The 239,205-nt window shown below is 43.8% G+C and overlaps 3 protein-coding genes, 4 long non-coding RNA genes and 5 pseudogenes across 7 annotated transcripts; 9 read left to right on the top strand and 3 right to left on the bottom strand.

The window, feature by feature from the left end:
• Nucleotides 1-1,500: 1,500 nt before the first annotated feature.
• LOC149915022 (uncharacterized) lies at nucleotides 1,501-10,182 on the top strand. Its single transcript, XR_016459856.1, has 4 exons — nucleotides 1,501-1,927; nucleotides 7,690-7,882; nucleotides 9,181-9,357; nucleotides 9,751-10,182. It is a non-coding gene; the product is annotated as an uncharacterized LOC149915022 (long non-coding RNA).
• Nucleotides 10,183-10,287: 105 nt separating this feature from the next.
• LOC149915021 (maestro heat-like repeat-containing protein family member 6) lies at nucleotides 10,288-13,897 on the top strand (annotated as a pseudogene).
• A 17,646-nt stretch (nucleotides 13,898-31,543) lies between these two features.
• Nucleotides 31,544-161,802, bottom strand: LOC149915016 (sex comb on midleg-like protein 2). The gene is made up of 7 exons (XM_090124779.1): nucleotides 161,617-161,802; nucleotides 155,479-155,661; nucleotides 154,336-154,449; nucleotides 47,290-47,472; nucleotides 46,147-46,260; nucleotides 38,054-38,335; nucleotides 31,544-31,687 (listed from the first exon to the last, which is right to left on the bottom strand). Exons 2-7 carry the CDS (start codon nucleotides 155,522-155,524, stop codon nucleotides 31,644-31,646), a joined length of 783 nt encoding a protein of 260 aa, XP_089980905.1. The 5' UTR covers nucleotides 155,525-155,661; nucleotides 161,617-161,802; the 3' UTR covers nucleotides 31,544-31,643.
• On the top strand, nucleotides 66,232-77,531 carry LOC149915020 (E3 SUMO-protein ligase RanBP2-like; annotated as a pseudogene).
• Nucleotides 77,725-79,966, top strand: LOC149915019 (E3 SUMO-protein ligase RanBP2-like; annotated as a pseudogene).
• Nucleotides 92,737-97,811, bottom strand: LOC149915018 (uncharacterized). The gene is made up of 2 exons (XR_016459931.1): nucleotides 96,990-97,811; nucleotides 92,737-93,720 (listed from the first exon to the last, which is right to left on the bottom strand). It is a non-coding gene; the product is annotated as an uncharacterized LOC149915018 (long non-coding RNA).
• Nucleotides 101,515-123,578, top strand: LOC149915017 (sex comb on midleg-like protein 2). The gene is made up of 5 exons (XM_090124785.1): nucleotides 101,515-101,704; nucleotides 107,660-107,842; nucleotides 108,872-108,985; nucleotides 116,801-117,082; nucleotides 123,448-123,578. The coding sequence occupies exons 2-5, from the start codon at nucleotides 107,797-107,799 to the stop codon at nucleotides 123,489-123,491; spliced, it is 486 nt and encodes a 161-aa protein (XP_089980911.1). The 5' UTR covers nucleotides 101,515-101,704; nucleotides 107,660-107,796; the 3' UTR covers nucleotides 123,492-123,578.
• Nucleotides 161,803-165,517: 3,715 nt separating the features above from the next.
• Nucleotides 165,518-171,672, top strand: LOC149915015 (uncharacterized). The gene is made up of 2 exons (XR_016459883.1): nucleotides 165,518-166,331; nucleotides 169,601-171,672. It is a non-coding gene; the product is annotated as an uncharacterized LOC149915015 (long non-coding RNA).
• Nucleotides 171,673-174,418: 2,746 nt separating this feature from the next.
• LOC149915013 (E3 SUMO-protein ligase RanBP2-like) lies at nucleotides 174,419-194,794 on the top strand (annotated as a pseudogene).
• Nucleotides 185,949-188,190, top strand: LOC149915014 (E3 SUMO-protein ligase RanBP2-like; annotated as a pseudogene).
• A 6,170-nt stretch (nucleotides 194,795-200,964) lies between the features above and the next one.
• On the bottom strand, nucleotides 200,965-206,039 carry LOC149915012 (uncharacterized). The gene is made up of 2 exons (XR_016459932.1): nucleotides 205,218-206,039; nucleotides 200,965-201,948 (listed from the first exon to the last, which is right to left on the bottom strand). It is a non-coding gene; the product is annotated as an uncharacterized LOC149915012 (long non-coding RNA).
• A 3,707-nt stretch (nucleotides 206,040-209,746) lies between these two features.
• LOC149915011 (sex comb on midleg-like protein 2) lies at nucleotides 209,747-231,806 on the top strand. The gene is made up of 5 exons (XM_090124786.1): nucleotides 209,747-209,932; nucleotides 215,889-216,071; nucleotides 217,101-217,214; nucleotides 225,028-225,309; nucleotides 231,676-231,806. The coding sequence occupies exons 2-5, from the start codon at nucleotides 216,026-216,028 to the stop codon at nucleotides 231,717-231,719; spliced, it is 486 nt and encodes a 161-aa protein (XP_089980912.1). The 5' UTR covers nucleotides 209,747-209,932; nucleotides 215,889-216,025; the 3' UTR covers nucleotides 231,720-231,806.
• Nucleotides 231,807-239,205: the final 7,399 nt, after the last annotated feature.

Here is a 239,205-nt window from a genome sequence, read left to right as displayed (position 1 = left end):
AAAAGATTTCAGGCGTTTGGGTGTTTAGTTCAAGGAGTGGGAGCTCAAGTGATCTTCTGCTCTATACCTTCAGGGGGGCAGTAAGGGACACCGAGTGGGATTGGAAAGTACGAGCAATGAATAATTGGCTCGGAGGCTGGTGTCAAGCCAGAAACTTTGGATTCTTTGATCATGGGGCGGTTTACTCAGCCCCTGGCCTGTTGTCTGTCCGTGGAACCTGCCTATCTCTAAGGGGGCAACGAATACTAGCGCAAGAGCTAGCAGGGCTTATGGAAAGAGCTTTAAACTAGCTATGAAGGGGGAAGGGGACAAACCAGACCCTACAAAACATGAGCTTAGGAGAACGATGATTAAGCTGGGGGGGAGGCAGACGACTCGACTGAAGTGTATCTATACCAATGCATGCAGCATGAGCAACAAGCAGGAAGAGTTGGAAGCGATTGTGAGTCAGGCTAATTATGACCTTGTTGCTATTACTGAAACATGGTGGGACCACTCCCATGACTGGAGTGCTGTGATAGATGGTTACAAGCTCTTCAGAAGGGATAGATGAGGAAAGAAGGGTGGTGGTGTGGCCCTTTATATCAAAGACTGTTTTGATGTTGAAGAGCTTGGGGTTCATAATGACAGAGTTGAGTGCCTGTGGGTAAGGATCAGGGGGAAGGCCTGTAGTGGCGACATCTTGGTGGGGGTCTGCTATAGACTGCCTAACCAGGATGAAGAGTTGGATGAAGCTTTCTGTGAATGGCTCGCGGAAGTCACGTGATCACTAGCACTTGTTCTCATGGGAGACTTCACCCTCCCTGACATATGTTGGAAGTATAATACAGCACAGAGGAAGCAGTTCAGGAGGTCTTTAGAGTGCGTGGAGAATAGCTTCCTTATGCAACTGGTAGGAGAGCCTACCAGGGGTGGTGCGCTGCTAGACCTGATCTTTGCTAACAGAGAAGGACTGGTGGGAGAAGTGAAGGCTGGGGACCATCTTGGGCAGAGCGACCATGGAACTGTACAATTCTCTATTCTTGGGTCAAAAGAGCGACCAGCAAAACTACTTTCTTGAACTTCCAGAGGGCGGACTTTGATCTGTTCAGGACGCTTGTAGCACGGGTCCCCTGGGAGTTGCTTCTTAAGGGTAAAGAGGTCCAGGAAGCCTGGATACTCCTCAAGATGGAAATCTTAAAGGCGCAAGAACAGGCTGTCCCTGAGTGCCATAAGGCGAGCCACAGGGGTAGACGACCAGTCTGGATGAGCCGGGATCTACTGTTGAGACTCAGGGAGGAAAAGAGAGTCTATGTCCTCTGGAAGAAGGGACAGGCTAGTTGGGAAGATTACAAGGAAGTAGCTAAGGTATGCAGGGAGGACGTTAGGAAGGCAAAAGCCCAACTTGAACTCAGATTGGCCACTGCAGTAAAAGACAATAAAAAATCCTTTTATAAATATATCAATGGCAAAAGAAGAACCAAGGATAATTGTCATCCTTTACTTGATGCAGCAGGGAATGTGGCCACTGAGGACAAGGAGAAGGCTGAGGTCCTCAATGCCTTCTTTACATCTGTCTTTAATAGCCAGACCAGTTATCCTCTGGGCATTTTATGCCCTGATCTGGAAGTCTGGGACGCTACTCAGAAAGCACCCCCAGCGATTCAGGTGGAGACAGTCAGAGAGCTCCTCCTCCATCTAGACTGTCACAAGTCTATGGGACCGGATGGCCTACACCCTCGGGTGCTGAGGGAGCTGGCGGGGGTGATTGCTGAGCTGCTCTCAACCATCTGTCAGTGCTCCTGGTTAACTGGAGAGGTCCCAGAGGATTGGAGGTTTGCTGATGTGACTGCCATCTTCAAGAAGGGCCGTAAGGAGGATCCGGGGAACTATAGGCCTGTTAGCCTGATCTCGGTACCGGGGAAAGTAATGGAGCAAATCATCTTGGGTAAGATTGCATGGCATGTGCGTGGTGTCCAGGGGATCAAGCCCAGCCAGCACGGGTTCATGAAAGGCAGGTCGTGCTTGACCAACCTCATCTCCTTCTACTGGGTGACCAGACTGGTAGATGAGGGAAAGGTTGTTGATGTAGTCTACCTAGACTTCACCAAAGCCTTTGACATGGTCTCTCACAGGCTTCTTCCGGGGAAACTGGCTGCCCGTGGCCTGGACAGGTACACACTCCTTTGGGTAAGAAACTGGCTGGAGGGCCATGCTCAATGGGTGGTGGTTAATGGAGTGAAGTCCAGCTGGTGACCTGTTTCAAGTGGTGTCCCCCAGGGGTTGGTACTGGGACCCATCTTGTTTAATATCTTTATTGATGACCTAGACGAGGGGATTGAGTGTACCTCAGTAAGTTTGCAGATGACACCAAGCTGGGAGGATGTGTTGATCTGCCTGAGGGTAGGGAGGCCCTTCAGAGGGACTTAGATAAGCTTGATCGCTGGGCTGAGGTGAATGGAATGAGGTTCAACAAGGCCAAGTGCCGGGTCCTGCATTTTGGTCACAACAACCCCATGCAGTGCTACAGGCTTGGGGACGAGTGGCTGGATGATTGTGAATAGGAAAGGGACCTGGGGGTGTTGGTTGATGCTCGGCTGAACATGAGCTGACAGTGTGCCCAGGTGGCCAAAAGGGCCAGGGCCATCCTGGCCTGCATTGGAAATAGTGTGGCCAGCAGGAGCAGGGAGGTGATCATCCCCCCCCGACTCAGCACTAGTGAGGCTGTACCTCGAGTGCTGTGTTCAGTTTTGTGCCCCTCACTACAAAAAAGACATTGAGGCCCTGGAGCGTGTCCAGAGAAGGGCAACAAAACTGGTGAGGGGTCTGGAGCACAAGTCCTATGAGGAGCGGCTGAGGGATCTGGGATTGTTTAGTTCGGAGAAGAGGAGGCTCAGGGGAGACCTCATTGCACTCTACAACTTCCTGAAGGGAGGTTGTGGTGAAGAGGGGTTTGGCCTCTTCTCCCAGGCAACGAACAGGACCCAGGGAAATGGCCGCAAGTTGTACCAGAGGAGGTTTAGGTTAGACTTGAGGAAGAACTTTTTCTCTCAGAGAGTGGTCAGGCACTGGAATGGCCTGCCAAGGGAGGTGATGGAGTCACCATCCCTGGCAGTGTTCAAGAGGCATCTGGACAAGGAGCTGGGAGATACGGTTTAGTAGCTTGTGGTAGCAGTGGTAGTGTGAAGACGGTTGGACTTGATGATCTTATAGGTCGTCTCCAACCTTGTGATTCTATGATTCTATGAAATAACCTACTTCTGATAGTTTGTACTTACACGCTGAATCTTTGTACATCAGACTTAGCATGAAATATCTGTATGAAGTCTAATTCCCACTGCAAGAAACGAGTATACTCAGACATACTTGAATTTTGCTATATTCCATTCAGAATATAACCTTAACTTTATATAAGTTTTTGCATTTTATTTACTTTTTGTGCCTTATTCTACTGGACTGACTGTATGTAAGTGTTCCATTTTATGTATATATATATTTATAATATATATATATTATTATTTTTAGTTCTTATTTTTGTGCAGAAACTATGTATGAGGTATTTTCAAAACATAACAAAATTTGCCTTAATTATGCAGGATGCAAGAGGAAGTGTGTTTGAAGTGCCAATGCCTGAGCTTAAAATTTAGCTTCTAGACTTCCCTGACTTCTGGAACAGCAATGAAGATGCGTATTCCAGTTAACTGGCAATGTTACTTTTACACTGTGAGTGTAAATATATGTGGTTTGATCCTACTAGGATCTCTTTTTTTTTTGGCCATTTTCAAGAACTGCGCTCACAAATCGTCAGAATTGAGTTCTGTCCATGAGAATTTGTTTTCCCTATTCTGTCAAAAATACTGTTAGTTAAGAATTCTTGATGGCACTGTGCTATCAAGTATGCAAACCTTTCTTTCATATTAGAGGCACAGTTTTTATATAATTGCATCATAACAAGCCAAATTTCCTTTCCTGTTTATGGAAAACCAGATGCTTTCAAACATCTTTCCAGCGTCATCAATCAAGACTATGTTCTTAAAACCTGTATCCCCTCTCTTATGTGAATGCTTGAGCTGGGTGGAAAAGCATCTAGGCAGCCTTTCTTCTTTAGTAACACTTGGATTTTGGACTGTGCCATGGATTCAGTTGCTCGTACTCAACAGCGATTCCTTGAAACTGTAATTCAGTTCAAGTCTGTTTTAGTTTTGCTTTTCCACATTATGCTGCCCATATGCACAGCCATGCTGCTCAGAGAGCTGGGAGCAATCCCTAACTTGAGGCTGCACAGCAAGCTCTGCCTCACAAGGTTACGTCCACACCTTGCTGGCAGTGTGAAACCATCATTCTCCCCTGGGCTCTGTGGCAGTGGGGGAAACGCATCATGTTTTCTGCTGTTTTTTCAAGTTCTTGATAGTGTACACTGTGCTACACTGTGCCGTGTCTGATACACGGGCTCAGATGTGAACAATCCTAATCATTTATTACAAATACATTCCTGCACTGCTGGTGGTGGCTAATCTGAGTTTGCTGGCCTGGCAGTGGCCAACCAGTTCAGGACCATATTTGCTGTATGTATTGCGCTCTTCTTCCCATTTCCCAGCAGATCACAGGGCCTTTCAGCAACAGGGTGTTTTGATCTGCATTCTCTCACCCAGTGTTGCCCCCTCCTGCACCGGGCACAGGTCAAGTTGGAATAGCACAAGCATTTTTTTTTTTTTTTTTTTTTGCTTGCTTGGGCTTTTTACAGTCCCTTTGTACATGACCAGGTTCCCCACAATTCTAACACTTCAGTTTTTGAGCTGTCCCTGCATCGAGTCAGGTTGCCAGTGTGTCTGCTAGCAAGGCCATTTTATGACTTTCCATGCCTACATTTTGCAGGCTTTAATCATATCAATATTGCATGGATCTGCATTCTTTAAGGACTGTAAGACCTTTTGACAGCCCGCATTTTTATTTTCTGTTGCTAACTGCAAAGCATCCTGGGGGCTTGATTTTTCTACTTGTCTCTCTGGCGTATTTTGTAAACACTCAAGAAATTTAATGTAGGGCTCGGCAGCCCCCTGCTTAATTGATGTAAACAAGGCATTCGATGAATTAGTATCAGGTATCTGACGGATAGCACGCAACACCAAAGAGTTCACTTGTTCAAGGCATTGCCTATCCATCTATGCCTGGGCCTGACGTGTTGCCAGACCCCCTCTCCTATGAGTTCCTCCATGCCAATATGATTTCAGTTATTCAAATTGTTCATAGCCTGGATGGTAGCCTGCTCTCGGTATTCAGTCATAAACACGGTATATTGCAAGAGAGACAGGAATGCTTGTAATATTTTCCAATTGTGAGGGGTTGTAACATAGCTGTCACTAATTGCAACCAAAGGTTATATGTAAAGGCAAACTATAATCTCTCGCTGGCTTCCTTAGCTCCTTTACTGCCTAGGAATCCCTAGGCAGGGATTCCTGCTGGGGAGGCTGATTTGGACACATCACAGGAAAGGCTTGCAACGTAACAGGAGCACCCCGTGATATTGCTTCTTTTCTGCACTGCTCTAAAGCACCGTAGTACGCTGGATCTGCTGGACCAGGATCAAAAAGTTCCTCTCGTTCCGGTCCAACCCTGTCTTTAACCAAGTTATGTGCAGGCTGCGGCAGTGTGGGCGGGGCGGAGGGCGGCAGCGCGGGGGGGGGGGTCGCGATTTCTCTTCCCCCCGGCCGGGGGCGGGTCGGAGCTGCGGATCGAGTCCGTGCTGCAGCTGCTTTCTGCACCGATGGGCAGCGGCGGGGTGGGAGGGAGGACGATGGGGAGCAGTCGGAAGAAATGCTTCCTTGTCGAATTTAAGCCCTTCCATCATTTGGTGCCAAACAGGTAAAAGTTTAGCAGCCGTTCTGTCTTTAGTAATAGAAGCCTCCCAGAGTTTTGTGCCAATTTTGTCCCAAAGCTCTCCAGCAAGAGAAAACACGGTTTTTGAAATGCAAGGACATTTTTGCTTACCCATTTAAGAAAAGTAACTGATGCTGAGGTAGGTACAGGCTGATGCTGAAACTTTAAAAGAGAGCTTGTTGGCAAAAAAAGGCAGGAAGGGGTGTGCTGGTGCAAATCCAGAAGAAAGCAGGCGTGCTGGACTACCAGTCAAAAAGAAGGGATCTTGCTGGACTGAAATGCAGAAGGAAGAGTGATTTCTGGGCAAAAGCACAGAAGGAAGGGGGCTTGCTGGACAGAAAATCAGAATCACTGCTGGTTGGAAATGCAAATGGAGGGGTTGTTGCTGGGCTGAATCCTAGAAAGAAGGCGGCTTGCTGGGCCCAAAGCAGAAGGAATGGGCCTTCCTGTGCCCAAACCCGGAAGAAAGGGGGGTTGCTGATCTATACCCAGAAGAAAGGGGTTGTCCTGGTCCAGAAACCAAAAAGAAGGGGACTGGCTGGACTAAAACACAGAAGGAAGGTGGCAGGCTGGGCAGACAGCCAGAAGGAACAGGGCTTCCCAGGCCAGAATGGAGCAGGAAAGGAGCCTGCTGGGCAGAAATCCATCAGGGAGAGTTCTTGCTGGGCAGAAACTGAGAAGGAAGGGGGCTCACCAGGAAGAAACCCAGATGGCAGAGGGCTTGCTCAGCTCAAAGCCAGAAGGAATTGGACTTGCTCTGCTGAAACGGTGAAGAAAAGAGGCTTGAAAGGTCAGATGCCAGAAGGAATGAGGATTGCTGGGCCCAAAGCCAGAAGGAAAGGTCCTTGTTGGGCCAAAGTGAATAAAGAAGGGATTTGCTGCTCATAAACCCAGAAGGAAGGGGAGAGCTGGGTAACAAACCAGAGGGAAGGAGTCTTGCTGGAGTGAAACCCAGAAGGAAGGGGGCTTGCTGGTCCATACCCAGAAAGAAGTGGGTGTGCTGAGCTACAAATGAAAAAGTAGAGTGCTTGCTGGGTCCTGAACTAAAAGAAAGAGGGTTTGCTGGGCCACAAATGAAAAAGAAGGGGTCTTGCTGGACTTGGTTAGGGTTAGTTTTAGGTTTGGGGTCGTGAAAACTTAGGTTAGGGTTAGTGTTAGAGCTTGGTGTTAGTGTTAAGTTTTAACCCCCATGCTTAGGGGTTAGTGTTAGGTTAAGTTTGAGGGTAAGAGTTAGGGTTAGGTTTAGTGTTAGGTTTACGTTTAGGGTTAGGATACAGCTGGATTTGGATTAAGGTTAGGATTAGGGTTTAGGTGAGGGTGTTTTGGGTTAGGGAGTGGGTCAGGGTTAGTGTTGCTGTTAGGGTTGGGTTAATATTAGTGTCAGGGTTAATATTTGCAAAAAGGTTTAGAGCAAGGTTTCAAGTTTGCGTTAGAGTGAGGTTTAGAGTTAGGATTAGAGTTTGGGTTTAATTTTGGGTAGTTTTAGGGTTAGGGCTAGGGATTGGGTTTGGTTTAGAGTTAAAGTTATGGTAAGAGTTAGGGTTAAGTTTAGGTTTAGGGTTAGGGTTTGGAGTTAAGTTTAGGGTTAGTGTTATGGCTAGGGTTAGAGTAAGGTTTGGAGTTGGGTTTAGGGTTAGGATTATGTTTAGGCTAGGGTTTGGGTTAGGGTTAGAGTTAGGGTTGTGGGCTAGGGTTTAGTATCCTCTCTACAGATTCTATTGTGATGCACAATTGAACCACTTGCTATTTCACATTTAGTCCTTAGGGGAACAGAGTAGATGGGAGCTTCATGTGCTTTCATGTTTACACTCAACATGCATACTGTTGATACAGGACCCAACAGTGGCAGAAATGATGACAACACATGCTGAAGATATTTTCACAGGCATAAGAAGTAACAGAGATTTGCACAGCTCTTCTGGACGCTGTGCAAAGAGCGAATCACAATCAGCACTCTTCTTTACAAGTCCATTTATGCCTCTGATGTTTCTTTCACCTGTGGTTGTGCTTACAATAGAGACATGAGGTAAGCTCTGGTTTTTATTGAATATTTTAATTATGATTCTATGATTATTTTTTGATCCCTTCATTTTCCTTCTAGTTTTCTTCCAGTGTTGTTTTTTTCCAGGTGTGTACCTGGACAAAGTCCAGCAGTTCCATGATACCATAGTTCCGTGATGCTTTCCTAGTGAAGGGACTTTCACTTGAATGATACCTCTTTGTACAGCCACATGTACTGAAACAAATACGAACCTTGCTATTATTCATTTCATGTTGTAATGTATGTGGCCATTTTAATACAACTTATTTTAATCAGAGAGATGGCCTGTGTGATAAAGGAGAACAGAGGAGACAGTAATTCTTTCAAGCTATTGCTACAGTGGTAGCCAAGATCTTTACTGCACATAATGATACAGTACTTCCTCTTCTGTCAAGTGAAATAAGTAGCAAATTTCAACTGGTTCTAGAATATCACTGTCCTCTTTAAGCTGGTGGATTTTTCAACTGTCTCTTGAAAGGCTGGTCAGCTGCAGTGCCAAGCATTTATTTCCTGGTATAGTTAGCTATAAGTGTTCTACTTCTGCCGTTACAGATCTATGGACAGATAGATCATATAGATGTATGGTGTTCATGGGTATGCCTGAGCAAGTATATATCCTGCTTCCCTCAAGTTGTCTGTCTCCAGCAGATGGCACTGTAATTAAACTTTTGCCACTGGAGAAATTTTTTCCTTTGTACGTTAATTTTCTGTACTCCAGAAAAGTGGTGCACAATTGGTGATCAATGCTATTCCAAGATACTGAGACAGATTTCACATCAGGAAATTAGGAAAATTAGATTGGTTCACTTTGTCTAAATTCTTTGCATCATTTATTGCACTGCTGAACTAGTAGACGGCTGCATGAAATAGATGCAGTGAAAGTGGATGGAAAGGAATGGCAGTAGCTGCCGTCCTGAAATCATGGCTCTTATTCAGATGAATGAGCCCTTTAATCCTTCAATAGAGACTTCCCAGATGTTGAACTGAAACTATCCAGTTTCCAGCTTTTTTTCTTTCTTAAGGAAGATACTGGAAAGGTTTTGTGTTTTCTTTGCTGTATAAGTTGTAGCTGGTCTTTTTGTCCACTCCCAAACATTTTTTAAGGAAGAAAATTAGGCAGAGGATGTCTTTAAAGTTAGAAACATTGATCATAATTTCAGCCATTTTACTTTTTTTTTTTTTTACTAGTAGTATATAAGTAATTCTGAGGATAAATATTCACATATTGGTTAACTGAACTGTGATTGTGGAAACTGTATTGCTTGTTTTCTACTCTCTTTCAGTGAATTTCCTGAAGCAGGCATTTTGTTCCCTTTTCATGGACTTGAAGACTGACAAAGGGGAGAACTTACTTTTAGGATACCAGTGTATGCCCATCTTGTCACGTCACTTAGAAACATCCAGTAAGGGTCTGCTTTTTGGTGCTCCTGATGGATTATATCAGATGACCACACAATCTGGTAAGTTGGGATATATTTTTATTTTAAATAAGGATATAAAGATTTGATGAAAACAAGCGGAGTAAACAAAAATACCAAATAAAAAGCAGCATGATTCTTCTCTATAAATACCCTAATCTGTCACTAGCATTTGTTTCATGTACATTCATTGGAGTTACAAAGTGTATTACTAATTGTGCATCTCTCCTTCTCACAATCAGCAACCCTAGCATTCAGTTATGAGATGTTCTGTAGTGAGATAAGACAGAAACATTTACTTAAAATTTCTTTCTTCCTTTCAACTCCATTTTCTGACCATATGGTTAGCATAGTTTTACTCCTTGTAGAGTAACAGTTGTGATAGATAAGGATTAAGTCTGTTAGTCAAATCAAAACTCAATGGTGCTTTCTCAGGTGTCTGGGAATGTAAATAATGTTGTAAACGACGGAAACTAAGAAGTTGCAGGCCCCGGGCACATAAGCTGCTAGAAAATAGCCAAATGGAAAAGACTACTGACTTTCACCCCCACAACCATCAGGAGGCTGCAAAATGAATCCCCCAGCAAAACAGCTACGACCACAGCAACAACCTGTGCGGCCGCTGGAACATATGCAGGAGATAAGAATAGTATCAATGCAAGAATCACTGGAACGTATGCAGGAGATAAGAACTGTATCAATGCAAGAATGGCTGGAATGTCTGCAGATGAGAACTGTATAAGTACAGAGTCAATCCCTTGTTCAAATTGCGACCCTGGTGGAGTGTACGCTCCCCTCGGCGCCCAGCGCTGTTTTGCTCACTTTACCGCCTTGCTTAATTAAATAAAGCTATCCCTTTATCAAACTAGACTCTGTCTGGTCTTGTCACGGGAATCTATAACAACAGTCATATCTTTGACTGCCACAGCTCCAGCCCTCGGGGCTCTGCTCCATCCCTGGCACTGGCACCGCGCTTGGCCAGCAGGTAGCAGTGGGGATGGCAGCAGGACCCTGCTCTGGTGCCATCCCATTCTCACGTGTGTCCCCCTCCAGGTGCGAAAGATCATGAAGACCATCTACAACAGCCTGCCTTCCATCAAAGACAAGGCAGCTCTCAAAAGCCTGCGCAGGGCCCTGCTCGTGCTGAACAGCAAATTCCCAAAGGAGATGGTTAGCAGCCTGCTGGTCTGCTCCCCCACCTGCACCAGGTACGGGGCCCATAGCCCTCAGGGCTCCTCTCCCTTCCCTTCTCCACCCCATGGCCATCAGCCAAGCGAGGGCAGCCATGCTGACAGCTCTGGGGACCTGCAGGGTCACTGTCACCATGTGGAAGGAAATGCTCTCAGAGCCCCCAGCCATGGAGAAGGCGCTGCAGAAGCTGCTCCGAGTGCTGATAAACCATTCTCAGCAGCACTCGTCACCATTCTTCAAGGACTGGCCACGTATCCTTGCCCTAGCTGTGAGTTCCTCACTTACCAAGCTGAGCCTGAGTCCCCGCTCCCCTCCCCTGTCCACCCCCAAGCCTTCTCCCTGCCCTGACATCCATCATGACATCCAGGCCTGCCTGGAGCTCTCGGGGTCTCCCTCCCCCTCCCTTCCTCCATCCCTACAGTTGTAGAGATGGGATAGAAACCTGGGGGGTTGGGCAAGAATCGTATCCCGTGCTTTCTGCAGGCAGCAAGGACCCTACCTGAGATACTCCACTGCCTCTGGTCCTGAAAGAGGTCCAGGCCATCCTCCCAAAGCTCTTCCTGGCCCTCCTCCTGCAAGCGTCCTTCACCACAAGCTGACGCAGCAGGAGGTGGAGATCTTCTGGGAGGAGCACCAGCAGCACCAGCTCACTCCCATCAGGTGCCACATCCCCGTCCCCCCGCTGCACACAGGGACCCGGTGCTGGGGCTCCCGATGTGATTCGCACCCTTCTCCACCTGCAGGTCCGTGGTGCAGGCCTTGAAGGTGCTGCTCTGCAGCGTGGGCCTCCAGAGGCAGATGGAGGCCATCCAGGGCGTGCAGGTGGTGGCCAGGTGAGAACTACTTCCTCAGGGTGCCAGGGGGTCCCCAGTTCTCAGATAAAGTGCTGCCACAGCACCACAGCCTGTGGCTCCTGCGGCATTGGCAAGAGGGCTGCACAGCCACAGCTGTGTCCCCCTGGCTCAGGGCTCATGATGCCTTCTTATCCCTGCCAGGGCCATGAGGGAACTGCCCGGTGCTCTGCATGACCCCATCTTCCACCGGCTGGTTGAGCTGCTCAGCAACAGCTTCTACTCCTGGGAGATGGTGGCCAAGGTCTTCCTCATTGAGGTGAGCAACAGCTGAAGAAGCAGCCATCTTGAGGCTGCAAGGCCACTGCTGGCACGAGCCCTGCTGCCTCCCTCAGGGCCAGGCTTGGCTGCGCCCTGCTGTCTTTCCCCAAGCGGACTGTTGGATCCAGCACTAAGAGCGACATGTATTGCAGATGCTGGAGTGTGTGGACCTCACCACAGAGCTGCACCAAATCCTGAAACTCTTTACCACCTATCTGCAGAGCCAGAGCGTGGGCATGCAGCAGCTGGTGCTCAGGGGCATCCTGCAGCTCAGCAAGAGGCAGGACACGGTGAGCAGGGGCGGCCGGGAATGCCACAGGTGCTGCAGGTTGGTCTGGGCCTGCCTGCCCTAGGGCTGTAGCAGGACCACCTACAGCTCAGCACCTTTCCAGGCAGTGAGGAGCTGGTGCTCTCTGCCTATCCCATCACTGCCTGCTATCCTCAGGGCTGACACTGGAGCCGTTTTGACCTCACTGTGCTTGCAGCTGTACCTAGAGGAAGGCGTGTTTTTCCTGCAGACAAGGCCAATGATCATCTTTCTGCTGTGCATCATAGAGCAGCTGCAGGAAGCAGACAGCAACATCCGTGCCGTAGCCCTACCAATACTCAGCACCCTGCTGCAGCTCCTGGATGGGGCTAAGATCAGCCTCATGGCTCTGGAGCTGTCCGGCAGGCTCCCAGCACTCTTTAATGACATAATGATGGAAGGGAACCCAGAACACGAGGGATGTGGGTTTGAGCCCAGTGTGCCCATGCCTGCTGCGTTGTGACAGCACAACAGGGGACTTCCTGTCCGGTCTGCAGGGCAGAGCTTGCACACTTTAGAGCAGTTCTGGGGCCATCCTCAAGATATCAACTCTTTGAAAAGGTAGATAACAGGACAAGGGGAAATGGTTTTAAGTTGAGGGAAGGAAGATTTAGGTTGGATGTCGGGGGGAAGTTCTTTGCAGAGAGAGAGGTGAGGTGCTGCAACAGGCTGCCCAGAGAGGTTGTGGATACCCCGTCCCTGGAGGTGTTCAAGGCCAGGCTGGGTGGAGCCCTGGGCTGCCTGGTCTACTATTAGATGTGGAAGTTGGTGGCCCTGCATGTGGCAGGGGTTTGGAGATTCATGGTCCTTGAGGTCCCTTCCAACCCTGGCCATTCTGTCATTCTGTGATCTGCCTGCAGCCTCTCAGATTCTGCCCCCACTTCATTGATGGTGATGGCCCTGCTTGCAATGGAGGTGGAGCTGCTGACACTGACGTCCTTCCTTCATTCCTCCTCTGTAGGCGCCCAGCACTGTGTGGCAGCTCTCCATCGACCTCTTCTTGGAAATGCTGAGCTTTGTGGAGGGCCAAGAGAAGAGGAAGATGCAGAAGGAGGTGTGCAGGAACCTGGCCCTGCTGTATCTGCAGCTGCACAATGAGAAAGACAGCATGGCCAAGGTGGGGATTGTGTTCATTTGGGGGAGGGTGATGCTGCTCTCGTGGTGCCCCCCAAACACCAAGAGCATTGCAGCCCATGGCAGCATCAGCCCCTGCTGCTGCATCCTCCCTGTGGAGGAGCTCTGGGGGACGCAGGCTTTGCTGCTGCTTGGCCTGCGGTGCCATCTCATCTGTTCGGCAGGCCTCCCAGAAAGACCTCCTCAGTGCCACACGGTTCCTGCGCTGGAGGCGGCTGGAGCACCTGGTGCAGACAGCGCAGTTCTGGCAGATCAGCGAGTGCCTGGTATGCACATTCCCACACTCCAGGACAGGGTCGGGACCACCCTGCGCTGACCCCTCACTCTTCCCTCTTCCCTCTCCAGCTGGCCAAGAGGAGGAGGAAGAATGTGGCACAGGACTACCTGGGCCAGAGCCTGCTCTACCTACGGAGCCCGCAGGACCCCTGCGCCGGGAAGCTGTGAAATTCATCGGTAAGCCACGAGACTGAGCCTCCCCTGTCCCTGGCCCTCCACGCTGTATCCAGGGAACAGCTGGGGTCACTGACAGGGCCGTGTGTTCATAGGGCTCTTAGGGCAGCATGTGAGGGATCAGCAGCAGGCCGAGAGAGAGTGCATCTACCAAGATGAGCCAGGCAGTGGGATGTCGGGGCAGCCGGCAGGCGATGTGCCTGTCCCCTGCTCCCTCCTGCCGGAGGGGAGAGCTGGGCGCCCTGCGGGTACACGGCTGTCAACGAGCCTCTGTTCCTCTGTTATCTCAGGACTTCAGGAAGCGCAGCGAGACCCCAGTCTATCTGTCTCCTCGCTGGCCCTTCAGACACTGAAGATCCTGCAGGAAACGAGGCCACGTCCACAATGAGGAGACTTGGGGCAGCTATTCTCCAGGCTCCGGAGTGCATGGAGGAGGTTGCGCTCTTCATGGGCAGACAGCTGAGCGCCCTGGAAAGCTCCCGGCATCTCCTCCTACCCGCTGCTCGGCTCTGCAAATTTGTCTGACTTGATGAGAATCTCTGTATTTGCAGAAGCTCAGATCATCAGCAGCACAGGCATACTTGTTCCTGCAAGAGGTGAAAGGATTATTCTAAAATATCCCTTTCACATGTAAGTGGATGAAATAATTGAAAAAAGAACTGATCACACAAGTCTCCTTATTAACCCCTTTTTCACCAACCCATCTGTTACCATCCAGCCTGGTCAATTCAGTATAGCAAACTGCCTCATTCCTTTTAGCACAAATTATGAGATGTATGAAGATTTAACAGAAAACAGAAAACCAACCTTCCTTGCAGAGCAGTTCCTGAGTGCTTAGCAAACCTATTAGCCACACAGGCCGTTCAGTAGCTCGTTTGCTCCATCTTTTGGTAGAAGAAAGGACTGCAACGCTGTGCTCCAATTTACTTGAGGTTCATCAAAGAGCAGTTTCCACACCTAAGCACAGTAGCTTTTCAGGTTAGAGTCTGCTCCTCATTTTAAGAGCTCAGCAATAAGACAAAACAAAGAAAGAAGACTGCCCAGAGAAAACACAAAAGGGAACGGGATAAAACAGCATTTGCAGACAAGGCAAACAACCAGGGGAAAAGTCACATTTCACCCCTGGAACCTCAAGGTCAAGACTCCACAATCCTGCGCTCAATTCTCATTCTCCACCCTCACAAGTGGACTGAAGAGAATTCCTCTAGTTCTGCCATAGCCTCCAACACTCCGTTTGCCAGTTTGAGCCATGGAAGTGTTTTCAGCCTTCTAATATCGCTGCCTTCCACTCATGAACCCTAACAGTTCAGAACATTTATTTCCCTAGGTCTGGGAACATGTTCAGCTATTTTCATCAGGTTGCAGACCCCTCTGCCTTAAAACAAGGCAAAACACCCCAAGGCAGCAGTGTGCTTTTTCCTCCTTTACTTTTGCAGCTTGGCATCCATTCTTGCCTTCCCACTCACATTTTAGGAGATGGCTACAGAAGAGCTGTATTTCTCAATGTCAGTGGAAACAGAAAATATGCTCTCTATAGAGCACAGCATCACCCACTCAGACAAGCACCTGCAACTGTCCAAACCACACTGCGTGCAGGCAGCAGGGTTTCATGCACAAGAAGGTGTTTAAAACAGGATGAGCAAGAGAATCCACTACTGGAAGGAAAGAGGGATGGCAAGAGCACAGCTGGAATGAGCACAAAGCCCAGTGAGCAAATGCTGGCTGATAAGTTACTTCTTCACAGCTTCCTAACCACTCTCTTTCCTGCCTTATTCCCTCTGTGTTCATTCTCATAAAAGATGACCTGCCGTTCTGACACTACAGAACAACATCCCGATAGCTGCTTCACAGCAGTGTCAGCAACTCCTCCATTTTCATGTCAGTACAGCAGTATCATTAGAGATCCTGGATGTGGTCCAGTTTAACTGAGACATACTTCTTCATCTAAGGACCTGTATGCCGGTCAGAAAGTCAGAAACACATCAGCTACCTAACAGGCAGTGGAGCAAAAAGCACTTCACAAGCTCTTGTTACTAGGAGGGAAAGACAGACTGCATTATATTCAAGGTCCAGAACTATGCCTTTACAAAGACAGACCTGCACTGTGGTAAGACATCTGCTGAACGTGAAAGGGTAGGCATGTAGCCAAAGAAGCAGCGTATGCACTGATGAAACAGACTTCCAGAAGAATCATGGAAACGAGACCAGGAAACAAGGCAAACTTCACAAAGATAGAAGCAACAACAGCTCACAAATGCTATTAAGCAGAAAGAGAAAGAAATAGTCCTCCCTTGGTTAATTAAGTATATCTCTATTAGAAAGCTAGGAGGAAGCTACTAGGGAAGAGAGGCAATACTGGTACCCATACCATTTTCTCCAAGGTATATGGACCAACAGTCACTGCTTTGGAAAGAAAGAAGCTTGAGAGAAACCAAGTGCGATACTTTTAACACTGAATGGCCAAGCCATCAAAACAAATTTCAAATGAAATATTTCAGGATGACAAATTGAGTACTGAATCTCACATTCTTCCCACTCTGCGTATATAAAGCACAGGGAAAAGGAAATTGTGCAAAACAAGGACAGGCTATTCAAAGCACACGGGAAATGTCGGGATCATAAACCACAAATGCACAGAATCAAACCAAAGTTAATGGCCACTAGCTGGTATTCAACTTACTTTTGTTACTCTTTTCCTTCAATTTTTCCACCTTGCCTGCTCGGTTAATAAAACCACAATTGTAAGAGTAAAGCAAAGGCACAATTTAGTGCTACATCAATTATTATGGCTTTGTTGTGACACACGGGTGTTCAACAGATCCCAGAAAGCTGTCCGGATGCCTCAGAAGCAATTAAGGTTTGATTGATCTAACTCACTACAGCACGGCATGTAAAATGTTCAGAGACATTTGAATGATTCTATTATACAGAAGAGATTACTGCCCAGAGATAATTTAAATTAAATTCTCAAGTTCTTTTAGCAACTATTACACACAGTTTCAGTCCTATTGTGGTAACAGTTAAGTCATTGCTTTACAAAGAAAACTAATTAAATAAAAGAACTATGACTAATAGGTGGCACTGCAGCCTCGAAAAAGTGAAACCACATTACTTTATACTCCTCAATATCAAAGTTACTCCCATAAAACTGGGCATTTTCTCCCAAATAAACCAGTTTTCTCCAAAATAGATGACATTTTCTCCCAGATAGACCACTTCACTACCAAAGATGTGACATATTCCCCCAGAAATACCAGCTTATTCTTAAACATATGGCCTCTTTTTCCCAGAATACCAGCTTTCTCAAAAACAGATGTCACTGTCCAACCAAGTATGCTATTATCTCCCACAAATAGCAGTTTTCTCAGAAATACATTCCACTTTCTCTCCCAAATACTACTTGACACTCCTCCAGAGGACATTGTCTCCCACATATACCATATTTTCTGCCCGAAGGACCAGTTGTCACACCAAAAAGACCACCGTTGCTCTCCAGTAGAATACATTCCTTCCCACCATTTCCCACTTTTCTCCCTCAACTCTGTCATTTCCTCCCAGAAATGCCACTTTTCCCTTGGAAATTTCACCTTCTCTTCCAAAAAGAGGAGATTTGCTCCCAGAAATACCCCTTCTCTTACAACTGCCACACGCTTTCTCCCAGAAAGCCTCCATGACAATGCCAAATGGGACACTTGCAACCAAGAAGAGGACATTTTCTCCCAGAAATACCACTTTTCTCCCAGATAGAGGAGATTTTCTCCAAAGTCTTTGACGGTTTTGGGAAGAAATACCTGTTTTCTTCCCAAAATACATTTTCTTCCCTCAAGAGGACATTTTCTCCCAGAAATACCAGTACTCTTAGAAATACCTCCATTTCCTCCCAAATCTACTACATGACACTCCTCAAGATGACACTTACTCCCCGATTTGGGGCATTTTCTCCCAGAAATACCATTTCTACACCAAATAGATGGCATTTTCCCTCAGAAACACCAGTTTTCTCACAAATACCTGCCATGGTCTGCCAGAAATACCATTTCTATCCCCAAAAGATGACATTTTCTCCCCAAAACTCCAGCTTTCTCACAGATAGACGACCTTTCCTCTCCCAGATAAGACATTTTCTCCCAGAAATACCAGCACTCTTAGGAATACCTCCCATTTCCTCCCTAATATACCACAATACACTCCTCAAGAGGACATTTTCTCCCATCAATATGCTCCACACTCCTCACAGTCATCCAGCCGTTTCATCTCCCAAATGTGTTTCTGTCAGAAATACCAGTTGTCACTTAAATATATGAAGGTTTCTTCCCGAAATACCAGCTTTTTCACTAACATACCACCTCACCCCCACTCCCCTCGAACGATGATCCTGTCTCCTGGAATACCACTTTTCTTAGAAATACCTCATGCTTTCTCCAAGCAAAACGACATTACAATCCTCAAGATGACATTTTCTCCCCAAAGAGGACATTTTCTCCCAGAAACACCAGCTTTTTCCCAAGCACTTCATAATTACTCCCAGAAACACCACCTTTCTCCCAAATAGATGACAATTTCTACCAAAAAGAGGACATTTTCTCCCAGAAATACCAGCTATTTCCAAATAAATCTTTTCTCCCAGAAATTCCCGCTTTTTCCCAAACGGATGACATTTTTGCTCAGAAATACCAGCTTTCTCCCCATTCCATGACATTTTCTCTCAGAAATGCCCGTTTTTCAACCAAAGAGATGATATTTTTGCCCCAAAATACCAGTTTTCTCCCCCTTCCGTGACATTTTCTCTCAGAAATGCCCATTTTTCACCAAAAGGATGGCATTTGCTTCCAAAAAGAAGACATTAGCTCCCAGAAATACCAGATTTCTCCAATCCAATGACATTATCTCCCAGAAATACTACTTTTCACCCAAACACATGAGATTTTCCACCACAACTATCACATTTCAATCCTGAATAGGACACTTTCTTCCAGACCTATGGCATTTCCTCCCAGAAATACCACCCTTCTCCCAAATTCATGGCATTTCCTCCCACAAGTACTACTTGGCCATCCAAAAGAGGACATCTCCTCCCCAAAGAAGGAGACTTTCTCCCTGAAAAGCCAGCTTTCTCCCCAAACAGATGACGTTTTCTCCCAGAAATACAGCTTTTCTTCATGGTTCATCCACAAAATACTACATGACAATGCCAAAGGTGACTTTTTCCAACAACAATACGATCTTTTCTCCCACAGATATCAGCCTTCTCCCAAATAGGTGACATTTTCTACCACAAGTACTACTTCACACTCCACAGGATGATACTTAACATCATACTTTCACAGAATCACAGAATCACAGAATTGCCAGGGTTGGAAGGGACCTCAAGGATCATGAATCTCCAACCCCCCTGCCACACGCAGGGCCACCAAGCTTTCCACCTAATGCTAGACCAGACTGCCCAGGGCCCCATCCAATCTGGCCTTGAACACCTCCAGGGACGGGGCATCCACAACCTCCCTGGGCAGCCTGTTCCAGTACCTCACCACTCTCTCCGTAAAGCATTTCCCCCTGATGTCCAACCTAAATCTCCCTTCCCTCAGCTTAAAACCATTTCCCCTTGTCCTGCTGTCACTCACCCTTTCAAAGAGTTGATTCCCCTCCTGTTTGTAGGCTCCCTTTAGGTACTGAAAGGCTGCAATGAAGTCACCCCGCAGCCTTCTTTTCTCCAGGCTGAACAAGCCTCATAGGGGAGGTGCTCCAGTCCCCTGATCATCTTCGTGGCACTCCTCTGGACCCTCTCCAACAGCTCCCTGTCTTTCTTGTACTGGGGGCTCCAGACCTGGATGCAGTATTCCAGATGGGGCCTCACAAGAGCAGAATAGAGGGGAACAATCACCTCTCTGTCCCTGCTGGCCACCCCTCTTCTGATGGAGCCCAGGATCCCATTTGCCTTCCGAGCCGCAAGGGCACACTCTGGCTCATGTTAAGTTTTTCGTCTACCAAGACCCCCAGGTCCTTCTCCACAGGGCTGCTCTCAAGGACCTCTCCTTCCAGTCTGTAGGGATGCCTGGGATTCCTCCAGCCCAAGTGCAAAACTCTGCACTTTGCAGTGTTGAACCTCATCAGGTTCACATGGGCCCACCTTTCTAGCCTCTCGAGGTCCCTCTGAATGGCATCCCGTCCTTCAACCGTGTCAACCACACCACTCAGCTTGGTGTCGTCAGCAAACTTGCTGAGGGTGCACTCGATTCCGTCATCGATGTCATTGATAAAGATGTTAAAGACCACCGGTCCCAAGACAGATCCGTGGGGGATGCCGCTCGTTACCAGCCTCCACCTGGACATAGAGCCATTGATGACCACCCTCTGTCTGCGGCCTTTCAACCAGTTTCTTATCCATCGAGTGGTCCACCCATCAAATCCACATCCCTCCAGTTTGGAGAGAAGGATGTGGTGGGGGACCATGTCAAAGACCTTGCTCAAGTCCAGGTAAATGACATCAGTCGCCTTTCCCTTGTACACCCTTGTCCACCGATGCCGTCACTCCATCATAAAAGGCCACCAGATTGGTCAAGCATGATCTTCCTCTACTTTCCCATCCTTCATATCACACTTTCCTCCAAAAATAGATTTCCTTCCAGACTTACCAGCATTCCTCAAAGAGAGGACATTTTCCCCCGGAAATACCATCTTTTCTCCCAGAAATGCCAGCTTCCTTAGAAATACTTCCCATTTCCTCCCATTTACACTACTTCACACTCCTAACAATCAGACGGCCGTTTCATCTCCCAAATGTGTTTCTGCCAGAAATACCAGTTGTCTCTTAAATATATCAAGCTTTCTTCATATACAATCTTTATGATGACATTTTCTCCAAAAAGAGGACATTTTCTCCCAGAAATACCAGCTTTTTCCAAAACACATGCGATTTTCTCCCAGAAACACCACCATTCTCCAAAACAGATGACAATTTCAACCAAATAGATGACATTCTCTCCCAGAAATACCCTCTCTTTCCCAAGCATATGATATTTTTGCCCAGAAATACCAGCTTTTTCACCATTCGATGACATACTCTCTCAGAAATGCCCGGTTTTCACCCAAAGGATGGCATTTGCTTCCAAAAAGAAGACATTAGCTCCCAGAAATACCAGTTTTCTGCAATCCAATGACATTATCTCCCAGAAAGACTACTTTTCACCGAAACACCTGACATTTTCCACTACAAATGTCACAACTACTTGATACTCCTCAGGAACACGCTTACTCCCATCAAAATGGCCTTTTCTCCCACATAGACCAGTTTTCTCCCAAAGATGGGATTAATTCCTGCAGAAATACCTGCTTATTCTTACAAAAACGGCCCTTTTTCCCAAAATACCAGCTTTCTCAAAAACACCTGTCATTTTCCAACCAAGTATGCTTCTATCTCCCCAAAACAGCAGCTTTCTGAGAAACATCTTTATTTTTCAATTAAAAACACTCCCCTAGGAATTTGGTGTTATCTCTCAGAAATAAGCATTGCTATTGGAAATATGATTTCTTTTTCAGGAATATGATATTTTTCCCCAAAATGGAATGTTTCATTCTAATGCTGAAGTTTTTTCTAGATACACTGTTTAATTTTTCCTAAAATGTCAAAAAGATTGATATTTTCCATCAGACATACTATTTTAGGCTGATGAATTTGTCATATTTTTCACAGAGAATATATTTTTCCCTTAGGTATGGCGTTTTCGTTCTCTAATTCCACGTTTTTCATAAATTTATGATCCTTTTCTTTCAAAAGAATTCATAAATTTTTTATTTCTGGGGTAAAATTTCATATATTAAGTATAGAAGTGATATTTCTTTTGAAAAAAAAAATTTTTTTTTGGAGAATATTTGTTGTTCTGTTGTGAAATGTCACTTGTGGAGTGAATAGGCTTTTCTTGGTGAAAAGCTCCAATTCTTTGAATGGGGCTGGTATTTCTTGATGACAATGTGATATTTCTATTTAATTAGGTATTTTTGATTGTAAGGTCGTATTCTTCACGAATACGAACTGTCAGTCGAAAGAAAGATATATGCACTTCATACGCAGCACAGTGCGGAGGATCCTGCCTGTACACAAGGAAAAAATGTACCAGTTTCCAGCAACTCAAACTCTTAGCAGCGGTTCACCGCGAGTGCCACTTTCAGCATTCAGCAGCAATCTTTTTTCTCGGGTGCTGAGAATGTGTGACATCAGGCTACAGCATTGCCTCCAAGCAGGGACTTTTTTCTCCGCAGTACATAAACAGTGGCACTCGACTTCCTGCAACGATCTCCCTGAGAGCACAATATCTGTCACTCTTCGAACTTCTAGATGCCTTATTTGAGGGGGATTTTCCCTTCTACTCTTTTTGTCTCAGAATGCTGAGGTGTAGTAGCAAAGGAGAACCAGTCAAAACATAGGAATAAAGGGAAAGACAGAAGAATGAGGGACAAGCGTAGTGCATTCTGCATGGACACAAGGAGAAATCAGAACCGCTCCTTTGCGATGTGCGGAGAAGGCGCTCGTCGGAGAAAAGCATTCGGCCGAAGTCGGCAGTTCTGGGCATCCGAGAGAAACTAGACTGCTGCTGAAGGCTGAAAGCGGCATTCGGGAGAACAGTGATTTCTCGGCCAGCAACTGCAAGCTCTCCGTAGCGGTTCATCGCGACTGCAGCTTTCGACCCACGAGAGTGAATCAGCGGAATTCCGATGACGAGAACTTGAAAATTCAGCCTAACGCTTTTCCTCCGAACAGGAGGATTTTTGTCCGCAGGAAAGAAACCACCGCTCTCGACTTTCTGTAACGTCCTCCCTGAAAGCACAACGTGTGTCGCTCCTCAGACTTCTAGCTGCCTTATTAGAGGGGATTTTGCCATTTACTCTTTCTGTCTCAGAATGCTGAAGTTTAGTAGCAACGGAGAACCAGTCAAAAAATAGAACTAATGGGAAAGACAGAACAGTGAGAGAGAAGCGTAGTGCATTCTGCATGGACACAAGGAGAAATCAGAACAGCTCCTTTGCAATGTGCGCAGAAGAAGCCGCTTGTTGGAGTAAAGGATCCGGCTGAAGTCGGCTGTTCTGGGCATCCGAGAGAAACGAGACCGCTGCTGAAGGCTGAAAGAGGCATTCGGGGAGAACAGCCATTTCTTGGCCAGCAACTGCAAACTCTCCGTAACGGTTCATCGCGACTGCAGCTTTCGACCCACGAGAGTGAATCAGCGGAATTCCGATGCCGAGAACACGTGTTTTCAGTTTCCTGGAAAAAGGAGGTTTTTTGTTCGCAGGCAAGAATCGATCGCTCTCGACTTTCAATAACGTCTTCCCTGAAATCACAGTGTGTGACGCTCCTCGAACTTCTAGGTGCCTTATTAGAGCGGATTTTCCCTTCCACTCTTTTTGTCACAGAATGCTGACGTGTAGTAGCAAATAAAAAACACATAAAAAATAGGAATAAAGGGAAAGACAGAAGAATGAGAGACAAGCGCAGTGCATTCTGCATAGGCTCAAGAAGTCACAGCCGCTCCTTTGCGATGTGCGGAGAAGAAGCCGCTCGTCGGAGAGAAGCATCCAGCTGAAGTCGCTCTTTCTCAGCATACGAGATAAATGAGACCGCTGTTGAAGGCTGAAAGCGGCATTCAGGGAGAACGGCGATTTCTCGGCCAGCAACTGCAAACTCACCGGAGCGGTTCACCGTGAGCACGGCTTTCCATCCACGAAAGCAAAATAGCGGAATTCTGATGCTGAGAACGTGAGAATTCAGCCTACTGCTTTTCCTCCAAACAGGGGCTTTTTTCTCCGCAGGCAAGAATCGATCGCTCTCGACTTTCTGTAACGTTCTCCTTGAGAGCACCACATCTGTAGGTCCCCGAATATTCAGTTCCCTTATTCGAAAGTGCTTTCCATTTTTCTCTATTTCACCACAGAATGCAAGAAATGCCTTAGTAAAGAATCTTTTCCCATCTAAACATTTTCGTCACAGGCATCAGAATTGTAGAAACAGAGAACCACCCAAAAACAAGGAAGTATATTTAAGAGAACCTGTATTTCTGTTAGAAAATGTCATCTCTTTGGGGAGAATCATGGTTTTTCACGGATAAATGAAATCTCTTTCTGTGGGGTGGAAATGTCCTATGTGGGTATGATACAGCAGTTCTTGCCGGAGAAAATGTCATGTATTTGAGAGAAATGGGACACTTCTAGTGGAAAATGTCATAGATTTGGCAAAAGACTGTATTTCCAGGCGATAATGACATTGGATAGGAGAAATGTGGTATTTCTGGGAGATAATGTCCTAATCTGAGGAGAAGAAGCCGTTCTTTAAGGGAAAAACCCCTTTTTTCCCCCTTTTGAGGGGAAATCTGGTGATTTCATGGGAGAAAATCTGGACAGGTGATGTAGTTGTGAAAAAGCTAATATTTCAGGAAGGGAACGTCTAACATTTCAGAGAGAACTGGCATTTCTGGCAGAATATGTCACAGACTTGGGAGAAAAGGCCATTGTGATGGGAGTCAGTGTGATCTTGAGGAGTGGAAAGCAGTATTCTTGAGATGAAACGTGAGGTATTTCTAAGAGTCCTGGTATTTCTGGGAGAAAATGTCTTGTTTTGGAGAGCCAAAGTCCCATTTTGGGGGCAGAAGCTGGTATTTCTGTGACACTGCCATCTTGATGGGGGTAAGTGTGATCTTGAGGAGTGTAAAGCAGCATTTTGGTTAGAAAATGGGAGCTCTTCCTAAGAGCAGTACTATTTCTGGGAGAAAAGGAGCTCTACTGGGCATAAAAATGGTGTATCTGTGATAAAATGCCACATTTCTGAAAGAAACTGTCCTCTTGCGGAGTGTAATGCTGTATGTTCCAGAGGAAATGGGAAATATTCAGCAGAGTCCTGGTGTTTCTGGGAGAAGAGGTCTGATGTGGGGGGGGGGGGAAGGTGACGTATCTGTGAGAAAGCTGGTGTTTCTGGGAGAAAATGCCAGGTATTGGTGAGGAAACAGATGCTAGAGAGGGAAAAGGCCATCCCTTTGGGAGAGAAGTGGTATTTCTGGGAGAAAATGCCCCAAATCGGGGAGTAAGTGTCATCCTGAGGCGTGTCATGGAGTAGATTTGGGAGGAAATGGAGGTGTTTCAAAGAGTAGCGGCACTTCTGGGAGAAAATGTCCTCAGTGGGAAAGACGATGTCCTCTTGAGGGAAGAAAACAGGTCTTCCTTACAGCAAATGTCATCCAATTGGGAGAAAATCTCCTCTCTTGGGGAGAAAAGTGGTCTTTCTGAGAGAAGGTGTCCTCTTCTTGGCTGCAAGTGTCCCATTTGGCATTGTCATGGAGGCTTTTTGGGGAGAAAGCGTGTGGCAGTTGTAAGAGAAGGGGTATTTCTGGGAGCAAATCTCCTCTTTTTGGAAGAGAAGGTGAAATTTCCAAGGGAAAAGTGGCATTTCTGGGAGGAAATGGCATAGCTGGGGGGGAAAAGTGGGAACCGGTGGGAAAGAATATCTTGTACTGGAGAGCAACGGTGGTCTTTTTGGTGTGCCAAGTGGTCTCTTGGGGAGACAACGTGGTAAATAGGGGAGACAATGTCCTCTGGAGGAGTGTCAAGTAGTATTTGGGAGAGCAAACGTCAGGTATTTCTCGGAAACCGGCTGTTTCTGGGAGATAGTAGCAGACTTGGTTGGAAAATGACAGGCGTTTGTGAGAAAGCGGGTATTTTGGGAAAAAAAGGCCGTTTTTTTAAAGAATAAGCTGGCATTTCTGGGAGAATATGTCCCATCTTTGGGAGAAAACGGGTGTAGGTGGGAGAAAATGTCGTGTATTTGGGAGAAAGCTGGTGTATGTGGGAGAAAAGGCCATTGTGATGGGAGTCAGTGTGATCTTGAGGAGTGGAAAGCAGTATTCTTGAGATGAAACGTGAGGTATTTCTAAGAGTCCTGGTATTTCTGGGAGAAAATGTCTTGTTTTGTTTTATTGTTTTTAATATTTATATATTTTTTATGTTGCAATTTCAAGGAAACACTTCGACAGAAATTGCTTGTAATTCTTTTGGCATACATAGAAGATGCAAAAATGCACATCATATTTTCACATGAATGTAGTAACACAACAAAAGTTCAAAGCAGTAACTGATACACTCAATTATAAAAGCTGCCCTTCCTGTGCAAGAAATGTAACTCAGCCCTTGGGCTAGATGCCATTCTGTGTCATTGATGTAAACCTGGCGGACAGTACAAATACTCTGAATTTAAAATGGCATGACTAAAAATGGAGTCTTTCCTCTAGCTTTTAAGTTTTAAGAAACATAAATTATGTAAGTATGCTTGGCAACTTTTCCTTTCATTATATACAAAAGTGACTCTCTCTAAAATAACTGTCAAACTAAGAGGGACTGTCAGAAACCTATCACAGGAGGTAATCTGTTTGCTCAGGTTGCTGAAGAGCAATGAAAAAGTAGATATTGAGTTTCGGTTTTCAGCACATACATTAAAGTCCCATGCCTGTAATTAGGTCTCCTACCTTCCAAATAGAATTTTAAAAAAGTTTGATACATGATTATTTTAAATTATTTTTCTATAATTGGTTAGTGGTATTGTGGAACACATATTTAAGGATTAATGATGAGAAAGATTAGAAATCCAAAAGGTGTAAAATTCCATGCAAACTCAATTAAGTTTCAAGGACATTTCCATCAGAAAGAATGGAAATGAAGAAAGAACGGAGCCCCCAGGCTGGTTGTTGAGTGAGAATTACTGCTTACCCAGCATCCGTTTGCTTCATCAAATGTCCCCCATCTGCTCACAGAAACCTCTCTGAGATGCTTTTCTGAAGAATATTTGGCAGCATGTTTCCCAGGGCTGATGCCTAGAGGAGAGGGTTACATGGAGACTTGCTGTCTATCTTGATGGCAAACCCCTCCTAAGTAGGAATCCAGAGCTGGCGACTCACTTTGTAGTCTTGTATAGGTCTGGGGCAAGACAACATTATGGCAGTGGGGAGATATTCATGGTCAGGCTGGACAGGCCTCTGAGGTCTCTGACCTCTGTGGGTGTCCCTGTTCATTACTGGGGAACTGGACTCAATGGTCTGTAAGAGTCCCTTCCAACTCAAAAACAAATTCTATGATTCTATGATTCTATGAATATTCCTGGTTTTATTACAAGTACAAATACTGATAAAGCCTACAGTCAAATTGTTTATTCCTTGCTTTTGGAGAAGCTAAAACACTAGCACTAGGAGTTTTAATCAACGTAGATAATAGCTTGTCAGTTGTTATGCACAGTGGTACGTGCACCCAGTTTGAAATTTCAGTGCCATTAATGTTTTTAATTTTTTAAGTGATATGACACAGTACATGCAATCAACAATAATGAACATACCATGGTTCAGGACCCCTGATCTCTCAGCTAGTAATTTAAAATATTTTCACGTGTAGAGACAAGACAAGTATTATGTCCTAAATGGAGTCTAGGTCCCCAGCACTATTTCTCTCTCTATTTGATCCCTAAAAACAACTGTTTTCTTGCCAAAGATTTTGCATCGTTAAATCTCCTTTCTGAAACAATGAATACTGTGTAGTTGCAGGCCACTTTTTCAAACCTGTGGACATTCCCTTTGCTTCTACTTCTTTAAGCAACCTGCAGTTGCAATACACTTTTGCAGTACAGTCTTGAACCTCTTTATTCCTTGTTTTTCAGTCACCATGGGCTGTGTCTGTGCTGTCTTTGTAACCAGGACCAGGGAATGACCTCTTTTCTCCCAGTCAGTTTTCTCAACACATCTACTGGTGTGGATGAAGCAAGCAAAGGCAACAAGAAAAGCAAATACAATTATACTAGCAAGCAGGAGTATCATTTATTATAGATGATAATCACATGTTGGTTTGTCACTAGGTGTGTTTAATCAACTACTTTCTTTTTGAAATAAGAGTGAAGATAAAAGAAAAGTTCAAATAGGATTCCTACATGTCTCGTTTTCATTAAAGATTAGATCTGCTACAACACGATGAACTGAGGATAATATAATGTAACGTCCAAACACTTTGTTTCAAGTAATGTTAACACTGAATGAAAGGTATACAGGCTTCAATGAAATTAGGAAGTTGAGGCCTAGTTGAATGCTATTTGTTGTTGAATGGTATTTGTGACAGTGTTGAAAGAAATGGCTGATGTTATTGTAAAGTTACTGTCTGTCATCTATGAAAAACGGTGTTCTGCACAGGTCTGTGAGTGTTAGAAATGGGCTTTCTTGAAGAGCTGTCTTTATGGAAAAGGAGGCATTGCTTGCAAACTGGTAAATTGGGAAAAAAAAAAAAAAAAAAAAAAAAAGTAACATTTCTGATTTCCAATTTAGTTATTAGAAAATCCCCATCATCTCTCTTTATATTATATGAATACTCCATGGTGTCCTAGGGATGACAAGATGCCTGTACTGCTATTTAGATATGCACAAATACAACAAATCCATGGGCAGATCTTTCCCCTACTGCATTTTTTTAATGTATTTCTTTATTGCTAAACTAAAAGGAAAATAATAGTAGAAAAAATTCAATCACCTTAATCAGCACATGCAAGTCTTAAAAATCTTTTCCTTGCTCTGACTGGTTTGAGAGCCTATTGTACTGAGAAGCAAAAACAGATTACAAGTAAAACACATAAAACAGAATACAAGCATGTCTATTTCTAAGTTCTCTGGTACTCAAAAATCTAAATACCTATTCATGTAGCTGCATTCATTGCTTTAAGTCATTAGCCAAAAGTAAATACGTAAGGAGAAACAGAGACAAAATTGACTTTATAAGAAGAAAATATATTTTAATATTCAAAATATTCTAAGTCACCATGCTGCCCTTTGAAGACAGCATTCATGTCTCATCTTGATCATGCTGACAAGCATCTCACGGGTATCTGCTTTCACTTACGTTGATTGTACGTTGATTGTAGTATCTGTAATACTGAAAAGACCTGATGGGAAATGTTACCTTCCAAATTTTGCTCTGTGTATATGCATTTCCTATTTAAACCCTCACTCAGCAAGAGAAGGAAAAACACTTCTCAGTTTCAGTGTAAGTGCCCCATGGAATTTTCTACAGGAAAAATATCACTTTAGATCTGTCAGACAATAACATTTTATTACCTCAAGGATGTTATCTGAACCTGAGGTCTAATATCTAAATGAACTGCAGTTCAGATTATTTGAGATTTAGCAGAAAGACAGAGGGATGGAAAGTTTCATAGAAAGATTCTATGGGGAGAAGTCTCATTCATTTATTGTGGATAAATATGATGAAAAGGTATTCATATACCAAGTTTTAATAACTGTATGGTTAACAGGAGGAACAGTAGACAGCTTTGAGCAGTAGCTGACATACAGAACAGGAGAGTTGGAAGAGTAATATTTCCAAGAAGATTAATTTAATTTAAAGGCAGAATGTTTTTTGGCTATTGGAAAGTTCTCTGTTGTGTTGAGCAAAAGGATATATATACTGGCTGAAAATAAACCTGTAAAAGTGAGGTAATGCATTTACTAAAACAACAATAATTGCTATATCAGGATGGATCGTATATTAAAGGCAATAAAACTCTGATTAATAGCTGTCAGGTTATTTCTTTATTTTTCTCAAATATTTATTTGAGCGCAACATACTATAAATACTTTAAAGAAAATGTTTATCTTATATTTGTACATGATTGCACTCAGTAATACATGGAAGAGCAGCCACTGAAGTGGGAGGATCATAAGCCCAATGTATGTGAAGAGAGAGAGCAATAAATTTGATTCTTCTCAGCATTTTTCTGTTACAGGTTTTGAGAAACTTGTTAGATTTTAGTACCTGTAAATGTAAATGAAACCAACATAAAATACCATACATAACCTTATTACTTTAAATAACATAGAAAATATGGATTGGAAGACTCGTGTGTATGTTCTTTTTTTCTGTCTTAGACCTGAATAAAGCTGTAAAGAAGAAATTAATGCTCTAGTAAGTCACTGTCAACTCTTGCAAGTCCATTTGGGAGAAAATTTGACACTCCATTTTTTTTTTCTTGTTGTCCTTCTATCTCCTACTCTCCTTTTTGTGTATGTTTATTATTTGCCTCATTTCTGTGAAAACAAATCAGGCTCCATTAATAAAAGCAAAAACTGTTTAAGGCCATCCATCTTACTCTTTCTCCTCAAAGGTTTGCTGCCACTTGTTCTATCACAGAGGACTGCAAAACTTTTTTGCTCCACATTGTTACCCTCTAATGATAAAATGAATAAATTGCTTAAGAAGTTGTTGAAAGACTCTTAATGGTGCATTTATGATCATAACATACGTATTTGTGAGACCTAAGGATTTTTATTAACTCTATTTTTGTTCAATGTAAAATCAAGATTAACTTCTTAGATTTTCTGGACATCCTCGTTGTATAAATTTAATTTTTTACTCCTTTTCCTTGTACAACTTCTGAAATCTGACAGTAAGAACATTTTTATTTTTGTCTCAAACCTCTTTTTTATTCTTTGTCCATCTATTTTTTTTTCCCCCTATGATGCTTCTTATAACTTTACCAATTACTTTGTGTTCCATTTCATTACGTTACTTATTTTTGCTTTTTCTTTAGGGCAGGATATGTCTACTGCTATGCATCTGCACAGTTCCTCCTCCTATGGAGCTTTGATCCTGGTTGGATTGCTTAAGTGCCATTAACATAAACGTGGTTAACAAAAATAGTAGTTTCAGCTTAGTATTTTTCACGCTAAATCAGGTTCAAAACTAGAAGAATAAAAGTTTTTTTGTAAGAAACATAAACATCCATGTTGATTTCATAAGTGAAACTGATTCTGTTTTTGAAGAGCGGAAGAAATTTAAATAATTCATCTGAAAGCAAAGTTCACTTCTGTTTTTATGTTCTCAGAAGTGAATCATCAGATTAAACTAGCATGTGGTAAACCTCTAACACTACCAAATCTACATATGTAGATTTTGCTTTAATGTCACAGGCAACAGAATGTAATCAACTAACAAACAAAACAAGCAAACAGAAAATTCACATCCAAATAAACCAGAAAGAGGAGTTTGTAGACACTCTACAGAACTGTTAGCTGTGCTATGCTTTTCAAAAGCTGGAATTTGTCCTACAGACATCTCAGAAGTTGCACATCTGTCCAAGAAGAATCATTGCACTTTATTTCTACTGTACATGTTTATCTTATATCTTATTCTTCATTACTGTTATGTACTATGCAAAATACGTAAAGAAAAAAGCAGTAATCAAACTATACATACTGTGAGCAGGGCTTTGTGAAGGCTGCAGTACTGTACAGAAGAAAGCCTTGAACAGATCTATCTCAAATTCAGGGTAATAATACATTTATTTCCTACCCACATTGCTCATGTAATCCACCAACTATTTTAGGAACGCCTAGATTCTTAAAAACACAGAAATTAAAGTGATTTCCTGATCAACCCTTACAGAAAGACACAAGTTTAAACATGAAAGCAACTATGAATGCTTTGGAGAGAAAAAAATAGAATGTAATGTTAATAATCCCTGTAATGTTAATAAGCTAAATAACAGTTTCAAAGTTTAGTATCTTGATGCTTTACGGAGCTCCCATAAGATGGCTCTGAGCCTTCCCTTTCTAATGATTTTGCACACCCACGCAACTTGCTCTGTGGGGATGGAAGATAACAGGATTTAGATCCTTGACACACTGCGATTGATTTAACAATAAATATTGTCTATCCTAGTTTTGGGTTACTATAAGATGAAAGCAAAAATGTATATACTGATCTACTGGTTTTCTTTTAAAAAACATTCATCTGATGCTGAAGGCTAATTCTGTAAAGCTGAAACTTAAATCCCAGCAGAAACAGGTTCCCAGATATTAAAAACAAACAAACAAACAAACAAAAAATCATAAAAGTATGTATAATGAAATCTTTAGGCATGTGACAAACTTTGTTTTATATATTATATGATTTCAGAACATCTGTCACACACACTCACAAACTTTCCTTAGAAGGAGAAGCAGAAGTTTAGATGATGATAAAGTTATGTTCTTACCACATTAGAAGGTTCCAATTTCTTCCTTCTAGCAAGGTCAGTGATATTATTGCCATTGTAGTTGATGCTCTCCATACAGCCTTTGAAATTTTTTCTGCTGTTAGAACTTGGCTTCCCAGAAAAAGGCATGCCTCCAAAGGTTATCTTTGAATGTATCAGAAAATGAAAGACAGTTACTGGAGGACAAGGGCTTAGAATTTTTGCTTACTAGAAAAAGAAAGTATCAAACAAGTACTGGAAAAGTAGGAAAAAGTCTATGATGAAGTCATGACTGCAAATATTTTTGGTGGTGAATTGTATCTGTTATTAGGTTTTCCCAAATAGAGAGAAAATATGTATCACAGTTACATATAGACTGTAACGAAGAGAAGGTCTCTAAAAGGAATGCAGTTTTAAATGCTTGGCAGAGCAAAATGTCAGTCTTGTTAAGAAACAAGAATTTGTTGGCCAAAGAATGTGCTGTCTGTCTGATCTTGGAGAAGAAAAGTCTGCCTTTCTTTACAAACCTGAATGCAGAAAGTTTGAGAAGTAAAGGTGCCCAGTAAAACCTATTTCAATATGTAGACTGAAACAAACATTAAAATAAAAAAAAAAATCTACTAAATCAAAAGGGAAGAAGGAAAGTGTTGCTTTATGTAGAACATCCATCAGTTTGGTAGAGTGTCAGAAGTGAGAAGTGGTTGGTGGCAAGTCAGGAAAATAATTCTTCTCTATTCTGATGCTAAAACTAACTAAAAATTGATGATAGGAAAAGAGAAGCAACTGGCACCTATAGAGAGCTTCCCTGTTATAATATTAGCCTAGAACATGGCTTTGAGAGCACAGGGTTGTCAGCAAAAATGAGCCTGAGGGCAGGAGGGAAAACGTGAAAGAGCAAAAATGTTACAGCATTTACAAAAATACATTGTTGGGGAAAAATAATTCCCTCCTCCCCCTTCACTCCCCTTCCATATTATAGTATGTATATAGTTATCTTAATCAAAAAAGTAACCAAGGAACAAAGGCTATAAAATACAGGTGTTGTGCTGTTTCCTGTTCAATCATCCCTTCCCTAGGGAACAATCTAAATACTAAATACTATTACTAAAATTCTGAAAAATGAAAGTAGTATTTCTGACCCTTATTACTACTTGGGAGAAAAAGGAGATATCATATGAAGGACTTGGAATGGGAAACTCGAAGTTACTGTAGACAAATTGTTGGATAGCAAAAAATACAGTGAGTTGTGGCCAGTTTACCAGGCAAAACGTTACATTTTGTACTCTTATGTACTCATATGTACTCATATGTACTCTTTACATATTAAATTGCATGGACAAGACAGTGTTATACTTACTTTGCATGCCCAGAATGGGAAAAAGCAGATTTCAATTCAAAACTTAAATATCAATAATAAATGGAGACAATTGTGAATTAATTTCTTTTTTATTTAGTTTAAAAACAAAAACAACAGCACAAAAATGTTTCTAAAAATCTGTTTTTACTCATGACTGGAAAATCCAAATGTGATTTCCATGCATCTCGTGGGCCTGAGATAAAGACAATTTAAAAGGAAAGAAAGAAAAAAAAAAGGGGGGGGGGAATGCTATGATGGTAATGTTTAATATTCGTGTGGGGGGTGAAAGGTGTACTTGAGTTGCCTAAGCACAAGCTTCTACTGCTATTGGTGATACCTGGGGTAGTGTGCCTTAGTAACCTCTGCTTTCTGCTTGAGGAGGTATGCATCTCTATAAATTCTCTGCCATTTCTGCCAACACCATGGGAGTGCTGCAGATATCTAGGGGTTCTTAAATGTTGTTGTTAGGGGAACACGGTAATTTCTGGAGCTAATGGTAGCTCAGGGATCTCCAGCTCTGCTGACTGTAATAGTAGCTTGAACACCTAACTCATGTGCAGATATCTGAATTTAGATGTATTAATCTGAAACCAAGTTCCACCTGAAGAGTTTCGGTCGAAGAAACCTGCTTGACAAGTCCAGGTTTAAAGTGGGGCTTTTTTTGAGAGGTCAACACATACGAGGAGGAGCTGAGGTTGGCTCAGCGCAGAGCAGAGGAGCTGAGGGGAGGCCTGATGGCGGCTGCAGCTCCTCACAGGGAGCGGAGGGGCAGCGCTGAGCTCTGCTCTCTGTGACAGCGACAGGGCCCGAGGGAACGGCATGGAGCTGTGTCAGGGGAGGGCAGCTGGGGCTCAGGGAAAGGGGCTGCACCACAGGGCGGTGGGCATGGAACGGGATGCACAGGGCTGTGGGCACGGCCCAAGTGCTGGAGTTCAGAACTCTCAGACGTTGGGTTTGATTTTGGGTGGTGCTGAGTGGAGCCAGGGGTTGGACTCCATGATCCTTGTGGGTCCCTTCCGACTTGGGTTATTTTATGATTGATTTTTTTCTTTTTTTTTTTTCTTACACGATAGGAAAAAAGCACCTGTCTGTTGATAAGAATAGTCACAACAAGGTCTAGCCAAAAACAAATTGTCAAAGTGCCAGATTAGAGGAAAAAACAAAAGGAAGTGCTAAAGGTTTCTGGCAGAAGGAAATAGATTGTATCAGCTGCAAAAGTTGAGATTTCTGAGTTGAAGTCTGAATTGTGCTTTCTGAAGTTTAGTAAATCATGCTGTTTTGATGCTCAGATTTGAAATTAAAAAATGGAAGAGTCAGATAAGACTGTAATATATTGATGCATGTTTAAAACACAGAAGTACTTCCCATAAGCTTTACTTGTCTTGGTTTACCAGGTACCCAGGGAAGGAGTGTTACGTTATTAATACAAACAGTTCAGAAAATGGTTTAGCTACGTGCATCTTGCTAGTCTCTGCATTTATGGCAGCAGCAGTCTCATAAAAGAGGACCATCAGTATCATGAAGCACAATTTGTCTTTCTGTTTTTTCTACTTCGTTGTCACTTGTATTTCAAGCATCAAAATTAAGCTATAAAAAGTGATTAAGCATACTGGTAGCTGTCCAATGCGCTATTATACCATTTATTAAATAGCTTTATTTTTATTTCCCAATTTTTAGGTTTAAATGAAAATAAGGAAAATAAATGAAATAGAATTGGAAGAAGATTGTGATTTGAAACTGGAAGGAGTAGTGATTTTTCAGTATCAGAAAATATGGCTACTTCATTATTTCTTAATTCTATTTTATATCTGTGGTTGAAATTAAACAATGGTGTCAAATTGTAAAATGATAGGGATTAATGTTACTGTAGTAGTACAACAGGATGAAATGAAGCCCAGATTATTTAAAACAAAGACAGTTGCAGTAATGCTGGTTTTCCATGAGAAGCCAAAATAATAGCGGTATTTAAAATATTTAAAAGCTGTTCTGTCTTTTACATCCATTTCATTACATTCTTGTATAATTTTTTATGGGGGGTGGGGGAGGAATCTTGCCTGGAGAAGCCTTACCAAAAACTGTATGGAAGAATGAAAGTTTCAATGCTAACCATTATCATCAGTCTAGTAGTCAGCAGAAAACACTTCCTTCACGTGTTATTTTCAAAGAAGCATTTTAGGGCTGTGGGACTCTTAACATTCTAACATGATAACCTTGGGTTAAAGAAACTGTTAATTCCCAACGTTTATGAAATCCCAGCATTCAGCAGAATGCGGGGAGAATTTGCACAGGGCTGGCATCAGTTGATAGAGCTCAACTCCCCAGGCTTCCTTCATTTGTGCCTGCATCTTTAGTCGGAATAGCTTCATGCACCTCTGCTGTGCCTGCAAGGCTGAGATTAGTTTTGACTTTTGTGGAAAGTAAAGGAGAAAAAGGCATAAATCAGAAGATTTCAACATTTTTAAAAATATAAAATGCAACCTAGTGCAAAATATAAAATCTGTCAGCATTCCTCAGAGGTATGAAGCAGGTCAAAGGGATCCACAATCCACAAGCCTATGGATTGTATATAAGCTGCTCATTCAGTTTACGTGTTTGTCTTTTTCTTGGATGAGAAATAGTTGCTGTTTATTATTTCCTTAAATGCAACACAAGCATTTACTCATAATATCCAATCTGAGAACACCGTTCTTGTAACTGCTTATGAAAATCATAGATACAGAAATCAAAAGAAACTGTTTCAATCTGCTTGCATTTAAGGAAATAGGAAGTCTCTTTCCACCCTTGCGCATATTTAAGACTGTTTTCTGACAAACTGCTAGCTAAAGGCTTCAGTCTTCCTTTTTGTGCTTACTCCCTCAATGGAATAGCTGAGCTTTTGTAACTGTCCCTACTTTGAAGTTTTCTAGTGGATCCAGGTTGGTTTAAGTATCCTCTATTCCTCACTTCTTTCTTTTCTACCATTTTCTTCAAAAAGGAGCATGTTAAGAACATAAATTTCTATTCTGTTAAGAGTCTTCTCCTGCAGTTAGCTGGTTAGTAAATAATACTTTGCTTTCAGAAGATAGGAAATGGATTTGTGGTCATTCTAGATGTTTCTTATCAGGTAAACTCTCATATGTATGTGTTGGAGAAATTCTAATCAGTTCTTCAGTAAAGGTATTATGAAAGCTCAGACAGACTGTTCTGTCATTATTTACCAAGAGATCTGTCTCTTCCTAAAAATAAACAAGACTTTTTGAATTAGGATGTAATTTCCTTTTAAACTGAAAAATTGGAGAAAGACATTTTCTCAAGGGGGAACTGCAGTGGTTGGAAAGAATCTCTGCAAGTCATTGAGTCTAACAAAGCTGGTTCCCTACAGTAAGTTACAGGAAAACGTCCAGATGAGTTTTGAATATCTCCAGAGGAGACTCCACCACCTCTCTGGGCAGTCTGTTCCTGGGCACTGTCACCCTCACAGTAAAGAAGTTCTTCCTTGTGTTCAAATGGAACGTCATTTATTCCAGTTTGTGTCCCCTGCTCCTTGTTCTGTCATTGGGCTCCACAGGCAAGAGCCTGGCCCCATCTGCTCGACTCCCACCCTTTTGGTATTTATAAGCATTGATAATATCCTCTCTCAGCCTCCTCTTCTTCAGGCTGAACAGCCCCAGGTCTCAGCCTTTCCTCATACAGGAGATGCTCCAGGCCCCTCATCATCTCTGTGGCCCTCCACTGGGCTCTCTCCAGAAGTTCTGTATTTCTTGAACTGAGGAGCCCAGAACTGGACACAGCACTCCAGATGTGGCCTCACCAAGGTAGAGAAGAGAGGGGAGATCACCTCACTCAACCTGCTGGCCACATTCTTTTTAATGCATCCCAGGATACCATTGGCCTTCTTGACCACAAGGCCACATTGCTGGTTTGTGGTCACCCTGCTGTCTACAGGGACACCCAGGCCTTTCTCTGCAGTGCTTCTTTCCAGCAAGTCAGACCCTAACCTGTACTGATACATGCAGTTACTCTTCCCCAGATGTAGGACTCTGCACTTGCCCTTGGTGAACCTCATAAGGTTTTTTCTCTCCCTTTCCACCCTGTCCAGGTCTTGTTGAATGGCAGAAAGATAAAAACTGATCAATGCTTCTTGAGGGAAATTCCCAATGTATTTTAGGTGTATACAAGATTATGTAATACTGTGTGAATGTTGTTATGACTGGGTGACAGTTCACCGATCAGTTCACAGATGTTTTTGCTTCTCAATTGTTTTTACAAAATGTAAATAGTATTCATGAGAAGAGAATGTGATTGACTTCACTTCTTCTAGCAAAATTTTGGCCTTGGAGCTTTGTATCTGTGCAGACTGGAACCATAAGTCAATCACAGAACTTGCCACATCACCATTTGCTTTGGTAAACCATCACTACCCCCTTATTCAATATTCTCGAAGGTTCCCTTTTAAGTGAATTCAGATCTGGTCCAGTTGTGGAACTTGCAGCTTTCAGCGTAAGAATATTGTGAAAAGAAGAAGTATCACTAGTCTGTACAGGACTAACACATTTCATTTTACATATGACATTCTTAACAATAGGCTTTTATTATTCATTCTTTGTCATATACTAAAATAAAGGATGTTTTATTTTCTTTCATGTACCAAACCGTAATACCAAACAGTTCCATTTGTCTTAAATACTCTATACAACTGCAGATAATTACAGCAACATAAAAACCAGCATTATGACATACCTAGAGGGATTAGTTTGACTTGTGTTTGGTTCCCAGGTCCCAAGATGCCAGTATCTGGGAAAGTGGCAAATGGAAATTCAACTGTGCAGAGGAACAGGAAAAAACCCTATATCTGTATATCAGCAATACAGAAATAATTGATAAAATGCTCAGGAAACAAGCTGTGTTTAACCAGCACTGTCCAATCCAGCCTGTTGCAGGGTCCACGACAGCAGTGAGAGGAAAGAGCAGCAGACAAGACTCCTCTGGCTTGTACCATGGTATTAGTTCTAGCACGCTTAAGTTCTGCATTTGAAGTTACATTAGCAAGCCTGATGTGCTTGGCAACAGCACAACATCTCACTCCATATGTAACGTATTTTCTGTGGCAAAGCACTTCTTTGTTCATAACTCACGGACTTTGCATGTTCATAAAAGCTGTTACATACTTTGGAAAGTTCAGGCATATAGCATACCTTCAATCCTCCTCTGTATTCGATTCCTACCGACTTCATAGTAACTGCTGTTCCCAGCAGAGCTCAATGACAGCCGGCGCAGGATCGGGGCTGAATTTGAGGTAGCAGTCACTGGCTGAAAGGAATTCCTGTAATATGCTGCACTCCCCGAAGTACGATATTCAGTGGAATTTCGACGGGCTGGGCTTGACAGATTTACTGAATTAAGTGCAGAATCCATAGAGTCCTCAGAAAAGCGATGCTCTTTGGAAGTGCTGTTTTCTTCTATACGTAACGTTTCTGCTACAGAAAACAAAAGCATCAATCTGTTCAAAACGATGGGCTTTGTAGCTTTGTTATTTAATTCCTTGCTATGTTCTCTTGAAGATAATAACAAGCTCCAAGCCTGTTAACAAGTCTCCTGTGAGACAAGACTTACTGAAGAATAGTCATTCTCAAGTAATCACTGGTCCTTTACTACATTAAAAAATTTCCAGTAAAATGTCTAATAGACAAGTTTGAGACAGTCTTCCATAAATCATCTCAGCTGTATATGTTAAATATTATGAGCAGGATGTGGACATAAGGTTTGATTTTTTTTTCATTGTCTGATATTAGCATTAACACATATGCAATCTCAGTCAAGCATTTTCATTATCTTTCTTAATGGTTATCTTCTGAGAATTTGTTTAGGAGTGCATTATGTTTCTATTTTTTATAAATATAAAAAGAATTTTTTAACATAAAAAAACCTCTCATGTTAACTAGCAAATGTTTAATTTGTTCTACACAGTAGAGGGAGTCTCTAACTTCATATGCAAGAGGACAATTATCATCTGTAGATCTCCATATGTTCGGAGACAATAGCCATCATAAAAAACTGAAGAGACTACATGCAGAGCTGCAGAAGGCTGTAAATCCTAGACTCACATGCACACTAACACAATACAGTCTGATCACAATGCTGCAACTACGAGTCGTTAAACATCAGTGGGAACACCACTCCATTCTCTCATCATTGTATGTTCTCAGCTCCACTTGCACTAGGCCAACATCTAGCCTGAGGAAGAAGTTGGAAGCCTGATGCAAAAATCTGCATGAAACAAATGCTGCTTTGGCAAGAGTGTTAAGAGCTGGAAAATATAGCTAACAGGTTCACAGAAGTGTAAACTCCACATTACCATCTTGAAAATTACTCTGTGAAAGTTATAAAACATATGCTAGTGGAGCAGCATATTCTTGGGGGTAACTGGTACAATCTGTGAAACAAGTTCCTAGAATATGCTCTTTATTACTCTTCTTATATGACAACTTCCAATAATTTCTTGGGAAAATTCCAGAATTAAATAAAGGAAGAGTATTTTCCACAAACAAACAAACCACAGCAACAAAAAACACACAGAGAGCTTTTTAAGCACGTTTAACTTGTTCTATTAGCAATTACGTTCTCTCTCCTGAAGTCCGTATAAAACTGGAGTTTAGTGAAGAACTTGAGGTGTATTTCACAGTTATGATCTTCAGGCAACATTATCCCAAAGTGGAACAAAGACACCCAGAGAACCGGTTCCCTACTTAGTGAATTCAGTAAAGCAAGACATGCAATCCACCATAACATCTTCTATTAAACACAACACTTGTGGCAAAAAGAAGCTTTTAAGTCCACAAGCCCTTCTCTTTCAAGTACACAATCCTCAAGACAATAATGATAAACTTTCTAGTTTGATCAAAAAAGCAAAGCAGTGGCTACTGAGGTTTTTGGAGAAAGCAAACTTTTATTTGTCGGCTTGAAGTAGCTGCAGCAACTTGCTAAAAGGAAAGCAATAGCCATCTTTCTATAGAATTTCAGAGATACTAACAGACACAATCAATGATAAGCACTATAATATTAAAGGAAACAAATGAGAAAATTAGATCAGTAGAGAATGAGACCACCAAATGAAGTCTCGGTGCAAGACTGAAAGGCAGAAGTAATACTTCAAATGGCTACAGAAAAGCACTATGAAGGAGTCCAAAACTTGTAGATTGAAACTTCCTAAGTTTTTAAAGGTATGATGAAATACTGGAAGCAATATTCCACACCAGAAAGTTTCAACAGGAGTATTTCAGCAAATATCAGCCAACTCCATACAATGTCTTATGAAGGAATCTTTTTATAGTAATCAAGCAGAGATCCCAAATACATCCGTTAAATAATCATTTTATGTCACTCTTTCCATGATCGCTCAAGACATAAAGGGTTTTAAATTGACTATTTTACAGAAGAATTTAATTGCATTTACTCCAATTATATCCCAGGTTTCTTTCTGATACTACAGATCCTAGTTAAGCAACTGTAAATAGGGATGGCAAAGAGAAACTCTGCTTTGATTCCCAAGACACTAGCATTTGAGCTTAGAATCAGAAAATCATAGAATGGCTTGGGTTGGAAGGGACCCTCAAAGATCATGAAGCTCCAACCCCTCCACCATATGCAGGGCCACCAACCTCCCTATTAAATATTAGACCAGGCTGCCCAGGACCTCATCCAACTGGCCTTGAACACCTCCAGGAAGAGGGGTGTCCACAGCCTCTCTGGGCAGCCTGTTCCAGCACCTCACCATTCACTCTGTAAAGAACTTCCCCTGATACTCAACCTAAATCCTCCCTCCCTCAACTTAAAGCCATTTCCCCTTGTCCTGCCATTATCTTAAGCTTATCTTAACATAGCTCCTCAGGTCACATACACAAGGTGGGAAAACTGGCATACTTCATAGGATGATCATCTTTTAAAATAGGTGTTTCTGTCCAGCAGCTATACTATCCCAATCCACTCCCTTTCAATTCATCTAGCCTCCCTACAAACCAGCCCCAACTGCAGTCTTGTTATTGAAAGCACGGTAACAGGTGTGAGAGCTGATTCAGAATTGGTGTCTGACAAATACAGTTTTGCAATTAACGGAGCAACAAATGACTCTTTTCCTACTTCGACATGTGGAGCAGATGCGAGTAGTAGAGGGATGGAATGAGAACAAGTTTTTTTCTGTTACAAACAGAATTCACATTCTTACTCTCAACTATTCCAAAATTCAACAGATTTCAATGCTCTCTGATTTAGGTTTTGTAACAGAAAACTGAACATCCCTCATCTGCTTAAGCCTTCAAAGAATGCTTCTGCCACTTCAGTTTTGTTAGATTTGTAATATGGAATCAGCACTCTCTTGACCTTTGCCCTGTGAAATAAATTGTTATGCTGCTCCTTTAATGTATTTCCATCCATTACTGCATGGATGGCATCACATCTGCAATAGAACCCAACATTCACCACCAAGTAACCGATCGATGCCTTGTAAAAAAGGGCTGATCTGAAATAATAAACACATTTTCCTTACTCTGTCTTGTATCTGAACAGGTATTAACCAGACCCAGTTGTACCACAGCACTGGTAAAATACTGAAAGCAGAAGGCACTGCCATGTGATCTTATGCTGTAAGGCAGGCCCTGTAAGTAATAACTGAAGTTTTATTCTCAAGTCAGCACCAGACACCAAGGGTTCATACATGTATGAGTCCCAATTAGGAAGTTCAGCTTTTCAAAAACCAGAGTTAAATATGTTAAAGGCTGCTATTTAATGATTTCACAATGCAGCAAGCTGTTAATGACAGGTAAATTCAGCAGAAGTAGAACTTCCATATGCAGAAGATCATTAACAACATCAAATTTACTACATCTAAGAGCCACTAACAGAGCCCAGTAAGCCATATCAATTTTATCTACAAATATCAGTCTTCCAGAGGTGAGTTTTTGCACACTTGAAATGTACAAAAGATCAATGAATAATTGTCTCACCTGAAGCTGGAAAGCATCAGTTTTTCAAGTTAATTTGGTATAGACTTTCTGCACCGAACGTTTACTGTTTCAAGACCTCAAGAGGAGATGAGCAATTGCTTGTGCATCCGTTGTTATAAATCTAGATTACAAGTATGTGTGTGTATATGTAGATATACATGCCATAATTATTATGCTTTTCTTTTTCTCTATCTCATGTTTTCCCTCATTTCTCCTCTCCATCTCATTGAGATGGGGGCAGTGAATGAACAGCCACGTGACGCTCAGTGATCTGCTGGGTTAAACCACAATGCATCACCATATCTTAAAGAACTTGCACGCTGTAAAAGATTTCTTCTTTTAAGAACGTCAGCTTGCCTTTATAAAACACACAGAGTATCTTTGTAAGCAGATTCTGTCAGAAAGCGATCTTCTAACTCAATCCTGACTATTACAAAAATTCAGTACAGTTCTAATTATTAAAGGCAGCCATTCAACCTCACATGAAAACAGACTAGAGCACGTTTACACATGTATTTTTTGCCCTACTGACAAAGAATGCACACGCAGCACAGAGCACCCACCTGGCACCTAAGAATGAAGTTCTTACATTTTATTGCTACAACAAACACAGAAGTGTTGAGTTTGAAATTTCAGCAGGATTCTTCCAATCAAAACATTTTCCTCCTGCTTAACTGACCGTAACATTTGCAGAAGTCACAGACAACTGTAAGCTTCTACAGTTTCAAGGAACAGAATAACCCATATTGGAAAATTCGAGACCAAAAATAAAGCTGTCTGCATAACCGAATAAAGGCAGATCTCACTATAGATTTATTTTCCACTGATGAAAAAGCAAATTTGCTTGCTGTTCTTAATTACAGTATTTGTAGGGCATTTCATAGATGTACTACAGCATTAAGAACTCTCTCCTCTCACCCCCATTCTCATAAGCAAATGCTTCCCTCTTGCTGCTTCCACATTCTATCACCTCATTAGTTAATTATTGCTTAAACGCAAACATACACTACCTGCATATGTTATAATGGAGACTTTGTTTTACTTTCTCATACACAAGAATACAACTAAACTATAAAGCCAGAAAGGTAAAATTTATGCAACTATGACTTAATTACTGTCAGGCTCTTAGCCTTCAGGAGAAGTACATCATCAAGATCATAGTGGGTTTTTTTGTGTCCCAATTAGAACACCACCATTAAATGTACGACAAATAAACGTGTTAGGAAGCAGAACAACTCCTACAAGATAACTGACTTTCCTTCTACTTGTACACACCATGTGAAGGACAGCTCAAACTCTGAGGTGCTCGCAACAGTCCAAAGCAAACACCTTGCTTCTCACAGGAAGAGATGGTGAGCAACTGCTACACATCTGCACGCTGACAAAAGACACGCTCAGCATCCTCACAACATTGCTCTGTTGTAATCTAACGTCTGGATGAACATAAAAGCTCCTGAACAGTGCACGGACTCAGGATTCCAACACAAACAAGAGGATTCTCTCTCTTCAGCCCTACATACTTTCTGCAGACCATCAGACCACTGCTACCGAGCTTCTCCACAGCTGTGTAGAGACAGCTACTTCATGTGGAGTCTCTCATTGTCTTCTCGCATCCTTTTAAGTGGTATGACATTCTCATTGTGTCACTTTGATATTGTCACCTTGTGAACAGTCTGACTGTGACTCATAGAACCACAGACTGTTCTCTTCTGCACATAATCGCACATCTCTTTTTTCTTTTTTTTCTTTTTTCCCTACAGAATGCCTCATATTTCCCCGTTTCCTATGTGTTCCTATCTGCCTCTATGTTACCACCCACCTCAACCCAGCAGTACCGAATGACACATTCCTTTTTTCATACCTTTTCCCCCAGTGTGTGGAAATCCCACTATCCCCCATCACACCATGCCCACTAACCATGTTCCTCAATGCCACATCCATACATTTCTTGAACACCTCCGGGGATGGTGACTCTACCACCTCCCTGGGCAGCCTGTGCCACTTCCTCACCACTCCTTCTGAGAAGAAACATTTCCTAATATCCAACCTGAACTTTCCCTGTGCAGCTTGAAGCCATCACTTCTCACACTATCGCTGGTTACCTTCACAATTGGTCTGTAGTGTTGTAGTTTTGCAGAGTTACTCAACCTAACTTCTCCATTCTGCTTGCTTCCCTCCTGCCTGCGCTCCTGGACTGGTTTGTGACAGCTAGGCTAGTCTTGTACTACACTCCTTATCTTTTCTGTGCGGACAGATAGTTCATTCACAATCTTGAAGCAGTTTCTTTGAGTAACTGCCAGGTTTCAAACATTTTTTCATCTGTGTCAGCTTTCTGGGACATCATACTGAGTTGTTGTAGGGGTTCATTGTAGTCTATCTTCATGAGATATTTTTATTTTGACATCCTTGCTTCTTTTGAAAATGATGTAATTTCCCTGCAAAAACCTGCAAAGCCATGCATACATGTATGTATGTATATACGTATAAAGTATGTATGAAAGCATAAGTATAGCGTATATATAAAAACATGTATCCATGCATGCGTACATACTATATACTGTACTATATACATACATAACTCTCTCTGTTTCTAAAGAATAACGAGAATTTAAATATTTCCTGGCTTTTGTGACCAATTAATTCAGATTAAGACTCATAAAAGTAAACAAAGGATGATGGGTGTGCCATCAGCAAACAAGCTTGTCACACTGCTGGCAAATGGAAACAGGCATGACTCCTTACTCATTTTTCTAATAATCCTGTGCAGAAATTGTTGGCTTTGCATCCACTGCCGCTAGTTAGGTGAAAGTGCTATGGATCCCTTTAGCTGTAACATTCTGCCATTTTTGATATTAAAATGAATTTGAAGAAATACATCAACTTCATCTATAAAAGGGTTCCAGGATCAAAATGCTCATCAGGGTACAACACGCGTGCCGACTTACTTACAGGGAGATTTCTTATAAGAGAAGCAGGTCTAAGACATCTGTTTATCTCCAATTTAAACAACTTAATTTAGGTAGAATTATGTGTTTTACAGCTATTCACGCAGTTGCTTACTAGAAATATCTGATTTAATTGCAGAGATGTTCTAGACCTAAACCAGGGTCTATTTAAGACAGAGAAAGCTCTGCATTGACAATTTTTATATTTGTTGTGGTTACATCATTGAAGTGAATACATTGTGTTTATATTAAATTGTAAGAAGAACCATTTTTAATAAGCTTTAACATTTTAATTTGATATCCTCTTCTGATTTAAGTGTGGCCTTATGACTCTCCATAGAAAAAGATTATTCTGCCCACACTGAGGCTAAATGACAAAACCCCAGTAACTCAAAAAAAAAAAAAAAAAAAAAGAGAAAAAAGAGAAAAAAGAGAAACAAATGACTAATCTCAAAAGCCTTTGGAAATATTATGCAAATATACCACAGCAATAGAAAGTATCAGATGGGATGAGTCACATCAACAAGTTACCATGGTTTGACAAGTAGCAAAAGCAGAGTAAAACCACTCTTTCCTAAGTCTCTCTGTGAGGTTTAAGCTGACACGCTTCACTTCACATCTGAGGCAGACTACAAATCGGCACGAGCTACTGCACCTCAGCCATGGCACAGGCAAAAGCTTTCCTTGTCCTGGAGTCAGCTGCACAGAGAGGCTCTGCTGCTCTGGTCCCTGCCACGGCTGCATTTTATCCAACCCATTCCTGTGCTCATCTGAGCCCACGATGAGTCAGTGCAGAGACGCTAACTGCAGATATCTCCTAGCTTTGCCAAAATGTTTTCTGTGCTTCACTGGGTCAGCTCGTCACCTCATCAGCAGGGAGGCTTGGGATGCACTACACGGACAAGGAGGCAAGGAGAGCAGGAGCAGAGCAACTTCTAGGGGCAGCTAGCCATACATTCAGTTAAACTGTACCATCAAAACACATCCTTGCTCTTACAGTCATTAGCCCAAACCAAGAGTTATTAGAGCTGCTTCCAATTTATCTCCTAATCCATTTCAAGGGAATTGTTTTTCTACTAAATAGCCATACAGGAAGCTTCAAATGTCACCTATCTGCCTGAGTGATTTCACAAAAAAGACTGACATGTTTAGGAGAAAGACTTCTTGAACTTGCAGTAGATCGTCCATAAGCACAAAATCCATGCCACTGATCAATAAATATCTCCATTCTCAGCTGTCAAGGGCTATAGACATACCAGAGAAATACACTAGACTCAGTCCTTTTGACTAAAAATACCAAAATCATACGTAATCCTCATATGTATTACAACACAATGTAATCACCTTCAGATGGATGAGCATCACTCCTCGGAAGCTTAGGGGAAAGGGGAGCTGTGTATGGTGGAGAGTCCTGAGAGTATCGTTTAACACTTCCGTTTTCATGTATTTCTTCTTTTGCTGTGAAAAGGAAAGATATCACCAATTTATTATGGTATAAAAATGCTCACAGGGAAAGTCAAAGTACAAAAGCAAAAACATACATCAAGTCATTCACCAGGTAACAAATCCATTTCACATAGAATCGGTCATTCAATACAAACTTCAAAAGCTGAAGTAACAGCTTAGTTTATACTATCATCATCCAAATTTCCAAATTTAGGCTACTTTCCTGAAAAGTATTAAAGCAAATGACTTTTATTTGATGAAATGAAACAAATACAATTTCTCTACTGGAAAAAAACAAAACAAAACAAATAAAAACCGAAATACCAAAACCACCACAATACTTTATTTTCTAAAGCAGCACCTCTAAGACTGAAACTGCATTGATGTCAAAGTTTTCTCAGCTATGGCTCCTGATAACCCTTGGACCGGGACTCGTAATACCAGCACTGCAAGCCATTTGATGGGAGACCCTGAGCATGTTATTTCCCTCTCACTCTATATACCCCCAGAGTACCAAAACTCACATAAAATGTCACAAGCAGCCAGCTGCAAAACCCACCTTCTCTACTAGACTGTATGCTGCAGAATTTAAAATTTTGGAGCCGCCACTGAGCAAGGTGAACAAAGAAGGAAGAAAAGAGTATTTAATGTTGTAGGATAGGCTGAACTGAATCATCTCTCAGAGCAAGCCCCTTCTTATAAGGTAGTAAGCATCTTTCTCCAAGGTTATTTTATGATTCAAACATAAATTGAACAGGCAAAATGTGAAGTTTTGAGTCTGTTCTTTTAGTAACCCAGTGGTACAATTCCTACTTGACCACAAGAAAGAGTTAGCAGAACAAAATGATTTCTGCACATGTGGTATGAGCTATCCCAACCTGCCACAGCACTTGTGCTCTGGAACGAATCCTCTAAGAACTGAAGAGTATTCATTTCAATCAATTAAAGTTATAGCAAAGCAGATTAAAATGTTAAATTTCATAAAGTAACCACACTTATCAAAAATATCAGTACTTGTCAACAACAGCTGTTTGATAGTACCTGGTTTGTTCCTATCGTACTCCGTGGGACTATGTGCACACCCCATGTAGGGGCTGAAAGGCTGGCTACTGAAAAGATTATCGCATTGAAGACTGTGGCAGAGTTTCTCCAAGAAACGTAGGACAAACGATGCACTGTTTACAGAAGGAAGATTGATGGCATGCTTCTCCCCATCAAAGGAAGCTGCGAATAAGAAGAAGATGTCAAACAGCCCCTGAGCATCACGAAGTATAGCAAAACACTAACAAGTAAAGGAGAAGACATTCAGCTTTGATTTAAAACATGCAAGACATGAGAGGAATAAACAATCTTTCTGGTGTTGTCCTTGATCGCCGAGGATCGCCGCTTCGGAGCTGTTTCAGCCAGAGCCGCAGCGGCTGATCGCGAAGAACACGTGGATCTCGATCGGTTCCCTCTTCCGGGGGTCCCCGAGACAACAGAGAAGCCCGGCAGCTCTCGCGAGAGCGGCTGACGCAGCGGGGGCGTTGCCAGGGCAACGCCTAGAAAAAACCTCCAGCGTCGCTGCCCACCAGGGCGGAGAGGAGAGGCGTTATCACTGTGAGGTAAGTGGCAGGTGCGGGGTCACCCATTAACGACCTGGTAAGGGGGCGAGGGCAGAGCCAGCACTATCAGCAGCAGGGTAGGGCTGATCGGTCACGCCCTGTTAAGGCTATTCTAGTTGTGCTAATTAGTCTTCAGGTTCTCCATGGCTCCACCCCGGCGGAAGGCTACTGTCTCTAAAAATAATGTGGGGACCCAGACAGAGGCCCCCTGCACATGTAAAAGAAAGACTGCCAAGAAGAATGCAGAGACGCAGACTGAGGTCCCAAAACAACATGCTAGTGTGCAGGTCACTGGCTGTGATGAGTGCCAGAGCCTGGCCCTTGCAGTGCCAGGCGATGGAGGCAGCACTTGTGTAAGATGTGACCAGCTAAAGGACTTACTTTGCCTTGTGGTCAACCTGAAGGAGGAGGTGGAGAGGCTAAGGACCATAAAGGAATGTGAGAGGGAGATTGATTGGTGGTGCCAGTCCCTGTCAGCTCCGAGATCTTGGCACACAGCTGAGGCTCTGCGTGGAGCGTGTCACCCCCTGCCGCCTTGCAAACAGGTAGTAGAGGGGAACCGGCAGGTAGACTGTGTTCCTGCTGCAGTGCAAGGCAATTTGAGAGCAGAGCAAGGCAATCTAAGGGAGGAGGAGGAGTGGAAAAGGATACCGGCTCGGCGAAGTGGGTGTCCTCCATCCCGACCATCCTCGGCTCCCCAGGTGCCTCTGCAAAATAGGTTTGAGGCCCTGAATCTCGAGGGAGAGGTGAGTGAGGGGGTGGAGGGAGGTCCACCTGTAAGGTTGCCTCGGGCGAAGCGGTCGACCCCACGCCTCAAGACTGCCTCCGCCCGGAAGGACAGAAGGGTGGTTGTCATAGGTGACTCCCTGCTGAGAGGAACAGAAGGCCCTATATGTCGGCCTGACCCTACCCGTAGGGAGGTGTGCTGCCTCCCTGGGGCAAGGGTCAGGGACATTGCTAGGAAACTTCCTGGTCTGATTGGCCCTTCTGATTATTACCCATTATTGATAGTTCAGGCTGGCAGTGATGAAGTCGCTGAGAGAAGCCTGAGGTCTATCAAGGAAGACTTCAGGGGACTGGGGCGGGTAGTTGAAGGAACGGGTGTGCAGGTGGATTTTTCTTCCCTACCTTCAGTGGCAGGGAAGGATACCGAGAGCATCCAAAAAACCCGCCTCATAAATAAATGGCTAAGAAGTTGGTGCAAGCACAGGAACTTCGGTTTTTTTGACCACGGGGTAATTTACTCTGCGCCTGGCATGATGGCTGCAGATGGAAGTAGCCTGTCTCCAAGGGGTAAGAGGATCCTAGCCCAGGAACTGGCAGGGCTCATTGAAAGGTGTTTAAACTAGGTATGAAGGGGGAAGGGGACAGAATGAGGGCCACTGGGGTTGAGCGGGTAGTTCGTGGCTCAAAATGGAGTTCGATGGGTGAAAAGGGTGGAGTTCAAAGGGATGGAGAGAGGCAGGGGGGTGCTGCTTCCCTAAAGTGTCTATACACTAATGCGCGCAGCATGGGAAATAAACAGGAAGAGTTGGAGATCTGTGTGCGGTCACAAGGCCATGATCTCATTGCGATCACGGAGACGTGGTGGGACAGCTCGCATGACTGGAATGTTGTCATGGAGGGCTACGTTCTTTTTAGGAAAGATCGGCTGGCGAGGTGGGGTGGTGGAGTTGCTCTTTATGTGAGAGAGCAGCTAGAATGTATTGAACTCCACCTGGGGGAGGGTGATGTAGCAGTGGAGAGCTTGTGGGTGAGAATCAAGGGGCAGGCTGGTATGGGTGACACCGTTCTGGGTGTGTACTACAGGCCCCCTGATCAGGAGGAGGAGGTTGACGAGGCCTTCCACAAGCAACTGAAAGTAGCGTCGCAATCCCAGGCGCTAGTGCTTATGGGGGACTTCAATTATCCAGATATTTGCTGGAAAAGCAACGTGGCCAGGCACGCGCGGTCCAGACGGTTCCTGCAATGTGTCGAAGACAACTTTCTGATGCAGATGGTGGAGGAACCGACGAGGGGAGGGGTGTTACTGGACCTTATTCTCACAAATAAGGACGGGTTTGTTAAGGAAGTAAAAGTTGGGGGTAGCTTGGGTTGTAGTGACCACGAGATGGTGGAGTTCAAGATCTTGAGTGGAAGGAGCAAAGCAAAAAGTAGGATTGCTACCCTGGACTTTAGGAGAGCCAACTTTGATCTCTTCCGGGACCTACTTGGAGCTATCCCGTGGGCTAGGGTGTTAGAAGGTAAGAGGGCCTGTGAGAGCTGGTTGGCATTTAAACAGCTCTTCTTCCAAGCCCAGGATCGGTGCGTCCCTGTGAGCAAGAAATCAGGAAAGGGTGGCAGGAGACCTGTGTGGATGAGCAAGGAGCTCATGCACAAACTCAAAGGGAAAAAGAAGGTCCATGAAATGTGGAAAAAGGGTCTGACCACTCGGGAAGAATATAGAAATGTTGTCAGGGCCTGCAGGGATGCGACGAGGAAGGCTAAAGCCCACCTGGAATTGAATCTAGCAAAGGTGGTAAAGGATAATAAAAAAGGCTTTTTTAAGTATGCTAACAGTAAAAGGAAGACTAGGGAGAATGTAGGTCCCCTACTAAGTGAGGAGGGTGTTCTGGTAACGGGGGATGCTGAGAAGGTGGAGATACTGAACGCCTTCTTTGCTTCTGTCTTCAGTGAAAAAGCTCCCCCTCGGGAATCCCAGGCCCTGGTGGTTAGTGAGAAGGTCTGGGGAATAGAAGACTTCCCTTTAGTCAGGGAAGAGGCGGTCCGAGAGCGCCTAGGCAACACCAATGTTCATAAGTCCATGGGACCCGATGGGATGCATCCACGGGTGCTGAGGGAGCTGGCAGAGGTGATTGCTGAACCGCTCTCTATCATCTTTGAGAGGTCTTGGAGAATGGGGGAGGTGCCTGAAGACTGGAGGATAGCCAATGTCACTCCGGTCTTCAAAAAGGGCAAGAAGGAAGATCCAGGTAATTACAGGCCAGTCAGCCTCACCTCTGTCCCTGGAAAGGTGATGGAACAGATTGTGCTGGATGCCATCTCCAGACAACTGGAAGAAAAGGTTATCAGGAGTAGTCAGCACGGGTTCACCAGGGGGAGGTCGTGCTTGACCAACCTGGTAGCCTTCTATGATGTTGTCACTGGCTGGGTGGATGGGGGGAGAGCAGTGGATGTGGTCTACCTTGATTTCAGCAAGGCATTTGACACTGTCTCCCACAACATCCTTATAACGAAGCTGAGGAAGTGTGGGATAGATGAGTGGACAGTGAGGTGGGTTGAGAACTGGCTGACTGGCGGAGCACAGAGGGTTGTCATTGGCGGTGCAGAGTCTGGTTGGAGACCTGTAACCAGCGGTGTTCCCCAGGGGTCGGTGCTGGGACCGGTCCTGTTCAACATCTTCATCAATGACCTTGATGAGGGGGTAGTGGCCACCCTCAGCAAGTTTGCTGATGATACGAAGTTGGGAGGATTGGCTGACACGCCTGAAGGCTGTGCTGCCATTCAGCGAGACCTGGACAGGCTGGAGAGCTGGGCAGTAAGGAACCAGATGAGGTTTAACAAAAGCAAGTGTAGAGTCTTGCACCTAGGGAGGAATAATTGCATGCACCGGTACAGGTTGAGGGATGACCTGCTGGAGAGGAGCTCTGCGGAGAGGGACCTGGGTGTCCTGGTGGACGACAGGTTGGCCATGAGCCAGCAGTGTGCCCTTGTGGCCAAAAAGGCCAATGGCATTCTGGGGTGCATTAAAGGGAGCGTGGCCAGCAGGTCGAGGGAGGTGATCCTCCCCCTCTACTCTGCCCTGGTAAGGCCTCATCTGGAGTACTGTGTCCAGTTCTGGGCTCCCCAGTACAAAAAAGACAGGGATCTCTTGGAAAGAGTCCAGCGGAGGGCCACAAAGATGGTGAAGGGCCTGGAGCATCTCCCCTATGAGGAAAGGCTAAGTGATCTGGGTCTGTTTAGCCTTGAGAAGAGAAGACTGAGAGGGGACCTGATCCAGGTCTATAAATATCTAAGGTGTGGGGGGCAAAGTGGCGAGGCCAGACTCTTTTCAGCAGTGTGCGGAGACAGGACAAGGGGAAATGGCCAGAAGCTGGAGCATAGGAAGTTCCGCACCAGTGTGCGCAAGAACTTCTTTACGGTGAGGGTGACGGAGCACTGGAACAGGCTGCCCAGGGAGGTGGTGGAGTCTCCTTCTCTGGAGATATTCAAGACCCGCCTGGACGCCTACCTGTGCGACCTGGTGTAGGGATCCTGCTTTGGCAGGGGGGTTGGACTCGATGATCTCTGGAGGTCCCTTCCAACCCCTACGATTCTGTGATTCTGTGTGATTCTGTTTAACACGTTTATATCCAAAGAACTGGTTGTACCTTCCATTGGATCCATGCCACTTCAAATTTGCTCTATGAGAACTTATTTTCAGAAAATAACACTGGCTTTAAACGAGTATAACAAATCTATTCTCTCAACATCAAAATCTTACGGGCAATTTCAGTTGTTTGCTTATAAAACAGTACCTCTATACCACCTATTTGCAGGAGATAACCAAGAAAAGATCCATTACAGCAGTCTTGCACACCCACACAACTCGAAGTAGCGTTTAAGTCCACACAATGGAAAAAGCTCATACTCCTACCACCCAGCCCACCTGTTAAAATGGCGCTTTGTGCTCCTACTCCAGGCAGGTAGATCTTATTAAACGCTTGTCTTTTTTTTTTTTTTTTTTTAAACTGCAGCTCAGCAAGAAAACGCACGCACTAAGAACACTATCGTTGTTTCAAGCAAACACAGAAAACTATGCGAAAGGATGAATTCGATGCCCTTAGGCTGAAACGCGATGAGGGAAAAATGATAGTTCCACACCCTCACGGAGGGCAGAACGCTGTCGGGAGCGGGAATCGCGCTCGCCGAAGCAGCGCCGTCAGGCGGGGCGGCGCGCAGCCGGTGACAGCGGGAGCCGGGGGCGCTCAGCATCCCTCGGCAGCGCGGCGCGGCGACCGACAGGGCACCGCTCACAACTTCCCTCCCGCAGCACCGCAGCACCTCCACACTGCTCGCCACAAGCTCTCCGCACGCCAACGGGTTTCCCAACCCTCCTCGGCTTCGCGTCCTCCCACAGCCGAAGCGACGAGTCGCGCGGCTCTGCCCTCGCAACTCCCCCCGCCCCGCGCACGGAGGCGGCCCCCAACCGCAGCGCCCAGCCGCAGCCCCCAGCCGCTCCCCCCCTCGCGCAGCGCCACTCCGGGGTGCCGCCTGCCGCAGCGACGGCGGCGGGGAGCCCTCGCGCCCACAGGCGGCCTTCCCGGGGTCTGCCCTCTCCGCCCCCCTCCCACCTACCTGAGGGCAGCCGGCATCCGTCCGCGCGGCGGCGCACAGCCGGTGGCACCGCGCGCAGCCTGCCTGCCTGCCTGCCTGCCTGCCGCCCTCCCTCGGACGAGGGTCCCCTTAGACGAAAGCACAGCCCCAGCCCGGCCGCTACCGCGAGGGACCGCGCCCGCGGCCGGAGCCCGGGGGCCGCGAGGAGGGAGGGCGGAGCGCCCGGTGACAGGTGAGGACGGCCCCCGCGCCGCTCCCTACCTCGCGCCGCTCTCCTCGCAGCCGGCGGCTCGCTTACCCTCGACCGCCGCCGCCCCCTCGCTCCGTTCCCCCGCCCTAACGCGGCGTTCAACGCGGCCCCGCTAGCCGCGAGGCCCCGCCCCCCGCCCCCCGCCCCGCACTGACGGCTCTCTCCGCCAATAGCGAAGAAGACGGCCGTCCTCGAGCTCCGCCCTCACCTCCTTCGACCAATAGGAGCTATCCGTGGTGCTGCCCCTCCACCTTCCCGGCAGGCTCGGTTGGCTCGCAGCTGCCGAGCAACGGGCGCGGGGCTGCGGGTGGGGCCGCTGAGGGCGGTGGCCGGGTGAGGCCCCGCTGCGGGCCGGGGTTGGTGCCGCGGGATTGTGCCCGGGGCTCCTCGTTCGGGAGCTTTCGCCTCATAGATGGACGTTTTTTGTTCCCCTCCCCTTTTTCCCTCTCGGCTCAGCCATCAGGAGGATGGAAATATCTCCCGCACTCACAAAGCTGTAATCTCGGCTTGCAGATTGTGCTGCTGGAGCCTGCGGGGCTGTGCTTCCTGCTCCGCTCACGGGAATTAAAAACGTGGGTGAAAAATAAAGCTGCTTCCGGATGCACTGCGTGTCAGATGCATCGCAGCACGGTGCAGCTCTACCGTAATGGATGCTCCATCCCAGCTCCCATTTTCCTGGAGTGCTACAATGGTTGTTTAAATGAGAAAACCCTGTGGAGTCTGCTGGATGCGGTGTGCCATTGGTTGCAAATGGCCAGCCCAGCACTTCCCACATGAGGATATGAACCTCAAAAACATCCACACAGGCATGGCCACCGAGTTTAGGGCACCGTGGTCCTTAAAGACCAGGTTCTTCATCTGCCACCCTACACAGAGCGTATCCCCAGAATTGGGTGGTGAGGTGCTTTGGGTTAGGCGAGGGATGAGGTTCTGAAGTGAATGCCGTCACCTCTGCTCTCGGAGCATCAGCCCACAGCATGGAGTGCTGGAGGGCATGAAGGATGTGGTTAGTGGGCAGGGTGGTGATGGACTGATGGTTGGACGAGATGATTTTAGAGGTCTTTTCCAACCTTAATGATTCTATGGCATCCCCTCCAGGTGCAGCTCCATGGACAGAGGTGCTCAGGAGCGCACCTCATACCTCCCAGAAAGGTGGGCGCTCAGTGGAACCCAGCGAGGACAAGTCCAGTAATAAGAATCCCTGAGATGTGGTCAGCTAGGGCATCAGACCCATGGACCATCTACTGGATTTTCCAAATCTCCCACCAGGCCTCCTTGTCAAAGCCTCAGAGATTTGTTATTCAGGAGAAGCCCTGCTGTAGCCTCCTAAAGAGATGATTCGTGGTTCATGGCAGGCAGTCAAACTGATTGTCTGAAACACTTGCTCACAAGTCTGCCAAAATTCCCAGTTTATGGTAAGATCTTCCCACGGTACTGTGTCAGGAGTGTATCACGTCACCCTTAGCTGGAAGAATAACTTGAAGGGAATTTAAGTAGAGATGTGATGCTGTAGTCCGAAGAGTGGTAAATGTGCTACCAGTGTTTGTACTCCTCATACCGTCAATGGCTTTTGGAGTCCTCAGTTGGTCCCCTCTGATATAAAACTATGCATTATGCTCAGGCAAGAAACACCTTAAAGGCAAAGCCTTTCCGCCCCGCCCGGTGCCGCTCCCCGCTGCCCTCCCACCGCTGCTGGCAGGTGGCAGGAAGCGTGTGCTCCTCTGCACGAGGCACGAAGGGCTCCTACCTCGGGTGCGGAGCAGGCTGCTCCCACCTCTGGTGCAGGCAACCGGGCTCCTGGGAGTCGCTCCTGGGAGAGCAGGGGATGCCGAGTGCCCGCAGCCCGGAGCTGGCCGCAGGACGGCCTTGCTGCACCTCCTGCCGCCGCGGTGCTGCCCGGATGGCTTCCAGCCAGGCTCTGGCCGCTTCGGCACAGCCTCAGGTGCCGGGCAGCAATTCCCACAGCGAGCACGCCCCGAGCCGGCTGCCAGGCCGTGGGCAGTTTCACAGCTCGTTCTCGTGGCACATCTGCACCCGTGGGAGAGAGGGGAGGATGGGGGCTGTGTTTTGTCACACTAATGAAGCGTCGCTCTCTGCTCCGTCCCTTTGCTTCCTTTGCTGGGGACATTCGCACATCCTTGCGGTCGCACATCCCCACGTTGCTGTCCTGGCGCTCCTTTAACTCCTCTCACCCGTGAGCAGGTCCCAGAAGAGGCAATCTCTGGCTGCCCTGCTCTCGAGGCCAGCATCTCCCTGCAGCTGGCTCACTTCCTCGCTGAGCGCTGCCCATGGCACTCATGGCACGTTTCTCCTCACTGAGCGAGTGACTTCTATTGCTAACAACTTCCTATCCTGCTTTCTCAATTCGGTCTTCTCTGCAAGGCATGAGCATGGTTAAGCTCTCTGTGTACGAGGGCCAGCTCTGCTGTTCATTTATGTAGATCTACTGACTTTAAGGTCACCCAAAAGGAACCGCCCTCGGGGTAACCGGGGGTTTGTGTCCGGAGAAGACTGCTTCCTTTTCTATTGCATTTTCTCTGGGGCAAAAGTGGCTCCAAGTTTCACTTGGCAATGTTTAAACTCTACGCATCTTTCTGCAGGGGATGTTCCTCTGAACTTTGCCGTGATCACAGCCGCACCTCTTTCCTTTGTGCTGATAACCCAGCTGCACGCATGACCAAAATTATTTCCTCCGCTCACATCAAAGTCTTCTAGAAAGCAATGGTTTTGTAACAAAAGGGCCAGTATCCCTATGGCAGAGGAGGTCAACACATCCTCTTCTGACTCTGCTCTTGGGAAGAAAAAAAAAAAAAGAAAAAGAAAAATAAAAAGAAAACAAACAAGGAAGCTAACAAAGAAGCCCACCCTAGTCTAGTCTGGGACATGGTTCACCAGATTCTTCCAAGTGTTCTCACTTCTGTCTCACTCAAGGCTAAACAGAACTTCCATATGTGTGGAAGAACACAGATCATGGCCTGAACAGGATGACTTGTGGAAAATCAAACTCCATAAGCACAAAGTGGTTATAAAGCAGGTATATTTTGAGTTACAGCACTGCACACACACGCTGGGTACTGAGGGAGTAGCCTCTCCTAACATGCACACCGTAAAAGGACAGTTTAAGGATATTTATAGAGACCAGTTACACATATGCAAGAATAGGAGAGGATATTACGATTGATTCTAAGGAAGGAGGCGTAGATTATTCTGATATTACCCTTAGTATAGGAGGAGATATTCACTGGTTCCAAGAAGTTATAATATTCTCCACCCCAACTGCTGAGTTACTGTGGCTTGCAGCTCTTATTCCTTGCTGTAGTGGCACAGCAAGGAACCAGTAAGTGAGCACGAGTGCCTGGAGCGGTGTGAGAGATGCGTTCCTCGGCTCACCTCCCCCTTCTCCAGGCTGCTGCTAGGAAGGGTGAGTCAACCCCCCTCTGACGTCCCCCCCGAAGCGTCTGCGTGTGGGAATGTAAGAAAAAACTGCACGGAGCAGCAGCTGCGGAGCAAGATAAGCGGCATGAGAACCAAGGACACCAGAAGAAGAAGAAAGAACATCTCACGGCTCTGATTGGCTAAGCACCTGTGTGAACGGTTGAGGAGTGTTTTGCAGAATGCTCTGTTAACATGTATAAATAGAGTAGTGCTTAACAATAAAGCAGACTAATAGCCTTTAACCACATTGGTGTGCTGTTATGTCTCTAGCGCGTCCTGAGAGTCCAGAGACTTCCCCACATTTGGCGCCCGAACAGGGACCCTTCGTGGGACGATTCGGGGAAGTGGACAACGGCAGGACGGTCGCGACAGAGGTTGGCACCGTGTTGCGGTAGCTGGGTTAGGCGCCGACGTAAGTGCTGCGGCTAGCTGGAGTGGGGTCACGACCCGCCCTCTGTATCCACGATGGAGTGGGAAGCTGCGGAGAAACTGCCGTTAAATATTCTAAGAGAGGGGAGCAGTCATCTCCTAAAGGCATGGCCGAGACCCTGGTGCATAGGGCTCGGAAGAAGGGACATTTGTCAGAAGTGGCGCTGATATTCAGCGTCGACAAATGGTGTGATATTGGGGACTGCATGTGGGAATCAGTCATTAATGGTGGAAAGGAAGAAAAACTATTGCGGCCCCTTGACCCCTTGTGGAGGTCTGTTATTAACTCTTTGAAAGCTATGCAAGCCAAGCGACAGGCAGCCGCTGCAGCTATGCAGGCACTGGCTGGTACAACAACTAATTTGGCTTCAGAGTTTGACGTGCCTGTTCGGGGTATCACACACCCTGTGTGTTCCTCGGCGGGTCAAATAAAAGCATTGGTAGGGGCTGCAGCTCCTGATCTTTCAAATGACACTGCTACTGAGTCATCTGCAGTAGTGCAGCAGGAAAAAAGGACTATATCTGACATCACCCCTGATGGACACTGCCAGGAGCAGCCTCCTGCCGAATCAGAGAGCGTCGGTGAGGGTGAGGGATTAGAAAAACTGGATTGCAAGGTTAAAATATTAACAAAGCGATTATGTAATCTGGAAATCTGTATGTGGCAAAAAAAAGATACGGGGCCTGACGGAGGCTCTCAACTAGTGCCTTCTACGGGTCCTGACCTACCGACAGTGCCTTTTGCTCCACCGACTCATCCGGCAGCGCCGCCCGACTGAACTACGGAGAGCTCGTTTCGCGCGCGCCCGCACCGTTCTGCGGGACAGGGGCTGAGCAGTCGGGATCTGTGCGGAGTTCACTGGTGAGGGAGCAGCCGGTAAATCTTGCAGCGTTACAGTTAGTTGACGTTTCAGAATCAGCCTGTAGTTACCTTAGCATTGGTTACTTTTCTCAAATGGTAAAGCAAAAATGTTCCTGAATTTCCGAAAACTGGATTCTCTTTCTATGGAGAGTTTTGGGGCAGGGTTGGCGCAAAGCTCCGGGAGGTTTTTGTTACTATGACAGCACGGCTGCTAAACTTTTATCTGTTTGGAACCAAATAATGGAAGGGCTTAAACAAATTCGACAAGGAAGAATTTCTTCCGTCTATTCCCCATCGCCCTCCCTCCCACCCCCGTCGCTACCCCTCGGTGCAGAAAGCAGCCCTGGTCCGCATTCCGCATTCGGTCCGCAGCTCCGACCCCACCCCTGACCGCGGGGAAAAGAAATCGCGACTCCCTCCCTTCCCTCACCCCCCCACCCCCCATCGCTGCTGCCCTCGGCTCCGTCCCTGGCGCTCATCCCGCTCCCACCCTCCGCCCCACCCCCGTTGCTCGGGGTGACGCTGCTTTCCTCTACCCCGCCTACGTCCCCTCACGCTGCGTCTCTGCAGCCTGCATGTAACTTAGAGCCAATAACGGACCTGCTTATATTTCTAAAGGCATTCGAACTTCCCTCCAAGAATAGGGTGTTAGATATATTACAGGCATTCCTCATTCTCCCACTGGACAAGCTATCATTCATCATACTCATCTAACATTGAAATCCATTCTTAATAAACAAAAAAGGGGGAATATGGGAGACACACCACAAGAAAGACTGTAAGTGTTTTGCTTTCTCTGTGCCATCTGTCAATAAAGTGGAGCCAGCCTCTCGGTATCAATGGGTTGTACTGCCTCAAGGCATGAAGAATTCTCCAATTATGTGTCAGATATTCGTAGCCACACCTTGCAACCTATTTGTAAAGCAAACCCTCATATGATTATTTATTATTACATGGATGGCATACTGTGCTGTTCAGGAACAGCCTTTTGATAATAGCTGGGAAATGCAATTAATCTCCCATCTCTCTCAATTTGGCCTTACAGTGGCACCGGGGAAAGTGAAACGCACCTTTCCTATGTTAAATTTGGGTTGGAAATTATCAGATACTATGATATGCCCTCAGACTGTAGAATTGAAAATTGACATTTCCACACTCACTGACTTACAAACTCTTTTAGGTCGCTTACAATGGCTACGGCCAACGGTTGGCATTTCCAATGTTCAATTAGAACTGTTGTTGTCAAGAGGGAGATGTGCTAATGATGCTATCCTATTGATGCCTGAGGCTAAGCAGGCTCTAATTCAGATTACCGCCCAGATTCAATCAGCAGCTAGCTACTGTCAGTCCTTACATCACAACATCTCCCTTGTCTTGTATGTCCAGGAGAAGCATGCTGTCACAGTCATTTGTCAATGAAAACAAAAACAAACAAACAAACAAAAAAAACCCACACTTCTCCTCAAAACAGGCCTACTAAACAATCTTCTGCTTCTCCTTCTGTGTTTTTGTTTTTTTTTTTGCTGAAATGGCTGTTTCCCCCTGCTCAGCCTCGGTCGTCCTTGATGACTCGTATCAATATAGTAGCTGAACTGATTCATGTGGGCAGAGAGAGAGTTCTCTGCATAGCGGGGCAAGAACCTGACGATATTAGTTTACCTTTTACCTTGCTGTGGGCAGAGTGGGCGTACTGTCACTCCCTCTCCTTACAGTTTGCTTCAGAAGGGTACCCTGGTCATTTTCATTTAGAACGCCCTGATCAGCGAGTAGCGTTGTTTCTGGAAAAAAACTGACTGGATTGGAATACCTCGGTATTCGAAATGATTGGTGGATGGTCGCACAGTATATACTGACACTGGACGCTGGAGCCACAAAGCTGTCTGTGTGTGGTGGGACAATAGCTGGAAGCATCAGTTTGTGCCAATGGAGCTGCAAGACAGTTTACAAACTATGGAACTAAAAGCAGTTTTATGGGCCTTTACTGCGTGCCAAATGAACCTCTAAATGTTGTAACTGATTCCCTCTACGCGGCTGGCATATGTCAAAGAATTGAGGATGCCCACATTAGAGACAACAAGAATGTGTGCCTTATCTCTCTGTTTTTACGTCTTAAACACACATTACGGCGAAGAAAGGAACCATATTGTGTCATCCACATTCGCAGTCACCTAAACACTGTTGGTTTAGGGCAGGGTAATGCTGTTTGCTGATAAATTGGTTGTTGTAACTCCTGTTAATCTGTTCGATGCTGCTCGTATCTCTCATGAGATGTTTCATCAAAATGCCCGTGGTTTACATAGACAGTTTAATATTGGTGTGAATGATGCAAGGTTGATAGTTCAGACATGTCCACAGTGCAGTTACCATAACAGTGGCCTTGGGCTGGGGACTAATCCCCGAGGATTGAAAGCATTGGAAGTGTGGCAAACGGATGTCACCCATATTGCAGAGTTTTGGTTGATTGCGATGTGTTCATGTTGCTATCGACACTTACTCTGGATTTATATGGGTTTCTCCCTTAGCGGGTGAATCTGCTAGATACGTCATTAAACATTGGATTGCATGTCTTGCTATCTTGGGACTTCCAAAACAAATTAAAATGGATAATGGGCCAACCTAAAAGTTGCAGTCAGTACCGTCCTTTTTGCAAAAGTGGGGAGTTCAACATAAGTTCGGGATCCCACATGCTCCTCCAGGTCAGGCTATTATAGAGCGCACACATGCTACACTAAAAACACAACTAAACCGAATGAGCGATACACGTGATGTGCCAGATCGCCTCATGAGCGTTCTTTTCTCCCTTAACTTCCCTTTTGTACGAGGAGGCTCATATAGCTCATACATGCTATAACCGTGCATCATTCAGGCACTAGTATGAGAATGCTATCTGAGACTGCAAAAGTATCTTACAAAGATCCATTGACTGGAGATTGGAAGGGCCCAAGTACTACCATACTTGTAGAAAGAGGTTATTTTTGCCTTTTCACAGATGATGGCCCTATTTGGATTCCTGCTCGCAGTGTTTGCCCTTGGTGCAGAAGCACTACCTGAACCGCACCAAATCAACTCGTGGCAAAATATGTGGGTCACCTGGACTAAATCAACAGGCTGGACCAACTTCTGCTTAATACTTGCTTCTGCCACTGATCCCTTCCAAACTTGTTTTATAGGGATGTTGTTTCTCAATGATTCTGACTTTTCTGCTTACTCCACAGGTAGTTGCAATGTACTGGATACTCCAGGTGATTGTTCTTTTTTAAACTTCTTAGGAGTCTCAATACCACAATACCCTGGGACTCACAGGAGTTAAATCTTCTTGGAACTCAAAAGGTCGGTAACACATCTAAGGGATGGAAGAAAACATGTTTTATGTTTGGAAATACCAGGAAATGTTTTTGGGGGTCCATGTTACATTGGTAAATTCACTATATTTTCTCTCACTTTCCAGGACATGCGTGATATCCACTCTAAACATAGCGCACGGGTAGCATTTAGCTGTCCTTATACCAGGAGCTGTTGCTAGGAATAGGCGTTATAACCATTAGTATAGTTATCCGTATTGTAAAATGCTTACTTAACAAACTGTCCACTACTGTCTTGCTTGCGCAAAAGGAAGAAGGGGGAATGGTTGTGCGTACTGCCATTGCAGCTCACGGAACCCACAAAAAGAACGGTGTCAGGATGTGAAACGATGAGAAAGACTGAAACCAGGCTTGAAACGACCATGAACTCATAGTGATTGGGATTGTGTGCTTCTTATTATTATTTGGTTTTGCTTTGTAACTTGTTGTATTTCAAACAGCAGAGTAGTAACCGTTGTTGTGTGGTTTTTATTTTTTTTTAATTTTTTTTTAGTAATAGATTGAATGTGAATTAACAGGATTTAATGTTACTAATGCTGAAATCTATGGAGATAGCTATTTTAATGTATTAGTAGTGCTAAGACAAAACCTGGAAAGGAATCCCAAGCAAAGGGATGACCTTATATTATAGAATGATTAACTCTCTTTCATCCCACTATTCGGGAATTTAAAATATGATCATGAAGCACCTGAGACAAAGGCACACGCTAAGAGAGTTAACCTTGATAGTTTATTCTGCAAGCAGATGTTCCATTTGGCCTCTGTATCACGCACTGGCCATGCGGATGCAGTGTACAAATGGAAAATACTCTTTGGACCCTGAGAAGAACAAAAGAAAGAGAGAATCTGTGGTGGGTGAGAGAGGAAAAGTGCACCTTGAAGCAGGGGACGCCCTGCTGGCACTGCCTATCGCATTCACCACCCTTTTTCTGCAGGTTGTTGTTTCTCGAGGGTCAGTAAGTAATAATGCCCCTAGTTCTATCTGGCATGCAAAGTTCCTCAACTATTAATTTTCTATTAGCCCAAAGGCACAATCATGAGCACTCTAAAAGCATCTGTTGTACAAATCTTAGTGATTTTTCAAAATCAATATATCAGAATATATAAAAGTTGAAAACTTCTTTCAAAGCAGTTAGAGATTAGCACAGAATGGGGCCCTTGGGGATTTATTTCCAGGTTGCAGAAAGTTGGGCTGCAGACCAAACACGTGTTTGTTCTTTTTAGTAGGTTAACAGTATTTCTTGTCATGATGTTATGTTTGCCTTGTTTCCTTTCTCACACTTATAGTATTGTCAATCGAGGCCTTGATTGAGTTATACTGATTGTATTATTAATATAATTAGTGTTATTATTTTATAGTATGGTAGAAGTTTGCTAATAAACAAAAAAGGGGGAAATGTGGGAACGTAAGAAAAAACTGCATGGAGCAGCAGCTGCGGAGCAAGATAAGTGGCATGAGAACCAAGGACACCTTCAGAAGAAGAAAGAACATCTCACGGCTCTGATTGGCTAAGCAGACAAATGCCACTTCAAGGGTATGAGAGGAATTGTTGGTAGATACAGATTCAGTCAGACATGCCACGCTGCAAAATCGCGCCACTATAGACTTTTTACTGCTGGCTCATGGGCACGGATGTGAGGACTTTGATGGAATGTGCTGCATGAACCTCACGGAACACTCGTCATCAATACACCAACAAATAGATAAGCTACAGAACCTCACCAGCCATTTGCAGGAAGAAGAGGGTTTGGGGTTAGAGGACTGGCTCCGTGGGCTAGGAATTGGTCCCTGGTTTCGAGACATCATACAATTCATGCTTATGATACTGGGGGTGTTAATTGTGTTACTGTTGGTGGTGCCATGTGTGTTCTCTTGTCTACAGCGCTTAATACACCGAGCAATTGATAAGCTAGTAGGAGCTAGCCTAGGTGTCCAAAAAGAAAACAGGGGAAGTGTGGAGAGCGTGATTGAGACCTGGCTGGCTGAGAAAGGCCACACAGACAGTATTTGGCTAGTGAGACGAGAGTCCTTGAGCAATGTAACAGGATGTAAACAAGGCTAACGAGGAGAGAGTCCTTGAGCAAAGTAACAGGATGTGTAGGAAGGTAGGAGAATGTAGAAATAAGAAAGATGAATGGCATGGTCTAATCACAAAAAGTACAAAGAAGGGCTGGGGCAACAAGTAGCTGAAGAGCCTATCAGGAGCTCGGGCTTTGCAATGTGTATGAGCTTCATTAGCGCCAACATAAATGCACGCAACCTTCTGATTAAAGTTGAGACTTTCTGATCAATTCTGTGGTCGTGTGTTTGTCTCCCGCCGAGCTCCGACAATGCTTGTGCATTGGGATGGCATGTAGCTCAGGTTGTACCCCTTCCTCCGGGGTGGACCAAGGATTCCCAAGGGATGCAATGTATGGTTGCCCTGTACCAGGAGAAAACAGCCTGGGAAAATGAAGCCTGAAAATCACTCTCCCTGTTGTTTCCCCGGATATCAGAGATAGATGCCAAAATCCCTCCTGCATTCTCCATGGCCACAGGTAACCATACAGCTTGTCTCTCAAGGCAGAGTGTGAGGGCTATCAGGCCTATCGGGAATTTCTCACTGTGCAGTGGAACCTTGGATGTTACGAAGGATTTGGCGGGGAACTATTCAAGGCTGGGAATCCCCAGAGCGGATCTCTGGTGGCATTGCGGTGGGAAGATCTTACGGTCCACTCTCCCATCTCATTGGGGAGGTACCTGTGCACTTGTTTAACTGGCTATACCGTTCACTCTGGCATTTGAGAAGGATCTATCACACATTCGCAAAAGGAACAGAAGAGGTTTAGGAATCCCATTTGATGATGATACAATATATAAAGACTCAATTGGGGTGCCCAGAGGTGTCCCTGATGAATTTAAGGCTAGAAATCAATTGCTGCAGGATTTGAATCTCTATTCTGGTGGGTGACAATTAACAAAAATGTAGATTGTATAAACTACATCTATTACAATCAGCAGAGATTTATAAACTATACAAAGGAGGCAATAAAGGGAATTGCAGAACAATTGAATGCTACAAGCAGGATGGCCTGGGAGAATAGGATCGCCCTAGACATGATATTAGCTGAAAAAGGGTGTGTGTGTGTGATGTTGGGCACCCAATGCTGTACCTTTATCGCAAATAACACAGCCCCAGCTAGCACAATAACTAGAGCATTACGGGGGCTTACTACTCTTGCCAGTGAATTAGCAGAAAACTCAGGAATAGGTAATTCCCTCACTGGGTGTTTGGAGTCCTGGTTTGGCAAATGGAAAGGGATGATTGTGTCCTTATTTACTTCTTTGACTGTGGCAGCAGGAGTCCTGACGGCCGTCGGTTGCTGTATTATCCCCTGCGTGGGGGGATTGGTGCAGCGATTAACAGAAACTGCGCTGCCTAAGCAAACAGCAGTGGAACCACCACCGCACTCGGATAAAATGATGATATTAGATGAAATGGAGAATGAAGAAAGTGAAGAAGTTTTTAGAATCGTACCTTTAAAAAAAGAAAAAAAAAGAAAAAAAAGGAATTGCAGAAATCAACACTTTGAAAGAAAAAGAGGGGGGAATTGTGGAAATGGAATGTTGTTTCTGCATTTGACATTAACAAGAGCAGCTGGTTTGAAGAAGTAGAACATCATGCATTTGTATTCTGTAACTTATCCTTAGAAATAGTGATCTAAGAAGTAAAATACCGTATATGTTAGCGGTATGTTTTAAAACATTATTACTGAATTATGTGATTAATTCTTTCTTGCAAAACTGAATAGTTGTTAAATGGTCCAAACAATGCGAGTATAGTGTGTTAGGGATTAGAAAACATACTGTAGAGTTGTTCTGTTAGATAAGAAACTGCCAGCAAGAGAAAAACAGATGTAGCAAACATCAGAGAAGCCAGGGCCTCTACACAAGGCCGGACTGTCTCACTCCGTGAGGAGTTGGGACGTGACAGGCAGGCACCAAGATAGCACAGAAACATAAGCTCTTAGTTGTTTAATTACCCCTAGCATTTGTGCCCTTTACACTGGTCACTGTTCTGGTCATCCCTCTGTCCTCGCACAGAGATAAGCAGGGAAGGAGGACAGAGGGGAGTGTCTTGGAGCCCGCCTGCGGCACCCTGAGGTTCCCACAGAGTGGGACAGCTCTGCTTCATGCAAAGGCCCTGGCTCCTTGAAAGCGTGTTCAATGTGTTTCACTTCTGCTGGCCTAACGAACCACCTCACAGCGGGTTTCCCGGTTCAGAACACTACACCCACATCGCTTAGGACATCTAGAGCCTACCGCAGCTTTGTGAGAAAGGATTTCTCACGTAACTCGGTAACTGCGTTTCTAAAACACGCTACTAATGTGCGCACGGAACTTCCACTTTTCACATCAGCTGTTTCTAAGGATGCGCCACAGCGCGCTTCTTCAGATCAACCGCCCTTTCCAATACCCGACGCAGAAACGACGCTTCCACTCTCCGCGGCGCGGCGCGTCGCTACGGGTGAGCAGAGCGGCTCGGTACGCCTCACCGCGCCGAGCTCCGTAAGACGCGCGAGGGCAGGCCGGCCGAGGACGGGACCGGCGGCGCGCGCAGCCCCTCGCGGCGCCCGGCAGCCCGCGCCGAGCGGCCCGACGTCCCGCGGCTCAAAGCGCCGCCGCGCGAAGCGCGAACCGGCCGCTCGGCGCCGCGCATGCGCCGCCCCGCCCCGCCCCGCGCTGTGACGTCGCGCGTCGCCGCGGTCGGCAGGGAGGGCGTTCCGCCGCGTGCGGCGGGGAGCTCCCTTAGCGGCGCGCGAGTGCCGGCCTTCCGCCGCTCCCTCTCGCTCGCTCCCTCTCCCGGCCATGGCACGGCGCACGAGGCCCGAGGTGGAGCGGTACGTCGCCTCCGTGCAGGCCGCCGCCTCCTCTCCCAGAGCGGTGAGTGCTGCGGCCCGGCCGGCGCCGCCGGCGGCGCTCCCTCGGCCTTCCCCGGGCCGCGGTGGGGGCCGCTCCCCGCCCGCCCCGTCCCTCCGCCCCTCCCGCGGGTGCCGGGCCCGAGGGCGGGCTCCTCCGGCGGGGAGTCGAAGCCGAGGGAGGCTGCCGGCGGGCGGGCGCGGAGTCGCCTCCTCGGAAACGCGGTTCGCCGCAGCTGCGCGCCTCGGAAAGCCGCTGAGCCCTCGGCGGCTTCGGAAGGAGCCCGGAGGCGGGGCGGAGTTCGGCTCCCTCCCGTTCCGTGGGCACGGTCCCCGGGCTTCCGGCCTTCCCTCTCTCGAGGAGCCGGAATAGGGAACGCGTGCCGTTCGGCTTTGGGCTCGTTTGGCCGCTGTGCGGCTGCTGTTGCCGTGGGTGCGACGGCGTTGTGAAACGCCGGCAGGAAGAGAGGGAGAGGCGGGGGGAAATAGCTCTGCTGCCTGCGTTGGTGGCTGGGCAGCCGGGTGATCCCCTGCTCTCTGGAACGACTGGCTGTGGAGCGCGGTCGGTGATGGAAGTAGCTGCTGGTCTTCCTGTTGCGTTGATTTTGGAGAGGAGGGTTGTGCGAGGCTGCCGGCGTTTCTTTTGAAGTTCCTTTCCAGCCCCGTTTACGAGGAGGCGGGGCAGGCGGGAGAGGAAGGTGACAGAAGCATGGACAGGAGGAGCTTGATTTGTGGCATTTGTTTTCTTCTGCAACGTAGATAGGTTGCAAGAGAAACAGCTTGTATGTAGCTGACTCCATTCTCCTCTCTTTAGTCGGAAGTGTGCTTGTGAAAAGTAACAAGTGTGAGGACTTGCTTTGCTACTAACCTCAGTTTCGCTTTGGTAGCCTTTGCCAGTTACTGGGAAGAAATGTTATTTTCTTACTCCTGTGTCTTTCAAAAACAAGGCCCAGAGTACAAGGAGTGAACTGGAGCTGATAGCTGTGAAGACACTTTCGGAAGTGTTATGCACCCCTGGAAAGAAGGGTCTCCCTACTCAATTACTTCAAAAGTACTGTATATTTAAAATGTACCTTTTGGTTTCTTTTTCTTCAGAGATCGTTAAGAGGATTCTTTTTTGCTAAGCTGTACTTTGAGATAAAAGAATATGAACTTGCTAAGAGGTAATAAACGTTACGTATGTTGTTCTGTTCTTTAAAGTGTGATGGGAAAGCTAAATGAAGTAGAGTGGAGAAATGAAGACCGTTGTCATGCTGTTTTAAGGTAGCAGCAAATGGGAAATGTGGTGCCATTTAAATCTTCCTAAAACAGCAACTTAAAGCATGGGTAGTTACGTGGTGCTGTAAAAACCCATCTGGTAGAAATGTCTTTTATGCCATCGTGTTACGTCCTTCTTACAGTTCCTGTGAGCTACTGCTTTATTTAATGAAGGCCAGTGCTTGCAGGCAAATATGCAACATCTGTACGTGTAGCAATAATGTTGTGCCTTACTTGAAGACCTAGATCAAGCCCCTTGAACTAAATACAGCTAACTGTCCTGTATGACAGATTAAAGTCCCACGTTAGCTGCAAGGTGTGGGGGGACTTGTAATACTGAGGAATACTGATCCTTCCGGTTTTTCTTTCTTTCTTTATTTACTCTGTAGATATACATCTATTTATCTCAGTGTCCGAGAGAGAGATCCCAAATCTCACAGGTTTCTGGGACAGATCTACGAGGCTCAGGATAACACGGAAAAAGCTTTTGGGTGTTACAAGGTAAGATAGTCTTCTTCCCGCTGCCCTTTGGACTAAGAATCTTTGAGCCCTGTAGAATTCTGCAGTAGGCTGCTGCTGAAAGACTGGGCTGAGAGTGTTTTTCAGTTGCATTGTTTGTTTTCTTGTTAGCGGTGGGCTTTTTGTTTGTTTGTTTCCTCAGAGGTAGAGGGAATGGGGCAAATACAGTTCCGATTAGGTAAGCATATAAATGTGAACTTCACAGTCTGTGTTTCATTGTTCGGGCACCGGGGAGGGAGAGGATACACACAAAAGTCTTGTTGCCAGCACAGTGACTGAGTGCCATCAGCCTTTGTGACTTAATTCTGTTTTCCGGAAGCCTCTGTATTAGGTTAGGCTAGAGATACCCCTGGTCTGGCTGTCTGAGTAGAGCAGCAGCGGGTGGTAGAGGAGCTGGTTTTGACATTGTTTCTCTTATGGTGTTCTGAATTCCAGCAGTTGTCTGGGTGTTACAAACCAATGGTGGCCTTTCAAAAGGGAGGCTTTTCTTAAAGTAGTGAGAAAGTATTTATTGATAGTTCTAATTTGACTTGCTGGGTCTGTTTAATGGGGGACATGTTTGACATGTTTTCTTTCTCGTTCTACGTGGACTGCAAGATCAAGTTACTAGTAACCTTTTTTCTTACGTGTATGCATGGGGAAAACCAGCGTTCTGTGGAGCTGAATCCAATGCAGAAAGATCTTGTACTGAAGATTGCAGAGTTACTATGCAGTAACGACATCGCTGATGGAAGAGCAGAGTACTGGGTTGAGAAAGCTGCCAGGCTCTTCCCTGGGAATCCTGCTGCTTACAGATTGAAGGTAAATTCCTGCTTCTGATCTCTGTTCTGTGCCTAGAAGAAACTTTAGTTGCGTCAAGCGATGGGAAAACCATGGTAGTAATATTATCCAAGAGGTCAAGATTAGATAGGTTAAGTATTGTCTCTATTACATGACTACACTGCTTTCTAGCTTTTTTAATTTGAGTTGAAAACTGTCAAGTGTAGGAGATGCTGTTATTCCCTAATACTGTGTAAATGCTTTCAGTCATACAATCTCACTTTTGTACAGGTGTTAGTTTTCTGGAGCACAACTGCAATGAAATCAAAATCTTGAGAGGCTTGTGCTTTGGGATTTTTTGTGTGGTTATGTTATTTTATTTTTTTAGACAAGCTGTTCTGTATTGATGTGTGGCATCTTTGAACCAGGTGGTTTGACAGTCTTAACTTAGCATCTAACTTAGCATCTACAAGATGCAAACTCTAAAGCTTTGGGTTTTGTGTGTTTTGTTTATTTTTTTCCCTCACTTCTAAAATGTTTGTCAAACTCTCTGTAGCACCTACCAGCTTTCCAGAGCAGTTTGAGTAACGTAGCCTGTAACGTGGCAATGAGAAAACAGTCAGGTAACATAGTTACTGAAGAGGCTCTCATAGAGAATGAAATTTTAACGTGTTGCCTTCATATGTGATAGGAGCAGTTACTGGAGCGTGAAGGCGAAGATGGCTGGAATCAGCTCATTGATATGACTCAAACCGAGCTCTATGCGAGACCAGACGATCCCTACCTTAACATCAGACTGGTTGCTCTCTACCGTTCAAATAATGGATTAAGAGATGCTGTGCTTCATTGTCAGGAGGCGGAGAAGAAAATACCTGTAGACTCCAGCTTGGAGTGGTGTTTGTGCGTCATAAAGACATTTGAGGTATTTAATCATGTTTTGATCCTGTCATAATCTCCCATGTCCTTGAAACTGGTGTTATTCTCTTAGTATTGTTACAATGGCAGCTAATTCTCAAGTGGCTTAACTCCTTTAAATGTAATGTCTGTGGAAACAATGATTTATTTAGGATTTTCTTAAGCCTTAAAGAGTTGTTTAGTTTCTAGCTGAGGTATTAAGTTAGATACAGCAGCTCCATCAGGGAGGGAATTGCTGAGGCAAATAGTTCCTGGAACATTGCTGCTGAAGAATACGTTAACATCTCACCTGGGAAACTGGATTATGTAGCAAGAAGTTCTGGAGAAACTCTTGCCTTCATAGAAGGATGGCGGTTCCTCATTCTGTGATGAACTTTATTCTTTAGGAATATCTTGAATCAGTACGAGACTTGGAGGCTGATAAAAATAATTGGAGAGCTGTCAAGAAGGGTCATCTGCTGGCCTATTCTAGCTTGGTTAAAATGACGCTTGCTTCTAGAGATGTTTGAGAAAGCAGAGGGGCCCTTGAAAGGTACTCTTTTAACTGTTCTGCTTATTTAAAAAAAGAAAAAAAAAAGAAAAAAAATGAATATTTTTTCTGGGTCACCGAACTTCTAGCAGGCATCATTTTCAGTGAGTAGCTGCTTTATTGATGGAAGAGGAGTTCCTCTGTACTAACTGCAAAGAGCAAATGTTGCTAGGCTTGATCCGCAAGCTGTGTCTGAGCTAAAGGCCTCAGAGAAGACTCAGTGATAGGGGTCTAGTATAAATCCTGGGAGACCAGGACTTGGTTGAAAATGAATCTTTTCTATGTTCCAGTTTTGATCGTGTGCTTCACTCTGTGAAGCCGTGTGCGAATGGACCTGATGAGCTGTCTCGTACCTTCCTTGAAATGAAAGGACACTTCTACATGCACGCTGGAACTTTCCTGCTGAAAACGGCCCAGAACAACGAGGCACAATGGAGAGATGCATGTGAACTCGCAGCATTGTGTTGTCTGAAAAGTTTCCACGTAAGTCACTCTTCAGTTTGTGCCTGTAATTGTTGCAGTTCTTGAATGCTCTCACTGTACGCGCACTGAACGCCTGCATTCCAAAAACTAACTACTGTTTTTGAGGCTGTCTCCTGGCCAAATCTTACCCTTCCATACTTGTTTAAAAGATTTCAAGTAGTGTGAAGAAAATCTCATCTGTTTCACTTGTCAGAAGTAAAGTGACTAAGGGCTAATGAGTGTGTTTCCTATAGGCTATTCCCTTCTCTGTAATACAGCTAAAATAACTAATATTAAGGTTAGTGGTATGGGGGGGAGGGGAATGACCTGAGTAGCTCCCACATACTAATTGCATAAGCAGCAGAGCTTGATCAAGCTTAATTCTTTGCTTTATGGAATAAAATCAGCTTTCCCTTTTGCACAAGTGCTTGCGTTCAAAACATCGCTTTCTCTTGTGCGCTCTTACAGCTATTTGCAATTGTTCAGTTACTCACCTTGTGTCCTTTTCAGGAAAGAAACAAGCTTGTTTCCTAACTTTTAAGACTAAATGAGGGTGAGTTGTTTTTTGTTGAGAAGAAGCTGTAGCAGTTCTTTTCTTTCTTTGCCAGATTCCTAAACCAAAGTCAAAACTAATAAGAGGAGATCGTGCTGGGCAAGATGCGCTGGAAATGTTGGCCTGTGACCGAAAAAGCCAGTCTGGTAATAAAAACTAAGCATTATAAATGTTCCATAGTTCCATTTTATGAGCAGTTAATGTCAGAGTTAATGGCTTGTTAAAGAGCACACTTGGCGTCTTGGAACATGCTATCAAACGTTCTGTATTTTAGCTACGTATGAAATACAAAAGAGCGGTTTGATCCTGACACGTAATGGGCTTTTTCTTTTTATTTCCAGGACATTAAGATAGAATTTAACTTTCAGTGTCTCCGAGCCTGCTGGTTTCTGCCTACTAATATACTATTTGTAAGCATTGCTAGTCCCAAGTATAAAAGAAAATATTGCTCCTTTCCTGTCGCTTTTGTTCCCTTCTTTGTTCCAACAGGTTTGGTGCATTTTTTTTTTTCATTTTTTTGATGAAGCCGAGGTAGTTGTTTTCAGTCTTCATTATCCTGTGGGCTCTAGGTGAAAACGAAGAAAACACCGGGCATCAGGCTGAATTGTTCCTGAATAGAGGAGACTGACAGCTACTTATTTTGAAGACAATTGCAGTGTCATTGTAATAAAAATACACAGTAATTCTGGAGAACTGGATTTGAAAATGCCTTGGGACTGCTGTCAGCCCATATGCTAAAAGGGTGACTTAATTATAGGGAGAGTGTAAGTTAGAAATTTGTAAATATCATAAGGGGAAGTCTGGATTCCCAGCCTAAAGCAGCAGGAACAACCCACTGCATCAAATATTGTTGTCCTTGTTTAAGTTGAGTGTTCTTATGTGACATTACGTTTTTCTAGGTCATATGTTGCTGAACTTAAGCCACGGCAAGGAAGACTTCTTGAAAGAGATTGTGGAAACTTGCAAACAGAAGTGGTTTATTTACATTGTTTGAAAGCCTGTTTGGGAGTGGAGCTTCTAAAGAGAGGTCTTTTCTCGGCACAGATGATATGGCAGATGTCAGTCCCCAAGCACCAGAGCAGGGAGAACTGAGTAAATACAATATTGGTAAGAGATGCTACTTAAACTCAACATAAGCATGACTCTGTATTAGAGGTTCCTCTACAAGTGCTTCATTTGCCACAAAAGACAATGTCTGTAATAGCTGCTCGTGGTTGCCCTACTCAGAGGGTGCTTTGCAAGAAGTTTCACTTTCAGCTGTAGCTGAGGGGCAGTATCATCATGCCAGGTTCTGAAGAATTTCTCACATACTTCTTGCTTCCACACTGTTGTCTTCTGGTCTGTTCTGACTCATTTCCAATTGAAGCTGGAAAGTGCTTGTATGCTGATGAGTGCTGATAGGAAGGCCCACATTGTTATGTGTAATCTATGAACACAGGTGACAGGCATGAAAATGAAATAATTCCAGGATGAATTGTGAACTAATGATATCTTCCCATTTTTTAGGCTTAACTTGATGATGAAGTCTGGCTTTGAATTCGAGTGTAACACAGGAGTAGAATGATACCTTTCCTAACGAGGACGCAGATCCTAGCTTCTTGCAACCCTTGTTTTTGCATAGGTGCTGTTCAGATGCACAGTGGTAGTCTCCAGCACCTTGCATGGCTTGGCTTGCAGTGGAATTCCATGTCAGTGTTATTCCCACTGCGCAGATCATTACAACAACTTTTCCACTTGCCCCAAGAGACATCGAGACTGGAAACAGATGCTCCTGAGTCCATTTGCCTGTTGGACCTTGAAGTAAGCAAGCTTCCTAAGTTCTTAAATGCATTTAAATGCCTGTTTTTTGCTACCTAATACCTTCTGTTTGTTTATTTTCACCAAAACAGGTTTTTTTTACTCGGGATGGTGTTCACTAGCAACTTAGAACTGCAAGAGAAGTTTAATACTCAGCGTGGCACACATCAACCTCTGTTCTTACCGTTGCTGCTGTGCAAACAGTTCTGTACTGAGAAGCAAAGATCCTGGTGGGATGCTGTTTGTGCTCTTATGCAGAAAAAAACAACGTAAGGCTGCTTCAGTTTGGAAATATTGGAACCAACCTTCTAGATGGCTTCTGGATTGATTCCCATAGGTTGCGTAAAACTAGTTCCTTTTGTTTGACATTGTATAATCAATGAAAATTATATAAAGGAATATTATATAATTTAATAATATTAAGATGTTATAATAATGAAATAAGCAAGAGAGTTAGGCACAGCGAGACAAAGAGAATAAATAGGAGGCTTACCTGGGTCATGGGCTTGCTCAGGAAACTCCAGTGGAGTGGATCTTCCGGAGAGAGATTTTCTTGGAACTTGTCAAGAAAACAACTGCATCAGGGAAGAATAAGTATGAATAACACTCTACTTAAATTTTCTGTGATAGTTTGAATTTCTCTTCTTCAACAGGGCGTTAGCCTTAACTCCCACGACCAGAAAGAATATATTGGAAGAAGCGTCTACTACTGGAAGAAAACTTTGCTTAGCTTGAGAACTATCAAAAAGCACAGAAGTATTCCTGAACCTGCATATCCTCTCTTCAGACATTTCCATAGTGTGGACATCCAGGTACTGAGGGATTATTCAAAGATGAGAGTAAGAGGGGTTGTATGTCACAGGCTTACATATGAATTGTTAGCTGGTTGGTTTGTTTTTTGTTTCGGTTGGCTTTGTGTGTTGATGGGTGGTGGTTGGTTTTGTTTTTTTTGTTTTTTTTTGTCACTGTACTGCTAATACTCAGATTTGGTAGTATCTTTCTGTTGAACTTCTGAGTTTTAAAACACTCTGATTGGAAGATACTGAACTGCCTTAATACCACCTCCTATTTGACTACTGTATGGGAACTGCTGAGTCACTACAACTACTTACTAGATGCTTACAGTCACTGGCTGTTCCAAGTGTCCTCACTGTGTCATGTGACTTGTCTTTTGCTTTGGTTGTAGGTCTTCCAGGTTGCAGCCTATGAAGAAGAGGCACGTGTAGTTTTTGCAATGCTGGATGCAGCTGAAGGCAAAACTGATGATGCTTTATTAGCGTTTGAAGCTATTAAGAATGTGGTTTCGTACTGGAATCTTGCCACTGTAAGTTTGTAAATTGCATTACCTTTTCTATTACTTACGTTCCGACCGATTATTCCTAATCCATATGCTGTTACTTAGCTTTACCAAAGAAAGGCAGAAGAGGTTGAGAGTGATACGTTACCAGAAGAACGCAAAGCCTATCTTGTTAAAAGAAAGCATTACCTGATGAAGATCATTGACGAAAGCTCCTCTGACCCGTCAGTAGCTGACAAAGTAAGTAAAAGAATTAATGCTTGTGTGAGTTGTCGTCTTACGTTAATGTTAACAGATATAGGGCTTTCCTGGGGGAACAAAAACAACAAAAAACACCCAGAATTTCTGTGCAGAAAGCCTTGCAAACTGTTCAGCCGTAGATCAGAGCACAGCCTCTTGCTCTGAGGAAGAATTGCGATCATGACTTGCATTTCAAATACATTTCTAGCTGCTGGTATCTGTTAAAGCTGTAACGGAAATGCTGAATGCAGTGATCCAGGAGCTTGGAGAGAATGGTGAAGAGGGAAGTCTTGCCTCCAGAAATATCTCACCAGCTGCACACGTGGAAGTAAAATATTCAATTCCATCACCTAAGAAGTTCTCTTTCTCGCCAACAAATACCTACCAGGTATATTAGCCGGTTACTCTTCTAGGGAAGTGTTACATTTGTATAAAAAAATCCAAGTTCAATTAGTTTTTTTCTTTTCTTTCCAGTTTTCTCCTAAGACTCTCTCTCAGTGGGCAGAAGATCACAAGTCCTTACTTCAAAAGCTGTGTCAGCACGTGGAAGCTTTAACGGTAAGCAACTTGAGTCACTATATTCGATGCAGAATGGTTGATCTTTTTGTTCTGGTAAGTACTTTGTGACCCAAGCATTGAACTTCCCTTACCAGGCTACCTCTTAAAACTCAGTGAAGAGAACTGCTATAAACATCTGCTTAAAGTGAGTTCAAGAGTAAAACTTTGTTGCCTACAAACTCTGATTTGGTACTCAGATATGGGAAGTAATCCTGAGGATTGTGCATGCAGAAAGTTGTGCTTTCTTCAGCTTAGCTACTGTCATCTTTGTTCTGGGTTTATTTCTAGCTTCAGGGAACAGTCTCAGTTTCATAAAGCATGGGAAGATCATAGATTATTGCAGCACTTAACTCATCTTTTTTTTGTGTGTGTGTCTCAGACCTTGAACATGCTTTTAAATAGCAGAGGAGCGTAGGGATCGTTCCTTAGGTTTTCTCCAAATACCGATGTAATACGTTTACATGCTCTTAATTGAAACACTGTCTTTAATAGAATGAAATACGGGAAATGAAACGTAATAGTTCCAGTGTAAATGTATCATCTCACTGCTGGCCTGCTGGAAGCTATGAAACAGATACAGTGTCAGATGGTTATCGGAGAGCACAAAATCTTCATGAAGCTCCTTTAAGGGGTAAGTTGATGCTGAATTTTTAATTGAACACTTAGCTAAACGGAGTAAGATTTCTGAAAATGTTTCTGCAGTGTTCTGAGATGAATGAGTAAAACTGGTCCCCTGGGAAAGTTCACTCAAGTCAGTAATCACAAAAACTGGATATAAGCTCCTTTCTTGGTGTTCCTTTTCAGTTGCTACCTCTGGCCCACCTGTTCACTGTAGCCAGTCACCTGCTTGTAACTCGCAGTATCTTCAAAGAACTGCTGCAACCAGTGTAACACCAACAAAGGTGAGGACGTACGAATCCGCTCAAGCCATTTCTACTGATGTGTTGAACTGGTTTTGATTCTGTGTGTAGCAGGATATAACTGCGGTTCCCTAGAGAGCGTTTACTAAACTTGAGGTCTGCTGGAGACAGGCAGAAAGTTCCGTAATCAGCTAAGCTTTGGGATATTGGGTTTGGGAGAAACAGCCAGCAAAGCATGTTTTTAGCCTGCTAACATATGTCCTCTGCTCATTGTCTGCAATGTTCTTTTCTCCAAAATAGTATGGGGGCTTGATTTTTTTTTTTTTTTTTTTTTTTTTAAATACTAAAGAAAAATGAGTCTATTCAGCTTACGCTTCTCCCCAGTCTGTGTTTTCAGATACCACTCAAGTTTTGAACGTATGATTTTAGTTTAAACTGATTAGAGTTGAAATGTAATTTTACGGTACGCCTTGCTATTAAGAGTACATGTTGCATGGGCTTTAGCACCCTAATCCCTTTTCCTCCTTTTCCACAAGGAAGTAACGGTGCTTTTTCTTTAGGCACTGTCACGGAATTAACTAGATCAGTTTATGCCCGTGACAGGGGGCAGTAGGCCCCTGCCCCCCCCACCCCCCACCTGGGCCCACAAAATGGGAAGGAAGGGGGAAAAGGAAAAAAAAAAAACAGCGGCAACGATCTATGGAGGTAAACTTATTTTACTAACTATGATATCGGAATACAAAATAATACAATATAATACAATCTAGTTGAAATTGAGACTAATAAATCAAATAAGATATGAGAGAGAGTTCCCGAGACCGAGTCAAACCTGAAAAAGCTTGGAACGGCTAGGAAAGCACCTCCAGCACCCACTGCCAGGCAGTAAGAGACAGCCCCCCCCCCGGAAGGGTCAGATCCCATGACTTCCGTAATGTATAGGGATAGGTACGTAGAATTAGAGCATTAACACTTCCAGTACATGATGTTTTGATGTGGAATATTGAAAATCAAATAAGCAAAAACCAAAACCATGACAGGCACCTGTCTGTGGCATGGATGGACTTGCACCTCAGCAGCGTAGATACGCTCATCAACAAGCAATCTGCACGCCACGTCTGCGAAACACTTGTGCTGCTGTGTTTCCTCAAGACACGTATGGTGCACCTTTGCATTTTGATGCTCCATCTGCTGGAATCATTTCGCCTCGTGGTGGTGATGATCGCTACAACTACAGCCTTCCACAGGCAAGCACAAATCCACCACTGCCTGAACCAGGCTATTTCACAAAACGTGTGGTTTTAAAACCTCTAGAATCCAGTGTTAGTGCCGCACAGGACAAATTAGGATCTGCCTTTGCTTAAAAAGGGGGGGGCAGTGGAACTGTGACATCTGTTTAGTAAGAAATGAACTCACTGCCCCAAAATGTGTTACTTGCCAGAATACAAGCAAAACTAATTCAGAAATATCTCTACAAGAATTTTCCTTGAAATTTGAAGGGAAAACACCAGCATGTACCTCTCAGAATCTTGCAGATGGTGAAGCAAAGCCTGCAGAGGAAGGATGTAATTTTTCAATGTGGATGCCTCTAGGTGGATTTAAATTTGGTATACAGGAGTCCAGTAAAAATACCGCTAAGAAAGATGATCTATCCAAAGAGTGTACAACTGACTTGACAAACATGGATGAAAAAGACAAAAACGAACTGCCTTCAAGTAGTGGAGTTACACTCCAGTCTGAAGAAACAGCAGACAGGGACAAGAGTGAGCACACCCGTGAGAAAGGCACGTTGGTAACATCTCATGTTTCTCATACGAATGCAGCCAAAGCATCTCCTTGTGGTAACAACGCTGTAGCTGTGCTGGAGGAAGCTACCAGGGAGAGAAGCGACCTCGGCCATGGTGGTGATGCTTCTGATGCCACCGTAGAAGCTTTAGAGGTATCAAGCACCTCTGAAACGCCAGCAAAAACGGAGGTTTCTGCTCCAAAGTTTGTATTTAGATCTGAATCTGTCAGGAGCGTTTTCAGTAACAAAGAGACATTCCCGTTTGGGAATACTTCAGCCCCCGGCTCCCTCTTTGGATTCAGCTTAAATCGTCCAAGAAAGAGAGATGAAGGAACTTCAGCATCTCGGAAAGCAGAGCAGGAAAAAGCGGGAGTAGCTGAACCACCCAAAAGCTGTAGTGCTGCTCAGAAACCTTGGGAGAGCGAGGCATCCCAGCCGGCTCCTTCGGCATAGGGTGGGCCCTCCAACTTCTCGTTCAAAATCCTGGAGAAAGGTGAGTGTTAATTGAACCAGTAATTTATTCAAGTGTGCAGCTCATTAGTCAATCACTTGTTAATGCTGGTCATTGTGTATTACTTCTTCTGTCTTAATAGTATGTCGTTTCTTTCAGTTCTAATGCACGTCTGTGAATCTTCAAATCCTAGACTTTCAACTTGAGTAAATATGAAATTGTAGTTCTTCGCACATAAGAACAGAAGCGTGCCTTATGCAGGACTCAGTGCAAGTCTGTAGTGAGAAAGGGAGTTGCGGGTAGGATTTTGGAATCTGTCCGAGGCGTCAGAGTTGATCTTAGTGTTGCTTTTTTTGTAGGGAAGGAGTTTGGTACTGCTAGAACCAGGAGATGCTAATATTGTTTAAACAACGAGGCGTTGTTTAAAATGTCAGGGTGAAGTGCTGACAGTGCGTTTTTTGTGTTGAGCTGGCAGTTATTGTGTTCAAGGCCTCGCTCTGACTGGTAACCTACGAGAACAGCAGTTGTGCTTAAGCTTCAACTCGAATTATCCCTTCAACTAGGAGGCATCCTCCTTGTCTGCTTCCATTCCTTTCCAGTAACTTCGTATCTGTCGCTTGAGCCTTTGTTTGTCATGGTTTTTCTTCTTGTACTTCCCAGAAGCGTTGTGAAATAAGCTCTATTCAGTCTCTGGTTAATATCATCTGGAGTTCCAAATGCTCAAAGTTCATCGGTAGCACGCGCTGCTGCTGACTGCTTTCCGTTTCTTACTTTCTTTTTCAGTCCTTGGTTTTGCTTTTCCTCTGTAGATGATACCCATATGGCTCTTCTCTGTGGTTGTATTTTGTTTGGTGTATGGCCATCAATAATTCTTGTAACAATATGAAAATGCTGACCTGTTCTTGGTCTGTGACTTGAATTTCAAAAGGAAAGTGTATAGTGCTACTAGAACCAACAGACAACATTTACAATATGTTTACAATATTTAAATTGAGAAAAACTGTCATCTTCCATTTGGCCAGTCACTCTTTCTGAGGCTGTGAGTGTCTGTGTACTAATAAAAGGTGGCATGTATTGAGCTTCCAGAAATATAAGTAAATGTCAAAGGAAGCTAGTATTTGTAGTGGCAGTTGCAAGATTGAAGTCTTCATTATTGCATGGAGGTTCTTTGATAGCAGCAGAAAACCCAAGTATGACGGATTTACAGTTCCTTGGTTATCCTGAATGAGTGTCTTTTTACATAATGATGTTATTTCAATAGCTCTACATTTAAGATGTTCTGAGTATCGTTAGGTTACTTTATAATGTATGTGCCAAAAATGATCACGGTATTTAGCTGTCTTATCAGCTGTTTTCCACTAATTTTTGTGCTTTGCAGCAGGCCCCCCAGTCAAACGTGAATGTGTTACTGCTTGGGAAACTAAATCTTCTGAGCAGAAGGCTAAAGGAGAAACTCCACAGGTCCCTTCTACGTCTGTCTGTGGCTTTAGTAGCAGTGCGGAGGATGCCAGTCCAGAAGGCTCTCAGAAAGAAGTAAAAACTCAAAGAAAAAGTACGAGTCAAGTCTTTACGAAAGTTTAGGCAATAAATTTGCAGTATTATTCTTAGACTATTTTCACTTAGTGAGAAATAAAGCGTCCGGCAGATTAGAAACTACTTGGCTTGTTTGACTGTGTCTCAAGTCTGTTCTGGCACTGGAACTATGGTACTACTAAGAACTTAAGTTTCTCCGGGAGAGAAAGGAAACAGCTTTGCCTCCTAAAGTAGAAACAGCTTTGGCTAGTAGAATTCCTCCTAGCAGGTATATAAGAGTTAAGTGATTTCAGAGCAGTTTCCAAGGGAAATGGTGCTTGTTTTGGAATCGTACTGCTTCAGAGGTACTTCAGTCTCTTGTTGAGTCAAAGCTGTGTGTGTTTTAAGAGTGATGAAGAATGTCTGAAACCTTCCAACAACAATTCTTGTTTGTTTTTTTGTTTTTCCCCAGTTGTTCACTTCCCTTAATCCCTGTTAGTTAGCTGTTCTGAAACATTAGTAGCACTATAGGAAAGTTAGAGACTGAGAACTTACTATCATGTTTTTACTGTACTGCTGTTGTAAATAAATGAAGAAATTTATCAATTTCTGGAAGGGAGGGAGGGGAGAGAGAAAATGTGGCTTTTTTGGAGGGAGTCGTTATTCTTAGTGTCCAGACTTAATGTAGTTTGAAGTTTGTATCTTAGGCTCTTATGGCTTATTTGCTTACTGTTTTATTAATCGTACTGACTTAGTCTCTACAAGTAAGGAAGAATTACATACTCCATCAACCAGTGAAGCAACAGTATTTGTGCAGTCAGCTGCCAGCAGCGGAGAAGCAGAATCCACAGAAACTGCTCGCGTGTCAGAGAGTTTACCAGGAGGTGGTGATACAGCTTTTTAGGAAGTAGAACAACTTGCTTGAAGAAGCCTGATGTAGCTTTGTAAGGCTTAACTCAGTTGTTCATGTCTGGATTTCGTGTTTAACCTTAGTATGCCTAATAAGAGGAGAAGCTTGCAATGACTGTAGTCTTCTAGTTTGGCTTCCTGTAAAGAATAGAACTTAATTGCAGGTTAGTATAATGACTAAGCAAGACTGATAGAGCACAAAAAAACAGTATGTAGTGTCCTTTAATTGGAACAGTTAATCTGATGAAGTCTGCAAAATGTTGTCTTCCTCTTTCTGCAATATCTTGTCTGCCTTTCCTCATCCGTTAATCATATTACGACGTCTGTTGTTTTCTTTCTTGCCTTGCCTGCTCTTTTTCTCCTTCAGAAATGCCTGTCTGTCACACGTTTCTCCAGTGCTTTCAAGCTTTTCTTTAACTGTGGAAGATGTGTTAATTGAAGGATGTTAAAAGGCAGTAATGTGCACATATAAAGTGAGGAGGATACGCAGCTGTGAGGCCTCCATTTATTATTTTCAGTTGATTCTTATTCTGATCAAATGCCAGTATTAAGTTACTTAGCAGCCTTCATAAGGGGAACACCTGGAATGCTAACAGTGCTGGGTTATCACTCAGCACATCATTCAGCAGACCTGAAATTTCACTGGGAAATATGCCGGCACACTTGATAGCTTAAAAATGAATTTCAAAGGCTGAAATCTGTTGGGCTCTCTCCTTTTGAGAAGGCAGGGCTGTTCGGTCACTTCAGTGCATGATGAGTATAGAGCTGTGGGTACAAAGCCACTGAAGAAAGGAAAACATCGAATAATTTTGGATTATGATGTCGGAATTGTAACAGTGTTGTTGGTGACAACAACTTCTGGGGAAATCACGCATTACTGTGCTGTGTTTTAGGTGGAGGTAGTCTGGAGAAGAAGATGAAGGAATTCCCTTCAAAGAGAGGGCGAAATTTTACAGTTGGGCCAGAGATGCTGCTCAGTGGAAGGAGCGCGGTGTTGGAGAGCTCAGGGTCCTCTTCCATACACAGAAGAAGTGTTACAGGATCCTTATGAGAAGGGACCAAGTTCTTGAGGTGTGTGCAAAGCATGTCATCGCTAAAGAAATGAACTTAGTGCCCTCTGAAACATCAAACAGTGTTTTAATTTGGACAGCTACAGGTGATGCTGGTTAGTCGGTTGAGTGGTTTTTACAGTTCTTTTCAGTATCTTCTGTAGTTTGTTTGGCTTTGTTTTACCCTGGAGATTATACAGAACAAAAGCTGCTGATCTCTGGCTGCAGTGACTACAGCTAAGGAAATCTCGGATTTGTTTTTAGATGGTGAAGTGAAAGTAGAGCAATTTGGGGTTAGAGCTAAAGTTCAAGAACTGGCCAATTCTTTTGAGAGGAGATTTGGAGAATGCCAGCAAAGCTTGTCAGAGCTGCAGAAGGGCCACCTCTCTCTGGCAGCGGAGCTGTCAAAGGACACCAACCCTGTTGTTGTGTATTTTGTTTCTGCCAGTGACGAACCTTTAGGACACACAACCACAAAGCTGCTTTCAAATATTGTCCCTCGAACAGCTGAAAATTTCAGGGCCCTGTGCACAGGGGAGAAAGGATTGTGGGTTCAAGAATACCACATTTCACAGAATAGTTAGTGACTTCGATGTCAGGTAAGCTTAATGTGAAGGCTTTTCATTGAGAGAAAAAACCCATCTGGGCTGCAGCACTCCATGAATCCTGCCTGAAAGTGGGCTTTTCCAGTTCTTGAATGTAGTGAGAGTAGCCGAAATCAGCAGGGCTGCAGTCAGCAGCGATGCCTCAAGCTTTCCCGACACTTCTAGAGACCATCGCATTTTATTCTTGGAAAGCTATGACTTCATGGGAATGCCACAGACTTGCATGTTAGAGTTCGTTTCGTTCATACCTGTTATCTGCCTGATCACTTCTCTTTGGCAGCTGTTTGATCTGTAGGCTCTTCAGAGCCGGGTGTCAGCCTTTGGCAGCAGCAGGAGGCGGAGCTCCCGACGTATTGCAGGCAGCGTTTGCGCTGCTCAGGGCCTTGGCTGCAGCGTGCGTGCAGAGAACAGCGTGAGTGTTTGGCATGGCTGTGCAGCAGAGAATATGAAACGGTAGTTTTCTCACTTCCTCAGTGCCTCCCAGCACAGGACTCTGTGGTAGATCAGAAATTGGTGTGCGTGTTGGATTTGCTGTTTAGCAAGTGCATTCTCCTGCTGTATCTCTGTGTGTCTTTGTATTCTACTGTACTTTGACTGCAGGAGTTTTCTCGCAGGAGGGTCAGGGCCATCCAAACTCAGTTCTGTTGTGCTTTGAGTATGGAGCTCTTTCAAGCCTTGATTCTAGGCCTAGTGGAGTAGAAGCCAACACTGTGAACAACAGTTGAAAAGTGTCCTTTTCTAGAAGAGGAGCAAGGTGATGTAATTCTAGCGATTCAGTTGCAGGCTTCTTTTAACTTTGTGTAGCATGGCATTTTACATCCTGTTACTATGTTTCCTACAGGTGAGTTCGTTATTGGTTGCGTTACTCAAGCTATGAACAACCACTGGAAGTACTTCTGCTGTGATATCTGCCAACAAGTATTGGCAGGAGTTGGATTCGTCAAGAATGACGGCAGGTGGGTCTTCACCCTTCCTTCTATCACTGATAATGATGAAAATGGAATGAAAGTTGGGAGGGATGTAGAGGTTATGGTTCCTAAGGCTTTCCTGCTGAGATGGAGTAACCAAAGTGTCTTTTACGAGAAAAAGGTCTAAGAATGCATCACAAAACTGAGAGTGGATATCTTAAAATGTGTGCATAAAATATTAACTACTTGTCTACTTCGACACCAGATTTCCTGTGAAGTGTGTTTTGTACCTGGTGATGTTTCAAGATCAGTAGGATACACTGTGGTAGACACTTAAAAACAAATCAGATGCAGAAGTTTTGTCATTTTTAAATAGATTTTTATTTTCCCAACAGGGGTTCCCCAATTTGAGTCCAGTTTATCACCTTTTTCACTAATAAATGCGCTCATTTCAGTGGGATCCTTCACGTTTTTTTTTTTTTTTTTTTTAGGTAAACTGTGTAGCCATTGATTTCATGCTTTTAATGCAATAGACGTGGTTATGTAGAGAGTTAGGGCCCGTTTTGCCATCCAGCTTCCAATGTAAATTTCTGAAGAGTCTGAGGGTAAAGCATGGGAGTGGGGCGGGATGAAAGACTGCAATTTGCAGCACAGGGTGGTACCATAGGAAATAGGAAATCTGGGTGCAAACTTGCTTATAGCAGCAAAATGATTGACATTATTTTTCTAATACAAAGGGCAGAAAATTGGTTGTCTTTGGCTGCTTCAGTCATTATCTTGCCTATGTTCTTTGCTGTTGAGTTGCACAAAGTGTGTTTTTCTTTTCAGATTTCCTTCATCTCGTTTCATCAGCTTCTGCAGCTGCAGAATACATAGCTGCATGTTTTTACATCCCCCAGTGATGCATGGATGAGGGGGCATTGTAGGATACAACACACGTTACTAGTTGTTTGCTTTTTAGTACAAAGGAAGCTATCATTTCATTATCATGGCAGAGGCTGATTTGAAGAACAACCTGTAGTGTTGTCAGCGGTATTGTCAGCTTATATTTTTCTTTCTCTGATGTTTGATATCACGGGGAAAATGCAGAGGAGTGCATTTTTCTTTCCTTCAATTACATTTAAGTAAATCTAAAAGAAACCTGTGCTAAGAGAGCCAGAATGTAAGCCAGGCATGAGTACAGCTTTCTAACCTGTTTGAGACAAGCTCCGTAGCTATTTTCATAGAGATTTGATGCATCCTACTTAGCAGGCTTTTCTCAGAATCAATCAAGCTTGTTTAAAAAAAATAATCATATTGAACTGTCGTATTTGATGCTGCTAAAGACATTATTATAGTATAAATCCTGTTACTGAAACAAGTGCTAAAAATTAAATGATCTCTACAGAAGCTCTGAAGTTGAAATTGTTCTATTCATGCTCTCAATTAATGAATTTTTGAACAGGAAGGAACTCACTGCTGATGCTCACAAACCAAAGAGAGAATAATTACATGGTTTACCTGCCATGACAAAATGGGCGTCCCCATCTGTGGAGCACATAGAAGACCAGTTGAAGGACGTGTGGTGAACGCTATGGGCAAACAGTGGCACGTGGAGGTAAGCATCAGCTGACACGTTGTCTTTCACAAGTGTAAAGGTTAACGTACTTACCTGGAATATCGCTGATCAGCTTCCATGAAAGGGTTAGAAAAGTGTGCAGCAGTGATCAGCAAATGCATCTCCTAATCCCATTTTCAACCTTGATGTGCCTGATCTTCCACTGAGAAAAGACCTCTGCCTGCGGAGCTAAAATCAGGAGATGTCCCAGGAAGCATTGCGAGGTCCTTGCAGAAGAAAATGTCACCAAGTGAGAAGCAGGATATATGGAAAGGCAGTAAAGTTCTGTGACAAACGTAGTGCTAGTGGGCATTATAACGTTTCTATGGCTTCCAGTTACTTGCCACGTAAGTATCTCTAAAGCAGTTTAGGTGACAGTTCATATTTCAAGTCTCTGTACAAGATTTACTTCTTTATCTTCCGTTTAAGTTATAAAGATAAGCAGTCTAGTCCTTTTGTTGTGAAAATATCCTGTAGCATGTACTTTCTTCACAAGATGCAGTGGTGCTGAAAATGTAATCTTTGTCATTAATAACATATCAGAATCACTTCAGTGCATTTTTTTTTTGTAACTTTTGGGTTGAAATGTTAAAGACAGTAAAAGGAATGTTATTTTAGTGATCTAAAAGTACAAAACAATAGTTGTAATTCTTATTTTCACGATAGCTGGGCTAATCAGAATCTAGTTGCTCTTCAAGCTTAGTGTTGCTTATGTTGAGCTGTTTCAAGCTTTTACAGATGTTTAAATGAGAGCAGCTAATGACACCCAGTTTTCCCCAAGAACATAAAGACGACTTGCCACTCAGGAGTAGTGGTTTAACACAAAGCTTTTGAATGGCATGGTCTTCCTTACAGCTGCAGTTCTAAGATGACCGTGTGTTAAGATCAGCTGCATCAAGCAGCTCTTTCATCCGGTTGCTGAAGACTAACAAAGACTAAATTTGTCAGAGGACAGCACCTAGCATTTAAAGAAGAGGTATATGTAGTTGTACCGTTTCCCTCCAGACTCCCTTGACTGTGCAGTCCAGCACCATAATGGATAGACCTTTATTCTTTGGAAGCCAGGTGCAAGGTGTTGTGTACACATCTCTGCTTGGATAAATAAAGGAGGATTACATTTGGGAATTCTGCAAATTTGCAGGTGGATCCTAAATTTGTCAGCGATGAAGGGCAGGTGATTGAAATATGCTGGCATCCCTGCAGACAATAAATGCCATGACATGATTAGCAACAGTATTGCAGTCAGGATAGAGCAAGAACATACACCAGGGAAGAGTTGTGTGTTGAGTGGATGTACAGATGTTCAGCTGGATGTTTACTAAAAATGCGTATGTGACTCTTTGTTGCTGGATTTCAAATGCTCAGATGTTCAGGATTAGGGAAGCAGCAAAATAAAACCATATTTGTAGAGGGTGGAGCAGATGTAAAGAAATATTTTCATTTTTAATATCATGAAGACATTTGTAATTAGATGACGCAAGATTCAATTGGAAACCCAAATCAGACTTGCCATCCTTCTCCTTTTATTTCATTTTAAATAAAACAGGAAAGCTATTGAGATACATTTGAGAAATTACCGTCAATAAAATCATTGCTTGAAAACTTTGTTGTTTCTCCTTCCTCTTCAGCTGTTTTGTTTCCCCTGCAGTCATGTGATTGAAGGAGATGGTAAGCAGTTCTCTAGCTGTTTTCTTAGCTTAGTTACGTTTTGATGAAAGTTCTTTCTAAAAGTGGAAGGAAGGTCCTTTGTTGAATCCCTCACTGCTCCCATTAGACCGCAAAGAGGCATTCTCTCTATCAGACATCAGGATAGATGTGATTAGTCAGAGGCCAAATGGGAAGAAGACCTTACAGCAGCTGTCTTGTGATGATGGAAGATGAAACAGGAGCTAAAGAGAAACCTTTTAGTAGTAACCAAAGGCCAGAGATGCTGGGAGATGCAGAGGAGGCTTCCTGCCCCGCCGGCTTTAAAAAGGGACACATACCGCTGTGAGGATGACCACATAGGCATCTCCCCAAATGAACTTAGGGATCCATGACCCAGATTTGTAAAATATTTAGATACTGAACAATTTAGGTGGGCTTTGTGAGGGATTATTTTTTATTAAGTGCCTAGCTTCTATTGTTTCAGTTTGGTTCTTGGAGATATTCACCTATCTGTCACAGGCACCTGTCTTTTGAAAACAGAGGCTGGTGATAATTGCACAAAACCAGGAAGGGATTGTACCTGGAAAGATCTGTCCTGCAAAGGCGTAAGTGCAAGTGTCTTAATTTTGAGGAGGAGAGAGGCCCACACATCATCCACTGTGGGGCAGAGAAAGAGCCCTGGTATGCACCAGGTACGTTACAGGTACAGGGACCCGTATGTCTTAAGGAGATGTCCTCCATTTGGGTGAAGGAGCGAGGGTGCTCCCCCAGAGGGTGGATCCACAGCTATAGGCTGTGTGATGCAGATCGGTGTGGGAGCACAACCCTTGAGAGCAGGGTCCCACTTGGGGAGGTATCTCTGAGGTGAAATCTTGCAAGGCACCCTGAGATTGAGGCTATAATGCGCTTGGGAATGTAAGCTTTGTAATACTTCGGAGAAATCATCGCAACAAAAATGCGCTGGGGGGCATTTGCAGTTAGCTGCCAGGAAGGGGCCTGGTAGGATCATGTGACGAGTAAATGTCCAAACTGGTTTTTCATTGTTGTTATCTTTGTGATTGTTAAGTGTTTCTGTTATAAAATTATTGCTTGTGGAATTCCATTTACAATACAAGTGCTCTTGTTGCTGGGAGACATTGGTTATAGCTCGTGCCCAGGGAATTTGGTGTTCCTGTGCCCTGGGGAAGTAGGCAGACTCCATTACCCAGCAACGAGACTTTATAAGCGGCTGCTATCTAGTGTGAATGCTAACCTTTGGATCCAAGGTGTGAGTGGTGTGAACGTGGGAATCGAGTTTAGTTGGATATTTGTTTAACCCTGTATTTGTTATCAGAGCCTTGACCTGTAGTACTGCCCAGGAATTACAGTGGAATAGAGGAAACTGGCATTTTGGTTGGCGTTGTGGACTGGGGTTTAAAGAGGAGTATGTATTTGGTCACAGTAACTTACTAGCTATAAGGTGTGGACTTTGGGGAACAATAAAGAATCAATGAAATTTAGTATGGAGGAACACAGGGAAAGGAAGTTCCCAGGCAAATTCCACCTGATATATTGCTGGAGAGCCTGGGGGCCCCGTGAGCAAGAAAACTTTAATTAAAAATTGTAATCAGTGGTGGTTGGAAGGCGATGACCATTTAGCAGTTAATATTGTTTTTGCGAAGGCAGGAGATGAGATGCTGGGAGCGAATAGCCTTCATCTGCAGAGACCTGGGAAACTTGATATCCCAGTGTTAGCACGGGAAGCCTTAGGAAGGGAGGAGCTGAGAGCAGGGCTCTAGGACCCAGAGATCTCTTCAGGAAGAGCTGAAGGGGGAGAGCTGGAAGAGCCCAGGAGGGTTCTGCCCCCATTGAACGGGAAAGCAGTTAGTGCAAAAAGAGGTGCTGGATTTGGTAACAGATGCAGTAACAGTCAAGGGTAGAGAAGATTAAGCTGAGGAAGGAATTGCAGCAAAGTGTGGAATTTGTAGTAACTGGAGCATCTAATTGGGTGTTAAATACTCCAGTGAGTGGTGAATTTGTAACCGTAAGGGAAGACACTGGCAAAAGTGAGGAAGTTTACTTTCTTAACCCTTAACTTAGTGTAGGTAAACAGGTAGGGATACACAAATGTTTGTAGGTGCCAAATTCACCAAAGCCTTTACTAGGGCGAGATTTATTAGAAGAACTGGAATCTTGAAATCAAGTTGAAAGGAAAATTGGAATGTAAGGTACAAGAAGAACAGTTAATGGAGGTGCTTAGTTTAGCATTGATCACTACCCCTGCTGGGACCAGGATCCCAGACAAAGGAAGTGATCAAGTCTATCCTGGGGTGTGGGTAGTAGAGACCCCAGGAAGAGCTAAGAATGCAGCACCACTAGCAATCGGAATAAAGCAGGGAGCTCGGCCGGTTCGGATTAAACTGTACCCCCTCAAATTCGGAGATGGGAAAGGAATCCAGCCAATAATTGACAGTTTTCAGAAATTCGGGTTGTTACTGGAGTGTGAGCACAAGATTTAAGGGCCATCAATAGAATAGTGTAGGATTTATACCCATTGGCAGCATACCCATACACGCTGCTTCCAAAATTATCAGGTGAATTGGCATGGTTTGCCGTTCTGGACCTAGAAGATGCCATTTTTTGTCCACCATTGAGTCCAGAATATCAGCTCATGTTTACCTTTGAGTGGGAGAATCCTGATTCAGGAAGAACAACACAACTTACATGCACAGCACTTTTCCAGAGGTTAAAACAAACAAACAAACAAAGTCCCACTCTTTTCAGGAACCAACTTGCCAAAGACTGGAGCAATGGGTACGGCCCCAGGACAAGGAACCCTGTCACAGCACATGGATGACCTTCTGATAGCTACCACAACAAAGGAGGTATGCATAGCTTTCTCGGACTTGATGGCTATTGAGTTTCTCCACAGAAAGCCCAGATGGTGTGGCCACAAGTAACCTTGGGTTACGAAATTGCTGCTGGATTCCAAACCCTAGAGAACTACAAGGAAGGAAGCGATTTGCCAGACTGTGGAACCTCAAGCAGCAAAGGCGCTCCGGACTTTCCTAGGGATGACAAGGTGGTGTTGCATATGGATATACAGCTATGGAATACTGGTAAAAACTCTCTATGCCCTTTTTAAATCCTATCCAGAGGTCCTCATTCAGGTTGAGGAGGGCAAAGCAGACTAAGGTTTACCTGTGGCAATTAGACACAGACTCTGTTGTTCGTGCAGAACAAAAACTTTTATTGTGTACAGTGAACTTGAACAATATGCTCTTGGTCAAGTGTCTTATGAATTGTGACCCTTTTGCTGCATGCGGCAGTGCTGGATCTTCCATCCTGCCCTGAAGGAGATGGCACTAGAGCTGGGCTCGTCCCTCTTGTGCCATCCCGTGGCACACAGGCCACTCACCTCTGTCAGCCACCTCAGGTTTGCCACTGGTCAGCTTGACCTTGATAGCATCTACTCACTCCCGTGCCAGGTGCACAAGCTGGACGCCTCGTGATCACGTCGAGAGGCTCGGTCTGGCACAGATAGTTACAATCTTTCGGCTTTCTCCCTTCATTCTGCTGAACTTGTTTACATCTCCCAAGGTCTTTTGCTAATCAGAGCAAGAATGTCCTTCTTTTCTCCCGGCAATACACAGAGTAAAGGAAGCAAAATACAGGACCTGGATAAACTAATCGAGGGGGCTTGGAGAGCATTCAGAAACAGAGGACACAGAGGTGCAGGCTTCAAAACAAGATAATAGTTCCCACCTCCCTATTACGGGCCATAATCATGGCTGAGCACAGGAAAACTCACTGGGGAACCGAGACCCTGTATAAATACTTGAGCCAACGGGTTGTGGCTTGGAATTTATACACCACCACTAAGCAGGTAACACAGCAATGTGAGATCTGTTTACAGAGTAATCCTAGAACAGGCCCCAGGGTGCCCTGGGACAAACAGGGAAGGGAATTTATCCTGGGCAACAATGGTGAATTGATTTCCCTGAACTCCCAAGAAAAGGGGGGTATAGGTATATGCTGGTATTAACAGACACCTTTTCAGGTTGGCCAGAGGCTTTTCCCTTGCAGGACCAACAAGGTGCAGGGAGTAACTAAAGTACTGTTACAAGAGATAATTCCAGGATTTGGGGTTCCAGAACATATCATATCATATCCAGCGATCAAGGTGAAAGAGCAAGCTTGTGGAGCTACACGTGAGTTAAGAAGACATCTCAACCCCAGTGGAATATTAAGAAGACTGGACCATTGGAGCTAAGGATTAAGAGACAGTAAGTTTAGAATGTGTTTATAGATTGCACTTGCTTTAGCCTGGCGTGAAATCACCTATTCAAATATCACTAGCGGTTAGCCTAAAGCTCCCTGATTGTTGGATATGTACAGCCTTACCAAGAGATGGAGGAATGGAAATCCCTCAGTGTGGGATTCCCTCCACCAATTGGACACTATGGGAGGAGCAGGAAGTAGGTGTAGGTGTGCAAATAAAATCACGACAATAGGAAAAAGGACCTAAATTCAGTATACAACTATTGACAGGCCTCAATGTGAGACCCTTCCTGAGAACTAGAAAGGACATTATGAGGAGGATACTTAGTGCTTCAATGGAACAGCGCCTCCTCCAGGGATACTGAGAACCTCTTGGAAAAGGGTGAAGCAGGTAATAACCCCCATATAGACAGGCCCTCTGGGTTCCGTAGTTTTATTGGATGGTTTATTCCTAGACTAGGAGTAAGTGAATCAGAAAAGGCAATTATCAGTATAGCAGCTACATGTGGGAAATCAAGAACTCAACTATGGATGCTATTCTTGGATTGCAGACAGAGGTATCTCTCTTAGTCAAGTAGTATTGCAGAAAGGAATGGCTCTTGATCTCCTGACGGCCAAAGAAGGAGGGGTGTACACTATAATCAATCAAAACTGACGAAACTCAAAGAAAAGAAACAGATGTGCACACTAAACTATGGGAATAAATTCAGGTGATCCACCAAGTTATTTTGGATAACACCTCATTTGGATTTACAGAACTGTGGAGCAGATTAACCAGTTGGTTACCGAGCTTTGCCTGGCTAAAGCAACTCTTCAAGGCTTGTGTAGTCTTACTCTTTCTTGGAATATTCGTATGTGTTGTTACATTGTTTCTTGAGTATGTTTAATGGAAACAGCATAAGATACACTAAAAGTTGGAAAGCGGGGCGTTCTTCATAAATCCTGAGGTGAGAATGGTGTCATCTAGCGACGTGACAATTGCTAGATTGTAGAAAAGGGGGGAATTGATGTGGGACTATTTCTTTAGAATTGTTTTGGAATTATGTACTAGGTAAGGAGGTGTAGAGCAGAAAAAGTGACGCAGATGTGGGGAAGTCTCTGGACTCTCAGGACGCGCTAGAGACATAACAGCACACCAATGTGGTTAAAGGCTATTAGTCTGCTTTATTGTTAAGCACTACTCTATTTATACATGTTAACAGAGCATTCTGCAAAACACTCCTCAGCCGTTCACACAGGTGCTTAGCCAGTCAGAGCCGTGAGATGTTCTTTCTTCTTCTGAAGGTGTCCTTGGTTCTCATGCCACTTATCTTGCTCCGCAGCTGCTGCTCCATGCAGTTTTTTCTTACGTTCCCACATTTCCCCCTTTTTTGTTTATTAGCAAACTTCTACCATACTATAAAATAATAACACTAATTATATTAATAATACAATCAGTATAACTCAATCAAGGCCTCGATTGACAATACTATAAGTGTGAGAAAGGAAACAAGGCAAACATAACATCATGACAAGAAATACTGTTAACCTACTAAAAAGAACAAACACGTGTTTGGTCTGCAGCCCAACTTTCTGCAACCTGGAAATAAATCCCCAAGGGCCCCATTCTGTGCTAATCTCTAACTGCTTTGAAAGAAGTTTTCAACTTTTATATATTCTGATATATTGATTTTGAAAAATCACTAAGATTTGTACAACAGATGCTTTTAGAGTGCTCATGATTGTGCCTTTGGGCTAATAGAAAATTAATAGTTGAGGAACTTTGCATGCCAGATAGAACTAGGGGCATTATTACTTACTGACCCTCGAGAAACAACAACCTGCAGAAAAAGGGTGGTGAATGCGATAGGCAGTGCCAGCAGGGCGTCCCCTGCTTCAAGGTGCACTTTTCCTCTCTCACCCACCACAGATTCTCTCTTTCTTTTGTTCTTCTCAGGGTCCAAAGAGTATTTTCCATTTGTACACTGCATCCGCATGGCCAGTGCGTGATACAGAGGCCAAATGGAACATCTGCTTGCAGAATAAACTATCAAGGTTAACTCTCTTAGCGTGTGCCTTTGTCTCAGGTGCTTCATGATCATATTTTAAATTCCCGAATAGTGGGATGAAAGAGAGTTAATCATTCTATAATATAAGGTCATCCCTTTGCTTGGGATTCCTTTCCAGGTTTTGTCTTAGCACTACTAATACATTAAAATAGCTATCTCCATAGATTTCAGCATTAGTAACATTAAATCCTGTTAATTCACATTCAATCTATTACTAAAAAAAAATTAAAAAAAAATAAAAACCACACAACAACGGTTACTACTCTGCTGTTTGAAATACAACAAGTTACAAAGCAAAACCAAATAATAATAAGAAGCACACAATCCCAATCACTATGAGTTCATGGTCGTTTCAAGCCTGGTTTCAGTCTTTCTCATCGTTTCACATCCTGACACCGTTCTTTTTGTGGGTTCCGTGAGCTGCAATGGCAGTACGCACAACCATTCCCCCTTCTTCCTTTTGCGCAAGCAAGACAGTAGTGGACAGTTTGTTAAGTAAGCATTTTACAATACGGATAACTATACTAATGGTTATAACGCCTATTCCTAGCAACAGCTCCTGGTATAAGGACAGCTAAATGCTACCCGTGCGCTATGTTTAGAGTGGATATCACGCATGTCCTGGAAAGTGAGAGAAAATATAGTGAATTTACCAATGTAACATGGACCCCCAAAAACATTTCCTGGTATTTCCAAACATAAAACATGTTTTCTTCCATCCCTTAGATGTGTTACCGACCTTTTGAGTTCCAAGAAGATTTAACTCCTGTGAGTCCCAGGGTATTGTGGTATTGAGACTCCTAAGAAGTTTAAAAAAGAACAATCACCTGGAGTATCCAGTACATTGCAACTACCTGTGGAGTAAGCAGAAAAGTCAGAATCATTGAGAAACAACATCCCTATAAAACAAGTTTGGAAGGGATCAGTGGCAGAAGCAAGTATTAAGCAGAAGTTGGTCCAGCCTGTTGATTTAGTCCAGGTGACCCACATATTTTGCCACGAGTTGATTTGGTGCGGTTCAGGTAGTGCTTCTGCACCAAGGGCAAACACTGCGAGCAGGAATCCAAATAGGGCCATCATCTGTGAAAAGGCAAAAATAACCTCTTTCTACAAGTATGGTAGTACTTGGGCCCTTCCAATCTCCAGTCAATGGATCTTTGTAAGATACTTTTGCAGTCTCAGATAGCATTCTCATACTAGTGCCTGAATGATGCACGGTTATAGCATGTATGAGCTATATGAGCCTCCTCGTACAAAAGGGAAGTTAAGGGAGAAAAGAACGCTCATGAGGCGATCTGGCACATCACGTGTATCGCTCATTCGGTTTAGTTGTGTTTTTAGTGTAGCATGTGTGCGCTCTATAATAGCCTGACCTGGAGGAGCATGTGGGATCCCGAACTTATGTTGAACTCCCCACTTTTGCAAAAAGGACGGTACTGACTGCAACTTTTAGGTTGGCCCATTATCCATTTTAATTTGTTTTGGAAGTCCCAAGATAGCAAGACATGCAATCCAATGTTTAATGACGTATCTAGCAGATTCACCCGCTAAGGGAGAAACCCATATAAATCCAGAGTAAGTGTCGATAGCAACATGAACACATCGCAATCAACCAAAACTCTGCAATATGGGTGACATCCGTTTGCCACACTTCCAATGCTTTCAATCCTCGGGGATTAGTCCCCAGCCCAAGGCCACTGTTATGGTAACTGCACTGTGGACATGTCTGAACTATCAACCTTGCATCATTCACACCAATATTAAACTGTCTATGTAAACCACGGGCATTTTGATGAAACATCTCATGAGAGATACGAGCAGCATCGAACAGATTAACAGGAGTTACAACAACCAATTTATCAGCAAACAGCATTACCCTGCCCTAAACCAACAGTGTTTAGGTGACTGCGAATGTGGATGACACAATATGGTTCCTTTCTTCGCCGTAATGTGTGTTTAAGACGTAAAAACAGAGAGATAAGGCACACATTCTTGTTGTCTCTAATGTGGGCATCCTCAATTCTTTGACATATGCCAGCCGCGTAGAGGGAATCAGTTACAACATTTAGAGGTTCATTTGGCACGCAGTAAAGGCCCATAAAACTGCTTTTAGTTCCATAGTTTGTAAACTGTCTTGCAGCTCCATTGGCACAAACTGATGCTTCCAGCTATTGTCCCACCACACACAGACAGCTTTGTGGCTCCAGCGTCCAGTGTCAGTATATACTGTGCGACCATCCACCAATCATTTCGAATACCGAGGTATTCCAATCCAGTCAGTTTTTTTCCAGAAACAACGCTACTCGCTGATCAGGGCGTTCTAAATGAAAATGACCAGGGTACCCTTCTGAAGCAAACTGTAAGGAGAGGGAGTGACAGTACGCCCACTCTGCCCACAGCAAGGTAAAAGGTAAACTAATATCGTCAGGTTCTTGCCCCGCTATGCAGAGAACTCTCTCTCTGCCCACATGAATCAGTTCAGCTACTATATTGATACGAGTCATCAAGGACGACCGAGGCTGAGCAGGGGGAAACAGCCATTTCAGCAAAAAAAAAAACAAAAACACAGAAGGAGAAGCAGAAGATTGTTTAGTAGGCCTGTTTTGAGGAGAAGTGTGGGTTTTTTTTGTTTGTTTGTTTGTTTTTGTTTTCATTGACAAATGACTGTGACAGCATGCTTCTCCTGGACATACAAGACAAGGGAGATGTTGTGATGTAAGGACTGACAGTAGCTAGCTGCTGATTGAATCTGGGCGGTAATCTGAATTAGAGCCTGCTTAGCCTCAGGCATCAATAGGATAGCATCATTAGCACATCTCCCTCTTGACAACAACAGTTCTAATTGAACATTGGAAATGCCAACCGTTGGCCGTAGCCATTGTAAGCGACCTAAAAGAGTTTGTAAGTCAGTGAGTGTGGAAATGTCAATTTTCAATTCTACAGTCTGAGGGCATATCATAGTATCTGATAATTTCCAACCCAAATTTAACATAGGAAAGGTGCGTTTCACTTTCCCCGGTGCCACTGTAAGGCCAAATTGAGAGAGATGGGAGATTAATTGCATTTCCCAGCTATTATCAAAAGGCTGTTCCTGAACAGCACAGTATGCCATCCATGTAATAATAAATAATCATATGAGGGTTTGCTTTACAAATAGGTTGCAAGGTGTGGCTACGAATATCTGACACATAATTGGAGAATTCTTCATGCCTTGAGGCAGTACAACCCATTGATACCGAGAGGCTGGCTCCACTTTATTGACAGATGGCACAGAGAAAGCAAAACACTTACAGTCTTTCTTGTGGTGTGTCTCCCATATTCCCCCTTTTTTGTTTATTAAGAATGGATTTCAATGTTAGATGAGTATGATGAATGATAGCTTGTCCAGTGGGAGAATGAGGAATGCCTGTAATATATCTAACACCCTATTCTTGGAGGGAAGTTCGAATGCCTTTAGAAATATAAGCAGGTCCGTTATTGGCTCTAAGTTACATGCAGGCTGCAGAGACGCAGCGTGAGGGGACGTAGGCGGGGTAGAGGAAAGCAGCGTCACCCCGAGCAACGGGGGTGGGGCGGAGGGTGGGAGCGGGATGAGCGCCAGGGACGGAGCCGAGGGCAGCAGCGATGGGGGGTGGGGGGGTGAGGGAAGGGAGGGAGTCGCGATTTCTTTTCCCCGCGGTCAGGGGTGGGGTCGGAGCTGCGGACCGAATGCGGAATGCGGACCAGGGCTGCTTTCTGCACCGAGGGGTAGCGACGGGGGTGGGAGGGAGGGCGATGGGGAATAGACGGAAGAAATTCTTCCTTGTCGAATTTGTTTAAGCCCTTCCATTATTTGGTTCCAAACAGATAAAAGTTTAGCAGCCGTGCTGTCATAGTAACAAAAACCTCCCGGAGCTTTGCGCCAACCCTGCCCCAAAACTCTCCATAGAAAGAGAATCCAGTTTTCGGAAATTCAGGAACATTTTTGCTTTACCATTTGAGAAAAGTAACCAATGCTAAGGTAACTACAGGCTGATTCTGAAACGTCAACTAACTGTAACGCTGCAAGATTTACCGGCTGCTCCCTCACCAGTGAACTCCGCACAGATCCCGACCGCTCAGCCCCTGTCCCGCAGAACGGTGCGGGCGCGCGCGAAACGAGCTCTCCGTAGTTCAGTCGGGCGGCGCTGCCGGATGAGTCGGTGGAGCAAAAGGCACTGTCGGTAGGTCAGGACCCGTAGAAGGCACTAGTTGAGAGCCTCCGTCAGGCCCCGTATCTTTTTTTTGCCACATACAGATTTCCAGATTACATAATCGCTTTGTTAATATTTTAACCTTGCAATCCAGTTTTTCTAATCCCTCACCCTCACCGACGCTCTCTGATTCGGCAGGAGGCTGCTCCTGGCAGTGTCCATCAGGGGTGATGTCAGATATAGTCCTTTTTTCCTGCTGCACTACTGCAGATGACTCAGTAGCAGTGTCATTTGAAAGATCAGGAGCTGCAGCCCCTACCAATGCTTTTATTTGACCCGCCGAGGAACACACAGGGTGTGTGATACCCCGAACAGGCACGTCAAACTCTGAAGCCAAATTAGTTGTTGTACCAGCCAGTGCCTGCATAGCTGCAGCGGCTGCCTGTCGCTTGGCTTGCATAGCTTTCAAAGAGTTAATAACAGACCTCCACAAGGGGTCAAGGGGCCGCAATAGTTTTTCTTCCTTTCCACCATTAATGACTGATTCCCACATGCAGTCCCCAATATCACACCATTTGTCGACGCTGAATATCAGCGCCACTTCTGACAAATGTCCCTTCTTCCGAGCCCTATGCACCAGGGTCTCGGCCATGCCTTTAGGAGATGACTGCTCCCCTCTCTTAGAATATTTAACGGCAGTTTCTCCGCAGCTTCCCACTCCATCGTGGATACAGAGGGCGGGTCGTGACCCCACTCCAGCTAGCCGCAGCACTTACGTCGGCGCCTAACCCAGCTACCGCAACACGGTGCCAACCTCTGTCGCGACCGTCCTGCCGTTGTCCACTTCCCCGAATCGTCCCACGAAGGGTCCCTGTTCGGGCGCCAAATGTGGGGAAGTCTCTGGACTCTCAGGACGCGCTAGAGACATAACAGCACACCAATGTGGTTAAAGGCTATTAGTCTGCTTTATTGTTAAGCACTACTCTATTTATACATGTTAACAGAGCATTCTGCAAAACACTCCTCAACCGTTCACACAGGTGCTTAGCCAATCAGAGCCGTGAGATGTTCTTTCTTCTTCTTCTGGTGTCCTTGGTTCTCATGCCGCTTATCTTGCTCCGCAGCTGCTGCTCCGTGCAGTTTTTTCTTACATTCCCACACGCAGACGCTTCGGGGGGGACGTCAGAGGGGGGTTGACTCACCCTTCCTAGCAGCAGCCTGGAGAAGGGGGAGGTGAGCCGAGGAACGCATCTCTCACACCGCTCCAGGCACTCGTGCTCACTTACTGGTTCCTTGCTGTGCCACTACAGCAAGGAATAAGAGCTGCAAGCCACAGTAACTCAGCAGTTGGGGTGGAGAATATTATAACTTCTTGGAACCAGTGAATATCTCCTCCTATACTAAGGGTAATATCAGAATAATCTACGCCTCCTTCCTTAGAATCAATCGTAATATCCTCTCCTATTCTTGCATATGTGTAACTGGTCTCTATAAATATCCTTAAACTGTCCTTTTACGGTGTGCATGTTAGGAGAGGCTACTCCCTCAGTACCCAGCGTGTGTGTGCAGTGCTGTAACTCAAAATATACCTGCTTTATAACCACTTTGTGCTTATGGAGTTTGATTTTCCACAAGTCATCCTGTTCAGGCCATGATCTGTGTTCTTCCACACATATGGAAGTTCTGTTTAGCCTTGAGTGAGACAGAAGTGAGAACACTTGGAAGAATCTGGTGAACCATGTCCCAGACTAGACTAGGGTGGGCTTCTTTGTTAGCTTCCTTGTTTGTTTTCTTTTTATTTTTCTTTTTCTTTTTTTTTTTTTCTTCCCAAGAGCAGAGTCAGAAGAGGATGTGTTGACCTCCTCTGCCATAGGGATACTGGCCCTTTTGTTACAAAACCATTGCTTTCTAGAAGACTTTGATGTGAGCGGAGGAAATAATTTTGGTCATGCGTGCAGCTGGGTTATCAGCACAAAGGAAAGAGGTGCGGCTGTGATCACGGCAAAGTTCAGAGGAACATCCCCTGCAGAAAGATGCGTAGAGTTTAAACATTGCCAAGTGAAACTTGGAGCCACTTTTGCCCCAGAGAAAATGCAATAGAAAAGGAAGCAGTCTTCTCCGGACACAAACCCCCGGTTACCCCGAGGGCGGTTCCTTTTGGGTGACCTTAAAGTCAGTAGATCTACATAAGTGAACAGCAGAGCTGGCCCTCGTACACAGAGAGCTTAACCATGCTCATGCCTTGCAGAGAAGACCGAATTGAGAAAGCAGGATAGGAAGTTGTTAGCAATAGAAGTCACTCGCTCAGTGAGGAGAAACGTGCCATGAGTGCCATGGGCAGCGCTCAGCGAGGAAGTGAGCCAGCTGCAGGGAGATGCTGGCCTCGAGAGCAGGGCAGCCAGAGATTGCCTCTTCTGGGACCTGCTCACGGGTGAGAGGAGTTAAAGGAGCGCCAGGACAGCAACGTGGGGATGTGCGACCGCAAGGATGTGCGAATGTCCCCAGCAAAGGAAGCAAAGGGACGGAGCAGAGAGCGACGCTTCATTAGTGTGACAAAACACAGCCCCCATCCTCCCCTCTCTCCCACGGGTGCAGATGTGCCACGAGAACGAGCTGTGAAACTGCCCACGGCCTGGCAGCCGGCTCGGGGCGTGCTCGCTGTGGGAATTGCTGCCCGGCACCTGAGGCTGTGCCGAAGCGGCCAGAGCCTGGCTGGAAGCCATCCGGGCAGCACCGCGGCGGCAGGAGGTGCAGCAAGGCCGTCCTGCGGCCAGCTCCGGGCTGCGGGCACTCGGCATCCCCTGCTCTCCCAGGAGCGACTCCCAGGAGCCCGGTTGCCTGCACCAGAGGTGGGAGCAGCCTGCTCCGCACCCGAGGTAGGAGCCCTTCGTGCCTCGTGCAGAGGAGCACACGCTTCCTGCCACCTGCCAGCAGCGGTGGGAGGGCAGCGGGGAGCGGCACCGGGCGGGGCGGAAAGGCTTTGCCTTTAAGGTGTTTCTTGCCTGAGCATAATGCATAGTTTTATATCAGAGGGGACCAACTGAGGACTCCAAAAGCCATTGACGGTATGAGGAGTACAAACACTGGTAGCACATTTACCACTCTTCGGACTACAGCATCACATCTCTACTTAAATTCCCTTCAAGTTATTCTTCCAGCTAAGGGTGACGTGATACACTCCTGACACAGTACCGTGGGAAGATCTTACCATAAACTGGGAATTTTGGCAGACTTGTGAGCAAGTGTTTCAGACAATCAGTTTGACTGCCTGCCATGAACCACGAATCATCTCTTTAGGAGGCTACAGCAGGGCTTCTCCTGAATAACAAATCTCTGAGGCTTTGACAAGGAGGCCTGGTGGGAGATTTGGAAAATCCAGTAGATGGTCCATGGGTCTGATGCCCTAGCTGACCACATCTCAGGGATTCTTATTACTGGACTTGTCCTCGCTGGGTTCCACTGAGCGCCCACCTTTCTGGGAGGTATGAGGTGCGCTCCTGAGCACCTCTGTCCATGGAGCTGCACCTGGAGGGGATGCCATAGAATCATTAAGGTTGGAAAAGACCTCTAAAATCATCTCGTCCAACCATCAGTCCATCACCACCCTGCCCACTAACCACATCCTTCATGCCCTCCAGCACTCCATGCTGTGGGCTGATGCTCCGAGAGCAGAGGTGACGGCATTCACTTCAGAACCTCATCCCTCGCCTAACCCAAAGCACCTCACCACCCAATTCTGGGGATACGCTCTGTGTAGGGTGGCAGATGAAGAACCTGGTCTTTAAGGACCACGGTGCCCTAAACTCGGTGGCCATGCCTGTGTGGATGTTTTTGAGGTTCATATCCTCATGTGGGAAGTGCTGGGCTGGCCATTTGCAACCAATGGCACACCGCATCCAGCAGACTCCACAGGGTTTTCTCATTTAAACAACCATTGTAGCACTCCAGGAAAATGGGAGCTGGGATGGAGCATCCATTACGGTAGAGCTGCACCGTGCTGCGATGCATCTGACACGCAGTGCATCCGGAAGCAGCTTTATTTTTCACCCACGTTTTTAATTCCCGTGAGCGGAGCAGGAAGCACAGCCCCGCAGGCTCCAGCAGCACAATCTGCAAGCCGAGATTACAGCTTTGTGAGTGCGGGAGATATTTCCATCCTCCTGATGGCTGAGCCGAGAGGGAAAAAGGGGAGGGGAACAAAAAACGTCCATCTATGAGGCGAAAGCTCCCGAACGAGGAGCCCCGGGCACAATCCCGCGGCACCAACCCCGGCCCGCAGCGGGGCCTCACCCGGCCACCGCCCTCAGCGGCCCCACCCGCAGCCCCGCGCCCGTTGCTCGGCAGCTGCGAGCCACCCGAGCCTGCCGGGAAGGTGGAGGGGCAGCACCACGGATAGCTCCTATTGGTCGAAGGAGGTGAGGGCGGAGCTCGAGGACGGCCGTCTTCTTCGCTATTGGCGGAGAGAGCCGTCAGTGCGGGGCGGGGGGCGGGGGGCGGGGCCTCGCGGCTAGCGGGGCCGCGTTGAACGCCGCGTTAGGGCGGGGGAACGGAGCGAGGGGGCGGCGGCGGTCGAGGGTAAGCGAGCCGCCGGCTGCGAGGAGAGCGGCGCGAGGTAGGGAGCGGCGCGGGGGCCGTCCTCACCTGTCACCGGGCGCTCCGCCCTCCCTCCTCGCGGCCCCCGGGCTCCGGCCGCGGGCGCGGTCCCTCGCGGTAGCGGCCGGGCTGGGGCTGTGCTTTCGTCTAAGGGGACCCTCGTCCGAGGGAGGGCGGCAGGCAGGCAGGCAGGCAGGCAGGCTGCGCGCGGTGCCACCGGCTGTGCGCCGCCGCGCGGACGGATGCCGGCTGCCCTCAGGTAGGTGGGAGGGGGGCGGAGAGGGCAGACCCCGGGAAGGCCGCCTGTGGGCGCGAGGGCTCCCCGCCGCCGTCGCTGCGGCAGGCGGCACCCCGGAGTGGCGCTGCGCGAGGGGGGGAGCGGCTGGGGGCTGCGGCTGGGCGCTGCGGTTGGGGGCCGCCTCCGTGCGCGGGGCGGGGGGAGTTGCGAGGGCAGAGCCGCGCGACTCGTCGCTTCGGCTGTGGGAGGACGCGAAGCCGAGGAGGGTTGGGAAACCCGTTGGCGTGCGGAGAGCTTGTGGCGAGCAGTGTGGAGGTGCTGCGGTGCTGCGGGAGGGAAGTTGTGAGCGGTGCCCTGTCGGTCGCCGCGCCGCGCTGCCGAGGGATGCTGAGCGCCCCCGGCTCCCGCTGTCACCGGCTGCGCGCCGCCCCGCCTGACGGCGCTGCTTCGGCGAGCGCGATTCCCGCTCCCGACAGCGTTCTGCCCTCCGTGAGGGTGTGGAACTATCATTTTTCCCTCATCGCGTTTCAGCCTAAGGGCATCGAATTCATCCTTTCGCATAGTTTTCTGTGTTTGCTTGAAACAACGATAGTGTTCTTAGTGCGTGCGTTTTCTTGCTGAGCTGCAGTTTAAAAAAAAAAAAAAAAAGACAAGCGTTTAATAAGATCTACCTGCCTGGAGTAGGAGCACAAAGCGCCATTTTAACAGGTGGGCTGGGTGGTAGGAGTATGAGCTTTTTCCATTGTGTGGACTTAAACGCTACTTCGAGTTGTGTGGGTGTGCAAGACTGCTGTAATGGATCTTTTCTTGGTTATCTCCTGCAAATAGGTGGTATAGAGGTACTGTTTTATAAGCAAACAACTGAAATTGCCCGTAAGATTTTGATGTTGAGAGAATAGATTTGTTATACTCGTTTAAAGCCAGTGTTATTTTCTGAAAATAAGTTCTCATAGAGCAAATTTGAAGTGGCATGGATCCAATGGAAGGTACAACCAGTTCTTTGGATATAAACGTGTTAAACAGAATCACACAGAATCACAGAATCGTAGGGGTTGGAAGGGACCTCCAGAGATCATCGAGTCCAACCCCCCTGCCAAAGCAGGATCCCTACACCAGGTCGCACAGGTAGGCGTCCAGGCGGGTCTTGAATATCTCCAGAGAAGGAGACTCCACCACCTCCCTGGGCAGCCTGTTCCAGTGCTCCGTCACCCTCACCGTAAAGAAGTTCTTGCGCACACTGGTGCGGAACTTCCTATGCTCCAGCTTCTGGCCATTTCCCCTTGTCCTGTCTCCGCACACTGCTGAAAAGAGTCTGGCCTCGCCACTTTGCCCCCCACACCTTAGATATTTATAGACCTGGATCAGGTCCCCTCTCAGTCTTCTCTTCTCAAGGCTAAACAGACCCAGATCACTTAGCCTTTCCTCATAGGGGAGATGCTCCAGGCCCTTCACCATCTTTGTGGCCCTCCGCTGGACTCTTTCCAAGAGATCCCTGTCTTTTTTGTACTGGGGAGCCCAGAACTGGACACAGTACTCCAGATGAGGCCTTACCAGGGCAGAGTAGAGGGGGAGGATCACCTCCCTCGACCTGCTGGCCACGCTCCCTTTAATGCACCCCAGAATGCCATTGGCCTTTTTGGCCACAAGGGCACACTGCTGGCTCATGGCCAACCTGTCGTCCACCAGGACACCCAGGTCCCTCTCCGCAGAGCTCCTCTCCAGCAGGTCATCCCTCAACCTGTACCGGTGCATGCAATTATTCCTCCCTAGGTGCAAGACTCTACACTTGCTTTTGTTAAACCTCATCTGGTTCCTTACTGCCCAGCTCTCCAGCTTGTCCAGGTCTCGCTGAATGGCAGCACAGCCTTCAGGCGTGTCAGCCAATCCTCCCAACTTCGTATCATCAGCAAACTTGCTGAGGGTGGCCACTACCCCCTCATCAAGGTCATTGATGAAGATGTTGAACAGGACCGGTCCCAGCACCGACCCCTGGGGAACACCGCTGGTTACAGGTCTCCAACCAGACTCTGCACCGCCAATGACAACCCTCTGTGCTCCGCCAGTCAGCCAGTTCTCAACCCACCTCACTGTCCACTCATCTATCCCACACTTCCTCAGCTTCGTTATAAGGATGTTGTGGGAGACAGTGTCAAATGCCTTGCTGAAATCAAGGTAGACCACATCCACTGCTCTCCCCCCATCCACCCAGCCAGTGACAACATCATAGAAGGCTACCAGGTTGGTCAAGCACGACCTCCCCCTGGTGAACCCGTGCTGACTACTCCTGATAACCTTTTCTTCCAGTTGTCTGGAGATGGCATCCAGCACAATCTGTTCCATCACCTTTCCAGGGACAGAGGTGAGGCTGACTGGCCTGTAATTACCTGGATCTTCCTTCTTGCCCTTTTTGAAGACCGGAGTGACATTGGCTATCCTCCAGTCTTCAGGCACCTCCCCCATTCTCCAAGACCTCTCAAAGATGATAGAGAGCGGTTCAGCAATCACCTCTGCCAGCTCCCTCAGCACCCGTGGATGCACCCCATCGGGTCCCATGGACTTATGAACATTGGTGTTGCCTAGGCGCTCTCGGACCGCCTCTTCCCTGACTAAAGGGAAGTCTTCTATTCCCCAGACCTTCTCACTAACCACCAGGGCCTGGGATTCCCGAGGGGGAGCTTTTTCACTGAAGACAGAAGCAAAGAAGGCGTTCAGTATCTCCACCTTCTCAGCATCCCCCGTTACCAGAACACCCTCCTCACTTAGTAGGGGACCTACATTCTCCCTAGTCTTCCTTTTACTGTTAGCATACTTAAAAAAGCCTTTTATATTATCCTTTACCACCTTTGCTAGATTCAATTCCAGGTGGGCTTTAGCCTTCCTCGTCGCATCCCTGCAGGCCCTGACAACATTTCTATATTCTTCCCGAGTGGTCAGACCCTTTTTCCACATTTCATGGACCTTCTTTTTCCCTTTGAGTTTGTGCATGAGCTCCTTGCTCATCCACACAGGTCTCCTGCCACCCTTTCCTGATTTCTTGCTCACAGGGACGCACCGATCCTGGGCTTGGAAGAAGAGCTGTTTAAATGCCAACCAGCTCTCACAGGCCCTCTTACCTTCTAACACCCTAGCCCACGGGATAGCTCCAAGTAGGTCCCGGAAGAGATCAAAGTTGGCTCTCCTAAAGTCCAGGGTAGCAATCCTACTTTTTGCTTTGCTCCTTCCACTCAAGATCTTGAACTCCACCATCTCGTGGTCACTACAACCCAAGCTACCCCCAACTTTTACTTCCTTAACAAACCCGTCCTTATTTGTGAGAATAAGGTCCAGTAACACCCCTCCCCTCGTCGGTTCCTCCACCATCTGCATCAGAAAGTTGTCTTCGACACATTGCAGGAACCGTCTGGACCGCGCGTGCCTGGCCACGTTGCTTTTCCAGCAAATATCTGGATAATTGAAGTCCCCCATAAGCACTAGCGCCTGGGATTGCGACGCTACTTTCAGTTGCTTGTGGAAGGCCTCGTCAACCTCCTCCTCCTGATCAGGGGGCCTGTAGTACACACCCAGAACGGTGTCACCCATACCAGCCTGCCCCTTGATTCTCACCCACAAGCTCTCCACTGCTACATCACCCTCCCCCAGGTGGAGTTCAATACATTCTAGCTGCTCTCTCACATAAAGAGCAACTCCACCACCCCACCTCGCCAGCCGATCTTTCCTAAAAAGAACGTAGCCCTCCATGACAACATTCCAGTCATGCGAGCTGTCCCACCACGTCTCCGTGATCGCAATGAGATCATGGCCTTGTGACCGCACACAGATCTCCAACTCTTCCTGTTTATTTCCCATGCTGCGCGCATTAGTGTATAGACACTTTAGGGAAGCAGCACCCCCCTGCCTCTCTCCATCCCTTTGAACTCCACCCTTTTCACCCATCAAACTCCATTTTGAGCCACGAACTACCCGCTCAACCCCAGTGGCCCTCATTCTGTCCCCTTCCCCCTTCATACCTAGTTTAAACACCTTTCAATGAGCCCTGCCAGTTCCTGGGCTAGGATCCTCTTACCCCTTGGAGACAGGCTACTTCCATCTGCAGCCATCATGCCAGGCGCAGAGTAAATTACCCCGTGGTCAAAAAAACCGAAGTTCCTGTGCTTGCACCAACTTCTTAGCCATTTATTTATGAGGCGGGTTTTTTGGATGCTCTCGGTATCCTTCCCTGCCACTGAAGGTAGGGAAGAAAAATCCACCTGCACACCCGTTCCTTCAACTACCCGCCCCAGTCCCCTGAAGTCTTCCTTGATAGACCTCAGGCTTCTCTCAGCGACTTCATCACTGCCAGCCTGAACTATCAATAATGGGTAATAATCAGAAGGGCCAATCAGACCAGGAAGTTTCCTAGCAATGTCCCTGACCCTTGCCCCAGGGAGGCAGCACACCTCCCTACGGGTAGGGTCAGGCCGACATATAGGGCCTTCTGTTCCTCTCAGCAGGGAGTCACCTATGACAACCACCCTTCTGTCCTTCCGGGCGGAGGCAGTCTTGAGGCGTGGGGTCGACCGCTTCGCCCGAGGCAACCTTACAGGTGGACCTCCCTCCACCCCCTCACTCACCTCTCCCTCGAGATTCAGGGCCTCAAACCTATTTTGCAGAGGCACCTGGGGAGCCGAGGATGGTCGGGATGGAGGACACCCACTTCGCCGAGCCGGTATCCTTTTCCACTCCTCCTCCTCCCTTAGATTGCCTTGCTCTGCTCTCAAATTGCCTTGCACTGCAGCAGGAACACAGTCTACCTGCCGGTTCCCCTCTACTACCTGTTTGCAAGGCGGCAGGGGGTGACACGCTCCACGCAGAGCCTCAGCTGTGTGCCAAGATCTCGGAGCTGACAGGGACTGGCACCACCAATCAATCTCCCTCTCACATTCCTTTATGGTCCTTAGCCTCTCCACCTCCTCCTTCAGGTTGACCACAAGGCAAAGTAAGTCCTTTAGCTGGTCACATCTTACACAAGTGCTGCCTCCATCGCCTGGCACTGCAAGGGCCAGGCTCTGGCACTCATCACAGCCAGTGACCTGCACACTAGCATGTTGTTTTGGGACCTCAGTCTGCGTCTCTGCATTCTTCTTGGCAGTCTTTCTTTTACATGTGCAGGGGGCCTCTGTCTGGGTCCCCACATTATTTTTAGAGACAGTAGCCTTCCGCCGGGGTGGAGCCATGGAGAACCTGAAGACTAATTAGCACAACTAGAATAGCCTTAACAGGGCGTGACCGATCAGCCCTACCCTGCTGCTGATAGTGCTGGCTCTGCCCTCGCCCCCTTACCAGGTCGTTAATGGGTGACCCCGCACCTGCCACTTACCTCACAGTGATAACGCCTCTCCTCTCCGCCCTGGTGGGCAGCGACGCTGGAGGTTTTTTCTAGGCGTTGCCCTGGCAACGCCCCCGCTGCGTCAGCCGCTCTCGCGAGAGCTGCCGGGCTTCTCTGTTGTCTCGGGGACCCCCGGAAGAGGGAACCGATCGAGATCCACGTGTTCTTCGCGATCAGCCGCTGCGGCTCTGGCTGAAACAGCTCCGAAGCGGCGATCCTCGGCGATCAAGGACAACACCAGAAAGATTGTTTATTCCTCTCATGTCTTGCATGTTTTAAATCAAAGCTGAATGTCTTCTCCTTTACTTGTTAGTGTTTTGCTATACTTCGTGATGCTCAGGGGCTGTTTGACATCTTCTTCTTATTCGCAGCTTCCTTTGATGGGGAGAAGCATGCCATCAATCTTCCTTCTGTAAACAGTGCATCGTTTGTCCTACGTTTCTTGGAGAAACTCTGCCACAGTCTTCAATGCGATAATCTTTTCAGTAGCCAGCCTTTCAGCCCCTACATGGGGTGTGCACATAGTCCCACGGAGTACGATAGGAACAAACCAGGTACTATCAAACAGCTGTTGTTGACAAGTACTGATATTTTTGATAAGTGTGGTTACTTTATGAAATTTAACATTTTAATCTGCTTTGCTATAACTTTAATTGATTGAAATGAATACTCTTCAGTTCTTAGAGGATTCGTTCCAGAGCACAAGTGCTGTGGCAGGTTGGGATAGCTCATACCACATGTGCAGAAATCATTTTGTTCTGCTAACTCTTTCTTGTGGTCAAGTAGGAATTGTACCACTGGGTTACTAAAAGAACAGACTCAAAACTTCACATTTTGCCTGTTCAATTTATGTTTGAATCATAAAATAACCTTGGAGAAAGATGCTTACTACCTTATAAGAAGGGGCTTGCTCTGAGAGATGATTCAGTTCAGCCTATCCTACAACATTAAATACTCTTTTCTTCCTTCTTTGTTCACCTTGCTCAGTGGCGGCTCCAAAATTTTAAATTCTGCAGCATACAGTCTAGTAGAGAAGGTGGGTTTTGCAGCTGGCTGCTTGTGACATTTTATGTGAGTTTTGGTACTCTGGGGGTATATAGAGTGAGAGGGAAATAACATGCTCAGGGTCTCCCATCAAATGGCTTGCAGTGCTGGTATTACGAGTCCCGGTCCAAGGGTTATCAGGAGCCATAGCTGAGAAAACTTTGACATCAATGCAGTTTCAGTCTTAGAGGTGCTGCTTTAGAAAATAAAGTATTGTGGTGGTTTTGGTATTTCGGTTTTTATTTGTTTTGTTTTGTTTTTTTCCAGTAGAGAAATTGTATTTGTTTCATTTCATCAAATAAAAGTCATTTGCTTTAATACTTTTCAGGAAAGTAGCCTAAATTTGGAAATTTGGATGATGATAGTATAAACTAAGCTGTTACTTCAGCTTTTGAAGTTTGTATTGAATGACCGATTCTATGTGAAATGGATTTGTTACCTGGTGAATGACTTGATGTATGTTTTTGCTTTTGTACTTTGACTTTCCCTGTGAGCATTTTTATACCATAATAAATTGGTGATATCTTTCCTTTTCACAGCAAAAGAAGAAATACATGAAAACGGAAGTGTTAAACGATACTCTCAGGACTCTCCACCATACACAGCTCCCCTTTCCCCTAAGCTTCCGAGGAGTGATGCTCATCCATCTGAAGGTGATTACATTGTGTTGTAATACATATGAGGATTACGTATGATTTTGGTATTTTTAGTCAAAAGGACTGAGTCTAGTGTATTTCTCTGGTATGTCTATAGCCCTTGACAGCTGAGAATGGAGATATTTATTGATCAGTGGCATGGATTTTGTGCTTATGGACGATCTACTGCAAGTTCAAGAAGTCTTTCTCCTAAACATGTCAGTCTTTTTTGTGAAATCACTCAGGCAGATAGGTGACATTTGAAGCTTCCTGTATGGCTATTTAGTAGAAAAACAATTCCCTTGAAATGGATTAGGAGATAAATTGGAAGCAACTCTAATAACTCTTGGTTTGGGCTAATGACTGTAAGAGCAAGGATGTGTTTTGATGGTACAGTTTAACTGAATGTATGGCTAGCTGCCCCTAGAAGTTGCTCTGCTCCTGCTCTCCTTGCCTCCTTGTCCGTGTAGTGCATCCCAAGCCTCCCTGCTGATGAGGTGACGAGCTGACCCAGTGAAGCACAGAAAACATTTTGGCAAAGCTAGGAGATATCTGCAGTTAGCTTCTCTGCACTGACTCATCGTGGGCTCAGATGAGCACAGGAATGGGTTGGATAAAATGCAGCCGTGGCAGGGACCAGAGCAGCAGAGCCTCTCTGTGCAGCTGACTCCAGGACAAGGAAAGCTTTTGCCTGTGCCATGGCTGAGGTGCAGTAGCTCGTGCCGATTTGTAGTCTGCCTCAGATGTGAAGTGAAGCGTGTCAGCTTAAACCTCACAGAGAGACTTAGGAAAGAGTGGTTTTACTCTGCTTTTGCTACTTGTCAAACCATGGTAACTTGTTGATGTGACTCATCCCATCTGATACTTTCTATTGCTGTGGTATATTTGCATAATATTTCCAAAGGCTTTTGAGATTAGTCATTTGTTTCTCTTTTTTCTCTTTTTTCTCTTTTTTTTTTTTTTTTTTTTTTTTTTGAGTTACTGGGGTTTTGTCATTTAGCCTCAGTGTGGGCAGAATAATCTTTTTCTATGGAGAGTCATAAGGCCAAACTTAAATCAGAAGAGGATATCAAATTAAAATGTTAAAGCTTATTAAAAATGGTTCTTCTTACAATTTAATATAAACACAATGTATTCACTTCAATGATGTAACCACAACAAATATAAAAATTGTCAATGCAGAGCTTTCTCTGTCTTAAATAGACCCTGGTTTAGGTCTAGAACATCTCTGCAATTAAATCAGATATTTCTAGTAAGCAACTGCGTGAATAGCTGTAAAACACATAATTCTACCTAAATTAAGTTGTTTAAATTGGAGATAAACAGATGTCTTAGACCTGCTTCTCTTATAAGAAATCTCCCTGTAAGTAAGTCGGCACGCGTGTTGTACCCTGATGAGCATTTTGATCCTGGAACCCTTTTATAGATGAAGTTGATGTATTTCTTCAAATTCATTTTAATATCAAAAATGGCAGAATGTTACAGCTAAAGGGATCCATAGCACTTTCACCTAACTAGCGGCAGTGGATGCAAAGCCAACAATTTCTGCACAGGATTATTAGAAAAATGAGTAAGGAGTCATGCCTATTTCCATTTGCCAGCAGTGTGACAAGCTTGTTTGCTGATGGCACACCCATCATCCTTTGTTTACTTTTATGGGTCTTAATCTGAATTAATTGGTCACAAAAGCCAGGAAATATTTAAATTCTCGTTATTCTTTAGAAACAGAGAGAGTTATGTATGTATATAGTACAGTATATAGTATGTACGCATGCATGGATACATGTTTTTATATATACGCTATACTTATGCTTTCATACATATTTTATACGTATATACATACATACATGTATGCATGGCTTTGCAGGTTTTTGCAGGGAAATTACATCATTTTCAAAAGAAGCAAGGATGTCAAAATAAAAATATCTCATGAAGATAGACTACAATGAACCCCTACAACAACTCAGTATGATGTCCCAGAAAGCTGACACAGATGAAAAAATGTTTGAAACCTGGCAGTTACTCAAAGAAACTGCTTCAAGATTGTGAATGAACTATCTGTCCGCACAGAAAAGATAAGGAGTGTAGTACAAGACTAGCCTAGCTGTCACAAACCAGTCCAGGAGCGCAGGCAGGAGGGAAGCAAGCAGAATGGAGAAGTTAGGTTGAGTAACTCTGCAAAACTACAACACTACAGACCAATTGTGAAGGTAACCAGCGATAGTGTGAGAAGTGATGGCTTCAAGCTGCACAGGGAAAGTTCAGGTTGGATATTAGGAAATGTTTCTTCTCAGAAGGAGTGGTGAGGAAGTGGCACAGGCTGCCCAGGGAGGTGGTAGAGTCACCATCCCCGGAGGTGTTCAAGAAATGTATGGATGTGGCATTGAGGAACATGGTTAGTGGGCATGGTGTGATGGGGGATAGTGGGATTTCCACACATTGGGGGAAAAGGTATGAAAAAAGGAATGTGTCATTCGGTACTGCTGGGTTGAGGTGGGTGGTAACATAGAGGCAGATACGAACACATAGGAAACGGGGAAATATGAGGCATTCTGTAGGGAAAAAAGAAAAAAAAGAAAAAAGAGATGTGCGATTATGTGCAGAAGAGAACAGTCTGTGGTTCTATGAGTCACAGTCAGACTGTACACAAGGTGACAATATCAAAGTGCCACAGTGAGAATGTCATACCACTTAAAAGGATGCGAGAAGACAATGAGAGACTCCACATGAAGTAGCTGTCTCTACACAGCTGTGGAGAAGCTCGGTAGCAGTGGTCTGATGGTCTGCAGAAAGTATGTAGGGCTGAAGAGAGAGAATCCTCTTGTTTGTGTTGGAATCCTGAGTCCGTGCACTGTTCAGGAGCTTTTATGTTCATCCAGACGTTAGATTACAACAGAGCAATGTTGTGAGGATGCTGAGCGTGTCTTTTGTCAGCGTGCAGATGTGTAGCAGTTGCTCACCATCTCTTCCTGTGAGAAGCAAGGTGTTTGCTTTGGACTGTTGCGAGCACCTCAGAGTTTGAGCTGTCCTTCACATGGTGTGTACAAGTAGAAGGAAAGTCAGTTATCTTGTAGGAGTTGTTCTGCTTCCTAACACGTTTATTTGTCGTACATTTAATGGTGGTGTTCTAATTGGGACACAAAAAACCCACTATGATCTTGATGATGTACTTCTCCTGAAGGCTAAGAGCCTGACAGTAATTAAGTCATAGTTGCATAAATTTTACCTTTCTGGCTTTATAGTTTAGTTGTATTCTTGTGTATGAGAAAGTAAAACAAAGTCTCCATTATAACATATGCAGGTAGTGTATGTTTGCGTTTAAGCAATAATTAACTAATGAGGTGATAGAATGTGGAAGCAGCAAGAGGGAAGCATTTGCTTATGAGAATGGGGGTGAGAGGAGAGAGTTCTTAATGCTGTAGTACATCTATGAAATGCCCTACAAATACTGTAATTAAGAACAGCAAGCAAATTTGCTTTTTCATCAGTGGAAAATAAATCTATAGTGAGATCTGCCTTTATTCGGTTATGCAGACAGCTTTATTTTTGGTCTCGAATTTTCCAATATGGGTTATTCTGTTCCTTGAAACTGTAGAAGCTTACAGTTGTCTGTGACTTCTGCAAATGTTACGGTCAGTTAAGCAGGAGGAAAATGTTTTGATTGGAAGAATCCTGCTGAAATTTCAAACTCAACACTTCTGTGTTTGTTGTAGCAATAAAATGTAAGAACTTCATTCTTAGGTGCCAGGTGGGTGCTCTGTGCTGCGTGTGCATTCTTTGTCAGTAGGGCAAAGAATACATGTGTAAACGTGCTCTAGTCTGTTTTCATGTGAGGTTGAATGGCTGCCTTTAATAATTAGAACTGTACTGAATTTTTGTAATAGTCAGGATTGAGTTAGAAGATCGCTTTCTGACAGAATCTGCTTACAAAGATACTCTGTGTGTTTTATAAAGGCAAGCTGACGTTCTTAAAAGAAGAAATCTTTTACAGCGTGCAAGTTCTTTAAGATATGGTGATGCATTGTGGTTTAACCCAGCAGATCACTGAGCGTCACGTGGCTGTTCATTCACTGCCCCCATCTCAATGAGATGGAGAGGAGAAATGAGGGAAAACATGAGATAGAGAAAAAGAAAAGCATAATAATTATGGCATGTATATCTACATATACACACACATACTTGTAATCTAGATTTATAACAACGGATGCACAAGCAATTGCTCATCTCCTCTTGAGGTCTTGAAACAGTAAACGTTCGGTGCAGAAAGTCTATACCAAATTAACTTGAAAAACTGATGCTTTCCAGCTTCAGGTGAGACAATTATTCATTGATCTTTTGTACATTTCAAGTGTGCAAAAACTCACCTCTGGAAGACTGATATTTGTAGATAAAATTGATATGGCTTACTGGGCTCTGTTAGTGGCTCTTAGATGTAGTAAATTTGATGTTGTTAATGATCTTCTGCATATGGAAGTTCTACTTCTGCTGAATTTACCTGTCATTAACAGCTTGCTGCATTGTGAAATCATTAAATAGCAGCCTTTAACATATTTAACTCTGGTTTTTGAAAAGCTGAACTTCCTAATTGGGACTCATACATGTATGAACCCTTGGTGTCTGGTGCTGACTTGAGAATAAAACTTCAGTTATTACTTACAGGGCCTGCCTTACAGCATAAGATCACATGGCAGTGCCTTCTGCTTTCAGTATTTTACCAGTGCTGTGGTACAACTGGGTCTGGTTAATACCTGTTCAGATACAAGACAGAGTAAGGAAAATGTGTTTATTATTTCAGATCAGCCCTTTTTTACAAGGCATCGATCGGTTACTTGGTGGTGAATGTTGGGTTCTATTGCAGATGTGATGCCATCCATGCAGTAATGGATGGAAATACATTAAAGGAGCAGCATAACAATTTATTTCACAGGGCAAAGGTCAAGAGAGTGCTGATTCCATATTACAAATCTAACAAAACTGAAGTGGCAGAAGCATTCTTTGAAGGCTTAAGCAGATGAGGGATGTTCAGTTTTCTGTTACAAAACCTAAATCAGAGAGCATTGAAATCTGTTGAATTTTGGAATAGTTGAGAGTAAGAATGTGAATTCTGTTTGTAACAGAAAAAAACTTGTTCTCATTCCATCCCTCTACTACTCGCATCTGCTCCACATGTCGAAGTAGGAAAAGAGTCATTTGTTGCTCCGTTAATTGCAAAACTGTATTTGTCAGACACCAATTCTGAATCAGCTCTCACACCTGTTACCGTGCTTTCAATAACAAGACTGCAGTTGGGGCTGGTTTGTAGGGAGGCTAGATGAATTGAAAGGGAGTGGATTGGGATAGTATAGCTGCTGGACAGAAACACCTATTTTAAAAGATGATCATCCTATGAAGTATGCCAGTTTTCCCACCTTGTGTATGTGACCTGAGGAGCTATGTTAAGATAAGCTTAAGATAATGGCAGGACAAGGGGAAATGGCTTTAAGTTGAGGGAGGGAGGATTTAGGTTGAGTATCAGGGGAAGTTCTTTACAGAGTGAATGGTGAGGTGCTGGAACAGGCTGCCCAGAGAGGCTGTGGACACCCCTCTTCCTGGAGGTGTTCAAGGCCAGTTGGATGAGGTCCTGGGCAGCCTGGTCTAATATTTAATAGGGAGGTTGGTGGCCCTGCATATGGTGGAGGGGTTGGAGCTTCATGATCTTTGAGGGTCCCTTCCAACCCAAGCCATTCTATGATTTTCTGATTCTAAGCTCAAATGCTAGTGTCTTGGGAATCAAAGCAGAGTTTCTCTTTGCCATCCCTATTTACAGTTGCTTAACTAGGATCTGTAGTATCAGAAAGAAACCTGGGATATAATTGGAGTAAATGCAATTAAATTCTTCTGTAAAATAGTCAATTTAAAACCCTTTATGTCTTGAGCGATCATGGAAAGAGTGACATAAAATGATTATTTAACGGATGTATTTGGGATCTCTGCTTGATTACTATAAAAAGATTCCTTCATAAGACATTGTATGGAGTTGGCTGATATTTGCTGAAATACTCCTGTTGAAACTTTCTGGTGTGGAATATTGCTTCCAGTATTTCATCATACCTTTAAAAACTTAGGAAGTTTCAATCTACAAGTTTTGGACTCCTTCATAGTGCTTTTCTGTAGCCATTTGAAGTATTACTTCTGCCTTTCAGTCTTGCACCGAGACTTCATTTGGTGGTCTCATTCTCTACTGATCTAATTTTCTCATTTGTTTCCTTTAATATTATAGTGCTTATCATTGATTGTGTCTGTTAGTATCTCTGAAATTCTATAGAAAGATGGCTATTGCTTTCCTTTTAGCAAGTTGCTGCAGCTACTTCAAGCCGACAAATAAAAGTTTGCTTTCTCCAAAAACCTCAGTAGCCACTGCTTTGCTTTTTTGATCAAACTAGAAAGTTTATCATTATTGTCTTGAGGATTGTGTACTTGAAAGAGAAGGGCTTGTGGACTTAAAAGCTTCTTTTTGCCACAAGTGTTGTGTTTAATAGAAGATGTTATGGTGGATTGCATGTCTTGCTTTACTGAATTCACTAAGTAGGGAACCGGTTCTCTGGGTGTCTTTGTTCCACTTTGGGATAATGTTGCCTGAAGATCATAACTGTGAAATACACCTCAAGTTCTTCACTAAACTCCAGTTTTATACGGACTTCAGGAGAGAGAACGTAATTGCTAATAGAACAAGTTAAACGTGCTTAAAAAGCTCTCTGTGTGTTTTTTGTTGCTGTGGTTTGTTTGTTTGTGGAAAATACTCTTCCTTTATTTAATTCTGGAATTTTCCCAAGAAATTATTGGAAGTTGTCATATAAGAAGAGTAATAAAGAGCATATTCTAGGAACTTGTTTCACAGATTGTACCAGTTACCCCCAAGAATATGCTGCTCCACTAGCATATGTTTTATAACTTTCACAGAGTAATTTTCAAGATGGTAATGTGGAGTTTACACTTCTGTGAACCTGTTAGCTATATTTTCCAGCTCTTAACACTCTTGCCAAAGCAGCATTTGTTTCATGCAGATTTTTGCATCAGGCTTCCAACTTCTTCCTCAGGCTAGATGTTGGCCTAGTGCAAGTGGAGCTGAGAACATACAATGATGAGAGAATGGAGTGGTGTTCCCACTGATGTTTAACGACTCGTAGTTGCAGCATTGTGATCAGACTGTATTGTGTTAGTGTGCATGTGAGTCTAGGATTTACAGCCTTCTGCAGCTCTGCATGTAGTCTCTTCAGTTTTTTATGATGGCTATTGTCTCCGAACATATGGAGATCTACAGATGATAATTGTCCTCTTGCATATGAAGTTAGAGACTCCCTCTACTGTGTAGAACAAATTAAACATTTGCTAGTTAACATGAGAGGTTTTTTTATGTTAAAAAATTCTTTTTATATTTATAAAAAATAGAAACATAATGCACTCCTAAACAAATTCTCAGAAGATAACCATTAAGAAAGATAATGAAAATGCTTGACTGAGATTGCATATGTGTTAATGCTAATATCAGACAATGAAAAAAAAATCAAACCTTATGTCCACATCCTGCTCATAATATTTAACATATACAGCTGAGATGATTTATGGAAGACTGTCTCAAACTTGTCTATTAGACATTTTACTGGAAATTTTTTAATGTAGTAAAGGACCAGTGATTACTTGAGAATGACTGTTCTTCAGTAAGTCTTGTCTCACAGGAGACTTGTTAACAGGCTTGGAGCTTGTTATTATCTTCAAGAGAACATAGCAAGGAATTAAATAACAAAGCTACAAAGCCCATCGTTTTGAACAGATTGATGCTTTTGTTTTCTGTAGCAGAAACGTTACGTATAGAAGAAAACAGCACTTCCAAAGAGCATCGCTTTTCTGAGGACTCTATGGATTCTGCACTTAATTCAGTAAATCTGTCAAGCCCAGCCCGTCGAAATTCCACTGAATATCGTACTTCGGGGAGTGCAGCATATTACAGGAATTCCTTTCAGCCAGTGACTGCTACCTCAAATTCAGCCCCGATCCTGCGCCGGCTGTCATTGAGCTCTGCTGGGAACAGCAGTTACTATGAAGTCGGTAGGAATCGAATACAGAGGAGGATTGAAGGTATGCTATATGCCTGAACTTTCCAAAGTATGTAACAGCTTTTATGAACATGCAAAGTCCGTGAGTTATGAACAAAGAAGTGCTTTGCCACAGAAAATACGTTACATATGGAGTGAGATGTTGTGCTGTTGCCAAGCACATCAGGCTTGCTAATGTAACTTCAAATGCAGAACTTAAGCGTGCTAGAACTAATACCATGGTACAAGCCAGAGGAGTCTTGTCTGCTGCTCTTTCCTCTCACTGCTGTCGTGGACCCTGCAACAGGCTGGATTGGACAGTGCTGGTTAAACACAGCTTGTTTCCTGAGCATTTTATCAATTATTTCTGTATTGCTGATATACAGATATAGGGTTTTTTCCTGTTCCTCTGCACAGTTGAATTTCCATTTGCCACTTTCCCAGATACTGGCATCTTGGGACCTGGGAACCAAACACAAGTCAAACTAATCCCTCTAGGTATGTCATAATGCTGGTTTTTATGTTGCTGTAATTATCTGCAGTTGTATAGAGTATTTAAGACAAATGGAACTGTTTGGTATTACGGTTTGGTACATGAAAGAAAATAAAACATCCTTTATTTTAGTATATGACAAAGAATGAATAATAAAAGCCTATTGTTAAGAATGTCATATGTAAAATGAAATGTGTTAGTCCTGTACAGACTAGTGATACTTCTTCTTTTCACAATATTCTTACGCTGAAAGCTGCAAGTTCCACAACTGGACCAGATCTGAATTCACTTAAAAGGGAACCTTCGAGAATATTGAATAAGGGGGTAGTGATGGTTTACCAAAGCAAATGGTGATGTGGCAAGTTCTGTGATTGACTTATGGTTCCAGTCTGCACAGATACAAAGCTCCAAGGCCAAAATTTTGCTAGAAGAAGTGAAGTCAATCACATTCTCTTCTCATGAATACTATTTACATTTTGTAAAAACAATTGAGAAGCAAAAACATCTGTGAACTGATCGGTGAACTGTCACCCAGTCATAACAACATTCACACAGTATTACATAATCTTGTATACACCTAAAATACATTGGGAATTTCCCTCAAGAAGCATTGATCAGTTTTTATCTTTCTGCCATTCAACAAGACCTGGACAGGGTGGAAAGGGAGAGAAAAAACCTTATGAGGTTCACCAAGGGCAAGTGCAGAGTCCTACATCTGGGGAAGAGTAACTGCATGTATCAGTACAGGTTAGGGTCTGACTTGCTGGAAAGAAGCACTGCAGAGAAAGGCCTGGGTGTCCCTGTAGACAGCAGGGTGACCACAAACCAGCAATGTGGCCTTGTGGTCAAGAAGGCCAATGGTATCCTGGGATGCATTAAAAAGAATGTGGCCAGCAGGTTGAGTGAGGTGATCTCCCCTCTCTTCTCTACCTTGGTGAGGCCACATCTGGAGTGCTGTGTCCAGTTCTGGGCTCCTCAGTTCAAGAAATACAGAACTTCTGGAGAGAGCCCAGTGGAGGGCCACAGAGATGATGAGGGGCCTGGAGCATCTCCTGTATGAGGAAAGGCTGAGACCTGGGGCTGTTCAGCCTGAAGAAGAGGAGGCTGAGAGAGGATATTATCAATGCTTATAAATACCAAAAGGGTGGGAGTCGAGCAGATGGGGCCAGGCTCTTGCCTGTGGAGCCCAATGACAGAACAAGGAGCAGGGGACACAAACTGGAATAAATGACGTTCCATTTGAACACAAGGAAGAACTTCTTTACTGTGAGGGTGACAGTGCCCAGGAACAGACTGCCCAGAGAGGTGGTGGAGTCTCCTCTGGAGATATTCAAAACTCATCTGGACGTTTTCCTGTAACTTACTGTAGGGAACCAGCTTTGTTAGACTCAATGACTTGCAGAGATTCTTTCCAACCACTGCAGTTCCCCCTTGAGAAAATGTCTTTCTCCAATTTTTCAGTTTAAAAGGAAATTACATCCTAATTCAAAAAGTCTTGTTTATTTTTAGGAAGAGACAGATCTCTTGGTAAATAATGACAGAACAGTCTGTCTGAGCTTTCATAATACCTTTACTGAAGAACTGATTAGAATTTCTCCAACACATACATATGAGAGTTTACCTGATAAGAAACATCTAGAATGACCACAAATCCATTTCCTATCTTCTGAAAGCAAAGTATTATTTACTAACCAGCTAACTGCAGGAGAAGACTCTTAACAGAATAGAAATTTATGTTCTTAACATGCTCCTTTTTGAAGAAAATGGTAGAAAAGAAAGAAGTGAGGAATAGAGGATACTTAAACCAACCTGGATCCACTAGAAAACTTCAAAGTAGGGACAGTTACAAAAGCTCAGCTATTCCATTGAGGGAGTAAGCACAAAAAGGAAGACTGAAGCCTTTAGCTAGCAGTTTGTCAGAAAACAGTCTTAAATATGCGCAAGGGTGGAAAGAGACTTCCTATTTCCTTAAATGCAAGCAGATTGAAACAGTTTCTTTTGATTTCTGTATCTATGATTTTCATAAGCAGTTACAAGAACGGTGTTCTCAGATTGGATATTATGAGTAAATGCTTGTGTTGCATTTAAGGAAATAATAAACAGCAACTATTTCTCATCCAAGAAAAAGACAAACACGTAAACTGAATGAGCAGCTTATATACAATCCATAGGCTTGTGGATTGTGGATCCCTTTGACCTGCTTCATACCTCTGAGGAATGCTGACAGATTTTATATTTTGCACTAGGTTGCATTTTATATTTTTAAAAATGTTGAAATCTTCTGATTTATGCCTTTTTCTCCTTTACTTTCCACAAAAGTCAAAACTAATCTCAGCCTTGCAGGCACAGCAGAGGTGCATGAAGCTATTCCGACTAAAGATGCAGGCACAAATGAAGGAAGCCTGGGGAGTTGAGCTCTATCAACTGATGCCAGCCCTGTGCAAATTCTCCCCGCATTCTGCTGAATGCTGGGATTTCATAAACGTTGGGAATTAACAGTTTCTTTAACCCAAGGTTATCATGTTAGAATGTTAAGAGTCCCACAGCCCTAAAATGCTTCTTTGAAAATAACACGTGAAGGAAGTGTTTTCTGCTGACTACTAGACTGATGATAATGGTTAGCATTGAAACTTTCATTCTTCCATACAGTTTTTGGTAAGGCTTCTCCAGGCAAGATTCCTCCCCCACCCCCCATAAAAAATTATACAAGAATGTAATGAAATGGATGTAAAAGACAGAACAGCTTTTAAATATTTTAAATACCGCTATTATTTTGGCTTCTCATGGAAAACCAGCATTACTGCAACTGTCTTTGTTTTAAATAATCTGGGCTTCATTTCATCCTGTTGTACTACTACAGTAACATTAATCCCTATCATTTTACAATTTGACACCATTGTTTAATTTCAACCACAGATATAAAATAGAATTAAGAAATAATGAAGTAGCCATATTTTCTGATACTGAAAAATCACTACTCCTTCCAGTTTCAAATCACAATCTTCTTCCAATTCTATTTCATTTATTTTCCTTATTTTCATTTAAACCTAAAAATTGGGAAATAAAAATAAAGCTATTTAATAAATGGTATAATAGCGCATTGGACAGCTACCAGTATGCTTAATCACTTTTTATAGCTTAATTTTGATGCTTGAAATACAAGTGACAACGAAGTAGAAAAAACAGAAAGACAAATTGTGCTTCATGATACTGATGGTCCTCTTTTATGAGACTGCTGCTGCCATAAATGCAGAGACTAGCAAGATGCACGTAGCTAAACCATTTTCTGAACTGTTTGTATTAATAACGTAACACTCCTTCCCTGGGTACCTGGTAAACCAAGACAAGTAAAGCTTATGGGAAGTACTTCTGTGTTTTAAACATGCATCAATATATTACAGTCTTATCTGACTCTTCCATTTTTTAATTTCAAATCTGAGCATCAAAACAGCATGATTTACTAAACTTCAGAAAGCACAATTCAGACTTCAACTCAGAAATCTCAACTTTTGCAGCTGATACAATCTATTTCCTTCTGCCAGAAACCTTTAGCACTTCCTTTTGTTTTTTCCTCTAATCTGGCACTTTGACAATTTGTTTTTGGCTAGACCTTGTTGTGACTATTCTTATCAACAGACAGGTGCTTTTTTCCTATCGTGTAAGAAAAAAAAAAAAGAAAAAAATCAATCATAAAATAACCCAAGTCGGAAGGGACCCACAAGGATCATGGAGTCCAACCCCTGGCTCCACTCAGCACCACCCAAAATCAAACCCAACGTCTGAGAGTTCTGAACTCCAGCACTTGGGCCGTGCCCACAGCCCTGTGCATCCCGTTCCATGCCCACCGCCCTGTGGTGCAGCCCCTTTCCCTGAGCCCCAGCTGCCCTCCCCTGACACAGCTCCATGCCGTTCCCTCGGGCCCTGTCGCTGTCACAGAGAGCAGAGCTCAGCGCTGCCCCTCCGCTCCCTGTGAGGAGCTGCAGCCGCCATCAGGCCTCCCCTCAGCTCCTCTGCTCTGCGCTGAGCCAACCTCAGCTCCTCCTCGTATGTGTTGACCTCTCAAAAAAAGCCCCACTTTAAACCTGGACTTGTCAAGCAGGTTTCTTCGACCGAAACTCTTCAGGTGGAACTTGGTTTCAGATTAATACATCTAAATTCAGATATCTGCACATGAGTTAGGTGTTCAAGCTACTATTACAGTCAGCAGAGCTGGAGATCCCTGAGCTACCATTAGCTCCAGAAATTACCGTGTTCCCCTAACAACAACATTTAAGAACCCCTAGATATCTGCAGCACTCCCATGGTGTTGGCAGAAATGGCAGAGAATTTATAGAGATGCATACCTCCTCAAGCAGAAAGCAGAGGTTACTAAGGCACACTACCCCAGGTATCACCAATAGCAGTAGAAGCTTGTGCTTAGGCAACTCAAGTACACCTTTCACCCCCCACACGAATATTAAACATTACCATCATAGCATTCCCCCCCCCCTTTTTTTTTCTTTCTTTCCTTTTAAATTGTCTTTATCTCAGGCCCACGAGATGCATGGAAATCACATTTGGATTTTCCAGTCATGAGTAAAAACAGATTTTTAGAAACATTTTTGTGCTGTTGTTTTTGTTTTTAAACTAAATAAAAAAGAAATTAATTCACAATTGTCTCCATTTATTATTGATATTTAAGTTTTGAATTGAAATCTGCTTTTTCCCATTCTGGGCATGCAAAGTAAGTATAACACTGTCTTGTCCATGCAATTTAATATGTAAAGAGTACATATGAGTACATATGAGTACATAAGAGTACAAAATGTAACGTTTTGCCTGGTAAACTGGCCACAACTCACTGTATTTTTTGCTATCCAACAATTTGTCTACAGTAACTTCGAGTTTCCCATTCCAAGTCCTTCATATGATATCTCCTTTTTCTCCCAAGTAGTAATAAGGGTCAGAAATACTACTTTCATTTTTCAGAATTTTAGTAATAGTATTTAGTATTTAGATTGTTCCCTAGGGAAGGGATGATTGAACAGGAAACAGCACAACACCTGTATTTTATAGCCTTTGTTCCTTGGTTACTTTTTTGATTAAGATAACTATATACATACTATAATATGGAAGGGGAGTGAAGGGGGAGGAGGGAATTATTTTTCCCCAACAATGTATTTTTGTAAATGCTGTAACATTTTTGCTCTTTCACGTTTTCCCTCCTGCCCTCAGGCTCATTTTTGCTGACAACCCTGTGCTCTCAAAGCCATGTTCTAGGCTAATATTATAACAGGGAAGCTCTCTATAGGTGCCAGTTGCTTCTCTTTTCCTATCATCAATTTTTAGTTAGTTTTAGCATCAGAATAGAGAAGAATTATTTTCCTGACTTGCCACCAACCACTTCTCACTTCTGACACTCTACCAAACTGATGGATGTTCTACATAAAGCAACACTTTCCTTCTTCCCTTTTGATTTAGTAGATTTTTTTTTTTATTTTAATGTTTGTTTCAGTCTACATATTGAAATAGGTTTTACTGGGCACCTTTACTTCTCAAACTTTCTGCATTCAGGTTTGTAAAGAAAGGCAGACTTTTCTTCTCCAAGATCAGACAGACAGCACATTCTTTGGCCAACAAATTCTTGTTTCTTAACAAGACTGACATTTTGCTCTGCCAAGCATTTAAAACTGCATTCCTTTTAGAGACCTTCTCTTCGTTACAGTCTATATGTAACTGTGATACATATTTTCTCTCTATTTGGGAAAACCTAATAACAGATACAATTCACCACCAAAAATATTTGCAGTCATGACTTCATCATAGACTTTTTCCTACTTTTCCAGTACTTGTTTGATACTTTCTTTTTCTAGTAAGCAAAAATTCTAAGCCCTTGTCCTCCAGTAACTGTCTTTCATTTTCTGATACATTCAAAGATAACCTTTGGAGGCATGCCTTTTTCTGGGAAGCCAAGTTCTAACAGCAGAAAAAATTTCAAAGGCTGTATGGAGAGCATCAACTACAATGGCAATAATATCACTGACCTTGCTAGAAGGAAGAAATTGGAACCTTCTAATGTGGTAAGAACATAACTTTATCATCATCTAAACTTCTGCTTCTCCTTCTAAGGAAAGTTTGTGAGTGTGTGTGACAGATGTTCTGAAATCATATAATATATAAAACAAAGTTTGTCACATGCCTAAAGATTTCATTATACATACTTTTATGATTTTTTGTTTGTTTGTTTGTTTGTTTTTAATATCTGGGAACCTGTTTCTGCTGGGATTTAAGTTTCAGCTTTACAGAATTAGCCTTCAGCATCAGATGAATGTTTTTTAAAAGAAAACCAGTAGATCAGTATATACATTTTTGCTTTCATCTTATAGTAACCCAAAACTAGGATAGACAATATTTATTGTTAAATCAATCGCAGTGTGTCAAGGATCTAAATCCTGTTATCTTCCATCCCCACAGAGCAAGTTGCGTGGGTGTGCAAAATCATTAGAAAGGGAAGGCTCAGAGCCATCTTATGGGAGCTCCGTAAAGCATCAAGATACTAAACTTTGAAACTGTTATTTAGCTTATTAACATTACAGGGATTATTAACATTACATTCTATTTTTTTCTCTCCAAAGCATTCATAGTTGCTTTCATGTTTAAACTTGTGTCTTTCTGTAAGGGTTGATCAGGAAATCACTTTAATTTCTGTGTTTTTAAGAATCTAGGCGTTCCTAAAATAGTTGGTGGATTACATGAGCAATGTGGGTAGGAAATAAATGTATTATTACCCTGAATTTGAGATAGATCTGTTCAAGGCTTTCTTCTGTACAGTACTGCAGCCTTCACAAAGCCCTGCTCACAGTATGTATAGTTTGATTACTGCTTTTTTCTTTACGTATTTTGCATAGTACATAACAGTAATGAAGAATAAGATATAAGATAAACATGTACAGTAGAAATAAAGTGCAATGATTCTTCTTGGACAGATGTGCAACTTCTGAGATGTCTGTAGGACAAATTCCAGCTTTTGAAAAGCATAGCACAGCTAACAGTTCTGTAGAGTGTCTACAAACTCCTCTTTCTGGTTTATTTGGATGTGAATTTTCTGTTTGCTTGTTTTGTTTGTTAGTTGATTACATTCTGTTGCCTGTGACATTAAAGCAAAATCTACATATGTAGATTTGGTAGTGTTAGAGGTTTACCACATGCTAGTTTAATCTGATGATTCACTTCTGAGAACATAAAAACAGAAGTGAACTTTGCTTTCAGATGAATTATTTAAATTTCTTCCGCTCTTCAAAAACAGAATCAGTTTCACTTATGAAATCAACATGGATGTTTATGTTTCTTACAAAAAAACTTTTATTCTTCTAGTTTTGAACCTGATTTAGCGTGAAAAATACTAAGCTGAAACTACTATTTTTGTTAACCACGTTTATGTTAATGGCACTTAAGCAATCCAACCAGGATCAAAGCTCCATAGGAGGAGGAACTGTGCAGATGCATAGCAGTAGACATATCCTGCCCTAAAGAAAAAGCAAAAATAAATAACGTAATGAAATGGAACACAAAGTAATTGGTAAAGTTATAAGAAGCATCATAGGGGGAAAAAAAAAATAGATGGACAAAGAATAAAAAAGAGGTTTGAGACAAAAATAAAAATGTTCTTACTGTCAGATTTCAGAAGTTGTACAAGGAAAAGGAGTAAAAAATTAAATTTATACAACGAGGATGTCCAGAAAATCTAAGAAGTTAATCTTGATTTTACATTGAACAAAAATAGAGTTAATAAAAATCCTTAGGTCTCACAAATACGTATGTTATGATCATAAATGCACCATTAAGAGTCTTTCAACATCTTCTTAAGCAATTTATTCATTTTATCATTAGAGGGTAACAATGTGGAGCAAAAAAGTTTTGCAGTCCTCTGTGATAGAACAAGTGGCAGCAAACCTTTGAGGAGAAAGAGTAAGATGGATGGCCTTAAACAGTTTTTGCTTTTATTAATGGAGCCTGATTTGTTTTCACAGAAATGAGGCAAATAATAAACATACACAAAAAGGAGAGTAGGAGATAGAAGGACAACAAGAAAAAAAAAATGGAGTGTCAAATTTTCTCCCAAATGGACTTGCAAGAGTTGACAGTGACTTACTAGAGCATTAATTTCTTCTTTACAGCTTTATTCAGGTCTAAGACAGAAAAAAAGAACATACACACGAGTCTTCCAATCCATATTTTCTATGTTATTTAAAGTAATAAGGTTATGTATGGTATTTTATGTTGGTTTCATTTACATTTACAGGTACTAAAATCTAACAAGTTTCTCAAAACCTGTAACAGAAAAATGCTGAGAAGAATCAAATTTATTGCTCTCTCTCTTCACATACATTGGGCTTATGATCCTCCCACTTCAGTGGCTGCTCTTCCATGTATTACTGAGTGCAATCATGTACAAATATAAGATAAACATTTTCTTTAAAGTATTTATAGTATGTTGCGCTCAAATAAATATTTGAGAAAAATAAAGAAATAACCTGACAGCTATTAATCAGAGTTTTATTGCCTTTAATATACGATCCATCCTGATATAGCAATTATTGTTGTTTTAGTAAATGCATTACCTCACTTTTACAGGTTTATTTTCAGCCAGTATATATATCCTTTTGCTCAACACAACAGAGAACTTTCCAATAGCCAAAAAACATTCTGCCTTTAAATTAAATTAATCTTCTTGGAAATATTACTCTTCCAACTCTCCTGTTCTGTATGTCAGCTACTGCTCAAAGCTGTCTACTGTTCCTCCTGTTAACCATACAGTTATTAAAACTTGGTATATGAATACCTTTTCATCATATTTATCCACAATAAATGAATGAGACTTCTCCCCATAGAATCTTTCTATGAAACTTTCCATCCCTCTGTCTTTCTGCTAAATCTCAAATAATCTGAACTGCAGTTCATTTAGATATTAGACCTCAGGTTCAGATAACATCCTTGAGGTAATAAAATGTTATTGTCTGACAGATCTAAAGTGATATTTTTCCTGTAGAAAATTCCATGGGGCACTTACACTGAAACTGAGAAGTGTTTTTCCTTCTCTTGCTGAGTGAGGGTTTAAATAGGAAATGCATATACACAGAGCAAAATTTGGAAGGTAACATTTCCCATCAGGTCTTTTCAGTATTACAGATACTACAATCAACGTACAATCAACGTAAGTGAAAGCAGATACCCGTGAGATGCTTGTCAGCATGATCAAGATGAGACATGAATGCTGTCTTCAAAGGGCAGCATGGTGACTTAGAATATTTTGAATATTAAAATATATTTTCTTCTTATAAAGTCAATTTTGTCTCTGTTTCTCCTTACGTATTTACTTTTGGCTAATGACTTAAAGCAATGAATGCAGCTACATGAATAGGTATTTAGATTTTTGAGTACCAGAGAACTTAGAAATAGACATGCTTGTATTCTGTTTTATGTGTTTTACTTGTAATCTGTTTTTGCTTCTCAGTACAATAGGCTCTCAAACCAGTCAGAGCAAGGAAAAGATTTTTAAGACTTGCATGTGCTGATTAAGGTGATTGAATTTTTTCTACTATTATTTTCCTTTTAGTTTAGCAATAAAGAAATACATTAAAAAAATGCAGTAGGGGAAAGATCTGCCCATGGATTTGTTGTATTTGTGCATATCTAAATAGCAGTACAGGCATCTTGTCATCCCTAGGACACCATGGAGTATTCATATAATATAAAGAGAGATGATGGGGATTTTCTAATAACTAAATTGGAAATCAGAAATGTTACTTTTTTTTTTTTTTTTTTTTTTTCCCAATTTACCAGTTTGCAAGCAATGCCTCCTTTTCCATAAAGACAGCTCTTCAAGAAAGCCCATTTCTAACACTCACAGACCTGTGCAGAACACCGTTTTTCATAGATGACAGACAGTAACTTTACAATAACATCAGCCATTTCTTTCAACACTGTCACAAATACCATTCAACAACAAATAGCATTCAACTAGGCCTCAACTTCCTAATTTCATTGAAGCCTGTATACCTTTCATTCAGTGTTAACATTACTTGAAACAAAGTGTTTGGACGTTACATTATATTATCCTCAGTTCATCGTGTTGTAGCAGATCTAATCTTTAATGAAAACGAGACATGTAGGAATCCTATTTGAACTTTTCTTTTATCTTCACTCTTATTTCAAAAAGAAAGTAGTTGATTAAACACACCTAGTGACAAACCAACATGTGATTATCATCTATAATAAATGATACTCCTGCTTGCTAGTATAATTGTATTTGCTTTTCTTGTTGCCTTTGCTTGCTTCATCCACACCAGTAGATGTGTTGAGAAAACTGACTGGGAGAAAAGAGGTCATTCCCTGGTCCTGGTTACAAAGACAGCACAGACACAGCCCATGGTGACTGAAAAACAAGGAATAAAGAGGTTCAAGACTGTACTGCAAAAGTGTATTGCAACTGCAGGTTGCTTAAAGAAGTAGAAGCAAAGGGAATGTCCACAGGTTTGAAAAAGTGGCCTGCAACTACACAGTATTCATTGTTTCAGAAAGGAGATTTAACGATGCAAAATCTTTGGCAAGAAAACAGTTGTTTTTAGGGATCAAATAGAGAGAGAAATAGTGCTGGGGACCTAGACTCCATTTAGGACATAATACTTGTCTTGTCTCTACACGTGAAAATATTTTAAATTACTAGCTGAGAGATCAGGGGTCCTGAACCATGGTATGTTCATTATTGTTGATTGCATGTACTGTGTCATATCACTTAAAAAATTAAAAACATTAATGGCACTGAAATTTCAAACTGGGTGCACGTACCACTGTGCATAACAACTGACAAGCTATTATCTACGTTGATTAAAACTCCTAGTGCTAGTGTTTTAGCTTCTCCAAAAGCAAGGAATAAACAATTTGACTGTAGGCTTTATCAGTATTTGTACTTGTAATAAAACCAGGAATATTCATAGAATCATAGAATCATAGAATTTGTTTTTGAGTTGGAAGGGACTCTTACAGACCATTGAGTCCAGTTCCCCAGTAATGAACAGGGACACCCACAGAGGTCAGAGACCTCAGAGGCCTGTCCAGCCTGACCATGAATATCTCCCCACTGCCATAATGTTGTCTTGCCCCAGACCTATACAAGACTACAAAGTGAGTCGCCAGCTCTGGATTCCTACTTAGGAGGGGTTTGCCATCAAGATAGACAGCAAGTCTCCATGTAACCCTCTCCTCTAGGCATCAGCCCTGGGAAACATGCTGCCAAATATTCTTCAGAAAAGCATCTCAGAGAGGTTTCTGTGAGCAGATGGGGGACATTTGATGAAGCAAACGGATGCTGGGTAAGCAGTAATTCTCACTCAACAACCAGCCTGGGGGCTCCGTTCTTTCTTCATTTCCATTCTTTCTGATGGAAATGTCCTTGAAACTTAATTGAGTTTGCATGGAATTTTACACCTTTTGGATTTCTAATCTTTCTCATCATTAATCCTTAAATATGTGTTCCACAATACCACTAACCAATTATAGAAAAATAATTTAAAATAATCATGTATCAAACTTTTTTAAAATTCTATTTGGAAGGTAGGAGACCTAATTACAGGCATGGGACTTTAATGTATGTGCTGAAAACCGAAACTCAATATCTACTTTTTCATTGCTCTTCAGCAACCTGAGCAAACAGATTACCTCCTGTGATAGGTTTCTGACAGTCCCTCTTAGTTTGACAGTTATTTTAGAGAGAGTCACTTTTGTATATAATGAAAGGAAAAGTTGCCAAGCATACTTACATAATTTATGTTTCTTAAAACTTAAAAGCTAGAGGAAAGACTCCATTTTTAGTCATGCCATTTTAAATTCAGAGTATTTGTACTGTCCGCCAGGTTTACATCAATGACACAGAATGGCATCTAGCCCAAGGGCTGAGTTACATTTCTTGCACAGGAAGGGCAGCTTTTATAATTGAGTGTATCAGTTACTGCTTTGAACTTTTGTTGTGTTACTACATTCATGTGAAAATATGATGTGCATTTTTGCATCTTCTATGTATGCCAAAAGAATTACAAGCAATTTCTGTCGAAGTGTTTCCTTGAAATTGCAACATAAAAAATATATAAATATTAAAAACAATAAAACAAAACAAGACATTTTCTCCCAGAAATACCAGGACTCTTAGAAATACCTCACGTTTCATCTCAAGAATACTGCTTTCCACTCCTCAAGATCACACTGACTCCCATCACAATGGCCTTTTCTCCCACATACACCAGCTTTCTCCCAAATACACGACATTTTCTCCCACCTACACCCGTTTTCTCCCAAAGATGGGACATATTCTCCCAGAAATGCCAGCTTATTCTTTAAAAAAACGGCCTTTTTTTCCCAAAATACCCGCTTTCTCACAAACGCCTGTCATTTTCCAACCAAGTCTGCTACTATCTCCCAGAAACAGCCGGTTTCCGAGAAATACCTGACGTTTGCTCTCCCAAATACTACTTGACACTCCTCCAGAGGACATTGTCTCCCCTATTTACCACGTTTTCTCCCCAAGAGACCACTTGGCACACCAAAAAGACCACCGTTGCTCTCCAGTACAAGATATTCTTTCCCACCGGTTCCCACTTTTCCCCCCCAGCTATGCCATTTCCTCCCAGAAATGCCACTTTTCCCTTGGAAATTTCACCTTCTCTTCCAAAAAGAGGAGATTTGCTCCCAGAAATACCCCTTCTCTTACAACTGCCACACGCTTTCTCCCCAAAAAGCCTCCATGACAATGCCAAATGGGACACTTGCAGCCAAGAAGAGGACACCTTCTCTCAGAAAGACCACTTTTCTCCCCAAGAGAGGAGATTTTCTCCCAATTGGATGACATTTGCTGTAAGGAAGACCTGTTTTCTTCCCTCAAGAGGACATCGTCTTTCCCACTGAGGACATTTTCTCCCAGAAGTGCCGCTACTCTTTGAAACACCTCCATTTCCTCCCAAATCTACTCCATGACACGCCTCAGGATGACACTTACTCCCCGATTTGGGGCATTTTCTCCCAGAAATACCACTTCTCTCCCAAAGGGATGGCCTTTTCCCTCTCTAGCATCTGTTTCCTCACCAATACCTGGCATTTTCTCCCAGAAACACCAGCTTTCTCACAGATACATCACCTTCTCCCCCACACATCAGATGTTCCCTCCCAGAAATATGGCATTTGATCACAGATATACTCTTTCCTGGGAATACCAGGTTTCATAAAAATACCTCATAATTTCTCCAGTTCGTTAGCAAGATGACACTTTCACTCTAAATAGGAGATTTTCTCTCAGAAATGCATGCTTCCCCCTCACAGAACGGCATCTTCTCCCCTCTTAAAAAAAGGACATTATCTCCCCGAAATACCACATTTCTCCAATCTAGTGACATTTTCTCTACGGAGAGTTTGCAGTTCCTGCCCGATAAATCGCTTTTCTCCCCGAATACCAGTTTCAGACTTCAACAGCGGTCTTGACTTTCTCTCTCGGATGCCGAGAAAGGGCGACTTCAGACGGTTGCTTTTCTCGGACTAGCGGCTTCTTCTGCGCACATCGCGAAGGAGCGGTTCTTTCTTCTCCTTGTGTCCATGCATTCTGCACTACGCTTCTCTCTCATTCTTATGCCTTTCCTTTTCTTCCTTGCGACATTTCGTTTTCGTGTGTTTATCCGATGCTACACTTCAGCATTCTGTGACGAACAGATTAGAAGGGAAAAGCCCCTCTAATAAGGCAGCTAGAAGTTCCAGGAGGGAAACACGTTGTGCTTTCGGAGAGGACGTTACAGAAAGCGGAGAGCTGTGGATTCTTTCCTGCGGTGAAAAAAACCCCTGTTTTCAGGCAATGCAATATGCTGAATTCGCACGTTCTCGGCATCACAGTTCCGTTATTTCGCTCACGCACGTCTAAGGCGGCACTCGCGGTGAACCGCTTCGGAGAGTTTGCAGTTGCTGGCCGAGAAATCACGGTTCTCCCCGAATGCCGCTTTCTGCCTTCAGCAGCGGTCTCGTCTCTCTCGCATGCCGAGAAAGAGCGACTTCAGCCGGATGCTTTTCTCGGACGAGCGGCTTCTTCTGCGCACATCGCAAAGGAGCGGTTCTGTCTTCTCCTTGTGTCCATGCATTCTGCACTACGCTTCTCTCTCATTCTTATGCCTTTCCTTTTCTTCCTTGCGGCATTTCGTTTTTCTCTGTTTTTCCGATGCTACACTTCAGCATTCTGTGACGAACAGATTAGAAGGGAAAAGCCCCTCTAATAAGGCAGCTAGAAGTTCCAGGAGAGAAACATTTTGTGCTTTCGGAGAGGACGTTACAGAAAGCGGAGAGCTGTGGATTCTTTCCTGCGGTGAAAAAAACCCCTTTTTTCAGGCAATGCAATATGCTGAATTCGCACGTTCTCGGCATCACAGTTCCGTTATTTCGCTCACGCACGTCTAAAGCGGCACTCGCGGTGAACCGCTTCGGAGAGTTTGCAGTTGCTGGCCGAGAAATCACGGTTCTCCCCGAATGCCGCTTTCTGCCTTCAGCAGCGGTCTCGTCTCTCTCGCATGCCGAGAAAGAGCGACTTCAGCCGGTTGCTTTTCTCGGACGAGCGGCTTCTTCTGCGCACATCGCAAAGGAGCGGTTCTGTCTTCTCCTTGTGTCCATGCATTCTGCACAACGCTTCTCTCTCATTCTTATGCCTCTCCTTTTCTTCCTAGCGACATTTGGTTTTTCTGTGTTTATCCGATGCTACACTTCAGCATTCTGTGACGATCAGAGTAGAAGGGAAAAGCCCCTCTGACAAGACAGCTAGAAGTTCCAGGAGAGACACACGTTGTGCTTTCAGAGAGGACGTTACAGAAAGTCGAGAGCTGTGGATTCTTTCCTGCGGAGAAAATAACCCCTGTTTTCAGGCAATGCAGTATTCTGAATTCGCACGTTGTCGGCATCGCAATTTCGCTAATTCGCTCTCGTGAGTGGACAGCGCCACTCTCTGTTAAGCGCTACGGAGAGTTTGCAGTTGCTGGCCGTGAAATCGCTGTACTCCCCGAATTCCGCTTTCTGCCTTCAACAGCGGTCTCGTCTCTCTCGCATGCCGAGAAAGAGCGACTTCAGCCGGATGCTTTTCTCGGACGAGCGGCTTCTTCTGCGCACATCGCAAAGGAGCGGTTCTGTCTTCTCCTTGTGTCCATGCATTCTGCACTACGCTTCTCTCTCATTCTTATGCCTTTCCTTTTCTTCCTTGCGGCATTTCGTTTTTCTCTGTTTTTCCGATGCTACACTTCAGCATTCTGTGACGAACAGATTAGAAGGGAAAAGCCCCTCTAATAAGGCAGCTAGAAGTTCCAGGAGAGAAACATTTTGTGCTTTCGGAGAGGACGTTACAGAAAGCGGAGAGCTGTGGATTCTTTCCTGCGGTGAAAAAAACCCCTGTTTTCAGGCAATGCAGTATGCTGAATTCGCACGTTCTCGGCATCACAGTTCCGTTATTTCGCTCACGCACGTCTAAGGCGGCACTCGCGGTGAACCGCTTCGGAGAGTTATATCGCTCACTCACGTCTAAAGTGGAAATTAGCGAAATTGTGAGGCCGAGAACGTGCGAATTCTGCATACTGCTTGGCCTGAAAACAGGGGGTTTTTCTCCGGAGGAAAGAATCCACATCATACATGCTGTATTTTCCGGAGGAAATGGGAAATATTCAGCAGTGGCATTGCATTCAACATTTGGCATTGTCATGGAGGCTTTTTGGGGAGAAAGCGTGTGGCAGTTGTAAGAGAAGGGGTATTTCTGGGAGCAAATCTCCTCTTTTTGGAAGAGAAGGTGAAATTTCCAAGGGAAAAGTGGCATTTCTGGGAGGAAATGGCATAGCTGGGGGGGAAAAGTGGGAACCGGTGGGAAAGAATATCTTGTACTGGAGAGCAACGGTGGTCTTTTTGGTGTGCCAAGCGGTCTCTAGTTGGGAGAAAGCTGGTGTATGTGGGAGAAAAGGCCATTGTGATGGGAGTCAGTGTGATCTTGAGGAGTGGAAAGCAGTATTCTTGAGATGAAACGTGAGGTATTTCTAAGAGTCCTGGTATTTCTGGGAGAAAATGTCTTGTTTTGTTTTATTGTTTTTAATATTTATATATTTTTTATGTTGCAATTTCAAGGAAACACTTCGACAGAAATTGCTTGTAATTCTTTTGGCATACATAGAAGTTGCAAAAATGCACATCATATTTTCACATGAATGTAGTAACACAACAAAAGTTCAAAGCAGTAACTGATACACTCAATTATAAAAGCTGCCCTTCCTGTGCAAGAAATGTAACTCAGCCCTTGGGCTAGATGCCATTCTGTGTCATTGATGTAAACCTGGCGGACAGTACAAATACTCTGAATTTAAAATGGCATGACTAAAAATGGAGTCTTTCCTCTAGCTTTTAAGTTTTAAGAAACATAAATTATGTAGGTATGCTTGGCAACTTTTCCTTTCATTATATACAAAAGTGACTCTCTCTAAAATAACTGTCAAACTAAGAGGGACTGTCAGAAACCTATCACAGGAGGTAATCTGTTTGCTCAGGTTGCTGAAGAGCAATGAAAAAGTAGATATTGAGTTTCAGTTTTCAGCACATACATTAAAGTCCCATGCCTGTAATTAGGTCTCCTACCTTCCAAATAGAATTTTAAAAAAGTTTGATACATGATTATTTTAAATTATTTTTCTATAATTGGTTAGTGGTATTGTGGAACACATATTTAAGGATTAATGATGAGAAAGATTAGAAATCCAAAAGGTGTAAAATTCCATGCAAACTCAATTAAGTTTCAAGGACATTTCCATCAGAAAGAATGGAAATGAAGAAAGAACGGAGCCCCCAGGCTGGTTGTTGAGTGAGAATTACTGCTTACCCAGCATCCGTTTGCTTCATCAAATGTCCCCCATCTGCTCACAGAAACCTCTCTGAGATGCTTTTCTGAAGAATATTTGGCAGCATGTTTCCCAGGGCTGATGCCTAGAGGAGAGGGTTACATGGAGACTTGCTGTCTATCTTGATGGCAAACCCCTCCTAAGTAGGAATCCAGAGCTGGTGACTCACTTTGTAGTCTTGTATAGGTCTGGGGCAAGACAACATTATGGCAGTGGGGAGATATTCATGGTCAGGCTGGACAGGCCTCTGAGGTCTCTGACCTCTGTGGGTGTCCCTGTTCATTACTGGGGAACTGGACTCAATGGTCTGTAAGAGTCCCTTCCAACTCAAAAACAAATTCTATGATTCTATGATTCTATGAATATTCCTGGTTTTATTACAAGTACAAATACTGATAAAGCCTACAGTCAAATTGTTTATTCCTTGCTTTTGGAGAAGCTAAAACACTAGCACTAGGAGTTTTAATCAACGTAGATAATAGCTTGTCAGTTGTTATGCACAGTGGTACGTGCACCCAGTTTGAAATTTCAGTGCCATTAATGTTTTTAATTTTTTAAGTGATATGACACAGTACATGCAATCAACAATAATGAACATACCATGGTTCAGGACCCCTGATCTCTCAGCTAGTAATTTAAAATATTTTCACGTGTAGAGACAAGACAAGTATTATGTCCTAAATGGAGTCTAGGTCCCCAGCACTATTTCTCTCTCTATTTGATCCCTAAAAACAACTGTTTTCTTGCCAAAGATTTTGCATCGTTAAATCTCCTTTCTGAAACAATGAATATTGTGTAGTTGCAGGCCACTTTTTCAAACCTGTGGACATTCCCTTTGCTTCTACTTCTTTAAGCAACCTGCAGTTGCAATACACTTTTGCAGTACAGTCTTGAACCTCTTTATTCCTTGTTTTTCAGTCACCATGGGCTGTGTCTGTGCTGTCTTTGTAACCAGGACCAGGGAATGACCTCTTTTCTCCCAGTCAGTTTTCTCAACACATCTACTGGTGTGGATGAAGCAAGCAAAGGCAACAAGAAAAGCAAATACAATTATACTAGCAAGCAGGAGTATCATTTATTATAGATGATAATCACATGTTGGTTTGTCACTAGGTGTGTTTAATCAACTACTTTCTTTTTGAAATAAGAGTGAAGATAAAAGAAAAGTTCAAATAGGATTCCTACATGTCTCGTTTTCATTAAAGATTAGATCTGCTACAACACGATGAACTGAGGATAATATAATGTAACGTCCAAACACTTTGTTTCAAGTAATGTTAACACTGAATGAAAGGTATACAGGCTTCAATGAAATTAGGAAGTTGAGGCCTAGTTGAATGCTATTTGTTGTTGAATGGTATTTGTGACAGTGTTGAAAGAAATGGCTGATGTTATTGTAAAGTTACTGTCTGTCATCTATGAAAAACGGTGTTCTGCACAGGTCTGTGAGTGTTAGAAATGGGCTTTCTTGAAGAGCTGTCTTTATGGAAAAGGAGGCATTGCTTGCAAACTGGTAAATTGGGAAAAAAAAAAAAAAAAAAAAAAAGTAACATTTCTGATTTCCAATTTAGTTATTAGAAAATCCCCATCATCTCTCTTTATATTATATGAATACTCCATGGTGTCCTAGGGATGACAAGATGCCTGTACTGCTATTTAGATATGCACAAATACAACAAATCCATGGGCAGATCTTTCCCCTACTGCATTTTTTTAATGTATTTCTTTATTGCTAAACTAAAAGGAAAATAATAGTAGAAAAAATTCAATCACCTTAATCAGCACATGCAAGTCTTAAAAATCTTTTCCTTGCTCTGACTGGTTTGAGAGCCTATTGTACTGAGAAGCAAAAACAGATTACAAGTAAAACACATAAAACAGAATACAAGCATGTCTATTTCTAAGTTCTCTGGTACTCAAAAATCTAAATACCTATTCATGTAGCTGCATTCATTGCTTTAAGTCATTAGCCAAAAGTAAATACGTAAGGAGAAACAGAGACAAAATTGACTTTATAAGAAGAAAATATATTTTAATATTCAAAATATTCTAAGTCACCATGCTGCCCTTTGAAGACAGCATTCATGTCTCATCTTGATCATGCTGACAAGCATCTCACGGGTATCTGCTTTCACTTACGTTGATTGTACGTTGATTGTAGTATCTGTAATACTGAAAAGACCTGATGGGAAATGTTACCTTCCAAATTTTGCTCTGTGTATATGCATTTCCTATTTAAACCCTCACTCAGCAAGAGAAGGAAAAACACTTCTCAGTTTCAGTGTAAGTGCCCCATGGAATTTTCTACAGGAAAAATATCACTTTAGATCTGTCAGACAATAACATTTTATTACCTCAAGGATGTTATCTGAACCTGAGGTCTAATATCTAAATGAACTGCAGTTCAGATTATTTGAGATTTAGCAGAAAGACAGAGGGATGGAAAGTTTCATAGAAAGATTCTATGGGGAGAAGTCTCATTCATTTATTGTGGATAAATATGATGAAAAGGTATTCATATACCAAGTTTTAATAACTGTATGGTTAACAGGAGGAACAGTAGACAGCTTTGAGCAGTAGCTGACATACAGAACAGGAGAGTTGGAAGAGTAATATTTCCAAGAAGATTAATTTAATTTAAAGGCAGAATGTTTTTTGGCTATTGGAAAGTTCTCTGTTGTGTTGAGCAAAAGGATATATATACTGGCTGAAAATAAACCTGTAAAAGTGAGGTAATGCATTTACTAAAACAACAATAATTGCTATATCAGGATGGATCGTATATTAAAGGCAATAAAACTCTGATTAATAGCTGTCAGGTTATTTCTTTATTTTTCTCAAATATTTATTTGAGCGCAACATACTATAAATACTTTAAAGAAAATGTTTATCTTATATTTGTACATGATTGCACTCAGTAATACATGGAAGAGCAGCCACTGAAGTGGGAGGATCATAAGCCCAATGTATGTGAAGAGAGAGAGCAATAAATTTGATTCTTCTCAGCATTTTTCTGTTACAGGTTTTGAGAAACTTGTTAGATTTTAGTACCTGTAAATGTAAATGAAACCAACATAAAATACCATACATAACCTTATTACTTTAAATAACATAGAAAATATGGATTGGAAGACTCGTGTGTATGTTCTTTTTTTCTGTCTTAGACCTGAATAAAGCTGTAAAGAAGAAATTAATGCTCTAGTAAGTCACTGTCAACTCTTGCAAGTCCATTTGGGAGAAAATTTGACACTCCATTTTTTTTTTCTTGTTGTCCTTCTATCTCCTACTCTCCTTTTTGTGTATGTTTATTATTTGCCTCATTTCTGTGAAAACAAATCAGGCTCCATTAATAAAAGCAAAAACTGTTTAAGGCCATCCATCTTACTCTTTCTCCTCAAAGGTTTGCTGCCACTTGTTCTATCACAGAGGACTGCAAAACTTTTTTGCTCCACATTGTTACCCTCTAATGATAAAATGAATAAATTGCTTAAGAAGATGTTGAAAGACTCTTAATGGTGCATTTATGATCATAACATACGTATTTGTGAGACCTAAGGATTTTTATTAACTCTATTTTTGTTCAATGTAAAATCAAGATTAACTTCTTAGATTTTCTGGACATCCTCGTTGTATAAATTTAATTTTTTACTCCTTTTCCTTGTACAACTTCTGAAATCTGACAGTAAGAACATTTTTATTTTTGTCTCAAACCTCTTTTTTATTCTTTGTCCATCTATTTTTTTTTTCCCCCTATGATGCTTCTTATAACTTTACCAATTACTTTGTGTTCCATTTCATTACGTTATTTATTTTTGCTTTTTCTTTAGGGCAGGATATGTCTACTGCTATGCATCTGCACAGTTCCTCCTCCTATGGAGCTTTGATCCTGGTTGGATTGCTTAAGTGCCATTAACATAAACGTGGTTAACAAAAATAGTAGTTTCAGCTTAGTATTTTTCACGCTAAATCAGGTTCAAAACTAGAAGAATAAAAGTTTTTTTGTAAGAAACATAAACATCCATGTTGATTTCATAAGTGAAACTGATTCTGTTTTTGAAGAGCGGAAGAAATTTAAATAATTCATCTGAAAGCAAAGTTCACTTCTGTTTTTATGTTCTCAGAAGTGAATCATCAGATTAAACTAGCATGTGGTAAACCTCTAACACTACCAAATCTACATATGTAGATTTTGCTTTAATGTCACAGGCAACAGAATGTAATCAACTAACAAACAAAACAAGCAAACAGAAAATTCACATCCAAATAAACCAGAAAGAGGAGTTTGTAGACACTCTACAGAACTGTTAGCTGTGCTATGCTTTTCAAAAGCTGGAATTTGTCCTACAGACATCTCAGAAGTTGCACATCTGTCCAAGAAGAATCATTGCACTTTATTTCTACTGTACATGTTTATCTTATATCTTATTCTTCATTACTGTTATGTACTATGCAAAATACGTAAAGAAAAAAGCAGTAATCAAACTATACATACTGTGAGCAGGGCTTTGTGAAGGCTGCAGTACTGTACAGAAGAAAGCCTTGAACAGATCTATCTCAAATTCAGGGTAATAATACATTTATTTCCTACCCACATTGCTCATGTAATCCACCAACTATTTTAGGAACGCCTAGATTCTTAAAAACACAGAAATTAAAGTGATTTCCTGATCAACCCTTACAGAAAGACACAAGTTTAAACATGAAAGCAACTATGAATGCTTTGGAGAGAAAAAAATAGAATGTAATGTTAATAATCCCTGTAATGTTAATAAGCTAAATAACAGTTTCAAAGTTTAGTATCTTGATGCTTTACGGAGCTCCCATAAAATGGCTCTGAGCCTTCCCTTTCTAATGATTTTGCACACCCACGCAACTTGCTCTGTGGGGATGGAAGATAACAGGATTTAGATCCTTGACACACTGCGATTGATTTAACAATAAATATTGTCTATCCTAGTTTTGGGTTACTATAAGATGAAAGCAAAAATGTATATACTGATCTACTGGTTTTCTTTTAAAAAACATTCATCTGATGCTGAAGGCTAATTCTGTAAAGCTGAAACTTAAATCCCAGCAGAAACAGGTTCCCAGATATTAAAAACAAACAAACAAACAAACAAAAAATCATAAAAGTATGTATAATGAAATCTTTAGGCATGTGACAAACTTTGTTTTATATATTATATGATTTCAGAACATCTGTCACACACACTCACAAACTTTCCTTAGAAGGAGAAGCAGAAGTTTAGATGATGATAAAGTTATGTTCTTACCACATTAGAAGGTTCCAATTTCTTCCTTCTAGCAAGGTCAGTGATATTATTGCCATTGTAGTTGATGCTCTCCATACAGCCTTTGAAATTTTTTCTGCTGTTAGAACTTGGCTTCCCAGAAAAAGGCATGCCTCCAAAGGTTATCTTTGAATGTATCAGAAAATGAAAGACAGTTACTGGAGGACAAGGGCTTAGAATTTTTGCTTACTAGAAAAAGAAAGTATCAAACAAGTACTGGAAAAGTAGGAAAAAGTCTATGATGAAGTCATGACTGCAAATATTTTTGGTGGTGAATTGTATCTGTTATTAGGTTTTCCCAAATAGAGAGAAAATATGTATCACAGTTACATATAGACTGTAACGAAGAGAAGGTCTCTAAAAGGAATGCAGTTTTAAATGCTTGGCAGAGCAAAATGTCAGTCTTGTTAAGAAACAAGAATTTGTTGGCCAAAGAATGTGCTGTCTGTCTGATCTTGGAGAAGAAAAGTCTGCCTTTCTTTACAAACCTGAATGCAGAAAGTTTGAGAAGTAAAGGTGCCCAGTAAAACCTATTTCAATATGTAGACTGAAACAAACATTAAAATAAAAAAAAAAATCTACTAAATCAAAAGGGAAGAAGGAAAGTGTTGCTTTATGTAGAACATCCATCAGTTTGGTAGAGTGTCAGAAGTGAGAAGTGGTTGGTGGCAAGTCAGGAAAATAATTCTTCTCTATTCTGATGCTAAAACTAACTAAAAATTGATGATAGGAAAAGAGAAGCAACTGGCACCTATAGAGAGCTTCCCTGTTATAATATTAGCCTAGAACATGGCTTTGAGAGCACAGGGTTGTCAGCAAAAATGAGCCTGAGGGCAGGAGGGAAAACGTGAAAGAGCAAAAATGTTACAGCATTTACAAAAATACATTGTTGGGGAAAAATAATTCCCTCCTCCCCCTTCACTCCCCTTCCATATTATAGTATGTATATAGTTATCTTAATCAAAAAAGTAACCAAGGAACAAAGGCTATAAAATACAGGTGTTGTGCTGTTTCCTGTTCAATCATCCCTTCCCTAGGGAACAATCTAAATACTAAATACTATTACTAAAATTCTGAAAAATGAAAGTAGTATTTCTGACCCTTATTACTACTTGGGAGAAAAAGGAGATATCATATGAAGGACTTGGAATGGGAAACTCGAAGTTACTGTAGACAAATTGTTGGATAGCAAAAAATACAGTGAGTTGTGGCCAGTTTACCAGGCAAAACGTTACATTTTGTACTCTTATGTACTCATATGTACTCATATGTACTCTTTACATATTAAATTGCATGGACAAGACAGTGTTATACTTACTTTGCATGCCCAGAATGGGAAAAAGCAGATTTCAATTCAAAACTTAAATATCAATAATAAATGGAGACAATTGTGAATTAATTTCTTTTTTATTTAGTTTAAAAACAAAAACAACAGCACAAAAATGTTTCTAAAAATCTGTTTTTACTCATGACTGGAAAATCCAAATGTGATTTCCATGCATCTCGTGGGCCTGAGATAAAGACAATTTAAAAGGAAAGAAAGAAAAAAAAAAGGGGGGGGGGAATGCTATGATGGTAATGTTTAATATTCGTGTGGGGGGTGAAAGGTGTACTTGAGTTGCCTAAGCACAAGCTTCTACTGCTATTGGTGATACCTGGGGTAGTGTGCCTTAGTAACCTCTGCTTTCTGCTTGAGGAGGTATGCATCTCTATAAATTCTCTGCCATTTCTGCCAACACCATGGGAGTGCTGCAGATATCTAGGGGTTCTTAAATGTTGTTGTTAGGGGAACACGGTAATTTCTGGAGCTAATGGTAGCTCAGGGATCTCCAGCTCTGCTGACTGTAATAGTAGCTTGAACACCTAACTCATGTGCAGATATCTGAATTTAGATGTATTAATCTGAAACCAAGTTCCACCTGAAGAGTTTCGGTCGAAGAAACCTGCTTGACAAGTCCAGGTTTAAAGTGGGGCTTTTTTTGAGAGGTCAACACATACGAGGAGGAGCTGAGGTTGGCTCAGCGCAGAGCAGAGGAGCTGAGGGGAGGCCTGATGGCGGCTGCAGCTCCTCACAGGGAGCGGAGGGGCAGCGCTGAGCTCTGCTCTCTGTGACAGCGACAGGGCCCGAGGGAACGGCATGGAGCTGTGTCAGGGGAGGGCAGCTGGGGCTCAGGGAAAGGGGCTGCACCACAGGGCGGTGGGCATGGAACGGGATGCACAGGGCTGTGGGCACGGCCCAAGTGCTGGAGTTCAGAACTCTCAGACGTTGGGTTTGATTTTGGGTGGTGCTGAGTGGAGCCAGGGGTTGGACTCCATGATCCTTGTGGGTCCCTTCCGACTTGGGTTATTTTATGATTGATTTTTTTCTTTTTTTTTTTTCTTACACGATAGGAAAAAAGCACCTGTCTGTTGATAAGAATAGTCACAACAAGGTCTAGCCAAAAACAAATTGTCAAAGTGCCAGATTAGAGGAAAAAACAAAAGGAAGTGCTAAAGGTTTCTGGCAGAAGGAAATAGATTGTATCAGCTGCAAAAGTTGAGATTTCTGAGTTGAAGTCTGAATTGTGCTTTCTGAAGTTTAGTAAATCATGCTGTTTTGATGCTCAGATTTGAAATTAAAAAATGGAAGAGTCAGATAAGACTGTAATATATTGATGCATGTTTAAAACACAGAAGTACTTCCCATAAGCTTTACTTGTCTTGGTTTACCAGGTACCCAGGGAAGGAGTGTTACGTTATTAATACAAACAGTTCAGAAAATGGTTTAGCTACGTGCATCTTGCTAGTCTCTGCATTTATGGCAGCAGCAGTCTCATAAAAGAGGACCATCAGTATCATGAAGCACAATTTGTCTTTCTGTTTTTTCTACTTCGTTGTCACTTGTATTTCAAGCATCAAAATTAAGCTATAAAAAGTGATTAAGCATACTGGTAGCTGTCCAATGCGCTATTATACCATTTATTAAATAGCTTTATTTTTATTTCCCAATTTTTAGGTTTAAATGAAAATAAGGAAAATAAATGAAATAGAATTGGAAGAAGATTGTGATTTGAAACTGGAAGGAGTAGTGATTTTTCAGTATCAGAAAATATGGCTACTTCATTATTTCTTAATTCTATTTTATATCTGTGGTTGAAATTAAACAATGGTGTCAAATTGTAAAATGATAGGGATTAATGTTACTGTAGTAGTACAACAGGATGAAATGAAGCCCAGATTATTTAAAACAAAGACAGTTGCAGTAATGCTGGTTTTCCATGAGAAGCCAAAATAATAGCGGTATTTAAAATATTTAAAAGCTGTTCTGTCTTTTACATCCATTTCATTACATTCTTGTATAATTTTTTATGGGGGGTGGGGGAGGAATCTTGCCTGGAGAAGCCTTACCAAAAACTGTATGGAAGAATGAAAGTTTCAATGCTAACCATTATCATCAGTCTAGTAGTCAGCAGAAAACACTTCCTTCACGTGTTATTTTCAAAGAAGCATTTTAGGGCTGTGGGACTCTTAACATTCTAACATGATAACCTTGGGTTAAAGAAACTGTTAATTCCCAACGTTTATGAAATCCCAGCATTCAGCAGAATGCGGGGAGAATTTGCACAGGGCTGGCATCAGTTGATAGAGCTCAACTCCCCAGGCTTCCTTCATTTGTGCCTGCATCTTTAGTCGGAATAGCTTCATGCACCTCTGCTGTGCCTGCAAGGCTGAGATTAGTTTTGACTTTTGTGGAAAGTAAAGGAGAAAAAGGCATAAATCAGAAGATTTCAACATTTTTAAAAATATAAAATGCAACCTAGTGCAAAATATAAAATCTGTCAGCATTCCTCAGAGGTATGAAGCAGGTCAAAGGGATCCACAATCCACAAGCCTATGGATTGTATATAAGCTGCTCATTCAGTTTACGTGTTTGTCTTTTTCTTGGATGAGAAATAGTTGCTGTTTATTATTTCCTTAAATGCAACACAAGCATTTACTCATAATATCCAATCTGAGAACACCGTTCTTGTAACTGCTTATGAAAATCATAGATACAGAAATCAAAAGAAACTGTTTCAATCTGCTTGCATTTAAGGAAATAGGAAGTCTCTTTCCACCCTTGCGCATATTTAAGACTGTTTTCTGACAAACTGCTAGCTAAAGGCTTCAGTCTTCCTTTTTGTGCTTACTCCCTCAATGGAATAGCTGAGCTTTTGTAACTGTCCCTACTTTGAAGTTTTCTAGTGGATCCAGGTTGGTTTAAGTATCCTCTATTCCTCACTTCTTTCTTTTCTACCATTTTCTTCAAAAAGGAGCATGTTAAGAACATAAATTTCTATTCTGTTAAGAGTCTTCTCCTGCAGTTAGCTGGTTAGTAAATAATACTTTGCTTTCAGAAGATAGGAAATGGATTTGTGGTCATTCTAGATGTTTCTTATCAGGTAAACTCTCATATGTATGTGTTGGAGAAATTCTAATCAGTTCTTCAGTAAAGGTATTATGAAAGCTCAGACAGACTGTTCTGTCATTATTTACCAAGAGATCTGTCTCTTCCTAAAAATAAACAAGACTTTTTGAATTAGGATGTAATTTCCTTTTAAACTGAAAAATTGGAGAAAGACATTTTCTCAAGGGGGAACTGCAGTGGTTGGAAAGAATCTCTGCAAGTCATTGAGTCTAACAAAGCTGGTTCCCTACAGTAAGTTACAGGAAAACGTCCAGATGAGTTTTGAATATCTCCAGAGGAGACTCCACCACCTCTCTGGGCAGTCTGTTCCTGGGCACTGTCACCCTCACAGTAAAGAAGTTCTTCCTTGTGTTCAAATGGAACGTCATTTATTCCAGTTTGTGTCCCCTGCTCCTTGTTCTGTCATTGGGCTCCACAGGCAAGAGCCTGGCCCCATCTGCTCGACTCCCACCCTTTTGGTATTTATAAGCATTGATAATATCCTCTCTCAGCCTCCTCTTCTTCAGGCTGAACAGCCCCAGGTCTCAGCCTTTCCTCATACAGGAGATGCTCCAGGCCCCTCATCATCTCTGTGGCCCTCCACTGGGCTCTCTCCAGAAGTTCTGTATTTCTTGAACTGAGGAGCCCAGAACTGGACACAGCACTCCAGATGTGGCCTCACCAAGGTAGAGAAGAGAGGGGAGATCACCTCACTCAACCTGCTGGCCACATTCTTTTTAATGCATCCCAGGATACCATTGGCCTTCTTGACCACAAGGCCACATTGCTGGTTTGTGGTCACCCTGCTGTCTACAGGGACACCCAGGCCTTTCTCTGCAGTGCTTCTTTCCAGCAAGTCAGACCCTAACCTGTACTGATACATGCAGTTACTCTTCCCCAGATGTAGGACTCTGCACTTGCCCTTGGTGAACCTCATAAGGTTTTTTCTCTCCCTTTCCACCCTGTCCAGGTCTTGTTGAATGGCAGAAAGATAAAAACTGATCAATGCTTCTTGAGGGAAATTCCCAATGTATTTTAGGTGTATACAAGATTATGTAATACTGTGTGAATGTTGTTATGACTGGGTGACAGTTCACCGATCAGTTCACAGATGTTTTTGCTTCTCAATTGTTTTTACAAAATGTAAATAGTATTCATGAGAAGAGAATGTGATTGACTTCACTTCTTCTAGCAAAATTTTGGCCTTGGAGCTTTGTATCTGTGCAGACTGGAACCATAAGTCAATCACAGAACTTGCCACATCACCATTTGCTTTGGTAAACCATCACTACCCCCTTATTCAATATTCTCGAAGGTTCCCTTTTAAGTGAATTCAGATCTGGTCCAGTTGTGGAACTTGCAGCTTTCAGCGTAAGAATATTGTGAAAAGAAGAAGTATCACTAGTCTGTACAGGACTAACACATTTCATTTTACATATGACATTCTTAACAATAGGCTTTTATTATTCATTCTTTGTCATATATTAAAATAAAGGATGTTTTATTTTCTTTCATGTACCAAACCGTAATACCAAACAGTTCCATTTGTCTTAAATACTCTATACAACTGCAGATAATTACAGCAACATAAAAACCAGCATTATGACATACCTAGAGGGATTAGTTTGACTTGTGTTTGGTTCCCAGGTCCCAAGATGCCAGTATCTGGGAAAGTGGCAAATGGAAATTCAACTGTGCAGAGGAACAGGAAAAAACCCTATATCTGTATATCAGCAATACAGAAATAATTGATAAAATGCTCAGGAAACAAGCTGTGTTTAACCAGCACTGTCCAATCCAGCCTGTTGCAGGGTCCACGACAGCAGTGAGAGGAAAGAGCAGCAGACAAGACTCCTCTGGCTTGTACCATGGTATTAGTTCTAGCACGCTTAAGTTCTGCATTTGAAGTTACATTAGCAAGCCTGATGTGCTTGGCAACAGCACAACATCTCACTCCATATGTAACGTATTTTCTGTGGCAAAGCACTTCTTTGTTCATAACTCACGGACTTTGCATGTTCATAAAAGCTGTTACATACTTTGGAAAGTTCAGGCATATAGCATACCTTCAATCCTCCTCTGTATTCGATTCCTACCGACTTCATAGTAACTGCTGTTCCCAGCAGAGCTCAATGACAGCCGGCGCAGGATCGGGGCTGAATTTGAGGTAGCAGTCACTGGCTGAAAGGAATTCCTGTAATATGCTGCACTCCCCGAAGTACGATATTCAGTGGAATTTCGACGGGCTGGGCTTGACAGATTTACTGAATTAAGTGCAGAATCCATAGAGTCCTCAGAAAAGCGATGCTCTTTGGAAGTGCTGTTTTCTTCTATACGTAACGTTTCTGCTACAGAAAACAAAAGCATCAATCTGTTCAAAACGATGGGCTTTGTAGCTTTGTTATTTAATTCCTTGCTATGTTCTCTTGAAGATAATAACAAGCTCCAAGCCTGTTAACAAGTCTCCTGTGAGACAAGACTTACTGAAGAATAGTCATTCTCAAGTAATCACTGGTCCTTTACTACATTAAAAAATTTCCAGTAAAATGTCTAATAGACAAGTTTGAGACAGTCTTCCATAAATCATCTCAGCTGTATATGTTAAATATTATGAGCAGGATGTGGACATAAGGTTTGATTTTTTTTTCATTGTCTGATATTAGCATTAACACATATGCAATCTCAGTCAAGCATTTTCATTATCTTTCTTAATGGTTATCTTCTGAGAATTTGTTTAGGAGTGCATTATGTTTCTATTTTTTATAAATATAAAAAGAATTTTTTAACATAAAAAAACCTCTCATGTTAACTAGCAAATGTTTAATTTGTTCTACACAGTAGAGGGAGTCTCTAACTTCATATGCAAGAGGACAATTATCATCTGTAGATCTCCATATGTTCGGAGACAATAGCCATCATAAAAAACTGAAGAGACTACATGCAGAGCTGCAGAAGGCTGTAAATCCTAGACTCACATGCACACTAACACAATACAGTCTGATCACAATGCTGCAACTACGAGTCGTTAAACATCAGTGGGAACACCACTCCATTCTCTCATCATTGTATGTTCTCAGCTCCACTTGCACTAGGCCAACATCTAGCCTGAGGAAGAAGTTGGAAGCCTGATGCAAAAATCTGCATGAAACAAATGCTGCTTTGGCAAGAGTGTTAAGAGCTGGAAAATATAGCTAACAGGTTCACAGAAGTGTAAACTCCACATTACCATCTTGAAAATTACTCTGTGAAAGTTATAAAACATATGCTAGTGGAGCAGCATATTCTTGGGGGTAACTGGTACAATCTGTGAAACAAGTTCCTAGAATATGCTCTTTATTACTCTTCTTATATGACAACTTCCAATAATTTCTTGGGAAAATTCCAGAATTAAATAAAGGAAGAGTATTTTCCACAAACAAACAAACCACAGCAACAAAAAACACACAGAGAGCTTTTTAAGCACGTTTAACTTGTTCTATTAGCAATTACGTTCTCTCTCCTGAAGTCCGTATAAAACTGGAGTTTAGTGAAGAACTTGAGGTGTATTTCACAGTTATGATCTTCAGGCAACATTATCCCAAAGTGGAACAAAGACACCCAGAGAACCGGTTCCCTACTTAGTGAATTCAGTAAAGCAAGACATGCAATCCACCATAACATCTTCTATTAAACACAACACTTGTGGCAAAAAGAAGCTTTTAAGTCCACAAGCCCTTCTCTTTCAAGTACACAATCCTCAAGACAATAATGATAAACTTTCTAGTTTGATCAAAAAAGCAAAGCAGTGGCTACTGAGGTTTTTGGAGAAAGCAAACTTTTATTTGTCGGCTTGAAGTAGCTGCAGCAACTTGCTAAAAGGAAAGCAATAGCCATCTTTCTATAGAATTTCAGAGATACTAACAGACACAATCAATGATAAGCACTATAATATTAAAGGAAACAAATGAGAAAATTAGATCAGTAGAGAATGAGACCACCAAATGAAGTCTCGGTGCAAGACTGAAAGGCAGAAGTAATACTTCAAATGGCTACAGAAAAGCACTATGAAGGAGTCCAAAACTTGTAGATTGAAACTTCCTAAGTTTTTAAAGGTATGATGAAATACTGGAAGCAATATTCCACACCAGAAAGTTTCAACAGGAGTATTTCAGCAAATATCAGCCAACTCCATACAATGTCTTATGAAGGAATCTTTTTATAGTAATCAAGCAGAGATCCCAAATACATCCGTTAAATAATCATTTTATGTCACTCTTTCCATGATCGCTCAAGACATAAAGGGTTTTAAATTGACTATTTTACAGAAGAATTTAATTGCATTTACTCCAATTATATCCCAGGTTTCTTTCTGATACTACAGATCCTAGTTAAGCAACTGTAAATAGGGATGGCAAAGAGAAACTCTGCTTTGATTCCCAAGACACTAGCATTTGAGCTTAGAATCAGAAAATCATAGAATGGCTTGGGTTGGAAGGGACCCTCAAAGATCATGAAGCTCCAACCCCTCCACCATATGCAGGGCCACCAACCTCCCTATTAAATATTAGACCAGGCTGCCCAGGACCTCATCCAACTGGCCTTGAACACCTCCAGGAAGAGGGGTGTCCACAGCCTCTCTGGGCAGCCTGTTCCAGCACCTCACCATTCACTCTGTAAAGAACTTCCCCTGATACTCAACCTAAATCCTCCCTCCCTCAACTTAAAGCCATTTCCCCTTGTCCTGCCATTATCTTAAGCTTATCTTAACATAGCTCCTCAGGTCACATACACAAGGTGGGAAAACTGGCATACTTCATAGGATGATCATCTTTTAAAATAGGTGTTTCTGTCCAGCAGCTATACTATCCCAATCCACTCCCTTTCAATTCATCTAGCCTCCCTACAAACCAGCCCCAACTGCAGTCTTGTTATTGAAAGCACGGTAACAGGTGTGAGAGCTGATTCAGAATTGGTGTCTGACAAATACAGTTTTGCAATTAACGGAGCAACAAATGACTCTTTTCCTACTTCGACATGTGGAGCAGATGCGAGTAGTAGAGGGATGGAATGAGAACAAGTTTTTTTCTGTTACAAACAGAATTCACATTCTTACTCTCAACTATTCCAAAATTCAACAGATTTCAATGCTCTCTGATTTAGGTTTTGTAACAGAAAACTGAACATCCCTCATCTGCTTAAGCCTTCAAAGAATGCTTCTGCCACTTCACTTTTGTTAGATTTGTAATATGGAATCAGCACTCTCTTGACCTTTGCCCTGTGAAATAAATTGTTATGCTGCTCCTTTAATGTATTTCCATCCATTACTGCATGGATGGCATCACATCTGCAATAGAACCCAACATTCACCACCAAGTAACCGATCGATGCCTTGTAAAAAAGGGCTGATCTGAAATAATAAACACATTTTCCTTACTCTGTCTTGTATCTGAACAGGTATTAACCAGACCCAGTTGTACCACAGCACTGGTAAAATACTGAAAGCAGAAGGCACTGCCATGTGATCTTATGCTGTAAGGCAGGCCCTGTAAGTAATAACTGAAGTTTTATTCTCAAGTCAGCACCAGACACCAAGGGTTCATACATGTATGAGTCCCAATTAGGAAGTTCAGCTTTTCAAAAACCAGAGTTAAATATGTTAAAGGCTGCTATTTAATGATTTCACAATGCAGCAAGCTGTTAATGACAGGTAAATTCAGCAGAAGTAGAACTTCCATATGCAGAAGATCATTAACAACATCAAATTTACTACATCTAAGAGCCACTAACAGAGCCCAGTAAGCCATATCAATTTTATCTACAAATATCAGTCTTCCAGAGGTGAGTTTTTGCACACTTGAAATGTACAAAAGATCAATGAATAATTGTCTCACCTGAAGCTGGAAAGCATCAGTTTTTCAAGTTAATTTGGTATAGACTTTCTGCACCGAACGTTTACTGTTTCAAGACCTCAAGAGGAGATGAGCAATTGCTTGTGCATCCGTTGTTATAAATCTAGATTACAAGTATGTGTGTGTATATGTAGATATACATGCCATAATTATTATGCTTTTCTTTTTCTCTATCTCATGTTTTCCCTCATTTCTCCTCTCCATCTCATTGAGATGGGGGCAGTGAATGAACAGCCACGTGACGCTCAGTGATCTGCTGGGTTAAACCACAATGCATCACCATATCTTAAAGAACTTGCACGCTGTAAAAGATTTCTTCTTTTAAGAACGTCAGCTTGCCTTTATAAAACACACAGAGTATCTTTGTAAGCAGATTCTGTCAGAAAGCGATCTTCTAACTCAATCCTGACTATTACAAAAATTCAGTACAGTTCTAATTATTAAAGGCAGCCATTCAACCTCACATGAAAACAGACTAGAGCACGTTTACACATGTATTTTTTGCCCTACTGACAAAGAATGCACACGCAGCACAGAGCACCCACCTGGCACCTAAGAATGAAGTTCTTACATTTTATTGCTACAACAAACACAGAAGTGTTGAGTTTGAAATTTCAGCAGGATTCTTCCAATCAAAACATTTTCCTCCTGCTTAACTGACCGTAACATTTGCAGAAGTCACAGACAACTGTAAGCTTCTACAGTTTCAAGGAACAGAATAACCCATATTGGAAAATTCGAGACCAAAAATAAAGCTGTCTGCATAACCGAATAAAGGCAGATCTCACTATAGATTTATTTTCCACTGATGAAAAAGCAAATTTGCTTGCTGTTCTTAATTACAGTATTTGTAGGGCATTTCATAGATGTACTACAGCATTAAGAACTCTCTCCTCTCACCCCCATTCTCATAAGCAAATGCTTCCCTCTTGCTGCTTCCACATTCTATCACCTCATTAGTTAATTATTGCTTAAACGCAAACATACACTACCTGCATATGTTATAATGGAGACTTTGTTTTACTTTCTCATACACAAGAATACAACTAAACTATAAAGCCAGAAAGGTAAAATTTATGCAACTATGACTTAATTACTGTCAGGCTCTTAGCCTTCAGGAGAAGTACATCATCAAGATCATAGTGGGTTTTTTTGTGTCCCAATTAGAACACCACCATTAAATGTACGACAAATAAACGTGTTAGGAAGCAGAACAACTCCTACAAGATAACTGACTTTCCTTCTACTTGTACACACCATGTGAAGGACAGCTCAAACTCTGAGGTGCTCGCAACAGTCCAAAGCAAACACCTTGCTTCTCACAGGAAGAGATGGTGAGCAACTGCTACACATCTGCACGCTGACAAAAGACACGCTCAGCATCCTCACAACATTGCTCTGTTGTAATCTAACGTCTGGATGAACATAAAAGCTCCTGAACAGTGCACGGACTCAGGATTCCAACACAAACAAGAGGATTCTCTCTCTTCAGCCCTACATACTTTCTGCAGACCATCAGACCACTGCTACCGAGCTTCTCCACAGCTGTGTAGAGACAGCTACTTCATGTGGAGTCTCTGATCGTCTTCTTGCATCCTTTTAAGTGGTATGACATTCTCATTGTGTCACTTTGATATTGTCACCTTGTGAACAGTCTGACTGTGACTCATAGAACCACAGACTGTTCTCTTCTGCACATAATCGCACATCTCTTTTTTCTTTTTTTTCTTTTTTCCCTACAGAATACCTCATATTTCCCCATTTCCTATGTGTTCCTATCTGCCTCTATGTTACCACCCACCTCAACCCAGCAGTACCGAATGACACATTCCTTTTTTCATACCTTTTCCCCCAGTGTGTGGAAATCCCACTATCCCCCATCACACCATGCCCACTAACCATGTTCCTCAATGCCACATCCATACATTTCTTGAACACCTCCAGGGATGGTGACTCTACCACCTCCCTGGGCAGCCTGTGCCACTTCCTCACCACTCCTTCTGAGAAGAAACATTTCCTAATATCCAACCTGAACTTTCCCTGTGCAGCTTGAAGCCATCACTTCTCACACTATCGCTGGTTACCTTCACAATTGGTCTGTAGTGTTGTAGTTTTGCAGAGTTACTCAACCTAACTTCTCCATTCTGCTTGCTTCCCTCCTGCCTGCGCTCCTGGACTGGTTTGTGACAGCTAGGCTAGTCTTGTACTACACTCCTTATCTTTTCTGTGCGGACAGATAGTTCATTCACAATCTTGAAGCAGTTTCTTTGAGTAACTGCCAGGTTTCAAACATTTTTTCATCTGTGTCAGCTTTCTGGGACATCATACTGAGTTGTTGTAGGGGTTCATTGTAGTCTATCTTCATGAGATATTTTTATTTTGACATCCTTGCTTCTTTTGAAAATGATGTAATTTCCCTGCAAAAACCTGCAAAGCCATGCATACATGTATGTATGTATATACGTATAAAGTATGTATGAAAGCATAAGTATAGCGTATATATAAAAACATGTATCCATGCATGCGTACATACTATATACTGTACTATATACATACATAACTCTCTCTGTTTCTAAAGAATAACGAGAATTTAAATATTTCCTGGCTTTTGTGACCAATTAATTCAGATTAAGACCCATAAAAGTAAACAAAGGATGATGGGTGTGCCATCAGCAAACAAGCTTGTCACACTGCTGGCAAATGGAAACAGGCATGACTCCTTACTCATTTTTCTAATAATCCTGTGCAGAAATTGTTGGCTTTGCATCCACTGCCGCTAGTTAGGTGAAAGTGCTATGGATCCCTTTAGTTGTAACATTCTGCCATTTTTGATATTAAAATGAATTTGAAGAAATACATCAACTTCATCTATAAAAGGGTTCCAGGATCAAAATGCTCATCAGGGTACAACACGCGTGCCGACTTACTTACAGGGAGATTTCTTATAAGAGAAGCAGGTCTAAGACATCTGTTTATCTCCAATTTAAACAACTTAATTTAGGTAGAATTATGTGTTTTACAGCTATTCACGCAGTTGCTTACTAGAAATATCTGATTTAATTGCAGAGATGTTCTAGACCTAAACCAGGGTCTATTTAAGACAGAGAAAGCTCTGCATTGACAATTTTTATATTTGTTGTGGTTACATCATTGAAGTGAATACATTGTGTTTATATTAAATTGTAAGAAGAACCATTTTTAATAAGCTTTAACATTTTAATTTGATATCCTCTTCTGATTTAAGTGTGGCCTTATGACTCTCCATAGAAAAAGATTATTCTGCCCACACTGAGGCTAAATGACAAAACCCCAGTAACTCAAAAAAAAAAAAAAAAAAAAAAAAAAGAGAAAAAAGAGAAAAAAGAGAAACAAATGACTAATCTCAAAAGCCTTTGGAAATATTATGCAAATATACCACAGCAATAGAAAGTATCAGATGGGATGAGTCACATCAACAAGTTACCATGGTTTGACAAGTAGCAAAAGCAGAGTAAAACCACTCTTTCCTAAGTCTCTCTGTGAGGTTTAAGCTGACACGCTTCACTTCACATCTGAGGCAGACTACAAATCGGCACGAGCTACTGCACCTCAGCCATGGCACAGGCAAAAGCTTTCCTTGTCCTGGAGTCAGCTGCACAGAGAGGCTCTGCTGCTCTGGTCCCTGCCACGGCTGCATTTTATCCAACCCATTCCTGTGCTCATCTGAGCCCACGATGAGTCAGTGCAGAGAAGCTAACTGCAGATATCTCCTAGCTTTGCCAAAATGTTTTCTGTGCTTCACTGGGTCAGCTCGTCACCTCATCAGCAGGGAGGCTTGGGATGCACTACACGGACAAGGAGGCAAGGAGAGCAGGAGCAGAGCAACTTCTAGGGGCAGCTAGCCATACATTCAGTTAAACTGTACCATCAAAACACATCCTTGCTCTTACAGTCATTAGCCCAAACCAAGAGTTATTAGAGTTGCTTCCAATTTATCTCCTAATCCATTTCAAGGGAATTGTTTTTCTACTAAATAGCCATACAGGAAGCTTCAAATGTCACCTATCTGCCTGAGTGATTTCACAAAAAAGACTGACATGTTTAGGAGAAAGACTTCTTGAACTTGCAGTAGATCGTCCATAAGCACAAAATCCATGCCACTGATCAATAAATATCTCCATTCTCAGCTGTCAAGGGCTATAGACATACCAGAGAAATACACTAGACTCAGTCCTTTTGACTAAAAATACCAAAATCATACGTAATCCTCATATGTATTACAACACAATGTAATCACCTTCAGATGGATGAGCATCACTCCTCGGAAGCTTAGGGGAAAGGGGAGCTGTGTATGGTGGAGAGTCCTGAGAGTATCGTTTAACACTTCCGTTTTCATGTATTTCTTCTTTTGCTGTGAAAAGGAAAGATATCACCAATTTATTATGGTATAAAAATGCTCACAGGGAAAGTCAAAGTACAAAAGCAAAAACATACATCAAGTCATTCACCAGGTAACAAATCCATTTCACATAGAATCGGTCATTCAATACAAACTTCAAAAGCTGAAGTAACAGCTTAGTTTATACTATCATCATCCAAATTTCCAAATTTAGGCTACTTTCCTGAAAAGTATTAAAGCAAATGACTTTTATTTGATGAAATGAAACAAATACAATTTCTCTACTGGAAAAAAACAAAACAAAACAAATAAAAACCGAAATACCAAAACCACCACAATACTTTATTTTCTAAAGCAGCACCTCTAAGACTGAAACTGCATTGATGTCAAAGTTTTCTCAGCTATGGCTCCTGATAACCCTTGGACCGGGACTCGTAATACCAGCACTGCAAGCCATTTGATGGGAGACCCTGAGCATGTTATTTCCCTCTCACTCTATATACCCCCAGAGTACCAAAACTCACATAAAATGTCACAAGCAGCCAGCTGCAAAACCCACCTTCTCTACTAGACTGTATGCTGCAGAATTTAAAATTTTGGAGCCGCCACTGAGCAAGGTGAACAAAGAAGGAAGAAAAGAGTATTTAATGTTGTAGGATAGGCTGAACTGAATCATCTCTCAGAGCAAGCCCCTTCTTATAAGGTAGTAAGCATCTTTCTCCAAGGTTATTTTATGATTCAAACATAAATTGAACAGGCAAAATGTGAAGTTTTGAGTCTGTTCTTTTAGTAACCCAGTGGTACAATTCCTACTTGACCACAAGAAAGAGTTAGCAGAACAAAATGATTTCTGCACATGTGGTATGAGCTATCCCAACCTGCCACAGCACTTGTGCTCTGGAACGAATCCTCTAAGAACTGAAGAGTATTCATTTCAATCAATTAAAGTTATAGCAAAGCAGATTAAAATGTTAAATTTCATAAAGTAACCACACTTATCAAAAATATCAGTACTTGTCAACAACAGCTGTTTGATAGTACCTGGTTTGTTCCTATCGTACTCCGTGGGACTATGTGCACACCCCATGTAGGGGCTGAAAGGCTGGCTACTGAAAAGATTATCGCATTGAAGACTGTGGCAGAGTTTCTCCAAGAAACGTAGGACAAACGATGCACTGTTTACAGAAGGAAGATTGATGGCATGCTTCTCCCCATCAAAGGAAGCTGCGAATAAGAAGAAGATGTCAAACAGCCCCTGAGCATCACGAAGTATAGCAAAACACTAACAAGTAAAGGAGAAGACATTCAGCTTTGATTTAAAACATGCAAGACATGAGAGGAATAAACAATCTTTCTGGTGTTGTCCTTGATCGCCGAGGATCGCCGCTTCGGAGCTGTTTCAGCCAGAGCCGCAGCGGCTGATCGCGAAGAACACGTGGATCTCGATCGGTTCCCTCTTCCGGGGGTCCCCGAGACAACAGAGAAGCCCGGCAGCTCTCGCGAGAGCGGCTGACGCAGCGGGGGCGTTGCCAGGGCAACGCCTAGAAAAAACCTCCAGCGTCGCTGCCCACCAGGGCGGAGAGGAGAGGCGTTATCACTGTGAGGTAAGTGGCAGGTGCGGGGTCACCCATTAACGACCTGGTAAGGGGGCGAGGGCAGAGCCAGCACTATCAGCAGCAGGGTAGGGCTGATCGGTCACGCCCTGTTAAGGCTATTCTAGTTGTGCTAATTAGTCTTCAGGTTCTCCATGGCTCCACCCCGGCGGAAGGCTACTGTCTCTAAAAATAATGTGGGGACCCAGACAGAGGCCCCCTGCACATGTAAAAGAAAGACTGCCAAGAAGAATGCAGAGACGCAGACTGAGGTCCCAAAACAACATGCTAGTGTGCAGGTCACTGGCTGTGATGAGTGCCAGAGCCTGGCCCTTGCAGTGCCAGGCGATGGAGGCAGCACTTGTGTAAGATGTGACCAGCTAAAGGACTTACTTTGCCTTGTGGTCAACCTGAAGGAGGAGGTGGAGAGGCTAAGGACCATAAAGGAATGTGAGAGGGAGATTGATTGGTGGTGCCAGTCCCTGTCAGCTCCGAGATCTTGGCACACAGCTGAGGCTCTGCGTGGAGCGTGTCACCCCCTGCCGCCTTGCAAACAGGTAGTAGAGGGGAACCGGCAGGTAGACTGTGTTCCTGCTGCAGTGCAAGGCAATTTGAGAGCAGAGCAAGGCAATCTAAGGGAGGAGGAGGAGTGGAAAAGGATACCGGCTCGGCGAAGTGGGTGTCCTCCATCCCGACCATCCTCGGCTCCCCAGGTGCCTCTGCAAAATAGGTTTGAGGCCCTGAATCTCGAGGGAGAGGTGAGTGAGGGGGTGGAGGGAGGTCCACCTGTAAGGTTGCCTCGGGCGAAGCGGTCGACCCCACGCCTCAAGACTGCCTCCGCCCGGAAGGACAGAAGGGTGGTTGTCATAGGTGACTCCCTGCTGAGAGGAACAGAAGGCCCTATATGTCGGCCTGACCCTACCCGTAGGGAGGTGTGCTGCCTCCCTGGGGCAAGGGTCAGGGACATTGCTAGGAAACTTCCTGGTCTGATTGGCCCTTCTGATTATTACCCATTATTGATAGTTCAGGCTGGCAGTGATGAAGTCGCTGAGAGAAGCCTGAGGTCTATCAAGGAAGACTTCAGGGGACTGGGGCGGGTAGTTGAAGGAACGGGTGTGCAGGTGGATTTTTCTTCCCTACCTTCAGTGGCAGGGAAGGATACCGAGAGCATCCAAAAAACCCGCCTCATAAATAAATGGCTAAGAAGTTGGTGCAAGCACAGGAACTTCGGTTTTTTTGACCACGGGGTAATTTACTCTGCGCCTGGCATGATGGCTGCAGATGGAAGTAGCCTGTCTCCAAGGGGTAAGAGGATCCTAGCCCAGGAACTGGCAGGGCTCATTGAAAGGTGTTTAAACTAGGTATGAAGGGGGAAGGGGACAGAATGAGGGCCACTGGGGTTGAGCGGGTAGTTCGTGGCTCAAAATGGAGTTCGATGGGTGAAAAGGGTGGAGTTCAAAGGGATGGAGAGAGGCAGGGGGGTGCTGCTTCCCTAAAGTGTCTATACACTAATGCGCGCAGCATGGGAAATAAACAGGAAGAGTTGGAGATCTGTGTGCGGTCACAAGGCCATGATCTCATTGCGATCACGGAGACGTGGTGGGACAGCTCGCATGACTGGAATGTTGTCATGGAGGGCTACGTTCTTTTTAGGAAAGATCGGCTGGCGAGGTGGGGTGGTGGAGTTGCTCTTTATGTGAGAGAGCAGCTAGAATGTATTGAACTCCACCTGGGGGAGGGTGATGTAGCAGTGGAGAGCTTGTGGGTGAGAATCAAGGGGCAGGCTGGTATGGGTGACACCGTTCTGGGTGTGTACTACAGGCCCCCTGATCAGGAGGAGGAGGTTGACGAGGCCTTCCACAAGCAACTGAAAGTAGCGTCGCAATCCCAGGCGCTAGTGCTTATGGGGGACTTCAATTATCCAGATATTTGCTGGAAAAGCAACGTGGCCAGGCACGCGCGGTCCAGACGGTTCCTGCAATGTGTCGAAGACAACTTTCTGATGCAGATGGTGGAGGAACCGACGAGGGGAGGGGTGTTACTGGACCTTATTCTCACAAATAAGGACGGGTTTGTTAAGGAAGTAAAAGTTGGGGGTAGCTTGGGTTGTAGTGACCACGAGATGGTGGAGTTCAAGATCTTGAGTGGAAGGAGCAAAGCAAAAAGTAGGATTGCTACCCTGGACTTTAGGAGAGCCAACTTTGATCTCTTCCGGGACCTACTTGGAGCTATCCCGTGGGCTAGGGTGTTAGAAGGTAAGAGGGCCTGTGAGAGCTGGTTGGCATTTAAACAGCTCTTCTTCCAAGCCCAGGATCGGTGCGTCCCTGTGAGCAAGAAATCAGGAAAGGGTGGCAGGAGACCTGTGTGGATGAGCAAGGAGCTCATGCACAAACTCAAAGGGAAAAAGAAGGTCCATGAAATGTGGAAAAAGGGTCTGACCACTCGGGAAGAATATAGAAATGTTGTCAGGGCCTGCAGGGATGCGACGAGGAAGGCTAAAGCCCACCTGGAATTGAATCTAGCAAAGGTGGTAAAGGATAATAAAAAAGGCTTTTTTAAGTATGCTAACAGTAAAAGGAAGACTAGGGAGAATGTAGGTCCCCTACTAAGTGAGGAGGGTGTTCTGGTAACGGGGGATGCTGAGAAGGTGGAGATACTGAACGCCTTCTTTGCTTCTGTCTTCAGTGAAAAAGCTCCCCCTCGGGAATCCCAGGCCCTGGTGGTTAGTGAGAAGGTCTGGGGAATAGAAGACTTCCCTTTAGTCAGGGAAGAGGCGGTCCGAGAGCGCCTAGGCAACACCAATGTTCATAAGTCCATGGGACCCGATGGGGTGCATCCACGGGTGCTGAGGGAGCTGGCAGAGGTGATTGCTGAACCGCTCTCTATCATCTTTGAGAGGTCTTGGAGAATGGGGGAGGTGCCTGAAGACTGGAGGATAGCCAATGTCACTCCGGTCTTCAAAAAGGGCAAGAAGGAAGATCCAGGTAATTACAGGCCAGTCAGCCTCACCTCTGTCCCTGGAAAGGTGATGGAACAGATTGTGCTGGATGCCATCTCCAGACAACTGGAAGAAAAGGTTATCAGGAGTAGTCAGCACGGGTTCACCAGGGGGAGGTCGTGCTTGACCAACCTGGTAGCCTTCTATGATGTTGTCACTGGCTGGGTGGATGGGGGGAGAGCAGTGGATGTGGTCTACCTTGATTTCAGCAAGGCATTTGACACTGTCTCCCACAACATCCTTATAACGAAGCTGAGGAAGTGTGGGATAGATGAGTGGACAGTGAGGTGGGTTGAGAACTGGCTGACTGGCGGAGCACAGAGGGTTGTCATTGGCGGTGCAGAGTCTGGTTGGAGACCTGTAACCAGCGGTGTTCCCCAGGGGTCGGTGCTGGGACCGGTCCTGTTCAACATCTTCATCAATGACCTTGATGAGGGGGTAGTGGCCACCCTCAGCAAGTTTGCTGATGATACGAAGTTGGGAGGATTGGCTGACACGCCTGAAGGCTGTGCTGCCATTCAGCGAGACCTGGACAAGCTGGAGAGCTGGGCAGTAAGGAACCAGATGAGGTTTAACAAAAGCAAGTGTAGAGTCTTGCACCTAGGGAGGAATAATTGCATGCACCGGTACAGGTTGAGGGATGACCTGCTGGAGAGGAGCTCTGCGGAGAGGGACCTGGGTGTCCTGGTGGACGACAGGTTGGCCATGAGCCAGCAGTGTGCCCTTGTGGCCAAAAAGGCCAATGGCATTCTGGGGTGCATTAAAGGGAGCGTGGCCAGCAGGTCGAGGGAGGTGATCCTCCCCCTCTACTCTGCCCTGGTAAGGCCTCATCTGGAGTACTGTGTCCAGTTCTGGGCTCCCCAGTACAAAAAAGACAGGGATCTCTTGGAAAGAGTCCAGCGGAGGGCCACAAAGATGGTGAAGGGCCTGGAGCATCTCCCCTATGAGGAAAGGCTAAGTGATCTGGGTCTGTTTAGCCTTGAGAAGAGAAGACTGAGAGGGGACCTGATCCAGGTCTATAAATATCTAAGGTGTGGGGGGCAAAGTGGCGAGGCCAGACTCTTTTCAGCAGTGTGCGGAGACAGGACAAGGGGAAATGGCCAGAAGCTGGAGCATAGGAAGTTCCGCACCAGTGTGCGCAAGAACTTCTTTACGGTGAGGGTGACGGAGCACTGGAACAGGCTGCCCAGGGAGGTGGTGGAGTCTCCTTCTCTGGAGATATTCAAGACCCGCCTGGACGCCTACCTGTGCGACCTGGTGTAGGGATCCTGCTTTGGCAGGGGGGTTGGACTCGATGATCTCTGGAGGTCCCTTCCAACCCCTACGATTCTGTGATTCTGTGTGATTCTGTTTAACACGTTTATATCCAAAGAACTGGTTGTACCTTCCATTGGATCCATGCCACTTCAAATTTGCTCTATGAGAACTTATTTTCAGAAAATAACACTGGCTTTAAACAAGTATAACAAATCTATTCTCTCAACATCAAAATCTTACGGGCAATTTCAGTTGTTTGCTTATAAAACAGTACCTCTATACCACCTATTTGCAGGAGATAACCAAGAAAAGATCCATTACAGCAGTCTTGCACACCCACACAACTCGAAGTAGCGTTTAAGTCCACACAATGGAAAAAGCTCATACTCCTACCACCCAGCCCACCTGTTAAAATGGCGCTTTGTGCTCCTACTCCAGGCAGGTAGATCTTATTAAACGCTTGTCTTTTTTTTTTTTTTTTTAAACTGCAGCTCAGCAAGAAAACGCACGCACTAAGAACACTATCGTTGTTTCAAGCAAACACAGAAAACTATGCGAAAGGATGAATTCGATGCCCTTAGGCTGAAACGCGATGAGGGAAAAATGATAGTTCCACACCCTCACGGAGGGCAGAACGCTGTCGGGAGCGGGAATCGCGCTCGCCGAAGCAGCGCCGTCAGGCGGGGCGGCGCGCAGCCGGTGACAGCGGGAGCCGGGGGCGCTCAGCATCCCTCGGCAGCGCGGCGCGGCGACCGACAGGGCACCGCTCACAACTTCCCTCCCGCAGCACCGCAGCACCTCCACACTGCTCGCCACAAGCTCTCCGCACGCCAACGGGTTTCCCAACCCTCCTCGGCTTCGCGTCCTCCCACAGCCGAAGCGACGAGTCGCGCGGCTCTGCCCTCGCAACTCCCCCCGCCCCGCGCACGGAGGCGGCCCCCAACCGCAGCGCCCAGCCGCAGCCCCCAGCCGCTCCCCCCCTCGCGCAGCGCCACTCCGGGGTGCCGCCTGCCGCAGCGACGGCGGCGGGGAGCCCTCGCGCCCACAGGCGGCCTTCCCGGGGTCTGCCCTCTCCGCCCCCCTCCCACCTACCTGAGGGCAGCCGGCATCCGTCCGCGCGGCGGCGCACAGCCGGTGGCACCGCGCGCAGCCTGCCTGCCTGCCTGCCTGCCTGCCGCCCTCCCTCGGACGAGGGTCCCCTTAGACGAAAGCACAGCCCCAGCCCGGCCGCTACCGCGAGGGACCGCGCCCGCGGCCGGAGCCCGGGGGCCGCGAGGAGGGAGGGCGGAGCGCCCGGTGACAGGTGAGGACGGCCCCCGCGCCGCTCCCTACCTCGCGCCGCTCTCCTCGCAGCCGGCGGCTCGCTTACCCTCGACCGCCGCCGCCCCCTCGCTCCGTTCCCCCGCCCTAACGCGGCGTTCAACGCGGCCCCGCTAGCCGCGAGGCCCCGCCCCCCGCCCCCCGCCCCGCACTGACGGCTCTCTCCGCCAATAGCGAAGAAGACGGCCGTCCTCGAGCTCCGCCCTCACCTCCTTCGACCAATAGGAGCTATCCGTGGTGCTGCCCCTCCACCTTCCCGGCAGGCTCGGTTGGCTCGCAGCTGCCGAGCAACGGGCGCGGGGCTGCGGGTGGGGCCGCTGAGGGCGGTGGCCGGGTGAGGCCCCGCTGCGGGCCGGGGTTGGTGCCGCGGGATTGTGCCCGGGGCTCCTCGTTCGGGAGCTTTCGCCTCATAGATGGACGTTTTTTGTTCCCCTCCCCTTTTTCCCTCTCGGCTCAGCCATCAGGAGGATGGAAATATCTCCCGCACTCACAAAGCTGTAATCTCGGCTTGCAGATTGTGCTGCTGGAGCCTGCGGGGCTGTGCTTCCTGCTCCGCTCACGGGAATTAAAAACGTGGGTGAAAAATAAAGCTGCTTCCGGATGCACTGCGTGTCAGATGCATCGCAGCACGGTGCAGCTCTACCGTAATGGATGCTCCATCCCAGCTCCCATTTTCCTGGAGTGCTACAATGGTTGTTTAAATGAGAAAACCCTGTGGAGTCTGCTGGATGCGGTGTGCCATTGGTTGCAAATGGCCAGCCCAGCACTTCCCACATGAGGATATGAACCTCAAAAACATCCACACAGGCATGGCCACCGAGTTTAGGGCACCGTGGTCCTTAAAGACCAGGTTCTTCATCTGCCACCCTACACAGAGCGTATCCCCAGAATTGGGTGGTGAGGTGCTTTGGGTTAGGCGAGGGATGAGGTTCTGAAGTGAATGCCGTCACCTCTGCTCTCGGAGCATCAGCCCACAGCATGGAGTGCTGGAGGGCATGAAGGATGTGGTTAGTGGGCAGGGTGGTGATGGACTGATGGTTGGACGAGATGATTTTAGAGGTCTTTTCCAACCTTAATGATTCTATGGCATCCCCTCCAGGTGCAGCTCCATGGACAGAGGTGCTCAGGAGCGCACCTCATACCTCCCAGAAAGGTGGGCGCTCAGTGGAACCCAGCGAGGACAAGTCCAGTAATAAGAATCCCTGAGATGTGGTCAGCTAGGGCATCAGACCCATGGACCATCTACTGGATTTTCCAAATCTCCCACCAGGCCTCCTTGTCAAAGCCTCAGAGATTTGTTATTCAGGAGAAGCCCTGCTGTAGCCTCCTAAAGAGATGATTCGTGGTTCATGGCAGGCAGTCAAACTGATTGTCTGAAACACTTGCTCACAAGTCTGCCAAAATTCCCAGTTTATGGTAAGATCTTCCCACGGTACTGTGTCAGGAGTGTATCACGTCACCCTTAGCTGGAAGAATAACTTGAAGGGAATTTAAGTAGAGATGTGATGCTGTAGTCCGAAGAGTGGTAAATGTGCTACCAGTGTTTGTACTCCTCATACCGTCAATGGCTTTTGGAGTCCTCAGTTGGTCCCCTCTGATATAAAACTATGCATTATGCTCAGGCAAGAAACACCTTAAAGGCAAAGCCTTTCCGCCCCGCCCGGTGCCGCTCCCCGCTGCCCTCCCACCGCTGCTGGCAGGTGGCAGGAAGCGTGTGCTCCTCTGCACGAGGCACGAAGGGCTCCTACCTCGGGTGCGGAGCAGGCTGCTCCCACCTCTGGTGCAGGCAACCGGGCTCCTGGGAGTCGCTCCTGGGAGAGCAGGGGATGCCGAGTGCCCGCAGCCCGGAGCTGGCCGCAGGACGGCCTTGCTGCACCTCCTGCCGCCGCGGTGCTGCCCGGATGGCTTCCAGCCAGGCTCTGGCCGCTTCGGCACAGCCTCAGGTGCCGGGCAGCAATTCCCACAGCGAGCACGCCCCGAGCCGGCTGCCAGGCCGTGGGCAGTTTCACAGCTCGTTCTCGTGGCACATCTGCACCCGTGGGAGAGAGGGGAGGATGGGGGCTGTGTTTTGTCACACTAATGAAGCGTCGCTCTCTGCTCCGTCCCTTTGCTTCCTTTGCTGGGGACATTCGCACATCCTTGCGGTCGCACATCCCCACGTTGCTGTCCTGGCGCTCCTTTAACTCCTCTCACCCGTGAGCAGGTCCCAGAAGAGGCAATCTCTGGCTGCCCTGCTCTCGAGGCCAGCATCTCCCTGCAGCTGGCTCACTTCCTCGCTGAGCGCTGCCCATGGCACTCATGGCACGTTTCTCCTCACTGAGCGAGTGACTTCTATTGCTAACAACTTCCTATCCTGCTTTCTCAATTCGGTCTTCTCTGCAAGGCATGAGCATGGTTAAGCTCTCTGTGTACGAGGGCCAGCTCTGCTGTTCACTTATGTAGATCTACTGACTTTAAGGTCACCCAAAAGGAACCGCCCTCGGGGTAACCGGGGGTTTGTGTCCGGAGAAGACTGCTTCCTTTTCTATTGCATTTTCTCTGGGGCAAAAGTGGCTCCAAGTTTCACTTGGCAATGTTTAAACTCTACGCATCTTTCTGCAGGGGATGTTCCTCTGAACTTTGCCGTGATCACAGCCGCACCTCTTTCCTTTGTGCTGATAACCCAGCTGCACGCATGACCAAAATTATTTCCTCCGCTCACATCAAAGTCTTCTAGAAAGCAATGGTTTTGTAACAAAAGGGCCAGTATCCCTATGGCAGAGGAGGTCAACACATCCTCTTCTGACTCTGCTCTTGGGAAGAAAAAAAAAAAAAGAAAAAGAAAAATAAAAAGAAAACAAACAAGGAAGCTAACAAAGAAGCCCACCCTAGTCTAGTCTGGGACATGGTTCACCAGATTCTTCCAAGTGTTCTCACTTCTGTCTCACTCAAGGCTAAACAGAACTTCCATATGTGTGGAAGAACACAGATCATGGCCTGAACAGGATGACTTGTGGAAAATCAAACTCCATAAGCACAAAGTGGTTATAAAGCAGGTATATTTTGAGTTACAGCACTGCACACACACGCTGGGTACTGAGGGAGTAGCCTCTCCTAACATGCACACCGTAAAAGGACAGTTTAAGGATATTTATAGAGACCAGTTACACATATGCAAGAATAGGAGAGGATATTACGATTGATTCTAAGGAAGGAGGCGTAGATTATTCTGATATTACCCTTAGTATAGGAGGAGATATTCACTGGTTCCAAGAAGTTATAATATTCTCCACCCCAACTGCTGAGTTACTGTGGCTTGCAGCTCTTATTCCTTGCTGTAGTGGCACAGCAAGGAACCAGTAAGTGAGCACGAGTGCCTGGAGCGGTGTGAGAGATGCGTTCCTCGGCTCACCTCCCCCTTCTCCAGGCTGCTGCTAGGAAGGGTGAGTCAACCCCCCTCTGACGTCCCCCCCGAAGCGTCTGCGTGTGGGAATGTAAGAAAAAACTGCACGGAGCAGCAGCTGCGGAGCAAGATAAGCGGCATGAGAACCAAGGACACCAGAAGAAGAAGAAAGAACATCTCACGGCTCTGATTGGCTAAGCACCTGTGTGAACGGTTGAGGAGTGTTTTGCAGAATGCTCTGTTAACATGTATAAATAGAGTAGTGCTTAACAATAAAGCAGACTAATAGCCTTTAACCACATTGGTGTGCTGTTATGTCTCTAGCGCGTCCTGAGAGTCCAGAGACTTCCCCACATTTGGCGCCCGAACAGGGACCCTTCGTGGGACGATTCGGGGAAGTGGACAACGGCAGGACGGTCGCGACAGAGGTTGGCACCGTGTTGCGGTAGCTGGGTTAGGCGCCGACGTAAGTGCTGCGGCTAGCTGGAGTGGGGTCACGACCTGCCCTCTGTATCCACGATGGAGTGGGAAGCTGCGGAGAAACTGCCGTTAAATATTCTAAGAGAGGGGAGCAGTCATCTCCTAAAGGCATGGCCGAGACCCTGGTGCATAGGGCTCGGAAGAAGGGACATTTGTCAGAAGTGGCGCTGATATTCAGCGTCGACAAATGGTGTGATATTGGGGACTGCATGTGGGAATCAGTCATTAATGGTGGAAAGGAAGAAAAACTATTGCGGCCCCTTGACCCCTTGTGGAGGTCTGTTATTAACTCTTTGAAAGCTATGCAAGCCAAGCGACAGGCAGCCGCTGCAGCTATGCAGGCACTGGCTGGTACAACAACTAATTTGGCTTCAGAGTTTGACGTGCCTGTTCGGGGTATCACACACCCTGTGTGTTCCTCGGCGGGTCAAATAAAAGCATTGGTAGGGGCTGCAGCTCCTGATCTTTCAAATGACACTGCTACTGAGTCATCTGCAGTAGTGCAGCAGGAAAAAAGGACTATATCTGACATCACCCCTGATGGACACTGCCAGGAGCAGCCTCCTGCCGAATCAGAGAGCGTCGGTGAGGGTGAGGGATTAGAAAAACTGGATTGCAAGGTTAAAATATTAACAAAGCGATTATGTAATCTGGAAATCTGTATGTGGCAAAAAAAAGATACGGGGCCTGACGGAGGCTCTCAACTAGTGCCTTCTACGGGTCCTGACCTACCGACAGTGCCTTTTGCTCCACCGACTCATCCGGCAGCGCCGCCCGACTGAACTACGGAGAGCTCGTTTCGCGCGCGCCCGCACCGTTCTGCGGGACAGGGGCTGAGCGGTCGGGATCTGTGCGGAGTTCACTGGTGAGGGAGCAGCCGGTAAATCTTGCAGCGTTACAGTTAGTTGACGTTTCAGAATCAGCCTGTAGTTACCTTAGCATTGGTTACTTTTCTCAAATGGTAAAGCAAAAATGTTCCTGAATTTCCGAAAACTGGATTCTCTTTCTATGGAGAGTTTTGGGGCAGGGTTGGCGCAAAGCTCCGGGAGGTTTTTGTTACTATGACAGCACGGCTGCTAAACTTTTATCTGTTTGGAACCAAATAATGGAAGGGCTTAAACAAATTCGACAAGGAAGAATTTCTTCCGTCTATTCCCCATCGCCCTCCCTCCCACCCCCGTCGCTACCCCTCGGTGCAGAAAGCAGCCCTGGTCCGCATTCCGCATTCGGTCCGCAGCTCCGACCCCACCCCTGACCGCGGGGAAAAGAAATCGCGACTCCCTCCCTTCCCTCACCCCCCCACCCCCCATCGCTGCTGCCCTCGGCTCCGTCCCTGGCGCTCATCCCGCTCCCACCCTCCGCCCCACCCCCGTTGCTCGGGGTGACGCTGCTTTCCTCTACCCCGCCTACGTCCCCTCACGCTGCGTCTCTGCAGCCTGCATGTAACTTAGAGCCAATAACGGACCTGCTTATATTTCTAAAGGCATTCGAACTTCCCTCCAAGAATAGGGTGTTAGATATATTACAGGCATTCCTCATTCTCCCACTGGACAAGCTATCATTCATCATACTCATCTAACATTGAAATCCATTCTTAATAAACAAAAAAGGGGGAATATGGGAGACACACCACAAGAAAGACTGTAAGTGTTTTGCTTTCTCTGTGCCATCTGTCAATAAAGTGGAGCCAGCCTCTCGGTATCAATGGGTTGTACTGCCTCAAGGCATGAAGAATTCTCCAATTATGTGTCAGATATTCGTAGCCACACCTTGCAACCTATTTGTAAAGCAAACCCTCATATGATTATTTATTATTACATGGATGGCATACTGTGCTGTTCAGGAACAGCCTTTTGATAATAGCTGGGAAATGCAATTAATCTCCCATCTCTCTCAATTTGGCCTTACAGTGGCACCGGGGAAAGTGAAACGCACCTTTCCTATGTTAAATTTGGGTTGGAAATTATCAGATACTATGATATGCCCTCAGACTGTAGAATTGAAAATTGACATTTCCACACTCACTGACTTACAAACTCTTTTAGGTCGCTTACAATGGCTACGGCCAACGGTTGGCATTTCCAATGTTCAATTAGAACTGTTGTTGTCAAGAGGGAGATGTGCTAATGATGCTATCCTATTGATGCCTGAGGCTAAGCAGGCTCTAATTCAGATTACCGCCCAGATTCAATCAGCAGCTAGCTACTGTCAGTCCTTACATCACAACATCTCCCTTGTCTTGTATGTCCAGGAGAAGCATGCTGTCACAGTCATTTGTCAATGAAAACAAAAACAAACAAACAAACAAAAAAAACCCACACTTCTCCTCAAAACAGGCCTACTAAACAATCTTCTGCTTCTCCTTCTGTGTTTTTGTTTTTTTTTTTGCTGAAATGGCTGTTTCCCCCTGCTCAGCCTCGGTCGTCCTTGATGACTCGTATCAATATAGTAGCTGAACTGATTCATGTGGGCAGAGAGAGAGTTCTCTGCATAGCGGGGCAAGAACCTGACGATATTAGTTTACCTTTTACCTTGCTGTGGGCAGAGTGGGCGTACTGTCACTCCCTCTCCTTACAGTTTGCTTCAGAAGGGTACCCTGGTCATTTTCATTTAGAACGCCCTGATCAGCGAGTAGCGTTGTTTCTGGAAAAAAACTGACTGGATTGGAATACCTCGGTATTCGAAATGATTGGTGGATGGTCGCACAGTATATACTGACACTGGACGCTGGAGCCACAAAGCTGTCTGTGTGTGGTGGGACAATAGCTGGAAGCATCAGTTTGTGCCAATGGAGCTGCAAGACAGTTTACAAACTATGGAACTAAAAGCAGTTTTATGGGCCTTTACTGCGTGCCAAATGAACCTCTAAATGTTGTAACTGATTCCCTCTACGCGGCTGGCATATGTCAAAGAATTGAGGATGCCCACATTAGAGACAACAAGAATGTGTGCCTTATCTCTCTGTTTTTACGTCTTAAACACACATTACGGCGAAGAAAGGAACCATATTGTGTCATCCACATTCGCAGTCACCTAAACACTGTTGGTTTAGGGCAGGGTAATGCTGTTTGCTGATAAATTGGTTGTTGTAACTCCTGTTAATCTGTTCGATGCTGCTCGTATCTCTCATGAGATGTTTCATCAAAATGCCCGTGGTTTACATAGACAGTTTAATATTGGTGTGAATGATGCAAGGTTGATAGTTCAGACATGTCCACAGTGCAGTTACCATAACAGTGGCCTTGGGCTGGGGACTAATCCCCGAGGATTGAAAGCATTGGAAGTGTGGCAAACGGATGTCACCCATATTGCAGAGTTTTGGTTGATTGCGATGTGTTCATGTTGCTATCGACACTTACTCTGGATTTATATGGGTTTCTCCCTTAGCGGGTGAATCTGCTAGATACGTCATTAAACATTGGATTGCATGTCTTGCTATCTTGGGACTTCCAAAACAAATTAAAATGGATAATGGGCCAACCTAAAAGTTGCAGTCAGTACCGTCCTTTTTGCAAAAGTGGGGAGTTCAACATAAGTTCGGGATCCCACATGCTCCTCCAGGTCAGGCTATTATAGAGCGCACACATGCTACACTAAAAACACAACTAAACCGAATGAGCGATACACGTGATGTGCCAGATCGCCTCATGAGCGTTCTTTTCTCCCTTAACTTCCCTTTTGTACGAGGAGGCTCATATAGCTCATACATGCTATAACCGTGCATCATTCAGGCACTAGTATGAGAATGCTATCTGAGACTGCAAAAGTATCTTACAAAGATCCATTGACTGGAGATTGGAAGGGCCCAAGTACTACCATACTTGTAGAAAGAGGTTATTTTTGCCTTTTCACAGATGATGGCCCTATTTGGATTCCTGCTCGCAGTGTTTGCCCTTGGTGCAGAAGCACTACCTGAACCGCACCAAATCAACTCGTGGCAAAATATGTGGGTCACCTGGACTAAATCAACAGGCTGGACCAACTTCTGCTTAATACTTGCTTCTGCCACTGATCCCTTCCAAACTTGTTTTATAGGGATGTTGTTTCTCAATGATTCTGACTTTTCTGCTTACTCCACAGGTAGTTGCAATGTACTGGATACTCCAGGTGATTGTTCTTTTTTAAACTTCTTAGGAGTCTCAATACCACAATACCCTGGGACTCACAGGAGTTAAATCTTCTTGGAACTCAAAAGGTCGGTAACACATCTAAGGGATGGAAGAAAACATGTTTTATGTTTGGAAATACCAGGAAATGTTTTTGGGGGTCCATGTTACATTGGTAAATTCACTATATTTTCTCTCACTTTCCAGGACATGCGTGATATCCACTCTAAACATAGCGCACGGGTAGCATTTAGCTGTCCTTATACCAGGAGCTGTTGCTAGGAATAGGCGTTATAACCATTAGTATAGTTATCCGTATTGTAAAATGCTTACTTAACAAACTGTCCACTACTGTCTTGCTTGCGCAAAAGGAAGAAGGGGGAATGGTTGTGCGTACTGCCATTGCAGCTCACGGAACCCACAAAAAGAACGGTGTCAGGATGTGAAACGATGAGAAAGACTGAAACCAGGCTTGAAACGACCATGAACTCATAGTGATTGGGATTGTGTGCTTCTTATTATTATTTGGTTTTGCTTTGTAACTTGTTGTATTTCAAACAGCAGAGTAGTAACCGTTGTTGTGTGGTTTTTATTTTTTTTTAATTTTTTTTTAGTAATAGATTGAATGTGAATTAACAGGATTTAATGTTACTAATGCTGAAATCTATGGAGATAGCTATTTTAATGTATTAGTAGTGCTAAGACAAAACCTGGAAAGGAATCCCAAGCAAAGGGATGACCTTATATTATAGAATGATTAACTCTCTTTCATCCCACTATTCGGGAATTTAAAATATGATCATGAAGCACCTGAGACAAAGGCACACGCTAAGAGAGTTAACCTTGATAGTTTATTCTGCAAGCAGATGTTCCATTTGGCCTCTGTATCACGCACTGGCCATGCGGATGCAGTGTACAAATGGAAAATACTCTTTGGACCCTGAGAAGAACAAAAGAAAGAGAGAATCTGTGGTGGGTGAGAGAGGAAAAGTGCACCTTGAAGCAGGGGACGCCCTGCTGGCACTGCCTATCGCATTCACCACCCTTTTTCTGCAGGTTGTTGTTTCTCGAGGGTCAGTAAGTAATAATGCCCCTAGTTCTATCTGGCATGCAAAGTTCCTCAACTATTAATTTTCTATTAGCCCAAAGGCACAATCATGAGCACTCTAAAAGCATCTGTTGTACAAATCTTAGTGATTTTTCAAAATCAATATATCAGAATATATAAAAGTTGAAAACTTCTTTCAAAGCAGTTAGAGATTAGCACAGAATGGGGCCCTTGGGGATTTATTTCCAGGTTGCAGAAAGTTGGGCTGCAGACCAAACACGTGTTTGTTCTTTTTAGTAGGTTAACAGTATTTCTTGTCATGATGTTATGTTTGCCTTGTTTCCTTTCTCACACTTATAGTATTGTCAATCGAGGCCTTGATTGAGTTATACTGATTGTATTATTAATATAATTAGTGTTATTATTTTATAGTATGGTAGAAGTTTGCTAATAAACAAAAAAGGGGGAAATGTGGGAACGTAAGAAAAAACTGCATGGAGCAGCAGCTGCGGAGCAAGATAAGTGGCATGAGAACCAAGGACACCTTCAGAAGAAGAAAGAACATCTCACGGCTCTGATTGGCTAAGCAGACAAATGCCACTTCAAGGGTATGAGAGGAATTGTTGGTAGATACAGATTCAGTCAGACATGCCACGCTGCAAAATCGCGCCACTATAGACTTTTTACTGCTGGCTCATGGGCACGGATGTGAGGACTTTGATGGAATGTGCTGCATGAACCTCACGGAACACTCGTCATCAATACACCAACAAATAGATAAGCTACAGAACCTCACCAGCCATTTGCAGGAAGAAGAGGGTTTGGGGTTAGAGGACTGGCTCCGTGGGCTAGGAATTGGTCCCTGGTTTCGAGACATCATACAATTCATGCTTATGATACTGGGGGTGTTAATTGTGTTACTGTTGGTGGTGCCATGTGTGTTCTCTTGTCTACAGCGCTTAATACACCGAGCAATTGATAAGCTAGTAGGAGCTAGCCTAGGTGTCCAAAAAGAAAACAGGGGAAGTGTGGAGAGCGTGATTGAGACCTGGCTGGCTGAGAAAGGCCACACAGACAGTATTTGGCTAGTGAGACGAGAGTCCTTGAGCAATGTAACAGGATGTAAACAAGGCTAACGAGGAGAGAGTCCTTGAGCAAAGTAACAGGATGTGTAGGAAGGTAGGAGAATGTAGAAATAAGAAAGATGAATGGCATGGTCTAATCACAAAAAGTACAAAGAAGGGCTGGGGCAACAAGTAGCTGAAGAGCCTATCAGGAGCTCGGGCTTTGCAATGTGTATGAGCTTCATTAGCGCCAACATAAATGCACGCAACCTTCTGATTAAAGTTGAGACTTTCTGATCAATTCTGTGGTCGTGTGTTTGTCTCCCGCCGAGCTCCGACAATGCTTGTGCATTGGGATGGCATGTAGCTCAGGTTGTACCCCTTCCTCCGGGGTGGACCAAGGATTCCCAAGGGATGCAATGTATGGTTGCCCTGTACCAGGAGAAAACAGCCTGGGAAAATGAAGCCTGAAAATCACTCTCCCTGTTGTTTCCCCGGATATCAGAGATAGATGCCAAAATCCCTCCTGCATTCTCCATGGCCACAGGTAACCATACAGCTTGTCTCTCAAGGCAGAGTGTGAGGGCTATCAGGCCTATCGGGAATTTCTCACTGTGCAGTGGAACCTTGGATGTTACGAAGGATTTGGCGGGGAACTATTCAAGGCTGGGAATCCCCAGAGCGGATCTCTGGTGGCATTGCGGTGGGAAGATCTTACGGTCCACTCTCCCATCTCATTGGGGAGGTACCTGTGCACTTGTTTAACTGGCTATACCGTTCACTCTGGCATTTGAGAAGGATCTATCACACATTCGCAAAAGGAACAGAAGAGGTTTAGGAATCCCATTTGATGATGATACAATATATAAAGACTCAATTGGGGTGCCCAGAGGTGTCCCTGATGAATTTAAGGCTAGAAATCAATTGCTGCAGGATTTGAATCTCTATTCTGGTGGGTGACAATTAACAAAAATGTAGATTGTATAAACTACATCTATTACAATCAGCAGAGATTTATAAACTATACAAAGGAGGCAATAAAGGGAATTGCAGAACAATTGAATGCTACAAGCAGGATGGCCTGGGAGAATAGGATCGCCCTAGACATGATATTAGCTGAAAAAGGGTGTGTGTGTGTGATGTTGGGCACCCAATGCTGTACCTTTATCGCAAATAACACAGCCCCAGCTAGCACAATAACTAGAGCATTACGGGGGCTTACTACTCTTGCCAGTGAATTAGCAGAAAACTCAGGAATAGGTAATTCCCTCACTGGGTGTTTGGAGTCCTGGTTTGGCAAATGGAAAGGGATGATTGTGTCCTTATTTACTTCTTTGACTGTGGCAGCAGGAGTCCTGACGGCCGTCGGTTGCTGTATTATCCCCTGCGTGGGGGGATTGGTGCAGCGATTAACAGAAACTGCGCTGCCTAAGCAAACAGCAGTGGAACCACCACCGCACTCGGATAAAATGATGATATTAGATGAAATGGAGAATGAAGAAAGTGAAGAAGTTTTTAGAATCGTACCTTTAAAAAAAGAAAAAAAAAGAAAAAAAAGGAATTGCAGAAATCAACACTTTGAAAGAAAAAGAGGGGGGAATTGTGGAAATGGAATGTTGTTTCTGCATTTGACATTAACAAGAGCAGCTGGTTTGAAGAAGTAGAACATCATGCATTTGTATTCTGTAACTTATCCTTAGAAATAGTGATCTAAGAAGTAAAATACCGTATATGTTAGCGGTATGTTTTAAAACATTATTACTGAATTATGTGATTAATTCTTTCTTGCAAAACTGAATAGTTGTTAAATGGTCCAAACAATGCGAGTATAGTGTGTTAGGGATTAGAAAACATACTGTAGAGTTGTTCTGTTAGATAAGAAACTGCCAGCAAGAGAAAAACAGATGTAGCAAACATCAGAGAAGCCAGGGCCTCTACACAAGGCCGGACTGTCTCACTCCGTGAGGAGTTGGGACGTGACAGGCAGGCACCAAGATAGCACAGAAACATAAGCTCTTAGTTGTTTAATTACCCCTAGCATTTGTGCCCTTTACACTGGTCACTGTTCTGGTCATCCCTCTGTCCTCGCACAGAGATAAGCAGGGAAGGAGGACAGAGGGGAGTGTCTTGGAGCCCGCCTGCGGCACCCTGAGGTTCCCACAGAGTGGGACAGCTCTGCTTCGTGCAAAGGCCCTGGCTCCTTGAAAGCGTGTTCAATGTGTTTCACTTCTGCTGGCCTAACGAACCACCTCACAGCGGGTTTCCCGGTTCAGAACACTACACCCACATCGCTTAGGACATCTAGAGCCTACCGCAGCTTTGTGAGAAAGGATTTCTCACGTAACTCGGTAACTGCGTTTCTAAAACACGCTACTAATGTGCGCACGGAACTTCCACTTTTCACATCAGCTGTTTCTAAGGATGCGCCACAGCGCGCTTCTTCAGATCAACCGCCCTTTCCAATACCCGACGCAGAAACGACGCTTCCACTCTCCGCGGCGCGGCGCGTCGCTACGGGTGAGCAGAGCGGCTCGGTACGCCTCACCGCGCCGAGCTCCGTAAGACGCGCGAGGGCAGGCCGGCCGAGGACGGGACCGGCGGCGCGCGCAGCCCCTCGCGGCGCCCGGCAGCCCGCGCCGAGCGGCCCGACGTCCCGCGGCTCAAAGCGCCGCCGCGCGAAGCGCGAACCGGCCGCTCGGCGCCGCGCATGCGCCGCCCCGCCCCGCCCCGCGCTGTGACGTCGCGCGTCGCCGCGGTCGGCAGGGAGGGCGTTCCGCCGCGTGCGGCGGGGAGCTCCCTTAGCGGCGCGCGAGTGCCGGCCTTCCGCCGCTCCCTCTCGCTCGCTCCCTCTCCCGGCCATGGCACGGCGCACGAGGCCCGAGGTGGAGCGGTACGTCGCCTCCGTGCAGGCCGCCGCCTCCTCTCCCAGAGCGGTGAGTGCTGCGGCCCGGCCGGCGCCGCCGGCGGCGCTCCCTCGGCCTTCCCCGGGCCGCGGTGGGGGCCGCTCCCCGCCCGCCCCGTCCCTCCGCCCCTCCCGCGGGTGCCGGGCCCGAGGGCGGGCTCCTCCGGCGGGGAGTCGAAGCCGAGGGAGGCTGCCGGCGGGCGGGCGCGGAGTCGCCTCCTCGGAAACGCGGTTCGCCGCAGCTGCGCGCCTCGGAAAGCCGCTGAGCCCTCGGCGGCTTCGGAAGGAGCCCGGCGGCGGGGCGGAGTTCGGCTCCCTCCCGTTCCGTGGGCACGGTCCCCGGGCTTCCGGCCTTCCCTCTCTCGAGGAGCCGGAATAGGGAACGCGTGCCGTTCGGCTTTGGGCTCGTTTGGCCGCTGTGCGGCTGCTGTTGCCGTGGGTGCGACGGCGTTGTGAAACGCCGGCAGGAAGAGAGGGAGAGGCGGGGGGAAATAGCTCTGCTGCCTGCGTTGGTGGCTGGGCAGCCGGGTGATCCCCTGCTCTCTGGAACGACTGGCTGTGGAGCGCGGTCGGTGATGGAAGTAGCTGCTGGTCTTCCTGTTGCGTTGATTTTGGAGAGGAGGGTTGTGCGAGGCTGCCGGCGTTTCTTTTGAAGTTCCTTTCCAGCCCCGTTTACGAGGAGGCGGGGCAGGCGGGAGAGGAAGGTGACAGAAGCATGGACAGGAGGAGCTTGATTTGTGGCATTTGTTTTCTTCTGCAACGTAGATAGGTTGCAAGAGAAACAGCTTGTATGTAGCTGACTCCATTCTCCTCTCTTTAGTCGGAAGTGTGCTTGTGAAAAGTAACAAGTGTGAGGACTTGCTTTGCTACTAACCTCAGTTTCGCTTTGGTAGCCTTTGCCAGTTACTGGGAAGAAATGTTATTTTCTTACTCCTGTGTCTTTCAAAAACAAGGCCCAGAGTACAAGGAGTGAACTGGAGCTGATAGCTGTGAAGACACTTTCGGAAGTGTTATGCACCCCTGGAAAGAAGGGTCTCCCTACTCAATTACTTCAAAAGTACTGTATATTTAAAATGTACCTTTTGGTTTCTTTTTCTTCAGAGATCGTTAAGAGGATTCTTTTTTGCTAAGCTGTACTTTGAGATAAAAGAATATGAACTTGCTAAGAGGTAATAAACGTTACGTATGTTGTTCTGTTCTTTAAAGTGTGATGGGAAAGCTAAATGAAGTAGAGTGGAGAAATGAAGACCGTTGTCATGCTGTTTTAAGGTAGCAGCAAATGGGAAATGTGGTGCCATTTAAATCTTCCTAAAACAGCAACTTAAAGCATGGGTAGTTACGTGGTGCTGTAAAAACCCATCTGGTAGAAATGTCTTTTATGCCATCGTGTTACGTCCTTCTTACAGTTCCTGTGAGCTACTGCTTTATTTAATGAAGGCCAGTGCTTGCAGGCAAATATGCAACATCTGTACGTGTAGCAATAATGTTGTGCCTTACTTGAAGACCTAGATCAAGCCCCTTGAACTAAATACAGCTAACTGTCCTGTATGACAGATTAAAGTCCCACGTTAGCTGCAAGGTGTGGGGGGACTTGTAATACTGAGGAATACTGATCCTTCCGGTTTTTCTTTCTTTCTTTATTTACTCTGTAGATATACATCTATTTATCTCAGTGTCCGAGAGAGAGATCCCAAATCTCACAGGTTTCTGGGACAGATCTACGAGGCTCAGGATAACACGGAAAAAGCTTTTGGGTGTTACAAGGTAAGATAGTCTTCTTCCCGCTGCCCTTTGGACTAAGAATCTTTGAGCCCTGTAGAATTCTGCAGTAGGCTGCTGCTGAAAGACTGGGCTGAGAGTGTTTTTCAGTTGCATTGTTTGTTTTCTTGTTAGCGGTGGGCTTTTTGTTTGTTTGTTTCCTCAGAGGTAGAGGGAATGGGGCAAATACAGTTCCGATTAGGTAAGCATATAAATGTGAACTTCACAGTCTGTGTTTCATTGTTCGGGCACCGGGGAGGGAGAGGATACACACAAAAGTCTTGTTGCCAGCACAGTGACTGAGTGCCATCAGCCTTTGTGACTTAATTCTGTTTTCCGGAAGCCTCTGTATTAGGTTAGGCTAGAGATACCCCTGGTCTGGCTGTCTGAGTAGAGCAGCAGCGGGTGGTAGAGGAGCTGGTTTTGACATTGTTTCTCTTATGGTGTTCTGAATTCCAGCAGTTGTCTGGGTGTTACAAACCAATGGTGGCCTTTCAAAAGGGAGGCTTTTCTTAAAGTAGTGAGAAAGTATTTATTGATAGTTCTAATTTGACTTGCTGGGTCTGTTTAATGGGGGACATGTTTGACATGTTTTCTTTCTCGTTCTACGTGGACTGCAAGATCAAGTTACTAGTAACCTTTTTTCTTACGTGTATGCATGGGGAAAACCAGCGTTCTGTGGAGCTGAATCCAATGCAGAAAGATCTTGTACTGAAGATTGCAGAGTTACTATGCAGTAACGACATCGCTGATGGAAGAGCAGAGTACTGGGTTGAGAAAGCTGCCAGGCTCTTCCCTGGGAATCCTGCTGCTTACAGATTGAAGGTAAATTCCTGCTTCTGATCTCTGTTCTGTGCCTAGAAGAAACTTTAGTTGCGTCAAGCGATGGGAAAACCATGGTAGTAATATTATCCAAGAGGTCAAGATTAGATAGGTTAAGTATTGTCTCTATTACATGACTACACTGCTTTCTAGCTTTTTTAATTTGAGTTGAAAACTGTCAAGTGTAGGAGATGCTGTTATTCCCTAATACTGTGTAAATGCTTTCAGTCATACAATCTCACTTTTGTACAGGTGTTAGTTTTCTGGAGCACAACTGCAATGAAATCAAAATCTTGAGAGGCTTGTGCTTTGGGATTTTTTGTGTGGTTATGTTATTTTATTTTTTTAGACAAGCTGTTCTGTATTGATGTGTGGCATCTTTGAACCAGGTGGTTTGACAGTCTTAACTTAGCATCTAACTTAGCATCTACAAGATGCAAACTCTAAAGCTTTGGGTTTTGTGTGTTTTGTTTATTTTTTTCCCTCACTTCTAAAATGTTTGTCAAACTCTCTGTAGCACCTACCAGCTTTCCAGAGCAGTTTGAGTAACGTAGCCTGTAACGTGGCAATGAGAAAACAGTCAGGTAACATAGTTACTGAAGAGGCTCTCATAGAGAATGAAATTTTAACGTGTTGCCTTCATATGTGATAGGAGCAGTTACTGGAGCGTGAAGGCGAAGATGGCTGGAATCAGCTCATTGATATGACTCAAACCGAGCTCTATGCGAGACCAGACGATCCCTACCTTAACATCAGACTGGTTGCTCTCTACCGTTCAAATAATGGATTAAGAGATGCTGTGCTTCATTGTCAGGAGGCGGAGAAGAAAATACCTGTAGACTCCAGCTTGGAGTGGTGTTTGTGCGTCATAAAGACATTTGAGGTATTTAATCATGTTTTGATCCTGTCATAATCTCCCATGTCCTTGAAACTGGTGTTATTCTCTTAGTATCGTTACAATGGCAGCTAATTCTCAAGTGGCTTAACTCCTTTAAATGTAATGTCTGTGGAAACAATGATTTATTTAGGATTTTCTTAAGCCTTAAAGAGTTGTTTAGTTTCTAGCTGAGGTATTAAGTTAGATACAGCAGCTCCATCAGGGAGGGAATTGCTGAGGCAAATAGTTCCTGGAACATTGCTGCTGAAGAATACGTTAACATCTCACCTGGGAAACTGGATTATGTAGCAAGAAGTTCTGGAGAAACTCTTGCCTTCATAGAAGGATGGCGGTTCCTCATTCTGTGATGAACTTTATTCTTTAGGAATATCTTGAATCAGTACGAGACTTGGAGGCTGATAAAAATAATTGGAGAGCTGTCAAGAAGGGTCATCTGCTGGCCTATTCTAGCTTGGTTAAAATGACGCTTGCTTCTAGAGATGTTTGAGAAAGCAGAGGGGCCCTTGAAAGGTACTCTTTTAACTGTTCTGCTTATTTAAAAAAAGAAAAAAAAAGAAAAAAAATGAATATTTTTTCTGGGTCACCGAACTTCTAGCAGGCATCATTTTCAGTGAGTAGCTGCTTTATTGATGGAAGAGGAGTTCCTCTGTACTAACTGCAAAGAGCAAATGTTGCTAGGCTTGATCCGCAAGCTGTGTCTGAGCTAAAGGCCTCAGAGAAGACTCAGTGATAGGGGTCTAGTATAAATCCTGGGAGACCAGGACTTGGTTGAAAATGAATCTTTTCTATGTTCCAGTTTTGATCGTGTGCTTCACTCTGTGAAGCCGTGTGCGAATGGACCTGATGAGCTGTCTCGTACCTTCCTTGAAATGAAAGGACACTTCTACATGCACGCTGGAACTTTCCTGCTGAAAACGGCCCAGAACAACGAGGCACAATGGAGAGATGCATGTGAACTCGCAGCATTGTGTTGTCTGAAAAGTTTCCACGTAAGTCACTCTTCAGTTTGTGCCTGTAATTGTTGCAGTTCTTGAATGCTCTCACTGTACGCGCACTGAACGCCTGCATTCCAAAAACTAACTACTGTTTTTGAGGCTGTCTCCTGGCCAAATCTTACCCTTCCATACTTGTTTAAAAGATTTCAAGTAGTGTGAAGAAAATCTCATCTGTTTCACTTGTCAGAAGTAAAGTGACTAAGGGCTAATGAGTGTGTTTCCTATAGGCTATTCCCTTCTCTGTAATACAGCTAAAATAACTAATATTAAGGTTAGTGGTATGGGGGGGAGGGGAATGACCTGAGTAGCTCTCACATACTAATTGCATAAGCAGCAGAGCTTGATCAAGCTTAATTCTTTGCTTTATGGAATAAAATCAGCTTTCCCTTTTGCACAAGTGCTTGCGTTCAAAACATCGCTTTCTCTTGTGCGCTCTTACAGCTATTTGCAATTGTTCAGTTACTCACCTTGTGTCCTTTTCAGGAAAGAAACAAGCTTGTTTCCTAACTTTTAAGACTAAATGAGGGTGAGTTGTTTTTTGTTGAGAAGAAGCTGTAGCAGTTCTTTTCTTTCTTTGCCAGATTCCTAAACCAAAGTCAAAACTAATAAGAGGAGATCGTGCTGGGCAAGATGCGCTGGAAATGTTGGCCTGTGACCGAAAAAGCCAGTCTGGTAATAAAAACTAAGCATTATAAATGTTCCATAGTTCCATTTTATGAGCAGTTAATGTCAGAGTTAATGGCTTGTTAAAGAGCACACTTGGCGTCTTGGAACATGCTATCAAACGTTCTGTATTTTAGCTACGTATGAAATACAAAAGAGCGGTTTGATCCTGACACGTAATGGGCTTTTTCTTTTTATTTCCAGGACATTAAGATAGAATTTAACTTTCAGTGTCTCCGAGCCTGCTGGTTTCTGCCTACTAATATACTATTTGTAAGCATTGCTAGTCCCAAGTATAAAAGAAAATATTGCTCCTTTCCTGTCGCTTTTGTTCCCTTCTTTGTTCCAACAGGTTTGGTGCATTTTTTTTTTTCATTTTTTTGATGAAGCCGAGGTAGTTGTTTTCAGTCTTCATTATCCTGTGGGCTCTAGGTGAAAACGAAGAAAACACCGGGCATCAGGCTGAATTGTTCCTGAATAGAGGAGACTGACAGCTACTTATTTTGAAGACAATTGCAGTGTCATTGTAATAAAAATACACAGTAATTCTGGAGAACTGGATTTGAAAATGCCTTGGGACTGCTGTCAGCCCATATGCTAAAAGGGTGACTTAATTATAGGGAGAGTGTAAGTTAGAAATTTGTAAATATCATAAGGGGAAGTCTGGATTCCCAGCCTAAAGCAGCAGGAACAACCCACTGCATCAAATATTGTTGTCCTTGTTTAAGTTGAGTGTTCTTATGTGACATTACGTTTTTCTAGGTCATATGTTGCTGAACTTAAGCCACGGCAAGGAAGACTTCTTGAAAGAGATTGTGGAAACTTGCAAACAGAAGTGGTTTATTTACATTGTTTGAAAGCCTGTTTGGGAGTGGAGCTTCTAAAGAGAGGTCTTTTCTCGGCACAGATGATATGGCAGATGTCAGTCCCCAAGCACCAGAGCAGGGAGAACTGAGTAAATACAATATTGGTAAGAGATGCTACTTAAACTCAACATAAGCATGACTCTGTATTAGAGGTTCCTCTACAAGTGCTTCATTTGCCACAAAAGACAATGTCTGTAATAGCTGCTCGTGGTTGCCCTACTCAGAGGGTGCTTTGCAAGAAGTTTCACTTTCAGCTGTAGCTGAGGGGCAGTATCATCATGCCAGGTTCTGAAGAATTTCTCACATACTTCTTGCTTCCACACTGTTGTCTTCTGGTCTGTTCTGACTCATTTCCAATTGAAGCTGGAAAGTGCTTGTATGCTGATGAGTGCTGATAGGAAGGCCCACATTGTTATGTGTAATCTATGAACACAGGTGACAGGCATGAAAATGAAATAATTCCAGGATGAATTGTGAACTAATGATATCTTCCCATTTTTTAGGCTTAACTTGATGATGAAGTCTGGCTTTGAATTCGAGTGTAACACAGGAGTAGAATGATACCTTTCCTAACGAGGACGCAGATCCTAGCTTCTTGCAACCCTTGTTTTTGCATAGGTGCTGTTCAGATGCACAGTGGTAGTCTCCAGCACCTTGCATGGCTTGGCTTGCAGTGGAATTCCATGTCAGTGTTATTCCCACTGCGCAGATCATTACAACAACTTTTCCACTTGCCCCAAGAGACATCGAGACTGGAAACAGATGCTCCTGAGTCCATTTGCCTGTTGGACCTTGAAGTAAGCAAGCTTCCTAAGTTCTTAAATGCATTTAAATGCCTGTTTTTTGCTACCTAATACCTTCTGTTTGTTTATTTTCACCAAAACAGGTTTTTTTTACTCGGGATGGTGTTCACTAGCAACTTAGAACTGCAAGAGAAGTTTAATACTCAGCGTGGCACACATCAACCTCTGTTCTTACCGTTGCTGCTGTGCAAACAGTTCTGTACTGAGAAGCAAAGATCCTGGTGGGATGCTGTTTGTGCTCTTATGCAGAAAAAAACAACGTAAGGCTGCTTCAGTTTGGAAATATTGGAACCAACCTTCTAGATGGCTTCTGGATTGATTCCCATAGGTTGCGTAAAACTAGTTCCTTTTGTTTGACATTGTATAATCAATGAAAATTATATAAAGGAATATTATATAATTTAATAATATTAAGATGTTATAATAATGAAATAAGCAAGAGAGTTAGGCACAGCGAGACAAAGAGAATAAATAGGAGGCTTACCTGGGTCATGGGCTTGCTCAGGAAACTCCAGTGGAGTGGATCTTCCGGAGAGAGAGAGAGAGAGAGAGAGAGAGAGAGAGAGAGAGAGAGAGAGAAATTCTTGGAACTTGTCAAGAAAACAACTGCATCAGGGAAGAATAAGTATGAATAACACTCTACTTAAATTTTCTGTGATAGTTTGAATTTCTCTTCTTCAACAGGGCGTTAGCCTTAACTCCCACGACCAGAAAGAATATATTGGAAGAAGCGTCTACTACTGGAAGAAAACTTTGCTTAGCTTGAGAACTATCAAAAAGCACAGAAGTATTCCTGAACCTGCATATCCTCTCTTCAGACATTTCCATAGTGTGGACATCCAGGTACTGAGGGATTATTCAAAGATGAGAGTAAGAGGGGTTGTATGTCACAGGCTTACATATGAATTGTTAGCTGGTTGGTTTGTTTTTTGTTTCGGTTGGCTTTGTGTGTTGATGGGTGGTGGTTGGTTTTGTTTTTTTTGTTTTTTTTTGTCACTGTACTGCTAATACTCAGATTTGGTAGTATCTTTCTGTTGAACTTCTGAGTTTTAAAACACTCTGATTGGAAGATACTGAACTGCCTTAATACCACCTCCTATTTGACTACTGTATGGGAACTGCTGAGTCACTACAACTACTTACTAGATGCTTACAGTCACTGGCTGTTCCAAGTGTCCTCACTGTGTCATGTGACTTGTCTTTTGCTTTGGTTGTAGGTCTTCCAGGTTGCAGCCTATGAAGAAGAGGCACGTGTAGTTTTTGCAATGCTGGATGCAGCTGAAGGCAAAACTGATGATGCTTTATTAGCGTTTGAAGCTATTAAGAATGTGGTTTCGTACTGGAATCTTGCCACTGTAAGTTTGTAAATTGCATTACCTTTTCTATTACTTACGTTCCGACCGATTATTCCTAATCCATATGCTGTTACTTAGCTTTACCAAAGAAAGGCAGAAGAGGTTGAGAGTGATACGTTACCAGAAGAACGCAAAGCCTATCTTGTTAAAAGAAAGCATTACCTGATGAAGATCATTGACGAAAGCTCCTCTGACCCGTCAGTAGCTGACAAAGTAAGTAAAAGAATTAATGCTTGTGTGAGTTGTCGTCTTACGTTAATGTTAACAGATATAGGGCTTTCCTGGGGGAACAAAAACAACAAAAAACACCCAGAATTTCTGTGCAGAAAGCCTTGCAAACTGTTCAGCCGTAGATCAGAGCACAGCCTCTTGCTTTGAGGAAGAATTGCGATCATGACTTGCATTTCAAATACATTTCTAGCTGCTGGTATCTGTTAAAGCTGTAACGGAAATGCTGAATGCAGTGATCCAGGAGCTTGGAGAGAATGGTGAAGAGGGAAGTCTTGCCTCCAGAAATATCTCACCAGCTGCACACGTGGAAGTAAAATATTCAATTCCATCACCTAAGAAGTTCTCTTTCTCGCCAACAAATACCTACCAGGTATATTAGCCGGTTACTCTTCTAGGGAAGTGTTACATTTGTATAAAAAAATCCAAGTTCAATTAGTTTTTTTCTTTTCTTTCCAGTTTTCTCCTAAGACTCTCTCTCAGTGGGCAGAAGATCACAAGTCCTTACTTCAAAAGCTGTGTCAGCACGTGGAAGCTTTAACGGTAAGCAACTTGAGTCACTATATTCGATGCAGAATGGTTGATCTTTTTGTTCTGGTAAGTACTTTGTGACCCAAGCATTGAACTTCCCTTACCAGGCTACCTCTTAAAACTCAGTGAAGAGAACTGCTATAAACATCTGCTTAAAGTGAGTTCAAGAGTAAAACTTTGTTGCCTACAAACTCTGATTTGGTACTCAGATATGGGAAGTAATCCTGAGGATTGTGCATGCAGAAAGTTGTGCTTTCTTCAGCTTAGCTACTGTCATCTTTGTTCTGGGTTTATTTCTAGCTTCAGGGAACAGTCTCAGTTTCATAAAGCATGGGAAGATCATAGATTATTGCAGCACTTAACTCATCTTTTTTTTGTGTGTGTGTCTCAGACCTTGAACATGCTTTTAAATAGCAGAGGAGCGTAGGGATCGTTCCTTAGGTTTTCTCCAAATACCGATGTAATACGTTTACATGCTCTTAATTGAAACACTGTCTTTAATAGAATGAAATACGGGAAATGAAACGTAATAGTTCCAGTGTAAATGTATCATCTCACTGCTGGCCTGCTGGAAGCTATGAAACAGATACAGTGTCAGATGGTTATCGGAGAGCACAAAATCTTCATGAAGCTCCTTTAAGGGGTAAGTTGATGCTGAATTTTTAATTGAACACTTAGCTAAACGGAGTAAGATTTCTGAAAATGTTTCTGCAGTGTTCTGAGATGAATGAGTAAAACTGGTCCCCTGGGAAAGTTCACTCAAGTCAGTAATCACAAAAACTGGATATAAGCTCCTTTCTTGGTGTTCCTTTTCAGTTGCTACCTCTGGCCCACCTGTTCACTGTAGCCAGTCACCTGCTTGTAACTCGCAGTATCTTCAAAGAACTGCTGCAACCAGTGTAACACCAACAAAGGTGAGGACGTACGAATCCGCTCAAGCCATTTCTACTGATGTGTTGAACTGGTTTTGATTCTGTGTGTAGCAGGATATAACTGCGGTTCCCTAGAGAGCGTTTACTAAACTTGAGGTCTGCTGGAGACAGGCAGAAAGTTCCGTAATCAGCTAAGCTTTGGGATATTGGGTTTGGGAGAAACAGCCAGCAAAGCATGTTTTTAGCCTGCTAACATATGTCCTCTGCTCATTGTCTGCAATGTTCTTTTCTCCAAAATAGTATGGGGGCTTGATTTTTTTTTTTTTTTTTTTTTTTTAAATACTAAAGAAAAATGAGTCTATTCAGCTTACGCTTCTCCCCAGTCTGTGTTTTCAGATACCACTCAAGTTTTGAACGTATGATTTTAGTTTAAACTGATTAGAGTTGAAATGTAATTTTACGGTACGCCTTGCTATTAAGAGTACATGTTGCATGGGCTTTAGCACCCTAATCCCTTTTCCTCCTTTTCCACAAGGAAGTAACGGTGCTTTTTCTTTAGGCACTGTCACGGAATTAACTAGATCAGTTTATGCCCGTGACAGGGGGCAGTAGGCCCCTGCCCCCCCCACCCCCCACCTGGGCCCACAAAATGGGAAGGAAGGGGGAAAAGGAAAAAAAAAAACAGCGGCAACGATCTATGGAGGTAAACTTATTTTACTAACTATGATATCGGAATACAAAATAATACAATATAATACAATCTAGTTGAAATTGAGACTAATAAATCAAATAAGATATGAGAGAGAGTTCCCGAGACCGAGTCAAACCTGAAAAAGCTTGGAACGGCTAGGAAAGCACCTCCAGCACCCACTGCCAGGCAGTAAGAGACAGCCCCCCCCCCGGAAGGGTCAGATCCCATGACTTCCGTAATGTATAGGGATAGGTACGTAGAATTAGAGCATTAACACTTCCAGTACATGATGTTTTGATGTGGAATATTGAAAATCAAATAAGCAAAAACCAAAACCATGACAGGCACCTGTCTGTGGCATGGATGGACTTGCACCTCAGCAGCGTAGATACGCTCATCAACAAGCAATCTGCACGCCACGTCTGCGAAACACTTGTGCTGCTGTGTTTCCTCAAGACACGTATGGTGCACCTTTGCATTTTGATGCTCCATCTGCTGGAATCATTTCGCCTCGTGGTGGTGATGATCGCTACAACTACAGCCTTCCACAGGCAAGCACAAATCCACCACTGCCTGAACCAGGCTATTTCACAAAACGTGTGGTTTTAAAACCTCTAGAATCCAGTGTTAGTGCCGCACAGGACAAATTAGGATCTGCCTTTGCTTAAAAAGGGGGGGGCAGTGGAACTGTGACATCTGTTTAGTAAGAAATGAACTCACTGCCCCAAAATGTGTTACTTGCCAGAATACAAGCAAAACTAATTCAGAAATATCTCTACAAGAATTTTCCTTGAAATTTGAAGGGAAAACACCAGCATGTACCTCTCAGAATCTTGCAGATGGTGAAGCAAAGCCTGCAGAGGAAGGATGTAATTTTTCAATGTGGATGCCTCTAGGTGGATTTAAATTTGGTATACAGGAGTCCAGTAAAAATACCGCTAAGAAAGATGATCCATCCAAAGAGTGTACAACTGACTTGACAAACATGGATGAAAAAGACAAAAACGAACTGCCTTCAAGTAGTGGAGTTACACTCCAGTCTGAAGAAACAGCAGACAGGGACAAGAGTGAGCACACCCGTGAGAAAGGCACGTTGGTAACATCTCATGTTTCTCATACGAATGCAGCCAAAGCATCTCCTTGTGGTAACAACGCTGTAGCTGTGCTGGAGGAAGCTACCAGGGAGAGAAGCGACCTCGGCCATGGTGGTGATGCTTCTGATGCCACCGTAGAAGCTTTAGAGGTATCAAGCACCTCTGAAACGCCAGCAAAAACGGAGGTTTCTGCTCCAAAGTTTGTATTTAGATCTGAATCTGTCAGGAGCGTTTTCAGTAACAAAGAGACATTCCCGTTTGGGAATACTTCAGCCCCCGGCTCCCTCTTTGGATTCAGCTTAAATCGTCCAAGAAAGAGAGATGAAGGAACTTCAGCATCTCGGAAAGCAGAGCAGGAAAAAGCGGGAGTAGCTGAACCACCCAAAAGCTGTAGTGCTGCTCAGAAACCTTGGGAGAGCGAGGCATCCCAGCCGGCTCCTTCGGCATAGGGTGGGCCCTCCAACTTCTCGTTCAAAATCCTGGAGAAAGGTGAGTGTTAATTGAACCAGTAATTTATTCAAGTGTGCAGCTCATTAGTCAATCACTTGTTAATGCTGGTCATTGTGTATTACTTCTTCTGTCTTAATAGTATGTCGTTTCTTTCAGTTCTAATGCACGTCTGTGAATCTTCAAATCCTAGACTTTCAACTTGAGTAAATATGAAATTGTAGTTCTTCGCACATAAGAACAGAAGCGTGCCTTATGCAGGACTCAGTGCAAGTCTGTAGTGAGAAAGGGAGTTGCGGGTAGGATTTTGGAATCTGTCCGAGGCGTCAGAGTTGATCTTAGTGTTGCTTTTTTTGTAGGGAAGGAGTTTGGTACTGCTAGAACCAGGAGATGCTAATATTGTTTAAACAACGAGGCGTTGTTTAAAATGTCAGGGTGAAGTGCTGACAGTGCGTTTTTTGTGTTGAGCTGGCAGTTATTGTGTTCAAGGCCTCGCTCTGACTGGTAACCTACGAGAACAGCAGTTGTGCTTAAGCTTCAACTCGAATTATCCCTTCAACTAGGAGGCATCCTCCTTGTCTGCTTCCATTCCTTTCCAGTAACTTCGTATCTGTCGCTTGAGCCTTTGTTTGTCGTGGTTTTTCTTCTTGTACTTCCCAGAAGCGTTGTGAAATAAGCTCTATTCAGTCTCTGGTTAATATCATCTGGAGTTCCAAATGCTCAAAGTTCATCGGTAGCACACGCTGCTGCTGACTGCTTTCCGTTTCTTACTTTCTTTTTCAGTCCTTGGTTTTGCTTTTCCTCTGTAGATGATACCCATATGGCTCTTCTCTGTGGTTGTATTTTGTTTGGTGTATGGCCATCAATAATTCTTGTAACAATATGAAAATGCTGACCTGTTCTTGGTCTGTGACTTGAATTTCAAAAGGAAAGTGTATAGTGCTACTAGAACCAACAGACAACATTTACAATATGTTTACAATATTTAAATTGAGAAAAACTGTCATCTTCCATTTGGCCAGTCACTCTTTCTGAGGCTGTGAGTGTCTGTGTACTAATAAAAGGTGGCATGTATTGAGCTTCCAGAAATATAAGTAAATGTCAAAGGAAGCTAGTATTTGTAGTGGCAGTTGCAAGATTGAAGTCTTCATTATTGCATGGAGGTTCTTTGATAGCAGCAGAAAACCCAAGTATGACGGATTTACAGTTCCTTGGTTATCCTGAATGAGTGTCTTTTTACATAATGATGTTATTTCAATAGCTCTACATTTAAGATGTTCTGAGTATCGTTAGGTTACTTTATAATGTATGTGCCAAAAATGATCACGGTATTTAGCTGTCTTATCAGCTGTTTTCCACTAATTTTTGTGCTTTGCAGCAGGCCCCCCAGTCAAACGTGAATGTGTTACTGCTTGGGAAACTAAATCTTCTGAGCAGAAGGCTAAAGGAGAAACTCCACAGGTCCCTTCTACGTCTGTCTGTGGCTTTAGTAGCAGTGCGGAGGATGCCAGTCCAGAAGGCTCTCAGAAAGAAGTAAAAACTCAAAGAAAAAGTACGAGTCAAGTCTTTACGAAAGTTTAGGCAATAAATTTGCAGTATTATTCTTAGACTATTTTCACTTAGTGAGAAATAAAGCGTCCGGCAGATTAGAAACTACTTGGCTTGTTTGACTGTGTCTCAAGTCTGTTCTGGCACTGGAACTATGGTACTACTAAGAACTTAAGTTTCTCCGGGAGAGAAAGGAAACAGCTTTGCCTCCTAAAGTAGAAACAGCTTTGGCTAGTAGAATTCCTCCTAGCAGGTATATAAGAGTTAAGTGATTTCAGAGCAGTTTCCAAGGGAAATGGTGCTTGTTTTGGAATCGTACTGCTTCAGAGGTACTTCAGTCTCTTGTTGAGTCAAAGCTGTGTGTGTTTTAAGAGTGATGAAGAATGTCTGAAACCTTCCAACAACAATTCTTGTTTGTTTTTTTGTTTTTCCCCAGTTGTTCACTTCCCTTAATCCCTGTTAGTTAGCTGTTCTGAAACATTAGTAGCACTATAGGAAAGTTAGAGACTGAGAACTTACTATCATGTTTTTACTGTACTGCTGTTGTAAATAAATGAAGAAATTTATCAATTTCTGGAAGGGAGGGAGGGGAGAGAGAAAATGTGGCTTTTTTGGAGGGAGTCGTTATTCTTAGTGTCCAGACTTAATGTAGTTTGAAGTTTGTATCTTAGGCTCTTATGGCTTATTTGCTTACTGTTTTATTAATCGTACTGACTTAGTCTCTACAAGTAAGGAAGAATTACATACTCCATCAACCAGTGAAGCAACAGTATTTGTGCAGTCAGCTGCCAGCAGCGGAGAAGCAGAATCCACAGAAACTGCTCGCGTGTCAGAGAGTTTACCAGGAGGTGGTGATACAGCTTTTTAGGAAGTAGAACAACTTGCTTGAAGAAGCCTGATGTAGCTTTGTAAGGCTTAACTCAGTTGTTCATGTCTGGATTTCGTGTTTAACCTTAGTATGCCTAATAAGAGGAGAAGCTTGCAATGACTGTAGTCTTCTAGTTTGGCTTCCTGTAAAGAATAGAACTTAATTGCAGGTTAGTATAATGACTAAGCAAGACTGATAGAGCACAAAAAAACAGTATGTAGTGTCCTTTAATTGGAACAGTTAATCTGATGAAGTCTGCAAAATGTTGTCTTCCTCTTTCTGCAATATCTTGTCTGCCTTTCCTCATCCGTTAATCATATTACGACGTCTGTTGTTTTCTTTCTTGCCTTGCCTGCTCTTTTTCTCCTTCAGAAATGCCTGTCTGTCACACGTTTCTCCAGTGCTTTCAAGCTTTTCTTTAACTGTGGAAGATGTGTTAATTGAAGGATGTTAAAAGGCAGTAATGTGCACATATAAAGTGAGGAGGATACGCAGCTGTGAGGCCTCCATTTATTATTTTCAGTTGATTCTTATTCTGATCAAATGCCAGTATTAAGTTACTTAGCAGCCTTCATAAGGGGAACACCTGGAATGCTAACAGTGCTGGGTTATCACTCAGCACATCATTCAGCAGACCTGAAATTTCACTGGGAAATATGCCGGCACACTTGATAGCTTAAAAATGAATTTCAAAGGCTGAAATCTGTTGGGCTCTCTCCTTTTGAGAAGGCAGGGCTGTTCGGTCACTTCAGTGCATGATGAGTATAGAGCTGTGGGTACAAAGCCACTGAAGAAAGGAAAACATCGAATAATTTTGGATTATGATGTCGGAATTGTAACAGTGTTGTTGGTGACAACAACTTCTGGGGAAATCACGCATTACTGTGCTGTGTTTTAGGTGGAGGTAGTCTGGAGAAGAAGATGAAGGAATTCCCTTCAAAGAGAGGGCGAAATTTTACAGTTGGGCCAGAGATGCTGCTCAGTGGAAGGAGCGCGGTGTTGGAGAGCTCAGGGTCCTCTTCCATACACAGAAGAAGTGTTACAGGATCCTTATGAGAAGGGACCAAGTTCTTGAGGTGTGTGCAAAGCATGTCATCGCTAAAGAAATGAACTTAGTGCCCTCTGAAACATCAAACAGTGTTTTAATTTGGACAGCTACAGGTGATGCTGGTTAGTCGGTTGAGTGGTTTTTACAGTTCTTTTCAGTATCTTCTGTAGTTTGTTTGGCTTTGTTTTACCCTGGAGATTATACAGAACAAAAGCTGCTGATCTCTGGCTGCAGTGACTACAGCTAAGGAAATCTCGGATTTGTTTTTAGATGGTGAAGTGAAAGTAGAGCAATTTGGGGTTAGAGCTAAAGTTCAAGAACTGGCCAATTCTTTTGAGAGGAGATTTGGAGAATGCCAGCAAAGCTTGTCAGAGCTGCAGAAGGGCCACCTCTCTCTGGCAGCGGAGCTGTCAAAGGACACCAACCCTGTTGTTGTGTATTTTGTTTCTGCCAGTGACGAACCTTTAGGACACACAACCACAAAGCTGCTTTCAAATATTGTCCCTCGAACAGCTGAAAATTTCAGGGCCCTGTGCACAGGGGAGAAAGGATTGTGGGTTCAAGAATACCACATTTCACAGAATAGTTAGTGACTTCGATGTCAGGTAAGCTTAATGTGAAGGCTTTTCATTGAGAGAAAAAACCCATCTGGGCTGCAGCACTCCATGAATCCTGCCTGAAAGTGGGCTTTTCCAGTTCTTGAATGTAGTGAGAGTAGCCGAAATCAGCAGGGCTGCAGTCAGCAGCGATGCCTCAAGCTTTCCCGACACTTCTAGAGACCATCGCATTTTATTCTTGGAAAGCTATGACTTCATGGGAATGCCACAGACTTGCATGTTAGAGTTCGTTTCGTTCATACCTGTTATCTGCCTGATCACTTCTCTTTGGCAGCTGTTTGATCTGTAGGCTCTTCAGAGCCGGGTGTCAGCCTTTGGCAGCAGCAGGAGGCGGAGCTCCCGACGTATTGCAGGCAGCGTTTGCGCTGCTCAGGGCCTTGGCTGCAGCGTGCGTGCAGAGAACAGCGTGAGTGTTTGGCATGGCTGTGCAGCAGAGAATATGAAACGGTAGTTTTCTCACTTCCTCAGTGCCTCCCAGCACAGGACTCTGTGGTAGATCAGAAATTGGTGTGCGTGTTGGATTTGCTGTTTAGCAAGTGCATTCTCCTGCTGTATCTCTGTGTGTCTTTGTATTCTACTGTACTTTGACTGCAGGAGTTTTCTCGCAGGAGGGTCAGGGCCATCCAAACTCAGTTCTGTTGTGCTTTGAGTATGGAGCTCTTTCAAGCCTTGATTCTAGGCCTAGTGGAGTAGAAGCCAACACTGTGAACAACAGTTGAAAAGTGTCCTTTTCTAGAAGAGGAGCAAGGTGATGTAATTCTAGCGATTCAGTTGCAGGCTTCTTTTAACTTTGTGTAGCATGGCATTTTACATCCTGTTACTATGTTTCCTACAGGTGAGTTCGTTATTGGTTGCGTTACTCAAGCTATGAACAACCACTGGAAGTACTTCTGCTGTGATATCTGCCAACAAGTATTGGCAGGAGTTGGATTCGTCAAGAATGACGGCAGGTGGGTCTTCACCCTTCCTTCTATCACTGATAATGATGAAAATGGAATGAAAGTTGGGAGGGATGTAGAGGTTATGGTTCCTAAGGCTTTCCTGCTGAGATGGAGTAACCAAAGTGTCTTTTACGAGAAAAAGGTCTAAGAATGCATCACAAAACTGAGAGTGGATATCTTAAAATGTGTGCATAAAATATTAACTACTTGTCTACTTCGACACCAGATTTCCTGTGAAGTGTGTTTTGTACCTGGTGATGTTTCAAGATCAGTAGGATACACTGTGGTAGACACTTAAAAACAAATCAGATGCAGAAGTTTTGTCATTTTTAAATAGATTTTTATTTTCCCAACAGGGGTTCCCCAATTTGAGTCCAGTTTATCACCTTTTTCACTAATAAATGCGCTCATTTCAGTGGGATCCTTCACGTTTTTTTTTTTTTTTTTTTAGGTAAACTGTGTAGCCATTGATTTCATGCTTTTAATGCAATAGACGTGGTTATGTAGAGAGTTAGGGCCCGTTTTGCCATCCAGCTTCCAATGTAAATTTCTGAAGAGTCTGAGGGTAAAGCATGGGAGTGGGGCGGGATGAAAGACTGCAATTTGCAGCACAGGGTGGTACCATAGGAAATAGGAAATCTGGGTGCAAACTTGCTTATAGCAGCAAAATGATTGACATTATTTTTCTAATACAAAGGGCAGAAAATTGGTTGTCTTTGGCTGCTTCAGTCATTATCTTGCCTATGTTCTTTGCTGTTGAGTTGCACAAAGTGTGTTTTTCTTTTCAGATTTCCTTCATCTCGTTTCATCAGCTTCTGCAGCTGCAGAATACATAGCTGCATGTTTTTACATCCCCCAGTGATGCATGGATGAGGGGGCATTGTAGGATACAACACACGTTACTAGTTGTTTGCTTTTTAGTACAAAGGAAGCTATCATTTCATTATCATGGCAGAGGCTGATTTGAAGAACAACCTGTAGTGTTGTCAGCGGTATTGTCAGCTTATATTTTTCTTTCTCTGATGTTTGATATCACGGGGAAAATGCAGAGGAGTGCATTTTTCTTTCCTTCAATTACATTTAAGTAAATCTAAAAGAAACCTGTGCTAAGAGAGCCAGAATGTAAGCCAGGCATGAGTACAGCTTTCTAACCTGTTTGAGACAAGCTCCGTAGCTATTTTCATAGAGATTTGATGCATCCTACTTAGCAGGCTTTTCTCAGAATCAATCAAGCTTGTTTAAAAAAAATAATCATATTGAACTGTCGTATTTGATGCTGCTAAAGACATTATTATAGTATAAATCCTGTTACTGAAACAAGTGCTAAAAATTAAATGATCTCTACAGAAGCTCTGAAGTTGAAATTGTTCTATTCATGCTCTCAATTAATGAATTTTTGAACAGGAAGGAACTCACTGCTGATGCTCACAAACCAAAGAGAGAATAATTACATGGTTTACCTGCCATGACAAAATGGGCGTCCCCATCTGTGGAGCACATAGAAGACCAGTTGAAGGACGTGTGGTGAACGCTATGGGCAAACAGTGGCACGTGGAGGTAAGCATCAGCTGACACGTTGTCTTTCACAAGTGTAAAGGTTAACGTACTTACCTGGAATATCGCTGATCAGCTTCCATGAAAGGGTTAGAAAAGTGTGCAGCAGTGATCAGCAAATGCATCTCCTAATCCCATTTTCAACCTTGATGTGCCTGATCTTCCACTGAGAAAAGACCTCTGCCTGCGGAGCTAAAATCAGGAGATGTCCCAGGAAGCATTGCGAGGTCCTTGCAGAAGAAAATGTCACCAAGTGAGAAGCAGGATATATGGAAAGGCAGTAAAGTTCTGTGACAAACGTAGTGCTAGTGGGCATTATAACGTTTCTATGGCTTCCAGTTACTTGCCACGTAAGTATCTCTAAAGCAGTTTAGGTGACAGTTCATATTTCAAGTCTCTGTACAAGATTTACTTCTTTATCTTCCGTTTAAGTTATAAAGATAAGCAGTCTAGTCCTTTTGTTGTGAAAATATCCTGTAGCATGTACTTTCTTCACAAGATGCAGTGGTGCTGAAAATGTAATCTTTGTCATTAATAACATATCAGAATCACTTCAGTGCATTTTTTTTTTTGTAACTTTTGGGTTGAAATGTTAAAGACAGTAAAAGGAATGTTATTTTAGTGATCTAAAAGTACAAAACAATAGTTGTAATTCTTATTTTCACGATAGCTGGGCTAATCAGAATCTAGTTGCTCTTCAAGCTTAGTGTTGCTTATGTTGAGCTGTTTCAAGCTTTTACAGATGTTTAAATGAGAGCAGCTAATGACACCCAGTTTTCCCCAAGAACATAAAGACGACTTGCCACTCAGGAGTAGTGGTTTAACACAAAGCTTTTGAATGGCGTGGTCTTCCTTACAGCTGCAGTTCTAAGATGACCGTGTGTTAAGATCAGCTGCATCAAGCAGCTCTTTCATCCGGTTGCTGAAGACTAACAAAGACTAAATTTGTCAGAGGACAGCACCTAGCATTTAAAGAAGAGGTATATGTAGTTGTACCGTTTCCCTCCAGACTCCCTTGACTGTGCAGTCCAGCACCATAATGGATAGACCTTTATTCTTTGGAAGCCAGGTGCAAGGTGTTGTGTACACATCTCTGCTTGGATAAATAAAGGAGGATTACATTTGGGAATTCTGCAAATTTGCAGGTGGATCCTAAATTTGTCAGCGATGAAGGGCAGGTGATTGAAATATGCTGGCATCCCTGCAGACAATAAATGCCATGACATGATTAGCAACAGTATTGCAGTCAGGATAGAGCAAGAACATACACCAGGGAAGAGTTGTGTGTTGAGTGGATGTACAGATGTTCAGCTGGATGTTTACTAAAAATGCGTATGTGACTCTTTGTTGCTGGATTTCAAATGCTCAGATGTTCAGGATTAGGGAAGCAGCAAAATAAAACCATATTTGTAGAGGGTGGAGCAGATGTAAAGAAATATTTTCATTTTTAATATCATGAAGACATTTGTAATTAGATGACGCAAGATTCAATTGGAAACCCAAATCAGACTTGCCATCCTTCTCCTTTTATTTCATTTTAAATAAAACAGGAAAGCTATTGAGATACATTTGAGAAATTACCGTCAATAAAATCATTGCTTGAAAACTTTGTTGTTTCTCCTTCCTCTTCAGCTGTTTTGTTTCCCCTGCAGTCATGTGATTGAAGGAGATGGTAAGCAGTTCTCTAGCTGTTTTCTTAGCTTAGTTACGTTTTGATGAAAGTTCTTTCTAAAAGTGGAAGGAAGGTCCTTTGTTGAATCCCTCACTGCTCCCATTAGACCGCAAAGAGGCATTCTCTCTATCAGACATCAGGATAGATGTGATTAGTCAGAGGCCAAATGGGAAGAAGACCTTACAGCAGCTGTCTTGTGATGATGGAAGATGAAACAGGAGCTAAAGAGAAACCTTTTAGTAGTAACCAAAGGCCAGAGATGCTGGGAGATGCAGAGGAGGCTTCCTGCCCCGCCGGCTTTAAAAAGGGACACATACCGCTGTGAGGATGACCACATAGGCATCTCCCCAAATGAACTTAGGGATCCATGACCCAGATTTGTAAAATATTTAGATACTGAACAATTTAGGTGGGCTTTGTGAGGGATTATTTTTTATTAAGTGCCTAGCTTCTATTGTTTCAGTTTGGTTCTTGGAGATATTCACCTATCTGTCACAGGCACCTGTCTTTTGAAAACAGAGGCTGGTGATAATTGCACAAAACCAGGAAGGGATTGTACCTGGAAAGATCTGTCCTGCAAAGGCGTAAGTGCAAGTGTCTTAATTTTGAGGAGGAGAGAGGCCCACACATCATCCACTGTGGGGCAGAGAAAGAGCCCTGGTATGCACCAGGTACGTTACAGGTACAGGGACCCGTATGTCTTAAGGAGATGTCCTCCATTTGGGTGAAGGAGCGAGGGTGCTCCCCCAGAGGGTGGATCCACAGCTATAGGCTGTGTGATGCAGATCGGTGTGGGAGCACAACCCTTGAGAGCAGGGTCCCACTTGGGGAGGTATCTCTGAGGTGAAATCTTGCAAGGCACCCTGAGATTGAGGCTATAATGCGCTTGGGAATGTAAGCTTTGTAATACTTCGGAGAAATCATCGCAACAAAAATGCGCTGGGGGGCATTTGCAGTTAGCTGCCAGGAAGGGGCCTGGTAGGATCATGTGACGAGTAAATGTCCAAACTGGTTTTTCATTGTTGTTATCTTTGTGATTGTTAAGTGTTTCTGTTATAAAATTATTGCTTGTGGAATTCCATTTACAATACAAGTGCTCTTGTTGCTGGGAGACATTGGTTATAGCTCGTGCCCAGGGAATTTGGTGTTCCTGTGCCCTGGGGAAGTAGGCAGACTCCATTACCCAGCAACGAGACTTTATAAGCGGCTGCTATCTAGTGTGAATGCTAACCTTTGGATCCAAGGTGTGAGTGGTGTGAACGTGGGAATCGAGTTTAGTTGGATATTTGTTTAACCCTGTATTTGTTATCAGAGCCTTGACCTGTAGTACTGCCCAGGAATTACAGTGGAATAGAGGAAACTGGCATTTTGGTTGGCGTTGTGGACTGGGGTTTAAAGAGGAGTATGTATTTGGTCACAGTAACTTACTAGCTATAAGGTGTGGACTTTGGGGAACAATAAAGAATCAATGAAATTTAGTATGGAGGAACACAGGGAAAGGAAGTTCCCAGGCAAATTCCACCTGATATATTGCTGGAGAGCCTGGGGGCCCCGTGAGCAAGAAAACTTTAATTAAAAATTGTAATCAGTGGTGGTTGGAAGGCGATGACCATTTAGCAGTTAATATTGTTTTTGCGAAGGCAGGAGATGAGATGCTGGGAGCGAATAGCCTTCATCTGCAGAGACCTGGGAAACTTGATATCCCAGTGTTAGCACGGGAAGCCTTAGGAAGGGAGGAGCTGAGAGCAGGGCTCTAGGACCCAGAGATCTCTTCAGGAAGAGCTGAAGGGGGAGAGCTGGAAGAGCCCAGGAGGGTTCTGCCCCCATTGAACGGGAAAGCAGTTAGTGCAAAAAGAGGTGCTGGATTTGGTAACAGATGCAGTAACAGTCAAGGGTAGAGAAGATTAAGCTGAGGAAGGAATTGCAGCAAAGTGTGGAATTTGTAGTAACTGGAGCATCTAATTGGGTGTTAAATACTCCAGTGAGTGGTGAATTTGTAACCGTAAGGGAAGACACTGGCAAAAGTGAGGAAGTTTACTTTCTTAACCCTTAACTTAGTGTAGGTAAACAGGTAGGGATACACAAATGTTTGTAGGTGCCAAATTCACCAAAGCCTTTACTAGGGCGAGATTTATTAGAAGAACTGGAATCTTGAAATCAAGTTGAAAGGAAAATTGGAATGTAAGGTACAAGAAGAACAGTTAATGGAGGTGCTTAGTTTAGCATTGATCACTACCCCTGCTGGGACCAGGATCCCAGACAAAGGAAGTGATCAAGTCTATCCTGGGGTGTGGGTAGTAGAGACCCCAGGAAGAGCTAAGAATGCAGCACCACTAGCAATCGGAATAAAGCAGGGAGCTCGGCCGGTTCGGATTAAACTGTACCCCCTCAAATTCGGAGATGGGAAAGGAATCCAGCCAATAATTGACAGTTTTCAGAAATTCGGGTTGTTACTGGAGTGTGAGCACAAGATTTAAGGGCCATCAATAGAATAGTGTAGGATTTATACCCATTGGCAGCATACCCATACACGCTGCTTCCAAAATTATCAGGTGAATTGGCATGGTTTGCCGTTCTGGACCTAGAAGATGCCATTTTTTGTCCACCATTGAGTCCAGAATATCAGCTCATGTTTACCTTTGAGTGGGAGAATCCTGATTCAGGAAGAACAACACAACTTACATGCACAGCACTTTTCCAGAGGTTAAAACAAACAAACAAACAAACAAAGTCCCACTCTTTTCAGGAACCAACTTGCCAAAGACTGGAGCAATGGGTACGGCCCCAGGACAAGGAACCCTGTCACAGCACATGGATGACCTTCTGATAGCTACCACAACAAAGGAGGTATGCATAGCTTTCTCGGACTTGATGGCTATTGAGTTTCTCCACAGAAAGCCCAGATGGTGTTGCCACAAGTAACCTTGGGTTACGAAATTGCTGCTGGATTCCAAACCCTAGAGAACTACAAGGAAGGAAGCGATTTGCCAGACTGTGGAACCTCAAGCAGCAAAGGCGCTCCGGACTTTCCTAGGGATGACAAGGTGGTGTTGCATATGGATATACAGCTATGGAATACTGGTAAAAACTCTCTATGCCCTTTTTAAATCCTATCCAGAGGTCCTCATTCAGGTTGAGGAGGGCAAAGCAGACTAAGGTTTACCTGTGGCAATTAGACACAGACTCTGTTGTTCGTGCAGAACAAAAACTTTTATTGTGTACAGTGAACTTGAACAATATGCTCTTGGTCAAGTGTCTTATGAATTGTGACCCTTTTGCTGCATGCGGCAGTGCTGGATCTTCCATCCTGCCCTGAAGGAGATGGCACTAGAGCTGGGCTCGTCCCTCTTGTGCCATCCCGTGGCACACAGGCCACTCACCTCTGTCAGCCACCTCAGGTTTGCCACTGGTCAGCTTGACCTTGATAGCATCTACTCACTCCCGTGCCAGGTGCACAAGCTGGACGCCTCGTGATCACGTCGAGAGGCTCGGTCTGGCACAGATAGTTACAATCTTTCGGCTTTCTCCCTTCATTCTGCTGAACTTGTTTACATCTCCCAAGGTCTTTTGCTAATCAGAGCAAGAATGTCCTTCTTTTCTCCCGGCAATACACAGAGTAAAGGAAGCAAAATACAGGACCTGGATAAACTAATCGAGGGGGCTTGGAGAGCATTCAGAAACAGAGGACACAGAGGTGCAGGCTTCAAAACAAGATAATAGTTCCCACCTCCCTATTACGGGCCATAATCATGGCTGAGCACAGGAAAACTCACTGGGGAACCGAGACCCTGTATAAATACTTGAGCCAACGGGTTGTGGCTTGGAATTTATACACCACCACTAAGCAGGTAACACAGCAATGTGAGATCTGTTTACAGAGTAATCCTAGAACAGGCCCCAGGGTGCCCTGGGACAAACAGGGAAGGGAATTTATCCTGGGCAACAATGGTGAATTGATTTCCCTGAACTCCCAAGAAAAGGGGGGTATAGGTATATGCTGGTATTAACAGACACCTTTTCAGGTTGGCCAGAGGCTTTTCCCTTGCAGGACCAACAAGGTGCAGGGAGTAACTAAAGTACTGTTACAAGAGATAATTCCAGGATTTGGGGTTCCAGAACATATCATATCATATCCAGCGATCAAGGTGAAAGAGCAAGCTTGTGGAGCTACACGTGAGTTAAGAAGACATCTCAACCCCAGTGGAATATTAAGAAGACTGGACCATTGGAGCTAAGGATTAAGAGACAGTAAGTTTAGAATGTGTTTATAGATTGCACTTGCTTTAGCCTGGCGTGAAATCACCTATTCAAATATCACTAGCGGTTAGCCTAAAGCTCCCTGATTGTTGGATATGTACAGCCTTACCAAGAGATGGAGGAATGGAAATCCCTCAGTGTGGGATTCCCTCCACCAATTGGACACTATGGGAGGAGCAGGAAGTAGGTGTAGGTGTGCAAATAAAATCACGACAATAGGAAAAAGGACCTAAATTCAGTATACAACTATTGACAGGCCTCAATGTGAGACCCTTCCTGAGAACTAGAAAGGACATTATGAGGAGGATACTTAGTGCTTCAATGGAACAGCGCCTCCTCCAGGGATACTGAGAACCTCTTGGAAAAGGGTGAAGCAGGTAATAACCCCCATATAGACAGGCCCTCTGGGTTCCGTAGTTTTATTGGATGGTTTATTCCTAGACTAGGAGTAAGTGAATCAGAAAAGGCAATTATCAGTATAGCAGCTACATGTGGGAAATCAAGAACTCAACTATGGATGCTATTCTTGGATTGCAGACAGAGGTATCTCTCTTAGTCAAGTAGTATTGCAGAAAGGAATGGCTCTTGATCTCCTGACGGCCAAAGAAGGAGGGGTGTACACTATAATCAATCAAAACTGACGAAACTCAAAGAAAAGAAACAGATGTGCACACTAAACTATGGGAATAAATTCAGGTGATCCACCAAGTTATTTTGGATAACACCTCATTTGGATTTACAGAACTGTGGAGCAGATTAACCAGTTGGTTACCGAGCTTTGCCTGGCTAAAGCAACTCTTCAAGGCTTGTGTAGTCTTACTCTTTCTTGGAATATTCGTATGTGTTGTTACATTGTTTCTTGAGTATGTTTAATGGAAACAGCATAAGATACACTAAAAGTTGGAAAGCGGGGCGTTCTTCATAAATCCTGAGGTGAGAATGGTGTCATCTAGCGACGTGACAATTGCTAGATTGTAGAAAAGGGGGGAATTGATGTGGGACTATTTCTTTAGAATTGTTTTGGAATTATGTACTAGGTAAGGAGGTGTAGAGCAGAAAAAGTGACGCAGATGTGGGGAAGTCTCTGGACTCTCAGGACGCGCTAGAGACATAACAGCACACCAATGTGGTTAAAGGCTATTAGTCTGCTTTATTGTTAAGCACTACTCTATTTATACATGTTAACAGAGCATTCTGCAAAACACTCCTCAGCCGTTCACACAGGTGCTTAGCCAGTCAGAGCCGTGAGATGTTCTTTCTTCTTCTGAAGGTGTCCTTGGTTCTCATGCCACTTATCTTGCTCCGCAGCTGCTGCTCCATGCAGTTTTTTCTTACGTTCCCACATTTCCCCCTTTTTTGTTTATTAGCAAACTTCTACCATACTATAAAATAATAACACTAATTATATTAATAATACAATCAGTATAACTCAATCAAGGCCTCGATTGACAATACTATAAGTGTGAGAAAGGAAACAAGGCAAACATAACATCATGACAAGAAATACTGTTAACCTACTAAAAAGAACAAACACGTGTTTGGTCTGCAGCCCAACTTTCTGCAACCTGGAAATAAATCCCCAAGGGCCCCATTCTGTGCTAATCTCTAACTGCTTTGAAAGAAGTTTTCAACTTTTATATATTCTGATATATTGATTTTGAAAAATCACTAAGATTTGTACAACAGATGCTTTTAGAGTGCTCATGATTGTGCCTTTGGGCTAATAGAAAATTAATAGTTGAGGAACTTTGCATGCCAGATAGAACTAGGGGCATTATTACTTACTGACCCTCGAGAAACAACAACCTGCAGAAAAAGGGTGGTGAATGCGATAGGCAGTGCCAGCAGGGCGTCCCCTGCTTCAAGGTGCACTTTTCCTCTCTCACCCACCACAGATTCTCTCTTTCTTTTGTTCTTCTCAGGGTCCAAAGAGTATTTTCCATTTGTACACTGCATCCGCATGGCCAGTGCGTGATACAGAGGCCAAATGGAACATCTGCTTGCAGAATAAACTATCAAGGTTAACTCTCTTAGCGTGTGCCTTTGTCTCAGGTGCTTCATGATCATATTTTAAATTCCCGAATAGTGGGATGAAAGAGAGTTAATCATTCTATAATATAAGGTCATCCCTTTGCTTGGGATTCCTTTCCAGGTTTTGTCTTAGCACTACTAATACATTAAAATAGCTATCTCCATAGATTTCAGCATTAGTAACATTAAATCCTGTTAATTCACATTCAATCTATTACTAAAAAAAAATTAAAAAAAAATAAAAACCACACAACAACGGTTACTACTCTGCTGTTTGAAATACAACAAGTTACAAAGCAAAACCAAATAATAATAAGAAGCACACAATCCCAATCACTATGAGTTCATGGTCGTTTCAAGCCTGGTTTCAGTCTTTCTCATCGTTTCACATCCTGACACCGTTCTTTTTGTGGGTTCCGTGAGCTGCAATGGCAGTACGCACAACCATTCCCCCTTCTTCCTTTTGCGCAAGCAAGACAGTAGTGGACAGTTTGTTAAGTAAGCATTTTACAATACGGATAACTATACTAATGGTTATAACGCCTATTCCTAGCAACAGCTCCTGGTATAAGGACAGCTAAATGCTACCCGTGCGCTATGTTTAGAGTGGATATCACGCATGTCCTGGAAAGTGAGAGAAAATATAGTGAATTTACCAATGTAACATGGACCCCCAAAAACATTTCCTGGTATTTCCAAACATAAAACATGTTTTCTTCCATCCCTTAGATGTGTTACCGACCTTTTGAGTTCCAAGAAGATTTAACTCCTGTGAGTCCCAGGGTATTGTGGTATTGAGACTCCTAAGAAGTTTAAAAAAGAACAATCACCTGGAGTATCCAGTACATTGCAACTACCTGTGGAGTAAGCAGAAAAGTCAGAATCATTGAGAAACAACATCCCTATAAAACAAGTTTGGAAGGGATCAGTGGCAGAAGCAAGTATTAAGCAGAAGTTGGTCCAGCCTGTTGATTTAGTCCAGGTGACCCACATATTTTGCCACGAGTTGATTTGGTGCGGTTCAGGTAGTGCTTCTGCACCAAGGGCAAACACTGCGAGCAGGAATCCAAATAGGGCCATCATCTGTGAAAAGGCAAAAATAACCTCTTTCTACAAGTATGGTAGTACTTGGGCCCTTCCAATCTCCAGTCAATGGATCTTTGTAAGATACTTTTGCAGTCTCAGATAGCATTCTCATACTAGTGCCTGAATGATGCACGGTTATAGCATGTATGAGCTATATGAGCCTCCTCGTACAAAAGGGAAGTTAAGGGAGAAAAGAACGCTCATGAGGCGATCTGGCACATCACGTGTATCGCTCATTCGGTTTAGTTGTGTTTTTAGTGTAGCATGTGTGCGCTCTATAATAGCCTGACCTGGAGGAGCATGTGGGATCCCGAACTTATGTTGAACTCCCCACTTTTGCAAAAAGGACGGTACTGACTGCAACTTTTAGGTTGGCCCATTATCCATTTTAATTTGTTTTGGAAGTCCCAAGATAGCAAGACATGCAATCCAATGTTTAATGACGTATCTAGCAGATTCACCCGCTAAGGGAGAAACCCATATAAATCCAGAGTAAGTGTCGATAGCAACATGAACACATCGCAATCAACCAAAACTCTGCAATATGGGTGACATCCGTTTGCCACACTTCCAATGCTTTCAATCCTCGGGGATTAGTCCCCAGCCCAAGGCCACTGTTATGGTAACTGCACTGTGGACATGTCTGAACTATCAACCTTGCATCATTCACACCAATATTAAACTGTCTATGTAAACCACGGGCATTTTGATGAAACATCTCATGAGAGATACGAGCAGCATCGAACAGATTAACAGGAGTTACAACAACCAATTTATCAGCAAACAGCATTACCCTGCCCTAAACCAACAGTGTTTAGGTGACTGCGAATGTGGATGACACAATATGGTTCCTTTCTTCGCCGTAATGTGTGTTTAAGACGTAAAAACAGAGAGATAAGGCACACATTCTTGTTGTCTCTAATGTGGGCATCCTCAATTCTTTGACATATGCCAGCCGCGTAGAGGGAATCAGTTACAACATTTAGAGGTTCATTTGGCACGCAGTAAAGGCCCATAAAACTGCTTTTAGTTCCATAGTTTGTAAACTGTCTTGCAGCTCCATTGGCACAAACTGATGCTTCCAGCTATTGTCCCACCACACACAGACAGCTTTGTGGCTCCAGCGTCCAGTGTCAGTATATACTGTGCGACCATCCACCAATCATTTCGAATACCGAGGTATTCCAATCCAGTCAGTTTTTTTCCAGAAACAACGCTACTCGCTGATCAGGGCGTTCTAAATGAAAATGACCAGGGTACCCTTCTGAAGCAAACTGTAAGGAGAGGGAGTGACAGTACGCCCACTCTGCCCACAGCAAGGTAAAAGGTAAACTAATATCGTCAGGTTCTTGCCCCGCTATGCAGAGAACTCTCTCTCTGCCCACATGAATCAGTTCAGCTACTATATTGATACGAGTCATCAAGGACGACCGAGGCTGAGCAGGGGGAAACAGCCATTTCAGCAAAAAAAAAAACAAAAACACAGAAGGAGAAGCAGAAGATTGTTTAGTAGGCCTGTTTTGAGGAGAAGTGTGGGTTTTTTTTGTTTGTTTGTTTGTTTTTGTTTTCATTGACAAATGACTGTGACAGCATGCTTCTCCTGGACATACAAGACAAGGGAGATGTTGTGATGTAAGGACTGACAGTAGCTAGCTGCTGATTGAATCTGGGCGGTAATCTGAATTAGAGCCTGCTTAGCCTCAGGCATCAATAGGATAGCATCATTAGCACATCTCCCTCTTGACAACAACAGTTCTAATTGAACATTGGAAATGCCAACCGTTGGCCGTAGCCATTGTAAGCGACCTAAAAGAGTTTGTAAGTCAGTGAGTGTGGAAATGTCAATTTTCAATTCTACAGTCTGAGGGCATATCATAGTATCTGATAATTTCCAACCCAAATTTAACATAGGAAAGGTGCGTTTCACTTTCCCCGGTGCCACTGTAAGGCCAAATTGAGAGAGATGGGAGATTAATTGCATTTCCCAGCTATTATCAAAAGGCTGTTCCTGAACAGCACAGTATGCCATCCATGTAATAATAAATAATCATATGAGGGTTTGCTTTACAAATAGGTTGCAAGGTGTGGCTACGAATATCTGACACATAATTGGAGAATTCTTCATGCCTTGAGGCAGTACAACCCATTGATACCGAGAGGCTGGCTCCACTTTATTGACAGATGGCACAGAGAAAGCAAAACACTTACAGTCTTTCTTGTGGTGTGTCTCCCATATTCCCCCTTTTTTGTTTATTAAGAATGGATTTCAATGTTAGATGAGTATGATGAATGATAGCTTGTCCAGTGGGAGAATGAGGAATGCCTGTAATATATCTAACACCCTATTCTTGGAGGGAAGTTCGAATGCCTTTAGAAATATAAGCAGGTCCGTTATTGGCTCTAAGTTACATGCAGGCTGCAGAGACGCAGCGTGAGGGGACGTAGGCGGGGTAGAGGAAAGCAGCGTCACCCCGAGCAACGGGGGTGGGGCGGAGGGTGGGAGCGGGATGAGCGCCAGGGACGGAGCCGAGGGCAGCAGCGATGGGGGGTGGGGGGGTGAGGGAAGGGAGGGAGTCGCGATTTCTTTTCCCCGCGGTCAGGGGTGGGGTCGGAGCTGCGGACCGAATGCGGAATGCGGACCAGGGCTGCTTTCTGCACCGAGGGGTAGCGACGGGGGTGGGAGGGAGGGCGATGGGGAATAGACGGAAGAAATTCTTCCTTGTCGAATTTGTTTAAGCCCTTCCATTATTTGGTTCCAAACAGATAAAAGTTTAGCAGCCGTGCTGTCATAGTAACAAAAACCTCCCGGAGCTTTGCGCCAACCCTGCCCCAAAACTCTCCATAGAAAGAGAATCCAGTTTTCGGAAATTCAGGAACATTTTTGCTTTACCATTTGAGAAAAGTAACCAATGCTAAGGTAACTACAGGCTGATTCTGAAACGTCAACTAACTGTAACGCTGCAAGATTTACCGGCTGCTCCCTCACCAGTGAACTCCGCACAGATCCCGACCGCTCAGCCCCTGTCCCGCAGAACGGTGCGGGCGCGCGCGAAACGAGCTCTCCGTAGTTCAGTCGGGCGGCGCTGCCGGATGAGTCGGTGGAGCAAAAGGCACTGTCGGTAGGTCAGGACCCGTAGAAGGCACTAGTTGAGAGCCTCCGTCAGGCCCCGTATCTTTTTTTTGCCACATACAGATTTCCAGATTACATAATCGCTTTGTTAATATTTTAACCTTGCAATCCAGTTTTTCTAATCCCTCACCCTCACCGACGCTCTCTGATTCGGCAGGAGGCTGCTCCTGGCAGTGTCCATCAGGGGTGATGTCAGATATAGTCCTTTTTTCCTGCTGCACTACTGCAGATGACTCAGTAGCAGTGTCATTTGAAAGATCAGGAGCTGCAGCCCCTACCAATGCTTTTATTTGACCCGCCGAGGAACACACAGGGTGTGTGATACCCCGAACAGGCACGTCAAACTCTGAAGCCAAATTAGTTGTTGTACCAGCCAGTGCCTGCATAGCTGCAGCGGCTGCCTGTCGCTTGGCTTGCATAGCTTTCAAAGAGTTAATAACAGACCTCCACAAGGGGTCAAGGGGCCGCAATAGTTTTTCTTCCTTTCCACCATTAATGACTGATTCCCACATGCAGTCCCCAATATCACACCATTTGTCGACGCTGAATATCAGCGCCACTTCTGACAAATGTCCCTTCTTCCGAGCCCTATGCACCAGGGTCTCGGCCATGCCTTTAGGAGATGACTGCTCCCCTCTCTTAGAATATTTAACGGCAGTTTCTCCGCAGCTTCCCACTCCATCGTGGATACAGAGGGCGGGTCGTGACCCCACTCCAGCTAGCCGCAGCACTTACGTCGGCGCCTAACCCAGCTACCGCAACACGGTGCCAACCTCTGTCGCGACCGTCCTGCCGTTGTCCACTTCCCCGAATCGTCCCACGAAGGGTCCCTGTTCGGGCGCCAAATGTGGGGAAGTCTCTGGACTCTCAGGACGCGCTAGAGACATAACAGCACACCAATGTGGTTAAAGGCTATTAGTCTGCTTTATTGTTAAGCACTACTCTATTTATACATGTTAACAGAGCATTCTGCAAAACACTCCTCAACCGTTCACACAGGTGCTTAGCCAATCAGAGCCGTGAGATGTTCTTTCTTCTTCTTCTGGTGTCCTTGGTTCTCATGCCGCTTATCTTGCTCCGCAGCTGCTGCTCCGTGCAGTTTTTTCTTACATTCCCACACGCAGACGCTTCGGGGGGGACGTCAGAGGGGGGTTGACTCACCCTTCCTAGCAGCAGCCTGGAGAAGGGGGAGGTGAGCCGAGGAACGCATCTCTCACACCGCTCCAGGCACTCGTGCTCACTTACTGGTTCCTTGCTGTGCCACTACAGCAAGGAATAAGAGCTGCAAGCCACAGTAACTCAGCAGTTGGGGTGGAGAATATTATAACTTCTTGGAACCAGTGAATATCTCCTCCTATACTAAGGGTAATATCAGAATAATCTACGCCTCCTTCCTTAGAATCAATCGTAATATCCTCTCCTATTCTTGCATATGTGTAACTGGTCTCTATAAATATCCTTAAACTGTCCTTTTACGGTGTGCATGTTAGGAGAGGCTACTCCCTCAGTACCCAGCGTGTGTGTGCAGTGCTGTAACTCAAAATATACCTGCTTTATAACCACTTTGTGCTTATGGAGTTTGATTTTCCACAAGTCATCCTGTTCAGGCCATGATCTGTGTTCTTCCACACATATGGAAGTTCTGTTTAGCCTTGAGTGAGACAGAAGTGAGAACACTTGGAAGAATCTGGTGAACCATGTCCCAGACTAGACTAGGGTGGGCTTCTTTGTTAGCTTCCTTGTTTGTTTTCTTTTTATTTTTCTTTTTCTTTTTTTTTTTTTCTTCCCAAGAGCAGAGTCAGAAGAGGATGTGTTGACCTCCTCTGCCATAGGGATACTGGCCCTTTTGTTACAAAACCATTGCTTTCTAGAAGACTTTGATGTGAGCGGAGGAAATAATTTTGGTCATGCGTGCAGCTGGGTTATCAGCACAAAGGAAAGAGGTGCGGCTGTGATCACGGCAAAGTTCAGAGGAACATCCCCTGCAGAAAGATGCGTAGAGTTTAAACATTGCCAAGTGAAACTTGGAGCCACTTTTGCCCCAGAGAAAATGCAATAGAAAAGGAAGCAGTCTTCTCCGGACACAAACCCCCGGTTACCCCGAGGGCGGTTCCTTTTGGGTGACCTTAAAGTCAGTAGATCTACATAAGTGAACAGCAGAGCTGGCCCTCGTACACAGAGAGCTTAACCATGCTCATGCCTTGCAGAGAAGACCGAATTGAGAAAGCAGGATAGGAAGTTGTTAGCAATAGAAGTCACTCGCTCAGTGAGGAGAAACGTGCCATGAGTGCCATGGGCAGCGCTCAGCGAGGAAGTGAGCCAGCTGCAGGGAGATGCTGGCCTCGAGAGCAGGGCAGCCAGAGATTGCCTCTTCTGGGACCTGCTCACGGGTGAGAGGAGTTAAAGGAGCGCCAGGACAGCAACGTGGGGATGTGCGACCGCAAGGATGTGCGAATGTCCCCAGCAAAGGAAGCAAAGGGACGGAGCAGAGAGCGACGCTTCATTAGTGTGACAAAACACAGCCCCCATCCTCCCCTCTCTCCCACGGGTGCAGATGTGCCACGAGAACGAGCTGTGAAACTGCCCACGGCCTGGCAGCCGGCTCGGGGCGTGCTCGCTGTGGGAATTGCTGCCCGGCACCTGAGGCTGTGCCGAAGCGGCCAGAGCCTGGCTGGAAGCCATCCGGGCAGCACCGCGGCGGCAGGAGGTGCAGCAAGGCCGTCCTGCGGCCAGCTCCGGGCTGCGGGCACTCGGCATCCCCTGCTCTCCCAGGAGCGACTCCCAGGAGCCCGGTTGCCTGCACCAGAGGTGGGAGCAGCCTGCTCCGCACCCGAGGTAGGAGCCCTTCGTGCCTCGTGCAGAGGAGCACACGCTTCCTGCCACCTGCCAGCAGCGGTGGGAGGGCAGCGGGGAGCGGCACCGGGCGGGGCGGAAAGGCTTTGCCTTTAAGGTGTTTCTTGCCTGAGCATAATGCATAGTTTTATATCAGAGGGGACCAACTGAGGACTCCAAAAGCCATTGACGGTATGAGGAGTACAAACACTGGTAGCACATTTACCACTCTTCGGACTACAGCATCACATCTCTACTTAAATTCCCTTCAAGTTATTCTTCCAGCTAAGGGTGACGTGATACACTCCTGACACAGTACCGTGGGAAGATCTTACCATAAACTGGGAATTTTGGCAGACTTGTGAGCAAGTGTTTCAGACAATCAGTTTGACTGCCTGCCATGAACCACGAATCATCTCTTTAGGAGGCTACAGCAGGGCTTCTCCTGAATAACAAATCTCTGAGGCTTTGACAAGGAGGCCTGGTGGGAGATTTGGAAAATCCAGTAGATGGTCCATGGGTCTGATGCCCTAGCTGACCACATCTCAGGGATTCTTATTACTGGACTTGTCCTCGCTGGGTTCCACTGAGCGCCCACCTTTCTGGGAGGTATGAGGTGCGCTCCTGAGCACCTCTGTCCATGGAGCTGCACCTGGAGGGGATGCCATAGAATCATTAAGGTTGGAAAAGACCTCTAAAATCATCTCGTCCAACCATCAGTCCATCACCACCCTGCCCACTAACCACATCCTTCATGCCCTCCAGCACTCCATGCTGTGGGCTGATGCTCCGAGAGCAGAGGTGACGGCATTCACTTCAGAACCTCATCCCTCGCCTAACCCAAAGCACCTCACCACCCAATTCTGGGGATACGCTCTGTGTAGGGTGGCAGATGAAGAACCTGGTCTTTAAGGACCACGGTGCCCTAAACTCGGTGGCCATGCCTGTGTGGATGTTTTTGAGGTTCATATCCTCATGTGGGAAGTGCTGGGCTGGCCATTTGCAACCAATGGCACACCGCATCCAGCAGACTCCACAGGGTTTTCTCATTTAAACAACCATTGTAGCACTCCAGGAAAATGGGAGCTGGGATGGAGCATCCATTACGGTAGAGCTGCACCGTGCTGCGATGCATCTGACACGCAGTGCATCCGGAAGCAGCTTTATTTTTCACCCACGTTTTTAATTCCCGTGAGCGGAGCAGGAAGCACAGCCCCGCAGGCTCCAGCAGCACAATCTGCAAGCCGAGATTACAGCTTTGTGAGTGCGGGAGATATTTCCATCCTCCTGATGGCTGAGCCGAGAGGGAAAAAGGGGAGGGGAACAAAAAACGTCCATCTATGAGGCGAAAGCTCCCGAACGAGGAGCCCCGGGCACAATCCCGCGGCACCAACCCCGGCCCGCAGCGGGGCCTCACCCGGCCACCGCCCTCAGCGGCCCCACCCGCAGCCCCGCGCCCGTTGCTCGGCAGCTGCGAGCCAACCGAGCCTGCCGGGAAGGTGGAGGGGCAGCACCACGGATAGCTCCTATTGGTCGAAGGAGGTGAGGGCGGAGCTCGAGGACGGCCGTCTTCTTCGCTATTGGCGGAGAGAGCCGTCAGTGCGGGGCGGGGGGCGGGGGGCGGGGCCTCGCGGCTAGCGGGGCCGCGTTGAACGCCGCGTTAGGGCGGGGGAACGGAGCGAGGGGGCGGCGGCGGTCGAGGGTAAGCGAGCCGCCGGCTGCGAGGAGAGCGGCGCGAGGTAGGGAGCGGCGCGGGGGCCGTCCTCACCTGTCACCGGGCGCTCCGCCCTCCCTCCTCGCGGCCCCCGGGCTCCGGCCGCGGGCGCGGTCCCTCGCGGTAGCGGCCGGGCTGGGGCTGTGCTTTCGTCTAAGGGGACCCTCGTCCGAGGGAGGGCGGCAGGCAGGCAGGCAGGCAGGCAGGCTGCGCGCGGTGCCACCGGCTGTGCGCCGCCGCGCGGACGGATGCCGGCTGCCCTCAGGTAGGTGGGAGGGGGGCGGAGAGGGCAGACCCCGGGAAGGCCGCCTGTGGGCGCGAGGGCTCCCCGCCGCCGTCGCTGCGGCAGGCGGCACCCCGGAGTGGCGCTGCGCGAGGGGGGGAGCGGCTGGGGGCTGCGGCTGGGCGCTGCGGTTGGGGGCCGCCTCCGTGCGCGGGGCGGGGGGAGTTGCGAGGGCAGAGCCGCGCGACTCGTCGCTTCGGCTGTGGGAGGACGCGAAGCCGAGGAGGGTTGGGAAACCCGTTGGCGTGCGGAGAGCTTGTGGCGAGCAGTGTGGAGGTGCTGCGGTGCTGCGGGAGGGAAGTTGTGAGCGGTGCCCTGTCGGTCGCCGCGCCGCGCTGCCGAGGGATGCTGAGCGCCCCCGGCTCCCGCTGTCACCGGCTGCGCGCCGCCCCGCCTGACGGCGCTGCTTCGGCGAGCGCGATTCCCGCTCCCGACAGCGTTCTGCCCTCCGTGAGGGTGTGGAACTATCATTTTTCCCTCATCGCGTTTCAGCCTAAGGGCATCGAATTCATCCTTTCGCATAGTTTTCTGTGTTTGCTTGAAACAACGATAGTGTTCTTAGTGCGTGCGTTTTCTTGCTGAGCTGCAGTTTAAAAAAAAAAAAAAAAAAGACAAGCGTTTAATAAGATCTACCTGCCTGGAGTAGGAGCACAAAGCGCCATTTTAACAGGTGGGCTGGGTGGTAGGAGTATGAGCTTTTTCCATTGTGTGGACTTAAACGCTACTTCGAGTTGTGTGGGTGTGCAAGACTGCTGTAATGGATCTTTTCTTGGTTATCTCCTGCAAATAGGTGGTATAGAGGTACTGTTTTATAAGCAAACAACTGAAATTGCCCGTAAGATTTTGATGTTGAGAGAATAGATTTGTTATACTCGTTTAAAGCCAGTGTTATTTTCTGAAAATAAGTTCTCATAGAGCAAATTTGAAGTGGCATGGATCCAATGGAAGGTACAACCAGTTCTTTGGATATAAACGTGTTAAACAGAATCACACAGAATCACAGAATCGTAGGGGTTGGAAGGGACCTCCAGAGATCATCGAGTCCAACCCCCCTGCCAAAGCAGGATCCCTACACCAGGTCGCACAGGTAGGCGTCCAGGCGGGTCTTGAATATCTCCAGAGAAGGAGACTCCACCACCTCCCTGGGCAGCCTGTTCCAGTGCTCCGTCACCCTCACCGTAAAGAAGTTCTTGCGCACACTGGTGCGGAACTTCCTATGCTCCAGCTTCTGGCCATTTCCCCTTGTCCTGTCTCCGCACACTGCTGAAAAGAGTCTGGCCTCGCCACTTTGCCCCCCACACCTTAGATATTTATAGACCTGGATCAGGTCCCCTCTCAGTCTTCTCTTCTCAAGGCTAAACAGACCCAGATCACTTAGCCTTTCCTCATAGGGGAGATGCTCCAGGCCCTTCACCATCTTTGTGGCCCTCCGCTGGACTCTTTCCAAGAGATCCCTGTCTTTTTTGTACTGGGGAGCCCAGAACTGGACACAGTACTCCAGATGAGGCCTTACCAGGGCAGAGTAGAGGGGGAGGATCACCTCCCTCGACCTGCTGGCCACGCTCCCTTTAATGCACCCCAGAATGCCATTGGCCTTTTTGGCCACAAGGGCACACTGCTGGCTCATGGCCAACCTGTCGTCCACCAGGACACCCAGGTCCCTCTCCGCAGAGCTCCTCTCCAGCAGGTCATCCCTCAACCTGTACCGGTGCATGCAATTATTCCTCCCTAGGTGCAAGACTCTACACTTGCTTTTGTTAAACCTCATCTGGTTCCTTACTGCCCAGCTCTCCAGCTTGTCCAGGTCTCGCTGAATGGCAGCACAGCCTTCAGGCGTGTCAGCCAATCCTCCCAACTTCGTATCATCAGCAAACTTGCTGAGGGTGGCCACTACCCCCTCATCAAGGTCATTGATGAAGATGTTGAACAGGACCGGTCCCAGCACCGACCCCTGGGGAACACCGCTGGTTACAGGTCTCCAACCAGACTCTGCACCGCCAATGACAACCCTCTGTGCTCCGCCAGTCAGCCAGTTCTCAACCCACCTCACTGTCCACTCATCTATCCCACACTTCCTCAGCTTCGTTATAAGGATGTTGTGGGAGACAGTGTCAAATGCCTTGCTGAAATCAAGGTAGACCACATCCACTGCTCTCCCCCCATCCACCCAGCCAGTGACAACATCATAGAAGGCTACCAGGTTGGTCAAGCACGACCTCCCCCTGGTGAACCCGTGCTGACTACTCCTGATAACCTTTTCTTCCAGTTGTCTGGAGATGGCATCCAGCACAATCTGTTCCATCACCTTTCCAGGGACAGAGGTGAGGCTGACTGGCCTGTAATTACCTGGATCTTCCTTCTTGCCCTTTTTGAAGACCGGAGTGACATTGGCTATCCTCCAGTCTTCAGGCACCTCCCCCATTCTCCAAGACCTCTCAAAGATGATAGAGAGCGGTTCAGCAATCACCTCTGCCAGCTCCCTCAGCACCCGTGGATGCACCCCATCGGGTCCCATGGACTTATGAACATTGGTGTTGCCTAGGCGCTCTCGGACCGCCTCTTCCCTGACTAAAGGGAAGTCTTCTATTCCCCAGACCTTCTCACTAACCACCAGGGCCTGGGATTCCCGAGGGGGAGCTTTTTCACTGAAGACAGAAGCAAAGAAGGCGTTCAGTATCTCCACCTTCTCAGCATCCCCCGTTACCAGAACACCCTCCTCACTTAGTAGGGGACCTACATTCTCCCTAGTCTTCCTTTTACTGTTAGCATACTTAAAAAAGCCTTTTTTATTATCCTTTACCACCTTTGCTAGATTCAATTCCAGGTGGGCTTTAGCCTTCCTCGTCGCATCCCTGCAGGCCCTGACAACATTTCTATATTCTTCCCGAGTGGTCAGACCCTTTTTCCACATTTCATGGACCTTCTTTTTCCCTTTGAGTTTGTGCATGAGCTCCTTGCTCATCCACACAGGTCTCCTGCCACCCTTTCCTGATTTCTTGCTCACAGGGACGCACCGATCCTGGGCTTGGAAGAAGAGCTGTTTAAATGCCAACCAGCTCTCACAGGCCCTCTTACCTTCTAACACCCTAGCCCACGGGATAGCTCCAAGTAGGTCCCGGAAGAGATCAAAGTTGGCTCTCCTAAAGTCCAGGGTAGCAATCCTACTTTTTGCTTTGCTCCTTCCACTCAAGATCTTGAACTCCACCATCTCGTGGTCACTACAACCCAAGCTACCCCCAACTTTTACTTCCTTAACAAACCCGTCCTTATTTGTGAGAATAAGGTCCAGTAACACCCCTCCCCTCGTCGGTTCCTCCACCATCTGCATCAGAAAGTTGTCTTCGACACATTGCAGGAACCGTCTGGACCGCGCGTGCCTGGCCACGTTGCTTTTCCAGCAAATATCTGGATAATTGAAGTCCCCCATAAGCACTAGCGCCTGGGATTGCGACGCTACTTTCAGTTGCTTGTGGAAGGCCTCGTCAACCTCCTCCTCCTGATCAGGGGGCCTGTAGTACACACCCAGAACGGTGTCACCCATACCAGCCTGCCCCTTGATTCTCACCCACAAGCTCTCCACTGCTACATCACCCTCCCCCAGGTGGAGTTCAATACATTCTAGCTGCTCTCTCACATAAAGAGCAACTCCACCACCCCACCTCGCCAGCCGATCTTTCCTAAAAAGAACGTAGCCCTCCATGACAACATTCCAGTCATGCGAGCTGTCCCACCACGTCTCCGTGATCGCAATGAGATCATGGCCTTGTGACCGCACACAGATCTCCAACTCTTCCTGTTTATTTCCCATGCTGCGCGCATTAGTGTATAGACACTTTAGGGAAGCAGCACCCCCCTGCCTCTCTCCATCCCTTTGAACTCCACCCTTTTCACCCATCGAACTCCATTTTGAGCCACGAACTACCCGCTCAACCCCAGTGGCCCTCATTCTGTCCCCTTCCCCCTTCATACCTAGTTTAAACACCTTTCAATGAGCCCTGCCAGTTCCTGGGCTAGGATCCTCTTACCCCTTGGAGACAGGCTACTTCCATCTGCAGCCATCATGCCAGGCGCAGAGTAAATTACCCCGTGGTCAAAAAAACCGAAGTTCCTGTGCTTGCACCAACTTCTTAGCCATTTATTTATGAGGCGGGTTTTTTGGATGCTCTCGGTATCCTTCCCTGCCACTGAAGGTAGGGAAGAAAAATCCACCTGCACACCCGTTCCTTCAACTACCCGCCCCAGTCCCCTGAAGTCTTCCTTGATAGACCTCAGGCTTCTCTCAGCGACTTCATCACTGCCAGCCTGAACTATCAATAATGGGTAATAATCAGAAGGGCCAATCAGACCAGGAAGTTTCCTAGCAATGTCCCTGACCCTTGCCCCAGGGAGGCAGCACACCTCCCTACGGGTAGGGTCAGGCCGACATATAGGGCCTTCTGTTCCTCTCAGCAGGGAGTCACCTATGACAACCACCCTTCTGTCCTTCCGGGCGGAGGCAGTCTTGAGGCGTGGGGTCGACCGCTTCGCCCGAGGCAACCTTACAGGTGGACCTCCCTCCACCCCCTCACTCACCTCTCCCTCGAGATTCAGGGCCTCAAACCTATTTTGCAGAGGCACCTGGGGAGCCGAGGATGGTCGGGATGGAGGACACCCACTTCGCCGAGCCGGTATCCTTTTCCACTCCTCCTCCTCCCTTAGATTGCCTTGCTCTGCTCTCAAATTGCCTTGCACTGCAGCAGGAACACAGTCTACCTGCCGGTTCCCCTCTACTACCTGTTTGCAAGGCGGCAGGGGGTGACACGCTCCACGCAGAGCCTCAGCTGTGTGCCAAGATCTCGGAGCTGACAGGGACTGGCACCACCAATCAATCTCCCTCTCACATTCCTTTATGGTCCTTAGCCTCTCCACCTCCTCCTTCAGGTTGACCACAAGGCAAAGTAAGTCCTTTAGCTGGTCACATCTTACACAAGTGCTGCCTCCATCGCCTGGCACTGCAAGGGCCAGGCTCTGGCACTCATCACAGCCAGTGACCTGCACACTAGCATGTTGTTTTGGGACCTCAGTCTGCGTCTCTGCATTCTTCTTGGCAGTCTTTCTTTTACATGTGCAGGGGGCCTCTGTCTGGGTCCCCACATTATTTTTAGAGACAGTAGCCTTCCGCCGGGGTGGAGCCATGGAGAACCTGAAGACTAATTAGCACAACTAGAATAGCCTTAACAGGGCGTGACCGATCAGCCCTACCCTGCTGCTGATAGTGCTGGCTCTGCCCTCGCCCCCTTACCAGGTCGTTAATGGGTGACCCCGCACCTGCCACTTACCTCACAGTGATAACGCCTCTCCTCTCCGCCCTGGTGGGCAGCGACGCTGGAGGTTTTTTCTAGGCGTTGCCCTGGCAACGCCCCCGCTGCGTCAGCCGCTCTCGCGAGAGCTGCCGGGCTTCTCTGTTGTCTCGGGGACCCCCGGAAGAGGGAACCGATCGAGATCCACGTGTTCTTCGCGATCAGCCGCTGCGGCTCTGGCTGAAACAGCTCCGAAGCGGCGATCCTCGGCGATCAAGGACAACACCAGAAAGATTGTTTATTCCTCTCATGTCTTGCATGTTTTAAATCAAAGCTGAATGTCTTCTCCTTTACTTGTTAGTGTTTTGCTATACTTCGTGATGCTCAGGGGCTGTTTGACATCTTCTTCTTATTCGCAGCTTCCTTTGATGGGGAGAAGCATGCCATCAATCTTCCTTCTGTAAACAGTGCATCGTTTGTCCTACGTTTCTTGGAGAAACTCTGCCACAGTCTTCAATGCGATAATCTTTTCAGTAGCCAGCCTTTCAGCCCCTACATGGGGTGTGCACATAGTCCCACGGAGTACGATAGGAACAAACCAGGTACTATCAAACAGCTGTTGTTGACAAGTACTGATATTTTTGATAAGTGTGGTTACTTTATGAAATTTAACATTTTAATCTGCTTTGCTATAACTTTAATTGATTGAAATGAATACTCTTCAGTTCTTAGAGGATTCGTTCCAGAGCACAAGTGCTGTGGCAGGTTGGGATAGCTCATACCACATGTGCAGAAATCATTTTGTTCTGCTAACTCTTTCTTGTGGTCAAGTAGGAATTGTACCACTGGGTTACTAAAAGAACAGACTCAAAACTTCACATTTTGCCTGTTCAATTTATGTTTGAATCATAAAATAACCTTGGAGAAAGATGCTTACTACCTTATAAGAAGGGGCTTGCTCTGAGAGATGATTCAGTTCAGCCTATCCTACAACATTAAATACTCTTTTCTTCCTTCTTTGTTCACCTTGCTCAGTGGCGGCTCCAAAATTTTAAATTCTGCAGCATACAGTCTAGTAGAGAAGGTGGGTTTTGCAGCTGGCTGCTTGTGACATTTTATGTGAGTTTTGGTACTCTGGGGGTATATAGAGTGAGAGGGAAATAACATGCTCAGGGTCTCCCATCAAATGGCTTGCAGTGCTGGTATTACGAGTCCCGGTCCAAGGGTTATCAGGAGCCATAGCTGAGAAAACTTTGACATCAATGCAGTTTCAGTCTTAGAGGTGCTGCTTTAGAAAATAAAGTATTGTGGTGGTTTTGGTATTTCGGTTTTTATTTGTTTTGTTTTGTTTTTTTCCAGTAGAGAAATTGTATTTGTTTCATTTCATCAAATAAAAGTCATTTGCTTTAATACTTTTCAGGAAAGTAGCCTAAATTTGGAAATTTGGATGATGATAGTATAAACTAAGCTGTTACTTCAGCTTTTGAAGTTTGTATTGAATGACCGATTCTATGTGAAATGGATTTGTTACCTGGTGAATGACTTGATGTATGTTTTTGCTTTTGTACTTTGACTTTCCCTGTGAGCATTTTTATACCATAATAAATTGGTGATATCTTTCCTTTTCACAGCAAAAGAAGAAATACATGAAAACGGAAGTGTTAAACGATACTCTCAGGACTCTCCACCATACACAGCTCCCCTTTCCCCTAAGCTTCCGAGGAGTGATGCTCATCCATCTGAAGGTGATTACATTGTGTTGTAATACATATGAGGATTACGTATGATTTTGGTATTTTTAGTCAAAAGGACTGAGTCTAGTGTATTTCTCTGGTATGTCTATAGCCCTTGACAGCTGAGAATGGAGATATTTATTGATCAGTGGCATGGATTTTGTGCTTATGGACGATCTACTGCAAGTTCAAGAAGTCTTTCTCCTAAACATGTCAGTCTTTTTTGTGAAATCACTCAGGCAGATAGGTGACATTTGAAGCTTCCTGTATGGCTATTTAGTAGAAAAACAATTCCCTTGAAATGGATTAGGAGATAAATTGGAAGCAGCTCTAATAACTCTTGGTTTGGGCTAATGACTGTAAGAGCAAGGATGTGTTTTGATGGTACAGTTTAACTGAATGTATGGCTAGCTGCCCCTAGAAGTTGCTCTGCTCCTGCTCTCCTTGCCTCCTTGTCCGTGTAGTGCATCCCAAGCCTCCCTGCTGATGAGGTGACGAGCTGACCCAGTGAAGCACAGAAAACATTTTGGCAAAGCTAGGAGATATCTGCAGTTAGCTTCTCTGCACTGACTCATCGTGGGCTCAGATGAGCACAGGAATGGGTTGGATAAAATGCAGCCGTGGCAGGGACCAGAGCAGCAGAGCCTCTCTGTGCAGCTGACTCCAGGACAAGGAAAGCTTTTGCCTGTGCCATGGCTGAGGTGCAGTAGCTCGTGCCGATTTGTAGTCTGCCTCAGATGTGAAGTGAAGCGTGTCAGCTTAAACCTCACAGAGAGACTTAGGAAAGAGTGGTTTTACTCTGCTTTTGCTACTTGTCAAACCATGGTAACTTGTTGATGTGACTCATCCCATCTGATACTTTCTATTGCTGTGGTATATTTGCATAATATTTCCAAAGGCTTTTGAGATTAGTCATTTGTTTCTCTTTTTTCTCTTTTTTCTCTTTTTTTTTTTTTTTTTTTTTTGAGTTACTGGGGTTTTGTCATTTAGCCTCAGTGTGGGCAGAATAATCTTTTTCTATGGAGAGTCATAAGGCCACACTTAAATCAGAAGAGGATATCAAATTAAAATGTTAAAGCTTATTAAAAATGGTTCTTCTTACAATTTAATATAAACACAATGTATTCACTTCAATGATGTAACCACAACAAATATAAAAATTGTCAATGCAGAGCTTTCTCTGTCTTAAATAGACCCTGGTTTAGGTCTAGAACATCTCTGCAATTAAATCAGATATTTCTAGTAAGCAACTGCGTGAATAGCTGTAAAACACATAATTCTACCTAAATTAAGTTGTTTAAATTGGAGATAAACAGATGTCTTAGACCTGCTTCTCTTATAAGAAATCTCCCTGTAAGTAAGTCGGCACGCGTGTTGTACCCTGATGAGCATTTTGATCCTGGAACCCTTTTATAGATGAAGTTGATGTATTTCTTCAAATTCATTTTAATATCAAAAATGGCAGAATGTTACAGCTAAAGGGATCCATAGCACTTTCACCTAACTAGCGGCAGTGGATGCAAAGCCAACAATTTCTGCACAGGATTATTAGAAAAATGAGTAAGGAGTCATGCCTGTTTCCATTTGCCAGCAGTGTGACAAGCTTGTTTGCTGATGGCACACCCATCATCCTTTGTTTACTTTTATGGGTCTTAATCTGAATTAATTGGTCACAAAAGCCAGGAAATATTTAAATTCTCGTTATTCTTTAGAAACAGAGAGAGTTATGTATGTATATAGTACAGTATATAGTATGTACGCATGCATGGATACATGTTTTTATATATACGCTATACTTATGCTTTCATACATACTTTATACGTATATACATACATACATGTATGCATGGCTTTGCAGGTTTTTGCAGGGAAATTACATCATTTTCAAAAGAAGCAAGGATGTCAAAATAAAAATATCTCATGAAGATAGACTACAATGAACCCCTACAACAACTCAGTATGATGTCCCAGAAAGCTGACACAGATGAAAAAATGTTTGAAACCTGGCAGTTACTCAAAGAAACTGCTTCAAGATTGTGAATGAACTATCTGTCCGCACAGAAAAGATAAGGAGTGTAGTACAAGACTAGCCTAGCTGTCACAAACCAGTCCAGGAGCGCAGGCAGGAGGGAAGCAAGCAGAATGGAGAAGTTAGGTTGAGTAACTCTGCAAAACTACAACACTACAGACCAATTGTGAAGGTAACCAGCGATAGTGTGAGAAGTGATGGCTTCAAGCTGCACAGGGAAAGTTCAGGTTGGATATTAGGAAATGTTTCTTCTCAGAAGGAGTGGTGAGGAAGTGGCACAGGCTGCCCAGGGAGGTGGTAGAGTCACCATCCCCGGAGGTGTTCAAGAAATGTATGGATGTGGCATTGAGGAACATGGTTAGTGGGCATGGTGTGATGGGGGATAGTGGGATTTCCACACACTGGGGGAAAAGGTATGAAAAAAGGAATGTGTCATTCGGTACTGCTGGGTTGAGGTGGGTGGTAACATAGAGGCAGATAGGAACACATAGGAAACGGGGAAATATGAGGCATTCTGTAGGGAAAAAAGAAAAAAAAGAAAAAAGAGATGTGCGATTATGTGCAGAAGAGAACAGTCTGTGGTTCTATGAGTCACAGTCAGACTGTTCACAAGGTGACAATATCAAAGTGACACAATGAGAATGTCATACCACTTAAAAGGATGCGAGAAGACAATGAGAGACTCCACATGAAGTAGCTGTCTCTACACAGCTGTGGAGAAGCTCGGTAGCAGTGGTCTGATGGTCTGCAGAAAGTATGTAGGGCTGAAGAGAGAGAATCCTCTTGTTTGTGTTGGAATCCTGAGTCCGTGCACTGTTCAGGAGCTTTTATGTTCATCCAGACGTTAGATTACAACAGAGCAATGTTGTGAGGATGCTGAGCGTGTCTTTTGTCAGCGTGCAGATGTGTAGCAGTTGCTCACCATCTCTTCCTGTGAGAAGCAAGGTGTTTGCTTTGGACTGTTGCGAGCACCTCAGAGTTTGAGCTGTCCTTCACATGGTGTGTACAAGTAGAAGGAAAGTCAGTTATCTTGTAGGAGTTGTTCTGCTTCCTAACACGTTTATTTGTCGTACATTTAATGGTGGTGTTCTAATTGGGACACAAAAAAACCCACTATGATCTTGATGATGTACTTCTCCTGAAGGCTAAGAGCCTGACAGTAATTAAGTCATAGTTGCATAAATTTTACCTTTCTGGCTTTATAGTTTAGTTGTATTCTTGTGTATGAGAAAGTAAAACAAAGTCTCCATTATAACATATGCAGGTAGTGTATGTTTGCGTTTAAGCAATAATTAACTAATGAGGTGATAGAATGTGGAAGCAGCAAGAGGGAAGCATTTGCTTATGAGAATGGGGGTGAGAGGAGAGAGTTCTTAATGCTGTAGTACATCTATGAAATGCCCTACAAATACTGTAATTAAGAACAGCAAGCAAATTTGCTTTTTCATCAGTGGAAAATAAATCTATAGTGAGATCTGCCTTTATTCGGTTATGCAGACAGCTTTATTTTTTGGTCTCGAATTTTCCAATATGGGTTATTCTGTTCCTTGAAACTGTAGAAGCTTACAGTTGTCTGTGACTTCTGCAAATGTTACGGTCAGTTAAGCAGGAGGAAAATGTTTTGATTGGAAGAATCCTGCTGAAATTTCAAACTCAACACTTCTGTGTTTGTTGTAGCAATAAAATGTAAGAACTTCATTCTTAGGTGCCAGGTGGGTGCTCTGTGCTGCGTGTGCATTCTTTGTCAGTAGGGCAAAAAATACATGTGTAAACGTGCTCTAGTCTGTTTTCATGTGAGGTTGAATGGCTGCCTTTAATAATTAGAACTGTACTGAATTTTTGTAATAGTCAGGATTGAGTTAGAAGATCGCTTTCTGACAGAATCTGCTTACAAAGATACTCTGTGTGTTTTATAAAGGCAAGCTGACGTTCTTAAAAGAAGAAATCTTTTACAGCGTGCAAGTTCTTTAAGATATGGTGATGCATTGTGGTTTAACCCAGCAGATCACTGAGCGTCACGTGGCTGTTCATTCACTGCCCCCATCTCAATGAGATGGAGAGGAGAAATGAGGGAAAACATGAGATAGAGAAAAAGAAAAGCATAATAATTATGGCATGTATATCTACATATACACACACATACTTGTAATCTAGATTTATAACAACGGATGCACAAGCAATTGCTCATCTCCTCTTGAGGTCTTGAAACAGTAAACGTTCGGTGCAGAAAGTCTATACCAAATTAACTTGAAAAACTGATGCTTTCCAGCTTCAGGTGAGACAATTATTCATTGATCTTTTGTACATTTCAAGTGTGCAAAAACTCACCTCTGGAAGACTGATATTTGTAGATAAAATTGATATGGCTTACTGGGCTCTGTTAGTGGCTCTTAGATGTAGTAAATTTGATGTTGTTAATGATCTTCTGCATATGGAAGTTCTACTTCTGCTGAATTTACCTGTCATTAACAGCTTGCTGCATTGTGAAATCATTAAATAGCAGCCTTTAACATATTTAACTCTGGTTTTTGAAAAGCTGAACTTCCTAATTGGGACTCATACATGTATGAACCCTTGGTGTCTGGTGCTGACTTGAGAATAAAACTTCAGTTATTACTTACAGGGCCTGCCTTACAGCATAAGATCACATGGCAGTGCCTTCTGCTTTCAGTATTTTACCAGTGCTGTGGTACAACTGGGTCTGGTTAATACCTGTTCAGATACAAGACAGAGTAAGGAAAATGTGTTTATTATTTCAGATCAGCCCTTTTTTACAAGGCATCGATCGGTTACTTGGTGGTGAATGTTGGGTTCTATTGCAGATGTGATGCCATCCATGCAGTAATGGATGGAAATACATTAAAGGAGCAGCATAACAATTTATTTCACAGGGCAAAGGTCAAGAGAGTGCTGATTCCATATTACAAATCTAACAAAACTGAAGTGGCAGAAGCATTCTTTGAAGGCTTAAGCAGATGAGGGATGTTCAGTTTTCTGTTACAAAACCTAAATCAGAGAGCATTGAAATCTGTTGAATTTTGGAATAGTTGAGAGTAAGAATGTGAATTCTGTTTGTAACAGAAAAAAACTTGTTCTCATTCCATCCCTCTACTACTCGCATCTGCTCCACATGTCGAAGTAGGAAAAGAGTCATTTGTTGCTCCGTTAATTGCAAAACTGTATTTGTCAGACACCAATTCTGAATCAGCTCTCACACCTGTTACCGTGCTTTCAATAACAAGACTGCAGTTGGGGCTGGTTTGTAGGGAGGCTAGATGAATTGAAAGGGAGTGGATTGGGATAGTATAGCTGCTGGACAGAAACACCTATTTTAAAAGATGATCATCCTATGAAGTATGCCAGTTTTCCCACCTTGTGTATGTGACCTGAGGAGCTATGTTAAGATAAGCTTAAGATAATGGCAGGACAAGGGGAAATGGCTTTAAGTTGAGGGAGGGAGGATTTAGGTTGAGTATCAGGGGAAGTTCTTTACAGAGTGAATGGTGAGGTGCTGGAACAGGCTGCCCAGAGAGGCTGTGGACACCCCTCTTCCTGGAGGTGTTCAAGGCCAGTTGGATGAGGTCCTGGGCAGCCTGGTCTAATATTTAATAGGGAGGTTGGTGGCCCTGCATATGGTGGAGGGGTTGGAGCTTCATGATCTTTGAGGGTCCCTTCCAACCCAAGCCATTCTATGATTTTCTGATTCTAAGCTCAAATGCTAGTGTCTTGGGAATCAAAGCAGAGTTTCTCTTTGCCATCCCTATTTACAGTTGCTTAACTAGGATCTGTAGTATCAGAAAGAAACCTGGGATATAATTGGAGTAAATGCAATTAAATTCTTCTGTAAAATAGTCAATTTAAAACCCTTTATGTCTTGAGCGATCATGGAAAGAGTGACATAAAATGATTATTTAACGGATGTATTTGGGATCTCTGCTTGATTACTATAAAAAGATTCCTTCATAAGACATTGTATGGAGTTGGCTGATATTTGCTGAAATACTCCTGTTGAAACTTTCTGGTGTGGAATATTGCTTCCAGTATTTCATCATACCTTTAAAAACTTAGGAAGTTTCAATCTACAAGTTTTGGACTCCTTCATAGTGCTTTTCTGTAGCCATTTGAAGTATTACTTCTGCCTTTCAGTCTTGCACCGAGACTTCATTTGGTGGTCTCATTCTCTACTGATCTAATTTTCTCATTTGTTTCCTTTAATATTATAGTGCTTATCATTGATTGTGTCTGTTAGTATCTCTGAAATTCTATAGAAAGATGGCTATTGCTTTCCTTTTAGCAAGTTGCTGCAGCTACTTCAAGCCGACAAATAAAAGTTTGCTTTCTCCAAAAACCTCAGTAGCCACTGCTTTGCTTTTTTGATCAAACTAGAAAGTTTATCATTATTGTCTTGAGGATTGTGTACTTGAAAGAGAAGGGCTTGTGGACTTAAAAGCTTCTTTTTGCCACAAGTGTTGTGTTTAATAGAAGATGTTATGGTGGATTGCATGTCTTGCTTTACTGAATTCACTAAGTAGGGAACCGGTTCTCTGGGTGTCTTTGTTCCACTTTGGGATAATGTTGCCTGAAGATCATAACTGTGAAATACACCTCAAGTTCTTCACTAAACTCCAGTTTTATACGGACTTCAGGAGAGAGAACGTAATTGCTAATAGAACAAGTTAAACGTGCTTAAAAAGCTCTCTGTGTGTTTTTTGTTGCTGTGGTTTGTTTGTTTGTGGAAAATACTCTTCCTTTATTTAATTCTGGAATTTTCCCAAGAAATTATTGGAAGTTGTCATATAAGAAGAGTAATAAAGAGCATATTCTAGGAACTTGTTTCACAGATTGTACCAGTTACCCCCAAGAATATGCTGCTCCACTAGCATATGTTTTATAACTTTCACAGAGTAATTTTCAAGATGGTAATGTGGAGTTTACACTTCTGTGAACCTGTTAGCTATATTTTCCAGCTCTTAACACTCTTGCCAAAGCAGCATTTGTTTCATGCAGATTTTTGCATCAGGCTTCCAACTTCTTCCTCAGGCTAGATGTTGGCCTAGTGCAAGTGGAGCTGAGAACATACAATGATGAGAGAATGGAGTGGTGTTCCCACTGATGTTTAACGACTCGTAGTTGCAGCATTGTGATCAGACTGTATTGTGTTAGTGTGCATGTGAGTCTAGGATTTACAGCCTTCTGCAGCTCTGCATGTAGTCTCTTCAGTTTTTTATGATGGCTATTGTCTCCGAACATATGGAGATCTACAGATGATAATTGTCCTCTTGCATATGAAGTTAGAGACTCCCTCTACTGTGTAGAACAAATTAAACATTTGCTAGTTAACATGAGAGGTTTTTTTATGTTAAAAAATTCTTTTTATATTTATAAAAAATAGAAACATAATGCACTCCTAAACAAATTCTCAGAAGATAACCATTAAGAAAGATAATGAAAATGCTTGACTGAGATTGCATATGTGTTAATGCTAATATCAGACAATGAAAAAAAAATCAAACCTTATGTCCACATCCTGCTCATAATATTTAACATATACAGCTGAGATGATTTATGGAAGACTGTCTCAAACTTGTCTATTAGACATTTTACTGGAAATTTTTTAATGTAGTAAAGGACCAGTGATTACTTGAGAATGACTATTCTTCAGTAAGTCTTGTCTCACAGGAGACTTGTTAACAGGCTTGGAGCTTGTTATTATCTTCAAGAGAACATAGCAAGGAATTAAATAACAAAGCTACAAAGCCCATCGTTTTGAACAGATTGATGCTTTTGTTTTCTGTAGCAGAAACGTTACGTATAGAAGAAAACAGCACTTCCAAAGAGCATCGCTTTTCTGAGGACTCTATGGATTCTGCACTTAATTCAGTAAATCTGTCAAGCCCAGCCCGTCGAAATTCCACTGAATATCGTACTTCGGGGAGTGCAGCATATTACAGGAATTCCTTTCAGCCAGTGACTGCTACCTCAAATTCAGCCCCGATCCTGCGCCGGCTGTCATTGAGCTCTGCTGGGAACAGCAGTTACTATGAAGTCGGTAGGAATCGAATACAGAGGAGGATTGAAGGTATGCTATATGCCTGAACTTTCCAAAGTATGTAACAGCTTTTATGAACATGCAAAGTCCGTGAGTTATGAACAAAGAAGTGCTTTGCCACAGAAAATACGTTACATATGGAGTGAGATGTTGTGCTGTTGCCAAGCACATCAGGCTTGCTAATGTAACTTCAAATGCAGAACTTAAGCGTGCTAGAACTAATACCATGGTACAAGCCAGAGGAGTCTTGTCTGCTGCTCTTTCCTCTCACTGCTGTCGTGGACCCTGCAACAGGCTGGATTGGACAGTGCTGGTTAAACACAGCTTGTTTCCTGAGCATTTTATCAATTATTTCTGTATTGCTGATATACAGATATAGGGTTTTTTCCTGTTCCTCTGCACAGTTGAATTTCCATTTGCCACTTTCCCAGATACTGGCATCTTGGGACCTGGGAACCAAACACAAGTCAAACTAATCCCTCTAGGTATGTCATAATGCTGGTTTTTATGTTGCTGTAATTATCTGCAGTTGTATAGAGTATTTAAGACAAATGGAACTGTTTGGTATTACGGTTTGGTACATGAAAGAAAATAAAACATCCTTTATTTTAGTATATGACAAAGAATGAATAATAAAAGCCTATTGTTAAGAATGTCATATGTAAAATGAAATGTGTTAGTCCTGTACAGACTAGTGATACTTCTTCTTTTCACAATATTCTTACGCTGAAAGCTGCAAGTTCCACAACTGGACCAGATCTGAATTCACTTAAAAGGGAACCTTCGAGAATATTGAATAAGGGGGTAGTGATGGTTTACCAAAGCAAATGGTGATGTGGCAAGTTCTGTGATTGACTTATGGTTCCAGTCTGCACAGATACAAAGCTCCAAGGCCAAAATTTTGCTAGAAGAAGTGAAGTCAATCACATTCTCTTCTCATGAATACTATTTACATTTTGTAAAAACAATTGAGAAGCAAAAACATCTGTGAACTGATCGGTGAACTGTCACCCAGTCATAACAACATTCACACAGTATTACATAATCTTGTATACACCTAAAATACATTGGGAATTTCCCTCAAGAAGCATTGATCAGTTTTTATCTTTCTGCCATTCAACAAGACCTGGACAGGGTGGAAAGGGAGAGAAAAAACCTTATGAGGTTCACCAAGGGCAAGTGCAGAGTCCTACATCTGGGGAAGAGTAACTGCATGTATCAGTACAGGTTAGGGTCTGACTTGCTGGAAAGAAGCACTGCAGAGAAAGGCCTGGGTGTCCCTGTAGACAGCAGGGTGACCACAAACCAGCAATGTGGCCTTGTGGTCAAGAAGGCCAATGGTATCCTGGGATGCATTAAAAAGAATGTGGCCAGCAGGTTGAGTGAGGTGATCTCCCCTCTCTTCTCTACCTTGGTGAGGCCACATCTGGAGTGCTGTGTCCAGTTCTGGGCTCCTCAGTTCAAGAAATACAGAACTTCTGGAGAGAGCCCAGTGGAGGGCCACAGAGATGATGAGGGGCCTGGAGCATCTCCTGTATGAGGAAAGGCTGAGACCTGGGGCTGTTCAGCCTGAAGAAGAGGAGGCTGAGAGAGGATATTATCAATGCTTATAAATACCAAAAGGGTGGGAGTCGAGCAGATGGGGCCAGGCTCTTGCCTGTGGAGCCCAATGACAGAACAAGGAGCAGGGGACACAAACTGGAATAAATGACGTTCCATTTGAACACAAGGAAGAACTTCTTTACTGTGAGGGTGACAGTGCCCAGGAACAGACTGCCCAGAGAGGTGGTGGAGTCTCCTCTGGAGATATTCAAAACTCATCTGGACGTTTTCCTGTAACTTACTGTAGGGAACCAGCTTTGTTAGACTCAATGACTTGCAGAGATTCTTTCCAACCACTGCAGTTCCCCCTTGAGAAAATGTCTTTCTCCAATTTTTCAGTTTAAAAGGAAATTACATCCTAATTCAAAAAGTCTTGTTTATTTTTAGGAAGAGACAGATCTCTTGGTAAATAATGACAGAACAGTCTGTCTGAGCTTTCATAATACCTTTACTGAAGAACTGATTAGAATTTCTCCAACACATACATATGAGAGTTTACCTGATAAGAAACATCTAGAATGACCACAAATCCATTTCCTATCTTCTGAAAGCAAAGTATTATTTACTAACCAGCTAACTGCAGGAGAAGACTCTTAACAGAATAGAAATTTATGTTCTTAACATGCTCCTTTTTGAAGAAAATGGTAGAAAAGAAAGAAGTGAGGAATAGAGGATACTTAAACCAACCTGGATCCACTAGAAAACTTCAAAGTAGGGACAGTTACAAAAGCTCAGCTATTCCATTGAGGGAGTAAGCACAAAAAGGAAGACTGAAGCCTTTAGCTAGCAGTTTGTCAGAAAACAGTCTTAAATATGCGCAAGGGTGGAAAGAGACTTCCTATTTCCTTAAATGCAAGCAGATTGAAACAGTTTCTTTTGATTTCTGTATCTATGATTTTCATAAGCAGTTACAAGAACGGTGTTCTCAGATTGGATATTATGAGTAAATGCTTGTGTTGCATTTAAGGAAATAATAAACAGCAACTATTTCTCATCCAAGAAAAAGACAAACACGTAAACTGAATGAGCAGCTTATATACAATCCATAGGCTTGTGGATTGTGGATCCCTTTGACCTGCTTCATACCTCTGAGGAATGCTGACAGATTTTATATTTTGCACTAGGTTGCATTTTATATTTTTAAAAATGTTGAAATCTTCTGATTTATGCCTTTTTCTCCTTTACTTTCCACAAAAGTCAAAACTAATCTCAGCCTTGCAGGCACAGCAGAGGTGCATGAAGCTATTCCGACTAAAGATGCAGGCACAAATGAAGGAAGCCTGGGGAGTTGAGCTCTATCAACTGATGCCAGCCCTGTGCAAATTCTCCCCGCATTCTGCTGAATGCTGGGATTTCATAAACGTTGGGAATTAACAGTTTCTTTAACCCAAGGTTATCATGTTAGAATGTTAAGAGTCCCACAGCCCTAAAATGCTTCTTTGAAAATAACACGTGAAGGAAGTGTTTTCTGCTGACTACTAGACTGATGATAATGGTTAGCATTGAAACTTTCATTCTTCCATACAGTTTTTGGTAAGGCTTCTCCAGGCAAGATTCCTCCCCCACCCCCCATAAAAAATTATACAAGAATGTAATGAAATGGATGTAAAAGACAGAACAGCTTTTAAATATTTTAAATACCGCTATTATTTTGGCTTCTCATGGAAAACCAGCATTACTGCAACTGTCTTTGTTTTAAATAATCTGGGCTTCATTTCATCCTGTTGTACTACTACAGTAACATTAATCCCTATCATTTTACAATTTGACACCATTGTTTAATTTCAACCACAGATATAAAATAGAATTAAGAAATAATGAAGTAGCCATATTTTCTGATACTGAAAAATCACTACTCCTTCCAGTTTCAAATCACAATCTTCTTCCAATTCTATTTCATTTATTTTCCTTATTTTCATTTAAACCTAAAAATTGGGAAATAAAAATAAAGCTATTTAATAAATGGTATAATAGCGCATTGGACAGCTACCAGTATGCTTAATCACTTTTTATAGCTTAATTTTGATGCTTGAAATACAAGTGACAACGAAGTAGAAAAAACAGAAAGACAAATTGTGCTTCATGATACTGATGGTCCTCTTTTATGAGACTGCTGCTGCCATAAATGCAGAGACTAGCAAGATGCACGTAGCTAAACCATTTTCTGAACTGTTTGTATTAATAACGTAACACTCCTTCCCTGGGTACCTGGTAAACCAAGACAAGTAAAGCTTATGGGAAGTACTTCTGTGTTTTAAACATGCATCAATATATTACAGTCTTATCTGACTCTTCCATTTTTTAATTTCAAATCTGAGCATCAAAACAGCATGATTTACTAAACTTCAGAAAGCACAATTCAGACTTCAACTCAGAAATCTCAACTTTTGCAGCTGATACAATCTATTTCCTTCTGCCAGAAACCTTTAGCACTTCCTTTTGTTTTTTCCTCTAATCTGGCACTTTGACAATTTGTTTTTGGCTAGACCTTGTTGTGACTATTCTTATCAACAGACAGGTGCTTTTTTCCTATCGTGTAAGAAAAAAAAAAAAGAAAAAAATCAATCATAAAATAACCCAAGTCGGAAGGGACCCACAAGGATCATGGAGTCCAACCCCTGGCTCCACTCAGCACCACCCAAAATCAAACCCAACGTCTGAGAGTTCTGAACTCCAGCACTTGGGCCGTGCCCACAGCCCTGTGCATCCCGTTCCATGCCCACCGCCCTGTGGTGCAGCCCCTTTCCCTGAGCCCCAGCTGCCCTCCCCTGACACAGCTCCATGCCGTTCCCTCGGGCCCTGTCGCTGTCACAGAGAGCAGAGCTCAGCGCTGCCCCTCCGCTCCCTGTGAGGAGCTGCAGCCGCCATCAGGCCTCCCCTCAGCTCCTCTGCTCTGCGCTGAGCCAACCTCAGCTCCTCCTCGTATGTGTTGACCTCTCAAAAAAAGCCCCACTTTAAACCTGGACTTGTCAAGCAGGTTTCTTCGACCGAAACTCTTCAGGTGGAACTTGGTTTCAGATTAATACATCTAAATTCAGATATCTGCACATGAGTTAGGTGTTCAAGCTACTATTACAGTCAGCAGAGCTGGAGATCCCTGAGCTACCATTAGCTCCAGAAATTACCGTGTTCCCCTAACAACAACATTTAAGAACCCCTAGATATCTGCAGCACTCCCATGGTGTTGGCAGAAATGGCAGAGAATTTATAGAGATGCATACCTCCTCAAGCAGAAAGCAGAGGTTACTAAGGCACACTACCCCAGGTATCACCAATAGCAGTAGAAGCTTGTGCTTAGGCAACTCAAGTACACCTTTCACCCCCCACACGAATATTAAACATTACCATCATAGCATTCCCCCCCCCCTTTTTTTTTTCTTTCTTTCCTTTTAAATTGTCTTTATCTCAGGCCCACGAGATGCATGGAAATCACATTTGGATTTTCCAGTCATGAGTAAAAACAGATTTTTAGAAACATTTTTGTGCTGTTGTTTTTGTTTTTAAACTAAATAAAAAAGAAATTAATTCACAATTGTCTCCATTTATTATTGATATTTAAGTTTTGAATTGAAATCTGCTTTTTCCCATTCTGGGCATGCAAAGTAAGTATAACACTGTCTTGTCCATGCAATTTAATATGTAAAGAGTACATATGAGTACATATGAGTACATAAGAGTACAAAATGTAACGTTTTGCCTGGTAAACTGGCCACAACTCACTGTATTTTTTGCTATCCAACAATTTGTCTACAGTAACTTCGAGTTTCCCATTCCAAGTCCTTCATATGATATCTCCTTTTTCTCCCAAGTAGTAATAAGGGTCAGAAATACTACTTTCATTTTTCAGAATTTTAGTAATAGTATTTAGTATTTAGATTGTTCCCTAGGGAAGGGATGATTGAACAGGAAACAGCACAACACCTGTATTTTATAGCCTTTGTTCCTTGGTTACTTTTTTGATTAAGATAACTATATACATACTATAATATGGAAGGGGAGTGAAGGGGGAGGAGGGAATTATTTTTCCCCAACAATGTATTTTTGTAAATGCTGTAACATTTTTGCTCTTTCACGTTTTCCCTCCTGCCCTCAGGCTCATTTTTGCTGACAACCCTGTGCTCTCAAAGCCATGTTCTAGGCTAATATTATAACAGGGAAGCTCTCTATAGGTGCCAGTTGCTTCTCTTTTCCTATCATCAATTTTTAGTTAGTTTTAGCATCAGAATAGAGAAGAATTATTTTCCTGACTTGCCACCAACCACTTCTCACTTCTGACACTCTACCAAACTGATGGATGTTCTACATAAAGCAACACTTTCCTTCTTCCCTTTTGATTTAGTAGATTTTTTTTTTTATTTTAATGTTTGTTTCAGTCTACATATTGAAATAGGTTTTACTGGGCACCTTTACTTCTCAAACTTTCTGCATTCAGGTTTGTAAAGAAAGGCAGACTTTTCTTCTCCAAGATCAGACAGACAGCACATTCTTTGGCCAACAAATTCTTGTTTCTTAACAAGACTGACATTTTGCTCTGCCAAGCATTTAAAACTGCATTCCTTTTAGAGACCTTCTCTTCGTTACAGTCTATATGTAACTGTGATACATATTTTCTCTCTATTTGGGAAAACCTAATAACAGATACAATTCACCACCAAAAATATTTGCAGTCATGACTTCATCATAGACTTTTTCCTACTTTTCCAGTACTTGTTTGATACTTTCTTTTTCTAGTAAGCAAAAATTCTAAGCCCTTGTCCTCCAGTAACTGTCTTTCATTTTCTGATACATTCAAAGATAACCTTTGGAGGCATGCCTTTTTCTGGGAAGCCAAGTTCTAACAGCAGAAAAAATTTCAAAGGCTGTATGGAGAGCATCAACTACAATGGCAATAATATCACTGACCTTGCTAGAAGGAAGAAATTGGAACCTTCTAATGTGGTAAGAACATAACTTTATCATCATCTAAACTTCTGCTTCTCCTTCTAAGGAAAGTTTGTGAGTGTGTGTGACAGATGTTCTGAAATCATATAATATATAAAACAAAGTTTGTCACATGCCTAAAGATTTCATTATACATACTTTTATGATTTTTTGTTTGTTTGTTTGTTTGTTTTTAATATCTGGGAACCTGTTTCTGCTGGGATTTAAGTTTCAGCTTTACAGAATTAGCCTTCAGCATCAGATGAATGTTTTTTAAAAGAAAACCAGTAGATCAGTATATACATTTTTGCTTTCATCTTATAGTAACCCAAAACTAGGATAGACAATATTTATTGTTAAATCAATCGCAGTGTGTCAAGGATCTAAATCCTGTTATCTTCCATCCCCACAGAGCAAGTTGCGTGGGTGTGCAAAATCATTAGAAAGGGAAGGCTCAGAGCCATCTTATGGGAGCTCCGTAAAGCATCAAGATACTAAACTTTGAAACTGTTATTTAGCTTATTAACATTACAGGGATTATTAACATTACATTCTATTTTTTTCTCTCCAAAGCATTCATAGTTGCTTTCATGTTTAAACTTGTGTCTTTCTGTAAGGGTTGATCAGGAAATCACTTTAATTTCTGTGTTTTTAAGAATCTAGGCGTTCCTAAAATAGTTGGTGGATTACATGAGCAATGTGGGTAGGAAATAAATGTATTATTACCCTGAATTTGAGATAGATCTGTTCAAGGCTTTCTTCTGTACAGTACTGCAGCCTTCACAAAGCCCTGCTCACAGTATGTATAGTTTGATTACTGCTTTTTTCTTTACGTATTTTGCATAGTACATAACAGTAATGAAGAATAAGATATAAGATAAACATGTACAGTAGAAATAAAGTGCAATGATTCTTCTTGGACAGATGTGCAACTTCTGAGATGTCTGTAGGACAAATTCCAGCTTTTGAAAAGCATAGCACAGCTAACAGTTCTGTAGAGTGTCTACAAACTCCTCTTTCTGGTTTATTTGGATGTGAATTTTCTGTTTGCTTGTTTTGTTTGTTAGTTGATTACATTCTGTTGCCTGTGACATTAAAGCAAAATCTACATATGTAGATTTGGTAGTGTTAGAGGTTTACCACATGCTAGTTTAATCTGATGATTCACTTCTGAGAACATAAAAACAGAAGTGAACTTTGCTTTCAGATGAATTATTTAAATTTCTTCCGCTCTTCAAAAACAGAATCAGTTTCACTTATGAAATCAACATGGATGTTTATGTTTCTTACAAAAAAACTTTTATTCTTCTAGTTTTGAACCTGATTTAGCGTGAAAAATACTAAGCTGAAACTACTATTTTTGTTAACCACGTTTATGTTAATGGCACTTAAGCAATCCAACCAGGATCAAAGCTCCATAGGAGGAGGAACTGTGCAGATGCATAGCAGTAGACATATCCTGCCCTAAAGAAAAAGCAAAAATAAATAACGTAATGAAATGGAACACAAAGTAATTGGTAAAGTTATAAGAAGCATCATAGGGGGAAAAAAAAAATAGATGGACAAAGAATAAAAAAGAGGTTTGAGACAAAAATAAAAATGTTCTTACTGTCAGATTTCAGAAGTTGTACAAGGAAAAGGAGTAAAAAATTAAATTTATACAACGAGGATGTCCAGAAAATCTAAGAAGTTAATCTTGATTTTACATTGAACAAAAATAGAGTTAATAAAAATCCTTAGGTCTCACAAATACGTATGTTATGATCATAAATGCACCATTAAGAGTCTTTCAACATCTTCTTAAGCAATTTATTCATTTTATCATTAGAGGGTAACAATGTGGAGCAAAAAAGTTTTGCAGTCCTCTGTGATAGAACAAGTGGCAGCAAACCTTTGAGGAGAAAGAGTAAGATGGATGGCCTTAAACAGTTTTTGCTTTTATTAATGGAGCCTGATTTGTTTTCACAGAAATGAGGCAAATAATAAACATACACAAAAAGGAGAGTAGGAGATAGAAGGACAACAAGAAAAAAAAAATGGAGTGTCAAATTTTCTCCCAAATGGACTTGCAAGAGTTGACAGTGACTTACTAGAGCATTAATTTCTTCTTTACAGCTTTATTCAGGTCTAAGACAGAAAAAAAGAACATACACACGAGTCTTCCAATCCATATTTTCTATGTTATTTAAAGTAATAAGGTTATGTATGGTATTTTATGTTGGTTTCATTTACATTTACAGGTACTAAAATCTAACAAGTTTCTCAAAACCTGTAACAGAAAAATGCTGAGAAGAATCAAATTTATTGCTCTCTCTCTTCACATACATTGGGCTTATGATCCTCCCACTTCAGTGGCTGCTCTTCCATGTATTACTGAGTGCAATCATGTACAAATATAAGATAAACATTTTCTTTAAAGTATTTATAGTATGTTGCGCTCAAATAAATATTTGAGAAAAATAAAGAAATAACCTGACAGCTATTAATCAGAGTTTTATTGCCTTTAATATACGATCCATCCTGATATAGCAATTATTGTTGTTTTAGTAAATGCATTACCTCACTTTTACAGGTTTATTTTCAGCCAGTATATATATCCTTTTGCTCAACACAACAGAGAACTTTCCAATAGCCAAAAAACATTCTGCCTTTAAATTAAATTAATCTTCTTGGAAATATTACTCTTCCAACTCTCCTGTTCTGTATGTCAGCTACTGCTCAAAGCTGTCTACTGTTCCTCCTGTTAACCATACAGTTATTAAAACTTGGTATATGAATACCTTTTCATCATATTTATCCACAATAAATGAATGAGACTTCTCCCCATAGAATCTTTCTATGAAACTTTCCATCCCTCTGTCTTTCTGCTAAATCTCAAATAATCTGAACTGCAGTTCATTTAGATATTAGACCTCAGGTTCAGATAACATCCTTGAGGTAATAAAATGTTATTGTCTGACAGATCTAAAGTGATATTTTTCCTGTAGAAAATTCCATGGGGCACTTACACTGAAACTGAGAAGTGTTTTTCCTTCTCTTGCTGAGTGAGGGTTTAAATAGGAAATGCATATACACAGAGCAAAATTTGGAAGGTAACATTTCCCATCAGGTCTTTTCAGTATTACAGATACTACAATCAACGTACAATCAACGTAAGTGAAAGCAGATACCCGTGAGATGCTTGTCAGCATGATCAAGATGAGACATGAATGCTGTCTTCAAAGGGCAGCATGGTGACTTAGAATATTTTGAATATTAAAATATATTTTCTTCTTATAAAGTCAATTTTGTCTCTGTTTCTCCTTACGTATTTACTTTTGGCTAATGACTTAAAGCAATGAATGCAGCTACATGAATAGGTATTTAGATTTTTGAGTACCAGAGAACTTAGAAATAGACATGCTTGTATTCTGTTTTATGTGTTTTACTTGTAATCTGTTTTTGCTTCTCAGTACAATAGGCTCTCAAACCAGTCAGAGCAAGGAAAAGATTTTTAAGACTTGCATGTGCTGATTAAGGTGATTGAATTTTTTCTACTATTATTTTCCTTTTAGTTTAGCAATAAAGAAATACATTAAAAAAATGCAGTAGGGGAAAGATCTGCCCATGGATTTGTTGTATTTGTGCATATCTAAATAGCAGTACAGGCATCTTGTCATCCCTAGGACACCATGGAGTATTCATATAATATAAAGAGAGATGATGGGGATTTTCTAATAACTAAATTGGAAATCAGAAATGTTACTTTTTTTTTTTTTTTTTTTTTTTTCCCAATTTACCAGTTTGCAAGCAATGCCTCCTTTTCCATAAAGACAGCTCTTCAAGAAAGCCCATTTCTAACACTCACAGACCTGTGCAGAACACCGTTTTTCATAGATGACAGACAGTAACTTTACAATAACATCAGCCATTTCTTTCAACACTGTCACAAATACCATTCAACAACAAATAGCATTCAACTAGGCCTCAACTTCCTAATTTCATTGAAGCCTGTATACCTTTCATTCAGTGTTAACATTACTTGAAACAAAGTGTTTGGACGTTACATTATATTATCCTCAGTTCATCGTGTTGTAGCAGATCTAATCTTTAATGAAAACGAGACATGTAGGAATCCTATTTGAACTTTTCTTTTATCTTCACTCTTATTTCAAAAAGAAAGTAGTTGATTAAACACACCTAGTGACAAACCAACATGTGATTATCATCTATAATAAATGATACTCCTGCTTGCTAGTATAATTGTATTTGCTTTTCTTGTTGCCTTTGCTTGCTTCATCCACACCAGTAGATGTGTTGAGAAAACTGACTGGGAGAAAAGAGGTCATTCCCTGGTCCTGGTTACAAAGACAGCACAGACACAGCCCATGGTGACTGAAAAACAAGGAATAAAGAGGTTCAAGACTGTACTGCAAAAGTGTATTGCAACTGCAGGTTGCTTAAAGAAGTAGAAGCAAAGGGAATGTCCACAGGTTTGAAAAAGTGGCCTGCAACTACACAGTATTCATTGTTTCAGAAAGGAGATTTAACGATGCAAAATCTTTGGCAAGAAAACAGTTGTTTTTAGGGATCAAATAGAGAGAGAAATAGTGCTGGGGACCTAGACTCCATTTAGGACATAATACTTGTCTTGTCTCTACACGTGAAAATATTTTAAATTACTAGCTGAGAGATCAGGGGTCCTGAACCATGGTATGTTCATTATTGTTGATTGCATGTACTGTGTCATATCACTTAAAAAATTAAAAACATTAATGGCACTGAAATTTCAAACTGGGTGCACGTACCACTGTGCATAACAACTGACAAGCTATTATCTACGTTGATTAAAACTCCTAGTGCTAGTGTTTTAGCTTCTCCAAAAGCAAGGAATAAACAATTTGACTGTAGGCTTTATCAGTATTTGTACTTGTAATAAAACCAGGAATATTCATAGAATCATAGAATCATAGAATTTGTTTTTGAGTTGGAAGGGACTCTTACAGACCATTGAGTCCAGTTCCCCAGTAATGAACAGGGACACCCACAGAGGTCAGAGACCTCAGAGGCCTGTCCAGCCTGACCATGAATATCTCCCCACTGCCATAATGTTGTCTTGCCCCAGACCTATACAAGACTACAAAGTGAGTCGCCAGCTCTGGATTCCTACTTAGGAGGGGTTTGCAATCAAGATAGACAGCAAGTCTCCATGTAACCCTCTCCTCTAGGCATCAGCCCTGGGAAACATGCTGCCAAATATTCTTCAGAAAAGCATCTCAGAGAGGTTTCTGTGAGCAGATGGGGGACATTTGATGAAGCAAACGGATGCTGGGTAAGCAGTAATTCTCACCAGCCTGGGGGCTCCGTTCTTTCTTCATTTCCATTCTTTCTGATGGAAATGTCCTTGAAACTTAATTGAGTTTGCATGGAATTTTACACCTTTTGGATTTCTAATCTTTCTCATCATTAATCCTTAAATATGTGTTCCACAATACCACTAACCAATTATAGAAAAATAATTTAAAATAATCATGTATCAAACTTTTTTAAAATTCTATTTGGAAGGTAGGAGACCTAATTACAGGCTTTAATGTATGTGCTGAAAACCGAAACTCAATATCTACTTTTTCATTGCTCTTCAGCAACCTGAGCAAACAGATTACCTCCTGTGATAGGTTTCTGACAGTCCCTCTTAGTTTGACAGTTATTTTAGAGAGAGTCACTTTTGTATATAATGAAAGGAAAAGTTGCCAAGCATACCTACATAATTTATGTTTCTTAAAACTTAAAAGCTAGAGGAAAGACTCCATTTTTAGTCATGCCATTTTAAATTCAGAGTATTTGTACTGTCCGCCAGGTTTACATCAATGACACAGAATGGCATCTAGCCCAAGGGCTGAGTTACATTTCTTGCACAGGAAGGGCAGCTTTTATAATTGAGTGTATCAGTTACTGCTTTGAACTTTTGTTGTGTTACTACATTCATGTGAAAATATGATGTGCATTTTTGCATCTTCTATGTATGCCAAAAGAATTACAAGCAATTTCTGTCGAAGTGTTTCCTTGAAATTGCAACATAAAAAATATATAAATATTAAAAACAATAAAACAAAACAAGACATTTTCTCCCAGAAATACCAGGACTCTTAGAAATACCTCACGTTTCATCTCAAGAATACTGCTTTCCACTCCTCAAGATCACACTGACTCCCATCACAATGGCCTTTTCTCCCACATACACCAGCTTTCTCCCATATAGAGACCACTTGGCACACCAAAAAGACCACCGTTGCTCTCCAGTACAAGATATTCTTTCCCACCGGTTCCCACTTTTCCCCCCCAGCTATGTCATTTCCTCCCAGAAATGCCACTTTTCCCTTGGAAATTTCACCTTCTCTTCCAAAAAGAGGAGATTTGCTCCCAGAAATACCCCTTCTCTTACAACTGCCACACGCTTTCTCCCCAAAAAGCCTCCATGACAATGCCAAATGGGACACTTGCAGCCAAGAAGAGGACACCTTCTCTCAGAAAGACCACTTTTCTCCCCAAGAGAGGAGATTTTCTCCCAATTGAATGACATTTGCTGTAAGGAAGACCTGTTTTCTTCCCTCAAGAGGACATTGTCTTTCCCACTGAGGACATTTTCTCCCAGAAGTGCCGCTACTCTTTGAAACACCTCCATTTCCTCCCAAATCTACTCCATGACACGCCTCAGGATGACACTTACTCCCCGATTTGGGGCATTTTCTCCCAGAAATACCACTTCTCTCCCAAAGGGATGGCCTTTTCCCTCTCTAGCATCTGTTTCCTCACCAATACCTGGCATTTTCTCCCAGAAACACCAGCTTTCTCACAGATACATCACCTTCTCCCCCACACATCAGATGTTCCCTCCCAGAAATATGGCATTTGATCACAGATATACTCTTTCCTGGGAATACCAGGTTTCATAAAAATACCTCATAATTTCTCCAGTTCGTTAGCAAGATGACACTTTCACTCTAAATAGGAGATTTTCTCTCAGAAATGCATGCTTCCCCCTCACAGAACGGCATCTTCTCCCCTCTAAAAAAAAGGACATTATCTCCCCGAAATACCACATTTCTCCAATCCAGTGACATTTTCTCTACGGAGAGTTTGCAGTTCCTGCCCGATAAATCGCTTTTCTCCCCGAATACCAGTTTCAGACTTCAACAGCGGTCTTGTCTTTCTCTCTCGGATGCCGAGAAAGGGCGACTTTAGACGGTTGCTTTTCTCGGACTAGCGGCTTCTTCTGCGCACATCGCGAAGGAGCGGTTCTTTCTTCTCCTTGTGTCCATGCATTCTGCACTACGCTTCTCTCTCATTCTTATGCCTTTCCTTTTCTTCCTTGCGACATTTCGTTTTCGTGTCTTTATCCGATGCTACACTTCAGCATTCTGTGAC

The sequence above is a fragment of the Phasianus colchicus genome, chromosome 25 (assembly GCF_987193195.1).
Source record: "Phasianus colchicus chromosome 25, bPhaCol1.hap1.1, whole genome shotgun sequence".
NCBI lineage: Eukaryota > Metazoa > Chordata > Aves > Galliformes > Phasianidae > Phasianus > Phasianus colchicus.
The sequence above is the reverse complement of the archived record's forward strand: the minus strand, read 5'-3'. Positions and strand labels throughout refer to the sequence as shown.

Excerpts from the sequence above, each read along its gene's own strand:
- LOC149915017 (XM_090124785.1), top strand. The coding sequence starts at position 107,797 with ATGGGGTGTGCACATAGTCCCACGGAGTACGATAGGAACAAACCAG. Across the intron at positions 107,843-108,871 it reads GTACGATAGGAACAAACCAG|CAAAAGAAGAAATACATGAA; the intron begins GTACTATCAAAC and ends TCCTTTTCACAG. Across the intron at positions 108,986-116,800 it reads TGATGCTCATCCATCTGAAG|CAGAAACGTTACGTATAGAA; the intron begins GTGATTACATTG and ends TGTTTTCTGTAG.
- LOC149915016 (XM_090124779.1), bottom strand. The coding sequence starts at position 155,524 with ATGGGGTGTGCACATAGTCCCACGGAGTACGATAGGAACAAACCAG. Across the intron at positions 154,450-155,478 it reads GTACGATAGGAACAAACCAG|CAAAAGAAGAAATACATGAA; the intron begins GTACTATCAAAC and ends TCCTTTTCACAG. Across the intron at positions 47,473-154,335 it reads TGATGCTCATCCATCTGAAG|CTTCCTTTGATGGGGAGAAG; the intron begins GTGATTACATTG and ends TCTTATTCGCAG.
- LOC149915011 (XM_090124786.1), top strand. The coding sequence starts at position 216,026 with ATGGGGTGTGCACATAGTCCCACGGAGTACGATAGGAACAAACCAG. Across the intron at positions 217,215-225,027 it reads TGATGCTCATCCATCTGAAG|CAGAAACGTTACGTATAGAA; the intron begins GTGATTACATTG and ends TGTTTTCTGTAG. Across the intron at positions 225,310-231,675 it reads AATACAGAGGAGGATTGAAG|ATAACCTTTGGAGGCATGCC; the intron begins GTATGCTATATG and ends ATACATTCAAAG.